This window comes from Pocillopora verrucosa, chromosome 6, assembly GCF_036669915.1.
Source record: "Pocillopora verrucosa isolate sample1 chromosome 6, ASM3666991v2, whole genome shotgun sequence".
NCBI classification, from domain to species: Eukaryota; Metazoa; Cnidaria; class Anthozoa; order Scleractinia; family Pocilloporidae; genus Pocillopora; species Pocillopora verrucosa.
In genome coordinates this window covers 4,357,891-4,642,153 of record NC_089317.1, presented here as the reverse complement: position 1 = coordinate 4,642,153, position 284,263 = coordinate 4,357,891, and the positions used below count along the sequence as shown (strand labels likewise).

Here is a 284,263-nt window from a genome sequence, read left to right as displayed (position 1 = left end):
TGACCGAGGTTCCTTTGGTGTCGTGTACGGGGGCGTGTGGGCCAGAACCGAGGTCGCAGTGAAGCATGTTAAAATACAAAACGCCAAGTGTCTTCAGACTTCTAGAGCCTTCTTTTCAGGCCTTCTTTTCACTACTGCTTAAGTAGTGTTCATAACTGCGAAGATCGCTTTCATATTCACAATAAGCTGGATGTTGGGAAGCAAGTTTCGTTAGCTGTTGCCTACTTTCACAATTTGAAACCTCCTTTACTTCACAGAGACATAAAACTTGCCAATGTGCTGGTAGCCGAGAAAACTCACATTACAAAGCTGTGCGACATGGGCAAACTGAAGTCCGCGCAATCCCATACTCACACGACTAGCTCAGCAATCTGAGGAACTCCCTCTTACATGGCCCCCGAATGTCTGCTTGAGAGGAGGAAAGCAGCAATCCATTCAGATTTCTGGTCATTGGCATGTACGCTCGTTGAACTTTTCACCGAGAGGGAATGTTGGGAGCAACTGTTGGAAGGTAAGGAAGCAGCGGCTGGAAGGAAAAGTGATGATTTCGACAGCGACGTTGAGTCGCTTATTGCCATAATGAGGAAGAAAGAATGCCCGCGCTCACTAGAATTCTTGCCAGACACGGTTGGTGCTTCCCTTCGGGGTATTCTCGTGGACTGTTTCGAGTATGAAACAGAAATGAGGCCAAGAGCTATTGACCCTGTAAATGCATTTTCGTAAAGGTTCTTAGAACTCACCAGTCAATGTGAAAAGTGCTTGTAGCAGTTTAACCGTTTAAATGTTTTGTTAATTTTTCATTAATGAGATGTTTCTGTTCAAGGACACAACTAAGGCTGTTAGAGTTTAGTTGAGTAAGGAGGAGTATTAGGAAAGTCTAGGTGTTATTTCAACGACACACATGAGTTAATTGAAATGGCGTAGTAAGTAAGATGTTGACTGATCTGTTATAAAAATGCCACGTTCATTCCTCGACAGTTCCCCACTGTTCCTCTTCTCCTCTTCTTGCCTGCCTTTAAGAAGGCATAATTGAACCACATGTTTTGACGAGTGTGAAATCTATGTAATAATAAGCTTCAATTATGACTACTCAAGCACAGTTAGATAATTAAGAGGTTCTAGGAAAACAAAGTAGGCGGCGTCATTCCATAATTTTCATAGATTCTGGGACCTCCCTGGCAATCGACCTTTTTGACGCTATCATTGATATTTTTAGTTAATACTCGAAGATTTTGTATATTATCGATCCATAGACTAGCTAACCATTCAACATTTGCATCAGAGTTAGAACAATTTACAACGTTATGTTCTCTTATAGTATTATTACAGTTATGTTCTAGTTATGACAAGTTATTCTCTTTCGGACATCCTAACGAAAAAGTACTTGAAATAGCTTTATTACGGGACATGAAAATGCCACATACGGACAACATAATATAAGTAATAGAACCGTTGCTTTATCTTTACTTGTTATGTGCTTTTCCCACACTAGTTAACACTCGAGACGAGAGGCGAAAACCGATAAAATGCGGCGAGAGAAAACCACAACGGTCAGATTAAGTCATCCATTTTAAGAAATTGGACGATCTCAGAGTACAATTTAAGAGCCTCGCGTTCATTTGAGGGTGGAGAATAATCTGGTTTGATCAATCTCACTAGTTCTTCTAAATCCTCGTTATTCTCGACACAGCTCTCAGCATACATTTCTTTGCACAGAGTTACATCTTCGATGTCCACATTCATCAAGTAGTTGTGTGTTCCATAGATTTCGGGTTTAAAAAACATGACGTCTGGTTTTCCACCCTCTATTCCCAGTCGTTGTTGTCGCTGAATGTTATGTGTATTCCACAACTCTACCACAAGATCGTCATGGTACAAACCACAATCACGGAGGTCTCTAAAAAAGTTTATCCACCACCCCCCTCCACCCTCTCGAAATTTAGACCACCAGGCTTCAATGCGTTGATTTCCTGCGAATTGGTCATCGTCATACCAACGAAAGAATTGTGGAGGAGTGCCAATGATTGCGTTTTCAGTTCCCCTGTCACAGCGCATCCTTCTTGGAACACCTCCAAGTTGTTGAACTGCATTTAGGTAGTTTGAGGCAATAACTCTGGGATTCTTGTTTGTGGAATTGACTTCTAACCAAAGAATTCGCTTCGAGAAGCCGTCTACTGCGCCGTGAACGAAAAAGACAAAGGGTGCGAGCTTATCCCATCCGTCAACGTGCCATAAGAAGTTTGGCCCGGGGGTGACATATCTTCGTCGCTTTAGCCTACGTCTTTGACGACCCTCCACTCCTTCAGGGTCTATAACGCGAAGGGATTTCATAACAGTATCTCTTCTTACTTGCAAATTGTACTTTCGCCTCAAGCACCTCGTTAGTTGACGATTGCCCATAAAGGGACCACGCAAGTTCTCCAATTCTTCGAGAATATCAGCCACTATTCGCTCAAGGGGTGCTTCATTGTCACATCTCGCCCTTTTAGGTCCCAAACGTTGCAAAATTCGTTATAAAGTACGCACTGAGAGTACTATCCCATGTTGTAAAGCTAAAAAACCAGCAATTTCAGCGTTAGTAAATTCTTGAGAGAAGTAGCTTCTTATTGTATTACCCCTCTCGACGCCAGAATCTTTGTTTAGATCAGGTGTGTAAACATGTAAAACATACTGTGATAGACATAGCGTGTTTAGAAGGACGCTAAGATGTAGCAACCTGTTTCAGAACATAATAAACATTAATTAAAGCACCACTCACTCAAATCTTAAATAGAATGACTAAAACCATTAAGGATCAGGGACTTTCCACTAACTGAAACATAAAGACGCACATTGACGGATTTAAAGATTTTTTTTCACCTTTTGAATACTGAACATTGAATTAAGACCGACGACAGAATTCTGTAGTGAGAGCTATGATTCCGTGAAGTGTAAAACCTCGAGTCTTAACTCTTTTAAGTCATATTTTATAAGTCTGAAGTCTGAAGTCCCTTCTTGGCTTTCGTAAAAAATAGATAATTCTTTGCGTTCCAGTGCGTACTAAAGTATGTTTTTAATTCAAAACATGCGTATCGCCAATGCATACGAACGAGCAGCTGGAAAATGCCCCGTCAGATGTTTCTTTTGACCAAAGGAAAACGCGCAAGCATTTAGTTTGATAGGTAATTTAGTGTTATCAACTGGGTTGACAACGTAAAATAGCCACCGTCAAAACTCTGACGAAGGGCTAATGCTCGAAACGTCAGCTTTTTTACTCTTTACGGTGGCTAATTTACGTTTTCAACCCAGTTGTTAACACTAAATTACCTGCTATACTCTCCCACCGACGCAGCACCACAGTTTCTTTAGAAACTTACCCCTTTATTCATTTAGTTTAATGTTTGGTGTAAGGTTGTTTTTGAGCCTTTTCCGCGATAGCCGAACACCGCTAGATACAATAAGAGACAAACTTGTGACACTAATTTATTTTGATATTGTTCATTGCCCGAGTGTTGGGGCGACATGGTATAGTGCGAGTTGTACGAGGAATGGTTGCACATGAGCTGCGAGGGATTTAAGACTGCCCCGGAGGGCAAATGGCTCTGCATTGTCTGCAGATCGCCAGACCTTAGACGTCTTCGTAATTGTTAAGGTGTCATTTCAAATCCCTCAACAGTTAATAATCGTTAAAATTAGAAAATAAGATTGAGTTCGATGAAATAGTCTCCTCTTTTGTTAAGACGTAGACATTAATGTTGATTTGCATTTGAAAATAAGCTGAGAGTTCCAATAGTTCAGAGTAGAAACATTTTTACTTATAATGGCTTTACGAACGACTCGTAGTAGGAGTAGTTACTTCGTTCTTGTTCGGAAACTGTTTCATGTTATTTAATAAGAAAATCAGACTGAGTTATTTTTGTGACTGGACACAACAATCTCCACTGTTGTTATGGCGTTTGTATCAATGTTGATTCTCATCACAAGAAGCAAAGATTTATTGTGAAAATTTTAATGGTTTGAATGCAGTAGTTTGTTCGCATCTAATTCTTGCGTATACCGTACGACTCGCTATAATAAATGCGCCAGAATTGGAACAAAATGGCTGTTTTTCTCTACCTTTGTTGAGGAATGTTGTGTTGTGATTGAAAAGAACATCGACAACAAGCTTGCAAATAGAATTAGTTACCAAATATGATACAAATGATGCTTAAAAGCAAAGTTTGGTAGGGGGGGTCCAAATCTGCGAAGGGGGACCATATCCGCTGTAACACCGGTATGTTCACTTGCTAATAAAAGCTTATAATCATCACAAGCATCTTTTCAACACCAAGAGGGGAAAGGTGACTAAAAAGCTGGTGTTTGAAAGAATTTCAGAATATTTCAACACAACTGAACACCTGTAACAGTTAATTTCCTCTCTTTAACCCTTTCACTTCCAGGAGTGAATGATAAGTAATTTCTCCTTATAATATAAATACATTATCAAACAGAAAGATGACGAGAGAGAAAGAAAAACATCAACTTGGGGATATTGTCCATTATGTAATTCTCAGAGCCAAATTATAAGAGAAGTATGGCATAGGGTAGGGAGAATTGACATTGAGATCTTGTGAGGGAAGGGGCAAAGTTTCTCAGCTTCTAATGAGCAGTAACAATGTTCATAAGGTGCACCCTCCTTTGTGCTGCTTCATGACCTCGTGGTTCTTGTTTCTCACTTCCACCATCAGCATGACCTGGTAGGAAATACCCATTATCAATATCCAGGTTCAACAAGGGTAGCTGTACAGTTTCTAAATTGTATAAACCATTTTTTGTTTGAATATTTCATTTCACCAAAGGCTACTTGTCCATTTGTATTTTAAACTAGACGCATATTTGCGTTCACCCGGGCTTTCTGTTGGAAATAAACTTTGTTTTTTGTGCTTACATTTGCCTAAGTTTGTGTGTAATTATTGTTTGATCCTGTAACTGTTTTTTCTCTTGGTATGCAATCCCTAAAGAATCGGATGACAATATTACATCAATGTCAGACCAACAGTAAACACAAGTGAGAATGGCACTGTCAGATTTAAAACTGATAATAATTGATACTTTGCTACTGCACATCCATCAAAAACTAAAATAAATATTGTCAACATCGAACAACTGCCTATTTCAGGACTTAGCATTATTACAGTAGGTGATTTGTATTAAATTCCACCAATTTGAAGAAAATTTGTCTTTGAAGAAAATAAAAATGTTTACAATTTGTGCCATTCCTGGATACTTTTCAAGATGATAGAGTTGATTAAAAATATGAGACAAAAGGATGACCAACCATTCACAGAGTTATTAAATAGATTCAGAACTGCTTCACAAACAGAGGGTGATATTCAATGCATTCAGTCAAGGCTAGTGCATCCTGAAGATACTGATTACCCAGTATCCATTGTTTTGTATTTTTGGGACAGTTTTTCTGTATCTCCTGTTTATTTTTCATATCCCTGAATTGTTTTTTCTCCAATGATATTTTTTTTCTCTGCTGGCTCCATTGCTTTATATTATTGTTTTTTTTTCTATGTTTAATCATCAATTTTTCTTTCCTTTCTGTCAAATACTTTACATGAAGAGTATTATATTTCTCTAGTATTTTTCTAATGGCATCAACTAGTGAAGCCATTCCATTTATGTTTTTAGTGTACTGAATAGGGATGTCTCTTTTATTATAAAGTAAGGGGGAATACGCATATTTTGATCTTTTTGTGGGTTTAAAGGTACAACTGATGCAGTACGAAGAAAATGATATGAAAAACCCTGTACATTCACTATTATGTATTATTTCATTCTCAAGAATTGACTTGCTTTGAAGTGAATCAGTTAATAGTCCTTCACTCTTAAACAAATTATCCAAATTTACTTCAGTTTCACAAACATCTACAGTTCTTGGAAGATTAACTGGTGATTGCTGGTTGTGTTCTAAACTTCATTTACAACACATCTTTTTGCCTTTGTCAACAATGGCAGGTAAGGATGAGTTGTAACTCCAGTAATTACATGATTCATTATAGAGTAGCAAAGAGAGTGTAGAGCTACTGCACAACTTAGATTAAAGTTTATGGTTTCATTCAGAGTGTTTGGAGAAACCATCCTATTTTGAATGTTCTCAATTTGTACTCCTCTCACTTCAAATATATCATTGTTATGTATACTCTGAAAATAATGCACTTAACTATCAGGAGACAGTACTTCGAGAAGAATACATGTACCTTGAGGCTGCCCTCTATCATAAAAATCTCTGACGTGAAAACCAAATATTTTAAACCCCGTGTTACTATTACCGTAATACACCCTACTGTTAATACAAAATTGGTGTAGCTTTAAAATATGAGCAGCTCAAAGGCTCTTTGTAAAGATGTACATTACTGATATCCTTCTATAGCAATTTCTTGGTGAACAGTACCAGAGTAGCTTTCACCGTATTCTAGTTGATAATGCTGTTGGCAATTGTGACCGCATTAAATACACCTGTCTGGCTAATCGTGAAAAACTTGAATAAAGCTGATTTTCAATATTCATTATTTGTATATGAGCATTTGCTGAGCTGATACCTTGTGTGTTATTGTAAATCATAGAACACAAACTCATTGCAACACATTGTAGTCCTGCATTCTGTCTAAAAACTAACTCTTTACCTTGACTGTAGGGAGCTACTATTGTTTTGTTAGGGTCAACATATGTTGGAGGGCCAGGATTTTTTCTGTCTCTACTTAATTTGTAGTTGCAATAATTTGCTACACGAGTCTCATTCCTGCAAGAACACATCAGAACACATCTGATCTTTTTGAGGCCGCTAAATTTAACGTATCATCGTCAATAAATTGTTTTAGAACCACGGGTCCCGTTAGGTCGAAATCGATCGAGAGTCTATTGTTTTAGCCTAAAGTAAAAGAAATAAGTATCTAAAAGGGCACTTGGCAAGAAACACATAGACGAAGTGCGAAATTTAGCGTAGCCGGCAACTAAGAATAAAGTGAATACTTACATGGATGATTAACTTGTTCTATTGTGACTCACATTCTCGTGCGGACGAAGAGAAATAAAAGTTGTCTTGTTGGCAGAATTAAAATAAGTATGTCCAGATAGAACTAAATTGAATACTGGAATAAGTCCTTCCAAGGTTTTCTTCTGACTACGAAAATAATCACACATTTGTAAACATTTCCGGAGGCGAATTCGATTGGCCGATCGAAACCATAGCCTCTTGAGCGATTTCGACCTGACGGGACCCGTGGTTCTAAAACAATTCATTGATAACTGACGGTGTGGTCCTCGGCGAGGCTCAGTTTGGAAAGGAGGTAGGGTTACCATGCTGGTTTTCAAGGTCAGCATTAGATTCCATCCACCAAAACCACCTCGGTCGAGAGGGACTGAGATGGAATATTTAATGACTTGTAAAACATAACCGAAGATTCTCGGAAATCCGTAAGTGATGTAGCCGAACATCCGAAGCTGTAAATCCCATGATTCTTGAGGAACAAACAGATACAACATAGCGAGAATTTTAAGTCGCGAACCATTGCTTGATGGTAGACATGCAGATAATTAAGGATACGTCAATTCTGTTGACGAGGCGCATAAACTTATTGCGGAATTGAAACAGGATTGACGACGAAGTTTTCTTTCTTTAAAGCTGTCAAAGGTTTCGGGAACACCGGCGTTTATATATATATATAGCTCTTTGGCATTACAAAGCTTTGCTATCGCTATTGTGCATTCTCACTAGTTTGGATGATACCACAATTGTGGAATCATTCGGGTTAACTTAATGCTTACGCCTCCTTCCTCGGACAGAAGTCACAAAATACTCGGGGAAGATGCATGAGATATTTAAGGAACAAAAATTCGATTTTACTGGTGTGCCTTTCCTAATTTTGGGAAGGAAAGTGTTCAATTGCCAGCATGGCATAGATAAAACAGCTGGAGAGAAAAGGAAACGAAAAGATGCAGAAGAATTACTGTATATAATAATTTCTTTTTATCCTCAACCTTTGTGTTACAGTCAACTATGGCTTGCTAATTCGAAAGGTCAAATACATGAATGGGTCATATGACATTGATCTCAGAATACTTTTTATGACAAACGTGATAACAGTTCAATCTTGGCTAAATTGAAGATAGTTTAGAAGTTAACAATTATAAGAACTTTTCACTAACATATGCTGCTGACAAAGGAGAAAATATATGCAATTCTGCATTTTTTGCTTTCTATCAAGCAGTCATATGTTGGCTCCTTATCACGCTATGACACTTCCGTTTTGTCACATTCCAAAAAACTTGAGAAATACACTGTCACTCATCTCACTCTGTTATATTTACCTATTACAGAAGGCTGGAAACAAAGATTTCGTTTTCAAGAAAATAAGATTTCTTGTCTAAGACACAAGGAAGTTTGACTGCAAAACACAGATAAAAATGCAAGAAATTTAATTTTTTTCAGAGAACAAGGTAGTTCTACTCATGTATAAACAGAACAAATCCGGTTTAATAAATCAGATATGCAGCATGACTCCTTTTCTTCCATCCCCACTCAAAACAAGCAAACACACCTATAGAGGTTCCAGTCTGGTCTGCAAATGAAAAGGAGGAAGGTGATCAATGCAAAATTAAGCATTAGGGTTCTTATTTATAACATATTGATTATTGTAAACTGATATCAAGAAATTAAGGTGGCAAGTAGCTGCCAGCTGAGTTATAGTTTGAGTTTTATCAAGTCCATTACTTTGTTAAATTTAGAGTAACCTTGTCTTGAGAGAGGGAAATTGAGGAGCTGTAATATACTTATCATCAATTAGAGACCACAAAGAAAAATTTATTTATAGAGACTTTTGAAGGTGAGGGGTAAGACTTGTGAAAAGCTGGCAGACATATAGATAAACTTTACTGCTAAATGGGTTACAATATATAGTGCTCAGTATTTGGATCTGCTATGGCTCAACTTAAACTTTGCTTTAGCTTCAAGTTTAATCCTTTGTGGTTAAAATCCTTTCTCTGTGTTTATTTTTCAAGTTATGTTACACAAAAGAACACAAAAATGACAAGGAATGCTTTTGAATATTAAGAGGCTGGAATAAGCAAGAAACCAAAACTGAATTTTAAACAGTACAAAGTTAATTTGATCTTCCAATGTTATTTAATTTTAACCATTAATAGAATTTGCTATTTAAATTTATCCCCTCCATTTTTCTGGATATTGCGAGCAAAAACAAACAATTGTCACAAAATGCATGGTATACAATGGTTTGATTCACCAATGTGGCTAAGGCCTTTCACTGTCTATCCATAAAAAGGGAAATAATTTGTAAAATGTAAGACATTCTGCATCTTGAGTGTGTACTTATTCATCCATGTGAAATTAAAGTTTACTTAAAATAAATGTGAAAGATTTATAGGATTTTCAGACCCCTGATAACAATTACTGATGTGCTGATTTGTTATACTTAAAGGTTATGATTTTAGCAGAAATAGTGGAAGAAATTTCTGGACCTGGAATTTTGTTGCAAATGTCTGTTTAAGTTAGTTTAAGTCAATTAAAAACTCTCCTGTTTTAAGATTACATGATTGCCACACCAGAACCTTTTGTATTCTATATTGTGCACCATGTTATGATTATGGTTTCAACAATAAAAGGTGCTGACTCAAGAACTTTGCAAAATATCTCTACATACAAAGAAATAGATTGTGGTTATGTACTCCAAATAGCAGGTCACATCAGTCTTCTGTAAGGAAGTAGCAGAAATTGCTATGGTGGTTTTGGTGGATGGAAAGAAACATCCACCAAAACCACTTTATTCTATGTGTTAAGAGTTATGATAATCATTATGAACGTTTGGTCGGTCAGCAATTGTGCACCATAAAAAATAATTAGCCAGAGCACTAACTGCTAATTAGTGGTATAAATCTTTTGTCTCCCTGAACATCTAACAGTGGCTATAGATAAAATTAAAAAAATATATTGTTGATGGTTTTGGTCAAAGTTTTGGTGGATGTTCCCTAATGACATCCACCAAAACTACGTAACATCTGGGCACCTTTTAAATACGTGAAATATCTGCATAAAATTGCGTAAAATGTTTTATAATACTACAATCGAACAATAAATTAATACTTACCATTTCTTGAGTAAAACGTTTTGACGCAATTTCCCATCATCGGGATAACGGTAATTGTGAAGAAGAGCTCCCCAAAAAACCTGTCGGCCGACTGTCGGTCAACTGTCGGCCGACAGTCGGCCGACTGTCGGCCGTTTGTTGGCCGACAGTTGGCCGACAGACGGCCGACAGGTTTTGCCCGAAATATAGGCTACCTGTCGGCCGACAGTGGACCGACAGTCGGCCGACAGTCGGCCGACTGTTGGTAATGTGTCGGTAACCGTCGGTAGCTTGTCGGTAGCTTGTCGGTAGCTTGTCCGTGAAACGTTAACACAAACCTTGATGTTTTCTCTCGGTTTTCGCTTGATACAACATCCAACATGTGTAATACGTTGACAATTGACTTTCAAAATTTGATGGCTCCTAAAGGAGCCGTTTTGTGAGTGGTGAAATATACAAGATACTTCACTCGTAGAATCGTGATTACCGTCGGCATGTTGTCGTAGCTTCGTAATTTTAATTTAGTATAACAAGTCATGAGTTGTCCATCATTCCATCTCAGTCCCTCTCGACCAAGGTGGTTTTGGTGGATGGAATCTAATGCTGACCGGTTTTCAACGGTCGTGTGTCAAGGTTGATGTCGTCGCGGGCTGTTAGAAACCTCTAAACTGGAAATTTTTGAAGCAAACTGCGACTTAGCGTCGGTTGCACGGGGAAGATTGAGTTTGTAGTGAATTGAAATGAAACTACAGTATGTGTGCTTGGATTCTGCGCTGGATTTGTGGCCGCCCGGTCATTTTGAGCTTGGAGTTTTCGCTTCTCAGATCAGGCGTTCGGAAATGGAGTGTTCAGCCTTAGGCTTTCCTTATGTACGTTGAAAACCTCGAAATGAGCAACTCGCTCAAATGGGCTCTTTTCATCAAAGTAAGCGGTCAGACAACAAGCTATAAGCTGTGGAAGTAACGTGAGGCATTTTTTTTTTTTTTTTGAGAATTTGACGTATTTTCTTATTACTTGGAGCGGTCGTAAATATTCCCATACAAACTCTTATAATTCCGTCATGACCGTTATTGCGTAAGATGATCATCTCAGAGCTGGAGCTTGGGCCGCCTGTGTTGTTCCTTAACCTTTTCAAACTTCGTATTGGTATTCTGCTTGGTTCACGATCAGGTCTACATACACGATGAGATTTGCATCTATGCTTCTCTCGATTAACATTAGATAGCTCAGTTGATATAGCATGTTTCTCGATGAAAGGTTCCCTCATGAATGTTCGCTCATAAAGAGATATCTCATAAGGTTCATGGACCGACCCGTTCCGAAAACGCTCGACATATTTTAGTGTGGTTCTACCGCGAACGATGTGTTCATATTTTGTATGCGTTTTGCGCGTCTCATACACAGTGTCTGTGCTGATTTTGCGCCGCGAAAGCTTCTCTTCGTCCGCCATTGCACAATCCCGCGTGCTCATTAGTCAAGACGTCGCGCATGCAAAAGGTCAGGGTCGGCCAGGGTTTTTGTGTATTCGATATTCAGGGGCGTTTTAAATCGGGTATACGGTATATTGCAGCTTAAATATGGGTATTCAGTATATCACTTTCTTTGAATTTCAGGTGTAAAGTATTCAAAGCTTCGATTATTTTTGGTTATATTTGGAGGAATTTGGGGTATTTTGGGGTATTTTGTCGATTTTTTTTCGGGTATATTGGTATTCCACTACCCCCCCTGGCCGACCCTGAAAGGTTGCTCATGCGTGATGAGGACTTGACTGCGATTTGCGACCGAACGAAAACAAAAATCAAGCCGGAATTTCAACTCGGGCGTTTCCCTTGGAAAGTCCGAGTAATAAATCTCCTAAATTTGGAAAAACCGTTCTCCTAAAGAAAATCAGACCACTTCTGTTTATTTCAAACAAATTACGTTGTCAACTTAGTTGGTAACAGTACATTAACCTAAAATCTAATTAGTTACATACCCAAAAAATAACTGACCAATCTGTAATTTTTCAGTCCTTCTGCCGGACGTAAAAAGACGTGAATCATTTTATCTTATTTTAAGCCGATTCACGTCTGATTTTATTTTGTAGGGTAAGCATCTGTGTACTTACGTCTCGAAAAACTGTTCGCATTGCACGCCTTTGGATGTGACATGTATCATCTGATAAATACTGCCTTTTGACAAACAATTTTAACCGGCATTTCTTAACAACCTCCAGAATATACCGATGGTGAAAAGAACCTCAGACAGAACCACCAGACTCTCGGAGAACTCTCCCTTACATCATATCGAAAAGTGAAATTATTAAGAGAAATATAGTCACCTTTTTTTTTTAACTGAATGTAAAGCTTTTTTCTAGGTAGATCTATACGCTTCATGGCCATGAAAAGTAAACTAAGGAGATACCTAAAGCCTGCATAACTAACAGTGTTGTGGAAGTTTCGGATGACAGAACCGCGCGAATGAACGGTGAAGTCACGAGGGGAATGTGAAAATGGGAATGAGAAACTACAGGTCGGCCGGATAAATCTTCATTGGCCAACCAAAACTTCCCAGTTACGCAAGCTATAGACTAGATTTTCAGAAGTTTTAGGCTGTAAATTGAGTCCTCGCTAGCTTACAAACATGGTTAATAGTGTTTTGCATTCTACTCCTATATTCCAGGGCGTCCTACTTCATCAGATTTCAAATCTTGCTCTTTTCCAAACTCAGTGATGAATCGGGATAGTTTGTTTTTGAACCAACTTGCTCTTTTCCTAAGGACAGAAAGCGAGCTCACTTAGAACTTCTGATGCTGCACACTCCCCACGCTAATGTTTACAAACGATACTCCCATTTCTTAAGATGACGAGGTTGTCTGTGAAGGGGAATAGAGGGTAGTCTCCAATCCCTACTATCCCCTTCCCCTTGACAAAAAAAATATTTCCTACGATGAAAGGGTGGTATATGAGCAAGAGGTAATTCCACTTCTCCCCCCCTCCCCCTTCCTATTATTTTCCCAAAATCTTTTCTTAGGAATGCCGGTCTAAGAAGCCGTAGGTAATCCCTTATCCATGCCATCTTGTTCCCTTGAGCGAGAGAAAATGCCAACCCAATGTGAAGAGGGAGGTTATGATACATTTGGGTTCAGAAGAAAATCATTTTCCCCCACCCCACTCCCATTTCACTATTGATTTTTTCCCCCCTTCCCTCCCTAAACTTCAGTCTCTGCTACAGCTGTTGTCATTAATTTATTGCCAATACGTAGGAAAGAATTACCTTAACATTTTCGCATTGTTTTCGATTTTTTTAAGGCTTGCTATTTTTTCATGAAGTTCGGCTTTCTTTCTTTCCAAATTTTCCACTTGTTTCTGGACCAGAGACTCAAACTTCGCGGAGGTTGACGTCAGTTCTCTGAAATAAAATAAAATTAAATGTTTCTTTATCTGAAGTACACAATAACAAGTTTTCAAAATAATTGCGGATTTGCATTGTTATGTATCTTATTGCCGAGCCGCATATCATGAACTAGAGGAATTAATACGCAATAATCCTCATAATAAGATCAAAACAGCAAACAAGTATGAGGAATTATTCAACTCGTGATGTTCAGTTAAACCAGAGGCAATTGAGGTGTAAAAGTTCATCTGCAGAATCAATCAGTTGTCGGGCTGAACAGAGCATTGAATTAACACTTTTAATATCAAATAACATCGTCTTCTTGGCACAGAAATAATAGTAAGGCAGAAATGAAGACACTTAAGTGCCGCTCTCGCTAAAAGCGATCCTCTCGACTTGCCGTCCAAAGCAAGTTTTCTTTTATTTTTTGCCCACGAAAAGGGTTTCGGATACATGTTTCAAAAATAGTTTAGTTGTTCTCCAATTCTCTTCTTTTGCGTCGCCACAAGCCAAAAACGATTTTTGGCCAGACCACCCGTTTGGACAGCGATCAAAAGTGCAAATTCACAGATTTTGTCCAGCGCGCAGCGACTGCAATAATTTATATAGCTCACAGAATTCTATCTTGTCCTAAACCCTTTTCATGGGCAAAAAATAAAAGAAAACTTGCTTTCCTACAAGAAGTTGAGAGAACCGCTCTTAGCGAGAGCGGCACTTAAGGCTTTGCATGCTTAGAATAGCGTACCGAATGGGTGCAAAATCAAACAGCCATGGACGGTTCTGGAATCGTTAAGTTACTACCCTGGTTACATCCAATCAACACTTCCAGCCTTTCACCAAAGGGCACCGTTTCAACATTCAGTTTCAAGTCAAGCGAATTTACCCTCTGCTGTGTGCTAGAGAGCTTGACCAACAATCACATCAAAGACGCTTCAAAAATCCCATGACAGCCAAACTTACTGTTGCACTTGTCCACTGCACTTAGCGGCAATGACGCTGACTTGTGACAGAAGCTCTTTAGAGGCGTAGTCCACAAGCTGTCGTTTGAGAGCTTTATCTCTTCCACCAAAGGTCCAATATACCCACTCAATTACATACACTACAACGTATAACCCACCACACAAAGCCGTTAACCACCATCCTACAGTCTTCCAAATCTGCAATTAGAGAAACACGAATTGAAATGGACGCTTCGTATAGGCATACATACATCTAATGTTGCGTGGAAACTTAAATCACATTTTTGAGAGATGCAACCATGTCTGTACAGCGGTCAAACGTATACGCACGTGTGAAAGTTGTAATGACTAGGTGGTGCGCTTTGAAATGTCAAATAGGAGTTGTCTGACACGAGTTACCAACAACCACACAAGCCAGTAAGTTATGGTGTTTCAAAAGCAATTTCTTTTGGTAAAGCTCAAAACAGTTCGGTAAATCAACAGGATACCAATACTTGAAAAAGCTTAGTGTAAGAAAAGTCTCTCGCTTTCCTTTTCCCTGCTTCTGTTTCCTTTAGCAGATTTCTATAATCGTATCGATTCTCTTTCGCTCACTTTGCAAGACAGCGGTTGTTTCTTATGTTTTCATTTGAAATTTTACGCGGGAAATTGAAGCGCGGCCGGAAAGAATTGATCCCCTCGTGCATGCCCGACGTTTGACCGCTATGTTTTATGCCTCAGGTTCTCTATATCAATGAGAAATTTTAACCCTTACCAGTCCTCCAACTATGCTGAACAGTAAAGCAGTGAGTGTCATGCTGGCTTGTTCAGCATGTCGATGCCCCAAGACCTTCCTCAAAATCGCTTGCCAGCCAAGAGAGAAGCGAAACTCCACATCTCCACAAAAATCATTGCACAGACGGGTCACAGTCAGTTTGAAATTCGCTTGGAAATCAAGACTACAATAAACAAACATGATAAAGAAATTAGTAACAAGATCAAAGGGCTCTTGGAGCCAGCTCGTTCATGTTAAGGCTTAAGTTTTTATTGATTTCTTGGACTTGTTGAATATAGATACAGTTGAATTCGGTTTATGTAGACTTTCAAGACTTATGGAATAAATTTTCTTCTATTTTTGGCCAGTTGTGTGATAAGAAAACTTGTTCATTCGTCGTGATGGGAATTGGGTAAAAGGTTGTGTGGGCAGGAGGTGGAATGGGCAGAGGTAATTAGGCAGACAGTGTCCTTTCTGTTGGTGTGTGTGTTTGTGAGGCGGAGGGTGGGCTATGTGGGCATAGGCATCAAATGTTGCTCTAGCAGCAGAATATTGGTAACACTCATCTTTCACGATCATTTACACTAATGGGAAATATTCCTTGCCAGTTTCTTGATATCTTTTGCTTTGAACAAAGCGGCCATTGCATTTGGATTTTGACAAAGCGGCCACAATCGCTCTTAATAGAATTTCAAGCCTTTATAAAGTCTGATTTTCACATATTAATATTTGTATAGTCACCAAACAGATGTGAGATAAAACCATAGAAAAGTAAACAAATCGCCAGTCACGAAAGTAACGCTTCGCCTTTCCCTGTAAAATCGCCTCTCTCTCATGTAAGCCAATAACAATATAAGGTACATATGTAAAAATCAGTGTGTGTACACCCCTGAACGTTGAAAATATATCAAATCGAAGGAACAGTTTTGGTCTCGGTCCACATTTTTGTCAACAAAATGAACATATATGAAACGTACGGACCACGTGAGAGGCTGTCTATTGTTTCTCGAATATTGCGCGGGCTAAATATTCCATAGTGACATCTCGTTTACATCTACTTTTTAGTCGGACGACCCACTATAGGTTTACCCTCGGGTTTCTCCACAAAGCTCAGTCACGTGCAATGGGGTATACCGCAGACACGTAATAGATGCGCAACCTTCTTCCCACCATGTCGAACATGGCGGATTTGTCGAATATCTTAGCGAATGGTGTCATCTTTTCTACGCTCAAGCACACAGACCCACACACCGTTTGCGGTAGACCCACTCCAAAAGATGGCTTGTGTAATGAGCGTATATTTCGAAACGGGTCGTTCCGGGAACTCAAAATAGCAAAAGAATCAAATGATTTAGCGAAGGTCTCACTAGAATCTATAAAAGCGGGAATCTTCAAAAGCGGGAGTCTTTAAAACGGGGAATCTTTAAAAGCGGGAATCTTTAAAACGGAAAATCTTTAAAAGCGGGAATCTTTAAAACGGAAAATCTTTAAATGCGGGAATCTTTAAAACGGGGAATCTCTAAAAGCGGGAATCTTTAAGAACTTAACAATTTTTTTGTCAGAAGGCAGTGTCACTCGATTATCATTTCTTTTATCAGCCTGAAAAAATCCAGAAATCCAGCCACAAGAGGCACGCGCTGCGACTGTCCTCGGTCGGACCCGAGCCGCGGGAGCCGGGCTCTAACAGTCCGGAGCCGAGACTCCAGACCTACCTCCGACGCCCAGTTCCGACCCACGCTAACGCGCGCCCAAGAGAAGTGCGACGGCGGCGAGACGCGTGCCCGGGACCATGGTCCGTTCGGATCCGCAAACCCCAAGCCGCCGGCTGAATCTCGAAGGGAACATTGCTGAGTCCATTCGTTTCCCTCTGACGGTTTCACGTACTTTTTAACTCTCTTTTCAAAGTTCTTTTCATCTTTCCCTCACGGTACTTGTTCGCTATCGGTCTCACGCCGGTATTTAGCTTTAGATGGAGTTTACCACCCATTTTGGGCTGCATTCCCAACAACCCGACTCTTCGAAAGCACATCGTGGGCGGCCGGCCCTGCCACAGACGGGGTTGTCACCCTCTGCGACGTGTCGTTCCAAGCAACTTAGGCAGGGCCCCTTCGCCTAGAAAGTGCTTCTCGCAACTACAACTCGCCGATGCAGGCATCGGAGATTTCAAATTTGAGCTCTTCCCGCTTCACTCGCCGTTACTGAGGGAATCCTTGTTAGTTTCTTTTCCTCCGCTTATTAACATGCTTAAATTCAGCGGGTAGCCTTGCCAGATCTGAGGTCTGGAAGGCGATTCCTTTTTTTCTTTGAGATGCCGCCACCGCTACCTGGCGGCAGCGGAAAAAAAAAATCGAATGGAGAAAGATTTGTTCCGTCAAAGCGATAGAACCGTGGCCGGTTAGGGATTCTTGTTCTATGATCCCCGCGCGATTACGGATGTCGCCTGGCGGATCTTTCTCCCTGAATTTGAATGGACGCGGTAAACCGACCGGCCGGGCCGAGCATCAAGGCTAGCGCACGACCGGTCATCTCGACCGCGACCCTCAACGCCACACGAACCCGTTTCTAGCGGGCGCGTCCCGGCCCCACCCGCTACAGGCGGGGACCAGGCGGACGCGCACGCGGATTCGCACGATGGGTGTTTGAATAGACACTCAGACAGAGATGCTCCTGGGAGAACCTCGGTTAAAGGATTTAAGTTGTACTCTCATTCCAATTACAAGACTTGCAAAAGCCCCATATTGTTATTTTTTTTGGTCACTACCTCCCTGAGTCAGGATTGGGTAATTTGCGCGCCTGCTGCCTTCCTTGGATGTGGTAGCCGTTTCTCAGGCTCCCTCTCCGGAATCGAACCCTAATTCTCCGTCACCCGTTGCAACCATGGTAAGCCACTACCCTACCATGGACAGTTGATAGGGCAGATATTTGAATGAAAGATCGCCAGCGCACAGGCCGTGCGATTCGATCAGTTACCATGATTCACCACAACACCGGCAGAACCCGCATGGTTTTTACTCTAATAAATACATCCCTTCCGCAGATAGTCGGGACTTTTCGCATGTATTAGATCTAGAATTACAACGGTTATCCAAGTAAGGGTACAATCAAAATAAAAGATAACTGATTTAATGAGCCATTCGCAGTTTCACAGTACTAGTGCTTATACTTAGACATGCATGGCTTAATCTTTGAGACAAGCATATGACTACTGGCAGGATCAACCTAAACGATCTGATTGGTGCGAGCAACATACCACTCTCTGTGCGCTAACATAGATGTTTTTTTTTTTAAGTAAAAAAAAAAAACTCAAAAACAAAAATAAGAATAACTCTATGTTGCTTGCGTCAATCAGATCGTTTAGGGTATGTATCTTATACTAATCAGATTGCCGCATTAGGGTATGTATCTCGCACCAATTAGAGCATCATTTTTGTTCTTTGGTTTGAGAGGTGTTCAAATTTCAAAGAATTAACGCATGATTCGTAAAATGGAGTCATCATCACGAATGGAAATATTTTCGATGCCTGGAGAAAGTGATCTTGTGGAGTCGTTTGTGTTCGGCCAAGGACGAATTCAGATACCATCGTTAGCATGTTTATTTGATTCTATTAACTGGAATGAATGATTTACGGAGGTAAGGTAAGATGATGTGATCTACTAACGTTAAAAATATATCAAGTCGAAGGAACCGTTTTGGTCTCGGTCCGCATTTTAGTCAACAAAATAGACACATACCGCTTCAAAAGATGATAATACAGACGACATGCAAAGCTGTCAATTGTTTCTAGAATATCACGCGTGTTAAATATTCAATAGTGACATCTTATTTACATCTACACCTACCTTTATTAAATTGGTAAAATCTGTACAGACATAACACCGACCAACTCGCACGCAAAGTGAGAAGACTATATGAAGGCCTGAGATTATATTAAGAACGATTTTGATCGAGAAACGGGCCAGGAATATTCCACAATAGTGCAAATAATCGTGAAAGCTGATCGCAGAAAAGCGATTGCGTGACGCTTGGTAAGTTGTAAGAAGACATGTTATCACATAGCATACGAAAAAAACACTTTAAATTCTCAGTCTGCATTTTGTACCCACTCGGCAGTCTGCAGTTATCCTAAAGCCAGTAGTCCTGATGTCTTATTATACCGAGTCAGTAGATATTAACCCTTGACCTGCATCTAATTTCTCCTTACAATATCACCTCGAAGTCACACAATCAAGTCACGAGGAAAAAGAAGATGAACGTCAAGTGACTCTTGACTTGACTCTGAAGATGACTTCCGCTCAGGTTGTCGAAACGTCAGTCACTACTACCGACAATAGTCCTTCTCAGGACTACACTCACCAGGACGATCCAACTACACTATTGCATGTTAACCCCTGGTTCAAACCATGTACTATAGTACAGAGAATATACATACTGATGTTAGAGTTTGATAAGCGAAGGAACACAATACTCACGCTGGAGTGACGAGCTCAAGAGATAACTCTGGTGTTTTAGGCGAAAGAATCCTACCAAAGCGATCTGGAAAAAAAGAAAAATATATTCATATACACTTAAGGGACCAGTCATTAGTTATCATCTGAGGGGGAGTGGGAGGGGGTCGGAGGATGTCGGTCACGATAAAAATTTACTAGTTCCCCTCATAAGACCCTGAAATATTCTTATGACTCTCCCCCCCCCTCGTTGGTACTAAATTGGTGTTGGTGTCAATTTTCTACAGTCCCACTTTATACTCTGTCGGTGACGACTTACTCCCCCCCCCCTTCTTTCCCTCCCTGAAAACAATGTGATCCTCCCCTAAATCCTTCACACACACCCCTCTCCACGGCCAAAATATATTAAATGGTCCCCAGAGACTCATGCCTCTTTACTGTTGGCTTCTTTCCCTTCCCCCCTTTTTTTCCTAACATATGAGTGACTTCATGATTTATCATTAGTTATTACTCTACCTCAGTTGTTTTGCGACCCTAGTGCATATCGTCTGTACCAAGCATTTCAGTACGAAAGGAGAACTTTTTATCATCCTGACCGCACGAAATGTGGCGGGACGAGAGTAAGAGGGTCGCAGGACGGGGGTGGGGTGGGGAGAGGATGGAAGTCTAGTATGCAAATCCTAACTTTTGAAAAATCTGTTTGACCACGAATGGCACTTCTGATTGATGCGGCGTGATGACATTGATAGACAGGTTTGACAAGTAGCTATCAAAATCCTCATGCAAAACAATGTAAACGTGACTTACGATCAGAAAGATCAAAGTGGCGGAAGGTGTGGAAGGTTTTAAGTCAGACTGGTTCTGTAAGCTGACTTAAGCTGTTTTTCAGAGTTACTTCTCCAGATAATTCCAGCAATCCACTGTATACTCATTTGATAATTTTTAGGCTTATGTACACATGCATATTCACATATCATTCATGTAGTATGGAGTAGGTCCTAAATACTGACCTGCCATTTGTTTATGTGCCTGACAAATCACAAGAAAATTTGAAAAAGAAGCCATCATATGCCTTCCTAAGCCACTCTCAAGGTGATTGCACAGATTCTATTGACATAATCAGAGATAATTGTTAAATTTCAAATTCTCCCTCCATTGCAGCTGTTGCTCGGCAGCAAAACTGCCTACACAAGTAATTTTCACCTCTTTATATGACCCAAGGAACGAAGGATGAGCTGGGGATGGATCATCAAACTCGTTCACCATCGAGCCCAGTCGAGCAATCTTTTCTTTTAAAGCCTCAGTTATCTAAAGAAAGGAAAACATTTTGTTTAGATTTTGTTTGTTGAAATCAGTTAACTAGAAAGGCAAAATTTGTCTTTTGTTGCAATACTTGGGGTTTCTAAAATTTTCAAAACAACTTAGAATAAATCCTGGAAATTGAAGGTGGAATCCTTTGGCAACTATTCTGGCCGGTCTTATGAACAGATCAGGTGCCGACAGAATCTCATGGCTTTGAAATTTGACAAAATTTGTATTTTAATTTTTTTGGGACAATTCTAGTTTTGCCCGCTTGTGCAGAAAGGTCCTTAAAGTAAAAATGGATACAAACAAGGGATTGGGAAAACATGAAGAAATGCTGTCAGGGTGGGGGATGGGTAGCATGGGATGGACTGGCTTCCCATCTCGGGGGAGTAGCAATACTCTGGGTGTGGAAATTGGGAAAAGCTCTGGCAGTTTAGTTCTGTAAGATTATGTCCCAATTTGTGTTCATCCTTATCACTATGCGTCATCATACTTATTACAAATTAGGTACATATCTGTGTGTACTCAGGCACTATAGCAGTAAATTTAAGGAAAACTCTTGATAAAATTTTACCACTCACTTCAAAGTAAATTTGATATGCATATCAAAGGCACCTAACAAGTATTTAAGAAGCATCTCAAATAAAGTCATCCATTTGATTACGTACTTTCCAATCTGTTCTGGAACCTTACATTGTGAAAAACTAAAAATTAACATGATTCAAGACTGAATAAACCACAAGTTTTAAACTTAAGCCTCCTAAAGAGCATTTGAGTAGTTATTTTATTACCTGAGCCTCAACTTTAGAAGTGATTTCATTGATCAGGCATTTCACCTCACATTTACATAATTCAAGCTGTTCCTTCACATCCTTCAGTCTATTCTCTACCTCCTTCTTAGCTTTCTCCAGTGGAGATCTGAGCAGAAAAGACCATATGAACTTAGCAAAACCAACAATTAGGTAACTAAAATCACCATCAAGCAAAAGGAAAAATTATCTGTCTCTTTCTCACCTTTTCTGAAATTCAGAACCCTCTACTTGTTCCATACGATCCTTTAACATGTTTGCCATTTCCAATCCACTGTCCACAAGAGGTTTAAACTTGGTTTCTATGTGTGACTGAGAAATACACTCCTATAAAACCAAGCATGAAAAATTTATGTTGTGAACCGAGAGTAATTAATTGACACAAACTCTAGACAAGCAAATGTGTTTAACTTTAAATTAAAAAAGTACAGTCAAAAGGCCCCTTTCCATGCTAAATGGATGGCAGTCAAAGGTCTTAAAGGCAGCAGTAAACCACCCGGAGTGTAACTAGCTTTAATGGAAAACCCCCTGCATAGCTATGTGTGAAGTTACCATTAGCAAATTTGCACTCCCTGAATAACAATGCCATTAAATTCCACACTGCAATCATTGGAATATTTTTGCCCCTTTTTGGTTCATGGGTAATCTGCCAACAGACAACTGGCTATCTGAAAAATACCTCAAATTTGCGCTCAAAGTTCTTAAACTGCATCTGTCGAGCAAGAAATCCTTCATTATGAATGGCACCACCTGAAAAACATCATGGTAATGCTAGTTACTTGATTTAATACAAAAATCTTACTTAACCATGTGTTTGTGCTTTTTCAAGAGAATGCGAATTTTGATCAGCCACATACCTCCTTGAGGCATTCCTTGGTGTTCCTGCACTCTGCTCATTAAGGTCTTGGTAAAACAGAAACAGGAAAAGAAAGTGGGAAAATAAATAAAGCAATTGAGAGGTTTGTCCTGTATCAAATGTCTCTTTGCATAGCAATAACAAAACTTGAAGACTTGTTCCGAGTTATTTGCAATTGATCCTTATAAACCCTGATACAAAATATCCAGCAGCTTACCTCTTTAGCTGAGACAAAAAACACTCTGTCTTCAGCCAGTTCTTTGTCTACACACTGGAGCTCATCAACAAGGAAATTAGTGCTCTGACTGAGATGTTGATTTTTCACCTTAAAGAAACAGGTAAAAAAAAATTTAAAAATCACACTTTATTACCATCATCTAAATAGTGGGGGAGGGGGGGAGTGGTTGTTGTTGTCTGGAGGGGGGGGAAGGAAATGGGATAAATGTTTGTTATCCCACCCATCATCATACATTAATTCTTCTCCTCTATCTAAGCACCCCCACCCCCTCCCTCCCCCCACTATGAATCTATCATTACTTTTTTTTCCAGCAACAATTTCCTATGAAGAGAGCATCAGAGATGAAAGACAACTCAAAGTTGTATTTTGTTTTCACTTTTGATATCTTTCGATTTCAAATTTAAATGGGTATCAAGGTCAAATAAGTGCTCACTTACCAGCTCCATCTTATCAGGTTCTGATGCACATACGTCCCATTTGTTATATAGAATGATGATGTTTGGTCTTGGAAGATGCTGATTCCTTTTGCGAAAAAAGTTTTTCTCCTACAAATGACAAGGGTACGAAATGAGAAACTACCCCACAAGTATGGGAAGGTTTAATATATGAATGCTACCACACTGATTGGATAAATTTCTCCTGCAATAAGTCACATTTTAAAGCAACTGAAATTTTAAAAAAATTCAATCAAATTTAAAGTTTGTATGTGATGTATCTTAAATTTACACATAGCACATGAATGGTCATGAACATACCGCAAACGCAAGTGTTGACTGAGCATTAGCAACCAGGACAAACACATCAGCATCCAAGCAGTACTCATCTATCCACATATCAAGATCAGGGCTCACATCTATACCAAGACTAAAATAACAGTGTCTGTGACTATTTATATAGCATTTTTAGGCTTCTTCTTGGTGTAGAAGACACAGAACATGTCACAATAGAGCAATACCTCATGAACCTATTGTTTTCATTGTTTTCTTGTTCTTTTGTCTCTTTGTTCTTCTTTAACCTTCACACCCTAATATTAGTATGCATATTCTCTGTACTGATCCTATACATTCCCTTAGGAGTAGACAAAGACAATTTGCCTGACAGTCAAGAGCGTCCATAGCTGGTGATCATTTCTTTTATTCTTGAGATCTTAATGTGTTATTCAGAGGTGAAATTGTAAGGAGAATTTTAATTCTTGGGGCTCAAAAGTTTAATTATACAGTGCATTTCATCACATTTATTTTGCTTACCTATCCACCAAAACAACATCCTCTGATAAAATATTACAACTGAGGTTAAAAAAAATACATTTTTACAAAAATGAAACCATCACAAGTGATAATAATGTACAGGTAAAACTCTCTTGTAATGATACAAACCCCCTGATCTAATGTGAAAGCATTATCTAGAACACGTGAACTGTGTTTGGAAAGTTTTTGTATCTTTTAAAGACACAAGAGGCAGCCTATCCAAGAGCTTTTCAACACTACAAGTACATTTCCTTTGTTTACAAGACACTCAAAACCAAAGGGTGAGACAGACTACAAAGACACCATGCTTAATAGTTCATGATATCATGTAAAAACTGAATTTGGTAATTGTTTTAATTACACATCTGTTAAAAACAATCTGGAAAAGAAAACACCTCTCTCTGGGTTTGCAAAAGTTTGAGAACACTTCATGGAGTAAGGGCTTGGAAACTAGGCAGACTTTGAACTCCAAATGACAAATGCAATGTCTGCTGCAGATATTGGGTTATTACGTCAACTTCCTCTGCTTTTGTATATTGATTGAATGCGCTTGACCAATCAGATATTTTATAATAAGTCTAACATATAATAACAGAATTAATTTGAAGCCAAAAAATGTTGACAAACTTAATCTCTTTGGAAAAAAACCTGGACAAGAACAATTCATGTACAACAAAGGGCACTAAATTCTACTTTTACTAACATAGCGCCCATTGAAAAGTGTTGCCTGGGAAAAATTGGGTACCCATGATGCTTTGCAGGCTCAATGACCTGGGAATGAGGTTGCAAAAGAACCTCATAAATCTGCTGCATTTCAGTCTTAACACAAATTGAAACCCAACATTTAAAAGGTAATTTAATTTTACATCTGACCGATTTTTAAACAATATAGACCAATCAAGATAATGCTAATAATTATAAGCCTTCTTCGATGAATAGCACTATGTTCGTTTGTCTGAGCAAGAAACAATACTTGTGAACATGGCATACATGGGGGATTACAAGATTGGCAGTCAGATTGACAGGCCTGCATGAAGTTACCCATGCTCTCTTTCTCTTTTCTAGCTTATTTGCATTTTCCCGTACGATGTTTTTCAATGAGCGCAATTCCATAATGGAGTACATGTGAATGATATAATAATTACAAAACAAAATCAAACCTAGACTTTGGGTAATACACTGCAACAAGACTGCCAGGACCAAGCTTTCCTTTGCTTAAGGTACAGGTAAGTTCATCTAATGGCTGTTTCCATAACAAGCAGAAAAATAGGTAATTATCATGATGATTATTAACAACTTATTAACCCTTTGAAACCCAAGATCTGATTATTAATTCTCTCTCTGGTTGCTACAAATTTCATTGTAAATTGGTTACGAGAATTTGGTGTTCAATCAAGATAATATCTTAAACCTGATAAAGTTGAGTAATCTCATCACCTGTTTGCTGGATAATGTATGGATACCATAGGGAGAAGTTACATGTTAATCACTTCTAATAATTATGTATGGATACCATAGGGAGAAGTTACATGTTAATCACTTCTAGGGTTAAAGGGTTAACTTACATGGCACATATATTAATTGGAGTATTATTTAATTTATTTCATAAGTATTTTTCTGCTTTAAGATAATTTAGGTACCAATGATATTTTCTAAATTAAATTTCAAACCAAAAGTAATTGCTAAAACCATATAAACACCAGAGAAATACTGCTAGTTTAGAATTAAACAGTAGGAGTGATTGATTGAGGTTTGGACCTTTATCTGCTGTCAGGCTATAAAAATCAAATACAATTTATTAACCATAAATCATATTTTATACGTGAAATGTTTCTAAGAAAAATGTATATCCATTTCAAGTGATTTCTTTCCCACAGTTGATCTCAAGATATAGATTTTTTTTTAGAACAGATTTTTACAATCTCGAAGAAACATCAAAAACAAGAAGTGTGGAAATTTATCCATTGCATGCTAAATGATATCATGTCAACAAAAACAATAGAGGAACTTTGTGTGAGTTGACAATTTTCTTTTGTTTTTGGGTGTAGGTTAGCTATTGCAAAAATTGACCAATGCGGGTAATCTGCTGCTGGGGTAAATGGATGGAAATTATCATACATATAATTATTACAAAGGAGAAACTTATAATACTTGTTAAAAAGACATACCATATTCTTTTTGCCATCACTGTCTGGAACCAAAATATATGGAACTGGTGAATCTGAACCATGTACACTGAGAAAACAGTTTGTAGTACAGCCCATTCCCATTGGTAAGAAGTCACTTTGTAATATGGCGTTTAATGTGGTACTCTTTCCATTGCTGGTTTGTCCAATGAATGCCACCTTAATCTGATCCCTTGATAGTACCTTTAAAATGCTTGAGATCTGTCTCTTAAAGCCTAACACCTGTGTGAGAGAAATGCGATAATCAGTTCTGACTTAATAAGAATTAATTACATTGAAAAATTGACAGTGAAAGCGCAGGTACATAGAGTGTGCACAGAGCGAGATGGACCATGAATAAATGCATGGGTTTTACATAGAACTTAAGTCACAGTTCCCATTACAGAGATTGCAAAATTGGTGTCTTGACAATATGTCTTGTGTAAACTGGGAGAAATGATCAGGGAAACAAAAAACACTGGCATGAATCTACAGAACGTGCCTCTAACATACCAAATTACTGATAAACAGGTAAAGAACACAACTACATGATGTAATATTACTGTAAAATATATCTGAATGCACAATCCATGAAAATTATGAATTATCCAGAGTTAATTAAAGAAAGTATTTGATCAAGGTATAAATCAAGTAGCTTTGAAGTAATATCAAAATACATAAAAAACATTAAAAAAACGACTACAATCAAGGTTGTATGATCTGCACCAGTTTAACAATATTTAATTTACCAATTCTCATCAACATCATGGAGCTTGAAAGCGACATAAAATCTTACCTCGCTTAAGAATTCCTGGAATTCTTGTTCATTTTCGTCCAAAGCTACTCTTGGTTCCGCTACCAAGTCTTCAAGGACTGAAGAGATATTATTTATGAAGGCGCTAAATATAGGGATCATCTTCTCCTTCACGTCACTGCGCAGAGGGAATCCTTCATGCACTCTGTTAATTCCGCCATTTTGTAAAGATTTGAGCTCAAACTGAGACGGTGAACTTGTCATATTCACCAGAATGTGGACTGTGCTGACCACCTTGAGAGTTTGAACGTAACAGAGAAGTTTAGGATGGTAGTTTCCACGTCACGAGCTATGAGCGTAGAAATGTTAAAATAGAGGGTGTGTTTTCAACTAGACCGGCGGCGAGTGAAGAAAGAAGAGACCTAGATACGAGTAGCCAGCGGTGAAACAAATTAAAGTATTAAAATACTTCATATAGAGACAAGTCATTTGTAGTTGCAGAAAACAATCGTGTTGTAACGCCGAAATGCAAACAGTTTACTTCGATAAATAAAATGTAACGCAATTTTTCAAAGGTTTTGATCGTACATATATCTTTTACTGATTGAATAAACAATGAATGTATCGGTGGCATCCGAAAGGCACCATAAAGAATTAAATTTACGTTTTGTAGTCGCAGAAAACAATCGTGTTGTAAAGCCGAAATGTTATCAAGTAATACTTCGCTGATAAAAAAGTTAAGCAATTTTCCTGAAGCTTTGACTGGAACAATAATTTTTAATGCTGTATTAACCAACGGATGCATCGGAAAAGGCATCGCTGACACCGGGAAAGGCACCAAGAAGAATGATATTTACGTTATGTAACTTGTTGTATGACAGAAAAAAAGTATATCTTGACTTGTTCAAGGCGTTAATCACAGTTGGCTTGCTTTTCACTTGAATTTTGCAATCTCGACTGTCGTTTCTAGAAAAACGAAAAGCTAAGCAACTCTGCAAAAATTTCGTTCCCGATTTTTATATTTTTAGAGTCATTAACAAATGTATATCCACAGCCTAAGAAGAGAAATATAAAATTTCCATCAGCTGCCTGCGTCTGCCGCTCAAGAGAGGAGCCTTGAAGGAAGGATAGATATAAGTGAAGTGTCCGCCAGAGAAATGGGGAAGAGAAAGAGGGGAAAATGGAGAGAGAGAGCGCGGAAAGAAACGCCGTGGAAACAAACCTCTTTTAGTAATAATTAAGGATGTATATATTCAATTACCAAGGGAATTGTCTATTGTATGCAAAGACAAAGAGTAGAATGCATAATTATTAAGGTGTGCATGCATAATGAGGTATGGGGCTGTGCGGAAATTTTACCACGCTGATCTTCGAATCGTCGGCCATATTTGTTTAAGTTCTTGCAGGGAAATGAATTAGTTCTCAGGTCCTTTTCGGAATAAAAATATGCCAGGCATTGACTGCAAATTTAGTCTGACATCATGTCATCGCTCTGCCTCGAAAAATCCCAAAGATTTACTTGCAGGTCTTCTTTTCTTTTTATTTTCATCAAATAGAAGATCTGCGGTGCTCAAATTATACAAGTCATGGTACGAAACACTCTTCTTTGCAGATCGAGCCGTGATCGCCGCTATATTGAATTCTCTTGATATTCTATTGTTCCGGAGTGTAATACGATATACCGCTGATAATTGTTAGCGGGCTCGAAATGTCCTTGATTTCTGGCGATGAGATGATGATGTTATTTGCATCGAGCACTTACAAATGTAATAGTTAAACCATAAATTATAGTAAAAGCAGCATGTGTCGGAAGTCTTCTACGGAGGTGAAAACTCAGAGCAGATTCTTCACTTGAATTAGGATTCTTGACAAAACAAACGGGTAACTGTTCTTCATAGCTCAAACTACCCAGGCTGCTTCTGAGAAGAGGTATGGCTTTGATAATGCCAAGATCTGATTGTGACTACATGAAACAGTCATATGCCTGATTTCCCCCCATCACACATGACATGAAGGCTAGAATCCAGCTTGGAGTCAGTGGTTGGTGGTTATTCAGTTGAAGTGAGGATTTGTTTGTTAGGTATGTCTTAGATAACAACAAAGAAATAACTGTACAAGCGTTGCTGCTTAACGACCTCCTATTGTTGACTGAGACAGGAAGACTGGCAGTTTCCAGAATGTGACTGATTGTGTAGTTGAAAATGGAACATGTATCGAAGTGGATTGTGGTGGTACATCTGAGTTAGGAAACTGTTGTCGGGCTACTGATGGTGTTTGTTGTCGAGATTGATTGCATGATTGTAAAAGGTAAGGGCAGGTAAGGTGAGAACCTTGAGAGTTTTGGTGGCTAGGTTACCCACTATTGAAAAGTGGTTTTGGCATGAATTTGCAACAGAAGCAGGCCTTTCTGCGGTATGTCCTCTTTCTTGAGTTGTCTTGTGTGGAACACTGGGTTGTGGTGCAATAAGCTGTTCCAAATTTCTAGTTATCATATTTCCCCCATGATGGGACTTATGAAAGTCTGAATACCTAGAAGCATGTATTGCTGGCTGGCTTTTGGGCTGTTCGTGACTATTGTGGCTGTCTGCAATGTTGCTACTGGTATAATACTATATAATATCTTAATTGAAGGAATCACCTAACTCATTTACTGATGTTGGAAAAGGATCATTGCTCCATCAACTGGATGGGCAACTGCTATGGTTGGGAGACTTGATGCCATATGGATTGTCACACTAGCTTTACCAGTTGGTTCTGTAGGCACATTCTTAACATGAAAATCATCAGTGAGATGGATAACAAGTTTTTTGGTCTGAAAAAAAAATTAATATCAATTTTATTGATTGCTTATGTTTTTAAAAAAAGTGTTTGTTTATTGGTCATTGTATTTGTTATGCTTTATCCTGTAGGCTGTCAGCACAGTTTTGTCCATAATTTATTGATGGTTATTTTGCATGTTGTTGTTTAAACATGTCATTCATACATATTCCACTGCTAAAGCCTAAGACTCTGCTTGCAGTCTGTGCAGACCTGGTTAACCCATGAATATCAAGGAACATTTCAGCTTATTTTTGGAGATGTGATGTTTTCTGGGATCTGAGGGAAATTGCATATCATTCATGTTATCATACTCAAGAACAAAGGTTGTTTTGTACCAGTGACTGCTGACACTCAGAATAAAGTTGACATGAAAATTTTGTAAATTATATGGAATATAATAATTTTTTTATTCTTCGAATGGCAAAACTTTAGGCAGGTACGTTGTAATTTGAAGTAAATACTTAAAGTAAGGCAAAATGTGAAGTAGTCATGAATGTGAAAACAATCTTTGCAATAATGATCACTACTTGAGCAGTAGTAAAAATAAGGCTGGAAAAAAATTCAGGCCTGTACAGGATTTGAACCTATGACCTCTGCAATACCAGTGCAGCACTCTACCAACTAAGCTAACAAGCCAACTGGGAGCTGGTCATTATGTTGGTTCCAAGTAAACCCGTGAATGAACGACTGTGAATATATGAAAGTCATATATTTGAACTGTGGATAAAGACGTGGATATGACAGCAATCTTTGCAGTAATGAACGCTACTTGAGCTGCAGTGAAAATACGCCTACTGCTCAAGTAGTGTTCATGACTGCAAAGAGGCTTGTTATCAACCAGGGACGCTGTGGTGCACAAGTTGTTTGAGAAACACTGACAAAACATTTGCCTTGAGGACTACTTATAAAAGCTAGTAAGGAAAAAAAAACTTCCGATAGTTATATTCAAAGCCTCTATGTCCTACTGGATATTCATGGTTTACATACTTCACCATTTACATGGTAAACAATAAAGCAAATGATGACATAATTATCACCTTTTTCCATGATCAATAACTTAATTAAGATCAATAACTTAAAAATATTCATGCAAAATGGGGCTGGAGTGCCATGCAAAATTCAGTTAGCATGCCAAGCAGATTCGACAGATGGTCAATGTGATTAACAAGCTATGACAGTTAAATGTCTGCTGCAAAACTTACTACTACTCAGTTTAATAGCTCAACAGGGAGAGTCAGGAAATTGGTGCACAGACTGGTCCACCCAATTTCTTAACACTAACCATGGTAAGTACCTTACCTATGCCTGGACATAATCTAAGAAAGGTAACCAATCCACTATATTGTTAATAATCATAGATATGCTATGATTGCACTTGCAGGGTTAAACATCTCCAGGACAACATCAATCAAGTAATAATATAAATACTGATAAAGGTTCTGCACTATGCTCATATTTAACAAGTAAACACATGTTCATTGTTGAAAATATTTCTATATAACTTACAGAGTAGTCAAATACATTATTATTGCATTTTCTATATAATCTTGAAGCGCTGGTGGAAAAATTTCACTCAGCCTTGTACAGGCACTATGAGAGTGGGGTCTATCTCTATACAGATCTGATGATGTACAGGCATTTTGTGAGACTTGTGCACCACATCTCCTTTACATTCTCATCAGTACAATAGTGAGTGCAGATGGACATGCCACCAGAAAGGTATTCACATGTACAGCAGCAAAGAATAGTTGCACTACTCCACATAAACAACTGTGAATATATGAAAGTCATTTATTTCAACTGCTGATAAAGATATGAATATGAAAACGATCTTTGCAGTAATGAAAATAAGGCCTAAAAAAAATCTAAGTAGTGTTACTGCTTAAGAAGTGTTCATTATTGCAAAGATCACTTTCATATTGATGTCTTTATCACAGTTCAAATATATGACTTTCATATATTCACAGTCATTTACTGAGGTCATAGGTTCAAATCCCCAAATTTTTTTGATCATCAGTAAATTAAATCTCAAATTTAAAGTTTTTGGCCTATTTCCGTGTTTTGTTTGCACTTTGATCATCAAAATATCCTCATCCAAAGGGCCAGGAAACTGCACGAGTATCCACAGAGTTAGAAATGGTGGTAAACTTGTCATACTCTTTCATTCCTCTCCAAAAAATGTGACAGAAAGGAGTCGATCGCCCATCATCGTCGTCATTATCATAACTTTATTTGATAAGTAGGTTAAAAAAATGGCAACTTTACTTCTGATGTGGACCTACTATAATTTAAGATAAAAGATAAATAAATGTAAAATAAGATAAATAAACCCAGGGTTAAGTCTTAAATAAGAAACAGAATGAACATAAATATAAATGCGTCATAATATATCAGAAATAGTAGAAATTTGAATTCTTATTATAAACAACAGAGCCACCCCCCTTTCCAAAATTTTTATTTACAACATTATTTTTTGCCTTTTTAAGCCTGTTTTTAAAGGTAATTGGATTGGAAAAGTGTCTTAAATTATCCGGTAATGAATTCCATGCAATTGCTGCCCTGTGTGTATGTTAGATTTTTCCTACATTTGGTTTCCCTGTTCTACGTAGAAGTTAGTGTCACGAGACCTGTTTTCCATATTTGGTATTGTACACGAGGTTTTCTGTTCAGATTAAAAATAGTTCTTCCGCCATCTTGATCTAGTTACTGTGTTCCTGGCCTTTTTATTCGGAATACACAACAACTGGCGACGAGGATGGGATCCCTTTGATCAAGCACAAGCGGTTAACAGGAGTGGGTCGTACAAATCACGTTCAAAAAGGGACAGAGACGACGAAAATAAAATTATGCCGGACGAAGCACCGAGCGCTAACACGAGTCAAGCCATCGGCAAAGTGACAAAGTTTGTGGTGGGAGCGGATTGGGAGTCCTACACCGAACAACTGGATTTTTACTTTCTTGCAAATGGGATCAAGGAACCTAAAACAATGAAGGCCGTACTTTTGACGAACCTTCCGGTGGAGACTTACCAATTGGCGAAGGATTTAGTGGCCCCCACACAACTGAAAGATGACGCCATTACCTATGAGATCATCGTGGAGCGAATGCGGGAACAACTGAAACCTGAAAGATCAGCGCTGGTTGCGAGGTATGAGTTCGACAACCGAGCCAGGAATTCCGGTGAGTCAGTTAGTCATTATGTAGCCACACTGAAGCACTTGGCCACAGAATGTAAGTTTGGAGAGGCCATGCGAACCGAGCGCCTTCGTGACCGATTAGTTTCAGGTATCCGCGACTCGAAGATGATTACGGAATTGTTGAAAGTAAAACTCGCCGACCTTTCATTTGATCTCGCGGTTCAAAAGTGTTTGGCCATTGAGCAGGCTAATAAAGATGTTCAGGTGCTTCAGGGAGAACAAGGGCCAGGCACCCCAATCAATAAACTTGACACTGTCAAAACTGGGGAAGAACAAGCCATATCCAAGCCACCACCTAGGGCCGAGGGTCCCCGAGGTAAGGACAGTAAGAAGTCTAAACCTTGTTACCGCTGTTCAGGGTCACATAACTCACAAAAGTGTCCCTTCATGAAAGAACGCTGTTTTCATTGTGGCATCATTGGACATACACAGAGAGCATGTAGGAAGAGACAGGCCACCTCACAGATGACTGAGGCTGGAATAAATGTCATGGAGGGTGATGATTCCGAAGAAAGTGATGGAGAATTTGGGAACCTGTACCATGTCTCAGACATTAAAAACACAAAGCCCATTTCACTTAAGATCTACCTTGAAGGCCGCCCAGTGACTATGGAGCTGGATACAGGTTCAGTGGTGTCAGTCATGAGTGAGAGGGTGTATTTGGATTACCTCCGCCACATTCCTTTAAAGGACACCTTGAAGTTGCGCACATACACAGGAGAGTCAGTGAAGCCTATGGGGTTTTGCCATGTGACTGTGCAGTATCAGGGACAGTCAAAGAAACTTCCCATATATGTAGTGAAGAATGAGGGACCCACCCTTTTTGGCAGAGAATGGCTGGAATCTATCCATCTGGACTGGCCCTTACTTCGTCTGGAAACATCCGACACCATTCCAGCCCTGGAAGATGTCCTGAGTAAGCATGGAGATGTTTTCTCTGAAGGTTTGGGCAAAATGAAGAATATCCAAGCACGGATCCAAGTTAAAGAGGATGCCCGGCCTCGATTCTGGAAAGCCCGCCCAGTAGCGCTGGCTCGTAAACCAGCAGTGGACGAAGCATTGAGAGAGCTGGAAGCTGAAGGAGTTATAAAGAAGGTAGCTACTAGTGAGTGGGCTGCTCCAATTGTGACACCTGTGAAGAAGGATGGCAGTGTAAGAGTGTGTGGTGACTTCAAAGTGACCATCAATTCACAGCTGGAGGTAGACGAGTACCCACTTCCCCGCATTGATGATATTTACGCCAGCCTAGGTGGGGGAACGTTGTTCAGCGTCATTGACCTTCGTCAGGCTTACTTACAAATGGAGGTTGAGGAGCACTCCAGGCCTTTCCTCACCATTAACACAACCCGTGGTTTGTTCCAGTACCAGCGCCTTCCTTATGGTGTAGCTTCGGCGCCAGCCATCTGGCAGCGAGCTATGGATCAGATCCTGCAAGGACTACCAGGGGTCTTCTGTTACCTGGATGATATCATTATAACCGGCCATACCATAGAGGAACACCTGGAGCGGTTAGTCGCAGTATTGAAGAGGTTGGAAGAATATGGTTTGAAAGCCAACCGAGAAAAGTGTAAATTCCTTAGAAGTTTTGTGGAGTACCTAGGACACGTCATCTCTGCAGAAGGACTGCACCAATCCCCAAAGAAAGTAAAGGCTATCACTGAGATGCCGAAACCTCAGGATGTTACTCAACTGCGTGCTTTTCTTGGCATGGTCCAGTATTACGCCAAATTCTTGCCCGATCTGGCCACTCATCTTGCTCCACTTCATCGGCTGTTACAGAAAGATGTGACGTGGTTGTGGGGAGCTGCGGAACAAACTAGTTTTCTTGTGGTGAAAGAAATGTTGCTACAGGATAGGGTTCTGATGCGCTATGACCCTGACTCACCACTAGTTCTTGCCACAGACAGCTCCTCGTATGGTCTCGGAGCGGTCTTGTCACACCGTACTGCTGAGGGAGTAGAGCGTCCTATCGCTTATGCGTCCCGGTCCCTGTCCGAAACAGAGAAGAAGTTCTCACAAATCGAGAAAGAAGCATTATCTTTGGTCTGGGGTGTGAAGAAGTTCCAAATGTACCTGGAGGGTCGCCACTTCACCTTGGTCACCGACCATCAGCCTTTGAAGTACATAATGGACCCCGGGAAGGCTGTGCCAGTCAGAGCAGCAGCGAGGATTCAACGTTGGTGTCTCTTCCTAGGAGCTTTTTCATACAATATCGAGTTCCGAGGTACCAAGCAACATGCCAATTGTGATGGTTTATCTCGCCTACCTCAACCATCAGCGCCCGCTGACAAGCCCGATGAAGTTGAAATATTCCATACCACCGTTGTCGAGGCCCTCCCCGTTACAGAGCACGACTTGAGAATGCAGACCCGTAGGGATCCAGTACTTTCCCGTGTTCTGGAGCTTGTGCAGTCAGGATGGCAAGGGACCGAACTTCACCCAGAGCTCATCCACTATGCCCATCGCGGTAACGAAATCACGATTCATCATGGAGTTCTAATGTGGGGTAGTAGAGTAGTCGTCCCAGCCAAACTGAGAGAGAGAGTTTTAGAAACGCTTCACGAGGGTCACATTGGTATGGTCAAGATGAAGGGTTTGTCCCGGGGTTTTGTTTGGTGGCCAAACATTGACAAGGACATAGAAGGGGCCGTCCGAAACTGTGAGGGATGTCAAGAGTTGGCAAATAATCCAGCCCGTGCACCCCTGCATCGATGGGAGTACCCTTCCCTTCCCTGGCAAAGACTGCATATTGACTTTGCCGGACCAGTCGAGGGAAAGATGCTCATGGTAGTGATCGATGCCCACAGCAAGTGGCCGGAGATCTTCGTGATGGAGATCACCACTGCTGAAGAAACCGTTAGCACGCTGCGCTCTCTGTTTGCCCGCATGGGACTCCCTGACCAGATGGTGTCAGATAATGGTCCACAGTTCACGTCCGAAACCTTTAGGAAATTTACAACTGCGAACGGTATAAAGCATGTCACTGGTGCACCTTACCATCCATCAACCAATGGTCAGGCGGAAAGATTAGTACAGAGTTTCAAGAAAGGAGTTAAGGCTGACAAGTCCAGTAGAACCCTGCAACACAAGCTTGATAGGTTCCTGTTAGCTTATCGATCAGCGCCACACGCCACTACTGAGCTTAGCCCTGCACAGCTTCTCCTGGGTCGGAATGTTAAGACAAGGTTGGATCTGATTAAGCCGGATGTTTCAAGAAAAGTTAACAAGAAGTTGCTCCAGCCCAATGACCGCACTTTAAAGTCTTTTGACCAAAACCAGAACGTATGGGTCCGCAACTACCGCAGAGGTCCAAAATGGGTGCGTGGCACCGTCATTGAACAAACGGGTCCAGTCCTGTACAAAGTCAAGGTAAACGACCAAACCTGGAAACGTCATGTCGAGCAGCTACGGGATAGCAACCTTTGCCCACCTGACGCGGAAACGATGGATGATTGTGCTGTTCCGGAGGAGGTAGAACATGACACACCGCCTGTAGCTACGGAGACTGAGTGGAAGGATGCACCACCTTTGGCTGTGACGCCTATTGGGGAGTTTTCCCCTCCAGAACCACAAGGTCATCAACTAGATCCGAAACCTGAATCGATTACCACCCGTGCCGGTCGTTTGGTTAAACCACCTCCTAAGTTGAAGGACTATGTTTGCGGCTAGAGGGAACTGTGGTGTTTCTTTCTGTGGTCACAGTACCAACATGTTATCTAAGATACTTTGAAATTTGTTTCTTGGATTTTGTTTTATTCTTTCTTTTCATTAGTGTACTATTGAGTCTTAAAAGGGAGGAAATTGTTAGATTTTTCCTACATTTGGTTTCCCTGTTCTACGTAGAAGTTAGTGTCACGAGACCTGTTTTCCATATTTGGTATTGTACACGAGGTTTTCTGTTCAGATTAAAAATAGTTCTTCCGCCATCTTGATCTAGTTACTGTGTTCCTGGCCTTTTTATTCGGAATACACAACAGTGTAAAAGAACCATGGCCAAGTTCAGTATTAGATCTATCAATTAAAACATTTTGCGATTTTCTAAGATCATAACTAGTAGAGCTCTTAACAACCAAGGAATTTACTTCATTTAAGCCCAAGCCATAAAATGCCGTGTGAGTAATAGTTACAATACGAAACTTATAGAAATACTCAAGAGGCATCTACCCAACTCTTGCTAATACATCATCATCCTTCATACATTTTGGTAAGCAGTTCTAATACGTATCACTTCTAGTTCTCTAAGCTTGGTGCCAGACCCCCATATCACAATTCCATACAAGACACTTGGGATTACTGTCTTAAAGCAAATAGTTTCTAAAATAGATTTGGGCAGAAAACTTATACGTCTCAGCATTTTAACTTTCATGTGGAAGGAAGAACAAGTTAGTTTGATATGCTGAGACCAGGATAATTTGTTGTCGATTGTAGCTCCGAGGCACACAGAGGAGGAAACATACCGAATGATGTCGTCGCCCCACTTCAGAGGTTTCGTAGGACCTATGAAGGGCATTAACATGAGTAGCAAACGGTGGGCATTAACATAAGTAGCAAACAGTCTAGGGCCAAGCAAAGATCCTTGAGGAACTCCAACTCTAACAGGTCTTAGACCTGATCTAACGGTATGAACTTGAGTCCTTTGCATACGGTTGGTGAGATCATCGCACACTTCCTCTGAAGAAGAAAAGATTCTCTATCTTCGAAAATTTGCTAATCACATCAGGAACAACAACAAAGGTCCTCAGCTGCTTGAAGATACCGCTGACTAGCATGCGGATTATCCACATATCTATTCCCAGTCTATCTATTGAAATCACGGTCAAACTAAAATGAAGTATAGAGGTATAGTACTTCATTTGAGGACATATTGCGAGTGATAATTATCCTCCTTTTGAGAGAGAGATCGTGTTGATTGGTGGGAGCGTACGCAAAAAAAACGAGAGGGGTCTGGCTACGAAAACGACCGTGAAAGGCTTGGAACTGGTGAGAGAGGTGGAAGATCTTGGAAGGGCATAAACCTCAAAAATGAGACTACCTTCTCATATGTTCCTTTTTTCCCGGAATTGTTTCACTGGAACGAACTAAAAAGTCGTGTTCCGTTTACAAACGAAACGGAATCTTCGGAATTTTTTTGTAAATTGTAAACAACTTCTGAAACTTGTCTGTCCTGGTCAAACTCTTAAGGCAGTCTGTAATCTAATACTAGTGAATATGAAGAAAAAAAAAAAAACCTGTCGGCCGACTGTCGGTCAACTGTCGGCCGACAGTCGGCCGACAGTTGGTCGTCTGTCGGCCAACAGGTTTTGCCCGAAATATAGGCTACCTGTCGGCCGACAGTGGACCGACAGTCGGCCGACAGTGGGCCGACTGTTGGTAATGTGTCGGTAACCTGTCGGTAGCTTGTCGGTAGCTTGTCCGTGAAACGTTAACACAAACCTTAATGTTTTCTCTCGGTTTTCGCTTGATACAACATCCAACATGTGTAATACGTTGACAATTGACTTTCAAGATTTGGTGGTGGACTGTCGGTAACCTGTCGGCCGACAGTTGACCGACAGTCGGCCGACAGGTTTTTTGGGGAGCTCTTCTTCACAATTACCAATTACTCTGTTCACAATTTCGTAAAAGCGAAGAAGAAGATATGCCCGACATTTGCGGACCTCAAAAAGTTACTTATAGCCTGTAACGACTTGGTAGCGACATCAAGGATAACTGAGGATAAAAATGAAGACATCAAGAATATCTCAAGCAAGGTAAGATTGGATGTCGCGTTCAAGCTCCATGATATTGATGAGAATTGGTAAATTAAATAAAGTTAAACTGGTGTAGATCATACAACCTTGATTGTGGTTGTTTTTTAAGGTGTTTTTGTTATTTATTTTGCTATTACTTGAAAGCTACCTTGATTGATTCATTGATACAGTAATTGGATCATGTGTACTATAGGTGGACTCGGTCGACATATCGGGCGACAGTCGACCGATATATCGGTCGACTATCGGTCGGCAATCGACCGACTATCGGTCGATAGTCGGTCGATAGTCGACCGATAGTCGACCGATTGTCGACCGATAGTCGACCGATGGTCAACCGATATATCGACCGACTGTCGGCCGATGCATCGGCCGATATGTAGCGACCAACTGCCGGTGAAGTATCGGTCAAGTATCGGTCAAGTATCGGTCAAGTATCGGTCAAGTATCGGTCAAGTATCGGTCAAGTATCGGTCAAGTATCGGTCAAGTATCGGTCAAGTATCGGTCAAGTATCGGTCAAGTATCGGTGAAGCATCGGTCAAGCATCGGTCAAGTATCGGTCAAGTATCGGTCAAGTATCGGTCAAGTATCGGTCAAGTAGCGGTCAAGTATCGGTCAAGTATCGGTCAAGTAGCGGTCAAGTAGCGGTCAAGTAGCGGTCAAGTAGCGGTGAAGTATCGGTCAAGTGTCGATCAAGTATCGGCCAAGTATCGGTCAAGTATCGGCCAAGTATAGGTTCACTTACCGACCATATCGCTCAGAAGAAAATAGGCTAAGAAAGGGTGCGAGGTTTTTTCGATATATGTTCCGATTTGGTAATGGAAAAATACATTGTAAAGTTGGTCGCTCTTGTGTAATTAATGTTGTACCTTAACGTATTTCCATTATTCCTAAAACTACCCGGCTTATGCTTTATCCCTGATGTCATGCTGCCCTTAATCCAACATACCTAAAATGATTATTATTCCTTAGCTCTTATAGCTCTAACAGGTCCTTAACGTTATATTGCTTGTACAACGTTACCGATATTAACTGTCCAGTTTATGTCGGTAATGGGATCCACCTAAATTGTATCAGCTAAAATTGCAGTATGTAACTGCCCAGCTAAACGAAAAGCAAATGATCTTTTGAAACTGAACTAGGCGGTTAAACTCATAAGCAAAGCGATTTTATAAAGACTTCTTTTTGCAGTGCGAGGTCAGCCGTTGTTTGTTTGTTTTTTCATTATTGTTATTTTACCTAGAATAGGGCGTCTTTTTGGGGGTTTGGGCCTTAACAACGGTATAAATTTTTTTTATCCTTAAATAGGGAACTCCGCGGCACCCACCTATCGGAAATACAGTACTAATCCGCTTATAAGAACCTAGAATTCACGAACTTGTTAGCCTAAAAATATCAATTTAGACCCCCTTTACATAAGAATCTATTTAGCCTAAATTTGAAACAGGTTCCTGTTTTAGAAAATAAACCTTAAAGATCATCAGGCAAAGATAAAAGACATGACTCTCAAAAGTAGTGAACTTAAACATGTATGAACTATGAAAATCTCTTATTTTGGCATAAATAATGTATGAAAAACAGTAGTATGTACATGTTGGTTTTGAATTAGAATTCACATGAGTACACCCTACGAGTACATTTAGAACTGAGAACTCAGATTCTTATAAGCGGGTAAGTACTGTAGTTTGACTTACTAAAACAAAATCAAGTCTGCAATGAATATCTAGTTGTCTTTGCCTCCAGATAATCCTCTTGCCATTTGGATTAAAAATTCTCCAAACATCGCATAGCTCCAAATTTTCCATCGCATTTTGCACTACCTTTAAAGCGTTCTGATGTGTTCTAGCGATGCCATTTTTTCAGAGAAAATTGAGAGAGTAAAAAACATCCTAAGCAGCTGGTCTGCTAGGAGACTTACTCTTCTAGGTAAAATCACGATAATAAAAGCTTTGGCAGTATCCCAAATTGTACATGTTTCAACCTCTCTTCCAACGCATCAGGGTGCACTTAAGGAAATCGATACCCTGCTATATGACTTTCTCTGGGAAAGCAAAGGGGACAAACTTAAAAGGACACAAATGATCAATGATTACGATAAAGGAGGCCTCAAGATGATAGATATTCAAAGCTTTAATAAATTTCTAAACAAAAAGTGGTAAATGGAAACTTCTCGTAGACTTCCACCTCCAGAAGTGTAGGGGGAAAGTAATGTTTTTAAAGTGCTACTACGATCAAACTATCCATATCCATTTTTATAATTTCGTGTAAAATATGACTGTCTAAAATACCTTGCTAAATATCAATCCATTACGACCATCAGAAATCTTTTTTTTATTTGTATTTTTATTTCCGAGAAGTTGCAGTCGCCATTTCTTTATCTCGTTCCAATTATAGCCTGGTTGAGAATTAGGGAAAATGACGTCAAACGCTCAAAATACCTCGCGTAAATTAACTCGAGTGTGCTAGACTATTGCAATGTTTGAATTTATTACAGGTACAGTAAAAAACCCTTTTTTAAGAACCTAGATTTTACGAAAAAAATAGATTAACTGAAAATGTTAGACAAAAATTGTACATTAAAACTCCTTTTACACGAGAATCTGTTTTAGCCTACAACTTTGAAACAGGTTCTTTTTTTTTGAGAAATTCCGTCAAAGCAACAACACAGTTCCATGTATTAATGTTGCGTTTTGTTCTGTTTATCTTGGATAGCTTTGTAAACTTGGTAAATATATGCTTGGATTTTTAACATATTATGCATACAATACCAAAAATAGGCCACGCCCTTCAATGACAAACAACTCATTTATTTTGAAAACTAGACTGCGAGCAGAGGGCGCGATCGACGAGCGGTGAGCGGCCAAGCTGCGATCTCTTTTCGCTGTGACTGGCGCCCCTGCTGCTCGCAGATCACGGCCTCGCCCCTCATCGCTCGTCGATCACGTCCGCTTTTTCCCCGTTCGTTCCAGTGGAATTTCACAGCAAAAGAGACTGCTCGCAGTCTATTTGAAAACAAGAACCTGTTAAAGAACCTGAGTAGCCAAATTTTCCAGTTAAGCACCATCTTTTATAATAACCTTCTTAGCCTTACTTGGAAAAAATTAGGTTCCTATTAGCGGGTTTTTACCGTATATGCTACTGAGTCTAAAATTGAAAAAAATACCAAATTGCACCAATGCTGCACTAAGGTCACAGGAACTGTCCCGTTTCGGAGGAGGGGGGTACTCCCGTAAATTTTGAATAAGTGTGTGCCTCGAAGAGTCTTGAACCCTGTCCCACTTCAAGGATGAAACAAACAAGAATTGTCCAAACACGAAATATGACACCCTATTCAAGGAAAAACAATAACCAAACAACGGCTAACCACGCGCGGCAAAACACAAATCTCGATAAAATCGCTTTGTTGACAATTTTAGCGGAATTTTCTTTTTGTTTAGCTGGCCATTTACACACTGCAATTTTAGCCGATACAATTTACATATCCTATCTAAAGATCACAACGGAAACACAATGCTAACAGAGGCAAAACGATAACCGCCAAAACCATACCCTATCCCGCGGCACAAACATGTATATGGGAGTACCCCCACCTCTGGGTATTTAAAGTGGATATTGTTCTGCAATGTCCTCCATCAGGTGAAGCTCACCATGCCATCTTCTCCACATGAATTCCTTAAGGTATTCTTGTAGGAAGTTAGGATTTGTGTGATGAAATACAATGTATACGAGGCATCGAGGTGAATCTGTTTATGGGCACATTTCTTGATGACACATTAATTGTTAACATTTTCAAGGTAAAATGCGCACAGTTTTTGGCATTTTGGCTCTAATCTGGCTACAGGTTTTGCCGAAGATTTTGGGAATAATTCGGATGGCGCTATTTTTCTGTTGAAGTCACTACGGTGAGATCGACTTGCTGGGATGGAAGAGAAGAGAATAAAACGTGCTATAGCCATTCGCGAGAAGAAGATAAGGTGCAAATAAGCTTACATTTGTTCAATTGATCTTCAAAGGATAGTGACTAAAACACCACACGAGCACTACGAGTAACATACAAGTACATACGAGTAATTACGAGTCATACGGGCGCACACAGATACATATGAGTAACATAAAAGTAACATACGAATACATGGAGTAACACACAGATAACACGGTCAAATGTGGGTAATACGCATGAAATCTGCAAAGTAAAATACAAGAAATTGGACCTTTAACGGAAATCGTCGATTTGCTTTTCACTGCTCGGTATGGAGAGAAATTAGCATTTGAGGGTGTGTGTGTCTGCGTGTGTGATGGGGGTGGGGGGGCTGGGAAGAGACCTTCCTTACTGCTTCCTGTGAGCCTATTACTGCATAAAATAGCAATAACAAAACTAATAATAAATTCAAATACTATTCAATCCTGTAGGCTGAACAACAACGCTGATTTCCTACGGTTACCACCCTCCCGAGGTAATACCCGGGAGAAGATCGGCCCTTGTGACCCTAGGGTGGAAAATAATTGAAGTTTTCAGTTTTTCCCGTGGGTAGGGGGTTGGGCAACTTCAAATAACTACCCACACAAAGACTCCTGGGGCGAAACGAGATATGTATTATTTTATTATTTTTTTATAATTATTTCATTATTTCTCATTTCTTTTATTTTCATTGTATTTCTTATTATTAATTTATGTTATTTCCATTTTATGCAGCAATAGGCTCACACGAAGCACACGCAAACACACCCTCAAATGCTAATTTCTCCCCACACTACCCCGTTTTGTACAAATGATATCATTTGCACATTTATCGCGATTGACTACCTAATTTACCCCGACCTGCTCTCGTGCTGGTCTCGTAGCTCAGTCGGTAGATCTAATTCGGAGGTCGTGGCTTCAATCCCCACTTGGTCAAATTTTCTTTGCCCCGTGAGGACTCCCAAATTTCCCTTAAAAGGGTAGTAACCCAGGGGGATTTATTGTATCGGCAGTATTGCCTTCTTCCAGCACCCAAATATTTATTTAAAAAAAATTATAATTTATATTACGGGTGGTTCGCGGTTCACATTCTATATCTATATCATTTGAACCAATGAATACACCGAGCAGTAAAAACAAATCGAAGGTTCCGAGAAAGGTCCAATTTCTCGCATTTTACTTTGTTTTTACAAATTAAAGGAAAGAAAGGCAATTAAGCTTTCGCTAAAATGCATGCGATCAAAAACCATTTCCCATTTGAGTTTTGGAATGTAATTTTTTTTTTGGATGACAAACTGTAGTTACTAGTATACATCTTGTATTAAATAACCAATGTTTTTTAAAACACTTGCACACAGCCATTGTTTTGCTCCATTTTGTCGGACAAATATCTCGAAACAGTTGTATCCCTATAAAGTGGATTTACAAAGCTACGGAATTTAATACGATCTACATTTTCAACCGTCGCCACCATTTAGTACAGCAGCGTTGAAGACTACATCATCGGAAAATATAATTTCCTTACTCGCGGTCCAATGGGAACAAACAGTGTTAGAATTGTTTTGACGTTTACTAAAAACACGCGCTTGATATAGAATGAAATAGAAATCAAAACTTTATGAGTGCGGCTGGAAGTATTGCGAGTTCACTCTACCGACGTCCCGTTTGCCGTCATGTCTCAAACTGGAGGTTTTTAACCCTTTAAATAGTCGAATTGTGTGCTCTTTATCGACAGACGGTGACACTTTTTTTTAAAGAATAATGACAGCGGCGGCGGAAAAAAGGTTAAAATGCCATTCATTGTCCAATGAAATAAGCTTCCAAAGCACAGATAATAAAACCAAATATAACCTAACCTTTGAAAAGGGTGTAGTAAGTCTCCAACGCAATAAACATCGTGCGTTGTATATCTCATAATTTTGATCTACTGTAAGTGAACACAGATCCTTAATTCTCACACCACATCTATCTCCGGAAAAGTAACAGGCAAAGTCAATAGGTTGAATATACTTGAAAAACTAGAGAGGGTAAAGGACCGTGCACTTAGGTATGACATGTATTTATAGCAAAGACCCTTCATTAAGAAAGAATGCTCAATTTCATTGGTTTACAAAACACATTTAAGGGTCGTCTCACCCAAGATATGTTAATTACGATAGACAGATGTTTTCAAAAGAAGACACCCACCACTACAGATAATTCATTTCAAGTAAAGAACACGCATCGTTATTAAAGGGGCACAAATATGCTTTGATACCTAAAGTAAGATGTACAAAACATGGTCTAAGGTCTCTTCGTTACTTCGCCGCTGTAAGGACTTGGAATTCGCTGCCGGAGACGATACGCGCTATGGCCGGCACAAGAGAAATTTAAAACTGGATTCCAGACACGCAATTTACATATAAATTATGAGGTAATCATATTACTTATTAGAGTTTTATATCTTTTATCGTGGAATAAACCCTTCCCCCGGGGGGGCAATGAATTATCGGCCAAGTATCAGTGAAGTATCGGTGAAGTGTCGGTCAAGTATCGGTGAAGTGTCGGTCAAGTATCGGTGAAGTGTCGGTCAAGTATCGGTGAAGTACCGGTGAAGTATCGGTCATGTATCGGTCAAGTATCGGTCATGTATCGGTCAAGTATCGGTCAAGTATCGGTCATGTATCGGTCAAGTATCGGTCATGTATCGGTCAAGTATCGGTCATGTATCGGTCAAGTATCGGTCATGTATCGGTCAAGTATCGGTCATGTATCGGTCAAGTATCGGTCATGTATCGGTCGAGTATCGATGGTTTAAGACTATATCGGTCGACACATTTATCGGTCGACTGTCGGCCGATACATCGGTCGACTATCGACCGATAGTCGGTCGACAGTCGACCGATAGTCGGTCGATTGTCGACCGATAGTCGACCGATAGTCGACCGATATATCGGTCGACTGTCGCCCGATATGTCGACCGAGTCCACCTATAGTACACATGATCCCAGTAATTCAGTATGTTAGAGGGACGTTGTGTAGATGCATGCCAGCTTTTTTTGTTTCCCTGATTATTTCTCCCAGTTTACACAAGACAAATTGTTAAGACACCAATTTTACAATCTTGGCAATGGGCACTGCGACTTAAGTTCGATGTACAACCATGCATTTATTCATGGTGCATCTCACTTTATGAACACCCTAGATACCTGCACTATCACTGTCAGTTGTTTCATGTAATTAATTCTTATTAAGTCAGAACTGATTATTGCATTTCTCTCACACAGGTGTCAGGCCATCTGGCTGTGGTCTCAAACATTTTAGAGGTACTATCAAGGGATCAGATGAAGGTGGCATTCATTGGACAAACCAGCGATGGAAAGAGCACCACACTAAATGCCATGTTAGAAGGTGAAATCTCGCCAATGGGAATGGGCTCTACTACAAACTGTGTCTTCATTGTACATGGTTCAGATTCACCAGTTCCATATATTTTGGTTCCAGTCAGTGATGGCAAAAAGAATATGGAGGTATGTCTTCTTAAAAAGTATTGTAAGTTTCTCCTTTGTAATAATTATATGTACCATAATTTCCATCCATTTACCCCAGCGGCAAATTACCCACATCAGTCAATTTTTGTAATAAATGGATTAAACCGACTAGAAAATAACCCTCACTCGAAAACAAAATAAAATTGTCAACTCACACAAAGTTCCTCCATTGTTTTTGTTGACTGTCATCCAGTCTTGACAAGGATGTATATTTTTCTTATAAACATTTTATGTGTAAAATATGATTTATGGTTAATAAATTGTATTTGATTTTTATAGCCTGACAGCCGATAAAGACTTAAACCTCAATCAATCACTCCTACTGTTTAATTCTAAACTAGCAGTATTTCTCTGATGTTTATATGGTTTTAGCAATTAATTTTGATTTAAAATTTGATTTAGAAATATCGCAGGAACCTAAATTATCTTAAAGCAGAAAAATACTTATGAAATAAATTAAATAAGACTCCCATTGATGTATGCACTATGTAAGTTAACCCTTCGACTCCCAGAAGTGATTAACATGTAACTTCTCTCTATAGTATCCATACGTTATCCAGCAAACAGGTGATGCAATTACTTGAACTTATCAGGTACAAGATATTATCTTGATGGAACACCAAATTCTTGCAACCAATTTTCAATGAAATTTGTAGCAACTAAATGAGAGAATTAGTAATCAGATCTTAAGTGTCAAAGGGTTAATGAATTGTTAATAATCATGATAATTACCTATTTTTTCTTTTTGTTATAGAGACAGCCATTAATTCAACTGTCTCAAATCTTGTCCAAAGAAAATCTTGATCCTGGCAGTTTTGTTCAAGTGTTCTTGCCAAAGTCCAGGTTTGATTTTGTTTTGTAATTTTTATATCATTCACATGTACTCATAGGTAACTGTTGTCCCTGTCAATCAAAGTGCATTTACAGTTCAGCCTTGCAAACTTTATTCATTGATTGTAAAAGTAGAATGTAGTTCCCTCTGTTGTACATGAATTGTTCATGTCCAGGTTTATTCCAAAGAGGTTAAGTTTGTCAAAACTTTTTGGCTTCAAATTAATTCTGTTATTATACGTTAGACTTATGAAAGATCTGATTGGTCCAAAGCATTCAATCAGTATACTAAAGCAGAGGAAGTTGACATGATAACCCAATATCTGCAACAGACATTGTGTTTATCATGTGGAGTTCAAAGTCTGCCTAGTTTCCAAGCCCTTACTCTATGAAGTGTTCTCAAACTTGCCTGTGCATTGTTATCACTTGTGATGGTTTCATTTTTCTGAATAATGTAATTTTTTTTTAACCTCAGATGTAAAATGTTGTCAGAAGGTGTTGTTTTTGTGGATAGATAAGCAAATTAAAAGTGATGAAATATACTGTATAATTGACCTTTTGAGCCCTAAGAATTGAGTTTCTCCTTAAAACTTCACCCTGAATTAAACAGTAAGATCAAAAGAATAAAAGAAATGATCACCAACTATAGAAGCTCTGAACTGTTTGGCAAATTGTCTTTTTCTGCACCTAAGGGAATGTATAGGGATCAGTACAGAGAATATGCATACTAATGTTAGAGTGTGAAGGTTTAAGAAGAAAAAAAATGATGAAAGAATAAGAAAACAATGAAAACAATAGGTGAATGAGGCATTTCTCTATTGTGACATGTCCTGTGTCTTCTACACCAAGAAGAAGCCTAAAAATGCTACACAACTGTATGTAAATAGTCTCAGACAACTGTTATTTTAGTCCTGGTATAGGTTTCAAGCCTGATCTTGATCTGTGCATTGAAGAGCACTGTTTGGATGCTGATGTGTTTGTCCTGGTTGCTAATGCTGAGTCAGCGCTTACTTATACGGTATGTTCATGACCATTCATGTGCTATGTGTAAATTTAAGATACAACACATACAAACTTTAAATTTGATTGACTTTTTTGTATATTTCAGTTGCTTTAAAATGTGACTTATTACAGGAAAAATTTATCCAATATGGTAGCATTCATAGATTAAACCTTCCCATGCTTGTGGGGTAATTTCTCATTTGGTACCCATGTCATTTGCAGGAGAAAAACTTCTTTCTCAAAGTGAATCAGCATCTTTCAAGACCAAACATCTTCATTCTGTATAACAGATGTGATGCATGTGCATCAGAGCTGGAGAGAATGAGGCAGGTAAGTAAGCACCTATTTGTCCTTGATGCCCATTCAAATTTGAAATAAAAAGATGTTTAAAATGGAAAAAAAACCACAACATTGTAGTTGCCTTTCATTTCAGATGCTCCCTTTGTAAGAAATTGTTGCTGAAAAAAAAGTACTGATAGATTCATAGTGGGGGTAGGGGAGGGGAGGGGCACTTAGATAGAGGGGAAGGATTAAGGTATAATGATGGATGGGACAATAAACCATTTATCCCACCTCCTCCCCTCCCCTGGATAACAATAAGTTGATTGTAATAAAGTGTGATTTTTCAAATTTTTTTACCTGTTTTCCAAAGGTGAAAAAAGAACACCTCAATAGAAGCATCAACTTCCTTGTTGATGAGCTCAAGTATGTAGACAAAGGACAGGCAGAAGACCGAGTGTTTTTTGTCTCAGCTCAAGAGGTAGGCTGCTGGATATTTTATATTGGGGTTTACAAGGACCAGTTGCAAACAACTTTGAACAAGTCTTCGAATTTGTGTTACTGCTATGTAAAGAGAAATATAATACAGGACACATGGATCAATATCAGTATCTGGACAACTGCCCACCTACCCCTCCCCTGACCCAACAACAGTCAATTAATAACAAGTTAGGTGGGTAATTTAGTGTAAACATCTGAGTTGCCCAGATACTGATATTGATCCAGGCACACCTTTTAATTGACTTATTTATTTTCCCACTTTCTTTTCATGTTTCTGTTTTACCAAGACCTTAAAGACCAGAATGCATCATGTGGCTGATCAAATTTTTCATTCTCTTGAAACAGCATGAATTGTTAACAAGTAAGATTTTTATATTAAATCAAGTAAAAAAGTAACTAGCATTGCCATGTTGTTTTTCAGTTGGTACTTTTACTGATGCAGAATTTGCTACTTGACAGAAGGAGTTTGAGAACTTTGAAAGCAAATTTCAGGTATTTTTCCGATAGCTACTTGTCTCTTGGCAGATCACCTATGAACCAAAAGGTGGCATGAGTTGGTTGGTATTCTGTACAGAATTTACCAACTTAGTAAAAGTAGATGAAGATGTAAATGAGATGTTGCTATCAAATATTTTTTTTTATAGGAGTGTATTACCAAGTCAGCCTTACAAATCAAGTTTGAATCTCATGCAGTCAGTGGATTGACAATTTCAAAAAGTTTGCAGGATCTTATGGAAGTAACAAAAAATTTTTCATGTCAGCAACGGTGAGAGACAGATAATTTTTTTCATTTTACTTTTTAATAGTGATTTTAGCTCATTGTTGGTTTTGCTGAGTTTATATGGTCTATTTTGCTCAGATCTAAAGCAGAGAAAGCCAAGAAGGAGCAAGAGAAGATACTGGAAGATGTGGAGAAAGGAGTTGAAACCTGTAGAAATGACATCGAACGCCAGATTAAGGAAATCACTTCTAAAGTTGAGGATCAGGTAATATAACAACTACTCAGTTTATTCAGCCTTGAGAAACGGTAATTTCAAGTTTTTCACAATGTAAGGTTTCATATCAACTTTGTTGATATGTTTCTCAAATGCTTGTCAGATGTCTTTGATATGCATATCAAATTTACTTTGAAGTGAGGGGTAAAATCTTATTAAGAGTTTGCCTGCATTTTACTGCTATAGTGCCTGAGTACACATAGATATGCACCTAATTTGTAATAAGTATGATGACTTATAGCGGAGTTCGCAGCGCGCGAAGCGTAGCCCCATAGTTATACGAAATAGTAGTAACTCATCAAGCCGAAAAAATTTGGTTGTGCGACTGTACGACCGTACGACCGACCATATAAGGTGCTACTTTTAGCATGCGCAGCCAACTGTAACATGGGCACTATCTAAGTCATTACGTAATGGAAGGGCAGGGAGAAAGTAATGCGCAGGCGCGATTGCGTGAGTAACTTGGATACCCCATTAGTGTGCGCCAGGAGACACCGTCAGATGGCGATAACCTGCGCATACTCGGGCGTAGAGTTGCAGTGTAGCGTACTGCAGGCACACGATTAGGTATTGCACGAGGGCTTCAACTTTCTACGCTAAACAGAGGAGGTTGAAACGTTGGGTAACATGGTACATGGTAACATGGTAACTTCAAGAGAAGATATAAGAGAAGCCCATACGATTCTTGCGTATTGTTTTACTGACTCACTGTGCTCACTGCACGTATACACCTCAATCCATCAGTAATGTCTTTAGGCAAAGTGGTTTACTGTCGTTTCTTTCAATTTTGGCTCATTTTCTCAAACCGAAATTATAAGTCACGCTCAATGGAATATAATTTCAACTGATGCAGACATCATGCCCTTCATCTGAAGAGCTCCGCTTTTAGGCTTGGCCAAATCTATATATTAGTATTAAGGATGAACACAAATCGGGACACAATCTAACATAACTAAACTGTCAGAGTTTTTCTCAATTTCCATACCTAGAGTATTGCTACCACCCCCTGAAATGGGAAGCCAGCCCATCCCATGTTACCTGTTCCCCACCCTGACAGCATTTCTTCATGTTTTCCCGATCCCTTGTTTGTATCCATTTTTACTTTTAGGGCCTTTCTGCACAAGCGAACAAAATTAGAATTGTCCCGAAAAAATCAAAGGACAAATTTTGTTAAATTTCAAAGCCGTTAAATTCCGTAGCACCTGATCTGTTCATAAGACTGGCCAGCATAGTTGCCAAAGGATTCCACCTCCAGTTTCCAGGATTTATTCTAAGTTGTGTTAAAATTTTACAATCCCTGAGTTTTGCAACAAAAGACATTTTTTGCCTTTCTAGTTAATTGATTTCAATTCAATTACACGCTGGTTGTAGCTTTTACGACAAATGATCGACACGTTTATCACGGTTTTGTTTATTCGGTTGATTTTGTCCAGTTTTTACCTGGGACAAATTTTTTCGATGGTGCGTTTGAAGATTTGTCTCCTTCGGCCAGTGAGAAAGTCTGATGTTGCTTACTCGACAAAATGTTTTTCTTTCTTTAGGCGACTGAGGCTATGAGAAAAGAGATTGGTCGACTGGACTTGCTAGTGAATGGGTTTGATTGTCCATTCCATCCTCATCCTAAGTTCCTCGAAACATACAAAAAGGTGAAAATTACATGTGTAGACAGTTTCACTGCCAAGCAACAGCTGCAATGGAAGAATAATCTGAAATTGAACACTATCACTCATTATGTCAATAGGAGCTGTGCGATGTTCTCAAGTGGGGCTTGGGAAGGGAAATGATAACATGTTCAAATACTCAAACTCAAGTGATTTGTAAGGCACAAAACGAAATGGCAGGTCAGTGTTCAGGAACTACTCTATGTTACATGAATGATGTGTGAATATGCATGTGTACGTAACCCCTAAAAATTCTCGAATGAGGATATAGTGAATTGCCGGAATTATCTGGGGATAACTAGTTGATTCAATACTAAATTCTCTGAACTAACATTGTAAGAGTTGTATGGTTGATAGTAAAGAGAATTACAAATTTGATCTGGGGGTGAAAGGGTTAAAACACCTTCTGCCACTTTGATGTTTCTAATCGCAAGTCACGCTTGCATTGTTTTGCACAAGGATTTTGATAGCTTCTTTTCAAACCTGTCAATTATGTTATCCCGCCGCATCAACCAGAAGTGCCATTCGTGGGCAGAGAGATTTTTCAAGAGCTAGGATTCGTATACTAGCCTTCCTTCCCTCCTCTCCCCACCCCACCCCCATCCTGCGACCCTTTTACTCTCATCCCGCCACATGTCGCGCGGTTAGGATATTAAAAAGTTCTTCTTTCGTACTGGAACGTTTATTCTGGAGAATATGCCCAAGGGTAGCAAAATAACTGAGGTAGAGTAATAACTTATGGTACATCATGAGGTCACTCATATGGTAGGGGGAAAAAGGAGGGGGGGGGGGGAAGAAGCTAATATTAAAGAGGAATGAGTCCTTTGGGACCAGTTATTAATTTTGGCCGCAGGGGGGGGGGAGGATTTAGGGGAGGATCACATTGTTTTCAGGGAGGACAGGGGGGGGGGGGTCAGTCGTCAGCGACAGAGTATAAAGTGGGACTGTAGAAAATTGACTGCCAACGTCAATTTACTACCAACGAGGGGGGAAGGGAAATCATAAAGATATGACAGTACCTTATCAGGGGATCTAGTAAATTTTATTGTAACACGAACGACATCCTCCGACCTCACCCCCACCCCCTCAGATGAGAAGTAATGACCGTTCCCTTAAGTATATATAAATATATTTTTTACTTTTTTTCCCAGATCGCCTTAGTAGGGTTCTTCCGCAAATAAAAACAGAGGCATCTCTTCACCTCGTCACTTCAGCGTGAGTATTGTGTTCCTTAGCTCATATATTGTTCTCCTCACATTTCCTAAGGTGCTGATAAGGAGAATTTGTCAAACAATCAAGAGATTCTTTAGTTGGCGTTCATCTCCTTAATCCTCGTGACCTGAATGTGTGATTCTAGGGTGAATATCTACTGACTCGGTATAATAAGAACTCAGGACTACTGGCCTTAGGAAACCAGGAAACAGACAACCAAGAGGAGGAATGAATAAACATTCCTTTTTTAGCTCATTCATGCTGGAAGCAATGAATAAGGTCTTGTGGTGAAGCAGATGTCGACCGTGGACGGAAGTTGTATTCCGTAGACGGAAGTCGCATTGCAGACTGTGAACGGAAGTAGTCTCGCATGCTAACCCTCCCCACTTAATGAAATTAAAAATTAATTTCGATGAAGCTCAGAAACGAACGTGAAAAAGAAATAAAATTTTTGTATGGTTTAATAAAAATAATAACCTCAAATCAAATTTCCGAACCTATAAAAATGCAACTTGAATCGAGAAGACTAGGCACAAAATGCATACTACAGCCTGCAGACTGGTTATGCACTAGTCAATGTAAACCCCCGCACCCTTTCCTCCCCCCCCCCCCCCCCCCCCCCCCCCCCCCTCGGCCGGGACATAGCGGGACATTTGACAAGCGCTCACTTCTAAAGTTGTAAAATGCCCCGCACTCCAAGGTCAGGTTTTTCCTCTAATTGAAGCTAACGACCCCGCTTACATCCCCCGCTTTTACATTGACTGGTGCATTACAAAATACAGACTGAGAATTTCAGTATACTGTTTTTTCGTCTGTTACGTGTAACGGGTTGTCATCTTACAACTAACCGAGCGTCACGCAATCGTTTTTCCGCGATCATCATTCACAATCGTTCTTAACATAATTTCAAGCCTTCGTATAGTCCTCTCACTTTGCGCGCGAGTTGGTTGGTATCATCTTTTTAACCCATGTGTCTTCATTTTGTGAGCAAAAATGCGAACCGAGACCAAAACTGTACCTTTTAATTGATATATTTCCAACGTTCAGGAGTGTACACACACTGATTTTCACATATGTGCCTTGTAATGTTAATGGTTTACATGAGGAAGAGGCAAATTTTTATAGGGAAAAACGAAGCGTTGCTTTCGTGACTGGCCATTTTTTTTTTATTTTTCTATGATTTTATCTCACATCTGTTTGGTGACTACGCAAATATTAATATGTGAAAACCAGACTTTAAGGCTTGAAATTCTGTTAAGAACAATTGTGGCCGCTTTGTTAAAAACCAAATGCAATGGCCGCTTTGTTAAAAACAATATATATCAAGAAACAGGCAAGGAATATTTCATAATAGTGAAAATGATCATTGATGAGGGTTACTAATATTTTGCTGCTAAAGCAACATTTGATGCCTGATTATGCCCACCCAGCCCACCCTCCGCCCCACAAACACATACACCAACAAAAAGGACACTGTCTGCCTAATGACCCTGGCCCATCCCACCTCCAGCCCACAGAACCTTTTTTCCAATTCCCATCACGACAAATGCACAAGTTTTCTTATCACACAACTGCCCAAAATAGAAGAAAATTTATTCCATAAATCTTGGATGTTCACATAAACCGAATTCAACTGTACCTATATTCAACAAGTCCAAGAAATCAACACAAACTTAAGCTATAACATGAATGAGCGGGCTCCAAGAGCCCTTTGATCTTGTAACTAATTTCTTTATCGTGTTTGTTTACTGTAGTCTTGATTTCCAAGCGAACCTCGAACCGATTGTGACCAGCCTGTGCACTGATTTTCAGGAAGATGTGAAGTGTCACCTCTCTCTTGTCTGGCGAGAGATTTTGAGGAATCTCTTGGGGTCTGAACGATTCAACGACTGGGGAGCGAAGGTAAGAACACTTTAGTAATGGAATAACAAGCGATGAAAAAAATTAGCCTAGTCAGGGAAGAGTTAAGGTTGAAGGAGCACATGAAGAGCATTAATATTTTTGTTATAACTTTCGAAAGGAAACTGTTTAATGTAATTCTATTTCAAACGAGGGAAATGGCTGAAAGCCATTTCTGTGTTGTTTTTTTTTTTGGGTGCTCGACCGCCGAAAAACACAATATGGATGAACTGTACTCTAGAATGATTAAAACGCTTACTCCATTTCATTTTATGTTAGGAAAAGAAAAGAAAAAGGCGATTGTTTTGTAGCTGATCACTTTAAAATAAGTTATAACGTTCCCAGCGAAACTAGGAAAACATATGCTTCTGAAGAAGGTTAGAGAAAAAAAGAGGAAAAGGAAGAGAAGGAAAACTTGCTTTCACTTGGGATCGATCCTCAAATTTTCGCTTAAGAGGTGAAGTGCAATCCATAGCGCTACAGGTTGGATGCATATGTCGCCCCTCGATAATTTATGTTCGAACTGTAGTGGCTCATGGTAACTTCGGTTTTGTTTAAGATTCAGCGAAATATGGAGAGCTCGGGATCTACCCTACCAGTTGTGTTGCAAGGGGCAGCTTTACTAATGGCACCTATTGCTGCACTGTTAATCATAGTTGGAGGACTGGTAAGGATTAAAATATTGTATTGATTCAGAGAACCTGAGGCATGAAACACGGCGGTCAAACGTCGGGCATGCGCGAGGGGATCAATTCGGGCCGGCCGAGCTTCAATTTCACGCGTAAAGTTTCAAATGAAGACATAAGAAACGACTGCTGTCTTGCAAAGTAAGCGAAAGAGAATCGAAACCATTTTAGAAATCTGCTAAAGGAAACAGAAGCAGGGAAAAGGAAAGAGCGAGACTTTACTAACACTAAGCTTTTTCAAGTACTGGTATCCTGTCGATTTACGATTTTGAGCTTTACCAAAAGAAAATGCTTTTGAAGTACTATAACTCACTGGCTTGTGTGGTTGTCGGTAACTCACTCGTGTGAGACAACTCGTATTAGACAGCCTCAAAGCACACCAACCTGTCATGACAACTTTCGTACATGCGTATACGTTTGACCGCTGTACAGACATGGTTGCATCTATTAAAAATGTGATTTGAGTTTCACGCAACATTACAGATGTATGTATGCCTACACGAAGCGTCCATTTCAATTCGTGTTTCTCCAACTGCAGATTCGGAGGACTATAGGATGGTGGTTTATGGCTTTTTGTGTTGGGTTATACTGTGTAGTGTACGTAATTGCAAGGGCATTTTGGACCGCTGGTGCTAAAGGGAAAGCTTTCAAACGACAATTTGTGAATTACGCTACTGAAAAGCTTCAGTCACAAGTCAACGTCATTAGCGCTGAGTGCAGTGGACAAGTGCATCAGTAAGTTTGGCTGCCATGTGATTTCTGAAGCGTCTTTGATGTGATTGTTGGTTACACTTTCTTTTACCCACAAAGCCTTGTGTTTTGTTTTTATTTCAATTTTTGTCTCGTGGTCTGGCTAAGCAGACAAGGTGTCATTCTTTTGACCCATTAGGTCGCACATCGTTCAATAGTCGCGAATTTTCACGCGGTTTACACTTGCTGTCTTGCCACTCAGACTAGGTGTCATACTTTTGACCAATCAGGTTGCAAAAAGTAAAACAGACGCTAATATTCCCGCGCTTTACGCTCGGTGCCAAACATTGATTTGCTCATCAGTTGGTTTCTGCCGCGTAACAGCCCCATTTTGAGACCCTAAGAGACGGGCTAAAAATAACATATCAGTGCATAGTTAAACACCAAGGAGGTCACCGATTGCCTCAAACCCGCGGGTTTTGATCTTCTCCACATTTTGCGTAGTTCGTGACCCGATATTTCAACGAAAATTATTGAGAAGGCCCCTTCCGATTACCTTTGTTTACTTTGTAAGTCAGGCAAGCGCGCAAGCGTTACGACCGATCACGTTTACACAACGTTTTAGGACGACTCGGCATCTATTCTCCATTCAGTTTTTATGAAAACCAAAAATCGTCAACGTAGAAGGTAAACAAACGAAGTTTGAACGGTCAAAAGGAGATCTTGGTCAATTTTCAGAATTATGCAAATAATCTTTGACATGAGCTCAGTTGAGAAAATACATGGATTTCCGTTGTTTTTAAGATGTTAGTGGATGAATGTTAGAGGTTTACCCGCGGGTTTGAGGCAATTGGTGATCTCAATGGTGTATAACTATGCAACGAAATGATTTTGTAGCCCAATTAACGCCTGCATTTTGAGAATTCTTTCGTAAAAGTTGGTGAACTTTTGATATGCTAATTAAGGCCAAAGAGAAGGGTCTCCTCTGATCATGCTGGTATGAAATATATTCCAGGTGAATTTTCCATATTTTGTCTGTGAACTAACTGAATACATATTTTAACTTGTGGAAAGACAGAATTCCGTGAGCTATATTATTGTAGTCGTTGGGCGCGGGACAAAATTTGTGAAATTTGCACTTTCGATCTCTGTCCACAGGGTTAGTCCAGCTAAAAATCGTTTTTGGCTTGTGGCGACGCAAAAGAAAAGAATTGGAGAACAGCTAAACTATTTTTTATACATGTGTCCGAAACCCTTTTCGTGGGCAAAAAATAAAAGGAAACTTGATTTGGACGGAGGATTACTGCATATTAATTCCTCTAGTTTATGATATGCGGCTTAGCGGTGAGATGCATAATGCCAAATCCCCGATTATTTTGAAAACTGGTTATTACTGCAGATAAAGAAACATTTCACTTTATTTTATTTCAGAGAACTGACGTCAACCCTCGAGAAGCTTGAGTCTCCGGTTCAGAGAGAAGTGGAAAATTTGAAAAAAAAAATCAACAAACTGAGTCAAGAAATTACAGGACTAGAGAAAATCGAAAACAAATTGATAACATTAAGGTAATTCTGTGCTACGTATCAGCAATCAATTAATGACAACAGCTGTAGGGAAGGGGAAAAAACTAACAGTGACATGGGGGTGTTGTGGAGAAAAATTCTTTCTTCTGAATCCAAATGTATCATTACCTCCCTCTTCACATTGGGTTGGCATTCTCTCTCGCTGAAGGGAACAAGGTGGCATGGATAAGGGATTATCCACGGCTTCTGAGACTAGTATTCCCAAGAAAGGATGTTATGAAAATGAAAAGGGGGGGGGGGGGGGGAGGGAAGGGAAGGAGTGAGAATTACCCCTTGCCCCTTCATAGACCACCATTTCATCTTAGGAAATATTTTTTTTAACAAGGGGAAGGGGATTGTGGGGATTGGGGGATTAGCCTCTACCCCCCTTCACAGACAACCTCGTCATCCTAAGAAATGGGAGTATCGTTTGTAAACAGAAGCATGGGGAGAGTGCAGCACCAGAAGTTCTAAGTGAGCTCGCTTTCTGTCCTTAGGTACGATGCAAGTCGGTTGGAAAGCGAACTGTCCCAATTCATCACCGAGTTTGGTTTGGAAAAGAGCAAGATTTGAAATGATGACTTCTTGAAGTCCTAAGTTTATTTCTTCACATTCCCGCGGTTCTGTCACCGAAAACTGCCACAAAACTGTTAGTTATGCAGGCTTTATCACCCCTATCTTCTTAGTTTATTTTTCATGGCCATGAAGCGTGTAGATCTACTTAGAAAAAGCTTTACATTCAGTTAACATTAAATTTAAAAAAACAGGGTACATGGCTTAGGCGTTACGAACGTTTTTCGAAGTGGTTTCTCTTTTCTACATGATGTAAGAGAGGGCTTCTCTAAGAGTTCCTCGAGAGTTTGGTGGCTCTGTCTGAGGTTCTTTTCACTGTCAGTATGTTCTGGAGGTTGTTAAGAAATGCCGGTTAAAATTATTAGTCAAAAGGTAGTATCTATCAGATGATACAGGTCACATCCAGAGGCATGCAATGCGAACAGTTTTTCCTGACTAAATTACACAGATGCTTCCCTACAAAATATAATTAGATATGAATCTGTTTATCTTATTTTAAGAGATTTATTTAAAATACAAATGGACAGTTAACGACTGTTAGGACGCCTAAATGTTTTTGTCTTTTTACGTCCGGCAGACGGACTGGAAAATTACAGATTGGTCAGGATTTATTGTGTACGTAACTAATGAGATTAAAGGTTAATTATAGTGTTATCAACTAAGTTGACAACCTAAAATTAATCGTTTGAAATAAACAGGAGTGGTCTGTTTGTGTTAAGGAGAACGGTTTATCTTATTTTAAGAGATATATAAGAGATTTATTTAAAATACAACTGGATAATTAACGACTGGGACGCTTATATGTTTCCGTCTTTTTACATCCGAAAAAAGTGGTTTAATCGTCCTAAGGAGAACGATTTACCTTATTTTAAAAGATTTATTTATAATAAAAATGGACAAGTAGCCTTTGGGGAAATGAAATATTCAAATAAAAATGGTTTATGCAATTAAGAAACTATGTAGCCACCCTTGTTGAACCAGGAGCCCATTCAATAAAAACACGAGTGGCCAAGTGTTTGCTGAAATGGTTCAGTGTCGAAAGTCTGCAATGGATCAGCGTGCTGTGACATTCATTGTCATGCCAAACGGTCCAGCTAACTGTACTCTGGTTCAATGACTTGATACAAACAGTTCAATAGCTTAATGATCAGTTTGTGAAAATAAAAGTAAGCTTAAGCTTATATTTCACAATAATATATTTTCCTATCGTTTCAAACCATATGTTTTTTTCGTGGGCCATTTAATAAAACCTGCAGTTAAGCGTTAACCTCGCGTTTGCATTAGCACTTGAGTTTTAAGAGGATATTTTTTGGTCGCTCTTTTCTTCGATTTTTATCTTGTGCATAAGGTATTCAACACGGTTGTTTCCCACTGCAAGGCTGGGCCAATTCACGTGGGTTCAAGGCAGCAATTTGTAGCTGCACCGAGAGAGGTCCTACCTGTTTTAGAGGCCAGTGGCGAGGAAAAAAAAGGGTCTGTAAAAACAGTCGCCAAAAAATAGGCGCGAAATAAAAGTCGCCGAAAAAAAGTCGCGACAAAAACAGTCGCGAAAAAAAGGGACCGTAAAAAATGTCGCGAGAAAAAGAGACTGTAAATAGTTACAAGAAAGCGCGTGCACCTACAAGCTTTACGGTGTGCCCCAGTTTTCTTCTTCCCTGGGCGCGCTTTAACTATTCATCAAGCGCGTTCACCAACAGGCTTTACAAACAGGTTTTACAGTGTGCCTTCGCGCATTCGTGAAATTTGCTTTGGAGTTCGAGGTTCGAGTACTATCTGAATATGAACTATAGCGAACGTGCTTTCCAGAGGACGGTCGTGTTGTTGGAGAAAAGAAGGAATGCTGTTCCTGTAAATGCAGAGATGAGTAGATTAGTTAACGCAAGGCGGGCGATGAACACCGCCTTTACCAAAAATCACACTGCCTCTCCGATTGGCGACGTACTTTGCAGCACTTTCCTTCCTTGACTGGAAAAGACCTGAGTGGATGAGTCGTAGCCGTGTTAGTCATGTGACACGGCCAAGTCACTATGTGAAGGTTCTATTGAATTGATGATGCCTACCGCTAATTGTCCTAAAATGTTCATACAAGTGCCGTGACACTTGGGGGAGACTAACGAGACTGTTCTTCTCCTGACCAGGGACGAGGCTCCTTTAGAGCCGGAACACTTGGGGGGAGACTGACAAGAATATTCTCCTCCTAGTAAATGAATAGGTTCTGGTTTTTTCAGACTGTTTGTATACGATTGGATTATTGGATGCCCTGAAAATAATATAGAAAATTATCTGAAAAAGGCTTTGGAGCAAAGGAATAAAGAAACCCATTTTAAAATTTAACCCTGGGTTAGTGCTTAGATGAGGCTTCGAACAACTGGATCCAGGAAGAGAAATTCCTAGTAGTACTCTTTGATTTATTGTGCCCAAAAATCATAAGTGCTGCAGGAGTGGTGTTTAATTTGAGCATGCAGAAAGATTTGAGGCAAGTCGCAGAGGTTTGCTAGGGATCTGGCATTAGTAATGCTCATTATCAGTGCTAGACCCCTTGCAGACCTGATGGCCGAAAGCATTCCTCAAGGCCTCATATCTTTCTGCAGGTGAAGAAATGTCTATGCCGAAGCAACAAAAATGAGGGTCTGCTCACAGGCTAACAGTTAATTTCTGCTTTAAAAACTCATTCCCTGCAAAACGTTGACCTTAAGGTTACAGTATGGTTTAGCTCAGATTGTTAATTACAAATAATCAAACAGTAACAAAACTTGTTACTGCATTACCTTTTTGTTAATAGCAATCAAGGCCATTTGAAATGGTTTAGTAGCTGTTCTTGCTTTTTGCTGGGCTTCTTTGATCACTAACTCACAAGATTCTTGTGGAGAATGGCCCTGGTTGAAAGAAAGTGCTAATTGTGATTCACTTAGCTGGGGAAAGGGAAAGATTATCCCCTTAATATGTAAGATTTTACGCCAGTAACTAACGGCATAATTTCTTCCAGTCGGATATATATATATATATATATATATATATATATATTTTCTCCAACAACACGACCGTCCTCTGGAAAGCACGTTCGCTATAGTTCATATTCAGATAGTACTCGAACCTCGAACTCCAAAGCAAATTTCACGAATGCGCGAAGGCACACTGTAAAACCTGTTTGTAAAGCCTGTTGGTGAACGCGCTTGATGAATAGTTAAAGCGCGCCCAGGGAAGAAGAAAACTGGGGCACACCGTAAAGCCTGTAGGTGCACGCGCTTTCTTGTAACTATTTACAGTCTCTTTTTCTCGCGACAAGATTTTACGCCAGTAATTAACGGCGTAATTTCTTCCAGTCGGTGATCTATATAATGTAAATTTTACGCCAGTAGTATAATTTAATAATATATTAATTTATTATAATTAATCTACCGACTGAGTTAGTGGTGTAAAATCTTACAGTATATAGACTGTGTTAGTCACATATTACGCCGTTATATATATATTCCCTTTCTTAACAGATTAGCTCACCATAAATGCGTGTCTTTTAAGGGTTCTGAGCGTTTGAAGGCGGTAATAAATGCTCTTATGCTCTTGATAAATTTTACCGGTTACCGCCTGATAAGGAGAACCCTGCCTATATTCAACAATTCCAAGAAATCCATACAAACTTAAGCCATAACATGAATGAGCTGGCTCCATAAGCCTTTTGATTCTCTTAATCTTTCGTAGTTACTAAAACACGGAATGACCTAAAATGACCTTGAGGGATTTCTAAAATGACCTAAAATGACCTTGAGTGATTTCTTAAGTATCCTGAAACGACCTAAATAACCTTGAGTTTGCGGTGTCGACGAAATCTGGATTGGACCGGATCAGATCACGGGTCGGATCACGGATCATGGATCGTATCATGTTAAATAAAATTAGAAATTTTGCGTGACAAGCCAAAATATAAGGTCCGCGTGACATAATGGAGCGCAGGCCCCATCTGGAGTTTTTTTTATGCCCAAAAACCCTATGTAGTCAAAATTTAGGTCAATTTAAGTCATTCCTTGTTTTAATAACCACGGCTCCCAGTCTGCTCATAACACTTGTATAAATTAAGTGGAGCAGTATCGCTTCAGATGAAGCGAAGACACAGATTAGAGACTGCCAACTAGTAGTTATTAGTATCTGTCTTAATTTGATTGGCAGCTACTGGTGATGGCGACAAAATGATGCGATTCTGTCCTGCTTTTCACGTTGTTCAACTAATGAGGCAGGCAAGTAGATTTGTATTGTCTAATTTAGAGATTAAAGGAAGAAGTTGTCCAAAACCAATATGACCTGGAACTGTTTTACTTGACAACAAACATCCTGATTGCTTAGCTTGTTATCCATCACAGGGAGAGTTTCTAGTGCTAAGGCTAGTGGCACCAAGCAAATCAACAATTACCACTTCAGAGCTATATGGAATAAAGAGAGACCAAAGGCTATACAGGAAATTGTTATTTACAAATGCATCATTGGAGTACTAGACCTCGGGACCTCTGGGTTGTGAGCCAGGTACTCCTAACTCTTGGCTTTACTCAGCTGCCTCTTCCAGTACACAAAGGGTGTGAATTGGACTTCCCCCCCCCAAAAAAACCAGAATCTTGCCAATGTCAAATGCCCTCTACTAATTTTGTCACCACTCACAATGAGTCTTGAACTCTCCTGTTAATGACTGCATTTAATTAATTTTAGTCTTGAAGTCTCATTTTTTTTTTTCAAAATTCTGTTACAAATTTTATCCAATTATGCACATCAACTTTGCATGATGAGGTTGACTCTCAATAGTGTCACCATTGAAAACAATAAAGAGCAGTCTGTGATCCAACTCAATAAATGTGAATACAAGCAATCTAAGACTTGTAACTATAGCTAGGTTTAACTTCACCAAATTAGGAATTCTTTTCATATCATAATTAATTTCCCATTCTTTAACCCTTAAACTCCCAGTGGTGATTGACATGTAACTTCTCTATATAATATCCATGCATTATCCAGCAAGCAGGTAATGAGAATACCTAACCGCATCAGTTAGAAGTTTCTATCTCGATCCAAAACCAAATTCTTGTCACTAATTTACAAGAAAATGTGTGACAAATATAGGGGAGAATTAAGAATCAATTTTGTTGGTGTGTGTCTGTGTGTTTGTGGGGCTGAGGGTGGGCTGGGTGGGCATAATCAGGCATCAGATGTTGCTCCAGCAGCAAAATATTAGTAAACCTCATCTTTCACGATCATTTGCACCATTGTGAAATATTCCTTTCCCGTTTCTTGATATCTTCTGTTTTTAACAAAGCGGCTATTGTATTTGGTTTTTAACAAAGCGGCCACAATCGTTCTTAATACAATTAAAAGCCTTCATATGGTCTGATTTCCACATATTAATATTTGCGTAGTTACCAAACAGACGAGAGATAAAACCACCAGAAAAGAGTCACGAAAGCAACTCTTCGCTTTTCCCTGGAAAAATTCGCTGGTTCCTCACGTACAAAGTCAATAACAATATAAAGCACATGGAAAAATTAGTATGTATACACCCCTAAACGTTGAAAATATATTAAGTCAAAGGTACAGTTTTGGTCTCGGTCCACATTTTTGTCGACCTGAAAACAATGAAACGTATTTTCTTAAACCGTGGCCCCCAAAGTATTTTACTCACCTTGCCCACAAAAGTTTCAAATTTTTCACAACTTCGCCTGTTCCTGTTTGTAAGTCTGGCCAAGCCTTTATGGTCACTGGCCCCCATATAGCCTCTGCCTATGGCTGATAAATAAAGGTATTTAGTTTCAACTTGTAAAACTCCTTGAAGAAGTGTGCGACAGTTAGACGAAACGCGTCGGAAGATAAAGAAGTTTTGCAACTACTGTTCGCAGAGTGCTGCTCATTAGTTCAGTTTTTAAAAAAATGTGAAAAAAAATTATTAAAGAAATTGGTCCAGACTGCTAACAATTTCTGAGCCGCCAAAGGGAGCGAAGTCGAAAAACAAATATTCAAGCATCATTGCACATGGTTCCATGCACACAGCTTTAAACTTAACATTATCCTCACTTTTAATCCCATGGAGTATTTTTGCTTCTTTGAGAAAAAGACGCTTTTCCTTCTCGTCCTCACCTAATAGCTTCTTGATTACGACCTTCTCAGAATTGCTTCTCGCCACAAAAACCAAACCATAAGATCCTCGACCGATAGCCTCTTCTTTGTCTAGCAACTGCTCCCGTGCGAATTATGGTAAACCATGACAATCCAGAGATCCGTCTGAATTATACTTCTCTTTCAGGAAGGGCAATTTAAACGCCATAAAGTTGACGATTTGTTTTTGACATCTGGTCGGGAATAAATTCTTCAAACTCTTCTTGACAGCTACCGTCCGCTAACTTTCTTTTGTCTTTTCACGCCCTGAGAAATTCCCACGCGCAGGACCCCTGCAAACCTCTTTTCACCTACTTATGCGTCGACTATGAAACGCTCGTGTTGAAGGGCTAGTAACGAGGGCCTGCTCGCACGCTGGTCTAAGTTTGGAGCTTAGGCTGAACGTCGTCATATTTTGAGAAGCCTGTAAACGTTCCTGTAATGTTCTCACATTTACAAGCACATAATATATTATTGTTTCATTTCATTAAATTAATGCATAGGTGACCAGGAAACGTATCAAAGTTACAATTTTTTTATTGTAATGTGGTATGTCAAGTTGGTTTTCACATGCTGTGCGACTTTTTATGCCGCGACTAAAACTCATGGCAAATTTAGCATAACAAAAGGTAATTAAACAGGTTAACAACGCGAAAACGCAGCCATCTTTCATGCATAATGGTTCATTATTACTCATACCACTCAGTAAAAGAAAAAAAATTAATAACACTTAATTTTAGTCACGTGCGTTATCGCCGCTTGAGTGTTTTGTACAAACAGTTCGCGCAACATGACATCTGTTCCGTGTTTTAGGATTCGGGATCATTTTCCGCCGTTCCGTGTTTTAGGATTTGGGGTCATTTTCCGCCATTCCATATTTTAGGATTTGGGGTCATTTTCCGTCGTTCCATGTTTTACGATTTGGGGTCATTTTCCGCCATTCCATGTTTTAGGATTTGGGGTCGTTTTCCGCATTCCATGTTTTAGGATTTGGGGTCATTTTCCGCCGTTCCGTGTTTTAGGATTTGGGTCATTTTCCGCCATCCGCCATTGCACCAGTCCGCCATTGCACCATTGCACCATTCCACCGTTCTGTCGTTCCAGCTTTTAGGGTCGCCCCAGGTGTTAAATATTCAATAGTTACTGGGGTACCTGTGGTAGCCCAGTCATAAAATGCCTTTGTTTTTTTGTTGACTTTTTTTTTGTTTTTTTTTTTACTGGGATACCTGTGGTAGCCCAGTCATAAAATGCCTTTGTTTTTTTGTCGTCTTTTTTTTTTTTCTTTTTTTCCTCCGCCACAAAATGGAAAAATTGCGCAATAGTACCCAGTGGTCATTGGGCCCTCAACACCATGACAACTAACTGTGATCCAATGAGGTGTTCACATGCTGATCACGCGTGTTATCTTGATGATGATTGACGTTGTCATGCACAGACAGAGCCGGGTCACATGACGAATCACGAGATTTTGCTTATAAAACTCTTTGGTTAGTTGTTTTGTATTTCAATGTATTTGGATTGCGATCTCTTGAAGCATTATGGCGCAAACGCGCAAAATACTTACAGACGCATATACAAGTCGTATTAATCGCGGCTAATCCACACTGAAAGATGTTATTGAGTGGTAATTTTGGAACGGATTGAGTCGCGAACGCTTGAAAGCCATGAAAGCCTTGAATGCCTTGTATGCTAAGTATGCCAATGTCTTAGTTGAAAAACGTTCACTTGTTGTAAAAAACAAAATCTGAAATCTGAAACCAAACTGCATATACTCTATGCAATCTATTGAACAACACTACTACCGTGAGACTGAAGAACATAACTATAATGGATGCAAACTGCTTGTGAAGAAAGACGACATGTTGGATTCACTTGATGGCAAGGAACGTAACTACTATAACAGTACGAATGGTATTAATTTCACGATCAGAAAGGTGAATCTTATGTTTGTTTTTATTGTAGTCGTATGGATATTCTTTTTTAATAAATACGTGATCCAAAACCCTGTGTTTTTTTGTGTATAATGTTATTATGTTAAATATTGTTTACGCAATTGTCTTGTCACAGGCGGCCCAAGCTCACGTCTCGAGAAAAAGCCAACGATCAATTCATGAACGCGTCACGCGTTGTGTGACTCGGTCTTAAGTTACGAAAGGAACTGCACGTTATAAGGAACTAGACCCTGTCAGCAGGGTAACTGGGATACCTGGATGGTACTGGATCCTTGGAATCAAGTGTAGTGATACTACGGGTGTCGGACTAGTATACTGAAATAGTGCGCTCAAGTCTGGCCAAGGGCATACACCTATTTCAAAACATAGGCATGCTATGCGTGCAAGAGTTACTTTTTTGTAGGGTGGGTGGATTACTTGAAACACTGTGAGTGATGTCTACATTCTTACAAAAGGAGAGAAGAATATGTAGGAAAAAACGAAAATGTCGAATTACCTCACTCACAGGTATTTTGTGGTAGATTATGTGTGTTTTGCGAATAAATGTAACCAAAAATAAACTGTATTGGTGCCACGGTTAGTACAAAATGCAGACAGCAGACTGCAGACCGGATACAAAATATAGACTGCAGACTGCAGAGTGGGTACAAAATGCAGACTAAGAATCTGAAGAGTTTTTACGTCTGGTATATAATAACATGTCATCTTACAGCTTACCATGTCATCTTACAGCTCTGCGATCCGCCTTCACGATTATTTGCACTATTGTGGAATATTCCTGGCCCATTTCTTGATGAAAGTCGATCGCAATATTATTTCAAGCCTTCAATATAGTCTTCTTACTTTGCGCGCGAGTTGGTTGGTGTGATGTCTGTATAGATTTTACCGACGTAATAAAAGTAGATGACGTGAATAACGGTGATGGTAAAGCAAGCTTAAAACGACAGAAATCGCCAGAAAATACAACGGATACACAGGGTATGAGTAAGTTTTATTGATTTTACGAGAAAAATGTTCATATTTCGAAATATGTATCGTTGTAAATCGACCATACTTTGTTCCCTGTACTATTCCTTATAACGTGTAGTTCCCCTCGCAACTTAACACCGAGTCACACAACGCGTGACGCGTTCAGCTTTTTCTCGAGACGTGAGCTTGGGAAGCCTGTGACAAAACAATTGCGTAAACAATATTTAACATAATAACATTGTACACAAAAAAACACAGGGTTTTGGATCTGTCTGTGCATGACAACATCAATCATCATCAAGATAACACGCGTGATCAGCATGTGAACACCTCATTGGATCACAGTTAGTTGTCATGGTGTTGAGGGATAACACGCGTGATCAGCATGTGAACGCCTCATTGGATCACAGTTAGTTGTCATGGTGTTGAGGGCCCAATGAACTCTGGGTACTATTGCACAATTTTTCCATTTTGTGGCAGAGGAAAAAAAAAAAAAAAAAGAAAAAAGGGGACAAAAAAACAAAGGCATTTTATGACTGGGCTACCACAGGTATCCCAGTAATAGTATAGGGAACGAAGTATGGTCGATTTACAACGATTTAATTTTTGAAATACAGTTAACTTCTCCACTAATCACACAACACCTATGCAAAGCATGTCAATTATAAATAACAAATATGGAGAGTTGCAAATTACTTTCAATACTTTATAGTGCAAACAATGTATTCCTTACCATCATTTTTCAGTGTTTTCTTTCCATTTACAGACTCAAGTGGCTGTAATGAAAAAACAAATTCAAACAATTTTACCTCACTTCTTAAAGCAAGAAATCACAAGAAGAACAAGTGTAGAAACTTAGACATACTTAGGCTAAAACTCTGATTCAAAAATAAAAAAACACCCCCCTGCAAAAAAAATTGTACCACTGTCTTTGATACCATCCTGTTACTCTACTATTTTTTTCACTTTTCTTTGCTCCTAATTTGTTAACACATATAATGCTTCTTCTCAATGGGAAGTGTCTTCAAGAAAACCCAAATAACAAAACAGTATTGGCAAGAAAGATAGCCAAATGAACGGTGGTATCGAATTAGGGCTTGGAGCAATTAACCGACATGAATGACTGCTACACCCCATTCTTTTTTCCCAGGTCTACGTGAACTAGATTTTGAGCACAGAATACAATACCTCACCAAACATCTGTTAGAATGACTCACTTAAAAGTGTGCATGATTATCACCTCTTGTTGAGATAGCACACTTCACTTTGCTGTTTTTATTACTACACATATGGGGGCTTTGGTAAGATTGTGGAAAGGAGGGACAACATTTGAGCAGCTGGGAGGGACCAAAATGACAGTGTGGCAGCCATTTATTCCCACTTGGATGGCAAAGTCTGGGGAACCTTCCCCTGGAAATTTAAAAGTTCAGATGTCCAAAAGGGTCCATTTTAGGCCACTATATCCCAAGTTGGCTAAAAATTATAGCTGCTACCAGGGAGAGTATTGACACTGAATTAATGAATAGAGTACCTTTTACGTAACCAACTTTATAAACATTATACATAGCAATGTTGTCTCTGTGATGATGTCTGTGTGGTCTTGTTTGATTTTTACCTTTGCCTTGCTCAAAAAATGAAATTGTGCTAAGGACGACATTAGATTTTAGGGTACAGTGCTGTGATTTCTAACACAGTATCTTTAATGCAACCACTGATGGCAGAGGAGTTAATTAGTACTTCAATGATAAATGTAGAGCATGGTAATCAAAGAAACGATCAATGCCTACTCATGAACTAGCTCTTTGTCAGTGACAAGTTGACAAAATTAATATTGGCAAAGGTTACTTCATACAACAATTACTGTAAACCACCATACCAAAAAACATGGCAACTGATACATTCAACCAGAACTCTTTGTGCAAGAAAATACTGGAACCACTCATAAAAACAAGCAGTAAAGGTCCGAAAAATTTAAACCTTGCATACATAATGTTGTTTTTTTGTGAAAAATTGCTTTCTACAAGTGGCTTAGCCTAGGAGTAATGGTAAAATACACAGGTGCCATCTTTGTCTGTGAGTGGATTGAATCTATTGGGTGAACACCAGAAAAAATAGTAATATTCATACAAATAGGCCGAGGGTTTAGTATAGGTATGCTGTGGTTTAGTTTTATCCTTAGTTTAATTCAGCCCTCGACACTGAAGGATTCAATGAATCCAGGTTAGTAGTTACTCGCACGCTTCACCATGCAGTCACATGAAATCTACAGTATTTAGCCCAAAACTAAACGCGATCTTTGAAGAATGGCTGTAATATTTAAATGTAACAAAATACTAGCATAAAATGCAACCGAAACCTTACCTTACTTTACTAATTCCGACAAAAAAGCACAACTTCGATCAGCGCACTCCAAACCAATAAGGGGAGCTACGAGGCAATGTCAAATAATATTCTCGTCTTCGTAAGCTTTCCAAAGAAGAAAATTTCACTAATACTTCGCGCTTAAACACGCAACAAGAATATTAATCTTTCACCAATCCGATGTGTCCCAAAAGGCATCAAGGATAGCCCATGAAGCAAGAATAGCCCATGAAATTCTCAAACTTCGAGCGCGGAAAACTTAACGATCGTTACACAATATTGCATTGCATCCCTCCCCTACTTGGGAAGTGACACGCAGAAGACACGTTCACAACGCACTTTGATTGGAAGAAGTAAAACCGCATTCTATTGGTTATTAGATGTGAGGGCATAATTACAAAGGAAGACACAACTGCAATGCTACGCACGAGAACGATCGTTACGAGTATACCTGCACTGTGTATAGATAGTCGGATTGGATGAAGAGTTGACATGCTGTTTGGGTAGCGGCTCATTTTGGAGCGGAATAGCCCTTTGAAGCAAGTCTTAAACATGCAAAATGGTTTTTGTGACTTAGTTTGGGTTTGAGGACAGGATGTCGTCACACGGTTATACTGGAACTTTTCGCTTTTATTCTTTCTGTGTCTGTGTCATGGCCACTGTAAGCCATTTACTCTCCCAGTGTTGTTTGACTTTCAAGTTGTGGAAGATGCCAAAGAGAAGCAGATATGCAGCTCAATGTGGCGTGCTGTAGCACCTGGTCATAGATCTTCACATAGAACTTCATTTCTTGACAAAAATACATCCTCGCTTTCTGTTGGTCGCCATTTTCAAACATTCCGACAATACACAAGAAAGGTGTAACAAGTCAAAGAAAGTAACTCGTTGAAAAATGTTGCTATTAAGTTTAAAAAAGAACGAAATTAGGGACGAAAAATGATGGCGGTCGACGCCTGTCACCAGTGTCCGCATCCAGGACGCCTGGAGGATTTTTGTAGGATTTTTGTAGGAGTAGGGCATGGACCGAATTCAAATTCACGCGCTGGCTTGTTGTTATTTTCAGCCGCACCACGCACGCATCAGTGAACACCAGAAGAAGAACATACATCTCCTGGTGAACATGAGCAATTTATCGTCTCAGTCCAAACGAACTGAGCCTTTACAAGATGACGGAGTGGACAAAGAGCACCTTCTGCACAATTTCGTAGAAGCGAAGCAGAAGATAAACGCTAAATTCAGAGACCTTGAGAAGTATCTTGAAGACTGTGAAAAATTCTTAGCTGAGTTCAGAAAAGCTGATGAAAATGAACGAGACATCAAGAAATTCTCAAGCAAGGTAAGATTGTATGTCGCGTTCAAGCTCCATGATGTTGATGAGAATTTTTAAGTAATGTTAAAACGGCGTTGTTTTTTAATGTTTTTTTTCAATTTATTTTGCTATTATGAAATTTAAAAGAACAGAAATTGTTGTCCGCATTGGGAGTTAACTTGGAACTCCCAATGCGGACAACAATTCCTGTCCTTTGCCCGGACAATACAACATTCTTTTTAACAAACATTCTTAGTAATTATCAGCATTTTTAATTTTTACTTTGTACTTCACACCTAGTATTTTTTACCTTTTTATCATTTTACCCATTGAAGGCTGTAGCGCAAACAGCCGAAAGCTCGTATTTTTAAAAGTTTAGCCAGAGATCGTTTTTTTTTAATTTCATAAGATGTTTTATCCTGGCTGTGGCCCCTCTATCTTTTCACGTATTTTGCTATTACTGCAAAGCTACCCTGCACTATCACGGTCAATTTCTTGATGTAGTAATTCTTATTAAGTCAGAATTGATTACTGCATTTCTCTTATACAGGTGTCAGGCCATCTGGCTCAGGTTTCACGCATCTCAGAGGTGCTATCAAGGGACCAGATAAAGATGGCATTCTTTGGAAGAACCAGTAATGGAAAGAGCACTACAATAAATGCCATGCTACAAGATAAGATCTTACCAACAGGGTTGGGCCATACTACAAATTGTTTTCTCAGTGTACATGGTTCAGATTTACCAGATCCATATATCTTGGTTCCAGGGAGTGATGACAAGAGGAGTGTAAAGGTATGTCCTCCTAAAAAGTATTGTAAGTTTTTCCTTTGTTATAATTACAAGTACCACATTTTCTCAATTGTTGCAATTCTCTCTCCTAATAAATATATGTACCACATTTTCTTGATTGAGCAACCGGTGCATTTATTTCAAACTTGGCCTGGTAAACCTGGTGTTTATAAGTATCAGGACAGGGTATTAGTCTGGGATTGGTATATCAACTTTTCTTAATATCCATATTTTAAGACTGATGGGTAGTCAGTGAGAAAACATGATTTTTCTCTGTCAAACTGTCACCTAGTCTTAACAAGGATATATATTTTTCTTACAAACATTTTATGTTTAAAACCCATTGACACCTGAACCGCCCGTAACCGCCCGTGCCGCGTGGGGGACTTGCGCGAGAGACGCTTTCCCCCCTATCTCCCCTACTAAGCAGAATTTTGTCTCCAAACTTCCTCTGTTGTCAGAGGATCTATAAACCAATCAGAATCCGTTTTTTGCGCAGTTATTTTGAGAACTTTAGGGGGTAGTACAGAGGCGTCATTTTATGCGTTCTCAAGAAATGATCAACTACAAAGAAATGGCGTACGCGCGGCCGACTTTCAATATTTTCAAGTCGGATTTTCTGTTCCTTTCCCACCATTTTAGACCTTCTGGAACACAAAATGAAAAGGAAAAATGCTATAGAATAATCTGCTCGAAAGATAATGGACATCATGGTCTTAAAGGCGACAAAATAAGCTTTCGAGTCGACAACACTACAATTCTCTAAAGCGATGCGAATTAGGGTCGTAAAGCGAAAACCACACTATCGGACTTCAAGCGAGGCCTAGAGACATTATGAAGATTCAAAGGCACGGTAAATATCACGTTTGAGTAATGAGATGTCCAAAAAGTATTGTTTAATAGAAGATTTTGTGTTAAAACGTAGAACTTTCAGTATTTTCAACACAACGCTGCGCAATATTCTAGCCGTGAAGTCAAGTAAACATCGATCTAAGCATGATGAATTCTACTTCGTGGGTTTCGCACACGTAAGAAATTCGTACGTTTTTCGGTTCTAACAGAAAATTAAGAACTGTTTTGAATAAAGCTTTCTTCCCGAAACGTTCCTTGGTCAGTTTTGTCTTTCTCCTCATTGATAATTTCCATGTAACATGAGATCTCTCCACACACTGATAAATTTGCATATTCACTTTGAAATCCGATCCGCATACTTTTTTTGCACACGTGCGCAAAAATTTACTGATTTTTATCTTTTATCTTGATTTTAGAGTAAAAACTTAATATGCATCTATTGCTTTCCTCGTTGATAGTTAGTTATTTAAATGGTCTTCTTTCACGTGAGCTTGTTTTTTGGGAAAAAAAGATTTGTCAAACTTTACTGCGCATTGTGTTTACTTTTCCGGTTTCTCCAAAATTTTAACTTTTGGGTAGGCACGTGTTACACGTAGGAGTCAGTGGGTTAAAATATGATTTACAGTTAATAAATTGTTTTTAATTTTTATAGCCTAACAGCAGATAAAGGCCTTAACCTCGATCAATTACCCCTACTGTTTAATTCTAAACTAGCAGTATTTCTCTGGTGTTTACATGATTTTAACAATTAATTTCGGTTTTACATTTCATTCAGAAAATATCACTGGTACTTAAATTATCTAAAAGCAGAAAAATCTTCATGAATAGATTAAATAGTACTCCAATTGACAAATGCACTGTCTTAGTTAATGAATAGTTAGTAACTATGATAATTACATATTTTTCTTTTTGTTATCAAAACAGTCATTAGATGAACTTGCCGATGCCTTGTCCAAAGAAAAGCTTGATCCTAGCAGTCTTGTTCAAGTGGTTTGGCCAAAGTCCAGGTTTGATTTTGTTTTGTAACTATTGTATCATTCACATGTACTCACAGGTAACTGTTGTCCTGTCAATCAAAGTGCATTTACCATTCAACCTTGCAAACTTTATTCATTGGTTTTAAAGGTAGAATGTTGTGCCCTTTGTCCAGGTTTATTCCAAAGAGGTTAAGTTTATGGAAACTTTTTGGCTTCAAATTAATTCTGTTATTATGCATTAGACTTATGAGAGATCTGATTGGTCAAGAACATTCTATCACTATACAAGAGCAGAGGAAGTTGACATAATAACCCAGTATCTGCATCAGACATTGCATCTATTATTTGGAGTTAAAAGTCTGCCTAGTGTCTAAGCCCTTACTCCATGAAGTGTTCTCAAACTTTTGCAGACCTAGAGAGATGTGTCTTCTTTTCCAGATTTTTTTTTAAATTTGTAATGAAACAATTACTGAATTAATTCATTTGATATCATAAATTATTAAGCATCATGTCTTTGTAATCTGCCTCAGCCTTCAGTTTTGGTAGATGACTCAGACCTCGGTTTTGATAATTCAAGTTATCATGCTCAACTTCCTCCAGAAATTGTTTAATAAACATATAAAGTAAAGTATAAAGCTGTGTCATTGATTTTTCAATGAGTGTCTTATAAAAAAAGGAAATGTACTTGTAGTGTTGAAAAGCTCTTGGATAGGCTGCCTCTTGTTTCTTAAAAAGATATAAAAAACTTCTTAAACACAGTTCACATGTTCTAGATAATGCATTTCACATTAGATCAGAGGGTTTGTATAAATAAAGTTTTACCTGTACATTGTTATCACTTTTGATGGTTTCATTTTTGTTAAAACTGTATTTTTTTTTAACCTCAGATGTAAAATCTTGTCAGGGGATGTTGTTTTGGTGGATAGGTAAGCAAATTAGAATTTATAAAATGTACTGTATAATTAACCTTTTCACCCCTCAATTACGCATTTAGATCCCATGAATAAAAGAAATAATCACCAACTATAGAGACTCTTGACTGTTCAGCAAATTGTCTTTGTCTGCACCTAAGGGAATGTAAAGAGGACAGTATAGAGAATGTGCATACTAATGTTAGGGTGTGAAGGTTTGAGAAAAACAAAGAGACAAAAAAACAAGAAAGCAATGAAAACAACAGGTTAATGAGGCATTGCTCTATTGTGACATATCCTGTGTCTTCTACACCTAGAAGAAGCCTAAAAATGCCATGTAATTAGTCACAGAAAATTGTTATTTTAGTCCTGGTACAGATGTAAGCCCTGATTATGATGGTTGGATTGATAAGCACTGTTTGGATGCTGATGTGTTTGTCCTGGTTGCTAACGCTGAATCGGCACTCATGGTTACGGTATGTTCATGGCCATTCATGTGCTATGTGTAAATTTAAGATACAATACATACAAAATTTAAATTTGATGGAACTGTTTTCAAAATTTCAGTTGCTTTAAAATGTGACTTGTTACAGGTCCATTGTGGTAGCATTCATAGATTTAACCTTCCTATGCTTGTGGGACAGTTTCTCAATTGGTACCCTTGTCATTTGCAGGAGAAAAAATTTTTTCACAAAGTGAATCAGCATCTTTCAAAACCAAACATCTTCATTGTACATAACAGATGGGATGCATCTGCATCAGAACCAGACAAGATGGAGCTGGTTAGTAAGCACTTATTTGTCCTTGATACCCAATCAAATTTGAAATCAAAAGATGTCAAAAACTGAATCAAAACACAACATGGAGTTGCCTTTCATTTTAGATGCTCTCTTCAAAGGAAATTGTTGCTGGAAAAAAATTGCTGAAATCGAAAAGATGTCAAAAACTGAATCAAAACACAACATGGAGTTGCCTTTCATTTTAGATGCTCTCTTCAAAGGAAATTGTTGCTGGAAAAAAATTGCTGATGATTCATAGTGGGGGGGGGGGAGAGAGGAAGGAGGGGGGGCTTAGTTAGAGGGGAATGATTAAGGTATGATGATGGGTGGGATAACAAGCCATTTATCCCACCTCCCCACCTCCCCACCTCCCCACCTCCCCACCTCCCCACCTCCCCACCTCCCCACCTCCCCACCTCCCCACCTCCCCACCTCCCCACCTCCCCACCTCCCCCTGGAAAACAACCTGTCTCCCCCCTCCCCCCTCCCCCCTAACTATCAGATGATGGTGGTAAAGTGTGATTTTTTAAATTTTTTTTTTTTTCCTGTTTCCTTTAGGTGAAAAATCAGCATCTCAGTAGAAGCATCAGTTTTCTTGTTGATGAGCTCAAGTGTGTAGACAAAGGAAAGGCAGAAGACAGAGTGTTTTTTGTCTCAGCTAAAGAGGTAAGCTGCGGGTTATTTTATATCGCAGTTTACAAGGACCAATTGCAAATAACTTTGAAAAAGTCTTCAAATTTTTGTTACTGCTATGCAAAGAGAAATATAAAACAGGACACACCTCTTAATTGATTTATTTATTTGAACCCCACTTTCTTTTCATGTTTCTGTTTTACCTAGACCTTAATGACCAGAGTGCAGAAACACCAAGGAATGCCTCAAGGAGGTTTGTGGCTGATCAAAATGTGCATCCTCTTGAAACAGCATGAATTGTTAACAAGTAAAATTTTTATATTGAATCAAGTAACTAGCATTGCCTTGTTGTTTTTCAGGTGGTGCCATTCATGATGAAGGATTTTTTGCTCGGCAGTTGGAGTTTGAGAACTTCGAACACAAATTGGAGGTATTTTAGCAGCTGCTCTGGCTTACAATCCAGCATAGTTTTCAGATAGCCAGTTGTCTGTTAGCAGATCACTTACAAACCAAAAGGTGGCAGAAATATTTTGATGATTGCAAAGTGGAATTTAGTGGCATTGTTATTCAAGGAGTACAAAATTGCTAATGGTAACTTCACACATTAAAGCTAGTTACAAGTAATTTACCACCTGTTAGACCTTTAACTGCCATCTATTTAGCATGTAGAGGGGCCTTCTGACCCTGCCACCTTAAACACCATTGGCAGCTGCCCATTGAAAAGGTTACTGAAACCCCAGGGATTGTTGGGTGTAAGGTCATTGGTAAGAACTAATCAAAGATTGCTACCACAGAGTCATGATGTATTTGTACATGTACTTTTTCCATTTAAAGTTAAACACATTTGCTTGTCTAGAATTTGTGTCAATTAATTATTCTCACTTCACAACATAAATTTTACATGCTTGGTGTTACAGGAGTGTATTTCTAAGTCAGTTATACAAACCAAGTTTGAAGCTCATGCATTCAGTGGATTGAAAATTGTGAATACATTAAAGGATTTCATGGAACAAAGAGTGGATTCTGCATCTCAGCAAAGGTGAGAAAGAGACAGATAATTTTTTCAATTTGCTTAACAATAGTGATTTTAGGTAATTGTTGGTTTTGCTGAGTTCATATGGTCTATTTTGCTTAGATCTAAACTGGAGAAAGCCAAGAAGGAGCAAGAGAATAGACTGGAATATGTGAAGGAACAGCTTAGAATTTATACAAGTGACACCGAACTCCAGATCAAGGAAATCACCTCTAAAGTTCAGGGTCAGGTAATAAAATAACTACTCAAATGTTCTTTAGGAGGCACAAGTTTTAAACTTGTGGTTTATTCTGTCTCGAATTATGGTAATTTTAAGTTTTTCACAAGGCAAGGTTCCAGAACAGATCAAAAAGTATGTACTAATCAATTGAATAACTTTTTCAACATGCTTTTTAAATGCTTGTCAGGTGCCTCTGATATGCATATCAAATTTACTTTAAAGTGAGTGGTAAAATCTTATCAAGAGTTTGCCTTAATTATATTGTTATAGTGCCTGAGTTCACACAGATATGCATGTAATTTGTAATAGGTATGATGCCTATAGTAGTGTTGCAGTGTAATCTAACCAGCAGAAAAAAAAAGACAACAATCCCACAGACTCAACTACTTTATTAAATAATGAGCAATGTTCTTAACAATGAGTGACCCCTAAAAGCAGTACAATACTTATTGTTAATAAACTTCATTAAGCCCACCACAGTCTATATCCCAGCTCAGCTCACCACTGACAAAATCTCACTGCTGTCTCCAAAGTTTCTTGAAATGAGCAATCTTCTGCATTAACACCCTCTCAGTATAGCTTTTAAAACAGTTGTAGCTCTGACAACAACAACTACTCCCACTACTGCATCAGTGAGTCTTTATATATCTTCACAAAGTGTTCTGGAACATTTCAGAAGCTTACATAGGAATTATTTTAGTAGTAGTACATAAGTGCGTGACTTGAGATGGAAAGTTCTTTGGTATGCAATTCAGCATGACTAAGCAGTCTGGAGATTTCTAGCAGCTTATATTTTAAAAATTACTCATAACAGTATTAAGGATGAACACAAATGAAGACACAAGCTTACAGAACTAAACTGTCAGAGATTTTCCCAATTTTCACACCCAGAGTATTGGTACTCTCCCCTCCTCCCCTCCCCCCCCCCCCACCCCCCACATGGGAAGCCAGTCCATCTCATGCTACCCGTCCACCTCCCTGGCAGCATTTCTTCGTGTTTTGCCAATCCCTTGTTTGTATCCATTTTTTACTCTTAAAGCTTATCTGCACCAGCGGACAAAACTAGAATTGTCCCGACAAAAGGACAAATTTTGTCAAATTTTAAAGCCATCAGACTCCGTCAGCGTCTGATCTGTTCATATGACTGGCCAGCATAGTTGCCAAAGGATTCCACCTTCAATTTCCAGGATTTATTCTGAGTCGTCTTAAAATTTTAGAATCCCTGAGTGTTGCAAGAAAACATAGTTTTTGCCTTTCTAGCTAACTGATTTCAGTTCAATAAGCTTTTACTAAAAATGATCGACTTGTTTATTTGGTCGATTTTGTCCAGTTTTTTCCTGGGACAAATTTTTCGGCTGTGCGTTTCTGGCCAGTGAGAAAGTCTGATGGTGCTTACTCAAAAAAAATGTTTTCCTTTCTTTAGGTGACTGAGGCTATGAGAGAAGTGATTGGTCAACTGGGCTTGCTGGTAAATGAGTTCGATCATCCATTCCATCCTCATCCTGAGTCCCTCAAATCATACAAAAAGGTGAAAATTACATGTGTAGACAGTTTCACTGCTAAGCAACAGCTGCAAAAGAAGAATAATCTGAAATTTAATAATTTATCACTGATTTTGTTAACAGGAGCTGTACTATCACCTCAAGAGGGGCTTGGAAAGGAATATGACGGCTTGTTGTTCTAATTCTCAAATTCAAGTGATTTTTGAGGAACTAGAAAAAATTGAAGGTCAGTGTTCAGGAACTACTCTATGTTACATGGATGATGTGTGAATATGCATGTGTACGTAAGCGAAAAAAATTCTTGAATGAGTATACAAGTGTATTGCCGGAATTATCTGGTGAAGTACCTTTGAAAAACAGCTTGCATCAGTTTACACTTCCACGCCTTCCGCCACTTTGATCTTTCTGATCGTAAGTCGCGCTTGTTTTGCACGAGGATTTTGATAGCTACTTGTCAAACCTGTCAATCAATGTCACCATGCTGCACCAATCAGAAGTGCCATATGTGGGCAAATAGATTTTTCAAAAGCTAGGATTCGCTTGCGAGCCTTCCTTCCTCTCTCCAACCCACCTCCATCCTGCGACCTTTCTACTCTCATCCCGCCACTTGTAGCGCAGTTAGGATATGAAAAAGTTCTTCTTTCGTACTGAAACGCTTGTAACGGAGGATTTGCACTAGGGTTGCAAAATAACTGAGGTAGAGTAATAACTAATGGTACGTCACTAAGTCACTCATATTGTAGGGAAAAATAAAAGGGGGGGGGGGGGAGAGGAAGCTAACATCAAAGAGACAAGAGTCCTTAGGGACCAGTTAATAATTTTGGCCGTGGGGGGGGGGGGGATTTAGGGGAGGGTCAAATTGTTTTCAGGAGGGAGGGAGTCAGTCGTCAATGGCAGAGTGTAAAGTGGGAATGTAGAAAATTGACTGCCAACACCAATTTACCACAGTTTATCGCAATACGACGGACTTCCTCCAACCCCCACCCCACCCCCTCCCCCTTGTATGATAAGTAATGACCAGTCCCTTAAGTGTATATATATATATTTTTTTTCTTTTCTCCCAGATGGCCTTTGTAGTCTTCTACCTGAAACACCAGAGGTATCTCTCGAGCCTGGCACTCTAGCGTGAGTATTGTGTTCCTTAACTCATTAAACCTTAACATCAGTATGCAAATTCTCTATACTGTGCTCCACATATTTCTTAAGATACTGACAAGGAGAATTTGTTCATCTCATGAATCCTCGTGACCTGAATGTGTGATTCCGGGGTGATATTGTAAGGAGAAATTAGATGCTGGTCAAGGGTTAAGATCTAATGACTCGGTATAATAAGACATCAGGACTACTGGCTTTAGGAAACCAGGAAGCAGACACCCAAGAGGGGAAAAGGAATAAACATCCGTTTTTCTTGTTACTAATTTTTTTACCTTGTTTATTTATTGTAGTCTTGATTTCCAAGCGAACTTCGAACTGGATGTGCCCCGTCTGTGCACTGATTTTCGTGAAGATATCGAGTTTCACTTCTCTCTTGGCTGGCAAGCGATTTTGAGGAACTTCTTGGCGCCTCGTTATCCTGGACTAGCCATCGCTTTGGGAGCGAATGTAAGAACACTTCTTTAGTAATGTAGTAACAAACGACGAAAAAAATTACCCCATTTAGAGAGGAGTTGAGGTCGAAGGAGCACATGAAGAGCATTAAAGATTTTGTAATAACTTTCGAAAGGAAACCGTTAAGTGTAATTCTATTTCAAACGAGGGAAATGGCTGAAAGCCATTTCTGAGTTGTTGTTTTGATCCAGAAATAACTCCTCTGCTCCATCACTCCGGTCTTCCATATTTGATAGATGTTGAGGGTTCGACGCCGAAAAACATTGTATGGATGAACTGTACTCCGGAATGAGTAAAACGCTCACTTCATTTCATTTTAAGTTAGGAAAGAGAAAGAAAAAGGCGGTAGTTCTGTAGCTGATTACCATGAAATAAGTGAGTCCCAATGAAACTACGAATAAACATGCTTCTGACGAAGATTAAAAAAAAAAAAAAGAGAAAAAGAAAGAGAAGAAAACTTGCTTTCACTTGGAATCGATCCCCAAACTTTTCGCGTGAGAAGTGAATTGCAATCCATTGCGCCACGCTGGATGGATCTGTCGCCCCTCGATAATTCATTTTCGAACTGTAGTGGCTTATGGCAACTTCGATTTTGTCTAAGATTCAGCGAAATGAGCAGAGCTTGGTACTTACCGCACCAGCTGTCGTGCAAAGGCTAGCTTCACCAACAATTCCCGCTGGTACAATGGTACTCATAGTTGGAGGACTGGTAAGGGTTAAAATATCTTATTGATTTAGAGAAACTCAGTCATAAAACACAGCGGTCAAACGTCGGGCATTGCTAGGGGATCAATTTTTGCCGGCTGTGCTTCAATTTCCCGCGTAAAATTTCAAATAAAAACAAATGAAACAACCGCTGTCTTGCAAAGTAAGCGAAAGAGAATCGAGACGATTATAGCAATCTGCTAAAGGAAACAAAAGCAGGGAAAAGGAAAGCGAGAGACATTTTAAACACTAAGCTTTTTCAAGTACTGGTATCCTGTTGATTTACCGAACTGTTTTGAGCTTTACCGAAAGAAAATGCTTCAGAAACACCATAACTTACTGGCTTGTGTGGTTGTTAGTAACTCGAGTGAGACAACTTGTATTTGACAGCCTCAAAGCGCACCACCCAGCTATTACGCACGTGCGTATACGTTTGACCGCTGCACAGAAATAGTCGCATCTCTCAAAAATGTGATTTGAGTTTCAACGCAACACCAGGGATGTATGTATGCTTACACGAAGCGTCCATTTCAATTCGTGTTTCTTTAATTGCAGCTTTGGAAGATTGTAGGATGGTGGTTCACGGCTTTGTGTGGTGGAGTGTATGTAATGGAGAGGGTATGTTGGACCAATTGTGCTAAAGAGGAAGCTTTCAAACGACAGTTTGTGGATTACGCTTCTGAAAAGCTTCAGTCAGAAGTCAGCGTCATGAGCGTCAAGTGCAGTGGACAAGTGCGACAGTAAGTTTGGCTGCCGTGTGATTTTTAAAGCGTCTTTGATGTATTTGCTGGTTAGATTTTCTTTTACCCACAAAGCCTTGTGATTGGTTTTTGTTTCAATTTCTGCCTCGCAGTCAGGCCAATCAGAAATGGTGTCATTTTTTTTACCAATTAGGTCGCAAATTGTTCAAGAGTCGCGAATTTTCTCGCGGTTTACATTCGGTATCTTGCTAATCAAACCAGGTGTCGTGCTTTTGACCACTCAGGTTACAAATAAAACAGACCCTAATTTTCCCTCGCTTTATGCTCGGTGCCAAACATTGATTTGCTCCTCAACTGATTTCTGTCGCGTAGCAGCCCCAAGGGTCTCCTCTGATCACCCTGGTATGAAAAATATTTCAGGTGAAGTTTCCATATTTTGTCTGTGAACTAACTGAATACATCTTTTAACTTGTGGCAAGATAGAATTCCGTGAGCTATATTATTTGCACTTTCGATCGCTGTGCACACGGGTGGTCTGGCCAAAAATCGTTTTTGGCTTGTGGCGACTGAAAAGAAGAGAATTGGAGAACAACCAAACTATTTTTGAAACATGTGTCCTAAACCCTTTGCGTGGGCAAAAAATAAAAGAAAACTTGTTTTGACGGAAGGTCAAGAGGACCGCTTTTAGCGAGAGCGGCACTTATGTGTCGTAACCTCTGCCATACTATATCTCTATGTTAAGAGGACGATGCTATTTGATGTTGAAAGTGTTAATTCAATGCTCTGTTCAGCCCGACAACTGATTGATTCTGCAGAGGAACTTTTACACCTCAATTGCCTTTGGTTTAACTGAACATCACGAGTTGAATAATTCCTCATATTTGTTTGCTATTTTGATCTTGTTATGAGGATTACTGCATATTAATTCCTCTAATTCATTGCGGCTTAGCGGTAAGATACATAATGCCAAATCCACGATTATTTTGAAAACTGGTTATTGTGTACTGCAGATAATGAAACATTTCACTTTATTTTATTTCAGAGAACTGACGTCAACCTTCACGAAGCTTGAGTCTCTGGTTCAGAGAGAAATGGAAAATTTGGAAGAAAACATCATCAAACTGGATAAAGAAATAACAAGACTTGAGAAAATCGAAAACAAATCGATAATATTAAGGTAATTCTGTGCTACGTAGCGGCAATTAATTAATGACAACAGCTGGAGGGAAGGGAAAAAACTAATAGTGAAATGGGGGTGGTGTGGGAATAATGATTTTCTTCTGAACCCAAATGTATCATTACCTCCCTCTTCACATTGGGTTGGTATTCTCTCTCGCTGAAGGGAACAAGGTGGCAGGGATAAGGGATTATCCACGGCTTCTTAGACTAGTACTCCCAAGAAAGGATGTTGTGAAAATGAAAGGAGGGGGTTGGGAAGGGAAGGAGTGAGAATTACCCCTTGCCCCTTCATAGACCACCATTTCATCTTAGGAAATATTTTTTTTATCAAGGGGAAGGGGATTGTGGGGATTGGGGGATTAGCCTCTACCCCCCCCCCCCCCCTTCACAGACAACCTCGTCATCCTAAGAAATGGGAGTATCGTTTGTAAACAGAAGCATGGGGAGAGTGCAGCACCAGAAGTTCTAAGTGAGCTCGCTTTCTGTCCTTAGGAACGAAGCAAGTCGGTTGGAAAGCGAACTGTCCCAATTCATCACCGAGTTTGGTTTGGAAAAGAGCAAGATTTGAAATGATGACTTCTTGAAATCCAAAGACTTCTGAAAATTAAGTCTATAGCTCGCGTAACTGGAAAGTTTTAGTTGGTCAAAGAAGATTTATGCGGCCGACCAGTAGTTTATTTTTTCACGTTCCCCTTGTGACTTCACCACTCATTCGCGCAGTTCTGTCACCCAAAACTGCCACAAAACTGTTAGTTATGCAGGCTTTATCATCCCTATCTACTTAGTTTATTTTTCATGGCCATGAAGCGTGTAGATCTACTTAGAAAAAGCTTTCCATTCAGTTAAAAAAAAAATAATAAACACGCTACATGGCTTAGGCGTTACGAATGTTTTTCGAAGTGGTTTCTCTTTTCTACATGATGTAAGAGAGGACTTCTCTAAGAGTTCTTCGAGAATTTGGTGGCTCTGTCTGAGGTTCTTTTCACTGTCAGTATGTTTAGGGTTGTTAAGAAATTCCGGTTAAAATTATTAGTCAAAAGGTAGTATCTATCAGATGATACAGGTCACATCCAGAGGCATGCAATGCGAATAATTTTTCCTGACTAAAGTACACAGATGCTTACCCTACAAAACATAATCAGATGTGAATCGGTTTATCTTATTTTAAGAAATTTATTAAAAATACGAATGGACAGTTAACGACTGTTAGGACGCTCAAGTGTTCTTGTCTTTTTACGTCCGGCAGACGGACTGAAAAATTACAGATTGGTCAGTCTTTATAATGTTCGTAACTAATGAGATTAAAGGGTAATTTTGTGTTATCAACTAAGTTGACAACTTAAAATTAATTGTTTGAAATAAACAGAAGTGGTCTGATTGTCTTAATGAGAACGGTTTATATTATTTTAAGAGATTTACAACAGATTTGAAATACAAATGGACAATTAATGACTGGGACACTTATATGTTTCCGTCTTTTTACGTCCGAAAAAAGTGGTTTAAGAAGTGGTTTAATTGTCTTTAGGAGAACGATTTATCTTACTTTAAAAGATTTATTTATAATACAAATGGACAAGTAGCCTTTGGGGAAATGAAATGTTCAAACTAAAAGTGGTTTATACAATTCAGAAACTGTCTAGCCACTCTTGTTAAACCAGGAGCCCATTCGATAAAAACGCGAGTGGCCAAATGTTTACTGAAATGGTTCAGTGTCGAAAATGACAGTCAAGTCTTCCATGGAGCAGCGTGCTGTGACATTCATTGGAGCGGTTTAGCAAGAGGAAGGGAACGTCATTTCACAACGGCGCGCGCAGCAAAAATATCAATAAGAAACTGGGTCGAGAACGCCGTCGCGTTATGGTGAATTGTCATGCCAAACGGTCCAACTAGTTTCACTCTGGTTCAATGACTTGACACAAACGGTTCAGAGTAATGCGAAATGGCACTGGAATGGTTAAGTATCGCATCTGTATGGTTTAAAAAAGCGAAAGGGTTTAATTTGTATTACAGTAATTGGCTGATCGTCGTAACCGCCATAATTGAAATGGAACAGTTCGTGTGGGGTCTTACGTCTGAAGCCTTACGTCATTCAGATCGAATTTAGCGCGAAATTCGCAAGAACGAGGTGTACACCGCGCCGTCCACTCGACGTACAACAAAGGGAAAAATTATTTCTGTAGCCTTGTCTACAAGACTCGGCGAACCTTATTCTGGTAAGAATCTTTTTTGGTGTGTTTGCCTATTTCAGCTTGTTAGCGGATAAATTTATACCTCAATCATCTTGTCACAATGTCAGTAAGTTAATTGTTTCTGATGAACCGTTCTTAATGAGCTGCTGAACGTTCATAGCTTAATGATCAGTTTGTGAAAATGAAAGTAAGTTTAAGCTTATATTTCACAATAATACATTTTCCTATCGTTTCAAACCATATATTTTTTTCGTGAGCCATTTAATAAAATCTGCAGTTAAGCGTCGACCTCGCGTTTGCATTAGTACTTGAGCTTTTAGAGGATATTTTTTGGTCGATCTTCTCTTCGATTTTTATCTTGTGCACAAGCTTTTTAACACGGTTGTTTCCCACTGCAAGGCTGAGCCAATTCACGCCGAAGAAAAGTCGCGACAAAAAAAGTCGCAAAAAAAAGGGACTAAAAACAGTCGGGAAAAAAAAATTGTAAAAACAGTCACCAAAAAAAAGGGAATGTGAAAACAGTCGCGAAAAAAAGGGACCGTAAAAAAAGTCGCGAAAAAAGAGACTGTACATAGTTACAAGAAAGCGCGTGCACCTACAGGCTTTGCGATGTGCCCCAGTTTTCTTCTTCCCTTTAACTTTTCATCAAGCGCGTGCACCAACCGGCTTTACAAACAGGTTTTACAGTGTGCCTTCGCGCATTCGTGAAATTTGCTTTGGAGTTCGAGGTTCGAGTATTATTTGAATATGAACCATGGCGAACGTGCTTTCCAGAGGACGGTCGTGTTGTTAGAGAAAAGAAGGAATGCTGTTCCTGTAAATGCAGAGATGAGCAGATTCGTTAACGCCAGGCGGGTGATGAACACCGCCTTTACCAAAAATCACACTGCCTCTCCGATTGGCGACGTACTTTGAAGCACTTTTCCTTCTTTGGCTGGAAAATACCTGAGTGGATGCGTCGTGGCCTTGTCACTCTTGTGACAAGGCTAAGTCGCCATGTGAAGTTTCTATTTAATTGATGATGCCTACCGATAATTGTCCTAAAATGTTCATACAAGTGCCACGACACTTGTGGGAGACTGACGAGACTATTCTTCTCCTGACCAGGGACCAGGCTCTTTTAGAGCCGCAACGCTTGGGGGAGATTGACAAGAATATTCTCCTCCTGGCAAATGAATAGGCTCTGGGAGAGTTTTTCAAGACTGTTCACCGCTATAACAGGGAAAAGGCTTACAGCAAAATTCGCAATTATATGTCGCATTTCTTAAATCGCCACACTCCCTGGATGCTTATGTTTCCAACTAGTGATATGGACCTTGACTAGAAGCAAAGAGGAGGTCGGACTCTGATTTCAGGTTCACTCATTTCTTCAGTCCATACTACAAATGGGAATCCTGTGTACAAGGTATTATGTCTTTCATCTTTAAATGATGCCACAGTGCCAGCCGCTCCAAAATCACCCTTGAGATACAAAAAAAAAAAGTAAAAAAAAAAAGAAATGTACATGTCCAAGAATAATTCACGGCAAGGTTTTTCAAAGCTGGGTTAAGATAACCCAGGGTTACTGTGGAATCTGAATTCAGATTTAAAAGCTTTAAAAGAAAATTCAGTAGCGCTACTTATGTATACAATTTGATGATTGGATGCCCTGAAAAGAATAAAGAAAATTATCCGAAAAAGGCTTTGGAGCAAAGGAATAAGAAACCTAGATTAAAATTTAAACCTAGGTTTGTGCTTAGATGAGGCTTCGAACAACTGGATCCAGGTAGACAAATTCCTAGTACTCTTTGATTTATTGTGCCCAAAAATCATAAGTGCTGCAGGAGTAGTGTTTAATTTGAGCATGCAGAAAGATTTGAGGCAAATCACAGAGGTTTGCCTGGGATCTGGCTCTAATAATACTCAGTATCAGTGCTAGACCCCTTGCAGGCCTGTTGGCCACAAGCCTTCCTTGAGGCCTCGTATCTTTCTGCAGGTGAAGAAATGCCTATGCTAAAGCACTAAAAATGAGGGTCTGCTCACAAGCTAACAGTTCACTTCTGCTATAAAACCTCATTCCCTGCCAAACGTTGACCTTAAGGTTAGAGTATGGTTTAGCTCAGATTTTTTTGTTTTGTTAATTACAAATAATCAAACAGTAACAAAACTTTTCACTGCATTACCTTTTTGTTGATAGCAATCAAGGCCATTTCGAATGGTTTAGTAGCTGTTTTTGCTTTTTGCTGGGCTTCTTTGATCACTAACTCACAAGATTCTTGTGGAGAATAACCCTGGTTGAAATAAAGTGCTAATTGTGATTCACTTAGCTGGGGAAAGGCAAAGATTATCCCCTTAACTCCCAAGATCTGATTCTTAATTCTCCCTATATTTGTCACACATTTCCTTGTAAATTAGTACCAAGAATTTGGTGTTAGATCAAGATAAAAACTTTTAACTGATGAGGTTAGGTATTCTCATTACCTGCTTGCTGAATAATGCATTGATATTACATCGAGAAGTTACATGTTAATCACTTCTGAGTGTTTAAGGGTCAAAGAATGGGAAATTAATTATGATATGGAAAGAATGCCTTATTCAGTGAAGTTAGTAATCTAGTTATAGTTACAAGTCTTAGATTTCTTGTACTCACATTCGTTGTGTTGGATCACAGACTGCTCTTTACTTTTTTCAATGGTGACACTATTGGGAATCAACCTCATCATGCAAACTTGATGTGCATAATTGAATAAAGCTCATGACAGAATTTTGAAAAAATATGAGACTTCAAGGCTAAAATTAATTAACTGCAGTCATGAACAGGAGGAGATTTCAAGACTCATTGTGAGTGGTGCAAGATTAGGAAAAAGCATTTGACATTGGCAAGATTCTGGTTTTTTGGGGGGTAGTTCAATTCACACCCTTTGTGTACTGGAAGAGGCATCTGAGCAGAGCCAAGAGTTGGGAGTACCTGGCTCACAACCCAGAGGTCCCAAGGTCAAGTATTCCAATGATGCATTTGTAAATAACAATTCACTATATAGCCATGGGTCTCTCTTTATTCCATATAGCTCTGAAGTTGTAATTGTTGATTTGCACAGTGCCACTAGCCTTAGTACTAAAAACTCTCCCTGTTGTGGATAACAAGCTAACCAATCAGGATGTTTTCTGTCAAGTAAAACAGTTCCAGGCCATATTGGTTTTGGATTACTACTTTCTTCAATTCTATATTAGAAAATACAAATCAACTTGCCTGCCTCATGAGTTGAACAACATGAAAAGCAGGACAGAATCTCATCATTTTGTCACCATCCCCAGTAGCTGCAAATCAAATTAAGACAGTTACAGGTAGCAGTCTCTAATCTGCATCTTAAATTCATTTCAAGCAATACTGCTCCATTTAATTTTGCAGGACTTATAAGCAGACTGGAAACACCTTCAAAAACCAGATCAAAAATCAGAAAGACACCATATTTAAAATCAAGCAAAAGGTGTGTCCTGACCATCTCAAAACAAACCTGCTGCTGCTCCAATCTGAAAAATAGAAAAAGAAAAGTTTGGAATATTTATCTCAACTAGCAGAAGATATGCATATTCAGATATAAGAAGCCAGCATGCACAACAAGTTGAAAATATATTCCAGTTTCATGCTACCACTTTTTTTAACTGCTACAATTTCTTACACTGTAAAATGCTCACAATTTACTCACCTCGTTATCAGCATATAATCCTGACCCTGGGAGAGGTGAATCTCCAACCCTCCCTGGGTGTTTGAAGGCAATCCCACTTGAAGAAACACCTGTGGAAATAAAATGCACTTGAACATTTTAAAAATATCATAATAAACACTTAAAAACTGTATTTCAGATCAGCAACACTTTTTCCAGTAATTCCACCTAATCAACTTTTCCAAAATACAGTGTACAAATAAGTTTGATATTGACTTTAAAATAATTCACATCCTACTATTTCACTGTATGTTACAAAGTTACCTGCAACAAGATGGCTCCTTGAGTCCATGACCAAAATGCCTTTCAAAGAAAAAAAACATTACTATTAACAGGCATTGATCAGCACATAGCTCAAGTTTCCACAAATTTCTTACAAATCTAACAAATATCTTCCTCACAAAAACAAACAAAATGACACAGCAACTGAATGAAAATCAACTTTTTATGTCCACTGTTACAAGGCTGAACTGTAATTTGGAGTGTTACATGATTGTAGTTTTGTAAAAAGAGGGGGGGGAACCAGAGAATGTGGAGAAAAAACCACTGGAGCAAGGACTAGAAACTGAATTCAAGCACTGTGAGATTTAACAAAAAGGGGGTAGGGCAAAACCTAAACAAATCGACAAAAGAAATAAAACGTGCCATTTAATCAAAAGAAGAATTTACTAAAAACCTTAATCAAAAGCTGCAACTCCTCACCTATGGTATCATGGCCTCCTTCTTCTTCACCTGACTTCTCAAGAAATTTCTACTAAGGATAGACAAATGTTGATGGTTATCATAAGTTTACAAGGATCATTATTTTCAGCACATTGGTAAGGCTTAGAATGACTAAGGAAAAACTGCTTAACACACTGTAACTCCCATGTATGATAAAGACTGAATTTCTCCTTACAATATCAATACAATATCAAGCAGGCAAGTCAATTAGGGTTTGTATCGTATAAGTTAATCAAATAACAAATTCTCCCTACTAACAAAAAAAACAATTACATGGCAGAATGTAAGGAGAATTACTAATGAGATCTTGGGAGTGACAAAGTTCAACCAGGATTTTTAGTTGCCTGTGTCAGCATAGCTTACTCATTCTACTGAGTGACAGTTGACTGTAGTGTCAGTGATTCAAGGAAAAATCATTGTTTAAGTATCATAACCCAGCCCTCATGTGATTGTAAACTGCAGTTTACTAATACAGAAGGGTTCAGCCAGCTACATCTATTTGTAATAACTTATCAACACTTGAGGAGCAGGAAAAGAAACAATACAGATCAACTGTTTAACCCTTTAACTCCCAAGATCTGAATGTGAATTCTGCCCTCAAGTTACATATATTTCTTCACAATTCATTTACAAGAACTTGGTGTTAAACCAAGTTAAACCAAGATAAAAACCTCTACCTTACAAGTATGGGTATTAGTATTACCTGTAGGTTGGATTATGTATTGACATTGTAGGTATATACAGTCAGATAGAGGTTACATGTATCACTTCTGGGAGTTGAAGGATTAAATAATTTTCTGTTACTAGAAAAATGTCTACTGCAATACAAAATCTCCTTCCTTAACACTTTACACCCTGACATCAGTATGTATATTCTCCACAATATTCTCTTTACATTTCTTAAGTTGCAGACAAGGAGAATTTGTTTACCAATCAATAGCTTCTTTAATTGATGATCAATCCCTCAGTTCTCATGACCTTAATGTTTGATTCAGGGATGACATTGTAATGAGAAAAAAGATGCTGGTCAGTCTTTGTGGTTTAAGGGTTGAAAATTTCAAAAGTTTGGCACACCTGAAATGCTTCTCTTGACTGCTGTGTCTGTAAAGCTGAATTTGATTCCACAGGGAACCCATTATTCTGAGCAAATTCCTGTGCACCGCTTCCCACAAGCATACTATGAGGTGACTTTTCCATCACACATCTTGCAACGGAGAAAGCAGTTGCAACTCTAAAGAAAATTAATCAAAAGGTTAAGTGGAAATTAATTGTCAGTTAAACTGTCCTCAAAAATGTTTTCTTTTCCATTTCCTGACCAACCAACTTTCTTTGAAAAAAGCATAGAAATAAAAGAGAAAAAATTTCCAGATAGAATGTTTAACAAAAGGAAGGCATCAGGAAACAAAACATTTAATAAAGATGGCTTTGCTGATTACAATCAATTGATATCACCTGCCAACAATCAGCGTTCCTCAACCCTTTAAAGGGACCAACACAGAATTTGACCTCACTCAATATAATAACAAGCAGAAAAGTGATGAAAGTAAAGTAATATACAATGCCAAATTCTCCAAACTAACATCACAAGAATTGTATGGCAGACATCAAAGAGAATTACTTATGAGGTCTTGGGAGTGAATGAGTTAAAGATTGCCCGGAGGTAATTATTAAACTTTCATGTACTTATCAATGGGGAATAAGAAGCGGGGAAAAGGATGAGAAAATCGACTCTCCAAAGCCTGAAAATATCAATCACCCCTCCCCCCAAAACTGGGGAAAACTAGTGCTAATACCCTTGCAAAGCAGCAACTGCTCCAAAACGACACGTATCTCCATCCATGACTGCCGCATCACACTCCAAAATACCCTTAGAGTTAGGTAATCCTCCTCTCCCAACAAAATAGAGACCTGTGTCAGGATCTTCTTCAATTACTAAAAAAAAAAATCCTTGTGAGCGCAACTAGATTACTACGTTAAAATAATTGATTTTTTCTGCAGCATGACAAAAAAACTTGCACAAAAGTTTGCAACCAAATTACAATTGATTCCACTTTCCAGTGCATCAATACATCCGTTCCCTTCTCGTAGCTTTCTAGAGATCAATTTCACCGCTTCTAAGCTAAATGGCCAAGTGCCCACAACAACCGCCATCTTGACCGTGCATCATCTCGTAAACTGGAAACGAAACCCACCCGCTGGCCAGGAGCAGACACGCAAGGAAAAGCTGCTTAGGAGTAAATCCGTCATGTATGGGGAATTATTATCCCCACAACATATATGTCCTATACTTAACTTAAAAAAAATAATTCCCAATCCAAGACCCCCGAAACTGAGACCGAAGACCTTAGACACGAAAAAGAAAAGAAAGCGAACTCCGATTTAACGTTTGATGTAATTATCGGCAATTTCGCTTTTGTTTAACTAATAAATGATCACGTTGCGAACGGAGAGGTTGTCAACCTTTTTTAAAACTGGCTTTTTTCTGTGAAGCCATAAAGCGTGACGCAAGCTTCCTGAAGGACTCTTCGTTTGATTTGCGAGTCTTCGTTTAATTTTCGGGTCTTCGTTTTCGGGTCTCAGGTCTTAGCTTTCGGGGGTCTCCGTTTTCGCTTCGACCATAATATAATATCGTAGAGAGGTTAAAGAGTTCGGAAAACCAAAACTCACCGGAACAATGGGGATTGAATTCCACCAATCGCTTACTCGCCGGGATACAAATGGTAACACGTGAACTGCCGACCCCATCGCCTGATGAAGACTAGCAGTAAGCAGTCGAAACGTCGCGATCTACATCTCAAGTGACTACATCGAGTTGTTTGGGTTATTTTGCTTCTCTGGTAGCGATTTCAGGCCATTTCGTTGCGTTTTAGCTGAGATCTCATCCCACTACTACCTGTACTAAGACAGGCAGGCAGCAGTGAGGAGACAGCTCAGCTGAAACTCGACGATGACAACAATGTTAACAATACATGTGGAAATATTTTGTCGCGCAGCGTAAGCGCTTTCAATTCTTGTTTTTAGATTATTTTCGTGCATCTATTTGACTACCATTTGGTCATGTTTTACAGATTTAAGGCATCTCACGTACGTAACAATTGGGTTTTTATAAGCTTGAGATTTCCGTGCGTGATAGTTGATTTGCTTATGCTTTCGCCATCATCAACTATTAAGTGGGTGTTTATTCAAATGATGATTCTGACGGAGGATTTCTATAAGATGCTTTGACAGTGGACAGTCAATTTTTTTCCGATTTTGACGGTTGACGGTCAAATCTTATGATATCGATGTGCTCATAATTTAATCACTTCGTAGTTGTAAGTTAAATTCCCAGACCTTAAATATATTCAATAAACGAACATCTTTAGACGCATGATACCTTGGAGGTCTAAAATAATTGTAGTGAGATCCTCTCTTATCCCCTCGATTCTTATCACCTTTCCAGGTCTTAATTCCGGCTCTTTCGCGTGTTTATAAGAAATGCAACATTCTAAAACCACACTCCAATACGTGGCATGATTATTTTACCTTCACAAATTTATTATTCAAAATGCCTCTCGACGCAAATTAGGTGCCATGAATCTCTAAGGTTGTTAAATGATCTTTTTTGTTTCTTAAAAAGTTTCCCCTTTTTCTGATCTAAATTAGGAATTCTTAAAAAAAAGAATATACCTCCATCATTTTCTTGGAAATGTATGTGGAAGGTGAGAATGAAATTCAGTTTTCAGCATAAGTCCAAATTAACGTTTTCCTTTTTACTGACAGTACTTCTCATCCTTTCATGTCAAATTTATGAATGTGGCAGTGAAATTTCATTTTTAATTCAGATCCGTAAATAACAGAGGGGGAGACAAACAAAAACATAGATAAATAAAACAACAAAAGAAAAAAAAAATGATTTCACAAGTGATTTGTGTAACCATGACGGCACGATGTTTCATTTACCAATCTTCTGCACGATTCCACTGTCGGTACTTACTATTCGGCCATATAAGTCAGACATGATACTTTTAAACAAGATCCAAGCAGTATGGTGTTTATTCATTTTTTCTATCCTTGTGATGGCTACTTTAATCTTTAACACGTGGAAATTTGACTTTGCTAAAAGCCCAAACAAAGAGAAAGCTACGCAAGAATTCCAACTTTCAGATAGTGTTGTTTGGGTTATTATTGTTCTCTGGTAGCGATTTCAGGCCATTTCGTTGCATTTTAGCTGAGATCTATCCCACTACTACCTGTACTAAGGCAGGCAGCCAGTAGTGGGATGAGAGCTCGGCTGAAACTCGACGATAAATGATATATGATATATGTGGAATTATCTTGTCACGCTGTGTAAGCGATTTCAGATTGATTTTTGTGCAACTGTTTGGCTACCATTGGGCCATTTTTTACAGATTTCAGGCATCTCACGTAACAATTGGATTTTTATGAGCTTGAGATTTCTGTGCGTGATAGTTGCTTCTGCTTTCACCATCATTAACTGTAAAGAAGGTGTTAATTCAAATGATGATTTTAACGGAGGGTAGCTAAAACATGCTTTGATGGTTGACGGTCAAATTTTAGGCCCTTTGACGGCTGACGATCAAGTGTTAGGTCCTTTGACAGTTGACAGTCAAATCTCATGACGTGCTCATAATTGAACTGTTTATTAGTTGTAAGTTAAAGTCCCAGACCTTAAATCTATTTGAGAAATGAAAATCTTTAGACGCATGATGCCTTGGAGGTCTAATAAAATTGTAGTAAGATCCTCTCTCATCACCACGGTCAACAATATGTCAACAATAGAAGTGGAAATATTTTGGCACGATTTTAATTGTTGTCTTTAGATCATCTAAATCAAATGTTTGGCTGCCATTGAGTGAGTTACACAAATAATTCTTGCGACGCTTTTTCTTCGTTTGGGCTTTTAGCAGCAAACTAAAGTAATGGAGGGGGGGGAGGGGGAGAATAGGTTAAGTAAACAAGGGTAAAGAGATTAAACTGAAGTAATTGGGGGGGAGAATAGGTTAAGTTAACAAGGGCAAAAGAGATCAAATTGAAGTAATAGGGGGTTGAAAGGGCCAATGTGTGAACAGTTTTGTCGCTGGTTGTTGGTACCTTACGCCAAGCGTACCAGGCTCGGCAAAGTTCCTTCAAGGTTCACTGATTGAGCCAATTTTCTCACAGTTTGAGTTGCTTTTCTATTTTGGAAAGGAATAATTAATATTGTTTTCCTCTACTCACGAGTTTAAAAACGTCTGTTCAGGCGTCAAGCTATTTCATGACAAAATGACACGCGCTGAGTCCTCAGAGAGTAACTACTTCAAAGCTTGAAACGTGTCAATCTATGTTAAATGTTTTCTTTTTATCTTCCTCTCTTACAAAGTGTGCAAACGGCACAATTTCCTCGTGACGGGTTACATTCATGCAGTAAGTTTGTGATTTTCTCGTGTATAATCGTGGATCCTTCTTAAATTCCCTAAGTAAACTGTGATTTGCAAATCGCTCAGGGACATCTCTTTTTACATCTTGAATGAATTCTCTCCAGGCTTTCTTTGTTCCCGTATGAGACCTCGGGTATGGGCGATGCAGAGGATTGTAGACTGTTACAGGAAAGAACAACAACGCTTGCCCACGAAACTTTATCTCTACGACAGAACAAAGATATTTATCCGTGAACCACCAACTAACTTGTTCAAATCGTGTATCCAGCGGAAATATGTGGACGACCGCTTTTGCATGAAAGGCATTAATAACAGGATCGAAATATATGATCGGACTTGTAACCGAAGTGTGGTTTACAAGGTTCTTATTGCAAATCTTCCAGTTTAGTTGGATTAAAGATTTCGCTGGATTGTTCGAATAGTCCATTACACCAACGGCAGGCTCGTAATCCAGAAGCCAGTTTTGGAAAGCTTGGATTGGACTGAGTTGTCTCATTGCTGGAGTTGCTCTTTTGTTGAATTTCAGGGAGATGTCATCGTCAAGAAATATGTAATACAAGTAATTGGTGTTTCTCTCTAAAGCGTGGAAGAAAAGCCTGTTACGACCGGATCCCCAAGTGGTTGTGTTGTCAAACAAATAGGTGAAGTGAGCTGGGCGATATTCTCGGCACTCTACTTTATAACTTAAAACAACAACGTCACAGCGACATTTTGAACGGTTGCCTAAATCCAGATTTAAAGTGACATTCTTTCGAAGACATCTTTCGGTTTGAGTAAGATAGAGAAATAATTCTTGCGTCGCTTTCACTTGGTTTGGGGTTTTAGCAGAGTCGAATTTCCACGTGGTAAAGATTAAAGTAGCCATCACGAGGGTAGGGAAAATGAATAAACACTTCCATGCTGGTTGAATCTTGTTTAAAGGTATCATGTCTGACTTATCTGGCTGAATAGTAAGGGCCGACAGAAGAATCATGTAAGAGATTGGTAAATAGAACAAGGAGCCGTCATGGTTACACAAATCGCTTGTAAAATCTTTCTTTTTTTGTTTTGTTGTAATTATTTATTTATTTATTTATTTTGTGTTTGTCTTTTCCCCTCCCCCCTGTTATTTACGGATCTGAATGAAAATAAAATTTCCCTGACACATTCATAAATTTGATATGAAAGGTTAGGAAGTATTGCCAGTAAAAAGGAAAACCTTAATTTGCACTCATGTTTTAAACTGAATATCATTCTCACCTTCCCTCACATACATTTTCAAGAAAATGATAGAGGTATATATATTTTTTTCAAGAATTCCCAACTTGGATCAATAAAGGGGGAAACTTTTTATGAAACAAAGAAGATCATTTAACAATCTTAGAGATTCATGGCACCTAATTTGCATCGAGAGGTATTTTGAATAATGAATTTGTGAAGGTAACACAATCATGCCACGTATTGGAGTGTGGTTTGTGGATTGTTGCATTTCTTATAAACACGTTAAAGAGCCGGAATTAAGACCTGGAAAGATGATAAGACTCTTGGTGATGAGAGAGGATCTTACTAAAATTTTTTTAGACCTCTAAGGTATCATGCGTCTAAAAATTATACTTTATAGAATATATTTAAGGTCTGGGACTTAAACTTACAACTAACAAACAGTTCAATTATGAGCACATCATGAGATTTGACCGTCAACCGTCAAAGCATGTTTTAGCTACCCTCTCGCCTAATAGTTGATGATGGTGAACAAGAAGCAACCATCACGCACGGAAATCTCAAGCTCATAGGAAATCTCAAGCTCATACAAATCCAATTGTTACGTGAGATGCCTGAAATCTGTAAAATACGTCCCAATGTTTACTTAACCTATTCTCTCCCTCCCCCCCCAATACTTCAATTTGATCTCATTTGCCCCTGTTAACTTAACCTATTCTCCCTCTCCCCCTCCCCCATTACCTCAGTTTAATCTCTTTTCCCCTTGTTGACTTGACCTATTCTACCCTCCCCTCCATGACTTCAGTTTGATCTCTTTTGCCCTTGTTAACTTAACCTACTCTCCCCCTCCCCCCATGAATTCAGTTTGATCTCTTTTGCCCTTGTTAACTTAACCTACTCTCCCCCTTCCCCCATGACTTCAGTTTGATCTCCTTTGCCCTTGTTAACTTAACCTACTCTCCCCCTCCCCCCATTACTTCAGTTTGATATCTTTTGCCCTTGTTAACTTAACCTACTCTCCCCCTCCCCCCCATTACTTCAGTTTGATATCTTTTACCCTTGTTCACTTAACCTATTCTCCCCTCCCCCCTCCCTATTACTTTAGTTTGATGCTAAAAGCCCAAACGAAGAAAAAGCGTCGCAAGAATTATTTATGTATCTCACTCAAAACGAAAGATGTCTTTGAACGAGTCTCACACTAAGTAGGCAGTGGAAACTTCGCGATCTACATCTCAAGTGACTACCTCGTGAGACAAACGATTAAATGGGTGTTTAGGCTCCGCACTAAAACTCCATAAATAAAAAAGCAAATAAATCTTTAACTTTCAGATTGTGTTGTTTGGGTTGTTATCGGTTTCTGGTGGCGATTTCAGGCCATGTCGTTGCGTTTTCGCTAAGATCTCATCCCATTACTACCTGTACTAAGACTGGTACCCGGTAGTGGGATCAGAGCTCAGCTGAAACTGAAACTGGCAGCAATGTCAGCAATAGATGTTGGAATGTTTTGTCACGCAGCGTAAGGGCTTTCAATTCTTGTATTTAGATTGATTTTTGTGCATGTTTGGCTACCATTGGGCCATGTTTTACAGATTTCAGGCATCTCACGTAACAACTGGATTTCTGTGAGCTTAAGATTTCCGTGCGTGATAGCTGCTTCTGCTTTCACCATCATTAACTATTAGGCGGGTGTCAATTCAAATGATAATTTTGACGGAGGGTAGCTAAAAGGGTCAAATTTTAGGCCCCTTGACGGTTGACAGTCAAATTTTAGGCCCTTTGACGGCTGACGGTCAAATCTCGTGATGTGCTCATAATTGAACTCTTTATTAATTGTAAGTCCAAGACCTTAAATATATTCGATATAGGAAAATTTTTAGACAAAATACCTTGGAGGTCTAAATAAACTGTAGTAAGATCCTTTCTCATCATTACAATTCTTATCATCATATATTTCCAGGTCTTAATTCCGGCTCTTTCACGTGTTTATAAGAACTGCAACACTCTAAAACCACAAATTTATTATTCAAAATGCCCCTCGATGCAAATTAGGTGCCACGAATCTCTAAGGTAGTTAAATGATCTTCTTTGTTTCTTAAAAAGTTTCCTCTTTCATTGATTCAAACTAGGAATTCTTGAAAAAAAAAAGAATATACCTCCATTATTTTATTGAAAATGTATGTGAGGAAAAGTGAGAATGAAATTCAGTTCTAAGCATGAGTGCAAATTAACGTGTTCCTTTTCACTGACAATACTTCTCATCCTTTCATATAAAATTTATGAGTGTGGCAGTGAAATTTAATTTTTAGTCAGATCCGTAAATAACAGGGGAGTGGGGGAAAGACAAACAAAAAAAAAACAATAATTAAACAACAAAAGAAAAAAAAGAAAGATTTTACAAGCGATTTGTGTAACCATGACGGCTCCATGTTTCATTTACCAACTTTCTGCACGATTCTTCTGTCGGCACTTACTATTCGGCCAGATAAGTCAGACATGGTACTTTTAAACAAGATCCAAGCAGTGTGGAAGTGTTTATTCATTTTTTTCTATCCTCCTGGTGGCTACTTTAATCTTTAACACGTGGAAATTTGACTCTTTCAAAAGCCCAACGAAGACAAAACGACGCAAGAATTATTTTTATAGCTAACTCAAACCGAAGGATGTCTTTAATTGAACGAGTCTCACACTAAGTACGCTGTGGAAACGTCGCGATCTACAACTCAAGTAACTACATCGTGAGACAAACGATTAAACAGATGATTATTATATAACCATGATTTAAAATTATAAAGCTTTGTATGGGAGTTTAGGCTCCCCACTGGAACTATATAAATTATAAAGTAAATGAATTCTAACCTTCATATAGTCTTGTTTGGGTTTTTTTTTTCCTCTGGTTGCGTTTTAGCTGAGATCTCTTCCCACTACTACCTGTACTAAGATAGGCAGGCAGTAGTGGGGAGAGAACTCTCGACGATGGCAACAATGTCAACTATAGATGTAGAAATATTTTGTCGCGCAGCGTTAGCGCTTTCAATTCTTGTTTTTCAATGTCTTGATTTTCGTGCATCTGTTTGGCTACCATTGGGCCATGTTTTACGGATTTCAGGCATTCCACGCACGTAACAATTGGGTTTTTATAAGCTTGAGATTTGCGTGCATGATAGTTCCTTCTGTTTTCACCATCATTAACTATTAAGCGGGTGTTAATTTAAATGATGATTTTAACGGAGGGTAGCTAAAAGATGTTTTGACGGTTGACGGTCAAATTTTTTCGATTTTGACGGTTGACGGTCAAATGTTAGGTCCTTTAACGGCTGACGGTCAAATCTCATAGTGCGCTTATAATTTAATTGTTTAGTAGTTGTATATAGTTGTATAAGTCCCAGACCTTACATGCATTCGATAAATGAAAATCTTTAGACGCATGATAGGTTAAGGTTAACAAGGGCAAAAGAGATCAAACTGAAGTCATTGAGGGGAGGGTAGAATAGGTCAAGTCAACAAGGGCAAAAGAGATTAAACTGAGGTCATGGGGGGAGGGGGGGAGAATAGGTTAAGTTGACAAGGGCAAAAGAGATCAAACTGAAGTAATGGGGGGAGGGGGAGAGTAGGTTAAGTAAATTAAATAACAGATTTCAGGCATCTCACGTAACAATTGGATTTGTATGAGCTTGAGATTTCCGTGCGTGATGGTTGCTTCTTGTTCACCATCATCAACTATTAGGCGGGAGGGTAGCTAAAACATGCTATGACGGTTGACGGTCAAATCTCATGATGTGCTCATAATTGAACTGTTTGTTAGTTGTAAGTTAAAGTCCCCGACCTTAAATATATTCTATAAAGTATAATTTTTAGACGCATGATACCTTGGAGGTCTAAAAAAGTTGTGATAAGATCCTCTCTCATCCCCACGATTCTTATCATCTTTCCAGGTCTTAATTCCGGCTCTTTCGCGTGTTTATAAGAAATGCAACAATCTAAAACCACACTCCAGTACTTGGCAAGATTATGTTACCTTTACTCTTATTGAAACAAATCATCTATTATTGAAAATGCCTCTCAATGTAAATTAGGTGCTATGAATCTCTAAGGTTGTTAAATGATCTTCTTTGTTTCTTAAAATGTTTCCCCTTTTATTCATCCAAATTGGGAATACTTGAAAAAAATATATATATACCTCTATCATTTTCTTGAAAATGCATGTGAAGAAAGGTAAGAACTATTTTCAGTTTTAAGCGAGAGAGCAAATTTAGGTTTTCCTTTTCATTGACAATACTTCTCAACTTTTCATATCAAATTTATGAATGTGGCAATGAAATTTCATTTTTATTCAGATCTGTGAATAACAGGAGGGAAAAGATAACCAAAACAAAAACAAAAACAACAAGAAAGATTTTGCAGGCGATTTGTGTAACCATGACGGCTTGATGTTCCATTTACCCATCTTCTGCACGATTCTTCTGTCGACACTAACTATTTACCCAGATTAGTCAGACATGGCACTTTTCACACAAAGAAAGATTTTATCATGAGCGATTTGTGTAACCATGAAGGCTCCATGCTCCATTTACCAACCTTCTGCACGATTCTACTGTCGCACTTACTATTCGGCCAGATTAGTCAGGCATGGCACTTTTAAACAAGATCCAAGCAGTATGGAAGTGTTTATTCATTTTTTCTACCCTCCTGATGGCTACTTTAATCTTTACCACGTGGAAATTTGACTCAGCTAAAAGCCCAAACGAAGACAAAACGACGCAAGAATTATTTGTGTATCTAACTCAAACCGAAAGATGTCTTTGAACGAGTCTCACACTAAGTAAGCAGTGGAAACGTCGCGATCTACAACTCAAGTGACTACATCGTGAGACAAACGATTAAACAGTTTGATTATAACCATGATTTAAAATTAGAAAGCTTCGTGGGAGTTTAGGCTCTGCACTGGAACTATATAAATTATAAAGCAAATAAACTATAACCTTTACATAGTCTTACTTTTTTTTTTTTTTTTATTTCTGTGGAAATATTTTGTCACGCTGCGTGAGCGAATTTAGATTGATTTTCGTGCATCTGTTTGGTTGCCATTTGGCCATGTTTTACATGTTTCATGCATTTTAGGTACGCAACGATTGGATTTTTATGAGCTCGAGATTTCCGTGCGTGATAGTTGCTTCTGCTTCACCATCATCAAATATTAAGCGGGTGTTAATTCAAATGATGATTTTAACGGAGGGTAGCTAAAAGATGATTTGACGGTTGACAGTCAAATTTTAGGCCCTTTGACGGCTGAAAGTCAAATCTCATGTCATGATGTGCTCATAATTTAAGTGTTTATTAGTCGTAAGTAAAGTCCCAGACCTTAACTATATTCGATAAAGGAAAATCTTTAGGCGCATGATACCTTGGAGGTCTGAAAAAGTTGTAGTAAGATCTTCTCTCATCACCACGATTCTTATCATCTAACCACGGGTCTGAATTCCGTCTCTTTCGCGTGTTTATAGGAATGCAACAATCTAAAACCACACTCCAATACGTGGCATGACCATGTTACCTTCACAAATTTATTATTCAAAATGCCTCTCGATTGAAAATTAGGTGCCATGAATCTCTAAGGTTGTTAAATGATCCTCTTGAAAAAAATATATATACCTCCATCATTTTCTTGAAAATGTATGTAAGATTCAGTTTTAAGTATGAGTGCAAATTTAGGTTTTCCTTTTTACTGACAATACTTCTCAACCTTTCATATTAAATTTATGAATGTGGCAGGGAAATTTAATTTTTATTCAGATCCGTGAATAACAGGGGGAGAAAACCAACAAAAAAAATTAATAAATAAATAAAACAGAGAGAGAAAATGAAAAAGAGAGATTTTCTAAGCGATTTGTGTAACCATGACGGCTCGATGTTCCATTTATCAATCTTCTACACGATTCTTCTGTCGGCACTTACAATTAGGCCAGATAAGTCAGACATGATACTTTTAAACAAGATCCAAGCAGCATTGAAGTGTTTATTCATTTTCTCTACCCTCGTGATGGCTACTTTAATCTTTACCACGTGGAAATTTGACTCTGCTAAAAGCCCAAACCAAGTGAAAGCAACGCAAGAGTTATTTGTGTATCTTACTCAAACCGAAAGATGTCTTCGAACGAAACTCACACAAAATCTGGATTTAAGCAACCGTTCAAAATGTCGCTGTGACGTTGTTGTTTTAAGTTATAAAGCAGAGTGCCGAGAATATCGCCCAGCTCACTTCACCTACTTGTTTGACAACACAACCACTTGGGGATCCGGCCGTAACAGGCTTTTCTTCCACACTTTAGAGAGAAACACCAATTACTTGTATTACATATTTCTTGACGATGAAATCTCCCTGAAATTTAACGAAAAAGCAACTCCAGCAATGAGACAACTCAGTCCAATCCAAGCTTTCCAAAACTGGCTTCTGGATTACGAGCCTGCGGTTGGTGTAATGGACTATTCGAACAATCCAGCGAAATCTTTAATCCAACTAAACTGGAAGATTTGCAATAAGAACCTTGTAAACCACACTTGGGTTGCAAGTCCGATCATTTTTTTCGATCCTGTTATTAATGCCTTTCATGCAAAAGCGGTCGTCCACATATTTCCGCTGGATACACGGTTTGAACAAGTTAACTGGTGGTTCACAGATAAATATCTTTGTTCTGTCGTAGAGATAAAGTTTCGTGGGCAAGCGTTGTTGTTCTTTCCTGTAACAGTCTACAATCCTCTGCATCGCTCATACCCGAGGTCTCTTGCGGGAACAAAGAAAGCCTGGAGAGAATTCATTAAGGATGTAAAAAGAGATGTCCCCGAGCGATTCGCAAATCACAGCTTACTTAGGAAATTCAAGAAGGATCCACAATTATACACGAGAAAATCACAGACTTACTGCATGAATGTAACCCATCACCAGGAAATTGTACCGTTTGCACACTTTGCAAGAGAGGAAGATAAAAAAAAATATTTAACATAGATTGACACGTGTTAAGCTTTGAATTAGTTACTCTCTGAGGACTTAGTGCGAGTCATTTTGTTATGAAGTAGCTTGACGCCTGAACAGACGTTTTTAAACTCGTGAGTAGAGGAAAACAATATTAACTATCCCTTTCCAAAATAGAAAAGCAACTCAAACTGTGAGAAAATTGGCTCAATCAGTGAACCTTGTAGGAACTTTGCCGATCCTGGTACGCTTGGCGTAAGGTACCAACAAACAGCGACAAAACTGTCTACACATTGGCCCTTTCAAACCCCTATTACTTCAATTTGATCTCTTTTGCCCATGTTAACTTAACCTATTGTCCCCCTCCCCCCCATTACTCCAGTTTGGGTTCTTTTGCCCTTGTTACATCACCTATTCCCTCCCTCCCCCCCCCCCATTACTTCAGTTTGATCTCTTCTGTTTTGCCCTTGTTAACTTAACCTATTCTCCCCCTCCCTCCCATTACTTCGGTTTGATCTTTTTTGCCCTTGTTAGCCTGCCCTATTCTCCTCTCCCCCCCCCCCCATTAGACGCCTGAACAGACTCCAGTTTGATCTCTTTTGCCCTTGTTACATCACCTATTCCCCCCCTACCCCCCCCCATTACTTCAGTCTGATCTCTTTTGTTTTGCCCTTGTTAACTTAACCTATCCTCCCCCTCCCCCTCCCCCTCCCCCCATTACTTCAGTTTGATCTCTTTTGCCCTTGTTAACTTAGCCTACTCTCCCCCTTCCCCCATTACTTCAATTTGATTTCTTTTGCCCTTGTTAACTTAACCTATTCTCCCCCTATCCCCCCTCCCCCAAAAATGTCTCATTAATTAATCACCGGGAAACGCCCTGTCGGTGCCTCTGTAAACAAAAAGGCCACAATTTATTGTTTTAACATTAAAGTACCAAAATGGACCCATATCCAAAGATCTTTGTCATACCCTTGATTCGGTCTCCAAATAAGACCAAGTAGCGTAGTTTTCAACTGAATTTCGGGAAACCAAAACCAGAATTGAGGTGAACATCATTATAAGCCAACAAGAACTCAAAGTTAGTAGAAACAGGCAAACGTCTTGTAAGCGTGCGCTTCACTTTTATACGAAGTTTGTTCACGAGTAAATCAATAAATGCACATGTCTCCTTGTTCTGTATTAACAAAGAAAGTACTAGATACAGGCATGCACTTCTCCTTAGGTAGCCGGCAAATTAAATTTCGTAGACAAAATTGGTTTGGAAATTTTGCTTTGAATTTAAAATTTTTGTGGTAATGAGTGAGGCGGGTCTCAAAGCGGACGGGAGATTACAAGGAAGAATTTATTCATGGAAATCAGTCATCTCGCCATCTCGTGACCGGAATCAGTATCCACCACACTTTATCGACTCAAAAGCCAAAAAATCGATTCAATTCTCCTAGGTATCTATCAGACCCTTATTGAGATTTTACCTTTGATAGCCTTTAAAACCCCCTAATAACTTGAAACATTACACTCACTCAGGCCTTTTTATTTCTTTCTTATTTGACCCGTGATAACCTTAACTATATTTGCTGATTCGCGGCGAGTCAAAACAAAATACAATGTAAGTCCAAAGAAATAATTATAAATTCTGTTAAGATACAGTGAAGTTCACTCCAATTTTAACTCAGATCCCATACCAGGAGCTGAATTGACCCGTCTTGAAATGTGAAGTTCTTCCAGGTCAGTCAGGTCCTCTGTCTGTGGAAGGTGGAATAAGCAAGACAAGTGTAATCAGAGGCTGTGGTTGTCAGAGAAACGGCTAACTCCGCCATTCTCTGTGCGTCCGATTTTCTTGCTTGTTCCCAGTAGCAGGACATGGGGGCTGCTTAACTCACTGTTAACCGCGACAGGAATCAATGGCAGGCGTTCTCTAACCGAGGTCTTATGTGCATAGACGTACAAAGAGGACCAATTTACAGGCTCTTGGTACTTTCCGATAAAAGTAGCATGCTCGAAAAAGTTCCGCACGGTTTGAAGAGCTACGTTAGTCGCGGTTTGGGGAGATTTTAAAACTTGACCTAAAAATTTTAGTTTCAATTGCGATAGTCGCATTTCCCTTTTCATTTTTTCTATCGTGCCCATCCTGGATAAGGATAAAGAATGGTGTTTTCTTCTACCTACGACGTTGTAGAAGAGTTGCTTTGAACTTTTATTTTACCGTCGAGTCTTATTTAAAACTTAATACATATCAACATCTATTTCATGTTTCCTTCAATCTTCTCCTTTAGCAAAGTGCGCAAACGGCTCAATCTCGAGCCATCACGAGGTTAGAAAAAATGAATAAACACTGCCATGCATCTATCTCACGACAAAATGACTTGTACCAAGTCCTCAGAGAGTAAATAATTCAAAGGTTAACACGTGTCAATCTATGTTAAATGCTTTTTTTATCTTCCTCTCTTGCAAAGTGTGCAAACGGTACAATTTCCTGGTGACGGGTTACATTCATGCAGTAAGTCTGTGATTTTCTCGTGTATAATTGTGGATCCTTCTTGAATTTCCTAAGTAAGCTGTGATTTGCGAATCGCTCGGGGACATCTCTTTTTACATCTTTAATAAATTCTCTCCAGGCTTTGTTTATTCCCGCAAGAGACCTCGGGTATGGGCGATGCAGAGGATTGTAGACTGTTACAGGAAAGAACAACAACGCTTGCCCACGAAACTTTATCTCCACGACAGAACAAAGATATTTATCTGTGAACCACCAATTAACTTGTTCAAACCGTGTATCCAGCGGAAATATGTGGACGACCGCTTTTGCATGAAAGGCATTAATAACAGGATCGAAAAAAATGATCGGACTTGCAACCCAAGTGTGATTTACAAAGTTCTTATTGCAAATCTTCCAGTTTAGTTGGATTAAAGATTTCGCTGGATTGTTCGAATAGTCCATTACACCAACTGCAGGCTCGTAATCCAGAAGCCAGTTTTGGAAAGCTTGGATTGGACTGAGTTGTCTCATTGCTGGAGTTGCTTTTTCGTTAAATTTCAGGGAGATGTCATCGTCAAGAAATATGTAATACAAGTAATAGGTGTTTCTCTCTAAAGCGTGGAAGAAAAGCCTGTTACGACCGGATCCCCAAGTGGTTGTGTTGTCAAACAAGTAGGTGAAGTGAGCTGGGCGATATTCTCGGCACTCTGCTTTATAACTTAAAACAACAACGTCACAGCCACATTTTGAACGGTTGTCTAAGTCCAGATTTCGTGTGACATTCGTTCGAAGACATCTTTCGGTTTGTGTAAGATACAGAAATAATTCTTTCGTCGCTTTCACCTGGTTTGGGCTTTTAGCAGAGTCAAATTTCCACGTGGTAAAGATTAACGTAACCAGCATTAACGTAGCAAAAAAGAAAAGAAACTTCCACGTCGCTTGAATCTCGTTAAGAGGCATGTCTGACCTGTCTGAGTGGCTAAAGAGTGCCTTGTTTAAATTTGACACTGTGTAATCTAACGAAAAATTGTTAGTTGGAAAATCGCGCCGCTATGGCTACATATCGTGATTGAAAAACCTTTCACTCTTTTCTTTGTCTTAAGTTTTGTTTTTTCTTCATTTTTTCTTTTATGTTTTCCAAATTTAAATCATGGATCTCCACAAAATATTAATAAATCTCAGGTGGAAGCTTCATAAACATTGTTAATGAAAACAGAAAATTTCAATTTGAACTATCTATCTTGGATAAAGATAAAGAATGGATTTTTCTCTGCTAAAGAGGTTAGAGTATGGATTTAAGCTTTTATTTTATGCCAAAATGTCTTTCACCTCAACAAATTTGGGATCAATATCAGTATCTGGGCAACTGCCCACCTACCCCTCCCCTAACCCAACATTAACCCTAAGTTGTTATCAATAGACTGTTGTTCGTTTAGGGGAGGGGTAGGTGGGCAGTTGCCCAGATACTGATATTGATCCCAAATTTGAAACTTCATAGCCATATAAAATTTTTTTTCTGATCTTCTTTCGCAAAATATGCAAATAATACATTTTCACGGTACGGGTTACATTCATTCAATAAATCTGTGATTTTCTCGTGAATGATTGTGGATCCTTCTTGAATTTCCTTAGTTTGCTATTATTAGCGAAAAGATCAAGTTCGTCTAATTTCATAACTTAAGTGGATGCTCTCCAGCTGAGCTTCCCTTTTTCCTGCACATGGCATTGGATATGGGTGATGCAGCGAATTAAGGACTGTCGTAGGAAACAATAGCAATGCTTACCTGTGGCTGTGGTTGTCAGGGAAACGCCTGAATCCCGCCATTCTTTGCACACGGTCTTTTGCGCATTTTTACGTACTTCAAATACTTCAATGGAATCGGTAGTTTAAAAATTAATTTGTAACGTAATATTGTCAATCAGAACTGTTAGACCAGCTAGCGGTGAAAAACAATGTAACTTTTGGCTATAAATATTAAATGTCTTAATCCACAAATATTTCCTCGTCATCATCAATGTTAACAAGATGGTAACTGAACATGACTGGCTTTTGAATTAGGTCACGTGGTGAGTCCAAGAAACAAAATGGACGTTTTCAATACAAACACAACAGCTCATTATTTGATCACGTTGTCCATGATTCGTTTGCAGTAGTTCGTGGGAAATTTACACACTTCTGAAGGTGTCTTACGAAGTGGCCAGGCATAGTGGATTCAGGTAAATAACGTTTGATAAAGCTGGAAAGTCACGGTGTTTTAAGAGGATGTAATTCTTTTAATAAAGTGAAAAATAAAATGGCAGATCAACAGGAATCCCGTAATTAAATTAAGTAATTAAAGTCTCAAGTTTCCCTTTTCCTCAACTTTGTTTCCTTTATATATGTCAAATTTCTATGAAAAGTTCAACTCATTCTTATGTGTTACCAATTCAAAATTTTGCGCGGGAAATTGGCGCGCGGGTGGCCAACATAAAGCCATTTGCGCATGCCTTTAGCCTGACTACTGTGTTCACTGTGCTAAGTAATCGCAGCAGCTATCATGATTAAAATTTGCTGATTTTTCACTCTGGCGCACTTTATGTATTACGCAGCTTAAGCGAGCCTGATGAAAAACATTTACATCCAGCATTGGCAGCGACCATGGCCGTGTCCCACCAATAGTGTCAGATAAATTATGCTCGAAAACTTGAGCACTATGCTTGGATTCATGCCGAAAATTATTCTTATTTTTTTCATCACCGAGATCATGCAATAATTCAAATTAATATCTTTTAAAACCCTCTCAACCTACCCTTCCCCTCGCTGCTAGCAGGTAAAACTTGCCAGGAATAAATAGGCATACTAAAGTTCAAAATACAACATTTTATTGGATCAAATTCTTAAAGTGCTAGTAAGAAAGATCACTGTTGACGTTTCTCAGGCTCTTGTTGTACTGCAACATTAAGGGAATTTTTAAGAAGTCTAGTCATTACGCCGGCATCATGCTCGATGCTCTGAAAAATAGCATTAAGCCCAAATTAAGCCGGCATAACTCATCTGACCTTGGTGAACATCCTTCAGTCAATTAGGTTTTAGTAGTTGCTATTTTATTGTCTTTTTCACAGGCTCTTATGATTGTTTCCTTTTATCGTTCAGATGGGTTTTTCCGTTTGGTATAATCCCTAAAGGAAATATATCCTTAATAAAGCAATGGCTTTGTGGACTTAATTTCTTTCAAATCACTAATGACGCAAGCAGGTTTGTATATAACGTCATGAAATATACTGACCCTGTAATTAATATTAAATTTAGATAATGTGGTCATTTTTTATTTTTTCCGCCTAATAGAACCTTTTCCTACGAATGCGACTACCCTTAGCAGGCTGTTGTTTTTCCAAGTGTGCATATGGAATGATTTCTTGGTGGCGAGTTATATTCATGCAGTAGGTCCACGATCTCCTCACATAAAGTGTAGGATTTTTTCTAAAATTCTTAAATAAACGATGGTTTTTGTAGTGATCAGGTGCTTGTTTTTGAATGCGTTTGATAAATTTTTTCCAAGTTATGATTGTTCCAAAAAAAGATCTCGGATAAGGCCGATGGAGGCCATTTTCCACTGTGAGTGGAAAGTACAGCAGTGCTTGTCCGCGAAATTTCATCTCCACAGCTGAAGCTAAATACTTGTCAGTTAGCCACCAGTTTTTCTTTTCATATCGTGTATCCAGCGGATATATGTGGCCGACTGCTTTAGCATGGATAGCATTAAAGAGAGGATCGAAAAAGATTGTTGGATTGGCCACCGTTCTGTTTTTGGCCTGAAGCCTTCCACAAACATTTCTTTTCCTTAAGTGCACGAGTTTCCCTTCGTTGCGGCCCTCATAATCGACTAATCCGACAGCAGGCGCGTAATCAAGAAGCCAGTTTTGGAAAACTTGGATTGGACTGAGTTTTTTCATGGCAGGTGTAGCTTGGCGATTGAACCTCAATGAAATGTCGTCGTCAAGAAAAATGTAATAGATGTAATTTATAATTCTCTTTGTCGCGTGGAAAAAAAGCTTGTTTCGGCCGGTACCCCAAGTGGTTCTGTTGTCAAACAAGTAGGTGAAGTGACGCGGTCTTGGTTCTTTACATTCTTCTCTATAACTTAGCACAAGAACATCACAGCGACATTTCGAACGGTTGTACAATTCCAGGCTGTGAGAAAGATTTGATCGAAGACATTTCTCAGTCTGTGTGAGATATACGAATTGAGGAGAAAGTAGTCTTTCTGTTGCTTCTGTGGTTTCTGAATTGTTGTCAATTCTGTTGGTCTCTTTCTCTACTATTCCTGTTGAAAGGTTTATTTGTTGTCCAATATTAACGAGTGAATCTTCTTTTGTACTTTTGCTTTCAGATTCTTTTGCTTCTGCTGTTTTTAAAACACTTTCAGTCATGTAATTTCTGTGGTTGATATCCTCTATTTCTGCCATCGTCAGCTCTATCTGCTTTCCAGGGGAGCTCTCAAAGTACAGATCGAAATCGCCAGGCTTGTTTTCGTTGCTTGTCGTCAGCAACGCGGAAGCCGTGAATAGAGCAAGGAAGCAAAAAGCTCCCATTTTCTTTAGGGTTCTTCTCTTGGACGCTATCATCTTTCACCTGTAAACACTGGCTTCCTGTCTTCTTGACCCTCAGAAATTGCCACTGTTTTCGTAGATCAAGCTCGTTAAATAACATGAAATAAGGTTGTTTTCTCCAATCAGATATCGGCAAAATATTGTGAATTATATGTTAAATCAAATTAGACCGAGATGTATACTTCTTTGTTGATATAAAAAGATACCTTTACAAAGCAGAAGTTCTATATCTCATGACACAACTGACTGCTTTTGCACACAAATAAACAATAGCCTCCAGCTTTGGTTGAAACCACAAAGTGGCGCCTTTTACGTAAAGGAAATTACAAAGTACTTCCCTTTTGGCAATTTTCCAACACTTTTGAAGACTGAAGTGAACTGTAATGTGTAGATTTTGACTGAAAAACAAGCAAGGATAATGTTACATCTTTGTGGTAGTCACAAACAACTGCAACCGTTCCTTTCAGGACGGCGTGTTGATTTCCCACAACTCTTGCAAACACAAATTTCTCAGGGGAGGTGAAAGATAATGAGTGTTTGACGTCAGATGACCCAAAGGACTGTTCTGTTTACAAAAAATGCATTTAATAATTATTTCCTGTTTAGACATTTGGCCGTCAATTTATCTGACTTTAATAAACGTTGTCTTGAAACATCATTTCGGTTTACTTTCAGAGCTCTGGCAAACGCTTTTAAGATTTGAAAAATAATCAATTGAAGCTATTGAAGCTAGGTATTTCACTCGAAATTGGAAGGATATAACAAAGGTTTAAAGACAACATGAGATAACCCCAAGGAACTATGGACAAAAAAGATTGTTTTTGAGGTTTTGCCTAATCCTTTCACTAGAGTGACCAGGATCTAATTTCTCCTCACTGCGTCACTTCCAAACCAGGCTTTGAGGTCACAAGAATAAGGAAATGATCACCAATTCGAAAGATGCTTTTGATTGTTCAACAGATTCTCTTTGCCGACATCGTATATTGGAAATGTATTACGAACAGCATGAAGAGTATGCAGACTGATGTTAGGGCCTAAAGGAAGAAATAAAAAGATCTATGTATCGACAAAATCATCATACAAACAAAGATTATTTTATTCTTAGTTAGATTGTTATCATCTTCATATTTTCATTTTCAGATACTAAACTGTTGTGGTAAACCCCTCAACTCCAAGAAATAGTAATAATATAATTTCAACCTATTATTACAGATATTAACAATTGTTACACGAATGTCCACCGGAAGGAAAGTGAATGTATTTATCTTATTAAACGTGCTGGTGAGTAATATCGCTGAGTATTTTTAAGAGTTATGACGTATTTTCACCACTTTGCGGGCTCGTAAAAATACAAACAACGAAATAAAAACCCTAAAAACGTCTCTTAAGTTGTTATGATGAAACTGCTTTATTTCATATGCACTTCTTATCAAACAGGTTTTTCTCAGCACAAAATAACCATTTTTCTAAATAAACATACTATGTATATGAAACAATAACCTACGCGAAAACATACTCGGTTATTTTAACATGGGATATTTGTACTTGATTCACGCGTTATGTACACATAATACAATTAGATAATGTCGAATGATTCTTAGGAGGAAGTTGAAGTATGGTTCGATGTTATTCACTTAGTTCATACTTGTTTTGGAATCTTTTCTTCGGTGACTGTTTGTTTTATTTCCTTCTTCAAAAATAGCAAAAGATCACACGGAATCCATTTCTAAAATAATAGTTTATCAATATTGTGATTACCTGTAGAGTCAGATAAATTATGAAGGCATAATTTTGGATATAATGTTATAGACAGAGCATCGAGCAGGATGTATTGTCGGCGTAATTTCCATGATATTACAGTAGAACGAGAGACAAATTCTGTAGCTTGAGTAATATCTTCAGAGAGTCTGCTTTACTTGCTTGCACTTTTGGAATTCGATCGATTAAAATGTTGTGTTTTGAACTTTGGTCTTCAACCTTTTATTCGATTCCCAGCAAGTTTTATCTGTAGATGGTAGAATTGGGAGAGAAAGTTTGAGGGTTCTTAAAAGCTATTATTTAAAATTATCAAATTAAGCATAATGAAAAGGTTGTGAGCATAATTTTCGGCATAAAGCCAAGTTTTCAGGGATGACGCTCAGGAGAACAATGCTCAAATTTACCAGCATAATTTATCTGATCGTTGTCTCCTGGCGTTGCGAAATAATAGAAATTGTGATGTAATTCTTGACCAGTATATTAACAGTCAACTGAGCAATTACACTGAATTACTTTGGTCCTTATAAAATGCTATATTTAAAATCTCGCCGCAGTGAAATTTTGAACTTGGTTGAAGTAAATTAGATTTCAATTTTACTATATAGCATCAATACCGCAGCTTATTAAAGGCTGAGCCCAGCGCGTGTTGTGCGTAAAACAAATTAACAACGACAGGCAGACCACAGACAAAACAAATGAAAGAAAACAAAAACGAACAACCAAACCACAAATATTACAAAAAAGGAACAACAAAAACAAAAATGAGGCAAAAAGTAAAAACAAACAAACTGCTGTCATGCGTGCACTGCGTAGTTACGTAATATTATTTCATGGCAAGGTACTCTTGAGGGAAATCCGAGCGTTCTGATCAATTCTTCTTTGGTTGGAACGTTTCCGAGGAAATGGCCATAAAGCCGTTTATGTTGTTCGCGAAAGCCGGCAAATTAAAAATAAACAAGGTAATTTAGTATTATCAACTGAGTTGATTACGTAAATTGACCACCGTAAAGAGTTTCAAAGCTGACGTTTTGAGCGTTAGCCCGTCGTCAGAGTGAATGTTTTACGTAATCAATTGATTAGATAATACTAAATCACCCTGTTATACTCTCCCACCGACGCAGCACCACAGTTTCTTTAGAAACTTACCCCCTCATATAATTATCTTGTTAGGACATAGCTTATTCGAGCCCTGCTGAGGGATATTGGCCGTAGAAACTACCACAAAATCAGGCCAATATTCTTTAGTACGGCTCTCACACTCGGTTGATAAATTAAGATTGATAGACTGAAATAGTTTCGATGACTTCTAGATATGCTAAGCTCTTCTGAGATTTCGGCATCATCTATAGATCAATCGGCCGTCTAGATGGTTTTCTAGACTTTAACCTTTGCGTGCATTTTGATTCGTTCATACTTGAACTTTTAACTTTCAGATGAAATCTGTAATTCTCCTTACTGTCCATCATGCAATTCTTATAATGTTAGTTTTAGAGAATTTAATATTGGATCAAAGAATTATCCCCAAATTGATAATTTTCTTTATTCTCATCACTTATCTGCTTGAAATAGTACTAATATTGTAAGGAGAAATTCTTTCTTGGTCACTCTTGGGAGCTAAAGTGTTAAAAACACTATTTGCGGCATAATTTGCTGTAGCAGTGTCATGTAGTACTTGTCACTTCTCCCTGGTCAGTGCTAATCAGCGAACTGCAGGAACTCTGGTAAAAAAGACGCACGCACCCAGCTTCCCTGAACAAACGCTGCATGATCGGTGTATAGCTGCGCTCATATCTATTGGCCTGCGCCACGGCTTCCCCTGCCCGCAGTTTAGGGAGATGTTAGAAAGAGACATTATTAGCAACTAGCAGGCTTGGGCGATCGATGCAGTATAATCCCACAAAAAATTAAAATCGTGCCGAATTCGGTCTATGATACAAACCAGATTCCGTCCTCAACGCTAGTTTTGACCCTGTCGTACATTTTCTCTTTTGAGCAAACACCCTTGCCCTTTGTTAGAAAATTTCTTAAGAAACTGTGGCGCTGAATCGGAGGGGTATTATACAAGATGATTTAGTTATATCAATTGAGTTATCAATGTCAATTGGCCACCGAAACTTGCGCGAACAGGCGCTAGTCCTTTGTCGAAGCGCTTTTTGTTTGATTTTTTTTCGTAACCCTAGGGATGGAATAATAATGTAAGGTGATTATATTTAAAAAAAAGTCCGCACATAAAGTATATATATTTTCTTTTCTGCTTTAATTTTTGTTTTTTGGAAAAAACGCAAGGTACCTTTACAGCTTGTATACGCGTTCACAAGATCAAAGCCACGAGGCGTGAAAACGAACTTATTTACATTTCTCTCGTTTCGTTTCCTCTCTTCTGTATTTTTCTCTGGCTATGTACAAGAGCTCTGATATATCTTAGAAATCTACTCTCTCTTTGAAAAGGACCATAAAAAACCTACACTCTTACTTTTTTTAGAAATATATTTATAAAGAATATATATAAATTTAGTAGTTAGATTTATTATAGGGTGATTTTATAGTGGCAGTAGCCAAGTACAGTCTGGTTTTAATTTAACTGTTGCTAACATGAACAAGACCTCAAAAGATGTTGAAAACAAAGCGAAACACTTTTTCAGTTCCTATTAAAACTCGATGTAACGACTTTGAAAACAAGCATCTAGCAAAAACTTGGCCAAGATTTTGAGTTGAGCTTCTTCAATCGCAAACCTTTTTAATCCTCTCCCTTATTGATCAATTTTTTCCTTTCTTGGTTCATTATTAGAGACCTTTAGTTGTTTGGACGAGTTCGAATACATGCTGCAGATTTTTTATAGAGTTCGAGTGAAGATTGGGCGAATGAGAACCAGCGTTGGATATTTTGAAGGGAAAATGTAATGGCCGTCCACATGACAGCACGATTTTTGCAAAACAGACACATTAATCGTTTCACAGAATTCTAAAGAGAACTTATTGAATTGTTTTCGAATAGGAATAAGAATGCAATGTTTGTTTCTTATCAAGAGAACAGTTATACCTTAGGTATTTTGCTTAAAAGATGAATTAAAATCTGCAATGCACGTATTCGAAAGCGCCAAAAAAAATCAGTTTTCTTTTTAAAGCGAGATTATAGAATATCTTCCCACATTCTGAGTATCAGCTTGGACAAGTGGTTCTGTGTTCCCAAGAGACTCCGTCGGCGATCCATTCTCTAACGGGGGCAACATGCCACATATTTGCGCGCGTTTATACGAGGATGTTCGAAAGACCTGTTTGTGAGGATTTTGTTTATACGAGGGTGTGCGCCGTAATGGGTTGTGTCTCGCATCGATATGCAGCTGTTGAAGTTGATGATGCAAAGGCTGAAAATACGGGGCCTGTTTTTCCTGTTTAAAACTAGTTTTTTGTTCGGCGACAGGCTCCATTCTTCCATCAGTTCTGTCTTGTTCGTTGTTTGCCATAAGTTCCTCATAATGTTTTTGTAATTCCTCACGCATTTGATCATAATTTTGTTTGTACTCGGCGTGAACTGCCTGCTGATCTGTAAGCTCGGAGGGCGATAGCGATTTTTGGTATTGTTCTTGAAGTCTTTGATGCTCTAATTGCAGTTTTTTAATTCGGTTTTGTGTTGACGTTATCCTTAAGTTTTGTTGAAAAGCAATTGCCACAGCATTCCCATCCGACGCACGCCTCCCGAGCGGCACGTGGAAATTCGACCTGGGATCGTGCAAATGCAGTCCTGAGCCTCGATGTGAAACAAACGGTGAGGCGGACGACGTAGAAGTATTACCAGGCCCGCAATGCGAGACGACAATAGCTGGTTTCATTTGAAACGTTGGGATAATACCTTCCTCAAGCACTTCTTCCGAAGCACCGCGGGCAAGGAGAGGGTGATACGGCGGAACTATCAGTGGTTGTTTCGGCATCGTATGAACCGTATGTCGCCTGGGTTTAAGGCTTTTGTCATCGACGTCTTCACTTTCCATTTTTTCTATAACCGCAGATTCAATGTCTGAGTCCATTTCTCTGTTAACACTATTGTCTAGCGATAATGAAGGTCCTATCATTTGCCGCGGTGAAATCGAGCGCGCTTTGAGTCCAGGTTCGCGAAGCGGTGAGAGTTCCTTGACACACTCCGTAGCGATTTCCCGCCTTATTTCAGGTGGCGTTGGAATGCGCTCGTGAAGTTCATTAATAGCGTATTGCAGAGGAATATAAGGTCTCGCAGGTTGTGCCGGGACGGTCCGTTGAGCGGCGCGAGTTGGCACTACCACAACATTGTTCTTACTCCCCCTTACAACAGCAGCCTCCGCAATCCCACTTGGCCGACGGAGTCTGGTCTCTAACTGGGTTTGCAGAGGGTAACTGGCTCTGTGTTGACGTAATCGATCCACCAATAAGTAATAAATAGCTGTATGGTGGTCATATGCGTTTTCAGCCAGAGCCTGGTAACAAAGAAAACAGACGCATTAAGCCTACATGTACATAGCACTTGACAAACAACATGAATACTGCTACCCTTGGTCTCCTCGTTCCTCCTCATAGGTTTACTATGAATTCTAAGCTGAGAAAAGTACTGGCAACTGCAAGATATTGACTCAAGTAATTCCTAAAGTCTTAACCCTTTACACCCTAACATCAGAATTGATAATCTCCATACTGTTCTTTATACGTTTTTTGAAGTGCTAACAAGGAGAATTTGCTTAACAGTCATTGGTGATCATTTCCTTTATTCTCATAACCTCAATATGGTAATCAGGGATGATACCGAAAGGAGAAATTAGATGCTAGTCACTCTAAGTGATCAAAGGGTCGAGTATTCAAGATAAACTACTTTAAAACAACAAGAAAGAAGGTTAGGGGAGGGGTAAATGTGCAGTTACCCAGATACTAAAATCTTTTAAAAATTTAATGTGAAAATATCGTTCAGAGAAATACCGAAATTATTTTCCCCTGATGAATTGTGGCACGCGGGCAGTAGGAAAGTCAATGTTAAAAGAGAACTTATAACGCCAGATGTTTTTAATTTTCTGCTTACCTTTTTCGTTCTTTCTATGTCGATGCCGAGCCCCTGCATAAGCTCAAGCGCTTGTTCATTGTACTCGTCCAGTATCTTCTCTCCTTCAAAATTAACCTCGTCATTGTCAGCTAAAATGGTTTTCACAGCAGGGTCGGCTTGCATCCATTTGTGTTTTTTAATCTGTTCGACTGTATATCTTTGGTTGGGATCTTTGACGAGCATGTGACGGATCAAGTGCTCACATTCTGTGGAAGAAATACAGGTACAATTTAAGTTCAGAGATGCGAAAACAAATGACTTCCGACGAAAATGCACGAAAATCTTCGTGACAATCGAAGTATACCCGTCAGTGAACGAGTTTACTGCTGACAAAAAGACCAGGGGCTCAAACTAAACTCCACTAGTTTTCAAAATGGCGACGGGCTCATAGTTACCGGTTTTTTGTTTTTTTTTTCCGTATTCAATCCTCTTTACGAAACAAATGAGGTATGTGAAATTCCTTAACCTTTCCTTTTCTTTTCTTTTGTCATTTCTTAGTTAGCGCAATCCGCAGTTGTATTGTATTACGTGAATAACCTTATCTCTCTCTTATCTTTCCGCGTTTGGGAATTTATCGAAAATGAAAACGAAACTTTATTCAATTACAGTCTCATACCAGTGGACATGAAGAATGGAATGCGAAACCTTCCTTCCAGTACTCTGTCTCTCAGAGCTGGCAAAGTTCCACCATCAAATGGTAAAGCACGGCAAATAAGTACATACAAAACAACTCCCAAACTCTGAAAAGTAACAAATGAAGAAAGGAGGTAAGTTTCTAAAGAAAGTATGTTGCTACGTCGGGAGAAGAGTATAACAAGATAGTGTGGTTTTATCGACTGATTTAATAATGTTAATTGGCCTCCGTAAAGAGAGCTAAGGATCGAAACGTCAGATTTCCTTCCTGGGCCGATCTACATTACCAATACAGTTAATAAAACTAAAGTATATGAAAATTAGTGGTTGAACTCACAAAAGACACTGGATAAAAAGCAAAAAAGAGAAGTTTACTTCAGGTCTGCAGAAAATGTGTCATGTAAAACCTACCCAAATGTCCAACTGAGGCCCATGGTAGAGTTTCCCTTCAAAAACTTCTGGAGCAGCATAAGGAGGGCTGCCACACCATGTGTTCAGTGGACTTCCAGGTGTGTAGTAGTTACCAAAACCAAAGTCTGTCAAAAGAAACCACAATTAGCTACAATTTCTTAACACATTAGCACGATTTTATGACCTCATTAACTGCAATTTCATAAAAAACCTTACAAAATGGCTTATTCGATGAATTTAAGACTACCTTATCCATAGCATCAAATCAAATTACTACATATGGAGAATCAGGTCATTCTCCTTTTTGGACTAAAATTTGAATGTATGTATGCATTTAGGTCAAGATTTTTCTGTTACTATAGATTGTGCAGTGCGAATTTGGAACAGAAATTTTAACTGGAAAATCATTGACCTACTTTAATAGACTAGGGCAGTTGCTATTTTTGCGCAAGTGAATGGAAATTGATAAAAATAATATCCCAACATTGCGTGAACTCCAGGAAGTGACGTGCATAGAGATGTCAAGACCAGAGTTTATGCGGTACCGGTATATTTCTGCTAAGTCTGTTTGCAAAGTATGACAAATGTCAGGAAATAGGGATTGTTAACAGTTAAGATAAAAAACAGTGTGTATATTAAAAACGATATCCCAACATTGCGTGAACTCCAGGAAGTGACGTGTATAGAGATGTTATGACCAGAGTTCAAGCAGTACCGGTATATTTCCGCCAAGTCTATTTGCAAAGCATGACAAATGTCAGGAAATAAGGATTGTTAGCAATTTAAAAATCTTTGGTCACAGGCCAAGAAGCAACGCATTCAATTATATTTCACTCAGCCATGATTGAAGGCTCCTTGAGCAACAACCATAAAAATACAAAACACAAAACTTGACTTAAATACAAGCTTTTCCCATAACAGCAACAAACTCCCCTCTCTTACCTGCTATTTTTATGTTGAAGCTTTGGTCGAGAAGGAGATTCTCAGCCTGTAGTAAAAATAAAAAGTAAACATTTAATATTTTTCTTATAGTGTACCTATAAGTACTAAAACACGCATAAACTGCAAAATTCAAACTATGGACAACACCCAAAACATAAAGTTCTTGTATATTATGGTTCGTAAACATTTACATGTAAAAAAATACATCATAAAACACGTTTTTAAACAAACAAGAAATTCAAAATTGTGGTACTACAGTAAAATAAAGTGGTTTCACCCTTTTTTGTATAAGAAACAGCATTCTGAGGCACAGTTTTGTTCCGCATTACATCGAAGAATTGAGAGCAACTTAAATGTATTTGGGTAAATTCTAATTGCATATAAATGATATGGTTCTTAAAACCTGGCCTCTCCAATCAAGGGTTTCTTAGAGTTCAAAAGTAATATTTCATGAGTGGATAAGTTTTGCCTTAGAGTTCAAAGTGTCTGTTTGTGGAAAAGAAATCTAAGATTGTATAAAGATGACAGATGTGTTTCTGATGAGGGGTACAGAATAAATATTCAAATAAGCAACTCAGATAAAACCAGATTGCATTTCAAATTCAAAAGGCAGTTTTTTCCTTAACACAATAGAACAAAAGCTGCGCTGTTGAACAGAACAGACTGACATAACTTGGATGCAACACAAAATCAGTTTTCTCCAGAGATTTCTTGATGGTCAGCCATGAACAAAGTAGTTGGCAAAGGTTAAAATTTATTCCATATCAAAACAGACTATTTGTCGGGCTTAAGAAAGGAGTAACCGCTGATAATGCCAGCTGCTAGCAGTTCTGAAAAACACTGCCTATGACATCACTGTTTTTGCAAATAACTAGTAAATATAAAAATCAGAAAGTTAAAAAATGTTCATTATCATTATTGTAATGCTTTAATTTCTAAAATAAAAAAAAACTCACCTTTAAGTCTCGATGAACAACATGTCTCTTGTGACAGTACTCAACAGCACTCAAAATCTGTGCAAACTTCCTACGTGCTTCTTTTTCAGGAAGAGCACCATTGGACAGGTAATCTATAAAAGAAAATATCCAGGTTCATTACTTGCCCTACCCAAGGTGTTAATTAAGACTGTCTGAAACCATTTTTCAAAACAAACAAAATTGGAAAGCAGCATCCGGCTTCTATAACAATGCAGGGTATTGTTTTCGAAAGTGATGCAACTTTTAGTTTTCAAGATTAAGAGCCAGCGAAATTGTTACCCAGGGCAGTTAAATAATACAGTTAGTGTGAGGCACAAACATCTAGCATGATAATAGCCATTCATTTTTTTGCTCTGACATATACATGTAAATTCTATTCACATGTAATGTAATTAGTCAACATTTTCCATGGAGCTCCTCATCAACTGTGACAAGGAAAGGTAGTTCAAACAGAGTGAGAGAGGAAAGAACAAAGAATGCCATAATACTGTCTCTGTGTTTCAAAGCTAACTACCAAATTCAACATCTTCTGAAACAACATTTCTCTTTTTTTTATATATAAGTGGTTAATTTGCCCCGTTTCTGCAAATTATTGCACTGTAGATGCAATGTACATCCCAATTTATACATAACATTTGATTCTGCCGGTTGAAAATGTCATTAAAACAATTTTCTGTTTCCAGTTGATTACATGTTTGTTTCTCTAAGTGAAAGACCTCTCGTTGAGATAAATCCAAAAATTTCGATTAACAGTTTTATAATATGAAAGGAACAGCACACCTGGATCGGTTTATTTGGCAGACATACACGAACAATTACTGATATCCAGCTGGGATATCACTGGTAGTTTTTTTATGAGCTTAAAAACAACATTTTAATCTTTTAATCACGTAAATGTCAGTAAAACCTTGCTAAGTCATACAGGTATTTCTTTCAAATGATCTTAAGACTGAGCACAAAACCTTTCCCATGTTCGAGTCGTTTTTATAATATTCTTGCGAAAACGAAACCGATTATCTATTAGTTCCAATCTAATCTCATGAACTTTATCGATGAAAAAGTTCAATACATCAGAGGGTCATGCTATTGAAATACATCTCGATTCGAAATAACAACTTGGAGACATTAAACTCACTTGAGTAGCCCATCTTCGCGACGTACAACATACATCATTGTATCAATTTATGTTACGAAGACCCTACTTCTCGCATTTGAATAACACGTCCGAAATGCCCAGAACGTCGGAGATTATAAGGATTTTCTCAATGAAAAGACCTTTTGCCCGAGTAATCAATGGTTGTTTTGTTATAAACGGACTCACTTGTATCTTCTCGCATCACTGCACTAAACAAGCGCCATCGTAGATAAAAAAAACCCGACAAGGGAAATATCGTTCAGGCTAACTAAGGCAAGGCAGCGTGAATTTATCGAATGTCAAATTGGATAAAGTTTCATGGTACACTATAATTTAAAACGTCACGCATACCAGAGTTGCTGAATATACTTGTATATTGATCAAATCCGCAGAAGGCAAACCGCGACTTTCGCAGGAATTTAAACATCTCAATGTTCGGAGAACGTTCACATTGCTCGAATTTACTTCTGAACTGATGAAAACTTAGCATAAATGATAAATAACCAAAAGAAGAGGAAGAAAAAAACGGCTGTAATCAACGCTCATGTCAGAATTGCAAATCACAAGCCATTCTAAATTAACATAAAGAGGTCTTTAAAGACACGGCTAGTACAACTATTACTTACTAAACATTTCTCCATTGCTGGCGTATTCTGTCACTAAATACAACATGCTCTTCGTTTCCATGACCTTAAGAGAAGGTAAAAGCAACAAACAGTAGATTTTATTTTGCACACTGACTTCTGATAATAACATTACATGAACGTGGTGAATTTATCATAAATGAGACCTAAACAATGCAAAAACGAAAGCTCTGAATGTATTCAAGCCCTGCTAAATAGGTCGCTACAACGATTCACCTTCAATTGGCTTACCTGATATAGTTTAACGATGTGTGGATGATTGAGAAGTTTCATTATTTCTATCTCTCTGTACACCTTCTTTAAGTTGGTTTCATCCAGTTGAGTCTTGTCGATGATCTTAATGGCGACCTAGCCGAGAGAAAGTGGAATTTTTTTCTGCTAATTTGAGAAAGCAAAATGACATGAATTCGCCATTCGCACGCACGCTAGATCGAACACGAGCAATAAATATATATTGTCGATCAGCTTTTACAACGCGAATTAAAACAGCTTTGATTCCCTTACCTGGCTTTTTGTTACGCGATGCCTCGCTAACTTCACCACCGCGAAGTTGCCTTTGCCGATGGTATTCTCTATGTCGTAAAATCCAACTTTAATGGCTCTTTTAGTCCGATCCGTCGCCATTTTAGGCCCTGCATCCGAAGAGATGCGCCTGCAGAGGCGAAATGAAAAGCCTTTGAGCGACAAAATTCACAAGGAAATGCGTTATTCATTTGACAAAGACATTTTGGCCAGTCCAGTCGGTGCATGCTTTTCACATGCAAGACGTAGCAATAACGTCATCAGACGTAATTGATGCGATGAACGCGTAAGGTTGCCATGGCAATAAGACGGGTCATCGAGCGCAAAGAAAGAATGACGTCAAAGTTCTTATGCATCAACAAAAGCGCCATTCGAAGTTTGATCTTGTCCGTTTTTCAGTGAGACTGACCGCACAATTCGGTTTAATTACAATCCTAATGGACAGCCCTTCTACTTTTCCTTAGAAAACCATCGAAACAAAGGCGGTTTGGTGTACGGAAATGTCACAATCGATCTCACATCAACGTGTCTGAGAGACAACATGCTATTCAAATAGTGGATAGTCGAGGTTCTATGAAAACAATCTGCGACATTTCCTTTCAAAACCGAGGAGTATTTGTGTTTACTTCCACGATCTAGGAAATTTTAAGGGTGAATCTGACATTTCCTCTCTTTCTAAAAATTACAACAGGATATAGTAAAGTGGAAAATTCGAGATCAAAGACAGGTCGTTTGACATGAAATGAGCTCAGAAAGCAGCCAGCTAGAGAGTAGGAAAGCTGACAGCTAAGTACGTTCGATATTCAAGACGGAAAATATGCAGGAGGCAGACATTTTTCCCAAACAGGAAAACTTAACAGCTAACGAAATTAACCTGAAGAGTTTTAAAACCACAGCTTGCCGATAAGTCTGAAGCTCGAAGCTTGTTTTGCTTTCCAATGGCAACTTGCCAGACGATTGAGTCTGTTTTGTAACGATAACCGGTTTACCGTCGTAAGGAACAATCCACGGGTCACTATAGTTGAGACGAGCGGGAAAGAAAAGCCACTTTTCGATAATGTGCAAATTTAAGAGAACCTAGTGAATCTCACGCAGTATCTTTTCTGCAAAGAAGGCAAAATTCGAACATCGATTGACTTGTGCTGTTTACGGCTTCTAACGTTTGCGACGCAACCCGGAGTGATTCGACAAAATCTATCGTAACTTTAAGGCTCACCTGAAATTTTCTCTCAGCCCAATCTTGGAAGTTTTGCGTTAAGCTCAATGTAATAAAAAGAAAAGCGTATTGGCCTGACACACTGGCAGATCTTCCACTGCAAGGTCAAAGCCGCTCCAATGTTTTGCATTTATAAAAGCTAAACCCGGGCAGTCACATCCGCAAGTAGTGTGACGTCACCACGAATATTCTGGCGTATTGTAGAAGCTCCCCTACGCGCGTGCGTTGTTGCTTACCTCGTACGAAAGGGGACGTGATGCAATTTCCAAAAGAAAAAAAGAAAAAAAAAATCTAAAATTGAAATTAAATTCTCTGTCTCGACAACAATCGTACAATCCGTACGTTCTGAAATGCAAAATTGGTTTTGGACGTGGAAGAATTTATTATTAATTTTTTGGTTGAAAAAAAAATTGTTGGTGAGTAATCATCGAAATTGTTGGAAACTTGGATAGTAAAGGGCAAATACTACACATCACTCTCAGCTGTGAGGATAGAGTGGAAAAACTAAAAATGAAAAAGTGATTTTATTTATGAAATTCTCTAGTTCGAAATGTTTTGTCACACAAGTCGACGATGGGCTTTTTAATCTCTAAGATTAATTATTTCGATCACCAAACGTTTAAAAAGTTGCATTTGATTTACTAATAAAGCGATTCACCTGCGCTGACGTTTCACGCTATGCGTAACATTTCAGCACAAACTAATGCCAACAGGAAAATTAATTTCACATGCACAGTTAGCTATACACAGTTTTTTGATAAACTACGTCCGCATCACTTTTCTTAATGCTCGCATCACTCATTTCTAACGAAACAACGATTTTCGTGGGCTTTATTCATGTTATCATAAATTAACCTTTGCTTTGATTCGCGCCACTTATTTCTTGCGACACAGCGATTTTGGTGTGCGTTATTTATAAACTAACGTTAGCTATTTTTAGTGACCCAGCTTGAAAGGAAGGTCAATCCATTTCAACACGGGTGACAGCGCACTCATTCAAATCACGCGTTGCATTTATGATCGTGCGCTGCGAACCTTGAATAACAGCCAGTGGCTACTTCTACATAACTTTCGCAAAATCTCGTTAGTAACTCTTGTTTCGTTGTCTCCTGAATTAGTTAGAATACGTGTTTGGTTTCGTTCCTTCAAGGCTGTTATGCATGATATCACCGGGATCAATTCGCATAACTCTAAGTTTGTGTCATGCTATATTTTTTATCTAAATGCATTTTAAAAGCGGAATTAATCCCAATTCACAACGTGAGGTACTTAACTGACAACCACGCAATTTTAGTCAGGTGCAATCGACTCCACCCAGGCATGATTTGCTGTAAATATTCATAACACGTTTTTGAACATGAATCCAATTGACCTTAAAGTTTGTCAAAAAACGATATGTCACCGCTTTTGTTGCGATATCTTTCAAATACAACCGTTTTCGACGATTTCATCTTCTTTTCTAGGCCCACTCGTTTCCCGGACTAAGTTTGCGCATATCCCTCTTTCGCCTCTTTTATGCCCAAACGAACTTGTACAGTTTCTACACGATTTCAAAATACTACTGATGTTTAAAATACTCAGCTAAAATACACTCACTCTAATAGTAAACATTTCTCATCCAAAAGAGAAAAATAATAATAATTGCAATGATTTCTGAGAATTTTGTTTCATTAAAGCTGAAAAGAATTTATGTTTGCGGGCATAGATAATTTTGGGCCCGATTCGCTGCTAAGCGAGGGTTGAATTCACGCTAAGAAGAGGATAGAAGATATAATTTATACCCATGAACATTAACTGTATTATTATCGATTTGGATGGTATTCAGCAGATAAAAACGGGAAAAGATGACAGCAAAACGGTCTGAACAAGCACGGAAAAATATGTCGCAAAACATGCCTGCAAATTATGCGGCAATGCCCGACAAAGTGTTAATAAGAAACGTTATGATCAGGCGAAGCTCCGTCATGCCTTCTTGATGTCGGACTTCATTCGACTTCTAAAAATAACATCCCTTTAGCACTGATGTTGAGTTATCGACCTTCGATGGCACAGAGCTAGAGAAGTTCTTCAAGCTGATTACTAAACATGCCCTAAAAAAAAATCAGTTTTAATTCTTAAATAAGGTCTGACTATACATGAACACTGACCAACCTTTAGAAGCCTGTGAACTCTGACCAACAATGTCGCGCCGTGAATTGGATAGAATTAGCAATTCATACCGGCCATAATAATACAGCTGGTACAGTACAGCCCTAGTCTAAAATGCGTCGTTGTTAATCTTTTTCCCTGATAGATCCACAAAGGAGCATTGTCTCATTTTAAAAATCTTCGATCACACGAGAAGTCGACACATGGGATTTTGTGATTTGGGAACAGGCATCGGAAATGGACGGGCGAGCGTTCAAACATTCAACTTCCGCAAGAGATCAGATCTCAATTTTTTGTGGTTTTGGAACTGGGGTTTTCACTTTTTTTCGATCAAAAGCAAATTTTATTGTACTAGAGGCGCTTAATTTATGCTGTCTTAAATTTGGCATAGTGATCAATATTCCTGAGAGATTATTTTTCAAAAATGGAGTTTCCCATTTAATATTGTCGTTTGATAAACAGGATGGGTGTAGTAGCCATTAAGAGTCCGTTATTTCTTCATGAACACATGATATATTATGAAAACAAGCACCTCCGTGATCCATTAAATAATTTCAGTCCAGCTGTTTTACGCCTTAGACTGGTAAATTGCACTGCTTTTTGTCTTAGTATACGTCTAAAAGAGTTATGATTGCGTAATTCTCTTGTAAGACACGATCCGTTGATTTTAAATTGCTATTTCGACACTTGCGTTCGTGGAGAACGATTCGAAATTACTGGCGCCCGCAGCGGATGTTTTTCTTTTTCTTCGCATCAGTAACCACGGACCGAGTCACACACGTTCACAATCTCACACGCGTCATCGTACTCTGGGAGAGTGGAACGAAAGCAATACGATGACTCGGCGAAACTTCCCGAATAATAAACGAACACAAACGATCACGAGTCGGCTTAATTTTACGACAATTGAAGCATTCGTGACGTATTTTAGTCACGCAGGCTACGGTAACCTCTATTCGAATAAATTTATCATTTTATTCGCAACTATAACTTAAATAGTGCAATCGGACACATAGCGGAAGCTTATTTCAACGACAGAAAGTACCTACTATCTTTTAAATTATTGAATAGGAGATAGGAAAGAAAAGGAAGTTGTTCTGATTATGCTGAATTGACTAATGCCTTCCGCTTGGTCACAACTTCCCAAAAATCTTAAACGAGACATGATTTTTCCAGGAAACAATTTAAGTTTCCGAAATAAGGCAATGTCTATTATAGAAGAATTGTCATATCATTCCTCGAACTTGTGCTGACAAGGGCAAAAACTTTGGTGTAAAAACTTCATACATAAACATCGATAGACTCATTTCACCTAAGGCAAAGTTATTATAATCCTTCTGGCCGGTTTTTATTTTTTATTTTTTATCAGGTTCATCGTTAATTCATAAATATACGATGAAGAGTATTTACAGTTTTGAATTTCGAAAACTTGCAAATCTAGTTTTTCGCGGTTACTATCGAGCGATTTTCAAAGAAAGAAACGCTACGATAATTTCTGCCTTTCCCTGAAAGAGGCAAATTCCCCGATAGCATCAAGATCCCTCGCTGAGTCGGTAAAATACTGATAAACACAACCTAGTATCGATTCTTTTTGAAATAATGGTAAATTTTCTTGTTCCGTGATAAACCTCATGTACTGAAATGTAACTCAATGCTTTGCGTTAGAAAGTATGACGTTTCCCCGGCTTTTTCTTTTCGTCTATTGGAGCTGATTACGGTATCTGAACTGCGTAACACCGTGAAAAAGTAAGCCATCTGACGTAAGGCTCTCCTACCCGATTTGAGTTCTTATTGGCTCTCAAAGAGCGTTCGCAGTTCTGTACAAGTTTCGTACGTGGGCCATTGACACACAGAGGATTTTATTCCTTGCAACGTTGCTGTAGAGACTGAAACAAACGCATTTCCATTGATCGAAAACAGGTGATAACAAAGATGTTGCAACAGCACCGTAGAATCGAAAAGCGCGCGAGGGTTTTGAAATTTTAATGTATTTTGAATAAATTTCTTTGCTTCCATGTTTACTTTCCTAATATACAGTTAAATATTGTGCGCTTTCATTTAAGATTTTTCCAGACTGTAAAAATGAAATTCAAACGTTATGCATTTAAGCAGTTCGCTGCGAATTCACTTACTGATTTCCAGAGAAATGATTTACGATTACTCGGGAAAGGATTACTGTCGCTATAACAATCACGGAAATAGTTTTCCCAATACGTCTAATGCAAATCCCTGATTTATTACATGGCCAAAGTGAAAAAAAAAATTGTCGTTTCATCATTTTAGTGCGGAAATTTTCTTGAAAAAGTTTGCAAATTTACAGAATGATGCATATCTTTCCTCAGAATTCACAACAATATAGAATAGAATGGTTTTCCCAGCCCGATAGTTCTTATATAAACATTTGCATACAGTTAAATTTTCTTTCATAATTTAGCAGAAGCGAGAGCACACGATTTACGTTCCTCGTTTTCTTTCGATAGTTTAGATGCTTTTGATCAAACTATAGAAAGGGTAGGGAATGTAACCTCGAAACCTACTGTACAAACCATCGATTTAGCGAAGTAGGAGATCATGATTCATCGACAAGATAAATTCAAACAAAATTCTAGACCTAATATCTCGCTTCTAACAGAGCTTACATGCCGTGGAATACCGAAGTTTTCGGAAACTGTTTTTTTACCTTGGTTTTGAAACTACATGTAGTATGTTTCAAATTCGTCGATTCGTTTTGTAAGGTAACTAAAATTTCCGCAATATGCAATAGCGAAGAGGAAACTGTATTTTCCTAAAGCTAACAAAAAACAACAAAAAAAAACATCGTTTACTTACAGGCATGCAGATGGACATATATCCATGAATTGAAATGTGTCGGCTACAACCATTCTTGCTTCAAACGCGAAACCGAATTTCGTTTTTGCTTTCAAAGCCGTCTATAACATTATGCAAGGTTGATGAATGTTCATCAAGAAAGGAATACTGTCATTACGGTTTACGTCATTCGGTACAAAGAGTGACGTCATGGATTGGTGAGTACGTCAAGTTAAAGAGAGAGTCAAATCATACTTTCCGCTGTAAAATTCGCCGACGTTGTAAAAAAACTTGCGCAAGATGTTGATTTGTGCCAAAGTAATTTTCAAAATGATATTATGCTATAAGTTTACAAATTTAATAGTAAAGATACATAGAGAAAACTCTCAGTTGTTACTTAGAGTTTGTAGAATAATGTGTAAATGAAAGTAGCCAGCAAGCGCCAAAATAAACTGTTTGATGGTTAAATCGATGTAAACTGAAGTCATTTTCTCTTCGTCTTAATATATTTCTGATTGTATATGTTTTTTTTTTTCCTTTTTCATCGCGGACAACTTCCCATAAATCTCCCGTGGTAATTTTAGGAGAAGTCTAAATTAAATGACAAAGAAAATGAAATTTTTAGCGTTCACGTTAGAAATCATCCGGCTTTATCTTTCTATTTCCGATGGCTTTTTTCCCCTTTTTCTTTGAATTTGGCTTATGAAAAAGCTTGTGTTTCGTCTAATCTCCCCGATATACTGAGCCCAACCAAAGCGAATGAACGAGTTATTGTCATCAGTGTTTACCAGAGAAAGTAATCTTGTTATGACTGGTAAGTGAGTTCGTTGCACTGAAATTCAAATCTGCAGCGCAGGAACCCACTAATAACATTTGAATGGTTTTAAATAGAATGGTTTTAAATTACACAACTCCAAAGAAAAATTTCCCTCGATATAGTGAGGGTTCCAGTTCTTATCTTTCTTGTAGTTTTGACTTAATTTTAGTATCAATCATCTTTTGTTAAGATGGCTGTTGACAATTTATAATCGGACTTTCTGTGCGCAGATTCTTGCAAATCGAACAAGGCCGGAAAAACACTTCAGTTTTGAAGGAGCCGGTTTTCATTACCGGAAAAGGAGACAATTATTTGAAACATTTTACGTAAAGGAACTTTGGATTCTCGGGAAAAACACTTATTTGTTAGGGAAGTGTAAACCTAATCCAGCTGTCTATCATTCACTGATCGGGAAAAGTTTATACTTTTCAAGCACGAAAACGTAAAAGTCACCGTCAAAAAATAGAAATTTTTTTGCTTCAAAAATCGAACTTTTGCTATCATGAAGCACAACATTTTAATCTTGCAGTGTGGTCTAATTTACAAGCTTAACTGAAGCAACATGCAGGGCTGACGTGAATAAGCACTGGATTTAAAATTAGGATAGCCTCCAGGAGCTTAAATATCCTACAGGATTTTGATAAAAGCAAATCGCGTCATAAACTCGTCATAAATGCCACGCAAAAGGTTTGCTATTATTTTTTATAAACAGGTCTTGCACATTCACACGGCTCAGCTTAAAAAGCCCGTGGCGTCTTTTAAAATCTATCCTTGCTTTTTTTCCTATCTGATTATTTGTTTAACTTTTCAACTGAACTAAGTAACGAAACAGGAATGTATTTGTACAAGCTGATTTGAAACTTGTGATAGTTCTGGAATCGAAACCTTCGTGAGTTCGTAAGAATTGACGTGTGTTTATACAAATCTCCACGTAGGATACTCAGGTATCCAATGGCTATGAATCTTTTTCGCTAAAAGGGAAATTTGTAGGCAAACTTGTACACGCTATTATCTTTACCGCGTCAAAACTAACCGTGGATTGCGAGGGCCGAATGATTTCTCAGCTAGACACTGTAACGAAAAAACTTAGTTCGAGTCATGAACGATGTCATTTCGATGCGTGTTTGAGCAACAGAAGCGCTCTCATCTCACTTGACCACTCGTTTTCTCCCTCTCTCTATACCCTTGGGAATACATTTTGACAGATACCAGTGATTGGCAGTGGTCTTCATCATCGCGCGTACGAGGGGAGATCAATTTTGGCCGCCCGCCTTCTAATTAATCCACGAAAAATTCAAAAACGAAAACATAAGTAATAACCGCTGTCTCACAAGGAAAAAAAACAAAGAAAGACTTAAAAAAAAAGGAAGATTGAAACGTTCTCAGAAATCTGTAGGAGGAAACAAAAGGAGAAGAGTCTTGGTTGAGTTCTTGGTTGTTTTCAACTCGTGTGAGACAACGTGGTTCTGACAGTTGTCGTCGAATTCAAGTTATTCGTCTAATGTTAAAATTACTAGCAATAAAAGTCGAAGTCCCAAAGGCATAGCAATGTTTTCTCCTCAAATTCGTTTATAAATTAAGGACTGTATAACATCGTCTAAAACAGAGACTAAAAAAATTTAGACCAAACTCAATTTCGTCGAATGCCAAACAGTGAATTACTAACAATAGAAGTCGAAGTCACTAAGTCACGGAAAAAGCCTAAGTCACATTTGTGCCTAAATTGATGGCTGTATATCATCGTCTAAGAAAGAGTTTAAAACTTGAAATTATCATCGAAGTTTAAAACAATCCTCTCAAAATTACCAGCGAAAAAAGTTACAAGTACAAAAGAACATCTCAAGCCATAATTGTGCCTAAATTAACGAGTGTATTATTTGCAAAGAAAGTCAAATTCACAGAAATATCGAAAGTCAAATTTAAACCAAAATTGACGAGGGTATATCATCGCCTCGGAGAGATTAAAGAGGTGACACCGAAGTCAAAATCATCAGCAATAAAAGTCACAAAATAACAGAGACATATCAAATCAAATTTGTGCCTGAATTATCAAGTGTCAAAGTTGCAGTCTTACAGTATATGACAGCGCGAGATTGAATCGCATGGTTCTGTATTACTTAGCGTTTTGGCTGGCTCGCTGTAATGTTGGCAGTACCAAATTTAAAGTTCTTCAAAGCCAAGATTAATTGAAATTCAAAATAAAGTTTGCGATATTTAGTTCCTTTTTAACTTCCATAATTACCAGACGTAGTATATTTTGTTCTCACGGCCTTTTGATTGGATCGTAATTTTGTTTGACCACGCAAGTCCGCGACAGGCAAAAATTATAGTAAAACGAAAATAATATTTTCAAAAAATCAGTATTTTTTGCGTTTTACTGCTTTTACAGTTCACAAGTTTGATTTCACAAGACGTTCGAAATCTAAAAAATGATATTGCTCGATCATCATTGTAGTATTAACACTAGAATTGATGTTTATGAAATAACTTTCTTATTGACTTACTCTAAGAGATATAACTTGGTGTGTTTGTGGATTCCTTAACGCACGACTCCCACTCTGCATTCTTAACTAGTGGAGGCGAAAGACCTATTTCCGGGGGTCAACAAAATGCTCTTGGTTCACGAGTGCTTTCCCCTCCGTAGCGATAGCAAGTGGAATATAACGGATAAGGGACTGAGAGGCAAAGAAACGTTAACCAACTATTCCTGTTACTTTTCTTTTCTCAAGCTAATCTGGCTCTGTGTCAGAATATCTAAATTTCCTTTTCACTCACGTTTGATGGATCTGAATGGAAGACAAAACCACCGACTCGATGGTCTCTGTGTTCTGCGTTTCTATTGGGGCCACTTGGTTTCGGAAATGCCGTACAATAGTAGACCACTTTTCCTCATAATTAACAGATTGCTATCGTTTGTCTAAGTCAGTATCGCGCGTGCCTCACATTTCCCAAAACTATTTGTTTTGAAATTGCCATAGTGAGGACTGAAACAAGACCACAAAGTCGTGCGTGATTGCATACGCGGGCCTTTTAGTTTGTCTGGTTTCAAAATGCGAATATTAGCTGTGCAATTTGTTATATAGTTGCAGTTCTTCCGACCTGTTGTTTGTATTGAAACCGAGGTATATTGGGCCGTCCTTGATCTGAACCGTTCTCGATGAAACTTGGCGTTTCCTGTTCCAACTCCAAATTGTTCTTTTTTCTTTGAAAGAAAAAAAAAAGCGACCAAAAATGACAGTTGTCTGGCCCAATGCGAAGAAAAAAGTCCATTTTTGTCTCTAAAGGGGTGAACTCATGGCGAATGCTTTAAAATTCTACAACGCAAAGTTTTTCCTTTTCATAATTGGTTCAAATTCTACAAATTCCTCTTACACCACCGACAGAGTATTATATAATCTATGTTTGTGGTCGGAGTAGCCAGGGACCAGTGAGAATCGTTAAGAGATCGTTGAGAGCCTTGACCCTTGAGATTCAAGTGCTTATACAGTGTTTACAGAGTTGCCACGGCAATAACAAATCATTATTCTGGATATAAAGAGTTCTACACTAAATGAATCACTGGAATGATTGGCTCTAAAAAAATATTGAAAAGTGACAACTGAATTTGTGGAACTAATTCAAGATTTCTTGAGGAAAAGTTCCTACAAGTTTAGGTGGTATTCCACTCAGAAATTCGCATTTTTTGCTAGGAATTGCATAAAATTTATAATTTCGGAGAATTTCCTATCCCTAGGTATTGTTCTTTCATTCCCAACTCTGTTTTTATAGAAATTAATGATACGAAAGAGAAATTCAAGCAAAATTCTTGAGAAGGTTTGTGACTTATTTACGAGATTGTTCTCCTCCAATAGAATTGGAGTAAAATTTTACTGGAATAATTAGTAAAATATTGATTCAAATGATCAACGTAACTTAAAGTAAACTTTCTGCTCAGCAACATGCATGGATTTGAATGTTTTTATTGTCTAGGCTTCATACTAAAAAATAAAGGCTAAAAATGCTGTTGAGAAGAGCATAAAAAGGCTTTTTTTAGTATGAAAGTGCTGCTCAGAGCTGTCATGGTTATAGAGTTTTATCAGCAAAGATCAACTGGAAAACGAAAGCACTACCGCAAATGCAGAGTTACCAAGCGCGAGTACAATATCATCCTGCAAGATTTATCAGCTAGCTCTGTGTCTTTCATTTGAATGGTAACACACAAAGGGTTATTAAACTTTTAACCCATTAGGGGTGATTAGCATCTACTTTCTCCTTATTGCATCACCCCTGAATCACGCATTTAAGTCACGAGAATAAAGACAATGATCACCAACTAGGGAAGCCCTTGATTGTTAGACAAATTCTCCTTGTTAGCATCTTAGGAAATGTGTAAAGAACAGTTTGGAGAATATGGACACTGGTGTTAGATTGGAGAGGGTTGACAGGCCCTAAGTTCCATAGCTTTCATTCAGCTGCTAAAACAATAGAGTTCGATGCGGAAGAGCAATCGGTAATCCTAAAACAATAATGAGGTTCTTTTCTTTTCTTTTTTTTTGCAGCTTTCGCTCGATAGCTTTCATCAAATTGGGTAATTAAGAGTTATCAACTGAGTTGATAACGTAATTTGGCCCCCGTAAAGAGTTTAAAAGCAGACGTTCAGTTTTGCCAGAGCGAATGTGTGTAAATTGGTCTGAGGTTCATGCAGGTTTTTTTGAAATGACTCAAGTTTTGCAGAACGTCACAAAAGTACTGTTCATCTCCTATGATCCAACTTCTCACGCTACTGAATTCAAGCCGGAATTAGAGCTTGTAAGTAAGCTAAACAAAATGCTGTCACTACAGAAAGCATCTCAAGGCAAAATGCAATACACGTCTATACTTAAGCATGCGTTCGCATACAACAATGAGATGTTTGATCTATTTTGATCGCAATATGGTCAACAGCTTTATCTGAGACTAGTTGAACTTTGCATACAAGACTTGGCAGATGAATTTTTGCATTGTTAGAGTCTTTACTTTAACACGGCTGGATTTAATTTTTCGTTATTGCTTCAGCTCATTTGTAGCATACTGATAGATCTAGAGCCACTTGGCTCAGTATTAACATCATGCATAATCATGCATTGTTTTTCACCCTGTGTCCAGCGGGAAGGAGTGTGCCGTCTTTGGCCTAAACAGTGCTAACAGGAGATGGATTTCGAGGTCTTAACTCTTAGGACAATTTACACTTTTTTGAAGGACATTTTTGCAGATGTCGCCAATTTCAGACTCAAGATCACAAAACCAGGAGCTACCTTCCCTACCCTTTCCGAGAAGTGCGTGGGTTCTTTAACTGCTAGACAATACGGAGGAGTCGAGGCCTTCTGTTTATCGTCCCTATTCGAGACGACTAAAACGGTTAAAATTTGCAGATGCGTAGCAAAAGCAGCACATTCGATTCCACTAAGTGGACTAAGACCTTGAGTGTTGGTACGGTACGGTGCTTCAACCCACGACCTCCTGCACAGCAGTCTGGCGCTCTACGACATGAGCTAACCAGGCATACATTTGTTTACTAAAATGTTTACTTCCCAGGAACCGAGTAAGAGTTTTTCTCAATAATTGTTTTTTACTATTGCTGTTAAAATAGAGAGAAAAAAATTAATTCTTTCACTCATCAATTTTCAACTTCGACCATGCAGATGCAGTCTAGGGCCTGAAATAACATCATGATCGGCGTTTTAACAATACTCCTATAAGCGTGAAGTTTTCCTAATCAAAACTATTTTGGTGACCATCGCCAACATAAATGGAAACTTTCACTACGATATCATTTTTTTAATTTAGAAGAAAGCGAAAAATATGTGTAAATGTGTTTAAATGTATTTTTTTCATTTCAAACAGTTCTAACGAACCCATAACTCGTGACGCCGAGACAAACGGTCAGCTAGCCTGTATAATTCTTTCAAAAAAAAGATAAAAATCAAATTATATTGTACTTGAAAGCCATCATCGATATTTGCTGCCCAGTCGAATGGTAAACAACTCATTTAACGCATGATCCTCACATATCGGATGCGAATATCCGCTTTATTACATTTTTACAAAATAATTTTGATGTTTTGTACTTCTCGATCGATAAAATGTTATTTACCTCTCAGTATAAAATTTTCAAATAAACTTGAACTTAAAATTTGAACCGCTTATCATAAAGGGACGTTAAAATTGCTTGTTTTTAAAACATCTGAGCGAGATAAAATACTGTAATTTTCTCCGGCACTCATCGAGTTTTCAATTACACCCGAATTTCAGGACTTCATGTCTTATTTGCCGTCGGAAACCAACTTTATAGTGAAACGTGGTGGCTAGCTAAGAGCTAGGAACAAACATCAAGTTCTGTAAACCAGACTGAAAGCCATTTAATTAAAAAACGTAAAAAAAAAGCCCGGAAATTTTGCATGAATATTCAACGAAACGATTCATTTATCAGAAATGAAATGTGCAATCAATTTTACCTCTAGATTACAATTATCTCTGGAACTCCCCGGCAGATCTTTCTACAACATGAATGTGCGTCATTTTGGCTTACTTTTATTAGATAAAGCCCGTTAATGTCACTAGCTCAAATCTTCATTCTAAAATTGAGTCGATCTAGAAACATTCATTTTATTCATTTAATTTTCATGTGACACTTTTGTCACCATTCCAGTTTTGTTGCGACTAAAACATCTTGCATACATAGCTTCTAATAATTCAAACAATAAATGGTGGTATATTTTTCGAGTCACTTTAATCAAGCGTTACCAGTAAGTCGGAAAAAGAAGAAACCCATTGTGAAATCCTGCAGATTTACAGACAGGAAAAAAAGCTCGCTCACTTACCGTTGAGTACGATAGAGATCTCCAAAATCGCTTAACCCTTGCATAATGCGGTCGCTCCTTAGTCTGCTACACTGCTACATAAGAAAACAAGAAAACCTTCTTTTTCTTGCCTTTTACGAATTAGCTTGTTTGAACCGGCACAACCAAAGTTACTCGTAATTCAGCAAACGCGAATGTTATCCAGTTGTACAGAATAATTATACGATGTGTTTTGGCTGAAAATTATTGCATAAATGTTTGCCACCCACGTAAGGCAGAGAAACGATTGTATATGACGTTAGCCGTCCGGCAATTATGGTACAGAAATAAAAGGTTGCACATAACCCATTGTTTTGACATCCTCTTGAAGCACGGAATGGATACCAGAGTTCAATTCAGATTATTATTTCTGCAGCCAGGCATTTGTTCCTCATATGAAAGCAGAAGAATTAAAATTCCCACATCACAAACTTCAGGTTAACCGGAGCTAACTAAAGTTTTAAACAAACTTATGGGCCGCCAATCCTAATTTTCAACGTCAACGGTATGCATGGACCATTAGCTTTCTTTTTAAAAGCGGTTGAAGATGGAAAAAAAAAAAGAGGAAAAAGAAGGGTATTCAAGAGACCAGAATCGCAATACACTGTTTATAAGTGGTCATTCTCTTCGGAATATGTTTAAATTTGTGTTCTGCACATTTTGCGCTATTTGCAAGTCGTTGCAAGCCGAAATAAACGGTCGAATTGCATTACCGGGCTTCAAATACTGCGAAAATGTTAAACGCCTTTGATCGTTTAGACAAGCAGAACGTCATTTTTCATGTTTACAGAAACATAATTAAGAGTGAACCGCTTTCACCTGCTTGAAAGCTTTTAAGAAGAAACCTCCTTTTGATCACATGGAAAACACAATTTGAACCCATTTCTAAGCAAACACATGGCTTCTTGGACTTTTTTCCTCCTTGTCGGCTTTTTTGTACTATTGTTTGTGCTATAGAATCTCACTCCAATTTAAAATTGTATTTGACAAGTATACGTACAAGCCAGGCGGAAAATTGTCAACAGTGACAATGCCCTTTCCCTTTTCTCAAATAAAACGGAATTATAACTGACCGCATGTAAAATATATTGCCGATTGAATTAATTTTATGTCGCTGCGCTCGTTAAATAAACAGATGTCGTCTCAAACTTTCATAATTGAGTCTCTTAGGAGCCGCTCAGGATTCAGAAGACCTTGAAATTCCTGTTAAACTTCAGTAGAAGTCGGCTGACCTCAGATGCCTTCAATGCACGATTTTTTTATCTTTCGATGACAATCTTATTGCATATAGGAATAAGGAAGTTTTACCTGCCTCAATTTCATGCACTAGACCCAGTTCCCCTCGCTCCTCTCTCATATCGATTTAAGCCGCCGAAAAATGGTCGGAAACCGCCTGCGCAATATGCAGGGAATACGAATCAACCCTTGCGTAACGCCAGTAGCGTTTGACATGAGTGCTAGCAAAATAGAGATAACTTTTCCATGCAGCCTAATATATGTTTGTAACGTATACATGAACAATGAACATACATGACGTCTAACAGCGACGATAGTGACGTCATTTATCAATATTGACCTATGTATGTTATATAACCTAACTGCCTAATGTTTAAACTTTGTTAGAATCGCGACGAACCAATCAAAAGTTGTGGCAGAGAGCATGTGACCTCGCACTAGGAATTACATCTCACCTCTCCATACTAGACAAACGCAATTTCCTTGAAAAAATGAGTATATTTGGAAAGTGGAAAATGAATAGATAGGTAAGGAAATGAAAAACATGACTGATGCGACAAAAAATGTAGAAGACGCCAAAATACTGACATCGTGGTAATTTTTTTTCAGTCCAAGAGAAGCAAAAGCTTTTTAGAATTCTGTTAAATGTTTCTCACAATCATAAAGTGTTATAACTCATCTAGTATTAGTAATTTAAGTCGAAATATATTCGCTGACATTCCGGCAAATTAACGTTTCACTACCTAAACAGAACTTCGCAAGAAGTAGTTCGCAGATTGTTCACCAATCTCAAATCTCAAAAATTTGTTCCTGAAAAAGAAAAAAAAATACCAAAGCGCTCAGTTGAACCCCCGCAAAACTGTCGACTGTTACAAGGAGAGCTCAAATAGCAACGTTCGGTAAAATGAAGGTATTGTTTTGCGAATATTTTCAAAGAGCGAAGGCACAGTGCAGATCGAACGGCAAATGTTAATTAACTCTGTTCCTCTTTTGTTATTTTCATTACAAAAAGAAAAACAGCACAATTAACTGTCGCGGAATCTTTCTTCGCAAGAGCGACATTTAGCGACAAGTTATCCATAGATAAATGAATCATTATTGAAGTGAGTTCAGGCGCTAAATTCAACATAAACTGTTCCTCTAAAAAAAAAAAAGAAGACAGAGATTCCCGTTATATTTTGCACTTACCGTAATGGGATTTTTTCATTTATTGCACTGTAATCGAAATCCTCTTCGGTTATCGTCTTCAAACGCATACCATCGGTGAATTGAGGCAATTAAAATATCAACCTTGAACGCTATTGAAACGAAAAAAAAGCTTTCCTTTGGTTACGCCAAATTTGAAATCGACATGGACTGCAAAATAAAGAAATGGACCATAAGCCTGCGTCATATTCTTAAAACTTTGGTTACCATAGAGACACATTCAATGAGAAAATATTTACTGTAGATGAATACATAAGAGAGTTAAATAGCATGTAAAGACCACCTAACAACAATAAATAGTAATAACAGTAATGGTAATAATGATAATAATAATGATGAGTTCTAAAAACGCATTTTGTAAGTCTCGCTGCGTCTACCAGTTTAAAATTTTCAGAAAAGTAAAGAAATTAAACTCTTACAATGCCCAGCCTCCACTCCGTAGGATTACCTATTTAAAATTAATAAAATACAAAAATAAGTCGCTGTCTTACTAGTTGAAATGAATCGATTTAAAAATATGTCTTTTAAAAGCGATATAAACGAATGGTATTGACGGTGTTTTCCGAATAGTTGCTCAAAGTGTATTCCCAAGTAACGACGCAACTGTGGAAAAGGTATGCAGCAGCTATGGAAATGGTATGCTGCAGCTATGGAAAAGGTATGCTGCAGCTATGGAAAAGGTATGCAGCGGTTATGGAGAAGTATGCAGCAGCTATGGAAAAGGTATGCAGCAGCTATGGAAATGGATGCTGCCGCTATGGAAAAGGGGTGTTGAGGTGACAAATCTAGGAATTGTGAGCAAACCCTACAAAGACGAGCGGAAACTGCGAGGTGACACACCTTCAACAAAGTAAGATAGAGCGCAACTGCACGTAAGCTTATAAGAAAGTGTCACCCTGGAGGGTGTGGTTCTCGAGCCATCATCGTCTGAAAATCAGTTTCGTTTTCACAATCACCATTGTAAATCTGGTATGGTTTTCCGGGGAAACTCCAGAGCACGTGATCGTATTGACGACTTTTCAACCTTGAATGAAGAAGACAGAATCAAGTGGTTGAATACTCATCCAATCAGACTCTCGCTTATATAGGAGTAACAAAGAAGAAAGTCTCTTCTATTTGTTTGCAACGAACAACTTCCATCACGCTAGAAAATAAAGCCAGAAACCGTCATTCAAGCTGAATATTCCATCGGCGGCCGAAATTGATCACCCAGCTCGTGCCCTGAGTTTGACCGTTGTGTTTGTCTTGACGATGTCTCGTTCCAATCCTTTATAGTCCTAATTTGTTCTCACGGGAAAATCTTCCGTTTCGTGTTAAGAGTTAGACAGATTGTTAACTGTGCTAAAATTGCTCAGAAGTTGAACGAAAAGGCGGGTTTTCCTTTTTTATTCAGAATCTATCTATATTTTCGGAACAGTTTCCAACCCTCGAAAAAATACTTCATGAGTAACGTGACTGCCAAATTTCCAAAACTTTATCTGTGTTTATTATTATAAGGTCTGGGATTTAAGAGTAAACCTTCCCAAGTTTCTTACAAAAAGTTTATACAAAATATCCATCACTTCCACTGCATTTGGCTTGAATCTTCTTCACCTCTTAAATGCTTCGCTAATCTTATATTCTTGATCGTGGACGGTAAAAATGTGAGAAAAAGTACAAGTCTGTTGGCATTCACAGTGGGCTGCGAGCAGTCCTTTCTTTCCGGCGAAGTCCGTCGCTTCGCGCAGGGAATTAGGGGAGGCTCCCAGAGTTCCGCGCGGCACCCTAGCATCAATTTCCTTTTTCGCAAATTTTTTTTTTTACTTTTTGACTCACGCGACGAACTTCACAAAAAGGAGGGACAACTCGTAATATTTATTCACGGAATTTCTCTGTACTTAATTAGGTGAATGTTCTCCTTGATATTTTTCAAAAGATCTTCAGCTGTTAACTCCGGTGATGTAGTTTTCGGCGCCTTCATCGAAACGTATGGTTTTAACTGGTGAGGAAGAAAAAAGAGGAATACGCAAGTGTGTTAAAACTATACTGTTTTTTTTTTTTCCGGCCGCCTTAGCGCTGTAGTTTTTGAGGCAGGAGCTCGCGAGATCAGAAGAAACACGCGCGCAAGAGAGAGAGTGGCATTTCTACAAGAGCTCTCGCGCGCCTAGCGCGCCAATATGAAACAATCGCTGGTTTATGGAGGTGTCGCCCCATAGCACGTTCGCCCTCGACCACTTCGCCTCCATCGAGACAGGTTCCGCCCAACAGATAAAACAAGTTTGCCTCCTGATCTTCAAATGACTTTAAATCCTTACGGTAAAACGTGTTCTTTTATGACGATCTTGATTAAGGTCCAAATAAGTCTGATTCGTAAGAAAAGTGACACGTTTTCCCTCCAGGAAACAAGTTGAAAGATTTGGGTGCATAATATTATCTGGACACCATAACTTCAGTCGTGGACACTGGCTGAAATTTAGCAGCAAACTTTGGAAGGTTGTTTGCAAAAATGCACTCTAGGCAGGTTTTGTTATAATTATGTTGCTATGTATGCTGGGATGTTCTCAGTAGTAGTTGACTGCATAAATATCCTTAAAAGCGGTTTAAGTGTAGAAAGAATATGAACTCTTAATTTTTCACAAAACATTTGTGCAATTTTTCATTACTGTACACTTTTTCTACAGATTCACTTAGGAGTTTGTGACAGTGCAAAACTTAGTGAGCCCTGCTGGCCAACTGTTTGTTCAAAAAAGGATAAAATTGGTAAGCAAAATATTCAACAATATCCTGGTCCAAGATCAAAAAATTTATTGAACCTTTTTACTTCCATGATTACACTTGTAATTCTCCTTACTGGTTGCCATATAATTCTTACTATGTTAGTTGTAAATATTTGGTATTGGATCGAAAAATACTCCCCCTAATTGAAATTTTTTCTTTATTCTCATCGCTTGTCTGCTTGATATTGTATTGATATTGTAAGGAGAAATTCTGTCTTGGTTACTCATGGGAGTGTGAGGGTTAGGTTAACTTTGTTACCTCAAAGCCTGTCAGGTCTGGAATAATAAACTGTGGCACTTTTCTTTGAGCTATAATGTAACCAGCTGCACCAAAAAAAAAAAAACAATTTAATAGACATTAATTATCATTATTGAATCATTATGAAACAGATTATACAATAAGCTAAATTACCTATCCATTTCAATTGGTTCTTAATTATGATCTGTCAAAATTTTCTATCAGCAAATGCATAAAAGGGGTGAGTTTCTTAAGAAACTGTGTTCCTCTGTCAGTGGGAGAGTATAACAGGGTAATTTAGTATTATCAACTGAGTTGATAACGTGAATTGGCCACCATAAAGAGTATCAAAGCTGATGTTCTGAGTGCTAGCCCTTCATCATTTGCTCCAACAAAGGGCTAACACTCCATGCAAAACATCAGCTTTGAAACTCTTTATGGTGGCCAATTTATGTTATCAATTGAGTTGATTAAACTAAATTACCCTAATCTAACAGCCCTTTGTATTTTTATCATTCAAAAAGAAATTCTGTACTCATCATGGCCAATGGTGCCAGAACTTATCCTAGTTTCCACAGCCTGCAGAGCCGGCGAAATTTTGGCAAGCGAGTGCATAGTATTTTCTTTGCAAAGAATTATGGCTTCCATCTTTAATTTTAATGGCAGCAGAAGGTGAGGGAAAAAAATTTGTACCAAGGGGGTAGGCAACAGTAAAAAATAAGGAATGGGGAGGGGTTGGGGAGTGAATATTCTATTTTTGCTTTTCACAGCCCTCTTCCTCCATTGTCAACTCTAACTCCAACTCAAACATGGCTGGTTGAATAAACCATCACATGCTTCTCGTTGTTAACTTGCCCTAATAAGACGCCTGCACTGCAGGCTACGCTTTCCGTAGCATGAGTTGACAAGGATTATTACTTCCCTCCCTCCCTGGATGGGATACCAGTCCATTGCATGATCCCCCCCTTCCCCCTCCACAGCATTTCATCTGGCTTCCAGACCATCTGCATGTATATTTTTGTGGGCCTTTGATTGGCTCATTAGTTTCATATGTTCAAATAAATTTTTTCCTGCTCTCTTTTTTTTTTTTTTAATTATCAGGTACCCTTTTAAATTCTTGGGTAGAGATGGGCACTGTGAAAGTAAAGTGCTTTGTCCAAGAATACAACGCAATGACTCAGCCCTCTCAATCTGAGTCTGGTGCACTAAGGCCACCACATCTCCCTCATAGGCCCAGAAAACGATACACACACTAAATGCAAGCAGTGGGGTTAAGTTACCTCTTCTTGTGTGAAATCCAGGGTTTCTGACTCCTCGCCCTGCAAAAATTGATAGAGTCTTCAACTTCAATTGTTTTAACATTGTAGAAAAGAAGAATTCAAGTATTGCCATGATGCTAACCATTACAAACTACAGTGAAGCATTGTATATACATGCTTCTGATCTATACAAATCAAAAAAGCTGCAGGTATCACCATTGCATGGTTCTAGATTTTACAGCAGCTGCCCCTAAGCTTTTCACACACTTTTATTTTTATTTTCTTACATATTTACAAGATATTCCTTTGACCCACAGAGAGCAAATACTAACGAGGCTGGTCAAATTTTTTTCTTGACAAACTTAATTTAATTACACTGGAAATACAACAGAAATGAAGAAGTATAACATAAAAAGACAAAAAGGTAGACAACAAAAGAAAAAAAGGAAAATTACAGAAGTTCATTGTAAAGGAGAAAAAGTTCTAGAGTTTTAAAGTGTACGATACATATTGTAGAACTGGTTCAATTTGGTTCAATTTTGCTGTGTTTGAATTTTAGCATTGTTTCATCAGGCTCTATATAGGAATCCTCAGTTTGGTGACGTTGATGATTGAGTAGTATATATTTATGGACGTTTGAAGTTCTTGTAAAAAGTTTCATGATATTTGAAGGTGCTCTGTCATTATGAACATCGAACATTAATTCACATGCAGCTTCATCAAGTGAGAAGGTAGAATTTTTGCAGTTAGAAATAAGGGGATTGCATGTTCCTTCTATCAACAAAGTTGATAGACTAAAATTACCTTAAAACCTCTTTTGCGTTAACTACAATTTACGTAGTAAAATACTTTAGTTTGCATGACCAACAGCAACTTATACATCTCATAAATTATGAGATATTGCAGTTGGTCTTGCAAATTATAATGTTATAATGATTGATTATCAAAACAGCGATAACAGGCTCTCGGTTCAGTAGTGAGGTAAAGTACCTTTGTAAAAATTCTTGTTTCCCATCTTTCCTGTCATAACACGACGCGTTGCGCCTCTGAAGAGTCCTCGAAGTATATTTAATGGCATTGATCTTCTTCGTTCGCACTCAAATTGCAAATAATTATATCAAGAACTTTTAGCCTTAGATTTCAAAATGGCGACTGCTAAGTATCCACGCCTGTTGAAAACTTTTTGTCCCAGACTCCTCTCACTTAGCACAAGATGACGGAGAAGAGAACGTGACAGTCTGACATGTATAATAATGATATGTCGTAGTAAGTTTGAGAGAATATGTCAACACAGAAGAAATCTTCCTCTACTGCAAGGAGCAAAAAGATTTCAGCGACAAGCCCTGCTCGCAAATCAAGCGAAGGAGTCGTTGGGGATCATTTTTCTCACGCTAGAATCAAGGAGGTGAGCTTGTCGTAAACACTTTGGCTTTGAACAGTGATCTTTCAAGCAGCAAGCTCAGTAAAGTTAGGTTTTACACATTTAAAAAACATATCGGTCGCGAAATTTCTTAAGTGCTAAATTACTTACGAAGAAGGTTAATGTAAGCAGTTTGTAAAAAGAACTCGGTAAAACTCGCGATGAATTTTTACCGACTTCTTTACAATACACAACAATTTATTTCATCATTTTCGTGTTTCTCTTTACAACAGTAAGTTGAAATAAGAGGCTTAAATGGCCCATGGTCCATCATATAACAAATCACTTATTTTATTAAACCCTTAGTTACCTAATATGAAAAGGACATGAACTCCTAAAGGGCAAAGTAATCCAACAATTCTGTCACTTAAATGTCACACATTCCCATGTAGAAAAATCAAAAGAAAGTAGTGTAACATCAAGATAGCACTCAACAACAAACAACAAAGAGAATTCCCTTGATGATCATCTTTTTTTGGAGTTCAAAGTTTATCTCTAGTACAGCATTGGCATCAAGTACCAGGTTTGTTCATGCTTGCCTTGAATAGTCCATTTTACAGTTGTGTGCTTGGTTGCCAAGCCTTTGTACAGGAATGAGGCTAAGGGTGACCTTGTTATGATACAAACCTTGCTGCTTTTCAAATGCAAATTACTTTGTTATCATGCAAACTAGATACTGGTCTCTATCACAACAAGGTCACCTTCAGCCTCACTCCAAATCAAAGGCTTGGCAACTAAGTACACAACTGTAAAATGGCCTATTCAGCAAGAGAAGAATCCTCAGTCTTTTTAACCCTTTAACTCCCAGATCAAATTTGTCGTTCTCCTTACTGTCAACCATACAATCCTTATAATGTTAGTTTAGAGAATTTAGTATTGAATCAACTAATTATACCCAAATTGATATTTTTCTTTTTTCTCATCACTTATCTGGTTAAAATTGCATTGATATTGTATGGAGAAATTCTGTCTTGGTCACTCATGGGAGTTAAAGGGTTAAAGATCTGGAGGTGGCTGTAAAGTTTAAAGAATTAACAAGATGTTACTGCAACCATACTATCCATTTGAAATTATCACAACTGGAGCTCATTACCAAAGGGAAAGTACATTTTGCCCTCAACAAGGAGCTTTAATTTTATGCAGTTTCTCTTTGCCCTTAATTTAACCCCCATGAATGATCAAGACAGAATTTCTCCTCGGGTAATCAATGCAATATTAAACAGATTAGTGATGAGAACTCTATAAGAATTTTATTGCAAACAGTAAGGAGAATTACTGAGGAGATCTTGAGAGTGAAAGGGTCAAAGTGGTGGTCTCTCTCATTTAATCCATGTGACAGCCAAACAAGCATGTCCTGGACTATGAAATCTCATTCATATGAAATAATAACATGATTTATCAATTTTTTTAAAGTTAGTGTATTGCATGATAATTTAAATATTTCAATATCAGTAATATAAATCATATGGCCTCTGATTGAAAAACATGCTTATAAAACTGCATCTTTACTTGAACCCCAAATGTGAGAGATCTCTTTCCTAGCTAAAGATTCTGGGAGGTCAATCCAGTGGCAGATTGTTTTACTCAGTATGAGTTCCATGTTCTTAGCACAGTATTTTTCATTTTTGAGAAAGAAGAGGATTAACATACAATTCAGATAACAACATAACAGAGTCACAGGGATTTTTAAAATAACATTTTTCCATAAGCAGCTGTAATATGTGACTGTGCCTAGAATAGAGTTGCCAGGCCACCTTCTCTCTGAAGGGGGGTCTGGTGGCATGCTCCCCTTAAAAAAAGTTTGAAATTTAGACTCTTAGGAATGTAACTTCTAGCATATTACTTGACTAAACAATATGAAAAAATATCTGTATTTATTACCCACTTGTTCCTATGACTAAATACATATTTTTATTTAGTGCTCAACCAGCTTTGTATGTATTTACACCATTTCAGCTTGAGCAGCAAGTTTCAGATCTTAAGAAGCGCCTAGATGAACTACGCAAAGCAAAAAACACTACCATCATTAAGAAGGACAAAGAATATGTAACTACGGGAACACCAAAAGCCTCTTCCATAAATGCTTCTACAGGATCACCAGGTCTCGCTGATTACCATAAGGAGAGGGCAACTTCATCTGACACATGTGCAGTACCTCAAAATAAGCTCCAAGAGGAGGATGTCAGAATATTACAAAAAAATATCGCCTCTTTGAAAGAACTTCACAAAGCTGAGCTCGAGGAACTGAATAAAGAAGTAGAGAAGCAGGTATGGGTGTTTACATTTAGAATCATTCTGAACAATATTTGCGATTCTAGCAGATTTTCCTGATTTCCTCATATCGAGATAAGCAGCCAGTTTCCACTAGAATTTATCAAGCTTTTTTAATTTGATCAGCAAGAACTTTATATCTTTCTTTTGAAAAGTGTTACGCCTAACGTAGTAGCATCCTTTGTACTCTTCGGAGTTACCTACATTATATGCTATTGCACTCATCTCCTCCTTAGTAAAATTAACAATACGCAAGGTAGCCATTTTGAAATATCCTTGCTTTAATCCTCTCGCGTGAGTGGATTATAGCGAGAAATGACTCAACCCTCAACCAATCAGAGTCCGAGAATCTCTATAATCAACTGAGCAATTGAACCAAGAACAAGGTTATTCGTCGTTGGAAATACGCGTACATTTTATTAACAGGCCAGACAGTCAGACTCAAACATGGCAGCTGAACTCGAAAAACTCAAACAGGAAAATGAGGAACTTAAGGAAGAAAATAGATTGTTGCGTACCAGGGAAACAGGACTTCAACTGCAGGTTGATAATTTGTTGGAAGAACTAAGCAAGAAAGAAGCAGAATGGTGTTCGAAAGAGGAAAAGCTCATGTTAGAGGTACCTATCATTTTGGCACAGAGCAGTTTTCAATTGAATGTTGAAACTAAGTAAACCGAGATTGCATTGGCTTTCCTTACTTCGCTCTGTGATTGGTCCAGAAAACTCGCGCCACTTTCTCAATCAATCAGGTGAAAAACGAAAACCAATCACGACTTGGTCGCCCGCGTTTTCCCGCGCTTTAGGCAGTTTGCTTAGTTTTACTTTGAGTTTTCATTGCCTAATAATAATGTTAACAATAATGTTTCCTTTTTTCTTTTATTAAATTGGTTTAAAAACTTGCGCTGGTCTCTCAGCCAATTACATGCAAACTGAAGCAAATCGTGTCTTGGTACCCGCGTTTCGGGCATCAAAATTTATTCATCTGACCAACACTGAGGAATATTGCATTTGTTTTGCGTGTAGATAAAGACTTCTTGGGGTGAAAAGTACCAACAATGGATGGCTCAGACAGAACAGAAGATTGAAGAACTGCAGGCAGCCAACGATTTTCTGTAAGATTTGCTTGGTTGTATTTGTGTGATCCTCCAGAGAAACTTTAATTTGTTTTAAATGTAGGGCTGTTTTTTGAGTGGAAAGGATATCCATACGGGATTTGAACCCATGACCACTGCGATACCGGTGCAGCGCTCTACCACCTGAGCTAACAAGCCAACTGGGAGCTGGTCATTATTTCAACTACTAGATCAGTAGTGTTCATAACTGCGAGGATCGCTTATATTCGTTTCTTATACCGCAGTGCACATATATGATTTTCATATATTTCCAGTCATCATTCACCAAATTGGCATAAAGTAATTGAAATATTCCATAGTTTAATTTTTGTTTTTACAAACAAATTAGGGAAAGAGGAAGCTTTTATTTCTTTATTTTATGAGTGGGACAAAGTTAGCTTGCACGAAGCCCTCATAATTCAAGCTTCGACACAAGTGTTTCCTCGCCTACAGCGAAAGTACGAGGCTTTCAGCAACGTGAGCGGAGGGGAGGTCTGCCTCGGGCCTTGCATTGATAATGATTAGTTTCAGCCCTCCGGCTAACTTCCCCCGACTCGCCTCACATCTTCTTACGGGCAGAGAAACACGCGTCTTGCTGCGTTTATTATGAGAGCCTGCTTGCAAGCTACAACAAAGTCAACGAGGAATGGAATCCAGAACGTCGTATTTCGGTGCGCCCCGATGTTCCACCACTTTAAGTTACAGAGAACTCGCTAGTGAGTCATTCTAGCGACAATTCAATTGCGAAGCGTCGTTTTTTCCTTTAAAAATTATTATCTTGCGTATCACCAGGAAAAGATTGCTACAAGAGAAGAACCAGCCCAGTATGAACTGATGATGCTTTGAGAATAGAAGAGCTTCAAATGATGGGATAGCTGCACTTAGTTATCTACTTTCGCGGCGAAAACTGTAGCCTCTACTTTTCTCGAAAAGATTTAACGGTCTACGGTCTCCCAGATAGAGCCATTACCGGCGTGGTGAGTAAGAAGGGCAGCAGTGAGCAGAATAGATCACACATTCCTCGGCGCTCATGGCGAGAAGTTATTGAAACCTCTGAAGGAGGGAGGAAGCAAGCATGATAACAACAACAACCACAACAACGACTGAAACCATGCAATCACCACATGACCACTCATGTTTTCCTCCGCTGCGGGCAGTTTTGCATCCTGTCCTTGTCTTGGTTATGTTTGTTCCGGTTTGCACTTGTGATTACTTCGATTCTAGTTTTGCGACTCTCAATCGAAAAGCGGAAGAAAAACCAAGATAACCACCTTTAGACAACATTATTACGAGCTAAGATTTGATTTTAAAGTGTAACTAAGTGCAAAGTGTGAAAGCAATCGTGAATATTCGGTTATCGCGATTTCAAAACACAAATGGCTTCCGTGCCTTAGACCCGCGGAGAACAATGTGTGCACCGTATATCTGTGAAAACCCTCAATGAAACCTTTTTACATATTTAAGTTATGATGATTTTACATTTCAAAAGACAGATCCGTTGTGTTGGTGGATGTGGGAAGATAAATATTATGCCTTTACAAACTTTCAAAATATCGAGGACAATTGAATGAGGAAGTCGAAAGCTATCGACTGCGTAATTTCAGGTTGATTTTTTTGTGTACTCTTTTAAATTAGATTGAGACTTTAGTTTTTAATGAAAAATAAAATTTGTTTTACTTCCTTTACTATGACTAAGATTTTTTTTCTTCATGATGAAGAAAACAAAATCAAATCTTGCATAAGTTGTGAATGAATCGAACCGAATTTTTCTGCGGAAGTGAAAGAGCGATTGGAAAGGTTTTCTTCTTTCATCCGGAATTTTCTTTGAAATGCTTACCGGTTGAAAACAATATAAAACCACTTGAATCTCCTGCGCGGCTTCTTGGCTTTGCTGTTTGTAATGTCTTCTCTACCGAGACTATTTGTTATCAAGTCCCGCTGCTTCTCAGCATAAAATACAACTTGTGCGCCTCTTAGAATTCGATATAGTGTGCTAACTCGTAAGCGGTGTTTCTTGCAGCCATGCGGGCTTATTTCTTAATCCCGATGAAAACGTTTACACCGTTGAGTGCCTCTTTCCAAATCTCTTCATGCGCTTAAGTCGTCGATCAATTTCAGTTGGATGAAATCGTGTAAATTTTATGGCTTTTGTTCAGATACTGATTGATCATTCTTAATTGATCGGTGCCGGATCAAAAATGTATTTATTAAAATTAAGTTCTTTTAAAATTTCACGCGCAATATCAGTTCTGATATGTCAAGAGACTTGAGTACCAAGCGGTACATATACCAATCTCTACTTGTCTCAGACGTACTTGCTTCAAGTTCGCTTACAAGATCCTTCGGAGGTATAACGGAATAGTTTCAGAAACCCGCTAGTCGCTGGTGAGGAAAGCTGGCATAAATAAAAAATGGCAACAAAGTTGTGGAAGTTACAGTTTGAAGACGCAGCCCTTACAAAAACTTTATTATCTTGTCAGTGTGGCTAAATAAATCGATGAGAATTTTTAACCGTCTTTTGATTTATTTTGTACTCGTGGTCAGGGCCAAAAAAACTTGAGCATGAAATGTAAACAGAGAAAACCTCTGGTTTTCTTAGCCAGGTCCTCAACCAACATTCAGAATATTCAATCTTCATAGTTACAAATTTTCGCATCGATTTTGTTGAGTCACCGTTTACATGGTTCGCGCCTAGGTTGTAAGAGTTATACTGCCCACGAGTAATATAATATATCAATTTTGATCACGTGCATGCCTGGGGCAAACTTCCGGTACGATAGGGGAAGTTGGACCCTCAATTAATTAGTTTTAGCGTGAATCGTATCACATCTTTCATCTGGTTCACCCAACACAAAATGAAGTTAAAGCCATAGCGTGGCAATGGCAAATCCAGTAGTCCCGTCCACATTCCTCAATGTAACTTTCACAGATCTCTTCCCTATGGACACATTCGATAAAATTTGGACAAGAGAGGACATGTTTTCCTAGTGTGGGCAAAGCCTTCCGGCAGAACTTTTCGTGAAGGCCGAATTAAATAACGTCAACAAGTAGCTCAAGACTTGACATGTACAATTTCGTTTTCGGGGTGGGTGAGATAGTATGACGAGTTTTTCCTTGTAAATTCTTGCCCTTGGAAAAATAGCATTTTAGATTTTGTATTGAACATAGGGTCAAGGAAACAATAATTCATGAAATTTGCTATTTTCTAGTACTGATAAGTTGATAACCTGCACGCGGACATGCATCAGAAACGCCGACACATCAATTCACGATCCTACCAAGTACTTCCCACTTAAACAGATAACCACAACACTATAATCCTTACCACGAACTGTCAGGGAGTGGAACTTTTTCCGGAAGATCTGGCTGAGAAGCCAAGTCTTGAGTCCTTCAAGAAAGATCTAATTAACATGGCTTAGTATTTAGAACCCTTCTTTATTTCATTTCACTTACTGCCGATGTTTTTTCTTTTATGTTTTAAAGATCCTCCTCAGGTATTTTCTATACAGAAAGAGGCGGGGTCATAACGGAAAGAGAAGAAGAGGAAGACTGGAAACTGGAAAATTCTACCACATCCTCACATTTTTTTCACATCAACGTAACGTTACAGTTTTATTTGACGTTTCCCAACGGGAAGAGTGATAGACGACAACAAAAATAGCAACAAAAACATCAGCAAAAATAATGATGGTGCATTTCTGTACGTAACCAAATGCGTACGGCAGCCTCTCAGTCAGACCAAATTTCTGTTTAATGTAAAATTGCCTAGAAATTAGACCTGAAATGGGAGTCGGTACTTCTTTTTCCTTCCAAGTGGCGTATGAACTGAATAACATCATGGAACTTTCTAACAGTTTACTTACCAAGCTTAATTCATCATATCATTTCTTTCATTCTGAAGAAGGGCAAACGCTCGAAACCTCAGCTCCAGAAACTCTTTACGATGGCCAATTTACATCATTAACTCAGTCACATGTGAGGGGATGAAACCAAATTATCTAGTCACACCGACGCTGCACCACACTTTCTTTAGAAATTTACCCCCATTTTTAATTATTTCAGCCATTCTCTGTCTCCAAAGATTTCAATCAGTTCCCTTTTTTTCCCGAAGAAAAAGACAAAAAGGGATTACATAAGAAAAAACTACACCGAAAAGAAATTTAACTGAGGGAATTCTTACTATATATATATATGTCTGCTTGTGGTTGTAAAGCACGATATAAGGCTTTTTTAAATTAAGATTATTTTTAACATCAAATCTTTTTTTTATGGCATTTCATTGGGGGAAAAGAGATGGCCCCCCTTCGGTGAGAGCCGAATGTTCCGGGAAAGGATGATGACGTGCTCGTCAACAAACGCCCGTAAATTTGAGCAAAATCCAACCGCTAGTTCATTTGAAATGCGAGCTGTGTTGTATTTAAAATGTTCATTGCACACTGTTTGCAGAATTTGAATCCTTTTTTATTTTTAATTTTTATTTTTTAACTTTGTTCATCTGTGGCTCCCCTTCCAGTTTTGACAATGGAGCACTTTCGCACCCGGGCCCCCTCCCCTCCCCCTCCCTCTCCTAGGGAGTTCAAAGGTTGCTTAATTAAAGGCCACATTCAGAATAAACACATAGTCTAGAGGCGACGTCGTTAATTTAATTGAGAGACAACACAGCCTGCCAAAAATTAGGAAACTCATTACAAGACATTTTTTTTTGCAAATTTTTTTTAAAGCTTCAAAGCTACATCATTACTTTAAAGTGCTGCTCAGAAAAAGAACGATGAGACTTCGCGCCCATCCGGGCTACGAAGCTTAGTGTGTTTGTAAAACTATACTTTGTTTTCGTCACGGAAGTTTCCAGAAAACCATATCCGCTCTGGCTTGGAAACGATCACATAGAGATGCTTTCAAAGTCACGTTCAGTTTCTCTTGCAAATTTAAAGAATACCGCTAAGAATTTTAGCCTCGTCAGGTTTCTTTTTGTGGTTTGTTTGCTCTGAACGTGAGCGAATTAACGTACTTTTTAACGCTCACGCTCACGCAAACTCACGATCCACTATCTTGTCGTCCAGTGTTCAAAGCTTTGTTTTCGATATTCGTCACGTTGCAAAAGATATCAAATCATTTGCATCAGAAAAAAAAAACATGGCATTAGCACACATCCTTGCCACTAAAGATAAGCGCAGCAGGCGAGCATAACAAAAACTATCAAGAGAGAGTTTTGTAAAGTTTCTTAAAGGAAGGCTAGATAATGAAACGCCGATGACAGTTTAGCATTTCAATTTCGTCTTTGAGTGACATCGACGTTTTAATTTCTCTCTCGGTTTTTTTGACAGTTTAAGTTGCTGCTATGTTCGGTTTCTTTTAAGCGATCCATGACGTAAATGCTACTTCATTTCCACCTCCGGCAAGCTGTACAATTCAGCTGCTCTCGCTTTCATTAAAATGCGGCAGTTCTTTAAAAAATAAAAGAAAATGAAGCAAAATAATATACAAGCGCAACGTACACCCTACGAAATAAATTTAAGACAACACCGGCGAATTGTTTTACCCAAGCTAAATAACGGATGACATAAGGAAACTAGGAAATGACTGTTTTCTAGCAGTTTCGAGGCAGCTGCAAATCGCTACTTTATTGGAAAAAGTCACAGACGTCATTCACAATGGAAAATCAACGCGTATTTTTCAATTTCCGGTCAAGTTTTCCACGCGCGTATTTCGCGCGTGATTTTTTAGCATGCGCAGTTGGCTTGTTGAGAACATGTAATCATGCGAAAATGGCGGATAAATCGCGAGGGCATAATCGCCATGGAAGTGTTGTACGAATTGGTTACTACAATATCGAAAAGACCATCGGAAAGGGAAATTTTGCAGTGGTCAAGCTTGCTACTCACTGCATCACAAAGGGAAAGGTACGGCGTTTAGCGAAATCCTCGACTTCATTCGTGACTTCTCTCAAAGAAGCGCACCGATAGAAACGCAACGACTCTTTACTGTCACTTCCAAGTTTTAAACAGCCATAAACCGAACTTCGTATCCAAACGGTTGACCGAAACAGTTATGTAGTTTGTTATATTGTGTATTATTTCATTGCGAAGTTGTTGAATTATTTTTCGTTGGCATCTTCTTCGACTAGGTTGCTATTAAAATCATCGACAAAAGTCAATTGGATCAAGAAAATTTAAAGAAAATTTTTCGCGAAGTTCATGTAATGAAGATGCTGGATCATCCTCACATTATTAAACTTTACGAGGTGAGTAATGAGTGTTATTTGTAAAAGTATTTTCTTCTATACACTTGTGGTTTATTATGCCCTTTGGTCGGTTTTACTTGTCATGTCTGTTCGCAGATGGATACCACCTTTTTCGAATCTTTTCATCTCCGGCGCTTGTCTCCGCAACAGCAATTTTAATGTGCTTCTGTGGAAAAATTTATTTCGGAGTCGGTTTGATTTGAAAATCGTTCACAAGGCTTTTTCAAGAAAAGAATGGCTGCAATTCTTGTTTCTTCTATTCGTGACAGACAGCGTGTTGCAGCTCACAATACCTGTACATTTACAACAGATTGCTTGTCGGCAAGACGAGAAAAGCAGAGTATAGGCCTCACTCCTTAAGTGCTCGTGTCACGTTCTGCTTTGGCTGATATCGGAACGGGTTCAGCTCTGTCTTAATCAGCGTGGAGGTGAAACTCAGCCGGAAAAATTGTTCTTCTTTGCTTTCCTCAGATTCACGTGCATTACTTAAACGAATTTCACTTGAAATTTTGCACTGTAATCGTTGCTGGTTTCATAAAATGGCCTCCTCCAAATTCAAGCAATCTTCGGTTAATTTTCGCTTTATATACTGTGGAAAATGATCACATATTGGGCCCAATCTTAATTTGCAAATTTTAAAGCGAAATTTGCGCACTTTCACTGCAAAATATTCTCTTTCGCCTGGAGTGTAAATATACAAATTCTCACCGTCGATGTTTTTGTTTACAAATTGAGAACCGCGGTTGTTTGAAATGGTGTCGTTGCGTGGATTAAACCCAGCTGTAAATTGGAGAATTGTTGTGAAGTTTTCCAGAGCTAATGCTTTCATTTTATGAAAGGTGTGAACCTTTTCATGATGAAACGAGTTTGTTTGAGTCATAACGGTTGAATTTTACTGTCTTCGGATTATTAAACTGCAAGTAATTTAGCCTTATAAATATTCCATTTCTTTCCTGTCTTGTGGACCACTAGCATTGCAATTGCTTTTTGTCTGTGCTTGCAACTACTTTATACGGAGGAACCATCTGTTTCGATCGAAACAATTTGTCAGACGTGAGTTCGACACACATGGATGAATCCACAAAACGTGTTAACATCGCTTGTTCCAGTGCACCAGGACGGTATCTAATCCCCTAAGATTCACCAAATGGTTTTGATTTGCATGAAAAACCTAGTTGTGCTTTCATTGTACACGTTTCCTGAGTCACCTAAGCGCTTGGAAAGAATGGGCTATAGTTTTATTTCGCGGAAAGGTTATCAACATTTAGCTCCCAGCTGAGGCACCTTGCAATCGTTAATCGAACCATCGACACCATACAATGTATAATTGTACGCTTTCTTACACTATGAATTTCTTGAGTATTACTTGACCAACGTGAATTTCTTCTCATATTTCACCAATACCCTGTACGAAATTTCAATTTATCTCTACGAAGAGATAAAACGTCGACTTCAAAGGTGTTTTATCTTCCATCAAAGTCTCTAGGCAGGCCGTTTGAAGTGCTTTTGAGAAGTTTATGTAGCCAGGGATAATATTCGCTGGAGATCGAACAATAGAGCGATCACCATAGCTGTTGACAGCATAAAATGACACAGTAAATATTTTGAATGAATTGGATACAAATTCTTTTGGCATTAATGCTTTAAATAGAGATCCTATTTTCAAAGTTATATAATTTTTTTTATATAATTTTTAACTTAGAGGTTCCTAATTCCAATGTTCAAGACTGAATTATGAGGATTTTTATTGAAGACTTTGAGTCATACTTGGCAAACTTGCCAAAAATATGACTCAACTTTTTTTTCTGTTTAAAAAAATGCATTATTATACAACTGAAAAATTAAAAAAATTAAAGTTTTTTTTTTACACTGGAAATGAAAAAGATATTGACTGTCAGACTTGCATGCTCTTCATACTGGTCTTTTTTCCCTTACTGAATCACTCTGGTACAAGCTAGTTGTAATTAAGTAGTGTGCATAATTAAGTTAGTTCTCCTTAATTAAGATTTCTCTGTTGAGCAGTCAGTATCGTTTAATCTTGGTTATTTCCCTGGTTTTGTCTAATACAATCATGGTCTTACTAGGATCATTTATCTGTTCTCATTTGCAAGAGGTGAAAGATACAATTTTTGACTACGAGCCAGTTGTCTAGAACTGTATCATTTGTATAGGCAAATTTAGTAGGATTTTTTTTTGCGGTCTAAATAAATTTTGCTGTTGAACACTATTTGAAGTTTTTATAAGGGGCAAATTTTTGTGGCCTTGAAAGAAATTTATTATTTTCAGATTTCCAAGCATGTGAGCAACACAAAGAGAAAGCCCATAGTAAATACATACTGCGTGATTCCGAATACAAAGAGAGCAAAGTTTTTCAATCGACAGAGGGAAGCAGATTCTTGTTTAGTCTTATGTTGTGTTACATTTTTCAGTGGGAGATTATTCTTGTTGATTGGGAGCAATTTGTGTTATATTGTGATATTGACACCCCAAAGTTGTCCAGCCATAGAGTAGTTTGAAATTGATATTTTCGTGTGTTACTGTTGCATGTTAGATCCTGAATGATGTCCAGTTTTACTCGCAGAATATTCCCTGATATGTCTTTTCCCTTTTTTTGACTGTGTGAAACCACTAAACAAAAACTATACATTCATGAGACACAGCAGAGAAATGGCTAAAAGTGAAGGAGATAAACCAGATTGTAACTGATGGAGCTTGAGATGTTTGGTGTGAATTTTTAAAGATCCTTGTGCAAACTGTGATTAAAGTGTTTAGTAGTGATATATGTTTAAGAGTGTGCGGTTGATATCAGTATGGCTTTATGCCTTGAACAGATTAAGTACATTAAATAACTTTTATTGCAAAATGGTTTAAATGGTTCGGTTCTTTGTCGAGGATCTAGGTTGACAAAAACATTGTACACGCACATGTTCTTTGGTTATCGTTTTATTTCTTCCTGTGGTCATAATTGGCTGTATGTTGGTTATTTGTTGTCAGTGGGTTAAGAACTGTTGCAAAATTTATGCTTTGAAAACAATCTCAAATTACATGTATTTCAAGTAATGCGCATGTGCTCCTGTGTTGCTTGGGTTGCGGTGCAATAAATCTTATAAAGCCCAGTCACTACTGTCGTTGCAAATCAGCACAATAGGCCATTTCGAGAGACATTGTGGTTGCATCTCAGTGAACTTTACAGTAATGTGCATTATATCAATATTCAAAGCATTTTGTTTAACCACAGGGTTACAACTGGAATCATCTTTTTTTTTTTTTGGGCATGTAGATTTATACAATTGTAAAAATGTTATTGTCACCTAAAAGGTATTCTTCCATGAAGAATTAGATTCAACAGCTTAAAACACGCAAGCTATGTTACTCTTTTAAATTCAATTGCATAATCAGGGCTTGTCGATGAGTTCGACAGCAGTATGCTTCCATGTTGTCATGGATCCCATATTTTTCATCTGATTACCTACAAGACAGGAAATTTTTTCTGTTAAAATGTTACATTCATATAAACTTTTGAGCAAATTCTGAACATGGAATTGATCCAAACAACTAAACCTGCTGTTAGTAAATGATCCATTCAATTCTTCTCAGAAACTGGGAAATAATGCGAATGCAATTTTCTTTCCATGGTATTTCAGTGAAGGGACAATTTTTTCATCGTTGCCAATGATAAAATGTGGCAAAAGTGACTGCATGGCTTAAGAAATGAGACTGCACAGGGGTTTAAGTGAGATACCAGCTTTCTTTAACAGCTCTGATGACGTTCTGCTCTCATGGAACCACAATTGAATCCATATGGTAAATGATGAAAAGTAACCAAGTTTTCCTGGGAGAAGAGGATTATTGTCGTAAAAATAAGATTTATCACAAATAAAGACTAATAAGGTTATATCACTGATTATGTAAATGAAGTTTGTCTGCCATGGTGGTATCCCTTCTTTCCGGTTCATGTACCCAGGGGACAACTTTTTTTTTTTAAAATTCAATGTGTAAATTGTCTCACAAGGTTATACATTGTTTACTTATTTTTATCCTTCCTGCTTTCTGTGGATTGGCATTTCCTGTGGTACACAAATGCATTGTGAATTGCGGTTTGGTTCATCAGAGTGCAACAAAGAGGTTTCTGCATATTTCGTCTACAGACAGAAGCACATTGTCTTTTGGTTTTTAATGGTTGGGCAAATTTGTTTGCCAATTATTTGGAGACCATGGAAAACAGAGTCTGTTGGGCATTCCATTTACTATGTAGTTTTATTTTACTTATGATTAATTAAGTTGTGTTTGGTTAAAAACTCATAATTCACTGAGTTTATTTTTTCAAAACTGAGCATGTTTCAAAACAAAAGTTTGAAATTGCAAACTTATTTTTGCAAGATAAAGAGATGCACTTTGTGTGAATAAAAACACTATTGGTTATGAACAAACAGCTGTAAAAACAAGCTGAAATAAGAATTTGTGTTTTAGGAAAGTTATAGAAAAGATCTTTAGTTCTACCATGTAAGCAACAGGGAACTTTCTTGAAAAGTTAGATGTTGTGCCAGCTTCATATGGGACAAAGTGAATTTTTTTTTTGGAATTCAAGTTGTTGACAATGGAAATCAAGAACCTTGAAGCCCTTTTTGAAACCACATTTGGATGTTGATTTTTGATTGCTACAGTACCTACAAAAGGGTGGTCCTCCTAGTCTTTAAAAAATTATTAATCTACCAATATGAATTTCTTCAGTTGGAGTTTTAGTCTTCATTTTTATTGCAAAGGAAGCATAGCCACAACCATTGGAACATTGCTATGTAAACTTTTGTATTATGTCTGATACACTGTTGAGTAGAGTCAAAACAACAATGGCTAAGAAAACAAAAACGCAGTGGAAATCAGAAGACTATCAGCATGCATCTGATTCTTGTTTCTATTGCTTGGAGATTTTAAATCAATTTGGTTTATCAACTGAGGTGATAATGTAAATTGGCCACCATAAAGAGCATTAGCACTTCATCAGAGCAAATGACGCAGGGCTAACTCTTGAAAGGTCAGCTTTAGCAATTCATAATGGTGGCCAATTTACATTAACTTAGTTGGTAAAACCAAATTACTTGTATCTTGTAATATCCCTCAGCTGACACAGCACCACTATGACAGTTTCTTTAGAAACACATCCCTTTGATAGATTTTAAAGTAGTTGTGCCCTTCAAGACTAGTATTGACTTGTAACATTGTGTCAAAAATTTCTCTCTTCAAAGGTTTTATGGTACTGTACAGCTGTATGTGTAAAACAATCATATAACATGCCACAGAGTTTCTAACATACTTTATAAACTATATTTTTGTTTTTAATTAACTAATGCCAACTTTGCATGTAGTTTTCTGGCATGAGCTCTCTGCAGTTCAAATACGACTAAAACTTCAGCAAAAAAGCAAAGGGGGTTTCTTATCAGTTTGAAAAAATGAAATTCATTCGAAGGGTTTGAGACTGTTTGGAATAGGTTTGTTTGGTAGTTGTTTTTTTTCTCTCTGGAAATTTTTTGGTATAATTAGGGCTCAAAGTAACTGTGGGTCAACATGCAATATCTGGTTAAGATGACAATTTGTGTAAACAAATTTCTGGTTTGACAGTCATTTTGACCAATCATGTAAACAGCTTTCAAACATTACATTAGAAACAGTGAAGTCACAAAATCTTGCAGCTGCTTGTAGTCGTAAATTTGGAGAATGCAGATGAGAAGGTTGTGTTCTGCAGCTTTGTGAATGCTAAGGCAGGTTCGCAGTTTGAGAAAACAAAAGAAAAACAGTGATGTCTGTAAACATACTAAAGAGACAACAATGAATATTACATTAAGCAACAGTTGTTATGAAAAGACACTTACAGCTGTAGAGTTTCAATTCCTGAGTGGTTGCATTAAAAAACACAATGGAAAGTGGTTTATGTACAAAAAAAATTAACAGAGAATCTTTTGAATATGCAAATAACAAATGCAGCTGGCACTTTTAGCAATCAAAACTTTTGAACTCTACGGCGACAAGTGTTCGAGCATACAAGGCTTAAGGGTATATATTTGTCTAACTGGTTATTACTTGACCCTTAAACCTCTAAAAGTGACTAGCATTTTATTTCTCGTTACAATATCACCCCTGAGTCAAACATTAAGGAAACAAGAAATAAGTGAATGATTGTCAACTGGAGCAGGAACTGGATTCAACAATTTCTCCTTGTGTGCCGCTTAAAAAAGGTATAAAGAGCAGTGTGGAGAATTTGCTTACTAACGTTGGGGCGTAAAGGAGTGAAGTACATATTTTTGATATTTTGACTTGTCGGCGAGGAGAAACAATTGAGGATAAATTTGTTTGGCGTCTGAACATGCCTGGAAGCCATGAAAAAAATTATTTATGATGTAGCCATAGCTATTGTAAGACTAATTGTTTTGCGACACCTGTCATGTGCAACATGTGCAAAAATTGCCTTACATCATGCGTCTATCTTTCTTCCAGTTTGCTCTTGGTTACATTGTTCCATTTAGTTACATGGTAAATGTCTTAGATTTCTAGTTTTTGTTTTGTTGTGTTTTGAAATTAATTGTTTAGTTATCATGTAGAATCCTTGTTGCTGCTTGTCTGTTCAGAAATAGATGACATCAAAATTGTAGCCCAGGGTTATACGGATGATTTTACCATATTGGTTGATGTCTCCTGTGATCTGTTACTTAACAGATGTAGGGCAAAATGGAATCTTATTTGTTTTTGTGCAATAGAAAGGTGAAATGCTCTTCATGGTGATGTCATCTGTGTCCGTCCTCTATAAGATCTTAAGTAGGATGGATCAAAATGCATGTGTAATTTAGCATAAATTTATACAGTATGAATAAAAATCAGTCACACATGTAAATTTGTGAATGTAATGCTCTTCTTTCATATGCAAAAAAACATTAATCTTGAAAGGTGAAACAAAAGGAGTGCTTGAAAAAAGGTTTCTGTTGCATTTCTCACTGGAAGCCGCAAAACCTCTGATCAATAGTTATTATAATAATCAGCACTTTCACTGCCTATGTGATCCGTAAATGCTTCTCAATCAGTTACACATTTTCTGTTGCTAGGATTTAAGTACATGTGCCAGTGAAGTACTGGTATCATTATCCTCCTCTTTTCAATGTAAGAGCTCTTTCTGGGGCAATTAACACAGTCTTTTGTAAAGGAGCAACCATTTTTGGTGTATGGTGGTACATGTAGTTGCAAATTAACATGCAGCTTTGTTTGAAAACTTAAAAATGATACTTTGTAAAGGTGGACAAATGAAGAGGATGTAGAATTTAATAAAAAGGGAACATGAATTGTGAGGGATGGAGGAGATTAAAAACAGATTGCGCATGGAAAACTTAAAATTATGTTTTGAGCAAGCTCAATTAGCCATGAAGACTTTATCTTCACATGTTAACTTCAAGTTGAAAACATCCTGTCGAAAAGTAACTAAGGTACAGACATAATGTTATTTTTTGGTTGTCTCGCAAACAGGTGATGGAATCAGACAGGATGATGTATTTAGTCACAGAACATGCAAGCAAAGGAGAAATATTTGGTGAGCATTCATCTTCATCGGCTGAGTCCTCACAAGCTTGTCTCAACCCCCAGAAGCGATTAACATGTAACTTCTCCCTTTAACATCCAAACATTATCCAGCAATCAGGTGGAAGCTGTTATCTTGATCTACCAACAAATTCTCATTGCTAATTTACAAGGAAATGTGTAGCAGCTAGAGGGGAGAATTAACAGTTAGATCATGAGAGTTAAAGGGTTCATGCAAACAAAAATTGCTGTTTGAAATTTGGTTGTATTGGTTGTTGGTTGATTCTGAATAAATCATTTTGTCAAGGGAAACCATAAAAGGTTCAAGACGAGTTTATTTTCAAACCTCTTTGGTATTTTGAAAAAAATAAACTCTACTTTTGGTATTTGTGTGGTGGTATATACTAAAACTGACATTCAACTTAGTGTTGTGGAAAGTGGTGGATATTTACCTCACTGCTTTGTGGCTTAGTAAATATCCATCACTAGTTATCTCCACTTTGGTGAATATTTGCTAATTATTGAGGTTTTGAGTAACTTGACACAAATGTATGCGCTTTCTTGGTACATATGTGTTTTGCTAATAATTTTTATTTCTCCATTTGTTTTGCTTTAGATTATCTAGTTGCACATGGTAGAATGTCTGAAAAGGAGGCAAGGAAAAAATTTCTGCAAATTGCATCAGCTGTTGACAGTTGCCATAAGCAGTGTGTTGTACACCGAGACTTAAAAGTAAGGACTTTGGAATTTTTTGTTTGAGACACCTCAGCTTAGGCAATGCCTTGATACATGGGACATACATGTGAAACATTGGTCTTAAATGAAATGTAGCTCCTGTAATCATTTTATATGTAAAGCCATGTTAAAACGATCATGATAGTTGATGATAGTTTCAACTATTAGGCGTGTTTTAACACGAACTATCATGCCTTATCAGCAGCTATCATCAGCTATCATTGACTATCACTTATTTTTTGGACATATTCAAATACGAAATAATAGTTGATGACTACCATGTCGAATTTGACGTGGGGGAAGTAGACAAACGGGGCAGATAAGAGTTACTTTGTAAGTTGGAAGCCTCGCTCTTTAAGCACCAGCCTCTTTACATATGTAAACCGCCTTGTAGGTGGATCCTAAACCTTCACCAAACCTACACACTAACATCAGTATGCATATTCTCCATAATGTTCTTTATACATTTCTTAATGTGCTGATAAGGAGAATTTGTTTACTAATCAAAACCGTCTTAAGTTAGTGATCATTTCCTTTATTCTCATGACCTTGATATGTGACTCAGGGTTGGTAATACCAGGAGAAATTGAATGCTGGTCACTTTTAGGCCCTTTCACGCCTGTAAGTGACAAACACCCAAATTTTCCTTACAATATCACGACTGAATCAAACGTGAATGTCGTGAGAAGGAAATGATTTCCAACCAAAGATGCTCTTGATTATTAAACAAATTCTCTCTGTCAGGATCGCAGGAAATGTATAAAGAACAGTAACGAGGTTGTGTTTAATGAATAAAAGTGTAGAGGGTGAAGTGCATTTGAAGAACTAATTTTTTTTTTTTACCTTTTCAGGCAGAGAATCTTCTATTGGATGAGAATTTTAATATTAAAATTGCAGGTAGGCATATTTTCCAGGAGAATGAATTTTTTTTGGTGTACAGGTGTATGTGGTACATGTAATAGGATATTTGTTTTGTTTTTTTTTCTCTCGGAACTTAAAACAACACTTCTCTTCCTGTTCGTAGATTTTGGATTCAGTAACTTATTTCAAGAAGGAAAGCATCTGAAAACGTGGTGCGGAAGTCCTCCGTATGCTGCTCCGGAGCTCTTTGAAGGGAAAGCTTACTGTGGACCGGAAGTAGACATTTGGGTGAGTAAGACATGACATATCAAGCTGTGCGGCCACGGATACATATTCCGGGCTGGTTGAGAAAGAATTGCGTTTAGGACTGTTTTGGACACAGGGAACAAAAAGGAACGTTTAGAAATACCTGTCACCACGAACTATTCTAATAAGATGACTTGACCACAGCAACTTTCCACGGAATATTTAGAGAGGTTAACTGAAGGGAAACTTTTGCTCTCATAGATGTTGTCGAAAAGTTTTGCGTCGGTAATGTATTAGGAGAGCAAGCCCTCCTTAACACGTGAATTTGCTTGGGAAGATATGTAAGTGTGATTTCGGGTTTCATTTGGATATAAAGTAGTTTTCAGTAGGCTGTCGAATGAAACCATGAATTGCACTAGTTTTACTTTGCTTTGCCCTGTGATTGGTCCAGAAAACTCGTGCTATTCTCTCGTCCAATCAGATCCAAAACTGAAATCAAACGCGCAATGGTCATCCGCCGGGCTTTCGGGGCAAACGTAGTTTCTTTGAAATCTCATTGGCTCATCTCTCCTGAATAAATGGGTGGTAAGTTAAAAAAGAAAAAACTGTGGTGCTGCCGGCGTCGGTGGGAGAGTAGAACAAAGTGATTTGGGATTATCAACTGAGTTGATAATGTAAATTGGCCACCATGAAGAGTTCACTCGCAGTCAAAGCTGAGGTGTGGAGCGTTAGCCCTTCGTCAGAGAGAATGGAATGGCGAAGGTCCAACGCTCGAAACGTCAGCTTTGAAACTCTTAACGGAGTCCAGTTTTCGTTATCAACTCAATGGATAATACAAATTTAGTTATTCCTTCCCTCTGATTGGCTGCGGTGATTACGCTGGGCATTCTGTTAATTGATTGTTTGAACTTTTCAGAGTTTGGGTGTAGTCCTCTACGTGCTAGTGTGTGGGGCTTTGCCATTCGATGGCAGTACACTGCAAAGTTTGAGGTCCCGTGTGTTGGATGGCAGATTCAGAATTCCCTTCTTCATGTCTAGAGGTCAGTAATTCACCTAAAACATTGACTTTGATTCGAATGAATGATATTATTATTAGCATGATATTATAGATGAGGTGAATTTGCTGAATACTGAGTTAAAATAAGACTTAGACATGGTCTGCAGATGGGATTTGAATGGTCACGAGGGTTTGATTCTCAAAATAAACAGTACCATATGAAAGTACTGATCAGTAAATTTTATCTGAATGGTACTCAGCAACACTTCACTTACAGAGATTGAAAGTTAAAGTAATCTTTTAAAGTATACACAAGAGAACTACATGAAAGTACATACATATACATCTCTTACTAACGGAGTTCAAGGTCCGAACTTTAACTTACGGACAGAGTTTTTTCCCTCGAGGTACCGTTACTTAAAATGAGGAGCAAGAAAACAATTTTAGTTAGATATTTTGTTATATCTCTGGGTGCAATCGAGTCGAAAGATTTCAATTCAAATAAACTTTTTAATGTAGCGGACCTTGCACTGAAATAACTACTTTGGTCGGCATAACAAACAGTGCGACATGAAGTTACTTCTAATTAGCCTACCTGAATGGTCACGCTTCAAGTTTTATCTATAGAATATTTATTTATATATAAATAGAACCACGTTGTCGAAAATAACAACTAAAGATAGAAAAACGCAGAAGGGGGATTAATTAACTGAGATGAAACATTGACGGAGAAGATTCACGTTTACTGGGAAGGAAGATCTTGTGAAATGTAGGCTGTAGGTTTGCTGATGCAAAAACCTTCACGTAGGTTTTTATCTTCGACATGCTTGCCTTCTCTTGGCGAATTATCAAATTTAGCCATCAGACAAACAACAAGTTGTTTCGTCTGTATTCACACTTCATTGCCTCGCTTAAATCACGCGAACAGATGAGATCGATATGCCCTTTCCTATTGCGGGTCAATTCCTAAGTGATAGATTGACGGATTGAAAGGATTTTGCAACATTAAAATGAAATCAGTTCAGACGGACACAGTCTGGTAGAGCGCTGGAGGCAGGCAATTTCCTCTCGCGGAACGAGGACCTCACGCAGCCTGTTGCGTGGCCCTCTTTCTATGCCAGCCTAGGGGGAAGGGGACCGGGTGGACATGGGTGCGTTTTACAGCTTTTAAGTCCCTTCCCCTCTCCTCCTATAACATGGCTCCCACATGTCAGGGAAAAGTCAGGAAAAAAGTCGAGGAATTTCACTTTGAGTCGAACCCGGCTTTCGCGTCTTCCATAGGCTGAAAAACTTGGCAAAATCCCTCAGGGGTAATCTGCGTTGGACTCGCATCCTGCCCTGGTGGACTAGACTCCTAGTCGCTTCTTACCATAGAAACCGGCAGTTACGTAACCAACCAAACGACTTACTGTACCAATTTTGTCTTTATTTAGAATGTGAGCACCTCATTCGTCACATGTTGGTTCGTGATGTGGCCAAGAGGTACACAATGGTGCAGATTATTAACCACAAATGGCTGAACGAGATGACTGAGGAAGACAAAGCTAGCGCTCTAGCAACAGACACGATACCTGACTCGGAGCTGACTGAAGAAGTCTTGACAATAATGCAAAGCAGAGGAATTGATCGGGAAAAGACTATCCAGGTGCTAATTTTATTTCTTTACTTTCTTAAGTTTTACTACCTTCTCAGAGCTTTATTTGTAGTTATTGTTAAACTTTTCAAGTTTCATAATGACGAAATTTCCTCGGTCGTGTTGATGGATGATGATGAAGCAAGGAGGGCTTTTTGATTGATTTGTTGATGTCAAAGCGCGCCAGGAGAAGGCAGATTCCTCTTCCGGTCTGCGCTTAATTCCCAACAATATAGGAATGAAAATTTCTTGGGGTAGAATTTGCCTTAGTTCGAAATGTGTCTTACAAGTTTTATCTTCAAGTCAGGTATACTAGCTAGTGTTAATGTTGATAAGTCGAAGCTTATATTCTTGTTCAGAAACTCACACGCCAGTTTTGAACAAAGCGACTTGTTAGGGGGAAACGAGAACGAAATTGGTTGGTTTCGATTATATGACAAGGGAATTTCTCAATCACATTTCCAAGGGCTGAAGTTAAATTTTCCGTCAGAAAGTTTTTCTAGATACTTGAGCTGGTTATCAACTGACAAACTCGACTTGACTCTAGTCGACAACTGTTGTATCTTAAATCATTTTCTATGTTTCCGTTGCAGTCACTTTTCAAGAAGGATTACGACCAGTTCTCCGGTATTTATTTCACACTTCTGGAAAAGCTCAAAAGATCTGCCAGCTCGTCACACGATCCTTGCGCCAACATAACTGCCATACCTGGCAACTCAAGTGATTCAGAAATGATGGAGACTGAAGACGAGTTAGCTGGAGCTGAGAAGCCGTCAATGAATGTTCCTACCGTTCAAGTGACTCCTGACTCGCCCACGAGGCGAGTGAAACCCCTCCAGGACCAGTGGGACCTCACGCAGGAGGGTGACGAAGAAGACGATAAGATGCCGGATGAGATCCCTCCAAGCTTGAAGACCTATCTGGAGAAGCGGCGGCACACTCTGACCGCTGTGGATCCATTGATGGAGCCGGAGCTACGAGAGATGCTCACTCAGAAATTCGTGCAACAGCCCTTGAGTCCTCTAAGTCAGGCCACTGAGGATGCATTCCAGGGTGCTTTAGGATTGAACCCAGGTTTGCCACCGTATTCGCCCACGCTGGACCTGTCTTTGGCATACAAGGAGCAAATTCTGCAGGTGCCCAGTGTGTTCCAGCTTAGACCGCCCTTGGGAAGAAGGGCCTCCGATGGACCAACGAGCCTAGCCGCCGGAATAGCGCAATTTAATGCTCTTCGTGCCATGGCTGGAATAGGAGACGATAATCAGGGTCACACGGGCTCACTAAGCGGTTCGCCGTTAAACAGCCATAATCCACTTGTGTGTCAGTCACCATTCTCGGTTTCGCCCGGGCCATCGAGCCCTCAAATAAGCGAAGGGGCAAACGACAGCGGCTCAGATCAGGAACCAGATCAAGATGCCATTGCACGGTACATGGCATGTCGAGGGGCACGGCAACGTCACACCTCACCAAATGAAATGCCAGATGACATGCTTCAACTGCGATTATTACAAGTGCCGTTAAAAACCAGACGGACCGTGTTTCCTCCCGCAAGGGACCGTCCAGGACGGGAGGGACCCTTCATAACTACACCCTCCGGGATTCGATACAACGGATCAAGACGAGCTTCAGATGGATCTGCTTCGGTGCTAGCCTACAAGCAGCATATGGAGCGCATCAGCGGCAGCGGGTCCAAACGAAACAGCCTTCGTGAGCTGCAAGAGGAGTGCCTACAACTCCAGCAGCAGTATGGCCGAGTTGCTGAAGTAGAACAGCAGCGTAGACAACAGGAACAACACGAGCTTCATCTGCAGCAGCAGTTTTACAGTAGGAGGGCGTCGGACAGTGCTGACTCTTTAGCCGCCACACTCGCTCAGTTCCAGCAGCAGTACGCACCTGCTCATACGAGTCAGGAGTTGGACTTCGATGGGCAAAGAGTAGAAGTATTACTCCAGAGTTCGGTCGAAGATTTGGAGGAAATTCCAGCTCAGTCGTCGATGGAGCACCAAGATCTTCTTCACAAGGAGATGCAACGATTGAACATTGAACACTGCACCCAGTCACCTTTCGACTCCGCAGGAATTATCCACTCCACTTCAGGAGGAATAGGTTCGGATCCTTCCGCGCTTTCCACTCTTGCACAAAATCTTGCCTCGAACTCGCCAAGAAACAGTCTTCTTATCGAGGACTCGTCGCCTGCATCCTCTACTGAGACATCGAACTTTCTCTCGCAGAATGTTATGTCAACACAAGCAAACACGACCTCGTTTCTATCCGATGGCGTCGCATTATCGTCTCCAGTTCCTTCGCCGCCGCCGTCTCCTCTTATATCAGCAGTGCCCCTCAATCAGCGGTATCCCATACCTAGCATTGCCACTTCTACCACAAGGACTGCGTCAAACGGAAGCTTGGTGGAGACAGTATCGGATACGGGAACTATTCCACCAATTCCCACCAGTATTCCAGCTGCTATGTTGGGAAATCCGGTTATAAATGAGAATGATCTTGAAGAGTTAGCAAGGGCTAGTAGATGGGGACTCGGCGGTGGCACAATGCCCCTAAGCCCTGCAACACTTCTCGGGACTATCGGGACAAATCCTGCGGCAGCGTTGCTCGCGGGAAACGTCGGGCAGCGGTCGCCAATGCATCACCGTCGACATCATACGGTGCCTTCTGCGCAAGACGCCTGGAATTCTATGGACTTGCTCAGAAGAGCGACCGCTAATAATGTTTTATCGCAAAACCAAGCAAGGGACATGTTAAACAACAATATTAATTTGGAAGAGGGACTAGGAATTAGAGACGGTCTTCTATATAGAACTTTTTCTCCCAACGGAACAATTCATCAAGACTCTTTACTTAATTCGCTTAGCAAAGGAGACGGTTCGCCCGACTTGACGCAAACGAACACTTTGCGTATGGCATTTTCTGTTAATATGACTTCTAGCAAGTGTATACCTGATATTCTTAGTGAAATAAGAAGATCGCTGGATCAGCGGTCTGCCAAGATTGCTTACGAACAGTCGGAGCAGACATTCACCCTTCAGCAGGGGGGTGTGTGCGCTGAAATTGAAGTCTGCCCCCTCCGGGAGAATCTTAACGGATTGCGCTTGCGACGAGTCAGTGGCAACCAGTGGCATTACAAGAAACTTTGCAACGAGGTTCTTGCGGGAATGAACCTGTGACGTGACTGAAAGCGTATTGCGTGAATTGAATTGATAATTAGTTTTCTTTAAAACAAAGATTGCGTGAAAGTTGATGTAGATGGAGTGTAGCGCAAAACACTCATCTTTCACTCGCGTGACTTTGAGGTAAAGTGCTTTTATTGTGAATTTATTTCTTTCCTGAAAAAGAAGTTATACCCTAAATTAGGAGTAGATAATTGACTTACATAGCTCAAAAGTAAAAATTGTTCTCTTGTTTTCGTTGTAGGAAAGTTTTTTTTTTCTCCCCTTCTATTCGTGAAAGTCTAAACATGATATACGAGCAGTGTTTTTTGTGCTTGCAAATTCAGCGATTCATCTGCCTCTGTTATTGTTGAGCCGAAATTTTCATTCGGAAAAAAATTCCCTTAAATTATCGTTAAATACCGATTCTTAACTTTTAATCCCAGAAATGGTTAACAGGCTCCTTGTATTTTCACTCCGTTTTCCAGTAAACAGGTCAAGAGAATCTAAGGGGAATTTTCTTAAATTTACAGCTAATGCTCTAAATTATTGAACTAAGAAACATAAATTTGGTAGAAAGGAAAATTAGTTGACTAGATTTTCAGCGGCAGAGAACTATGGCGCAAAAACAAAGGACCTTGACCCTGAAAAATTCTCCTATTTCCCGCCCTTATCTTTTCCTAAATCGTCCTCTTCTGTCTGTCACGGCCTAACAGTATTGCAGAATTTGGTTAAAGCACAGGCCAGCGCGAACCAAATATCCAAGGACTGGGGAGAGTTGAGAAGAAGTGAGACAGGTTTATTTGGTTGAGATCGGCGTGATGTGGTCGAAATGTCTGGATTTTCTTTGAATGTTACCTTTGAAGTGACTAATAACCTTTAAAGAAATTGAATACCCTTGCTCTTTACCTTATCTTGTTCCTCATATCATCCGAATGTCTCTGTAAACTCTGTCCTCTACCGTTCGCGAGAACTGCAAACTGCATGAAATTTCATATAGAGAAGAGGCTCACAATGTTTTTTTTTGTGTGTATGTAGAAAAGGTTTTTTTTTAATCTGGTTCATTGCGCCTTTGCACTGGATCCCTTGTTCCAACTTGTGCTGATTTGACTACACGTAAATACTTTCACTTGATACAGTATTGATTATAAAAACGAGTTGTCTTTGTTCTGAATTTCTTACCTTAGCGGTTTCACCTGCATTAGTTGGCGTTCAGTCTGTGTATATAATTCCTAGGAATGAAATAAATTTTGCCTAAAATCGTTTGCACTTTGATTTTAATCGCACCACAAGCCCCAGCCAAATTCAGCAATAGTAGCCCCTGTCTAAAGACAGAAGTAAGGGTCGAGAACATTCCGGAAATGGTTCGGAAATATTCGGCACTTTTCGTAGCGTCTCGGGAAGTATTACATTTAGGTTAGGCTCTTTTCATCCGCAGAAATGGCTTGTTTTTAGCGATTAAAGTTGAAGCGTGGTAAATCTCGGCAGTGTATAAATAATTGTATAGTAATGAATTCCTTGCCTAGCCAAGTAAAATAATGTAATATATTTTCCTCCCGAGAAATATCACGAAGGTAAAAGATTGGTATTGCTCAACCACAGAATCTTTGTACAATAAAAGAATATCAAAGTGCCTCTGATAAGGTTTGTCGAGGACTGCCATTTTGGCTGTTTAGGTGCATGGACCGAACGTGATCTCTTGACCCATCAGTATGTATTTTCTCCGCACTGTTCTCCGTACAATTCCTGGAGCGCTGACAAGGAGAATTTATTCAACGATCAGGAGCTTTTTCAGCTATAGATCATTTCCTTGATTCTCGTGACCTTGATGTTTAATTCAGGGTGATATTGTGAGGAGAAATTAGAAGCTGGTCACTCTTAGGGGTTAACATTCGTATGCGCATTTTCCAGGCTGTGCTCTACACGTATCTTAGTGTGTTGGCAAGGAGAATTTCTTTAACAATCAAGAGGTTTTTAGTTTGTGGTCATTTCTGTTATTCTCGTGACCTTTTTGTCGGATTTAAGGGTGATGTTGTGGGGAGATGGTAGTCACTCTTGGGGATCATTCGGCCCGTTCTTGCATTCCCCAGCGACTCGCTTCTTCCCACTACAAAAGTTTCTGTAGAAATTTATAATCTCTTACGCGAGCCTTTCTTCCAAATCATGAACACGAAGGCCTCAAGAAAAATCACCTTTTGAAGTCCTGTTTAATACTTTCATATCCACCTTAAATTTAATCACAAATAAAAACGATTAAATATATACTGAATTACACAGCGTCTGGGTGAGAATCACGATGAGGTCATCCTTTCCACCAGTGTTCTGATCTGTTCTCACTCGGTTTGAAAAGTCCATACGTCTCCCTTATGAGTAGTCGCGGCAGTAATCACAGCATCAACCCGCCAATAGTATGTAGATCCTTTTAAAAGACTTTCAGTAAGGTAATGCACGTTACCATTATCGATGATTCTCTCCTTGTGCTCAGCTGAAGCCGGTGTTGCACTGGTGACGTTGGCCCTGTCTGTACCAAAGTACACATGATGGATGGAGGCTTTGTATGCGTTAAGCCACATCACTGCATCTCTGTCGAACTGAGAGGGAAGAAAAGAAGGAATTACGCTTAACAATTTGTGGTTTGAGTCCTGGAGTAGTAGACGATTGTTTGATGTGGCTGCGTGAATAGGACTAGTCCTGAAAATTACTTTTATCGGTGATATAATGAGTGAAGATCTAACAACCAGAGTAGAATCGAAGTTATCACTGAACAGATTCATCAGTCGAATGTGACAAGCCTGTTTCGATTACTTGAGATTGATTGTGCAATTTTGGCCATAAATTTTATTGGTTTTTGAGTAATTTTATCCCTGGCCTTGTTTTGTGATTGTTCACAATGAACTGCTAAAATTAGGAGTGTTCTGGCTCAGCGTTTGGGAATTGTTCAGGCTTGTAAGATTACCTTGAAGTCCATGTGCGTGTCTTGAGAGCCTTGTTTTGTCATGTGACGAAAGACCACACGTACAGTTTTGCTTTTGAGTGATTTGTCCTTGACCGTTATAATTAGATGTAACTCTCGGACGGTCATCGCCCTCTCTATTTATAAATGACCTTGTTTAGAGTCCCCAACAGGACGACTCGTTCGGGTTTTAGTTTTAAAAATACGTTTAATCTGCCAAGGCCAGTTGTCCGTAAGCCCACGCACGCCAACCCGTAGGATGTTTAAGAGCGTGTACTTACAGGTAAAAGAGGTCTCTTTAAAAGTATTAAGAAAAGAGTGGCAGCCGCCCGAAATAAAATTTCTTAATCAGACTCTTGGTGCCTACCGTTTGCGCATGATGTTTGAGCTAGTTTAGGCCAACAGTCCATCAATATGTCTATCGGTCGACTCGTTTCATATTTTTTTTCGATGAAAGGAATAAGTTTCTAGGAAAAGTGTGGTGCTGAGGTATTAAAAGAATTATTTAGTTTTAACAATAATGTAAATTGGCCACTGTAAAGAATTCTTAAGCTGAGGTTTCGATTCTTGGCCGTTCGCTATTCGCTCTGATTAATTAAGGGCTAACGCTTTTCAGCAACTTTTTCACCGACTTACTAGGTCAGAGACTTTTAAAACTTAACACTAAGCTGATTCCATCATCTGCCGCATAGAAAAGGATGACGCTTTTTTTTTATTCGTTCTCTTTTACATCCTTTTATTCTTGTGTCTTACTCGATTTTTGACAGTTTCTTATATTTAGGTGTTCTTTCGATTGTCGTAAAACCAAGCGTGCAATGTTCACAACTAAAAAATCAATGAAAAGGAAAATTTTTAAAACTCAGAGAACACCAGATATCTAGGCCATTATCAGCTTAAATTTTGCATCTGATTGGTGGAAAGTGTATCGAAAGAATTGAACACCAATTAAAGATACAGTTTGGAAAAAGCTTTGCAATCATTCTCCAAGTGCAAAACTTGCCCTAATACAAATATTTCGGGAGAAGTTTTGATCCTACCTTGACAGTGGTACTTCCATTCGGGGGCACAGGGGTATCAGCCTTGTAGAGCTGTCGCCCCGGAATCCAATAAAATCTGTTTCTGGGATCATACCTGTAGGGTCCGACGCTATCCGCGTTGTATTTGGAGGTTACACGGGGCCGGAAGTCTAAATTATCTGCGTCCATGACTTCCGGTCGTACAGGTCCTATCACGTTCTTTGTCACAATACCCGGTAGAGGCCATGAACTCCTGCCACCGTTTGCAACATCTGCCGCATTCTGCCGGATCACAGTTTTCTGGTTCATCTCAACCAAAGGCCTTGAAGGGAAGTACTTTCGAACACACAAGGTGCAGCCTGGAGCAGGGCTCGCCCCAGTTCCTTTGTGGAAGAGAAGGTTGTTCAGTACATGATGATAGTTACCCTTAACGATGATACCACCGCATTTCCAAATGACATTCTCTTTCATGGTACCATTTGTGCCAACTCGAGGTGGTTTCGCTGCATCAAAACGCAGTCCAGGTTTTGGACTCGTGTGCACCCAATTCTTCTGACAAGTAGCGTTGGTTTGCGAAGGGATCTGGAACTGGATACCCGCTCCATCGTGCTGCAGGTTTCCCCAGCACTGGTGGTGAATGTGGTTGAGCTCCACCAAGGGGTTGGGTCCGTTCGGACGATATCCATGCGCAGCGCCATTATAACGCAAAGTGTTACGAGTAAAGTTATCGTTGGGTCCCCGTGATATCACCGTTCCGAATCCACCATTCTGGGTTTGTTTGAGGGTAACAGACCAATCATTGTACTCGAATAAATTATTCTTTAGCAGCACTCCATCACCATAGTACTCAAGAGCGAGTCCATCAGTCCCATAGAAAGTGCTGTTTATCAACTCGAAGCTGCGCCTTCGAGATGCTCGGATGAATGTCCAGAGTGGAGGATCAGTAACACCGAGCATGCGCTTGGAATATGAAGGGAAGTTGAAATTGATCGAGTCAAACGTTAGGTTCCCAATAACTCTCCGTCTGCTCGTTGGGAGCGTTTTGAAAGTGGTGCCAAAAAACGTCAGTTGTTTGAATTGCAGATATTCGCAGTTTGAAATAGTGAAAGCATAGGTCTGCACCTGGAACGAAGAAAACAGAATGACGACTTTTACGTACTCGCGTATGATACATATTTATCCTGTTGGAAATGCAAAAATAATACCAGAGATATTCAGTTCGTCGAAGTATATAACCCTTTCGTCAGTCAAAATAGGAGAATTTCTTCGTATCTTAGTTGATTTTCAAACAATTGTCTAGAAACACCAACTGGCTCATTTAGACTCTAGTTTCCTCATTTAGCTTTTACCCGTACAGCTAAATACGTTTGACACTGAAATGAATTTTGATAATTATTATTATAATTGGAAAAGGTTATGTGTTTTAAGACTAGAAAATCAGACTTTCGACCAAAAATTCGTGGATCTGCACCGGCTTCTTCAACTCTAAAACAATTCCTAATCTTTAAGAAACTCACAAGAAATACAAAACACGGCGACTTGTCACAGACAGCTGACTAGATTTCGAGATCGAGAGGACAATTTTGCGAGACTCACAATAATTCAAGGTGCAATTCGCCACTTCTGTTAAAAAAAAAAGTAATGCTTTTTTTTCCAGTGTAATAAGAAGTCATACAGCCAAGGCTGGACAGAAACTTCCCAGTTCCTTTTTTAAGTTATATAGGCAAGTCATGCTTGATTAAGTATTAGATCAATAATTTACCTTTCCACGAATTCTCCCCGCGGGGGTCGCTCCATCCGGGGTCTTCACATAGACAGTTTTCGTGCTTTGATTAAAAAACCACTCGCCATCATTGTCAAGGAACTCGAGCTTGTCCTCTAAAAAGTACTGGTTACTGGCCGGCTTGAACTTTATACTTCCAAAAGTGTCTTTATATGTAAAGGAACTTCTTCCAGGCACGTGACTTTCGACCTTAGCAGTAAAAGTATTGAAACTTCCGATATTCAGAACTGCCATTGCTCCTGTTACGTTTAATCTACTTCCAGCCAAGTCTTTAACACCATTATCAACCATTGTTCCGCGGGTTGAGCTCGAAGCAGACTTCGCCCAATGGCTATTTTTAAATACAGTCTTGTCCGACCACAAGGCGTTTGGCCAGCGTGCGTTCGTCATCATTTCTTCGCCAACGAAAAGCTGCCAGATTTCCTGATTGATTTGGGCGCTATAGATTCCATCGCTTGCTCGCACCCACGACGAACTTCCACGTGGCTTCAATGGAATTGTTCCGTCGATGACAGGATTCTCAGTTCCATACCCCCGTATGATTATAGGTTGGGACAAGCTGCCCTTTTTATTAGCTATAGGGAATTGTGGCTCGTGATAGCGCCCCGCACGGATATGACACTCGTCTCCTGCGGAGCTCAGTGCATTGATGCACGTGCGAATGGTTTTGAATGGTTTGTCGGTGGTTTGTCCGGTATTCGAGTCACTGCCTTTAGTTCCAGCGTCCACGTAATAAATGGTGCTGCTTACACACATGGGTAATACAGCGTAGATTGCAATGAGCATAAAGACTTCCATTTTATTTAAATGAAAGGTGGTGCCTACGAAGAAATTCATGATTATACTGAGTTACTTTCATCAATACAGCGTTATGTAGCTTTCTTGAATTTTTAGCAATATTTTTTTCCTGTCCAAAACCAATAATCTGAGTGAGATACTAATAATAACATTGTTAACAATATATATAAAAAAAAGTACACGCGACTGAATGGCTGAAATCGAGTACATTTTTTTTGTAACACGAGTGTAAGTTACAAATAGCGCGGGTGCGCCATCAAAATTTTATGTCTCGACTCTCTGCGACGCTTTTTTCATGTAAATCTTTGATAAGTAACAAAATGATTTCTCGTGTAATTTGGTGTAAATAAGCACTTGTAAATATTTCAAAGACTAAAATTTGCACTCGCCCAACGGGTTCGTGCAATTTCATTGTCTTTAAAAAATTTGCTCGTGCTTACTAAACACCAAATTGCACTCCAAATCATGTTATTACCAATACTTACACAGCGCAAAATACATCCAATATGATATAGTGTATTTATGTAAAGATTAAAATCGAAGAGCTTTTAAAAGATCTTTGTTTAAATAACACTAGAGAAAATCTTAAGACGAGCCGCTGACAAAAAAGACAGTTTTGGTACTTTCTTATACATTTGAAATCGAAGAACTTTTTAAAAAGATATTTTGAGTTAATATGAGCAACAGGAAGAGAAAAAAATATATTTATATCAAAATCAGTGCAAAGGAAATCGTTGTTGGCGAGCCTAGCTAAAAAGATGACTTTTAGGTGCTTTCTTGAAATTGCACAAATTGCTCTCAGCTGTTAAATGACTGGCTTAGCCGTTCTGAAGCGCTGGCGCCGCACGGCAAATGGTTCATTTTTGTCGTCTCTTTGGTAAGTTCAAAGATATGACACGTCGCAATGGCCTGAAAATCGTTCTATTTGATCAAAATTACTCGATACTTTTAAAGGTAACCAGTCAGTATTGGTACATAGCAGGCGTGATGTGAGTAACGCGGTCAAACTCAAAGCACCAGGCGTTTCTTAGTTTTAGGGGAAATTGATTCTTGACTTAACTGACTGTGTCAAATATTTTAAATTTTATCGTTTTACACCATTCATGAGTAACCATTCGCATACCACAACTTTGTGAAAAAAAATAATAAACTGGTGTAGATCCATGCATTCAAACATTTTTTGTCGTACATCTAAATATCTGTGGTTTTTTAAGTTAGAACTACCTTACCTTCTGGTTAAAAAGCCGAATTATGGCCTAAATTTACAAAGATGACTTAGGAATAAGTCTCGTGTAAGACTGATAGAAGAAATATTTATTTAGTTTTGTGAGATTTGCTTCACAAAGCCTTCGCCTTCTTTATTTTTAAGCTGGCACCTTTCAACTCATAAGCAGTTGTCAACCAACTGTATTAACATGTTGGGTGTTCTCAATGTGAGCCTTACTTTGATTTTCATTATTCAACTTTATTATTTGAAAATATATTTTAAAAAATACAAAAGGAAGAAAAAATCAGGTGTATCTTGCTAAAATGCTGAACGAACTCCATATGTATACAGCTGTGTTTCTGTTAGGTCGGTGGTTAAATTGACTTCGCTGGCGCGATGAAAGCTATAGATGAATATTACCCTGTTACCAAGCAGATAACTCTTCAAAGACTTGAGTTTTCTTTAAAAATGCTCGACTAGGATAAGGCTTTTAAAATGAACCTTGATAATTTTTGTGTAGAATGTTTTTCATGTATTCCTCATTCTTTCCATATACATTTTCTATTTTCCTGGAAACGACTATGAATGAGTATGGTTCTGAACGGCTGTGAATATATGAAAGTCGTATTTGAACTGCGGATAAGTATGGTTCTGTTACAAAGCAGACACCTCCTCAAAGACTTTCATTTTTTTAAAAAATTACAGAACAAGGACCAGGCTTTTAAAAATGAACGTTCATTAATTTTGAAGAATTGTCTTCACGTATTCTTAACTATTTTCAGTCATTTTCTTAAAATGAAAATCAGTATGGTTTCGCATGGTACCCATTCACATAAATGAGACTTAGGCCTTCCCCGTAAAAAAAGCAGCTACAGCATACAAATTACGCTTTTACCGAAATGTTTTCAAATTTTCTGAAGTTTTTTTTTCTGTTTAATACCCATCTACGCCAAAGATATATTTAGTTAAACCAGGGTTAACTGAATGACAATCAGAAACAGAGAACTGAAAACTAAAAACTAAAACTTTCCATATAATTCACTTAAACACTAACTTGTACTAAATTTGAAGTCGACAAACATCACGAGGCCAAGCAGCTTAAATAATAAAAGAAATTTCAAACCGTGTTTAACACAACAGCTTTAAAATGTGTTTCGGTTTTGGTGTCTTTGGGATATAAAATAAAGTTTAGGTCATGAAGATTGCTTAGGGTTTTTGCTCAAGTACAATATCGAGTTCGTAAGCTAACGATATGACAGCATAAAACAGTACTGCGTGCGATCTCGATTTAAGCTTACGCTTGTCGTCTAAATTTTTGACTTAAATTTGCTTTAAGACCATGAAAGTTATTGCAGCAAAACACGGATGCTTTAGAATTGTAAAAATGCTTAAAACTGAGACTCGTTCGAGCCAAAGAAAGTTGATTGAAGCCATGTTTATCGAGAGCTATTTACAAGGCAAAAATATATTTAAAAAGTATAAAACCAAACGTTTTCGACACCAAGTCATCATCAAGATAAATAATCGACTGACTCATAATTACCTAGTGTCTGGTATATTTTTTCGCTGTAAATAGCTCATTTTTACACCTTAACGAACTGTAATTATGGACAATGTTTATAGTCACAGTAAGAAAATCGCAGGCACACAATAAACAAAATCGCTTAACTAGTTAAGGTCACAGAGAATAAAACCCAGAAATCATCATTTTAATTGCGACCTTGAATAATTCCGACTTTTACCAAAATGCTCAAACTGTGAGTTTGTTCCTTTTGAAGAGCTTTAGGGCGGGAAAATAGCCGACATATTCCACTGTTAAATTAAAAATGAGTCAACTCAAATTTGGGCTGTAACCTGTTACCTGTTGTTCGAAGAGCTAACACCTCAGGTCTCGCAAGGGAATGAAGTTGACCACTCCAAAAATATTTTCGTTTAAGCGATAGGATCTTTGAAAACTTTTTTCTTCTCCCTGTAAGCAAAGAAATGTGAATATCAGTATTAAATATGTTGTCTAACATTTGTGCAGGCCCGACGCATTCAGTTTTAATTCATTTTAGACTTTTTGGTAAAATATTTCATCCATGTAAGCCACTTTTGTGTTATTACTAAATCTAAACTGTCATGGTAATTTGAAAGGGATAAATGAGATTAAATTTACGAAAAATTTTCCAGCCCAAAATTTCGCCTTGTTCAAGATAGCTTTGGTACTACAGCTCTCGATGGCAAATAGAACGTATCCCACCGGGGCTTAACTCGGCCTCACAAAAACCCGATTCTTATATTCTGCTCGAAAACTCTCAGGGCTAATCTTAGTATCAATTCCCTGAGGGTAATTTCCCCAATTTAACCAAGTAATCATTACATTTATCATTCGTTGTTTGATGCAGTCTACTTCGTGCTCTTTCACCTTTGCTTGTGTCTCTCTTTTTGAAAAATTAGTAAAATTGGTTTCTTGAAATTTTCGTTATTGTCATTATTGTTTATTAATAAACAGCTATGTTCGCTCTTGGTTTTGTTAACTTTGTCATGTCCTAGTCTTTTAAGCTGGGGGGCACTTAAATGGGCGTTGAGACAAAAGCTGCAATCCAACTATGAGACCTTGGAAAGTGAAACAATGGAGAGTTTTGACCACAGAAAAATAAACACAATCATGTTTTGTTCGAATACTTACCGTCCCTGAACTTTCCTTAGAAGAAATTCGACTGTCTGTAGACCTGCTCTATATTGCATATAAAGTCTTACACCGTAAAAATTAATATTTCATTATGTCCAAGGTCTTGTGTTCCCTGCCATAGAAGGAAATAAATTTAAACTACAATAGCGTAACCACTTAACATGAGTATGAGTTCTGGAGAAGAGGACTTGTAGTGTTTTTACAGTCCTACCTAAGTTAAATTCACTAAGACCTGTCTTGTTCGTTGAATTTTTTTTTTTTGCCAGAAAAAAACAGGGGGTTTTTAAACAGTGCACGGTAGATTTTGGAACACCAGCGGGACGATAATTATCTTTTCTTCGAGTCTTAAAAGTTATTGACAAAGTTATTTTTGGATAGGAAAATCCCACATAGACTGATATGTCATAGCGCTTTTGGTAAAATGATTGATATGACCCGTTGTCTCTTTCATTCAGACCCAGCGGGGTTTTTTGTTTTTGCTTTGACAGGACATGGGTACCCCTGGAAGGGGGGGTCTTGTTACCGTCTGATTGAACAAAATGGTAAATTCTGCCTGCCAGTACAGCTCGTAAATATCGCAAATTCTGCCAAAGACTCTGCTCAAACATCAAAATTCCGCTTGATATCGAAATTGATATTTCCTCTCTTATGATTGACCGTTTATTATTACTTTGATTTTTGTTTTAGGACTTTCTATCGAAAAGCGCTCTGTTGAAAAACATTTTGGTCGCCTAAGTGAGTGACCTTCGAGAAGGAGTCGACTGTATTCTGCTTCACATATCCATTTTAGTCAAATTCAAAAGACCTTTATCACCGATAGTCAGTATACAAACAAAACGAAGCCTCTGGTGGATCTTAACGCTTTTCTCACAATAGCTGCTTTATCTTGAAAGAATCAAACCAGTTTTAGTTTTAATAGAGTCTCGCTCATTCATTCAAAGTCTTTTAGACTTCCTTTTATGTATTGTTGGTTTTGTAAACAGTATCGAGGCTCAGCTTTCAAATTTTACCATTTTGACACCAAGGTAACAGACAAACTTGTCTTGCTTAAATACTTCGTTATTCTCAGATGCCATTATTTAAATTTTCAAATGAATGTGTTTAAATTATGTGCTAACAAGAATTCAATGATATTTTTTCAGCTTTAGGGGAAAAAAACCGCCTCTGGCTTATCGTGAAATTGAAAAAAACTGACTTGAGTAAATACTCTTTCAGACCTAATTAACACCCATTTTATTTTATTTATTTGAAGTGATTGTGATTCCGCAAGGGCTTGTTCTCACACAAAGGTTTGCTTCGCTGCGTATGTAGACCTTCTTTGCTGCAGAGTTCAGTTTAATTTGAATCTGTACAGCAAACGACATTAGTTAAACTGTGACCGTATTTCTTTTTAGCACAGCCGACTTCTTTTTGTTCAAATGAAAGAAATTATTTTACTGTCGGTTTTTTTCATTGCTTTTCCACTTATCGCGAGTGGTACGGTCTACTTTGTCGATAGGGAAAAAGGAAATGATTTCAACAAGGGCGAACGTATCAAACAAGCGTTTGCAACCATTACCAAGTGCATCAAAACGCTAAATAGACCTGGTGATGAATGCCATATTCGCCAGGGACGTTACCACGAACCCCAGTTCCAGATATCGGGCAAAAAAGGAACTCTATCCCAGCCTATTATTATACGCGGTTATGGAGAAGAAATTCCAGTCATCGATGGCACCATTCCAGTTATACCTCGAGGAAAATCTAGCTGGAAACGTGGCAAAGATGGAATTTACAGTGCCAAAATTGAGCGAGATATCTGGCAGCTTTTCGTCGACGGCGAAATGATGACCAACGCTCGTTGGCCAAATGCTCTGTGGTCGGACAAAACTGTTTTCTTAAACAAGTACTGGGCAAAATCCTCCTCCAGATCTACGAGGGGCAAAATGGTAGATAGTGGTGAAAAGAATTTGGCCGGAAGCGGTATTGACGTGACTGGGGCAGTGGCTATCCTCAATGTCGGAAGCTTTAACACTTTTGCTGCCATAGTCCAAAGCCATAGATCGGGACAGAATTTTTTTACTTATAAAGATAATTTTGGCGCCATAAAGTTCAAACCTGGTCATAATCAGTACTTTCTGGAGGATAAGCTGGAGTTTCTTGACAATGCTGGCGAATGGTTTTACGACAAAACAACGAAAACTGTTTATGTGAAGACCATGGATGGAAAAAGTCCTGAAGGAAGGATTCGTGGAAAGGTATGGTACAGAATAAATGATAGAATTTCTTCATTTACCAGGAGGTTTTGCTCTTTTTTGAGCAATCATTTAAACGACAAATATTCGCTATCAATCATGTGTTTTGCGCACATAATATCCGTGCATATTTACTAGATTAATCGCCCTACGTTTGATAAACTTGTTGGCGTCGCAGACTTGGCTTCTATTCGAGACAGGATCATAGTTCTCTGGCTTGTAATGTTTATAACAAGGGTATATAAGGAATATTACTTATCTGAATTGATATTTCTTTTTATGATCCTGACAAAACGCCCTAATCTTCAGATTTTTTGCGGTGTTTTTTCAAGGGCGGCGTTCAATCGAATAGGCACTGTAAGCTGCACTGATTCTTGAATAAAGAGCGTAAGTTTCTAAAGAAACTGCGTTGTCGTGTCGGTGGGAAAGTAAAACAGAGTAATTTAATATTATCAACTGAGTTGATAACGTAAATTGGCCACCGTAAAGAGTTTCAAAGCTGACGTTCCGAGAGTTAGTCCTTCGCCATTCGCTCGAAACGCCAGCTTTAAAACTCTTTACGGTGGCAAATCTGCGTCATTAACTCAGTTGATAATACCAAATCACCCTGTTACACAGATTCTTAGCTTGTGTATGTAAAAAAGTGTCAATACAGAAAGACCAGCCTTCCTTGATTCCCTGAGCCTGGTGTGAGAAAATGTTATCATAGAATTGAGTATTAAACCTTCCTTTTCGAAGAAATTATATCCAGATAAACGAAGTAAGATAAGAAATCAGTGTTGGAAGAAACATATAAGGAGTCATGCCAGAACGTGCAAGGAAATACAGATACTTTATTCTCGTATCTGGATCCCACCACGCGATCGAACAAACAAATACTTATTTGAACACTTTTTACCCCCGAAATGCTTTGGGTTCCTATAGAAAAAAAGAGGCGGGGGAGGGGGGGAGGGGGGGGGAAAGAAGCACAATGAAATCATTCAAATAGACACACTTAGAAAAAGTCTGAAAAACAATGAAAAATAAAAAAAGACGCCAATAAAATTCCGTATCTGGTTCCCCACCTATAATGAACCAACACTCTCAAAAACATATTTTTCTAATGTATGGAATGTTCAGGGAATAAATATGTTATTCGCCAGGTGGGAGGTCCGTATTGGGAAAAACTGTGCCCGAGGTGTTGAGTGCCGTCAAGTAGTCAAGACACGAATCCTCACCTTCTGTCAACAAGGTGATTTGAGAGAGAGAAAAGAGAGGATTAATAAATTATTTATCAGTTTGAGGTAGTGACCGACGTCTTTGCTTAAAAATACTGCCCAGCCGGAAAAACGTGATATAGTTATGAAAAATGGCAACGAAGGTAGGGATGTACTCGGCGACTCACGAAAGCATTACCGTTACCCGTGGCCAGAGATAGGAAAATGTGGACCGCGCTAAGAACCAATCAGATTGCAGGATTCGTTACCGTGTCCTTTGAGAAAAAAAATAAAGAAGCAGATCAGAATCTTTTTTATTAACATTCATGACAGGGTTCTCGGCGCACCAGCATTTTAACGTCGTGCAACATAATACTAGAATATTAAGATTTGCTCTTCACTAAAAGAATGAATAAACTTTGGGGTGTGCAAGCTCAGAAGTTCTGTTTTTCCATATCAGTTAAAGAATAAGAATCATTAAGCTCAGATAAAATATTTTCTACTTACTTATATTTTCAATATAGGTACAAACGTACGCTTTCACCATTTCAAACTGCCAGTATCTCCACTTCAAACAGCTCTCATTCTTTGGCACCACAATCGAAGCTCGTCCAACACACAAACGAGACATCATACGAGGTCTTTCGTTTCACTCAATCAACTTCAAATTCCCATCGTACTCTATGCGCATGCTTGGTTCCACCTCTCCACCCAGCTGGACTATAATTGAACCAAGCCGTGGGAACAACTTCCAGTTGATTAACAGTACCTTTTATGGAACCGATGGTCTTGCCCTCCAGTACAGTGGTGATGGATCGCTGCTACAGAATAATCTATTCGAGTACAATGATTGGTCAGTTGCCCTCGTGCGAACTAAGATGGGAGGACTGGGAACTGTTGTATCCAACGGCATAAATGATCAGTTCGTTAGGAACACGTTGCGTTTTAATGGTGCCAGCGCTGGCTTCCGTCCATCAGGACGAAATCCAGTGATCAAGCTCAACCATATTCACCATCAATGCTGGGGAATTCTACAACACGACGGATCCGGGATTCAGTTCCAAATTGGTGCACAGACGAACGCCCTGTGCAGAAACAACTGGGTTCACTCGAGTCCTAAGTATGGTCTCCGTTTCGATGGGCAGCCGCCGCGCGTGGGACGCGGCGGTACAATGAAGGAAAACGTTGTTTGGAGGAGCGGCGGGATCATGATCAAAGGCGAATCCCACACAGTGCTAAACAACCTCGCCTTCGACAAACGAAATGATAAAAGCGGTGACCAACAAGGCGCAGGTTGCTCTTTATGTGTTTTGAAGTTCGTTCGTTCGAATCCAGTTGAGATCAATAAACAAACGGAGGTTTTGCGCAACGCAGCAGATGTGGCAAATGGTGGCAAACGTAAGAAGCCCCGTGGCATATATCCTCTTGCAGGAAGCCGTGTTGCTTTCAACATTGTAAGTAACGTGAGGGAACAGGTTGAAGACGCGGATAACATGGACTTTCGGCCTCGTAAAGACTCCAAATACATTAAAGATGACGTTGGACCCTACCGTTATGATCCAAATGGTAGATTCTATTGGATTCCTGGACGGCAGCTCTATAAGACCAGCACTCCTGTGCCTCCTGATGGCAGCAAATCGGTGAAGGTATGAAATTAAAAAGACAGTTATGCGAAAATGAGACACCGAGTCAATAATTACAGCGACAAATATTTCTTTCGTTTCCTTGAGAAAAATATTCTTTGTTTTTTTTTAAACAAACCACAGAAACTAGGAATTTTGTTGGGAGTTGGGAATCGGAGATTGTATTCATTTCCAACTTCATAGAGCACGTCGTAAAATAGAATGAATGAAAAAATCGTTTGCCATTTACTTCAAAACCAAAATGGGTAAGACTTAAAAGAAGGAGAGATAATTGTTTAATCCGGTCAACACTGCGAAATGCAGACTAAATTTGAAGATGGAAAAATCACATCTTTTTAATTTCCTAAAGCCGAGGAAACCTTTACAAAACTCATTGAGGTACTGATTCTATTATTGTTAGATAACTACATTTAATACACGTCTCCCTGCCTCTGTTATTCTATTTCGTGGAGACTCTATGAAGTCATGCATACTTCTTTAACCTATCAATTTTTTTTTAAAGTCTGTCAGAGATGCTGTAATGTGGTTAAACGCATTTGGTGCCTCAACTCACCATGTATACTTTGGAACGGACAAGTCGAACGTTGCCGATGCATCACGGAACTCCGCCGAGTACAAGGAGAAGATCACTGCTGATGGCAACGTGTATTACTTGAAGGAAAATCTTTCTTCCAGGTCTACCTATTACTGGCGAGTAGATGCTGAATTGGACGAGAAAACTATTTACAAGGGAGACGTTTGGTCTTTTCAAACCAAGTAGACCAAGATGATGATGAAAAATGCGAAGAGAAAAAATAGTAGCTAGATGATTCACTGTTCTCAAAGCATGCAGAAATAAACTCCAACCTGTTGATTATAGATTGAACAAAATATCGCCAATAAAGCGTCATGATCAAGTCTTCTTTGTGTTCCGTGGTTTATGCAAGGCAATTCACCCATTAAGGAAAAAATTTTCTTTCCCGTATTTAATTAAGGAACAAGTTGTTCTAAGCTTATGTTTTTTCATCTCTAAATTATGGAACCACCATGCATTGCTAACATTGCAAGAGCGAGCCAGAGTCTCCTTGCAAATTTATCAGGTTTGTGATCAGATCATGATCTTAACTGTCTCTTGTTCAGAATTCCGAAGTTTTTTTACTTCAAGCCAACACAAAAGTGAGGTAATGAAGAATATGAAAGCTTGATATGCATAAAGCTTGTGATCTTGTTTTCTTATGGAGTCTACTAAATTTTACAAGGTTTTGAACGTATATGGCTCTGCACTTGCTTCAGTCTGGAATCCACAAATGCGCTACGCATGCTCATAAAATTCTTCTCAACACCCAACTCATGTCACGCAGTGTCACGCAAGTGAGGTGAAGTATATTTGCTAGAATTCGAAGGACCTAAATTTTTCGACTGAAAGGTCGGGTTCAAAATAACAGCCGGCTGCTGGCGGCAGCCGGTGTCACGGCGGATTTGGATCCCCGTTCGCAGATTTGGACCCCTACCAAACTTTCCTTTTAAGCATCATTTGTATCAAATTTGGTAACAAATTCTAATTGCAAGCTTTTTGTCGATGTTCTTTTCAATCACAACACAACATTCCTCAATAAAGGTAAAGAAAAACAGTCATTTCGTTCCAATTCTGCCGCTTTTATTATTGCGAGTCGTACAGTAAACGCAAGAATTAGATGCAATAAAATTACTGCATTCGAACTATTGAAATTGTTACAATAAATCTTTTCTTCTTCTGCTGCGAATCACCATTATCAACATTGATACGAAACGTCATAACAATAGTGGAGACTATTGCGTCTAGTCACAAAAATAACTCAGCCTGATTTTCTAATTAAATAACATTAAACAGTTTCTGAACAAGAACGAAGTAACTACTCCTAATACAAGTCGTTCGTAAAGCCTATGAAAAGTAAAAATGTTTCCATTCTGAACTATTGGAACTATCAGCTTATTTTCAGATGTAAATCAACATTAATGTCTACGTCTTCACAAAAGTGGAGAATATTACATCGAACTCAATTTTGTTTTCTAATTGTAACGATTATTAACTGTTGAGGATCCGAAGTAACACTTTAACAATTACGAAGACGTCTAGAGTCTGGCGGTCTGCAGACAATGCAGAGCTACTCGCTCCCTCTGGGGCAGTCTTAAATCCCTCGCAGCTTATGTGTAACCATTCCTCGCACAACTCGCACTGTACCATGTCGTCCAAACACTCAGACATTGAACCATAAAGAAAAAAATTGGTGTTACAAGTTTGTTTCTTATTGAATCTAGCGGTGTTCGGCTATCGCGGAAAAGATTCCAAAACGACCTTTCTCCAAACATTAAACTAAGTACTTGCGCATTTTCCTTTGGTCAAAAGAAACATCCGACGGGTCATTTCCAGCTGCCGGTTCGTATGCATTGGCGATACGCATGTTTCGGATTAAAAACATACTTTAGTACGCACTGGGACGTAAAGTGTTATCTATTTCTACTAGAACGTTAAGGATAATGTTTTCACTCAGTCATGAGTTGAAATTTGGATCCCCCGGTCGATATCTGTTAGCGGATTTGGACCGGGGGGTACAAATCCGCTAGGACACTGGAACTTTTTTAAAAGTGTTAAAACACACTTGCCAGCGATTTGTCACCGAAGAACCAGAATTTTATAGAAAATATCATGCCTGTTGATCGTCCAACTGAAGTAAAAGTCGCTGTCATGTAATAGTGAACATTTCATATCGGGCAATAAAGCAGCCAAGAAATGTTTTAAAAGCGTTTTGGAAACGTAAACAAATGTAGAGTTTCGAAATTTGGAGCGTGATACAGGGAGTGTTTTCAGTTTTCCATGTATTTGTTCAAGCGTGAACGACGTTCTCCATCCTAAACTTGTAATTGCCTCCACAACTGCCAACAAAGTGTTTGGATACACCATATTGCTAAAGAGTTCAGGAAGTGATGAAAGTATGCGATTTGCGGTCTTTACGGTAATGATGGCAATCAGCTTGCCACCATGCATTGCACCATTCAACTGAAAAACTGAAAGTTTCTTTCTTTTTTTGTTGTTACTAACGAAAATATCTAGCGCATCTCGCTATTTTGTGATGAACAGGGGAAAGAAATAGGCCTTTAGCCGTTTCATTTGGAAGTTTCGCCGACTTTAACAGTCTTCTTTCATTTGATAGTTGTTTACGTAAATGAAATTATTTTGATTGAGTCAGGTAGGGGTAGCTTCAATTATTCATGGAAGACTTCTCAAAGCCGGAAACATTGGCAGAATATTGAAACAGAAATGGGTTCTTGACTTGAATGCATCATAGTTAAGAATAGACTGAGGCCGGAACAATATTTAAAGTGAAATAACCCTGCAGAGACTAAAAAGAGAAGCTTCCGCTCAGGATCATAGAAAATGAAATTATGGGATGTGGGGTAAAAAAGTGAAACTTCGAGGAAGATTTAAAACAGACCATTTCAAGAGCATATTCTATTTCGTGTGCCGTCACGTTTGGCAGGTGAACTTGTGGACAAGATGTCCTCTGTCTTCTTTTCATTTTTACTGACAGGTGATACGTTTATTTTGAACTGTAACTTTGCCATCAATTAATTTTCCACACTTATATCAGCTGCTCTATTTTATAGGTTGCCTGATACAAAATTTTGTGACTGGAAACGTGGGTAAGCTACTTTAACTCATTGAGATAAATATATCTTGATCTTCTGCTTTGTTATGGGAGTAATTATCTTAGGACTTGTCAAGATACATTTATTGATAGTATGTACTGTTATTACTATCAGCAAAAGAGCCTAAGATCTTTTTTCACTAACTTATTGGTTTGACGGTCGTTTCTCTCAGTGCGATGATACATGCATGTACTTTCCCTGTTCAAGTTAGATGTGGTACAATGCCACGTTATATGAACTAACAGGCTAGGTTTTAAAGTTGATTTGGTTTTATCAACTGAATTGATGATGTAAACTGGCCAACGTAATTTCTAAATCTCACATTTTGAGCGTTAGCCCTTCGTTAGAGCGAGGGGTTTCAAGGTGATCCATTTTCAAAACATACCTCCAAGGAAAGCGTAGAGGCCAAACAATTTTTAGGGCTACTCCGAAACCAACACTATTTAAAAAACCGCAGACCTCGCATTTGGTTACTACAGTTTAGCTGCAATTATGTGAAAAAGTATTATTTTTTTCCTCTAAAAATAATTATATTTCAAGCAAAATTAGTATAACAGTCGTCAAACCTCTCTAGGTATACATAATTTCTCAGGCAGCATTTCCCTTCGACTAAGCAAGGAAAAACTCCCCAATTCATTCGTGTTTTCAAAGCATACTCTTCCTTATTGAAGCCACAATTTCTTTCAATTTCATTTAATTGTCTATCGGTATCCTCTGAGGTACCTCTCCCTTGTAGAAACTAAAATTACGAACAGACTTATTACCATGGAATTACTTTTTTTCATGTGACAGTTCGATTAGTTGATGGGGACAACCCATTTGAAGGGCGGGTTGAAGTGTTGCATAATGGTTCCTGGGGAACAGTTTGTGATGACGATTGGACACTTAAGGAAGCCAACGTGGTTTGTCGCCAACTAGGGCTGGATGGAGCCTCTTCAGCGGTCGAGGGTGGACGTTTTGGGAAAGGAAGTGGAAAGATATGGATGGCTCGGGTTAAATGTTTTGGAAATGAAAGAAGATTATCAGATTGTTATTTTCCTGGGTGGGAAATACACCGTTGTAGGCATTTTCAAGATGCAGGAGTAATTTGTATGCAAGGTAATAAAAAATATGCTTTATACTAAAAGTTTGTTTTCGTGTTGCCATTTTGGTGACTTTTTCTGTCTTTAATTGTTTTGTTTTGTTTCGTTTTTTTTACAATTATATTACGTATCCATGATTTCCTGGATTGAAGAGAAGCCTTACAGCCCCATTTAGTAATCTTTCATTGGCATTCTTTTGACGCTAAATTCAGTGCTATTTTAACCATGTTTGCATTATTCTTCACGTCGTGAACTGATTTTTTCTACAATCACAAAATAGCTCGTCCTAGTTCATGGGAAAACATTTGGAAATTACATTTACCAGGCCTGCTGTAGCATTCTCCAAACTTTAGGAAACTTTGTATTAAGACAGCAAACTAAGGTCTAATTTGAAGTTGTCACTGAACCAATTATGATTGATGCTTTTACTCTTTGGTCGTGTGGATCAGCTTTTGCTGGCAAATCGACGAGGTTTTGTTCGGTTGTTTTTCTCAAAATTAGCGGGGAGAGAGTTATTAATTTAATTCATGCATCGACTCATGCAATAATTAGTTAACAGTTTATACATTTGAGGGATTAACAGTTGGTGTGAGGATCATCGACATCGACATCGACCAACCTATCCAAGATTATTTATCGCCTTGTCACGGCAAGTTCTTCCATGGCCAGTCACAATATCTCGCCGTTTGCTTCTCTCGTCGCTCAATAACGCAAAACAATATTCCTTCCGCCTCATTACCTCCACATAGAAACTAAAATCACAAATTAACTCTGTTAGCATCTTATCCTTTCCATTTGACAGTTCGACTAACTGGTGGAAGTAACCCATTTGAAGGGAGGGTTGAAGTGTTTCACAATGGCTCCTGGGGAACAGTGTGTGATGACCAATGGACAATTGAGGATGCTAACGTGGTTTGTCGCCAACTTGATTTCGAGGGTGCTTTGAAAGCAGTCGCGTCTGCTCATTTTGGTGAAGGAACTGGAAATATATGGATGGATGACGTGTATTGTGTTGGAAATGAAAGAATATTGACAGAATGTATACATGAGGGATGGGGGAAACACAATTGTGGCCATAGTAAGGACGCAGGTGCAATATGCATCATACCAGGTAAACAGGAAATGCCCATGCTGAAAAATTTTCTCACTATTGCCACTTGCCATCCCTGGTTCTTCCTTTTTATCAGAAAGAACATTTCGCAATTAAAAGACCGCATCGTTTTATCTTCTTTTGGTAATAACGATTAGACTAAGATAATGATTAGAATTAGACTAAGGCAAGCCTAAAAACTGAGTCCCACTTAGTCAAACTGTGGAGCTTTTTTCAATTTTTGGATGGTTATCCGCTGATCAAATCAACTAACCCATCGATGAAAAATTCTTCTCGACGTCAAAGCAAATTTTTCCTCGGTCAGTCACAATAGGGATGCAGCATATCCCCCTTCCCTTCGTCTGAGCGAGGAGAATATCGCGAAAAACCCCTTCGCACCACCATTCTTCTATAGAAACTAAACTAGCGAACGTACTAACTATAGTCTAATTGCTTTTATCATGTGACAGTTCGATTAGCTGGTGGAAGTAACCCATCTGAAAGGAGGGTCGAAGTATTTCACCGTAGTTCCTGGGGAACTGTATGTGATGACTATTGGACAATTAAGGAAGCCAACGTGGTTTGCCGACAGTTGGGTTTCGCGGGTGGAGCTTTGTCCGCGATCACTTCTGCAGGTTTTGGTCAAGGACGTGGAAAAATATGGATGGATAACGTTGATTGTGATGGAAATGAAAGAAGATTAAAACTGTGCTATCATGCTGGTTGGGGACAACATAACTGTGACCATGTTGATGATGCAGGCGTTTTATGTATCCCAGGTAACTGCAAAAAACCTTAATTTCGTTGCGATTGATTAGTATCGCATCTAGGTATGAGTGGTAATACTCCTAGTTGCTTCTTGTTAATGAAGCCGGGATAAACTCTGGCTGGCATGGGTGATCCACTTGTCTCGAGTATAGACTTAACCCTTTTTCTCTACCCATCACCTCCCGATAGAAATTGTTGTCACAAACTAATTAAGGATAGTCAGTTACCTTTCTTTTGTGACTGTTCGATCTAATATTTCCTTGTCCTAATTTGTTCGTGTTTTCAAAGCATATTCCTTCTCAATCAAACCACAATTTCTCTCAGTTTCCATTGCTTGTCTATCGGTATCCTCTGAGTTACCACTCCCTTTTAGAAACGAAAATTACGAGCAGACTAATCATAATCGATTTTTTTTTTCATGTGACAGTTCGATTAGCTGGTGGGGGCAACCCATTTGAAGGGCGGGTTGAAGTGTTTCATAACGGTTCCTGGGGAACTGTTTGTGATAACCGTTGGACACTTAGGGAAGCCAACGTGGTTTGTCGCCAACTAGGGCTGGGTGGAGCCTCTTCAGCGGTCGAGGGTGGAGTTTTTGGGGAAGGAAGTGGTAAGATATGGATGGATCAGGTTGAATGTTGTGGAAATGAAAGAAGATTATCAGATTGCTCTTATCCTGGGTGGGAAATACACGACTGTAGCCATTTCGAAGACGCAGGAGTAATTTGTATGCAAGGTAATAAAAATATGCTGCATACTAAAAGTTTGTTTTTAAGTTGCCATTTTGCTGACTTTTTCTGTCTTTAATTGTTTTGTTTTTACACTTATATTGCGTATTGACGATTGCCCAGATTGAAGGGAAGCCTTACAGCTCAGTTAGTAATCTTTTATTGGCCTTCTTCTGACTCTAAATTCGGGGCTATTTTGACCAGGTTTACATTACTCTTTACATCGTGGACTGATTTTGTCTACAATCACGAAGATTATGTGAACTGAGAAAGAAAAGCTTATCCTATTCCATTACAAAGGACCCGGAAATTACATTAACTTGGCCTGCTGTAGCATTCTCCAAACCTTAGGAAACTTTGTATTAAGACAGCAAACTAAGGTCTAATTTGAAGTCTTCATCGAATCAAATACGTTTAATTTGATGCTTTTACTCTTTGGCTGTGTGGATCAGCTTTTCTTGGCAAATCGACGACGAGGTTTCAGTTGTTCGGTTATTTTTATAAAAATTAGCGGGAAGAAAGCTATAAGTCTAAGGGCGGTCAGCGGTCAGCGGTCAGCGATGGCGGTCGGTCAACTAATTTTTAGCTCCGTTCTTATGTTCACTTTCCACGTGTTTTTACTGTTCAGCTGCTTGAACAATCTAAGCCACTACTCTAATTGGCGGTTTTCCTCAATTGGGCATGGATTTGACACACCGGGAAGCGCCCCAGAACCTTCCTCGATGCTTTATCTCGATCCTAGTAGTTTTTGCCGAATCCGCCATTTTGGATTGAAATCATTGTACAAATGAATGAAGCGAAGGCGGTTTCTCCGAAGACGGCTTCTGTACTCAGCTAACGGAACAGCGTCTTTTAACCCATCTCTCCTGGAAAACAATCTTAGCGGCGACATTCATCCACATCCTGGACCAAACTCTACTTCTAATTGTTCATCTACATCGACGAACACAAATATTAGCTTTCCCTGCAACACGAAGTCAAACATCAGGATTGCTCATTTAAATATCCGCTCCTTGAAGTCCAGGGAACACTTCACTCTGCTAAAAGATTCCGTTGTCTCAAATAATTTCGACATCTTTACGATATCAGAGACTTGGCTGGATTCTTCAGTCAACAACGAGAGCATTCATATTCCAGGCTACACTTTGTATAGACAAGACCGTGGCCCGCACAAACCTGGCGGCGGACTATGTGTTTACATTAAGAAAAACTACAAAGTTTCATCACTGGAGAATGTATCCTCAGTTTCTGATAATAACTTTCAGCAATTGTGGCTAAAAGTGCAAAGTCGCTGTTATAAGTCATTCGTCATCTGCACAGTATATCGACCACCGAGTACTCCATTAAATTTTATAGATGATCTTGCCAACAGTCTTATCGAATCCCTCCTGTCAGGTCTTGATGTCATTATATTGGGTGACCTCAATTGCAACCTCCTTCAAGATAACGCAGAATCCCGTGCTTTAAACGATTTTTGCTCTACTTTTAACCTCACCCAATTAATCAATAAACCAACCAGAGCCACGGTGAATGGGGAATCGTTAATCGATGTTGTGATGACCACGAATGAGAAACTAATTGCTTCAAACGACGTCCTTATGTCAACTATTAGCGATCACAATCTTGTCTACATCTCGCTGAAGTTAAAAAAGCCAAGGATCAAGCCCTGTTACGTCACTATTAGAAGCTATACTAATTACAGCGCCGACAATTTCCTACGTGATTTGTCATTTGCGCCTTTTCACATAATAAGCCTATTTGACGATTTCAACGATCAAGTTGATGTATTCAACGAACTGTTCTTGGAAGTACTAAGTCAACATGCTCCAGTCAAGAGGGTTAAAATTAGATCTAAACCTAACCCGTTTATCACACCAGAAATTCGTCAACTAATGAGAACGCGCGACCAATGGCGCAAACTTGCGGGAAAAACAAATGACCCCTTCCACTGGAACGGATACAGATTTTTTCGTCAAGAAGTGAAAAGGGAAATTCGTGTGGCCGAAAAAGTTCACGTCAGGACTCAGATCCTGGATAGCAATGGAAACCCTAATTCAATTTGGAAAATCATTAACCGGTGTCTACCACGTAAACAACAAGATAGTTTTATGGCTTCTGAGGATCCCACTAGGTTAGCTAACGAATTAAATGATTTCTTCACCTCCGTCGGCAGTATTACTGCTCAAAAAGCCAGGGACTTATCTTTACATCATGGACTTAGTGTAAATTTGGACGTGCCGACTCCTTTACACATATCCACCGACGTTAGCCCCGAATTATTCGTTCTCCATCAAGTCACGGAAAATCAGGTAGAAAGGGTGATTAGAAGCCTACCATCTAACAAAGCTCCTGGAATGGACAAGATATCCTCCAGAATTCTTAAAGACAGTTTACCCAGTACGCTAACAACAATTACCCACATTGTGAATAACTCCTTTGTTACCAACACATTTGCACGTGCATGGAAAACAGCAGAGGTTACACCTATTCTCAAATGCGGTAATCCAGATGTCCCTAACAACTATCGCCCCATCTCATTATTACCAATAGTCTCAAAAGTCACTGAAAGGTTGGTACATGGACAACTTATGGAGCATCTAATTAGAAATAATAAACTGGCAGCACATCAGAGCGGAAATAGAAAGCTTCACTCGACAGAAACAGCTCTGTTGTACGTTACAGATCAGTTGCTCCAGGCTATGGATAACAAGAAAGTTTCCATCATGGTCTTATTAGACATGTCTAAAGCATTTGATAGTATTCGACACGACATCTTGTTATCCAAGCTACAAAATCTCGATTTTTCCCACGGTGCGTTGAATTGGTTTCAGAGTTACCTTTCTAACCGACAACAGTGCGTTCGAATAGGTGACGCAGTTTCTAAAGTACTCCCACTTGAGTTCGGAGTTCCGCAAGGCTCTATTTTAGGTCCGGTTTTGTTTACAATCTATGTTAACGACCTCCTTTCTGTTCCTAAACGTTGTCTATCTGCCTCCTATGTTGATGACTGTAAATTGTACTTGTCCTTTTCACCTGCCGAATTACCCACGTCCATCCTCGCCTTAAACGAAGATCTTACGAGAATATCTCAATGGTGCTGTAAAAACTCTCTTTTGATTAATCCGGACAAAACTAAGGTTCTAGCTGTTGGATTACCACAACTTTTAAAGAAACTGTCATCATTTAGTATAACACTTTTTGACAAGGAAATAACACCTGTGCCTGTCGTTAAGGACTTGGGTGTTCTTCTCGACACACACCTCAGTTATAACCAACATATCACTGAGATTGCCTCTAAATGCCTTTTTAAATTGTACCAAATTAACAGAATCAAACACCTCCTGGATAGGAAAACACTTCTGTTAGTAATAAATTCTTTTGTCTTTAGTAAACTCCAATATTGTTCAACTGTCTGGAGTAATACCAGCAGCAGCAATATTGACAAGTTACAAAAAGTCCAAAACTTTGCCGGGCGAATTATTCTGGGACTAAGAAAGTATGACCATATTTCGGATGGGTTGCGATCGTTGAAATGGCTTCCTATTAGAGAGAAACTCATTCTAAATGACGCTACTATGATGCACAAATGTATTAACAAGCTTGTTCCAGACTATCTTGCTGATATGTTTAAATCACGTTCTCAAGTCCATAATAGACAAACTCGATCATCTGGTGCTTTGGATATACCTTTATGTCGCCTGTCAACAGGGCAGCGGTCCTTTGCTTTCAGAGGAGCCAAACTTTGGAACTCCGTGAACGATAACATTAAGTCTTTAAAATGCCCCAGGAATTTTAGACGTCATCTTGCAAACGTTTTATTAAGTTGATATATTATATTATTGATATATATTTTGTAATTATAATATTATTGTATTTACATTCTCAATTAATTTATATATTTGTATTTTTTTTTTCTATTGAGCTGAAAAGCCCACTTAGGGAGCATCAATAAAGTATATGTATGTATGTATATGTATGTAAGTCTAATTCATGCATCGACTCATGCGATAATTAGTTGACAGTTTATACATTTGAGGGATTAACAGCTGGTTCAATTGATGTGATGGTCATCCACATCAACCAACCTATCCAAGATTATTTAACGCCTTGTGGCAAGTTCTTCCTCAGCCAGCCCCAATATCTCACCGTTTACCTCTCTCGTCGCTCAGTAACGCAAAACAATATTCCTTCCGCCTCATCACCTCCTTATAGAAACTAAAATCACAAATTAACTCATGATGGTATGAGTATAAGATATATATGAGTTGGCTAACAAGCCAACTGGGATGTATCCCAGGTAACTGGAAAATACCCTTTACAATGTAATTCATTGTTTATAAAATGTTATAACATTGCGCGCGTGCTGGCCCTTTATAAGCCCTATTGAGCCGCTACGAACAAAATCTTTATTTACGCACGCCCGTGCGTAAATAAGATGACGTGAGCATTTTTTTCACCCGGCTTTAGAGTTTCCGTCCTGTTAAGCTGCCGTGCAGTTTTCCTTCTCTTTGAAGAGAATATGGAAGAAACCAGCGAAGAACTGCCCAATTATTCTATCGGCATTGACCTTTTAGGTCTTGATCCAACAAGCACCAAAAATAAAGCCGAAAAAACTCGCAAGTTGCATGTTTCGCAAATTTGTCGGAAGACCAGCTGCAGCAAATTTTGGCCGAAAGACATTCACTAGGAATATAAAAATTCACCAACTGGTCATTAACAACATTTAAAGGTAAAATTTCCGTATTTTATTGTTGTTTTTAAATTTGTTCAACCTGGGGAATAAAGTACACAGTTGTTAATTGGAAATTTACCAAAACCAAAACAATCAAAGCCGCAAAAAATCTAAATCTAAAACCCTTTTCCCCTTAAACTTTGAACTTTGATAAAATGTTCTCGCTCAAACCAAAGTATAAAATGTGGCGTGTTTTTGACCAGCCAATAGGGACGATTGTTTACTTTTTTGAGCGTTGTGAGAATTTTGCACTCTATCACAATAAAAGGCTTCTTGGCGAAGATCCTTCTTGTCGCTCTGATATAAAAGAATTTGCTCATGCTTTTAGCTGTGTGTATATCGAGTTAAGGATGCACTTGGGAAGTTTGGAAAGCACTAAAAAAGCTAGAGTTGCTATCAGCTGCGCCTCGAGCTACTCTTAGGAATTTATCGTGCTCTCCAAACCTCCTGTGTGCATCCATAACTCGATATACGCACGCTAAGCATGAACAAATTCTTAATTAACATTGCAATATTGTTAACTTTCTTTTCCTTTTCTGATAACTGAAAGAGCATTGAGTTGTTTCAGTCGTTCGTCCTAAATCTAGCGCATAAAACCCTTATATACAAGGGTCTATGTGTTTAATTCTTGGGCAAAACACTTTACTCTCCCCATGCCTCTCTCCTCCCAAGAGTTTAAATGGGTACTGGTAAATTGTCAGGGAAGCCTGATGAAATATTGGGGCGTAATATTGTTGCGATGGATTGATATCCCATCTGAGAAGGAGTGATTATACTCCTAGTTGCTTCTTGTTAAGGAAGCCGGGATAAACTCTGACTGGTTGGTCCACTTGTCTCGAGTATAGACTTGACCTTTCTTCTCTAACCATCATTTCCCCATAGAAACTGAAGTCACAAACTGATCAATGATAGTCAATTACCTTCTTTCGTGACAGTTCGATTAACTGGTGGAGCAAACCTATTTGAGGGGCGGGTTGAAGTGTTTCATCGAGATTCCTGGGGAACAGTGTGTGATGCCCATTGGACACTTAAAGAAGCCAACGTGGTTTGTCGCCAACTAGGATTCGAGGCTGGAGCTTCCGCGGCGGTCAGGTCTGCAGGTTTTGGTGAAGGAATTGGAAATATATGGATGGATGAGGTAAACTGTGTTGGACATGAACGGCGACTAATGGATTGTAATCATCTCGGATTGGGAAAACACAACTGTGACCATAGCAAAGATGCAGGTGTTATATGTATTCCAGGTAATTACAAAATGCCTTGTACTATAGAATTCTGTGGGCTTCTCCTAGTACTTCCTTTAACTTCGATAAGACTTCCTAATAAGGATACATAGATTCAAGCTAGCTTTAAAACTGAAGCCCAGTTAATAAATTCTTAATTACTGACGGGAAAGTTAAGGTTAGGTTCAAGGCTCGATGGTTTTTTCATGTTTGTATGCAGTTGCCCTCTGTAAGAAATTCTGCAGAGGTTTGTTAAGCAAGGCTTCTTTCTAACATTTGACTGCATTCATTCGTCATTTCACAGTTTGATTGGTTATTGGTAGACAAATCACAAAGTTGCAAGAGCGGATGGAGGTGTTTCACAATGTAATCTGGCGAACATCTCCAAAATCTCATTCGAAAATCTCGAATCAGCTCACATTCACACAATGTGTCTGTTTAAGTTGCCAGCTCCAGTGTTTAAAAAACTTTTTGTACTAGAAGAAAAGGTAAAATACCAAGTATTCCAGTGCTCGTAGATTAGACAAAATAAGCTAAGTCTGCGTCGATTTGAAACTGGATATCCCAGGATTATGGGCGAGCGTGGTAATTCGTGATGGACGTGACAAAACTACCTTCACTGTTAAGTAGCTTCCATTTACGTATATATTTCAACTTTTCCATTTTTTGGTAATTATTTCTTCCTTGCGGGTTTTCATAATGCCTGGCTTACTTTCATTTTGAAAAATAGAATGACAACGGTGTAATATGAACTTAACTTCACATAGGTTTTAACATTTGTGCGTTTTTTTAATTCCAAAGATCCTCACTATTCGCCTCCTACTTCTCCTAAACCTAAAGGTATGTACTTTATTTTTATTGCGAAAAAGTACCTGCGAACAAATTGTGGCGAAAATGCTTTCTCTGAAGGACAAGTTTGCGCTCCAGGTAATAACGGCAGTCTCAAAATCTCGTTTCAGCCCACATTCACACTATGTGTGTTTAAGTTGCCTGCTTCAGTGTTTAAAACACTTTTTGTACATGATCAGAAGGTAAAATGCTAAGTATTTCAGAGCTCGTAGATTAGGGAAAATATTGGCGCTTCAAAAAAGTATCATCTTTATCCGAATTCGGAAGCCGCTATTTTTGTACCTTGCTAAATTACCAGGCCGCTTGATTATTGGGCCACAGCTTCACTCCTATTTTTTTCAATTTCTTGGCGATCTACTCGAATCGTTAGAAGTGACACAAAAGGAATTTTTTGTCTCAAATGGTTACCTAGAGAAGCATGTCTTTGTGAACTTTCAATTGAACAACGACCATTCAAATGGGATGGATGAAAATGGCTGTATAATCTTAGGCACAAAGAAAATGACAACCACAAGTGTATATATATAAGTGTATATGTAATATATAAATTTAGCTGAGCCTAAAAGCGGAGCTCGCAATTTTTTTTCCCGCACGTCTTAAGGGCACAACGCCTTGCTCCGGCCAGGACTAGAACCCGGGTCGTCCGACTCGGAGCTCAGTGCACTGACCACTAGACTACTGGACAAAGCCGTGGTGTTGGTGTGCCCGCGGTACAATTGACCACGCATGTTAAAAGTAGCATCTTGTACGGTCGATCGTACGGTCGTGCGGTCGTAAGTCCAAATTTTTTCGGCTTGATGGGTTACTACTATTTTGTATAATTATGGGGCTACGCTCTGCGAGCTCCGCTATAAATCAAAATCATCAAGTGGAAGGCAAGGCCGTGGTGGTCCCCACTGATGCAGCCCGCGGGTTGGAAAGGGTGGGTAAAAACAAAGGCGAGTTATCAGGTCCAAGGCGAGCTAACAGTGATGCAGTCGATAACAAAACCAGCGTCCATGATAGAGGCACAGTTAATGTATAACTAACGGTTGCTACTTATTATATTGCCATTGGACAGTATCCAATGCCTCACATATAACTCCTTAGTTTCAAGTGAAAGAAATTCACAGCCTTTTGTCATTGCCACTATCATTTTGTCCCTTTTTGTTCTCGTGTTAATCGTGGTAATTGGCTTCCTGAGGCAAAAAGTACGCGCTGAGAGGAGAAATGCTGAAGCACGTCTGCAAAGACCTCGACATGCTGGTACTGCAATTCGTTCTCCAGAGTACGCACAACCGACTGAACAACAAGAAAACACATACGAGAAAGTAAGAAATGTGAGTGCCTTTTCGTTTAACTTTACAATGAATTTTGCCAGTTTTGCTGATAACAGATATGAAAATACGAGGCGTTGATGGCGTCTCACTTTCGCGTTCTGTTAACCAGTTTCAATTAAATTTCTGCGTCCGTTAACTCTTGTTCGCCTTCTTCCTTTTGCAGGTGTTTCCGGGAAAGAACACCAATCTTACATCCCAAAATGCTTAGTTGAAATCACTGAAGACATCTGATAGTTGCGCGTATATGACACTAGCTGCTTGCTAACCGAGGGTGACGGCCGGGAATATTGGCTCAAGGTCGTTTTGATACGGACCGATCGCAGCGAGGTCCGCACATAAACGACCCAGGGCCAATATTCCCCAGTACGGCCTGAGGAAGTGAGGTGTTTTTAATAATTAATTACATGGCACTCGGGCTAAACTTGTTTATTTCTAATTTGCCGACTAAAACTACACCACCGTTTCCGTGGAATCGGTCCGTATAGCAAATCCTTAACCAAGTATCAGAACCTTTACCTTAGCAACCCTTGAGAAATAACAAACACCCTTATATTTCTTATAAGTAAAGAGAAATTTTTTGGTTATTTTTGTGTATCAGAGTAGACCAATAAGGAAGGTATAAATACATTATTAGATAATAAAAAAAGAAAGTCTTTGCTGAAACAGAGAACCAAGGGAAACTTAAATTACCTCCAGCGCTGGAAAACACGTGCAAAGAATTTGCGATCGGTTTTGGATTTGCATCTGATTGATTGATCAGGTAGTAAGAGATTTTTTAGGCCAATGGTCGAGGATTTTGAAGGAAAATCGGAGTGGCCTTTGCAAAAGCCTCCAAGGAATATCTTAGATTTAAAAATAAAACGGCCATTTTTTCATGTTCATTGTATGCACGATCAACATATTTATACTTAAGTGGAAATTAAATACGTGTAAAAAAACATAAAGAAATTGCCGACAAGAAGCCTGATCCCAGGCTTCGACGAGATTCAAACCTGCGCCTCCCAGAAGTTACTTCCACGCAATTTGACAACAAAGCTACCAAGGTACATGTTAGGAGCGAGACAGATTTTACGAACTACGTTCTTTGTGACAGGAAATGAGTCTGGTTTAATGAGATATAAACAATCCGATCTTGTAAGTGTTGATCCGCTTTAGCGACAGGAAATCCGATAATCTTAACTTTATCTTAACTCAGAGTAAGTCACTGGGCCCTCCGAAATGGGAGCATAAAAACTTATATTAGAACAGAATAAAAACAAGTGAGAGCATGAAGTTCAGAGATTCAGAAAGCCATATCTTGGGGATATCATAAAGTTCATAAAGGTAACGTAATGGTTAAGGAAATCGACAGAGGTCTTTGTTAAGGATTTTATTTTTCCGTTTTTCGGACGCACAATGCGCTAATACATTTTAATCTTGTTGGGCTGACTAGCAGATGAAAACATTCTATCAATAAATTCAGTCCAATATGTGCATACTTAAAACTGTTCGACTGATTGCTTTAGGCCCTTTTTGGGCGGTGGATGGTCATCCACTGATCGAATCGACCGATTCATTCAAGGATACCATGTGCGCGCATAAAGAGTTGGGAGGATTTATCAATATGTTGAGGCGCTCTCGAAAAAACAGTTCTTACACTCGCGTTTATTGAGAAAAACTATCCATCGTCATATCCAAAGCGCACTCAAAGAGTAGTTCTTGAATAAAGTAAGTTTTAGGTAAAACTTGTCAATGACTGAGAATTCCTACTGTTGAGTGGCAATGCCCTCCATGATCGACTTAGTAATAGACCTAAGCACCTACCACTAGCAGTCTGCCCAAAAGATCTCAGCGTGAGTCCAGATTAAATAATGTAAAGAAGTTTTGTGGTCCGTTCCTTGTCCGCATCACAGAGGTTCCATATTATTAGAGACCTTCATATATGGATGAAATAAGTCAGAAATTTTTCCGGGGCATAGGGAACTCCTCGAAAAAGATTGGTGTCCGTAAAGAGAGATCTCCCTTGCGAAGTTTCCTCTGGAAGTCACGCAACGTTCTCTAAAGAGCGTTGCGTGATTTCGTATTGTCAGTGACTTCCTCGCCCCAATTTCCCCAGCACCCCTCGGACGATTGAGCAGGTCACCATCTTGCACACTGTGGTGAAATTTTCTTACCTTGGCTAAATGGAAGGCTCTCTGTACCTAGCGTTTTCTGCACTTTTGGTGTCGGTCATTGTCTGGCTTCTTAATCCTTTTCATAAACTTCACAAGTTCTTGAATTATTCCTTAAGAAGAGACGGTGGCATGCGAACTGATCTTCCGGATGGGGTTCGCTCGTTCAACAATATGCCTGGCCCAAAGGGATGGCCTATCTTAGGCGATATGCTGAACTTTCTACGAAAATCTGAGTTCAAAGAAATTATAGTGGAGCTGAAGGACTCGTTTGATAAGTACGGTCCTGTTTTTAAGAGGAATTTTTTGGGAACATCAGTGGTTTATGTCAAAGACCCAAAGGATATCGAAGTCGTCATCAAAGCAGATGGAAAACATCCCATGCGACCTCCCTCAGCTGTAAGCACGGCGATTAATAAGTACAGGAAAAGCAGAAAACTCCCTAAAGTCCTTTTTGGATTGTAAGTATTGAGAAATTTGTGAATCAACCAATGAAAAATATAGGTGGCAGAATTGGGGGGGTTGTGGGGGCAGCCTCCTTCCCCGCCCCCCAGGAAAAATTTGGGGACTCTGTACACCAACGTATAAGTGTCGATGATATTACTAACGCAGCATAAAATAAGCTTCCTTATATATTCAGTCTCGTAGTCTTTTCAAATTGTTTCATCAGGATCATATAAGGCAAAATTAAATGTGGGATGAGTTATTTCATCTGAACGACTCCAGCTTGCTGGATTTTTCCACTAGACTTAAGTGAGGTGGATTAAATTTTGTATTGATGTGATAACATGTTAGGAATGGAAACAGACAGTCTTTATGAGAACTCAACCGTTTTTTTTTTTTTTTTCATCAAATAGAGTAAGCTCTTTTTTTTATTTTCTACAAATTTCATAGCGGTGAGATGTATTTTGGCTCAAAAAAAAAAACAAAAAAAAAAGGTGAAAAGGAAGAGAATCAAAAGCAATCCAAGGAAACAAGAATTTTGCTTATTTGGATGTTTCTGTAATAAGTTACATATGATTTGAATTCCAGCTGTGCTAGGAAAGTGCAACAGAGAAATAAGGTAACAAAAATATGGTGGCTAAAACATTACATTACGCTGCAAGGAAAGGATATTTACTTTAACAACTCAGGGGACAGCATTTCAGAAAAATTTGAGTCAGGGTATGCACTTGGCATAGTTTATTAGATGAGCTAGAAATGTCCCCCTCTCTCCTCACTTCAAAGTCCTTTGTTGCCATTGAAACATTAAGGAGAGAATGAGATAATTCACTGCCTCAGCCAAACAAAACTTGACAGAAGATCAAGTTTGGCAGTGTGGTTGGAGTTTAGCCCTTTCCTCACAAAGTTTCTTTCTAACAGAACCAAAATGAAAATCTCGAGCACAGAATACTGAAAAGGCAACAATTTGTTGGTAGGATTTGACGATAACACTGCAAAGAAGTTTGAGGAACTGTTAACTTTTTAAACTTTAACATAAATAGCCATATTTTCTGCACTGTTCTCTCTGCATTTTCTATATCAGTAATGACAATAAGGAGCTTCAGTTGGTGATCATTTTCCTTATTCTCATGATGTTTACAGTTTAATGAAGAGTGAGATTGTAAGGAGAAATTAGCGGCTAGTCATTCTTATAAGTTAGAGTCTTAAGCTTTTACACCACAATGTCAGTATGTATATTCCCCATACTATTCTATACACATTTGCTAAGTTGTTGACAAGGAGAATTTGCTCTATAATCAAGAGCCTCTTTAGTTGGTGATCATTTCTTTTATTCTTGTGACCTAATTGTGTGATTTAGGGATGACTTTGTGAGTAGAAATTAGCAAGGGTTTTAAAATGCTTTGAAGAAGGAGTCAAACTTGGCAAAAGTGGTTGACTGTGAAAAGTTTATTTAAAGCCAAAAGGTAATTATTTTGACTAGAGTAACCAGCAACATGATGTCAAGATGAACATGAACCCCAGCAGTCACCAGCTTGTTTTGAAATCCATGAATTAGATGCTAGTCACTCTTAGGGTCACAGGGTTAAGAAAGAGAGCTTTTAAAAGTCTTTGAGAGTGTAAGGTATTGTGTAATGGTAATTAGTAGGTTATAGATACTATAGAGTGTAACAATCTAAGAGACAAAGAGATCTTGATCATGTGGTAATTAAGAATGAGTTTTACACAAGATATCATGACAATTTCATGTATGATATACTTGAGCTCTTGGGAAAATAATAGTGGATTAAGGAACAATTTACCTCAAGTGTTGACCTAAGTGGTAGCATAAATGAAATTTGTAACTTATGCTTGAGGTGAATCAAAATGAAAAAGGACTACATTTTGATCAATTAGTAATGCAACCACATTTTTAATCACATTGGTTAATAATTGTTCACCAAAGTAGAGATAAATATCCACCACTTTCACTAGCACTGAGGTGAATAATTTTTTAATTATATACCACACAGATACCTCAAAATTAGTTTATTTCTCTCAATATACCAAAAACTGGTTGGAAATTGAAATCTTGATTATTCACCCCTGGCTGCTCCAGGGGTTAATAATACTTGCTATTCACTTCCAAACTAGCCAATTGGCACTCAGGAAACACTATAGTCTACTTGTGTGGTATATACTAATGATCAGTATCCACAGGAACAAACTAATATACATTTTTTTGTTTTTATCATGAAATGTGTTAATATTGTAATGTTTAACCCACCAGTATTTAACCCTTTCACTCCCAAGATCTAATTAGTAATTCTCCTTACTATCTGTCATACAATTCTTATGATGTTAGTTCAGAGAATTTGGTATTGGATCAACTAATAATCCCATAATTGATATTCTTCTCTACTCTCATTACCTACCTGCTTGATATTGTATTGATATTGTAAGGAGAAATTCTGTCTTGGTCACCTTTGGGAGTGAAAGGGTAAACCAATAAAGTGAATATGTGTATAATAACATAGCATGTGAATATTGTAGTCTATATGCTGTGAGACATTATACCACTATCTGTTTAAAGTACATACAGACTAGGTTAGTGGCTTAAAATCCCACAGTTGACAGACTATGATAATCACATATTAAGCTGTTATCTTATTACCAACCAATAAGTAGTTTCTCCATACAAGACCTGTTCATTATCAAACAGAGATAATGAGAAGAAATGGAAAGAACAATCTAGGGAATATCACTTGGTTTTATACTAAATTCTCACAGCTAAAATCACAAGAGAGGCATGAGATTCAGTGAGGAAAACATAGATATTGAGAGTAATAGAGAAAACTCATTCGCAGAAAGCTCACATGTGGTCTTTACTGATGTTTGGTTCATTTTGTTGTAAAAAGTAACCATATTTTAAGGACTGTAAGAGAGAATTAAAAATCAGATCTTGGGAGTGAAAGGGTTAAAGGAAACAACCCTTCAAAGTCTTTAACTGATTAACTCATTTTCAAACTATTCTTGAACGACCTTCCCGATTTTCTGATGCCCAAGCTTCTTATCGAAAATTTCTTGATTGGCGGACAGTTTTGGATGCCCTGGCTAGATCCAAATAATAATAGGATCAATATCAGTATCTGGGCAACTGCCCACCTACCCCTCCCCTAACTCAACAACTGTCAATTGACAACAAGTTAAGGTTAATGTTGGGTTAGGGGAGGGGTAGGTGGGCAGTTGCCCAGATACTGATATTAATCTAAATAATCCAATTTTATACTCTTCTTTATCAAATTTGACAATAATATTTGGTCTCGTGTTTCCCTACAGGGACGGTGAGGAATGGAACCGAGTACGAAAGGCTTTAGCGTCGAAAATGCTTCGACCGAAAGATATCCGAGACAACCTGGAAAACTTTAATGGAGTGACAAGAGATGCTATAGAACATATGCTTTCAGTGCGGGGTGCAGATGAAGTAATTCCAAATCTCGAGGAGGAACTTGGAAAGTGGGCGACGGAATGTACGTAAGCTGTTTCACGAAAGTGTGAATAGATCCATTAAGGCTGTGATCCCAGTAAATGAGGTGTATCACTGATGCAAGTTGCTCTGTAGGTAGAGCCTCTCCCAGTAGGTATCTCCAAGGGACCCTAGGGAAATGGTAGAAATACCAATGGAAGAAACCAAAACCCTTGGCGAGGGAGCAAATTACAGCACGTCTAAAACGTGTTTCTTCCTCCGCTGATCGGGCGACAGGAAAACAAAAGGCTGAGCATGTTACATGCGCAATCTGTAGGTCCCGCCAGGGGTTTGGATTCTACGCTGACCGTGAGCAGAATTTGTTTAGAGTTAGTCCTGGGTACTACTCCACAGTTGTAAGTAATTAATAAAGGGAATGAGTTTTCAACGAAACTGTTGTGCTGCGTCAGTGGGAGAATATAACAGGGTAATGAAATATTCTCAACTGAGTTGCTAGCATAAATTGGCCACCGTCAAGAGTATCAAAGGTGACGTTTCGAGTTCTAGCCCTTTGTCATTTGCTCTGACGAAGGGGTAGTGCTCGAAACGTCAGCTTTGAAATTCTTAACGGTGGCCAATTTATGCTGTTGGTAGCCATCGTGTTTGCTCCCTTTTACCACTAGATGGAGAATTAAATCATACAACGTTTGATTTTGGGTTTTTTTTGTAGTTTAGTTGATTGCAGTGCCTGTGATGGCTGGGCCTTTGGTCCAGGAACTTCTTGGTCCTTTAAATTTTTTTCCTTAAAAGGTTGGCCCTCAGAAGTTTGGCGCCTTGGCCAAATACCCACATCATGCTTTATAAATGATAAATCAGCGCAAATATCTGTTTTTGCTATTTTACATATAGCTGTGGGTACACTGGCATTCGATGTAAGAGTTGGAATGTACGATGACCCACCGAACAAAGAAACCGTGAAAATGATTAAGTCGAGCTCAGACGCCTTTTCACTTATGGGAAAACTGAACAAAGGATGGGAAAGTTTTATCCTCAACTTCATGACGACACCCACGTACTTGAAGTTTTGTGAAGCACAAGACACCTCCATAGGCATTGGTCAGCATATAGTGGACCAGAAAATTATGGAACTGAAGAAAGCAGCCGAAGATGGTGAAGCTCTCAGCCAGGATCAGGGTTGGTAAAACTTGTTAGTAAATGCTAATCTGTAGTGACCTGACCGGTGGAGAGTAAGCCTTTGGCGATTTTCCCCGAATGCCATCGACGTGGTTAACCAAAACCACTCTGCATTAGCATAGCGGCCAATTCAGGTGAATTCATTTGCAAGTATTAGTTACCGATATCGTCTTTGTGTTATAGCGGTGCCTCTGCTGACCTACCTCATAATGAAAGGCGAACTTACACCACAGGAGATCAACACACAATCTATTGGGATGTTTAGAGCAGGAGTAGAGACGGTGAGATGATAACATATTAACTAAGGTGGGGCAAAGACCAAATATCACGACCACAATCTTGAGAACGAGCGACAATATAATCAAAGCCTCAGGAGAGGAGTTGCTTTTCTAAAATCATGCTTTGTATTATCACAGAAACTGTATTTTCTTTTAAATTATTCTTCAAAAAAAGCGAAGTAGCCATCTATAAAATCAGTCTATCAGTGTTAAAATCATCTTGCGCACGGTGAATATGGCAAAAAAACAGTGACATAATTTTCGAGCAATCAAAGCGCGTGCATCTGCAATTTCACCACATGTAATTTTCGAGGATGAATGAGGGTGGTCTAAAAAGAACAACAAACCAAAAAAATGCAGATTTTTATAATCAGTATACTTTTGGTTAGCTCCCTCACCTTTCAATAACTCAGTTGTCGTTATAGATAGATAGATAGATAGATAGATAGATAGATAGATAGATAGATAGATAGATAGATAGATAGATAGGTAGGTAGATAGATAGATAGATAGATAGTTTTACAGTTTTATAGTTTTATAGTTTTATAGTTTTATAGATAGATAGTTTTATTGACTAAAAACATAGCAGCCATAGGCTGAATTACGTCAAGCTTACAATTACAAATATATATATAAATATAGGGTATATGAATACAACAAGAAAACTATAAAGACCCTATAATATAATATATAATTAAAAATATGAATACAATTAATTAAATATGTAGTTATTAAAAACGTGACTTAGAATAAAACTGTTCTTGCAACGTTCAGTCCTACATCATGGTAGTTTATATAGTCTTTGGTTCCTAAGGCTGTAACTAGATATGTTCACTTCTGGCAAAAGTGAATGTAATTTGTGTTCCTTATTTGTAGAGATCTCGACGAAGAGTCTCGAGGAGATTTTTTCTTCTTCCTATATACTTTCATTACCTCGAATTTGATTCAGGAAATATAATTAGATTCCTTCGGTTGATTTTTAAGATAATTCTGCAGTAGAGAAATCCAATTTTCATGAAAAATCCTGAATAATTTTCCCTTGACTTTTCTCCACAGACGTCCACTGGGCTACAATGGCTCCTTTACGATCTGGCCCGTAATCCAAAGGTGCAGGAGAAGGTGTATGAAGAAGTGACCTCGCTAATTGGGCCCCATGGAGATTTTACGCCCGAGAGTTTTGCCAAGTTGACTTACATTAAGGCTTGTGTCAAGGAGTGTCTGAGGTAGAAAGATGTTTGTGTTCACAAATTTTTTGTAGGAGCACCAGCTTATTGAGAAGTCTGTACACAAATTGTTTTGCATGTTCAGTTTGCATGATCAATGTTGATAGAGGGAAGGGGGGAAGGGGGTACAAGCTTTGATTCGGTAAGCGCAGATTTTTTAATATATATGTATTTTTTTCACTCTGGATTAAAAAAAAAAACTAGCAAATATTCCAAGGCAAGTGCAGTGAAAAACTTAAAGTTGAGTAGTAGTATGTGATCCTATCATTACAAGAAGTTTGGTGTCGGAGAATCACTGAAAAAAAAATCCTACAAGTCTGAAGGGGAGGAGGTGCCAAGCCCCTCCCTTCCTCCCCCCCACCTCGTCCCAGAACCCCCCTGCTGGATCCGCCACTGAGTTTACCACCGATACAACGTGCATTTCTCATCAAGTGTTTTTTTTAAATATATATTTCAATAGAATGCACCCTCCTGCTACCGACTGGGCACGCCGTCTAAGCCAAGATGTGGTTCTTTCTGGTTACCATGTCCCAACAGGTGTAAGTCAAATCGTTCAATGTTTTTTAACAAGGTTGCACTCTAGTTTTTATTAACAAGTTTTCTGCATCAATTACTTGCCAGTTGAGATGAAAAGGGCATGAAGATATTTTCTTGACAGATCCATTAGTCCAAAGACTGTCAGGCAAGTTTTTGAACAAGCAGATTTATCAAGAGAGAAATCTGGAAACGTAGATGACTTAAATCATATAAAAGTTTTCGTTCCCGCTGTCTACTTTACAACTACAATTGCAAAGAATGTACCTCGACTTTTTAAACGGTGTTCAACAGTATTTGGGAATCTCGCCCCAAGCCCGCGGACTTCCTTTCGGCGAAGCTTCCGGCCGAAACTAAGTTTTTAGCTTGCACGTTTTTTGTCTCAGGGCCATTCTTTATCCGAATGAGACTGACACTAGGCACATGGCTCTTGACAAGTCTGTTGGGAAAAGGGTTTTTTTTCAGAAAACAGTCCAATTCACGGCTATGTTTTAAGAAACTAACTATTTGAACCCATGACCTCTAAAAAACCGGTGCACTGTTCTATCAGCTGAGCTAACAAGCCGACTGGGAGTCGGTCATTAATAAACCCATGTAGTGATGAGTCAATGACTTAGAATATATGAAAATCATATAGGTGAACTGTGGTTTTCCCGTGCAGGCCTCAATGTTTCAGGCCTTATTTCCACTACTGCTTTAGTAGCGTGCATTACCGCGAAGATCGCTTTCATATTTATTTTTGAAGCCGCAATTCACATGTATGATTTTCATATATTCAAAGTCATTAACTTTGCTGTGTTTCCTTTGCTAAATGAGATTTTCCTTGTTTAGGATCTACATTCCTCAGGGAAGCAGATCCTTAGCCTTTGTTACGCTGCTAACGCAGTTTAATGGAAACTTTGTCTTCTTTCTTTCAGGCAATCGTGGTTTATTCCAACTATCTTTCTGGGCTCTCTGAGGAGTTGTTCAAGTTTCCTTTGGAGTTCAGACCTGAACGTTGGTTAAACGAAGATCTGGGAAAAGTTCACCCTTTTGCCATATTGCCATTCGGAGTTGGACCACGCATGTGTATCGGTGAGAAGTGTAGTAGTTGTGAATGACAAGGAGAGTGTCTTGTTTTAAACGAGTCTCCAAAAAATTGAGCATGCATTGAGTTTGCTTTTGCTTTTGTTTTTGCTTCACTTCGGTGAGTGATTGGTCTTACAAATTAACGCCATCATCATCTTCGCTAGCGAAAACGATCATGACTTCATTTGTAACTGGGCTCCCTTGAAACAGTCTGTCACAATGTGGACTTAGGATTGCCGGAAGTGGGCCAGGCTGAGAGGTGGCTTGATAAACCGTACATTAGCAACTCTCATGTAACTCTTAGTGAAGTCTCTACCTTAGAAAACACACAGATCAGCCTCTGGCTTGCTCTAAGCCAAGCACTTCGCCCACACCGGCTCATACTGGATGCCAATGAGAGCATATTTTCCCGCTAATTCCGGCGTCAAATGCAGGGAAATACAATTCACTTTACCCCTTGATGGAAATCGAAGACGAAACATGGTAGAATTTCACGAGGCCTTACGACTGACTTAATGGCTTTACTTAATGATAAATACTGAACTGCGAAAAATAAAGTGAATTGCAGGGTTGCAACGTAACTTTTTTAAATTGACGATGGTAATGATAATGATACGAAAAGATGAGGGTGCTGATTGGGAATCACCATAGCCATGAAAATAAAACACCAATTGCTACCTTGGTTGATGATGGTTTGAACTGTCGTAATGCAAAAGTGATCTCACCTCACCTCTTACATCATCAGTTTTCAATGCTAAGACTGCCGTAAGGAATTTAATTTAACAAGGCCACTGAAAAAGATAAGCTCAAACCATTTGTATTTTGACTGATATATTTGAATAATCTTTCCTCTAGGGCGTCGTATCGCTGAGGCTGAAATATATCTTTTGGCAACAAAGGTAAGCCTATTAAAAAAATAAGAAGGATAAAGAAAGATGTTTTTTCATCTCTCTTACTCTATTTACAAAAACCACGTTGCTGATCCAAGCAGTATACCGGACGCAAGCCATATATGAACCTCGTAATGGGCCTTGCTTACCATAGAGTCTCTGCAGCTCAGTAGTAGAGCGTCGGAGCGCGGAATCCGAAGGTCTGAGGTTCGATTCCTCACAGGGAGTCAGAATTTTGTTCTTTGTCCCACGCTCGTGACAGGACGAAAAAACATCTTTCCCTACAAGGAAAACTTGTTTGATCACTTCAGTTTGCATGCATGATTAGCACGTTGTAGCAATATCAACTAAACCTGCCTGCCTCATTTTTTGGCCTTCCCATGCCTTGCCCATTTTCTGGTTTTACAATCACGTCCAAGCGTTCCTATATTTTTTACTTGAAAACCTTGCAAGTCAAAGATTGAAAGAGGCGCTTGACTTAAATTTCGTTTACGACTAGCGGTATAGCCAGGATTTGAATAAGGCAACCCTATTCATTCACCGACTGAATTGCTGCGAAATTCAAAACCTGACACGTTTCCGACTGTTTTTCTTGAATTGATCATGACAACTTTTATAAACAGCTTTGGGTAACGACATTTTGAGTCTAACTCGGTTATCCTCGAAAATTTGGTTTTATCAACCGAGCTGCTAATCTAAATTGCCCATGGTAAAAGAGCTTCTCTAGCTTACATCCCGAGCGTTACCACTTCGCCCTCGTTAGCCCTTTGCTCTGACGAAGGGCTAACGCTCGAAACGTCATCTTTAAAAACTCTATACGGTGGCCAATTAATATTTGCTACGAGTGTCGATGTAGAGCAGGGTTGTTCTTAGACAAAACTCAGGTTCGTCGGTAACAGCATCAAACTGATTTATTTCCACGTAGTTGACTTATCAACTTTACAGCAGTAAGCTTCTTCACAATCCTCTTTCCCTATTTTTTGATGAAACTGTCGCTCTTATATATATAAAGTACAATGATTTAGAAACTTCTCTAAAGAACTAAATTTAGTAGATTAACACGGTTTTCAAATTTCAATAATTACGTAAGAGATAGAACGTTCCAGAATGTTCTTATACCAGAAGGTCACGTCTGGATGACTTCGGGTTCTAGACTGTTCTATAGAATGTTCTAGGACTTAACTTAGACAATTTTTCGTAACAATATTATCAACCCAGTTGATAGAACCAAATTATCTTGTAACACCCCCCACCGACGCATTACCATGGTTTCTAACCCCCTCCCCCCATTTCCCTCTGTTATCATCGCCCCGACTTCCTATTAATTATTTTGAAGGATCTTATTCAAGCTTATGTGTGATCATTTTCAGCTGGTACAGCGGTTTGTCCTGGAATATCACGATGCGCCAGTCGGTATGAAGTCGAGACTGTTGTGTGTTCCTGACAAACCACTGAAGATCAAATTTATTGACCGTGCGTAACTTGCTTATATGGATGTTCGTTCTTGACGGTGGGAATAAATAAAATAGACATTTTTTATCAAAAGGTATCGGCAGGATACACTCCATAAGATGTGTTTTACTCAGCGAGAGTCAGTGCAATTTTTTTTTTAAATCAAGCCCTTCGCATTGACGACTTCCAAATTTGAATTACGCAGAAATGAGTACTTGATTGACTAAAAAGAATCAATGGAAATAATATATTTCAAAGCAAAGTGACTATGTGGAAAATAAGAGGTCGTATTAAATTTTTAACTCCGAATATTGCATTTCTAGTGTTTTGATTGGTTCCGAATGTTAGCTCATATTTCGGGCCAAGTCATCTTATAAGAAAATGCATTGCGAAGCGAAAAAAAGGCTCCAAATATCCAAACGTTCAGGATTTACTGAGATTTCATAAAAACAATTATTCTTTTCGCGGATGTTGGATGCGTGATTGGCTCTTTATCATCTCTATTGACGATGATTAGGTAGAAGCTGCAGATTGTGGCTCGCAGAAGGCTTTTTACAGCGCAACTGAGAGAGGAAATTCGTGTATGTCTCAAGCTTACGCGAGAACATTGGGTATGACAATATAGAATGGTGGTAGTACTGAGTGGAGTCCAATTCGATCTGTACCGGTATCGCAGAGGTCATGGGTTCATATCCCGTACGGGCCTGAATTTTTTTCAGGTCCTATTTACAACTACTAGTTTCAGTAGTGTTCTTAGCTGCGAGGATCTCTTAATATCATCGATCTGTAATGTTTCGACCGATTTTTTTAATCACTAGTATTATTACAGACAGAATTGGACGACACAAGTCCTGTTACCAATTAATCACAACCTTTAAAATTTCCGAAAAAAAACCAAATATATCTATTACAAATATCTCCAGTGGAGACAATGTCCCAGGTTAACAATTTCTCCATTTTGGAAATTCCCCAGTTTTTCGCAGGATAAGTGGTTGTTGCCATGGTTTTTGTGATGAATTCGGTGATTGGTGGATTTAGCTGAGTGGACTGGGTTGCTTCAATTGTCCGACAACAGCCAACTGTCAGATTACAACTTTATAAAGTTATTTGTGAAAAATAAAGCACTTACTGCACCAATCACATTTGAGAAAATTGTAATGATTATGATTAGACGGATTATTGAAACCACATGCAATTTTGTTTACAAGTTACAGTCGAACTTGTGTTAAGTGGTCACGGGAAATGTCAAGGTGACCGCTAAATACAAGTGAACCGCTAAATACAGGTTCCACAGTAAGGGGGTTTTATGAAAGACAAAAAATCGCAATTTTATGCCTTAATCGACCGCTTAATGTAAAAAAAAAACGCACTTCAAAATGCTTCTAGCCTTTATTTTGGGAGATGAGCGTGGGTTTAATATACTTAAAACTTTGTTCTCAGTTTTATTTGAGTGGTTTGACTTTAAGTGACCGTTCATTATAAGTGGAAAACAATACAAACAGGCCGTTGGGACTCAATAAAAGGTGACCATAACCGCTTAATAGAGGTGAAAATTATATTGATTAAGGGGAAAGAATTTCGTGATTTTGACCGTGTAATACAGGGTGGCCGCTGAAAAGAGGTTCCACAGTAGTTCTCTTACAAGTTTACTATAGTCATAGAATTCATAGCTCGTGTATTTTCTTCAGAAAGGTTGTGACGCTTTTATCCTTGTTCACCATAACCAGCTTGGGAAGATTGACTCTTACACGACTGCTTGTAAGATGATACGACGTCAACCACGCGCCACACTCATGTGTTTATCTTAAGTTCATTTAACTGTTATCACTCGTGTCTGGACTATGAGGCATATCTCATTTCACTTTTGAGGTCAGTAGTGTATGTCAATATCAGCCCTTGAACACTTAAGCGATAAACTTCCTACACTTTGCGAGTTTTGGTTTTTGAGGTTCAGCAACTCGTCACGTCACGCAATTTTTGACAACACGACCTAAAATAAACCGACTAGTCCTTTCGTGTCACTTGCTTATTAGTACCTAGAGTCTGCAATCTCGCGATATTTTTTTATTACCATGGACGACACCCTTTACTTTATGACTACAGCTTTGCTGATTTTAGTTGTGATTTTGATTGTGAATCCCTTCGGCAAGCTCCACAATTTACTGAGGCAGCTATTGAAAGACCCAAAGGAAAATCTTCCCGACGGAGTCCGATCCTTTAAGGATCTCCCAGGTCCGAAAGGATTGCCTTATTTTGGTGATATTCTGAACTACATTAAAACGAGCTCCGACTTCAATCGTCTTTTGAAGAATCACCTGGAAAACTTTGACAAGTACGGCCCAATTTACAAGAGGACTGTCATGGGACGAACCGAGTTCTTCATAAAAAACCCAACCGATGTCGAAGCTGTGTTCAGAGGCGACGGGAAAAATCCGATGCGACCTGAGATGATTTTCAGGGCTCAAAGGGAATACATGAGCAGCAAGAACCTTCCAGAAGGTTTGGCTTCCCTGTAAGTGAACAGAATGACTGCATTACACTTAGAATAGAATTGTTTATTTTTGTCTGGGACTTCTCTACACTTTTTCAGGGACTGCCATATTTATTTATTTATTTGTGTACAAATAATGTACACAGAGCAATGAGTCTGTCACGTGGTCTCTGGTTCCGCAAGGAAGAGAGAGGACCCTGGGTATGAGGTTGGGTGTTTTTTCGCGGCGGCCATTACTCTTCTCGGCTAATGTTTATTTGGCGAATTTCGACTTGTTTTCGCAGTGTGATTAATCCACAAGTTGAGGAGAAGTCGATTGAATTTTGCGACGTTTTCCATTTTTCTATTAAGTGGATTGTGCCAGCTTTATTGCAAGGAGTCATTGTACTCTGATATAAAAGCCTTCTTGACTTGATTTGTGCGGGTTGCACGACGGAGTCTCAAATTGCTCAGACTGTCTCACAAGTGTCACACAAGTGTCTCAAACTGAAAGAAACTGTTACTTGCACTGTATCAGCTGATCGGTCAATGATCGGCTCTCGTGACAATTGCGTGAAAACCAAAGACGTCATTTCGCGTTTTAAAGATCGTTTTTGGAATGTAATGCTCGTGATGTTTTATTTAAATTTGTTTTGTTTGCCGACATTGAAGCAAGTTGGTAGACACTACAAGATGTCGAATCAAGTGATGTTTTGGTTTACACAAATGATGCACTTCAATGTTTAAATTCCATTGCTTATAAGACAGGCAAATAATGTGGAGAAAAGTCCAGGCCCTACGACATTTGATATCATTGACCCAGTAAGTACAGTGTCTGCTGACTACAGTCAAGGAAATGAAGCACTCTTTGGTGAACATGCTGGTAAGCAATATGTAGCAGTGTCACTTACTGCCAGTATTTACCATCAAATAGAACATATCAGTGAATGTACTTCAAAACTCACTGATAAAAGTATTTCAAGTTCTAGACTAAACTTTACTTGTTGTTTTTTAACTGTTGGCATCAATGCAGTTGCAGTGTTCAAACATTCTGAACAAAGCTTTAAAAATTTTACTCTTTTGCAAAGGATTTTTATGGTATGTCACGTTCATTCGGGAATGACTCTGCTTGAAATCCTTGTATCATATTTGCAAATGTCTTGCTTAGAAACAGGGGTTGTTCCTTTGGAAATTAAAGGTGTCTTTATAACTGACTGTCAACCTGAACTGGAAAATGTTCACAGTAACCAAGAGAATGAACAGCTCTTTTTGAGTGTTAAAATAACCCAGAACAACTCGTTAACAGAAAAGTGTTCAGATGAAACAGCAGAAATGAAGAAAAAGTTGATTGGGCAACTTGAATATGAGAAAAAAAAAAGAAGGGCAAATGAAAGTGAGGAATCTAGGCAAAAGAGGCTGGCACAAAAGCGTGAGAACAGGAGAAAGAAACAAGAATCGAGACAAAAAAGGCTCGCAAGTCAATCTAAGTATCAAAAAGAAAAAAAAATGCTAATTAATCTGTTAAATGCAGGCAAAAGAGATTGACAAAGCAGTCTCAGTATCAGAAAGAAAAAACTGCAAATGAATCTGTTGGATGTAGAGAAAAGAGACTGGCAAACCAACGTCAGTATCAGAAAGAAAAAACTACAAATGAATCTGTTGAATGTAGGGAAAAGAGACTGCTATCAAAACAAGAGTATCGCAAAAGTATTTTCACCAATTTAACCAGTACTTATGAAATCTGAAAATTCCATGCTGCTGTTTCTAGGGGTCCACTGCACATTTGTTCTTGTTGTGACCAGTTGTGGTATAGACACAGTATTCTTGCTGCTGAAAAGCTAAGACTTTTCAACCTTGATGCAGAAAAATGTTTATTGATATTGAATGGATCTGTCAGTCTTGTGACAAACATCTGAAGAAAAGCAATACCACCCTGGGCAGCTAGGAATGGTATGTCTTTTCTAGTGAAACCAGACTATTTTGATATAAATGAGTTGGAATGCAGACTTCTAGCACCTAGATTAGCTTTTCAAAAGCTTATGTAAGCCCCAAGAGGAAATCAGTTGAAAATAAAAGAATTGTTGTCAATGTACTAGCAGATGTTAACAATACTGTTAACATTTAACCATGGTTACCTCAAGAGATTGGAACAATAAAAGTTCAACTAAAAAGGCAATTGCAATATAAAAGTTCAGAACTGTCTTAAAATGTAAGATCATATCAAAATTTACAAGCAGCAAACTGGCTGGCTGATAACAGTAACCTTTATAAAGAACAAGGAATATCCTTCAGTGAAGACAGGGTGGCAAGCTGTGATATAAACTTGCGAAATGTAACTGAGAGTGAAGATAATTCTCAAGCTACCTGTAATGAACATATAAGTTATACATGTAATGCTGAAAAGACTGCAGACGATGAAACAAGTTAAGTTTATGATGACTGGACTGAAGAGGATGCAGAAATACCTGCAGGAGTAACTGATACTTTGTTAACTGCAACTGACTTTCTTGATGACAATGAACGGCAACAAATTCACAACATTGCATGTGGGGAAGGTAGTGTACCTCTGAGTATATTTAGAGACAAATGTTCTGAAGATATAGCCTATCCAGGAGTGTTTGTAGGTCAAAGGCGGCCCAAAAATAAAGAGAGAGTAGTTGATGTTCATTACAGTGATGTTTGCAAATCAGAATTAAGAAGATCAGATCGACGAGCTGCGATGTCTGTGGAGAATATCCTTTTTTAAACTAAAAAATTACAAATAAAGATTCTGCTAGGAAAATCTCAAATAGCATTACGAAAATGTAAAGGGAACAATAGATGTCTTACAGCTGGTCAGGTAAAGCAAAAATGTACACTAGAAAGATTAGTTCATTTTAATTAAGGCTAGAAACTTTAAAGAGCACTTCGTGGCTCACCTCCTTATTTTGAGAAGGCCAAAAAAAGACATCTTTGCGATGATCAGAAATCTAGGACCTACTACTTTATTTTGTAGTTTTCTTAGAATACTTGGCAAGCTTGTTGACGATAAATAATATTCAGATAACGAATTAGGAAAAATGAACTGAGAAGAAAAGTGCAGGTTAATTCAGAGTGATCCAGTAACTTTGCACGGTATTTTGTCTATCAATTCAATCAGTTTTTAAAGCATTTTTTAATGAGCAATGCAGCTCCCTTAGGGAAAATAACGGACTGGTTTTACAGAGTCGAACATTAACAGAGGGGCTCTCCTCATATTCACGTGTGAACTTGGCTTGAAGATGCGCCAGTGTTTGGATGTGATGACGACCATGATGTGACATCATTTATCGATAAAATAATAACTTGTAAAAAATCAAAAAATGATCTAGGATTAGAGCTTCTTGTCAGTAGACAGATTCATAGGCACTGCCAAACTTGTCGTAAGAAGTCAAAGGCAGGATGCAGGTTTAATTTTCCACAACCACCTATGACGTCAACAACCATTTTGTATCTTCTTGGTGATGATGTATGTGAAACCGAGGTCAGAAAACATAAAGATACTTGGAAAAATAGTATGGCATGAAAGAAGGTGAAGACGTCACATTTGACAATTGCTGATTAATCTAAACATCACTAAACGGAACTACCATCTTGGTATTCAATCAAGTCTCACTTCTCCTACGATATTTTAAAAAAGAAAACCAAATGAACTAAGAGTAAACAAATATAATAGTCCCTGTCTGAGTGCCTGGAGGGCAAATATGGATATCCAGTTTGGGTTTGATGTTTATGTTTGTGCTGTGTACATTGTGTCATATATTTCAAAAGCACAAAAAGGAATGAGTCAGCTTTTACAAAGATCAAATGAGGAAGCCGGAGCAGGAAATTCCAGCATAAAGCAATATATAAGAGACATCGGTAACCAAATTTTGCATGCTGTGGAAATAAGTGCCTAGGAAACAGTTTACATGGTCTTTCACCTACCAACGAGAAAAAGTTCCAGAGAAGTGATTTTGATGATGACTCAGAAGTTCACTCATTATTCCAATAATGTATCAACACCTTATGGAGGTACAACTGTGTATAGAAGAATCCCGTACTTACCTGGGTATCCCTACTGTCACAACATACGTAGTATTGAAGTTACTGTAATAAAGATTACCATTTATGAGGATTGGACAATACTAGGGATATATCGCTCACCAAAGGAGCCTGTAAGAAAGCTTTGTCCAGTAATTTCTGAAATATGAAACGGCACTTTAAAAGATAATATTATTGTGAAGACTTTCAGTATCAACGGGCTCACTGAAACAGAGACAAGACCTTTACGTAATCTAATAGTAAGGGGCAAGCATTACAAACAGTTGATACCAAGTTATACAACTGACCATAAAACAGTACTTGATCAGATATATAGAAACATATCTCACTTACATGTAGATATACAGACAAATGTTTTACAAACATATTTCACGGATCATAGAGCCGTTTGGGCCTCATTTCATGCTATTCAGTAACAAAAGATCATATTACATCAACAGTACAATGTGAACTTATAGAGAACAAAAGAAACAAACCATCAAAATAATATAATACAGAGAGTTGTCCCTCTTTTCAAGACAACGCTTTTATTAATTAATAATAATAAACAGATGCCGACACAGTTTGATTAAGTTTCTAAGATACATCTATTTAGTTGGCCTCTTTCTAAACAGTAACTGCATTCAAACATAAACAACATTGCATTTTTAAGGCAGCGAATTTTGTAAGTTAGTGGAAATCCACAAACTACTCCCTTCTACAAGCATCATCCACAAGTAAATCTTCAACCCCCACTCACTACACCCTCCCCCTAAAAAATTCTCGCTTGAACACCCACCCTTATCATGTAACCACAACTAACTGAAACTTAGCATTTGCAATATGAAAATTATAAAATTAACCCTTTAATCATCAGTATGGTGACACTTAACATAATTACATTGCTTGTCAATTTATCACAAGAAACTATGACTGTGAATAATTGTATTATATTTGTCATGTTTCAAACAGATCCAATCAGAGCAGTATGGAATTCTACATTTACAATAGTAGCACTTCACTAGACATGAAAAGACACATGATGTACAAGTAGCATGATAGCTGTTACATACAGTAAAAAATGCAAAAATGGAATTAAGTAATGGCCTTCCAGGAATTCTGTGGGAGTTAAGTCTGAAACAAGAACTCAGAAACCAAAGCAGTGAAGCTCAATGAGGAATGGAAAGAGGAACACTCCACTTATATATTTAACTCTGTAATCTTTATTTGACTTCATATGCAAGAACTTAGATACATGCACACTGTAGATGTACTTTTCTTGCAGCACAATTATTATGAACATCACTTTCTTCTGATCATCATTCCCCTAACAACCATCTTATCAGATGAGGCGTTGTAACAATATGCTTTTCTTCGTACTGGATTTACAATGCAATTTTACCACATCTGCTAAAATATTAATGTTGACAAGCCAAGAAAGAAACTTCATTGTACATCTAGCAATCTCTATACAATGATCACACGAACTTGTTAGGACTACACTGGATTTTAATACTGCTGGCAAATTCTGAATTCAACACTTGTGAGTAAATGTCGCTGCCAAAGACTCGGTTACTTCATTTTTCAACAAGCTGAAGTAATTAAAACCTAACCGTGTTGGGAGGTGCAATGGTCTTATGTTTAAAGCGCTGGACTCCGGATAGAACGGTCCACATTTGAACCGTTGTCAAGGTCATTGTGATATGTTCCTGGAACATACTACTAGTAGCTTGATGCTAAGGACACCAGAAATAAGGACCAGCCTGATGGGCCACTTTGCTCAAACGCAGACTTTCTCTTCCTTACCTATATTAAGACTTCATGAACAAGTTATTGTCACATCAGTAATTAATATTTTGCCTATAATGTCAATTTTATGTACAACTAAAAGTATTTGACTTACGTATCTTAACAACCATGTGAAAACCTATGTTTTTTTTATTCACAAATTTTACCTCAATTTTTGTATTAATTAGCTTCCATTCCCTACTTTCACGCAGCACCTCAACACAGGGATGGGTATTATAACCATTGCAACAACAGTATACTGATAATTCATTTGAGAATTAGCAACTACATGCAGACCTGTTTTAAAATCCGTTCGGAAATTGTAGACTACCTCCAGAGGTAGTCCTCTTTATCCGTTCCGAACGGAACAGTGGAAATTTCCTTACCGTTTGCTACATTTTCTAGTTTTCAGTCTCTCATCAGCCGAAGACAATTGCAATTGCAAATGGTAAGCGCCATCTCGTTCGGCCGGTCATCCCAACCGGGAAGTCAAGTCGTTAATTTGAAATTATGCTCAGATAAGACCAAAAATGTTTACATGTTCTCACTCAATGTTGACCTAGAAGGAAATCGAATATGCTCCAGTGATCTTGTATGTTAACTGCGGATAAAGACGTGAATATGGAAGCGATCTTCGTAGTAACGAACACTACTTAAGCAGTAGTGAAAAGAAAGGCCTGAAAAAAAATTCAGGCCTGTACGGGGATTTCCATGACCTCTGCGATATCAAGCACTGCGTCGTATCACAGAGGTCATGGATTCTAATCCCCGTACAGGCATGAATTTTTCCAGGCCTTATTGCTTATTGCTTATTGCTTATTTCTTATTGCTTATTGCTTATTGCTTATTGCTTATTGCTTATTGCTTTTTGCTCTTTGCTTTTTGCTTTTTGCTTATTGCTTATCGCATATTGCATATTGAATATTGCCTATTGCTTATTGCTTATTGTTTATTGCTTAAGTATTGTTCGTTATTGGGAAGATCGATTCCATATTCATGCTCGAGTAATTTTCTTTATGCTGTTACGGGAAAATTTACTGACTTTTCCCGTGTGTGTTATTCGGAACATATTTATTCGTAAACTTTCACATTTAACCATTTCAAGTCCTTTCATTTCAATAAATCAAAAAATGCATAAAAACCACAGTAGCTTTTGAATAGATTTTTGTTGTTACTCGCTTTCATCATATGCACCTGCTTGTCGGCACTTTTGTTATTTATTACATGGTTTTTTTTAGGTAAATATAAGTGCTAATGGTCTTTCTGGAAACATTGGTTTTCATGGTAGATAGCAGCTGAGTTTAAACGCGTAAATCTAATTTCTTTTCATGCGATGGTTTCCAAACCAATCTTGTATAAATAAGCAGAAACTTTTAATTGCTTTTTGGTTTTTTTATTTCCTGAGCTGCACTACTGCAATTAAGATAGGTATTGTCTTCTATACCAGAGCTGTAAATTCGCACCTAGGTTTCCTACTTTAATGGCCTAAAGTTTATTGCATCCGTCTTTTTAATTTTGAGATATTTTGAGATTTTCCCCCAGTTGTTATTGTGCCGTCCGCGAAGAGTCAGTTTCCCAGTTTTGGGGAGAAAACGCATCGTCACAATGCTCAGATGTTTATTTGCTCCAGTAACATTTCTGTTTGCTGTGTTTGTTTCCTTCCGTTTTGTATTTTGTTCTAAATTTTATCCGTTAACGTCGATTTGAGAAAGAAATAATTTATGCGGAGTGCGGCGAAAGAATTTAACGCAAGTAACATGTCTTCAAAAATTTTTAAATCAGTTTGGAAATTCGCCTGAAGATCGGCAAACAATACAATCAAAATGTCCGTTTTCTTTGTGTTAATGATAATTTTCATGGTTACATGTACTTTATTTTCCTTGGGAAGTCTAATTTCCTTATGTCAACGAGAAACACTTCTTTAAATATTCTTGGCCATTATACAAAATCGATGTTTTTGAAAAGCACACCTAAGGTAAAAGTCGTATAATTTTCGAAAACGAACATAATTTTCAGCAAATTTGGGGAAAAAAATTCAAGAGAGGAGGCGAGGGGTTCCAAGCTTTGAATTCGACTCTATGGCGTGAATAAACCTTACGCCTAGTTAAGACATTGCAAGAGATGTGAAGATTGAATATATCATGCGATCTTTGCTCACATGAATATTGGTTTCAAACAAGCTAGAGGTAAAACTCACAGGTCCGATGGAAAGGAAGATCAGTACCCCCCTTCCCCTCTCCCGATTCTTCTTCCTTGATTCATCATTGCATCTTAATTATTATCACCCTCAACATCATCCTCATGCATGGTTATGATCACTGTCGTCGCCATCTCAGCCATAATTATCATCCACATCAGTAGGGTGTTTCCTAAATGGCCCTAAAACATGCGAGCACCATATTCCATAAAGGAAATGCCTAAAGTCTTTCACAATGTTTGCATTTTGAAGAATAAGAGGCCTGATGATTTACCTCCAGTTATCTTTTTCTAATTCTCAGAGAAGGCGAGAAGTGGAGTCGACTGCGCAAAGCCTTAGCACCCAAGATGCTGCGTCCTAAAGGAATCCGTGAAAATCTACACAATTTCAATGGAGTCGCTAGGGATGCCATAACGCACATGGCTGCATTGCGAGGAATTGGCGATGAGATTCCAGATCTTGAAGGGGAACTTTCAAAGTATGCTTGTGAATGTAAGTCTTAAATGTGATTTATTTCAAATTGATTTGCATTAATGAAGCTACTTTTTTTGCTTGCATTAATCACTCAACCTAGTAAATATAGAAAACTTTAATGAATATCCTGAAGGGAGAGAATACTTTGATCCAATATGACTGGCGTGGTGGTGAGAGCGCTCGCTTTCCACTTAAAGGGCCTGGGTTCGATTCTTCGACCTGGCGTCACATGTAGCTTGGGTTTGTAATTGGATTTCCAAAAACCGACATTCTAAATTCCAATTCGACCTAGAATCAGTGGACGTTGAAGACGAGCTAACTCGTGGATTTTCCACTGCTTAATCGTTTTTATCACGTGATTATTAATCGTTATCATTATTAATCGGGTATTCACGCGCACACATGGAGCACTCACCCCGTTTCTGACTTGATAGATGCGCCAATCCTTAAAATAAATAAATAGCCAGAAGTACGTAATCCACTGCAAGAAAATTTTGCTTGACGCCTTTCTTTGCAAGGTCATCTTTATGATCTCATCATCGTTTGTAACGCAAAACATTTATTTCGTTGTTACGTGAACGATTCCATTTTCAGCCATCTTAGCGTACTCGACGTGTGTGCGCTTGAGTGAACACATGTGTGTTCTTGTTTAAGCTATAGGAACGATGGCGTTTGACGTTAGAGTTGGACTCTTTGACGACCCACCAAGCAAAGAAACTAAAAAAATGCTGAAAATGATCAAAGCGGTCTCTGATGGATTTGCACTCTTGGCAAAACTGAACAGCGGATGGGAAGAACTTCTTCATAGATTTATGGAGCCACCATCCTACAGAAAATTCGTCGAAACTCAAGACATCACGTTCTCCGCCAGCCAAGAGATTATTGACAGAAAGGTTATGGAACTGACCAAAATGGCAGAAGAAGGCAAACAGTTTCCTGAAAATCAAGGTGAGCTATACGAATATAAAAACGACACCTTTCAGTCATAAAGCTTCTTCAAGTGCGGGCCTGTGAATTGACCATTCTATTTTGAGCTTTTTTCAAAATGTTGTATGTTTCTTAAACACCATAGTTCAGTGGCTTGTGCTGTTGTTTGTTACTCGTGTGAGACAAACAGGTTCTGACTGCCTAACAGCACATCACCCAGTCATTTCCACGCTTGACCGCTGTGTTGGCGGAGGCAAGGAAAACGACTCTACCGTGAGAACTGACACTAGTCAAGAGATTATAGGCAATAGTCATTAATGAAGAGATTTGATTCCCTTCTGAAGGGTAAAGTTATTAGTACTCTTTACTTTGTTATAGCTGTTTCTATGCTGGCGTATCTCATCGTGAAGGGTGACCTCACGCCCAAGGAGATCAGCGTCAATTCTATTTTCATGTTTAGGGCGGGCGTCGAATCGGTAAGTTATAAAGCAATTGCCTCTTTATAGAAAACAAGAACATCAATTCGACCGGTCAAATAAAGTAGGAAAATTATTTCCAAGTTAAAAGATCCGTCCTAATGACATATGTCCACTTTTTCTTCAAAGACCACAAATGGATTGCTGTGGCTCCTTTACGATCTGGCCCGAAATCCGAGGGTGCAGGAAATGGTGTTCGAAGAAGTGACCTCCCTGATTGGGCCCCATGGAGATTTTACTCCCGAAAGCTTTGCAAAGTTGGAGTACATTAAGGCTTGTGTCAAAGAGAGTATGAGGTAGAAGTAATGCTGTTGTTGTTGTTTTTTATCTTAGAGGTACTTTTAATTTTAAAATAAGCGAACAGAAAGATAATGAATGGCTCCTCGTACAATTCCCAGTTCAAACTGAACCCCTACGATGCGAACTAAGTCTCTAAATTGTTCTCTCAGACTGCATCCAGTTACACCAGCCTGGACGCGTGTTCTGACACAGGATCTTGTTTTATCCAGTTACATGGTTCCATCAGGGGTAAGTGCTTAACGATAAGTTATGAGTGACGAGGACTATGGCAAGAGCTATAGGTCCTTCTTCCAATCGCCCACGGCATAGTTTCTTTTCCCCTTTGCCAAAACCCCGCATGTATATTAAAAGACTCCCAAGAGCCAGGATATTTAGGCTACTGGTTCAACTCTTGAGTCTTAGTAGCAGAGGGGGGCGGGGGCAATCGCAAAGAGGGGAGTATCCTCAGGACACCCCTTTCCGGCTCGGGTAAGCTCCTTAGTGAGTTATGTGTTCGAAAGTGATTCAACACTCCAATGGTGTTAAAAGAAGTCTATCAAGTTGGTGACTCTTCAACTAATCGAGGAAAAAATGAAGCGTGTTACGTACTTATGGCTTACTTGATCATTTGTTCGCTTGCGTTCGTCCGACAATTGAAATAATAATGATGACTATACCGGAAGTAACTAAGCTTAATCGACTGATCGTGTTTGACCATGCATTCTATTCAGACCATCGTAAGCTATTCAAATTACCTTTCTGGGCGCTCTGAGGAATTGTTTAAGTTTCCTTTGGAGTTCAGGCCAGAACGTTGGTTAAACGAGGATCTGGGAAAGATTCACCCATTTGCCAGTCTGCCATTTGGAGTTGGGAGTCGTATGTGCATAGGTGAGGTTTTTTCTGTATACAAAAGGTCTACATGCAGAAGATTATTTCTTGAGCAACCCGTCACTTTGACCCCTCACTTATAGCTACACATAAAGCTTAGTTTGTAAAATTAACCTCAGCTTTGAGCAAACAATGGTGACATCCGTGTGAGCGCGACCTAACAGAAGACTTAACGAGTAGAACAATGATGGGTCTGCTCGTGTATTTTAAAACTTTAATTTGTAATTTTATTTTATTTTATTTTATTTATTTATTTATTTTTAATAGTATCTCTTTATTGCGCCGTACTCTCCAAAGGGAGATGTTAGTCTACTTACAATAAAGTTCAATAATACAATATGAATAACATAAAACGATAACTTTACCATATCCGAATACAATACGTTGATTGAAAAGCTATTACTGCTAAATTACATTTGTGCATTGAGACTTTGATACATTAAATGAGGAACTATAACAAAAGTGAAAAAAGAAAAAGAACGTAAGGAGTATTGTTTGAAGTGTTTTGGTGAGAGTTTCACTGTTGGCAGGTGTACCACTAAGTTTTTTATTTATTTACTTTTTTATTATTTAAATTTTGTTTTTATTTTATTTTGTATTTTTTAAAGAGAGTTGAGATATTTTAACCGCATTTGTCAGGAGCTAGTTATTGACGGTATTTTCAATTAGGTCCCTTTGGTGAACTGCATTCACAAAGTCGTGGAGGACAATGGGCTTGTTGTTAAGTTTACAACTATAGATATAATAACGCATGAATAGTGTGACGTAGTCAAATTTCTTGGTGGTACTATTCTCGTTTAAGTTGGAGGTAATTCCGAATAAAAGTTCCTCCGTAGTTGGAGAGAACTGTGAATTTTTAATTTTATAATATGTTCTCTAGCAAAAGAAAAACGTGAAAGCGTTGATTTTGGTTATGTATTTCCTTTGAGAGTTTAACCCTACTTTGACCTGTACCTCCGCGGTTGTTTATTTCCATACAATTACCTCTCTGTTTCTTTCCAGGGCGTCGTATTGCAGAAGCCGAAATATATCTTCTAACAGCAAAGGTAAGCGTGGGAAAGAAAAGTAGTTTGTAGGAGAAGAAAAAATAAAATAAATAATCGCATGTAAAAACACAATTGTATTACGGTGACCCCACTTTGGAAGGGCGAGCGCTTTGGGAACGAGGTCGAGTTATCGATATCTTGTCTTAATACACTAACTAAATACTTAAATGAATTGTTATTAATTTAACGAATGTGCTTCTCAATGACTACTTTAGCTGGTCCAGCGATTCATTATGGAATACCACGATGAGCCAATGGGGACAAAGCTATCTTTTGTGGCTGTTCCCGACAGGCCTCTGAGGATAAAGTTTATCGATCGGGAATAGTTGTTATGGACGTGTAGTCATCAAGTGTGGCGGATGGTCACAGCACCAAACACTATGGCACATCATAGAATAGGATGATGTACCACGTGGTACAAATGAACTAATCAGATGGCTGGATTGCTTTACATCAAATCGCCATCTGGATGCAAATTCGTACCCCATGGTACTCAATCCACCTCTCTGATTAATTAGTTGTACACCATAGTGCTTCCTTAAACTACTCAGACTGTATGGAAATCAATATCTAAATACCATATTATATAAAAGGTTTTCTAGAATAGAAGCCGCCTTTTAATGAAGGCTGCCATAGAAATACTTTAAACATCATAAACGCCGTAGCGTAAAGGAAAAAAATACGGTACCTGTTGCCTTCATCAGAAATGATTTGATAATCTTATTATTTGAACTTTTTAAAACACCTTAATCTATTTTTAAAAACCTTTCCTTTTGGTGACAAGTCGAACTTTTGTTAAGTGGTCACCCACCACTGGAAATGTCGAGGTGACTGCTAAAAACAGATTAACCACTTAATACAAGTTCCACAGTAAAGGGGTTTTATAAAAGACAAGGAAAGCGCCATTTTATGCCATAATTTACTACTTAGTGTACCAAAACGCGCTTAAAAATGCTTCTAGCCTTTGATTTGGGAGATGAACGTGGATTTAATACTCTTGAAAGTTTCCTCTCGGTTTTATTGGAATGCCTCCGCTTTAAGTAACCGTTCATCACAGTTGGAAAACAATACAAACAGGGCGTTGGGACTCAGTAAAGAGTGACTATAACCGCTTAATAAAGGTGAAAATTATATTGATTAAGGGGAAAGAATTTCGTGATTTTGACAACTGACCGCTTAGTACAGAGTCACCGCTAAAATACGGTGCCGCTTAAAAGAGGTTCCACTGTGGTTCTCTTACAAGTTTACTATAGTCATAGAACTCATAGTTCGTGTATTTATGCCTTGTGGTAACGCGTTAGATAGCGTTGCCGTGATGAAAAATTTCTTCAGAAAGGTTGTGACACCTTGTTCACCGTAACCAGCTTGGGGAAATTCACTCCTTTACGACTGTTCGTGCGATGATACGATGTCAACCACGCGCCTTGCTCACGTTCCAGTCTAAAGTTGATTTCACTGTTACCACTCTTGAATGAACTAAGAGGCATATCCTATGTCACTTTTGAGGTCAATAGTGACATGGGAGTCTAACAGCGTCAATATCAGCCTTAAAACACTAAGTGATAAATTCTTACACTTTCACTTCGTTTTAGGTCAGAAATTATGTTTTAATCGTGGTTGAACCAAGGTGAAAGGGATCTTGTGACTGTGCGGCATCGGTAAGACTCGGTGACTCGCAGCATGACAGATTGACTGACTCACGGACTCAGTGAGAAACTGACCCAGTTATGTGACTTGCGATGTAAATTCCCTCTGCATGTTTTGGTTGTTGACGTTCAGCAACTCGCCCCGTCACGCAATTTTTGAAAACACGACCTAAAATAAACCGATGTGCCCTTTCGTGTCACTTGCTTATCGGTACCTGGAGTCAGCATCTCAAGATCTGCAATTTCGCGATATTTTCATTACCATGGACGACACTCTTTACTTTATGACCACAGCCTTGCTGATTTCAGTCGTGATTTGGATCGTGAATCCCTTCGGCAAGCTCCACAACTTACTGAGGCAGCTATTGAAAGACCCAAAGGAAAATCTTCCCGACGGAGTCCGATCCTTTAAGGATCTCCCAGGTCCCAAAGGATTGCCTTATTTTGGTGATATTCTGAACTACATTAAAACGAGCTCCGACTTCAATCGTCTTTTGAAGAATCGCCAGGAAAACTTTGAGAAGTACGGCCCGATTTACAAGAGGACTGTCATGGGACGAACCGTGATCTTCATCAAAAACCCAACCGATGTCGAAGCTGTGTTCAGGGGGGATGGCATACATCCGATGCGACCTGAGATGATTTTCAGGGCTCAAAAGGAATACATGATCAGCAAGAACCTTCCAGAAGGTTTGACTACCCTGTAAGTGAATAGAATAGCCGCATAACTCTTAGTATAGAATTGATCATTTTTTGTTTATGAAGTGCAGTGATGCGGTAATTTCACGTTTGCACAATCGTGTAATCGTTTCATAACTAACTCGTGCACGAATTTACATATTTTGTGTTGAAACGTAAAGTCGTTGATTTGAAATTTTGCTCAGATTAGACCGAAAATACTTACATGTTCTCACTCAATGTAGACTGCCTAAGAATCTGCTCGAGTGATCATTTATGTGAACTGCGGCGGATAAAAACATACATACATACATACTTTATTAACGTGACTGACACTTAGCTATGTAAAGCTAGTTTAGAAGCTATATAAAAGTGTTTAAAATGATGTAGTATTATGGAACTGCATAAAATTATAGAACTATTAAACTTATAAAAACTAGGTTAAATTACGTATAAGTTCTAGAAACTCACTACTTTATAAAAGTGCTTAAAATGATATAGTATATGGAGCTACATAAAATTATAGAACTATAGTACTTACATACTAAAAACATAAGGGACTATAAACTTGCCAGGTCGAGTCCTTGAGTCTACGTTTAAAACTGCGATAGCCATCGATATTTCTTAAATTATTAGGAATAGTGTCCCATAGTCGGGCAGCCTGCTACCTCCATGACTTGATCTCGTACTTTATAGAATTTACTTTAGGTAATTTTAAAATAGCATCACCACGTAAATTATTGTTAGAATTACGTGCCGTCAATAACTCGGAAATACTTGTAGGTGCGTTTCCATTCCCAATTACTCCAAACACTGTATTCAACATTTTTGCAAGTCTTTGATTTGCTAATGTGCTATATCCATTTTTAACAACTAGTGTCTCGTATGTAGAGATTTTGTGCTGATAAACGAAGCGGAGTGCCCGCTCGTTCAGTTTTTCGAGTTTTTCTGTTGAGCGATTGCTCCAAAAATGCTTAGACTCGACACAGTAATTAAAATGTCGAGCAATAAATGCTCTGTAAAGCTTTTCTCGCAGCACTAACGGAAGCAACTTCTTCATCCTTTTAAAAACGGCGATTTGCTGGCTCACTTTCAAGATCGCTTCCATATTCACGCTCGAGTGATTTCCTACATACTCCGTCAGATCTTTATTTGCTCATGTAACATTTCTGTTCTACATTTTCTATATTTTCTTCGTCAACGTCGATTTTGAAAACAGTATAATTTATGCGGAGTTCGGCGCAAGAATTTAACAGAACTTGCATGTCTTCAGAAATTTTTAAATAGGTTTGGAAACTCGCCTGAAGATCGGCAAACAATACAATCAAAATGTCCGTTTTCTTTGTCCTGATGATAATTTTCATAGCTACATGTTCCTTATTTTGCTTGTGAACCCTAATTTTCCTATGTCGATGAGGAACAATTCTTTAAATATTCTTGGCCATTATCCAAGATCGGTGTTTTTCAAGAGCATACTTCAAGTAAAAGTTGCGTTAATTTTCGAAAACAAGCATAATTTTGGGAAAATTTGGGGAAATAAATCCAAGGAGGGGGGAAGAGGTCCCAAGCTTTGACTTTTACTCTATGGCATGAATAAGGTTTACGCTTAAATAAGATATTGCTAAAGAAGTAAAGATTAAATATATCATGCGATCTTTTTTTTCCATAAATTTTGGTTTCAGACAAGCTAGAGCAGTGAAATAAACCCACAGGTACGATAGAAATGGGAGATCATTCCTTCCCCCCCCTTCCCCCTCATTCTTCTTCTTTGATTCATCATTGTATCTTAATTTTTATCACCTTCAACATCATCCTCACCTTTGTTATAATCACTGTCGTCACCATCACAGTCATAATTATCATTCACATTAGTAGGGCGTATCCTAAATGGCCCCAAAACATGCGAGCACCACACTCCATAGAGGAAATATCTAAACTCTTTCACAATGTTTGCATTTTGAAGAAGAAGGGGCCTGATGATTCACCTCCAGTTATCTTTTCTTATTCTCAGAGAAGGCGAGAAGTGGAGTCGACTGCGCAAAGCCTTAGCACCCAAGATGCTGCGTCCTAAAGGAATACGTGAAAATCTGGACAATTTCAATGGAGTCGCTAGGGATGCCATAACACACATGGCTGCACTGCGAGGAATTGGCGATGAGATTCCAGATCTTGAAGGGGAACTTTCAAAGTACGCTACTGAATGTAAGTCTTGAATTTGATTTGTCCAAATTGATTTGCATTAGCACAGCTATGTTTTCTGCTTACATTGATCACTCAACCTAGTAAATGTAGAAAACTTTAAAGAGTACCCTGGAGGGAGAGAATACTTTGATCCAATATGACTGGCGTAGTGGTGAGAGCGCTCGCTTCCCATCACTGGAGCCTGGGTTCGATTCACAGGTGGGTTGAGTTTGTTATTGGTTCTCCTCCTTGCTCCGAGGGTTTTTTACGCAAAACATTTATTTCAGTGTTACAAAAACGGTTCCATTTTCAGCCATCTTGGCGTACTTGGCGTGTGTGCGCTAACAATTCTGTTCTTGTTTAAGCTATAGGAACGATGGCGTTTGACGTTAGAGTTGGACTCTTTGACGACCCACCAAGCAAAGAAACTAAGAAAATGCTGAAAATGATCAAAGCTGTCTTCGATGGATTTGCACTCTTGGGAAAACTGAACAGCGGATGGGAAGGACTTCTTTATAGGTTTATTAAGACACCATCCTACAAAAAATTCGTCGAAACTCAAGACATCACGTTTTCCACCAGCCAAGAGATTATTGACAGAAAGGTTATGGAGCTGAACAAAATGGCAGAAGAAGGCGAACAGTTTCCTGAAAATCAAGGTTACTTATACGAACATAAATACGAAACTTTTCAGATACAGAGCTTCTTTAAGTGCGGGTGTCCTGTTAATTTATCATTCTATTTTGAGCTTTATAAAAAATGTTGCACGCTTCTTAAACACCGTAGCTCAGTAGCTTGTGCTGGTGTTTGTTACTCGGAGGCAAGAAAAACGACTCTCCTGTGTGAACTGACATTATCCAAGAGATTATAAGCAGTTTATAACCTCTTGCAATAGTAATAAATGAAGAGATTTGATTCCCTTCTGAAGGGTAAAGTTATTACTAATCTTTACTTTTTTTATAGCTGTTCCTATGCTGGCCTACCTCATCATGAAGGGTGACCTCACGCCCAAGGAGATCAGCGTCAATTCTATTTTCATGTTTAGGGCGGGCGTAGAAACGGTAAGTCATAAAGCAAATGCCTCTTTATAGAAAACTATAACGTTAGTTCGACCGGTCAAAAATAGTAGGAAAGAGAACATCCTTCCTGATGACATATATCCACTTTATCTTCAAAGACCACAAATGGACTGCTGTGGGTCCTTTACGATCTGGCCCGAAATCCGAGGGTGCAGGAAAAGGTGTACGAAGAAGTAACCTCCCTGATTGGGACCCATGGAGATTTTACTCCTGAGAGCTTTACAAAGTTGGAGTACATTAAGGCTTGTGTCAAGGAGAGTATGAGGTAGAAGTAATGTTGTTGTTATTTTTTTATCTTGAGAGGTACTTTTAAAATAAGCAAACAGAAAGATAGTGAATGGCTCCTCGTACAATTCCCAGTTTATACTGAACCCATACCCAGGAGAGTATGAGGTAGGAGTAATGTTGTTGTTATTTTTTTATCTTGAGAGGTACTTTTAAAATACGCAAACAGAAAGATAGTGAATGGCTCCTCGTACAATTCCCAGTTTATACTGAACCCATTGCGAACTAAGTCTCTAAATTGTTCTCTTAGATTGCATCCCGTTGCACTAGGCTGGGCGCGTGTTCTGACACAGGATCTCGTTTTATCCAGTTACATGGTTCCAGCAGGAGTAAGTGCTTAACGATAAGTTATGAGTGACGAGGACTATGGGAAAAGCTGCACGTCCTTCTTCCAGTTCCCCTCAGCATAGTTTCTTTTCCTCTTTGCCAAAGACTCCCAGTAGAGGAGAGAGCATAAAGTGTCCAAGAGAAGATCATTCTTTCAACATTCAGGATGAAACAGGATATTTAGGCTAGTGGTTCAACTCTTGACTCTTAGTAGGAGAGAGGGGTGGGGGCAATTATAAAATGGGAAAAAACCCCCAAGGACACCCATTCAGGTTCGGCTACGTTCTTAAGTGAGTTGTCTTTAAAAGTCATTCAACACTCATATGGTGCTAAAAGAAATCTATTAAGTTACTGACTCTTCAACCAATCGAAACAAAAAAAAATGAAGCGTTTTACGTGCATCAGACTTACTTGATCATTTTTTCACTTGGGTTCATCCGACAATTGGAATCATAATTATGCCTTCACCAGAAGTACTTAAGCTTAGTCAAATGATCGTGTTTGACCTTGTGTTTCATTCAGACCATTGTAAGCTATTCCAATTACCTTTCTGGCCGCTCTGAAGAATTGTTTAAGCTTCCTTTGGAGTTCAGGCCAGAACGTTGGTTAAACGAGGATCTGGGAAAGATTCACCCATTTGCCAGTTTGCCATTTGGAGTTGGGAGTCGTATGTGCATAGGTGAGGTTTTTTCTGTATACAAAAGGTTTACATGCAGCAGATTTTTTCTTGGGCAACACATCGCTTTGACCCCTCACCTATAGCTACGCATAAACCTTAGTTTGTAAAATTAACCTCAGCTTTGAGCAAACAATGGTGACATCCGTATGAGCGCGACCTAACAGAAGACATAACGAGTAGAACAATGATGGGTGTGCTCGTGTATTTCAAAATCTTAATTTGTAATTTTATAACATGTTCTCTAGCAAAAGAAAAACGTGAAAACGTTGATTTTGGCTATGTATTTGAGAGAACCCACTCTGAAATCTTTCATGTTTTCTTTGAGAGTTTAAACCCACTTAGACCTGTACCTCCGCGGTTGTTTTTCTCCATACAATTACCTCTCTGTTTCTTTCCAGGGCGTCGCATTGCAGAAGCCGAAATATATCTCCTAACGGCAAAGGTAAGCGTGGTAAAGAAAAGTAGTTTGAAGGAGAGGAAAAATTAAATAATAATTGCATGTAAAAACATAAATGTATTACGGTCACCTCACCTTGGAAGAGTAAGCGCTTTAGGAACAAGGTCGAGTTATCGATATCTTGTCTTAATACATTAATTAAATACTTAAGTGAATTGCTATTAATTCGACAAATGTTTTTCTAAATGACAACTTCAGTTGGTCCAGCGATTCACTATGGAATACCACGATGAGCCAATGGGGACAAAGCTATCTTTTTTGGCTGTTCCCGACAGGCCCCTGAAGATCAAGTTTATCGATCGGGAATAGTTGTTATGGACGTGTAGTCATCAAGTGTCGCGGATGGTCATAGCATCGAACACTATGGTGCATAGCCAATCATAGAATAGGATGATGTACCACGTCGTTCAAATGAACCAATCGGATAGCTGGATTGCATCAGATTGCTATCTTGGATGCCAATCTAGCCATATGATTGGTTCATTTGTACCCCGTGGTACTAAATCCATCACTCTAATTGGTTGTATACCATAGTACCTCCTTAAACTACTCACACTGTATTGAAATCAATATCTTAATACCATATTATATAAAAAGGTGTTCAAGAATAGAAGCCGCCTTTTAATGGAGGCTGCCATAGAAATCTTTTGAATCTGATGAACGCCGTAGCGTAATAGAGAAAATATGGTACGGGTAGCCTTTATCAGAAATGATTTTATAATCTTATTATTTGAAATTTTGAAGACACCTTAATCTATTTCTAAAAACCTTTCTTTTGATGACATTTTAAAACACCGAGTCTGCAAAATTAATGTGGGACTTCGATGTAAGGGAATTTCTTAAAAGTATTTTGTTTAATTTCAGCCTATTTCCTGGAATAGTTTCTTACAATAATTATATTCTTTATGCAAACTTCTGTGAAAAATTGATCACGTTGACATATTGGGATTTAGAGTAGTTCAGAAGAGAAAAAAACCGTTAAACCGAATTAAACTTAATAAAGCATTTAACGATTAGGCGTCGTGAGAACTCCGAGCGCGGTTACCAAGTAACAAAAGGTTTAAGTCTTTGAATTGATTGGTAAAAAATTGCCACGAAATTTAAGTTTTGAAGTTTCTAAAGCAAGTAAAGTATAAGATTAATGCAAAGTTATTGAGTAAAGTGAAGCAAAATCAATGATATCTGGGATTACCTCCAACACCTCGTTGAAAATTCTCTAATCAGAAGCTATTAAATCGAGTTGTGTGTCTCAATGAACCGTTTCACTTCTGCTATTAAGAACTGTGCCCTCCAAATCAAGGGCATTTTGAAAATTATTCTGCATATCGCTTTACTAACTTGTAATTCTACGTACGGCTTTCATTTTAAAATGAGTCTTGTCGTTCTTGTATACTACACACAGGGTGTTTTTCTCTTAAATTGTGCTGAGTGATGGGTAAACTTCTTAAGTAGGCGCGCTGGTTTGAAGCTGTGTTTCTCCAAAATCTTTCAGTGTGATTCTACTCGACTGTAGCGAACCTCTGCTATCTGCCATGCGCTGGAGGTGAAACACTCGATCATCGACACTCATGCCATTTGTTATATTATTCGTTTTCTCAAGAGTCATTACTCGTAGCCTTTTGCTCAAATCTAGGGAACTGAAAAAAAGGTAAAATACTCGACATTATTATTCCACATATCTTCCTCCTTTTTCATTGACCAAAATCCTTCCACGTGACCAACAAATACTAAACTTATACGGACTGTGTTCCAAATCCTACAGAAAAACAGTAAATCCCTGTCCAGATTTCAGCAATGAAGCAACTGTGAGGGGAAATGATCACACTCTTTATTTTGCTGAATTCCCCACATTCCATAACGACTACCCTCTCCCCCCGAACCTTTTTTTTTTTTTTTTTCAGAAACTAGAAGAAGCAAACTTTGAGTGATGGTCAATTGAATCATTCAAAATGGCACCCATTGTGGCGCGTGAAGTGAAACCATACAGTCAGTGACAAATGCTTAAGCAACAACTATCTTATATTACCAATCTGTTTTCGTGTTAAGTTTACTCACTGTTCTTTTGCCCCGTGCTTGCTGGCTTGTGTTCCTTTGACAAAGAAGATAACGAAAAGGACAGCTGTCAAAATGGAGATGACTGCAACTGTCACCACCACGATGATGATAATCCGGGTTTCCAAATCCGCTAAAAAAAAAAAGGATTTATCAGAGTTAGAGACTGTGTGACTTTATGATCGACTGCTGACAGAATGAACAATATTAAACGTAAAAGGGTGAGAGTGAGTGAGAGAGGTACCGAACGAACGAGCTGACTAACGAGCGAACAAACGAACGAATGAGAGAGGGACCGGAAGCACGAACAAACAAGCTGACCAACGAGCAAACGAACGAACGAGTCAGAGAGGGACCGAAAGCACGAACAAACGATGTGACCAACGAGCAAACGAACGAACGAGTCAGAGAGGGACCGAAAGCACGAATGAACGAGCAAACGAACGAGCTTACGAACAAATGAACGACCGACCGAAAGCACGGACGTCTGCCAAAAATTATATAACCAATGTTCGGGAATCCTGACAAGAAACAAGGAAACAAACAAAGAGAACTCAAGGAAAGGGCTTTGGGTCTGACACTATTAATACTTTAATTATGTTCTAACCGTGACAAGGTATTGCGTTACAGCTCTCTATTTCTTGCGTAGTGTTACAGGAGTCACAAGTTCTGTTTCTTACACGTATTCCTCCCTCGCATGTCCGAGAGCAGGCGCTCCAGTGATCTATGAAAAAATGTGTAAGAAAATAAAAAAAATAAGAATGGTAAAAAGAAAACCTAAGCGAAGGTACTTAAAGCTTCCTTAAGAGAAAAAAGAGCCTCTTCGTTGATTCTCAACAGGAAAATGCTATAATTACTCGATTAGACGCAATGGCGTTGTGGCTCTCCAAAGCGGCTTCCTCTCTGACAACAATGACGGTAAATCATTACATCATGAGACAAACGATAAAACGTTCAGTTATCTACTGTATAAAAACCTCGCTGTTTAGAGATAGAATCCAATTTGTCTACCTTACAATATCTACAGGGATGGTTGAGTTAATCGCGTTGTATCATACTCCTTTTCTTACAAACTTCGAGTGGGCACCGCGTTTCTCTCATGGAGTACGGCATTGAAAGGGCGGTTTTCATCGAAGACTATGCTTCTGTTTGCGACGTTTTATTTACTAGCGGCGCTTTATTTGATAGCGGCGTTTGTTGACAATTCTGCATCCCTCTGCGATACGGTCTTTATTTGAAAGCGGCGTTTTGACCGAGTAAACCCAGGATATTACAAATACAGTTATGCCAGCTTAAAAACATTACAGATAATTGTTTTCATCGGAGGGAAATTTAATTCCTAACCTTAAGAATTTTATAAAATTGCCTCAATCTCACTTGATTTCACAGAGAATATTGACAACAAGGATAGTTAATCAAGAAATCAATAAATTGCGAATTGAATGAGTCGAAGGAAAGTGCCGGCTTGTTGACGTCACGGAACAGTGACCGAAAAGTCACAGGATCTCTTGTCAAGTTTATAAGCTGTCGTCTCAGTTATTTTAGAAAGTTCTTGTAAAGAAAAATCCATTTTTGTGATGTGTACTGATTATTTTGTACAGTATTCTTGGTACCATGCCCTGTTGTGTCTTGATGAGAGGGTTCCAACAAATGTCGATTTATCATGCACATGATATTCACATCACGATTATATCGTCGAGATGTTATTGAAATCTCCTCCACTCAACTCTAAGTACTACGATGGCATCAAGATCAGATAAGAGTAATGGTTTAACTACACGAAAGCAAATATTTATTCCAAGGCAAATATAAACCTAGTCTACATTTTGACTCTTGCGTTTTTCTTCAGTCTTCATTCATTTCCGGTTTATTTGTTCATGAGATAACTGAAATTTTCCACGACTTCCTTCGAGAAAATTTTGCCATTTTATTCGATCAATACAGGAATCCAAAAGAAAAACAGAAAATCCGCACGATTAGAGGCGAACAGGAACTCATTTTAAGCTATTTTGATCACACTAACACTACTAGGCGCATACTTTGGGAAGATCGTGATGTGTTGCTCGGAAGGTAAAAGCTTCCTAAAGAATTATTCTATCAAAACACGGTTAAATCAAACGACACTTTACTCACCTAAATGGGATGAAAATGCGAGAGAAAACCAGGGTGCGAGGAAAACGAGCAGTTCTTTGTAATCAAGCATCTTAACGATGAAGATTAAACATCATGTAAACATTCGGAATCTTCTGGCACTGTCAAATCAATTCGCCCTCATCAAGCGTACGTGACTCTCTTCAGCTCAAGTCAATTCTGCTTTGCTTCTCTCCAGACCAGTATTTCGGAAGAAAATCCTTTCTTTCCTTTATGTTTTCCTTTCGATAGATGGATAAAAAATGACTAAAGCGCTTAGGATCTCGACCAACGATCATTACATGAAGCGCTATGCTAATTTAGTGTTTATGCTGGTGAATTATAAAAGGCGAAGTTAATTATGCAAATAAGTAAATGCGCAAAAAATAATTATCCATCCTTTACCGCATACATTAAGCATTACGTCACACGACAGATGATTCCCTCAAAATCATTCCATACAACTTCCTTGGAATTTCTTTTCGCGATAAAAGCCGAATCTTTTCTTTTATTTGTGAGCGAAAATGATGTGTGTCAATGATGCGACTGTTAAAAATGTTGCTTGTCTCGTAATCTCATTTCCCGTTTTGATGAGCAAGACGGGTCTCAAGGCCAGAAGGAACCTGTCTCAGCCAATCAGAATTAGGTATACCAGAAAATATTGGCCTAACAAAACCCTCCATTTAAGACTGTTAACTGTGGCACGGTACAAAACAGGAAATTTATGAAGGAAACATGTTCACAGTCAGATTGGCGGCCTGCATGCCCTGAGGGGCACTCCAGCCCTTATTTGGTTGAGTTTGTGTCAGCAAATGTGGTATGGTTTTCGAGTTCTTGAATCTTAAACAGGATGTGCAACTTCACTATTTCTTATTTTCAAAATAACATCTTTCTTGACTACAAGCTCCTAAGATATACGGCACAAGCATCAGCGATCACAGTCTTCATTTCAGGGGATGAAAATTCTTCTCGAAAATATATTCTCTCTGAATATGTGCATGTAGCCAAATGAGGTTGAAAGACAAGAATCTCCGATAATTTCACGGTATTAAAATGAGAGGACTTTTTTCGAAACAGGGCAAAGTCTTATGTATTCTGCCACACAATGCCATCCAAACTTCAATCCAACCCCCATCCCACCCCCGGCTCTACGACGCTTGAATGGCTACATGGCTTTCCCGGGTTTCTGTATTGCCTGAATGAAGCAGATCTGATTTCCAATTTTCCGTTGAATATGCAAAGGGCAATTTTTACTCTAAAAATAACCAACCTTTATTTGACTTACTTTTTGCTATTTCTTTTCGAATTGAAATGTACTGAATTCTTTGTCATCACAACGATTTAGAAAATAAGACTCCTAAATTCACACGAACGCTAGGTTTAAGTATCTGTCACGAAGTCACGCAAGCTATTTATAAATCCTTCTGTACTTTAAGGCCAAAGACCATGCCTGTCACGTAACCCGTAAGGTATTATATGCTTCTCACACAATCCATTAGGTATTACACTGACAATACTGCTTTGGTGTTGAAACTAAACTTTTGCATGACAGAAAAAAAAATAACGATAGTTATGAAAAATCATTTCCTCTTGCTACAGCTTGACATCATTTGGAGGTTTAACTACTACAGCATAAACGGGTTGAGGTTCCTGAGAGACAAGATCCTGGTCTCTGTCTATGATTTGTGTCTCTGTTACGGACACAACCTTAAGAGACATTCTTTTTTCACTCTTTGGCTGCTCTTTAGGCTGAAACTCCTCGTCTGCGCCAAAAGAGCAGCTAACTTCTCTGATGCTCTCATTCAGGCTTTCAGTGTCGAAAACGAAGTCGTCAAGTCCAGTCTCCTCGGGTTCCGGGAGAGGTTCGGGGAAGCTTTCGACTGATGGCATGTGACGAATGGTAGAACTATGGGTACTAATCGAGTTGTCGTACATTCTTTCGATAGCTTTAGATATGTTGCTGAAGAAATGGGACGAAAGGATAATTCAAAGTCAACGTTTAAAATCTGCAACTAATTAAGGCAACTTTTGCTACATTTAGCTACACGGGATCTGGGCACGAGACAAAGTTTTGTTCATAGCTTACCTGTAGCCGTACCTCCTCCCCCCCCCCCCCCCCAGGTAAAAACGGAGGCGAGGTTCCCTCGCTTCCATTTCACCTTGGGGGGGAGGGTACAGCTACACGTAGGCTATCTTGTTCAAAAAAAGTCCCATACCCAGACCTTACACGGTTGAGTGGTTTTTACAGTCAAACGGTCGGATGCGGATACAAGAGAAGCCCAAAGGTAAGTGTCTTTTTGTTGTTAGATGGTCGTAAATAAAGAGAGTTTCGGTGCAACTTACTTATCTGTTTGGGGGTTATGTCTTGTTATCAGGCCTTGATTCAGTTTTTTTTTTTCTGGAAGCCTGAACCACTGGTTTCAACTATTGAGAGACGTTTTGCAATCCAACAATGCCTCTCTCAAGTAAACTCTTTCAACAAGCCATCTCCGAATTACCTTTAGCCTCTTTCACTGTTCTCTTTTGATGAAATGAGATTTCAATCACTAGCTATCAAACTCACTTCCACATGATGCTTGTGTACCAAGCCTCCTACTAATCAAGAGGCTTGTTACCAGGAGGTTGCTAGACCATCAATTTATAGAATGGACTGCTTCGGCTCCAGTCTCCCAGCTAGACTAAACCTGTTCACCATTCTATTATTGATCTCGAAAAGGGAGAAATGCTTCGCGTGCACAAAAATCTACTTTATCTAAAATGGCGACCGCATGGGTAATAGTTGTGAGGCAAATGAGTGACCCTTTCGACTCACCTTTCTTCATCTTTCATTCTGGACTTTTCCATTTTGATTTTAAAGAGAATCACAAAAATTACAATGATTACCGCAACAATGGCGGCGCAAATCAACGCCAACGATAAAATCATTTCCAAACCTAGATAAAGAGAAATAACTGTAAGGTGCTGCTTTACTAAAGGACTTCTTAGGATAGTCGTTTTTCATTTATTATTAGGGACCTTAAGCAGTCACGACTGTAAGGCCGAGGAAGACGTCGTTAAAAAAAATGGAATTCATTCTTTTTTATTTAGAATTTCGTGCATGCCTGGATGTTTTATATCGTCTCTTACGGAGCCACACCTGAGCAGCATTGAGTTTTTAGTGGAAACTCAAACAATTTGCCGTCGGGTCTTTGTTATCAGACCACGCAAATTTTGGTAATTTCAAGTTGTTGTTTTGCAGAGGGCGGTTAAGAATTGTACTGCCCATCACGTCTTCGTTTACTTATTTATTTATTTATTTTGCCACGTCCTCAGTCATAAAATTATAAAAGCTGCACATTTAAGATTTAGACTAAGTACAATTATGTAACAAGAGTCAGTAAAGGAAATTTTAAAACAATCACTTACTAAAACAAGATGAAGAGCTGCATTCTCTTCTATCTTCCAATCTTTGTTCACAATCAGATGAGGATGTACATGTACGAGTCCTCGTTTGTTCACCATCACAGGACTTAGAGCATTTGCCCCAGGAACCCCAGTTACTCACAGACTGCCCAACTGTAAGATAACAAAAAGTCATTCTGTTAACAGAAAATTGTGCACTTCCTTGATCGAGCATTGAGCGTTGCATAAATGAATGATCTGGTCAAATCTGACCGACAAGAATTGAAATCAGCAGGTTTGAGATTTTTAACCTTATCTTCGATTATGTCAGTCAAATACGCTTAATTAAGAATTGAAGATGAACCAGTAATAAATGACGCATGCGCCATAAGGGTAAAAACAAGAGCACATAAATTTGATCCGAATTTTATTTTAATTGGCTAGCTATACCCAAAAGTTGTGAGAGTGAACAAATTTTGCTTCCCAGTCACTTTAAATTGATTAAGCAGCCTCTTTAAAGAACCATTCGCTGGTAGACGTGAAATTTAATTCACCACATTTTCTTCTTCCTTTTAAATTATCGACTTGAAAAACTGAGTTTAGTTCAGCAGCTTCTCAATATCATGCAATTTTTTTAATTTATTCATCATTTGAAATAACTTTCAAGACCTACTTGAGGGTCTATTAAAACATATGCAGATTTGCTGATAGGCATAGTTTTCAAAGACCATGTAGCAGACAGAAGGGACTGTGAGAAGCATATGAATGCATCGTAAGGTAATTTTCAAAATACACTTAATTCCAGAACTAAGAAGCCTTTGGTGGGTTACCGGTTGGCTAGGAACAGTAGTGTTTGAACAACTACAGAGGTTTCAGAATGACTTCATCGTCTCGTTCCCAACAGGTGTTCTGAGAGTCATATTAATTTACTCCACTTTGAGTATTCAAAAGATTGAAAGCTTTCGATAAATCATTGTAAAACGCCAACATAAAACGCCATAGGATAGCTTTAGTGGAATCCTCTAGTAAAAAGAAGAAATGAATCTGTACTGGGATTCTCAATTCAGTTTGCTTTCGCAAAGCTCTCTAAAATTCACTTGCTAAATTACTGTCTTAATTTCGGGAGATATTGATTAGAATTCAAGAATTTCGAAATTTGGAGGGAAAAAAACCCTTGAATACAACACAATTCATGTTACGCTTCAATTCTTCCAGTTGGCGTGTTGGTAATCATGAATATTCCACCAAAACAATTCAACAATTCCACCAAATGCAATTGCCGTGAACAAAATCGAAATGGATGACACTTGAAAATAAATTATTTATCAAAATGGGTATATTTGTTTACTTGTTCTTCGTATAAACTGAAATTTTTATTTTTCAATGCGAGGAAGTATAAACGGTCTGTTACGGGAAACGAAACCTTACTGCTGTATTAATAATAACCTTTGAAAGATTATTTAACGTCTGCTAACGCTAATTTGCCAAATGATAGGCGCGAATAACATTTTGACGAACTGATTGTCAGTGAGTAACAGTTTCCAAGGTAGCCAAAATACATTACATATATCCCAAATAGCTTCAGAAACGGCGTGTGATGCATTTAAGGACAGAAACCACCGACTAGAGCACACGCTTGATTAAACATATAGCAGCAATATTCCATTTAGGAGTATTTTGTATTGCTAACCATGCTCTAAACCGAAAATGTTAACTTCCTTCGATGCATATACAAGGGAGATCTTACTTGAAAGCTCTCTAATTGAACAGATAAATAAATTTACTACAGCAACGGCAGTTTGACGCACTCACCTACGTCGTGGAAGGGAAATATTATTTGGAAAACAGCTACAAAGTATACTCTGGTTGAAACAAATGCCATCTTTGCTGTAAACCAAATCCTTTTGAAACTTTTCCCTTTTTCAACCGCAGAATCCTTCAAAATGTCACCATTCGGAGCCAAAAGTTGTAAAAGCCTCTTAATTTGCAGGTATAAGTCATAAACAAACGCCAGAAAACAAAGGCTGGTTTGTGGCCGGATTGAAAGAGAATACTTTTCTACAGCAAACTAAAGACCTCTGAGTATCATAATTACGTGGTTCCTACGGAGTTTCGATGCTCGAAATTAAATTTACGAATGTCGCGTGGTTGAGTAGACTCTAAATGACTATTATTTTCCAAACGATTGCTTTCGTCATAGCCGTCAGAAATAGCCTCTGTTGGAGAGAAAAAAAAAACAAAGAGAACAAATTTTTGCCAGAGGCATGCAGCAGTTATCCAATGAAAAGTGAAACAGCAGCAATTTTATTAAGGCATGACTTCACTCTCTTGTTTCCCTATTCGACCGCGGAAATGCTTGTATTTTTAAAATATATTTCGAGTGTTTTCTACGTGAGATTTCGATTTAACCATCTATTTTGGCAATAAAAAACAAAATTTGGTTTCAAAGAGTACTTCAGATTGGAATTTATTGGTACTTGGTTAAAATCGGTTAAAGACTCTTAAACAGTCTCTTTTCGGTTTTTGGTCTCAGACTGCGCACAGCATTTTTGGATCGATAAAGCGCCTGAATTAATTTTTTTTCGAGGTCAATTATTTACTGATGTTTGGGACCGCTCATCATATACCTCATTTGGGTGAGGTCGGATGATTTTTGCTGTGTCACAACGAAATTTGCACGATTCCTCCCTTCAATTAAGGCTCATTATAAATCTAATAACTTCCTCTCACTGGCAGTGAATGAAACAAAATAACACACTTCATTCTCCCCTCCCCACCCTTATACTCTGTCAGTGATCCCCCTTCTTTACAAAGCCACGACTTGACCCTCCACAAAATCTTTCGACCCACCCCCCACCCCCTACGGCGATAAATAACTGATCCTTAAATAAACTTTTTCATTTAATTATTTTTTTTTAACGGCGATAAATAACTGATCCTTTAAATAAACTTTTTCATTGAATTATTTTTTAACTTATATAAAATACATATAGCTATGATAAAAGGCGAATTCCTCTCTAACAAGCCTGGGCCTTTCCTTAAAATCGTACAAAGAATACTCAGACCGCATCATGCGCCAAATTGAATTGCAATTTACTTACCACAATGGCTGTGAATGTTAAAAAATCATATGTGTGAACCGTGGTTTATGAAATGAATACGAAAGCGATCTTTTACGGTAATGAATTCTACTTAAGCAGTAGTGAAAGTAAGATCGCTTTCATATTCATTTCTTAAACCACAGTTCACAAGTATGATTTTCATATATTCGCAGTCATCAATTCATCACTTCACAGTTTTATTACGAACCAACATAACAACCAGTTCCCAATTGGCTTAATAGCTCAGTTGGTAGAGCACTGCAGCCGTATCTTAGAGGTCGTGAGTTCAAATCCCGTACTGGCCTGAATTTTTTCGGGGCTCATTTTCACCACTGCTCAAGTAGTGTTCATTATTGCGAAAATCGCTTTTATATTTATTACGTACGACCATCGTATGAAATATTTTTTTGCTCGTACTCCGGGCCCGGAGAAGTAGAAAATGGGGACTTTGAAGAAAACGTGCGTCACAGAAGATATTCCTAGGCGGAAATAGGCTAGAAAGTGTGCCGCTCTCTAAGCCAAAAATCCATGTTTCTACCCTGAAGCGAAGGGAGGATGAAAGGGAAGTAGCTCGACGAGACGAAAAAAACAGATTTCCACTGAATGAATATTCAAATCACAATGTAAAACTAAAGGTTACGTCGGAAACAGATCGATTAGATTATTGTAAAATAAGAAACTCTAAACGCACGTGCATGACATCCACGCGCTATCACGCGATGCGTGTTTTTCCCACAATGCCTGACGAACTACCGGTACCCAGACTTCCCTCCAGCATAGCAGGCATGAGCTTTGATATTTTCTAATCAGTGTATTCAAGATTGTTTAGTAATTTGCCCATTTTCTGAACTTTGGGGCCTCGATAGGCCCAGAGAGGAATGAATGCTGCCAATAACGAAGCATGCTGACTTATCTACGGGGTCTAACGCACACGAAAGAGAAACAAACGTGGCGGAAAACGGCGGACCAAGGAAGAAGAGGCGACTGAGCAACACTGTCAAGAACGGAACGTGTAAGGCAAGCCCCGATCCTCTGCAGAGTGAATTGAATTTTCACCCTCACAAGAAACAAAAGACAATTCTTGTTCCGGGAGGCGTCGAAAACGCTGGTTCCTCGATGGCTGAGCCGCAGAGAAAGGCGAATTTTTCTGCTTACGGAAATCACTTTCACGAGCGCTCTCCTCTTGCAAACAATTCTGCTAAGCCAGGCCAGGCCAAGAAGCTCGTGATTAAGAACTTCAAAGGTTAGTCTTATTTCTCTCTCCTTTTTTCTGATGCTCAAAGGGCTGAAACCTTAAGTTTTTAACTGTTTTATCCCAGAAAGACATACGTGAGCATACTTAATGAAAATGTACGCTTTATTCAGTCTAAACGTTAAAATAACAAGCCTAATTGCATGGCTTACACGAACCGCTTCGTTTTGTGAACAGAAAACAGTAATTCTTCAGCTAAAGCATTGGCGTATGAATTACTTTCATTTCAGTTATGTGATCAAAAGCCTCTGTTTACTTCTGTCGTGCTCTATGTACATAATGACACTTCCAAATGGAAAGCAAAATGTTAAATTTAAAAGTTCAATCGATTTAGCGCTGTATAACGTCACTGTTTATAACTTACTACTATACGTACATCAATTGTTACTTATATTTAACCTGTTTTTACGTTTGACTGCTTAATCACCGACGTGACGGTAGTTTTGGTTTTTAACGAAACTTCCTAAATCCTCCAAGTACTTGTTAAACTTTTTGCACAATTTTCACAGATGTACATAGTGCCTAAAAGACATTTTGTGTACAACAAATAATGTCAAGGCTAAACACAAACAAATTTTGTCTCAATTGTTGTTGTTTTTTCTGTGGTATATGATAAAAGAATGGAAATTTTGTGGTCTGTGACAATTCACTTTGCTGTAGAGATGCCAGATTTTTTAAATGGCACCAACAGTAGTTCCAATATTGTAATTTTCAGGAACATCTAGATGCACTTTCATTCTCTGAGCAAATATTTAAATATTATTAGCAGTTACATGACTTTAAGCATGAAATCCCAAAAGACCTAGTTCTACTACATAGTTTTAAGGCTAAACCCAGAGCAAGAGGTCAAAAGTTTGTATTTTATTTGAAATTTAAAACTCAACAATTACCTAGTGTACTTCATTCAATCTGGCAATTCTACAGGACTTAAGTTATATTTGAGAGACTACAGGAATAGACAATGACTTGTTTTGCATTAGTTACAAGATTATCAGTCAACCCTTTAATTCCCAGAAGTGATTGACATGTAACAGGTTACAAGAATACTTAACCCTTTAACTCCCATGAGTGACCAAGACAGAGTTTCTCCTTACAATATCATTACAGTATTAACCGGGCAAGTGATGAGAATGAAGAAAAATATCAATTTGGGGATAATTAGTTGATCCAATACTAAATTCTCTGAACTAACATTATAAGAATTGTATGGTTGACAGTAAGGAGAATTACAAATTTGATACGGGAGTCAAAGGGTTAACTAGTCATATAGAAGTTGTTATCATGATGTAGCACTAAATTCATGTTACGTATTTATAAGGAAACATTTAACCACTAGAAGGGAGAATTAAAAATCAGATCTTGGGAGTTAAAGGGCTATCTAATACTTGGCTAGCTATCAATGTGAGTTTTTCTCCTCACTACAAATTTGTTTTTACTGAAAATTTAATTTTTGGTAAATATCATTAATTCATAGATTGGTTATTTGAAATTTATTGAAATCAGCATTCAGATTGAATTATTAAATGAGAAAGGCTGAATTATTTTCAAACAAGTAAGTTCTTCCATCACTTAAGGATGAAAAAGCACAAACATTTATGTTTAAAATCTGTATTTCAATCAGCAGGAAAACTCAACCTGATATTGTAAGAGGAATTTTGTAACTTGTGAGATTTTAAGGGTTATTTTTAATCTTTGGAGTCATTGAAAAATTGATTTGATTCAATTCAATCACTTCTGAAAATGGATACAAGCTTAGTAAAGTGAGGTGCCATGCCCAAGAACTTAATAAATTAAGCGGGCCAGTCACAAACCAAGACATTTCAGTCCAGTGGAGCAGTTTCCTAACTGCTAGTCCACAGAATCTCTTAGAACCCAACTTGATCAATGACCTATCTATTTGTGTTTGTCCTTCTAGCCAAGCCAAATTTGCCCGAGAACTTCAAGGAAGCAACATGGCAGAAATTAAAGGAGGCTGTTCAAGCAATTCACAAGAAAACATTTGTCATTTACAGCTCAGAGGAACTTTATAAAGCTGTTGAAAACATGTGCTCCCACAAAATGGCTGCCACATTGTATGACTTGTTAAAGGCAGAGTGTGAGTCACATGTGAGGTCAAATCTTCAACAGTTTGTTTGATATCCTTTTTGAGTTGCCCTTTATTTACATGTAATTTAGGGCTTTTGTGTGAAAGGGTAGCATATCGTTTTTGGGACTGACTTTTGTTTTTTCTGCGGGATCAAGCTATTTAACTTTTGGCAGACTGGTTGATTTGTGCTTACTTCAAAGGAAATTGCACTGTTTTGCAGATAGGAGGTTTTTTTTAAAAGCTTTATGATATTGTGTGACCAGGAACAAAAGCTCATGTAATGGTGGAATTTTAAGCTCAGTTCATTTATGGACAACATAGCACAAATCCTCCTTTAAATTTTTCACATCAAAACAAATTTGTCTGCTGGAAGTTTTTTTGATCCTTTGTAAGTGAAAAGCATCACAAAAATGATACTCATCCATTCGGCAGTGAAAAGGGCTTCAAGCTCAGGGATACATTATGTGTGAGTGTATATACTTTTCATTTTTGTACACATGCAAAATGCATTTCAGTGTTCCCGTTCACTTCTGGTGACTAGGTGCTTGAAAGAAGACTTAAAGCACGTTCAAAATTTTTATTGGTCCCTTGTTCTAGTAAAGTTAATGTCCATGCTATAGTATTAGATAGTTTTTTCTCTTCTTTGGCCTAAAAAATACAGTGCAGCTGTCCCATGTTAATCCCAACTGTGTCTAGTTAACCTGTTAGGGAGAGAGTGACTAGCATCTAATTTCTCCAAACATCACAACTTAATCAAACACTAAGGTAATAAGAATGTAGGAAATGATCATCCACTCAAGATGCCCTTGATTGTGAAACAAATTCTCTTGGTCAGTACCATAGGAAATGTATAGAGAACTGTGTGACAAATATGCATGCTGTTGTGAAAGTGTGGAGGGTTGATTGAGAAGGAAACACTTAGCTTGTACAAACCAAGCACAAATCAACCCTTACAAGCTAAATCATGCATGTCAGAAGCATGGCAAATACTTACTTGTAACAGGATATAAAAACCATCAGAAGGAAATACTTCTTCAAACTCCTTAACTGTCAGTTACTGATTCAATGGATAGTGAGTTGTACCTGTCAAAACTAAACCACTGTTGGGAAAACCATTGCAGAGACATGGTATGTTCACACACAAGACAGGGGTTTCAATAAGTTTTGAAGTAGACGGCATAAAACTGCAAAGTACTCAGCTAAGAGAAGTTGAATCTTTACTCAAATTTTTCTACTTTCAGAGAAAACATGTGGAAATTTTGCTTGACATACATGTACATGTAGACTAGTGGAAATCTTAGTAGCATAATAGTCAGTGCACTGAATTCTGAGTTCAGAGGTCTGGGTTTATAACCAGGGGGGGGTCAAAGTGTTGTGTTCTCGGGCCCCTCTCCTCTTACGAGTATAAATGAGCACTAAAAATTTGTCAGGAGGCTTGATAGAATTTTAGGGGGGTAACCTTGTAATGGAATTGTATCCCATCCAGCAGGGAGTAGTAGTACTCTTAGTTGCTCTGTGTATGGAAACTAGGATAAGCTCTGGCTTGGGGGGGGTGGGGTCACTTGGCTCAAGTACAGGTTTCACCTTTCATGAATTTGCAGGTCTCTGGCTCTCTTTGAAACCCATGGAAGAGGGATGTAAACTTAAGTGTGGCAGTATAGCTGTTAATATACTAGAATATGCACAGAAAAACAAAGAAGTGAAGAAATCTTTTTCCCTCTTTCGTCTTTCTTGCAGATTATGATTAGAAGCATTTTTCTGTATCTGGACAGGACGTATGTTCTTCAAAACTCAACAATATTATCCCTGTGGTAAGAAAAATCTGACTGTTTAAAACGAACTTGTTTGTTCTTGCTACTCTTGCATTATTACAGCTGTAGGGTAGTATTTTTCCAGAATTGACGCCAAAATTATCTCTTTTTTCCCATAACCCCTTGGAGATCATGGAGAGAAAAGTATTATCTATACATTGTCCAGCTGACAGTTGACGAGAGTACACAAACTTATCAATCACTGAGAGTTCTTTTGTTACGACAACAGTCTCTTCACCCTTTGACCCCTAAGACTGACAAAGATCTAATTTCTCCTTACAATACTACCCCTGAATCAAACATTAAGGTTACAAGATAAAGGAAATGATCAGCAACTTAAGAAGCCCTTGATTGATAAAGAAATTCTCCCTGTCAGCTCCTTTGTAAATGTGTAGAGAAAGTATGGAGAATATGTAGCTGCAGCAAGGCAATCAGGTTAATAGATGTATAATATATAATTTATTGTATTGTTTTGAAGGGATATGAGTCTGAATTTGTTTCGTACACACATCATGAGTAACAAAACAGTACAAGAGAGGACGGTGGATGGTTTACTGCAATTAATAGAAAATGAAAGGTGAGAATTATATAAACAAGATGATTGTATGATTCTTAGTATATATCATGCACTCAAGTAAACAACAGTTTTTATGCATGCTGATTGGCTACTTCCAGAGACAGCATGGCAAGATTTTTATCAGTTTGATTTAAGCTATGTGTTTGTATATTGTCAAAAGTAAAGAAATTTTTGGTCATTTGGTGATTTAGGCTTTGACATGTACATATTAGATACAAGCAAAACAGATATTTGCCTTCGGTGTAAGTAAAAGTGGTGAATGTTTACCTTATTACCTCCTGGCTCAAGAAGTGTCCATCATTATTTACCTGCTCCTTGTTGAAGTATGGTTACTTACATACATGAGTGAAAGAAACTGTGTTGCTGCATTGCTAGTGATGAACAAGATAATTTGGCTTTATCAACTGACTTGATAATGTGAATTGGCCACTCAGTGTAAGAAGATTCTAGGGCTGATGTTTCGAGAATCAGCCCCTGGCACTCAGACAAAGGACTTATACTCAAATCATCGGTGTTAGAATATCTTAACAGTGGCAAATTTAAATTATCAATTTAGTTAATAAAACCACATTATGGTCAGTTATTATTGGTTTTTGTGTGCGTTTGTTTCTTTATTACACCCATTTTGAAATCACTGGTGGTCCCTGTAATCTGATTGGCTCTAATTGATGCGATTTATTCACGAATCACACCATTTGTTGCTTTAAGTCGCATCTTTTTTCCAGCCAATGAGGTGGCTACACTTAAAACAAAACAACCAAGCAGATTTCAAGTTTGTTTAAATAACCGATCAAATTGCAGGAAAATTGAAGACAAAGAGTATCATGTGGCAAATTTTGCAACTTTTGTCTCCAAAACTCTTACTTTCCCCCCCCCCCCCCCCCCCCCAAAATGGATGAATTAAATTTCCGGTCCGGCTCAGTACTGCATCAATAAAATATTTGAAGTTACCAAGTCCTGTATTTGGGTGATTTCAAAATGGATGTGATAAAGCGGTAATTGAACCTCGTGTCGTACAATTTTGGTCTGAAATCATACTTGTGATTTCAAATCGAACTCGTTTTCAAATCGCGCACGTTTGATTGTGAAATCACATGTATGATTTCAGCCCAAATTGCACTCCTCTCAGTTCAATTACCATTATTAATTCCACTCTTGTCCTTGGTTTAAATGACTAATTTGAAAAAAAAACCTTCTAGTTCATTTTAAGTGATGGTTACATTGTATGTTCTTTTTATATTTCTAGACATGGTGAAGCAGTTGACAGAACATTACTTAAAAGCTTGTTGAGAATGTTAGCCGACTTGCAGGTAAATTCATGAATGCACAGAGTAGTTTGTGGTGGTGAAGTGGTAGCTGAATGGTTAACCTGGTAGACTCTGGGTGGAAAGGTCTGGGTTTGAGATGTAGCTGAGTCATTGTTTTGTGTTCTTGGGCAAGACACAGTGCCTCTCTTCACCCAGGGTCAAGGTGAACTGTCAGGAAAGCTGACAAAGTTTTGCAGGGGGGGGGAGGGTGGAGATGGATCAATGTAAATGCAATAAGCTCAATTTAATTCTAACCCTTAAAATACAGCATTTTATGTTATTCATTACCAGGGTTGTAGATAAGAGCCGGCAGCCAGCAAAGTATACTAGCTTCTCTGCAAGGTTTCGCCGGCTACTTTCATTGTTTTGAGAGCCTGTACAGAGATGATGTTTATCAGGTCTAAACTTGGGCTCAATAAAAGTATAAATTTGCACTGCCTATCTTTTCTGACTCAAGTTTAGTTTAAAAATGTTCTGATGGGGACTGTCTTTTTGACAAATCTTGCTGCGCTGGCAGGAAAGTGCCATACAACGTTTTGTCCACCATATTGGATTTCGAGACCCACAACCGTTTACCTTTAAAAAAGCTCCAGCTACTTAAAACCTTAAAGAAAACCCTGCATTGCATGCCACATCACTACTTGTGCAGTTGATTATTAAGTTATTGACAGAATGATTGTGTGCTCTTGGATTAGATGTATGAGGATGCATTTGAAACAAAGTTCCTGAAGGCAACAGAAGCTCTTTATCATGAGGAGGGAAACAGATATATGCAAGAAACAGATGTAAGTTACCATCCCTTCTACAATATTCAATAATGGGAATTGCATTTGCTTTACTTTGCTGTACTTTCTTCTTTTTTTCATGCAAGAAAATTTTTACCCCAGATAAATCAGATGCCAAATAGTTATAACAAGTTTCAACATCGACACTTGCATTGCCTTGCTCTGGTACTCTAAAAACATGTTGCAGTTCAAAACCAACTTTTGTTGCATGTAAATTGCTGCTTGTAAACTGGTTACAGAAAAAGGTTCATGTAAATAGCAGGATGTATTTTAGCCTGCGTCAGGAGCAGCTTCATGGAATTGTAAACGTGAAAAGCACTGTACTGTTAGTTTGATGTGTCCTCCTTCCTCTCTCTGAAATCACCAGGTACCAAAGTATCTTGCTCATGTGGACAGAAGACTCAAAGAAGAAAATGACAGACTGCTTCACTACTTAGATCAGTCTACAAGGTAATAACTCCCCTTACTTTGAGACAGAGTTAGGAAATGGGGTTGTGCAATTCGAAGAGTTAACAATGGGAAGGGGAGGTGGTTGAGAAGAACCTCTAGGAAAAAGATTTTTGAAGGGAATGGAAGCTTGAGCTGTTGAAAGCTTGGTGTTGAAGTTCTGTGATGCACCTTCAACTTCAAAGTTTGCATGGTAGTGAGAGGCTTGATAAACATGTTTTCAAACTTCTTGAAAGTGTCTCAGTACACTGTTACTACAACTGTTTCTTTTTATTTATTTTTCTAGAAAACCTCTGATTCCTTGTATTGAAAAACAGTTGTTGGGCCAGCATTTGACCAGCATTCTCCAAAAAGGTAAGTTTATCAAATGCACTTATATCAGGGTTTGGACAGGTCCTGGAAAACTTAGAAAGTCCTGGAATTTTATTTTGCAATTTTCCAGGATTTTTCCAGTCCTGGAAATCAGCTTAAAACTTGAGAAATAAAGTTTTCAGAATTTTTACGGTATGAGAAATGTAAGTGGACGGTAAGTAAGATTGATTTTGAATTCTTGGGAAAGAAAGTATTTAAAGTGAAATTTGGAGCCCTGGAAAAATCAATCTGAATCCTGGAAAAGTTCTAGAAAAGTCCTTGAATCTGTCTCAGAAAAGGAGTATGAACCCTTTTATATCTATGTATTTTAGTGGTAAGTTGGAAAATCTACACAATGCTTCTGACATATGCTTCTGCATTACGAACAAAACTTGTGTGATGTCATGCAACACAACGTTAGTTTTTACATGTACAAGTCTTGCTTATTTAACTGATATGACATTTATTTGTGTGGCTGCCTGATCTTTCTCGGGTTTCGAAAGTTCTCTATTGTGAGACTTAGAGCACCTTAGAAATCTGCTGATCATGGGTCTTTTTTGCGTGTGTTTCTCTTTTAGGTTTTGACAGCTTGATGGCAAGTTACAGGCTCGGTGATCTAGCCCTACTATATCAGTTGTTTAGCAGAGTGAAAAGAGGACAAGACGAATTATGCAATGCTTTCAATGAATACATCAAGGTAAAGAGGAGATGCAGGAATTTCATATTACCTTTAACCTCGTGTGTTGTCGCATTATAAAGACACTATTTACTTTGGTTGATATGGGTTACTCTCGTGAACAGAGGTCTTGTTTACGTTCGTTTCATGCCGCAAGTGTGAACTACCTGAGCATCACCTCTAACAGCCTCCCACTTATCACAATAACTCAAAGAAAGCGACGTGCAATTGAAAGTTAAATGTAATTCAGGGTTGCTTTTGTTTTTCGGTATTTCTGTCTGTGATTGTTTCAAAAAAACTCCGTCCACTTTCTCAACCAATCAGATTTAAAATTGAAACCAACAATGACGACCTGGTCACCCGCGTTTTCCCGCGCTTTTGGCAGGCTACCTGCTTTTACTTTGAATTTTCATTGGTTAGTGATGATGTCAACCTTTGCTCTCAATTAAAAACTGCTTTATTCTTTTCCGGTTTTTTTTTTTTTTTTTCTTTTTTTTTCAGAAACAAGGAACTAGCATTGTTCTTGATCCTGAAAAAGATAAAAGTATGGTACAAGATTTGCTGGATTTCAAAGAGCAGCTTGACAGCATCATAGAAGACGCTTTTATGAAGAGTGAGAAATTTGTTAATGCAATGAAGGTAGACCTGTGTTTTGTTTTAAAGAAATTGGTGATGTAATAGGATTCCCTTTTTCTCCAACACTCGATATCTTCACCTTGTGTAGTGAACGTGGAATTTTGCATGTTGCACGTGTGACTATAGCAGTGTTGTTATGGTAACCGAAAATATAAACGTACGGGTTTTTTCACCTTTGAGGGGCTTTTTGAAGTTGGAAGCAGTTGAGTTCACATGATGGTCATCAATTTATCCGGTGCTCTCATGGATAAAATACGAATTCAGATGCGGCAATGTATTCATTTCTCTGAAAGCGTGGTTATAATCCAAATAATTATGAGTCAATGTAATTCTCGTGCATTGCAGTAATCAGAAAGCAAACCGTATTCTTTGTTTTCTTTTTTATAACTATTGGCGCCTTTTTTCCGACAAAGGACTGCACAAAGTATTCCGCATATCCACATATTCTGCCTTTCCTTACTGATCAGTCATCGTTTGGAAGGCTGTGCACAGCTTTTTGTTGTGTTTCTTTGAAAGTACAGTTTGATTTAAATACTTGTAGTCTCTTTTGTGGACTAAATAAGGCTTAAATGACAATTACTCAAGATCGTATTTCAGCTCGGGATAATTGCCGATCCTGTATACTCTTGTGTAAAATTTGCGTAATATTTAAGATTGACTATGTTATTTTTGTCTATCATTGTAGGATGCCTTTGAAGCATTTATTAACAAGAGACCGAACAAACCTGCAGAACTAATAGGTAAATGAAACACGAAGCAATACAATTAGCCATTTCTGTCTTGGAACTGATCATTTTATAGCCAGCTCTTTGGAGCATGCAATGCAAACTGTGAGATTGTGTAAAGTGGGAGGGCACGGTAAGTACCCCCACCCCTTCTCTCCTTGTGTCCCTGTCCCCCTCCTCCCGGGTAGAAATTTGTAAAACTTCAACATGGTGGCGGATGTTTTCGCCAAGAAATACGAAGCGCAGGGTTACCAAAGATACGTTGCATGTAGCATGGAGTGGAGGGTTTATTGCAGTGTACATTGCGGTATTGTGCTGTAACTTCTTATTTCTTTCTTTTCCTTCTATAGCAAAATTTGTTGATTCCAAGCTAAGAGCAGGAAACAAGGTAAATCAAAACAAAGAGTAGAACGCACATGTGCTTTTATTTATTAACTATTTGACCCTTAAGAGTAACTAGCATCTAATTTCTCCTTACAATATCAGCCCTGAATCAAATATTAAGGTCGCGAGAATTTAGGAAATGATCACCAACTAGGGGAGCTCTTGATTGTTAAACGAATTCTCCTTGTCAGAACCTTAGGAAGTATATAGAGGACAGAATGGGGAATAAACACACTGCCGTTAGGGTGTTACAGTTGATGGTGTGCATAAATGGAGGCTGAAAAATTAATTTTTGTCTGAAACTGTTTGTACAGGAAGCAACTGAAGAGGAACTTGAAAAACTTTTAGACAGAATAATGGTGCTCTTCAGATTTATCCACGGTACGTATTTACGAAAGTATTTTGTGGGTTGATTGATAAGTAAGTGATGACACCCACCGATCATCGTGTCCCTGACTGTGCACGCGTTGCGGACCAATTGTTTTGAAGCCTTGTTGTTGTTGTTGTTATTATCCTCAGGTAAAGATGTGTTTGAAGCATTTTACAAGAAAGACCTGGCAAAGAGACTATTGGTTGGCAAGAGTGCGTCGGTGGATGCAGAAAAATCAATGCTGTCTAAACTGAAACAAGAATGTGGTGCAGCATTTACAAGCAAGCTTGAAGGCATGTTCAAAGACATGGAGCTTTCCAAGGATGTGCTGGTTCATTTTAAACAGGTGAATTAAAGTAGAGTAGCAAAAGCGACATTGAGTGATTTTCCAAACAAAATCGTCCGACCGTTCTCTGTCATGTCGGCCGAAATGTGACATTTATAGTTTGGAAGAGTTCTTCACCCTACTGCACTTCACGCCTTTGTGAAATGAACCCTTCTGGTTTGACTGAGAGTATATGCAGGTTACTGTGTTGTTAGGTTTAAAGCAGGCTCAGACCTCCTGTTATTCGGTATTATTTATTTCGGAATCTCTCTGTGAGTTCCTTTATGTGGGGAACGATTACTTGGTAGGCTTTTGTTGGTTTGTTCGTCGATGGAGTCGCCGCCTTTACCAATCTGTCGTAGTGCTTCTTCTCTCTTTGGGTTTGAGCCCCATTCCCTCGCTGTGTAGCGTTCAATGGGAGATCTGGGCCAAGTTTCTCACTAAATAATGGCTAAGTGAACAATTTACAGGCATGGAGGATACGTTGGTTTTCCGTATCTGTTCTTCTTCTGTGCTCAAATCTGTAAAATTGGAAAATGCAACTGAAGATACCTCAACGGTTACGGAGCATCTGTAATGAATCGGTGATTCTGTATGTCACTGTGTACACTTCGACGCTTTTTAATTAGTGAGATGCGTATTGACTACATTGCTTATTGTTCACAGTATCTGCAGCATCAGGATCTCCCAGGTAGTGTAGACATGGTAGTCAGCATTCTTACCATGGGTTACTGGCCAACCTACACTCCAATGGAGGTGCATCTGCCATCAGAGGTAACAACACCTTTCATAGTATACGATTTCACCTTCAATGTATGTTGGTCATCACGGTTGTTCAATTGTTATCCGCAAGTATGAGTCCAGAGAATATTTAATGACGTAAAGTCCTGTGAACATTCAATCAAAACTATGAAAGAATATAAGAGACAAATGATCCATCAGTTCCACATATTCACCTGAAAAATGGGGAACCAGGTTGTTTATTTATTTAGTACAGCGTCCTTGCGATTTTCAGATCCGGTTCCCCATAACCAATGACTTCCTACTGTTCCTATTCAAGGTCTCCGTGCTAGTGAGAAACCCTGTTTAGAAAGTCGTATTGTGAAATGTCATACCCTGTCCAAACTCAAGGGACCTCGAAAACCATTCTCTGTTTAGCAGAAAAGACTTCCATAGGTCTGTTGATACCCTCTCTTCACAGAGGGTATCAATAGGGTTAACCGTTAACAGTAAAACGGCCAAAAAATTTAGCGTAAAAATTGACAAATCTTAAACCGCTAGTCGCAAAAATAGTTCACCACCCCCCAAAAAAATCTGGTAAAATTAATGGATTAATGGATTAAATTAATTAATTTTTGGCCGTAAATTGGCCAAAATTTTAAACGTTAGCCGTAAAAGGTGTCACCTCACCTCACCGTCACGTCACCCTCTTTCCTTACTCATGCTGTGGTACTGACAAGGAGAATTTGTTTGAAAGTCAGGAGCTTCCTAAATTGATGATCAATTTTTTCATTCTCATGACCTTTACCTTGTTGATTCAGAGAGGATAATGTAAGGAGAAATTAGAAGCCAGTCACTTTTAAGGATTGATGAAAAGTTATCTTTGGGAGTCAATGTAGGAAATTAGACACACTTGTATTTATGTACCATACCAACAATAAATTTACATTACGATAAAAACATTCAAATGATGTGCATATTCAAAAGCGCGTTACATTGCATTAAGGAGAATAATCTTGTAATGAACGCTTTCTTATGATGTGGATAGGATGCATAATAATTTTACATCGAACTTGATGATACTGAAATTATTGGTCGTTAAGAGTCTCTTGATTAACTTTTTGATGATGACTTCCAGATGGTTGAATACCAAGAGGCGTTTAAGAAGTTCTACATTGGAAAACATGGCGGAAGAAAACTTCAGTGGCAGAACACGTTAGGACATTGTGTTGTTAAGGCCGACTTTGGTCCTACGGCAGATGTGAGTTATTTCATTCCAATGGTTTCCCCCTAACTCGCCCTTCCAAGGGCTTCTGAAAGAGGAGCTCTTTCAGTTTTTTTTCCCTATATTTTGGCTTAGACTATGTTGCCTTGAAGAGGAATGGATCACGGAATTTTAGGACGAGCTCCCTTTTCGATTCGTGCGTGCATGCGTGATATGCGCGTGTTTGAGTTTGGAGGGCGAAGGGACATTTTGTTTGCATCGCTTTACATAGGTGAATACATTATTCTAACCGTTATGAGGACAGTTCTATCAGCCTTAAGATGAATGTTGTTTCCTTTCCAACAGGAGAAGAAAGAACTTCAGGTGTCGTTGTTTCAAACTTTGGTGTTGTTGATGTTCAACACAGGAGAGACTTTTGGCTTTGACGAGATAAAGCAAGCCACAGGAATAGGTGAGACCCTAATGCAGAAAAATTGTAGAAACAATCAGAAACTGTAACGAAATTTCCATACGTTACCTCCCTAGAATTATTTATGATGACAGTTTATCATTACAATCCCGATTTTCTATCTTGATACATGTTTGAAATTTCTCATTTTTAAAGGAACTGCAGATCATAGATTTGTTCTTCGCGGGAAAAGTTTTTAATCGGTTATTTTCTTTATCTGCTCTGCCCCTTCAACTCGCTTACCATCTTTCCTCCATGTTCGTTTCTTATTTTGTCTGTTTTTGATTTTAGCCCAAACGAGAGCCTGGTAACGCGCTTGTAAAATCATCCTCCGTAGGCGACAAGCCTAACTCCTCACACCCATTCCCCCACGTCTCTCTCTGCGTTTTGAAGAGGAAGTTTAGGATATGGTTGATTTATCAGAGTGAAGGATTTTCTGGGTGTTGTACAAGCATATAAGGCAAAAGCTCACAAAAATTTACACTAACTTTGTTCTAAGAGAATTGGCTTTCTTGTTTGTCTTTTGAGAGGTCCTGTAAAGTTTCGTCTGTAAGGGGAAAGCCAGGATACTTTCAGGGTTCTCTTGTACTAACCCCTCTCCTCTTCCCTTCTTTTGCCTTTTTTTTAACAGAGGAAGGTGAACTAAGACGGACGCTACAATCCCTTGCTTGTGGCAAAGCGCGTGTTCTAGTCAAGAAACCCAAGGTACACTTGCACTTAGAGCATAATTTTAGAGCAAGTTTTGTTGAAGGGTCCAAAGGAGGCTGGGATTGCAATGCGTAATAACTCGGGATAAGCGGAGAAAACTTGCAAGTTGTGTAAATCACGCGCGTTGAGTTAGTGGTTTGCAAGGTTTTTTCTCGAGTTTTCCTAATATCACGAAAGGTTGTGAGTTTACCTCTTTACTCTTTTCACTCTAACATCAATATGCATATTCTCTATACTGCTCTCTATACGTTTCCTATGGTGCTGACAAGGAGAATTTGTTTAACAATCAAGAGCTTGTCTAGGTGGTGATCGTTTCCTTTATTCTCGTGACTGTGATCTTAGATTCAGGGGTGATATTGTAAGGAGAAATTAGATGCTAGTCACCCTTAGGGGTCAAAGAGTGAAGAGACTTGGTTGTTATGACAAAAGAACACTCTGCAACTTTTTAAAGGAGATATTAGATGCTAGTCACTCTTAAGGGTGGAAGGGTTTATCCTGCACACTGGTCGTTAAGAAAACTCCGAACTTTCCTGGTGACATCTTGAATTCGTTCTCCTTTATTTTCCTAGTGGTTCTTACTTCGTTTCTCTTTATTTTTAAGGGCCGTGATGTCGATGATGGCGATACGTTCTTCTTCAACAGCGAGTTCAAGCACAAACTTTGCCGAATCAAAATTAATCAAATACAACTCAAAGAGACGGTAAGACAGGCCGAGGGTTGCGCCTCTTCTTCCGCTCGGTCATTCGCGCGAGAGAAAAGAAACCGATGTCACGCTCCACGAAAGCTTCTTGAATTCGCGCGACGCCCTCTCCTGTTATATTTAGTTACTCGTTTGACTATTTTTTGGTGGTATCTGTTTACTTTTACGACAGACTTTGGTTGGGAAGAGAGAATCACCTACCGAAAAGAGTAGCTTCTGTTGCGCAACAAACAAATTGAGCAGGACCAAAATTGTCACTCGAATTGGTGCTAACTCTTGTTTTTAGATGTGTCTGTCCACACTAATGTTCCTTTTCTTAAGTTCATGCCCTTGTGTTCGCGTTTGTTGTATCATTTGCGTTTCTCGTTTCGTTCGTGTCCTCAGTTCGTGCCCTCATTTTGCTCGTGCCTGTTCTCTGATCTCATTACCAGAGAGAAGAAAAGAGAACTGAAAAGATTTCTGGGCAGACCAGCCTCCATGAGACCGCTGTTTAAAAAGGTTCCAAAATTTCAATTGCGGCTCTTTTCGTCCTTTTGATTCCGATGCGTCACACTGTCATAAATGAATTACAGAACTCGGTTCATTAGGGTAGGTACCGTGTTTTCTAACAGGAATTTTTTTCTTTTTGGTTCTTTAGCAAGAGGAGAATATTAACACAACAGAGCGAGTGTTCCAGGATCGACAATACCAGGTGACCTGTAGATACTTTTTCTTAATTAATCTTGTTTTATAATGATAATATTAATAATAATAATGATGGGTGAAGGGCTTGAACCTGGTTTCAATTGAAGTTCTTGTGGGTCCTGCATTGTATAGTCCACTTCTGGTTTAGCTACTGTATATAGAGGTATATACCACTCTGGCTGAGCCCATTCATGCTTCAGAATTGCACTATGAAAGGATTTAGTGGTTGAGTAAACGATTGTTCTTTGCCGTTGTAGATTGACGCAGCCATTGTCCGTATCATGAAAACTCGCAAGACCCTCAGTCACACGCTCCTGGTGACAGAATTATTTAACCAGCTTAAATTCCCTGTGAAGGTAAGGCTTTTCAGCTACTCACGTTACTCTAACAATCGAGCGGAGCCCTTCTCTAGGGATGCCCCTTATTAAAAGGGCGGGGCTACAACACCCTAAATTGCAAGGTGAGATAAATTATCCTCGAAAATTTGATCAATATGCTTTTTAGTGTCAACCCTGAAACGTGGCGTTATGCCGAATATATTATGACCAAAGTGTTTCATTTTGCTCAATTAAATAGTTCTTGGTTTTAAAGCTTGGTCAATGTGTAGAAAGGCACGGTTGCTGATTTTGCTGGTGACGAAAAAAAATAGGGTGGGGTATTTGAACACAATTTTGGCCCGAGGGGGGAGGGGAGGCAGGGCGGAAGTTTGAACAAACTTGGAAAGACGTTGAAGCTTTGAATTGATCGACGCATAATCCGCAGAGGTTTAATAGGATTTCTCTGTGGTAATCAAGAGTTTATACAAGCGTGAATATGACGAATTTTTGAAGCCGTCTCTCGTTACCGTTACATGGTCTTCACTGAGAGAACGAGATTACAAAGTTATTATGGTCTATACGACTCGTGTGGAGCTTAAGTCGTTGGCACGCCTTCCCTTAGGTGGTAGACAGCTCTCCACTCCACATAGTAACACAAATTTTGTCATTTACCTTCTTTCATAAGTTACTTAGAATTCTACCCTTTCCTCGAATGATGTTGCTTGAAATTAGTGAGCATTTTGTAAACACTGGGCAAAATTGAAATGTGGGAGAAAAGGAGATATATGAAGGTTTTTACAGAAAACTTTATAAAAGTAATAGTACGTTCCGAGACTTTGGCCACTCATTGCAAAACAACAAATTTTTGGGTGATTCTAATCAAGCAAATGATTCAGAAATAAAAGATTAGAGCGGCAGATACAATTGCGGTCTCTTCTCTTTTCTGCCACTTTCCTTCCAAGCCCTCCAAAGGGTACGACAGCAGCTCTAGAAACGCCGCTAAAATCCTTAACTGTACCACTACATAAATGTACCTTCTTCCCAGTCTGCTTTTGTTGTTGTTATTGTTGTTGTTGTCAAACTCAGTTTCATTCCGGTTGTTTGTGATTCCTAGTTCCAACGACACAGTACTTGTTTTCCCAGTAATAAACAGGCATAGCCCAGTTTTTCATTCAACCCCTAAGTGTTCTGAGCACTCAGAACACTTGGGACCTTTGGACTGGTTTTTACAACTTAACTGTCTTCTTTTATAGCCTACAGACCTTAAGAAACGCATTGAAAGTCTGATAGAACGTGACTATATGGAAAGGGATAAAGAGTTTCCTAACCAGTACCACTACGTTGCGTGACACAGCGAAACTACCTGTCGTGACACAAGAATTCTGCAGATACCTGTCGCACCTCTGGTTGTTCCTGGATTAGAAATCTGTTGTAATTAACTACAGAGCAGTCACGCTTTGCTTCGTGGAAACTTAATCCTGTGCCTGTAGCAGTTTCAAGCCTTTTCTTGTTTAATTGGCGTGGCATTCTTTCAGTACAAAGTTCTGATGAGGTGTTATATCAATGCGATTACTTTGTTCCTATGCAGTGAACTCTGAAAGCAATTTCCGCCTTCTTCACCCGGTACAAGCGGTATGATTAAGGCGTATAAAGCTTTCTCGTCCACGCGCGTTTCCCGCGAGAGTTATGCGCCTGTCATGTGCGTCTTCCGCGCAACTGTCAGTTTTCTTCCCAGCAAATCGATTACTCCTGCAATATACAGTTTTCTCCAGTGAATGCAAGATAGCCACGGTAGGATAAAAACCCGGGGCAAATGGCAACGTATCGGTTGTGTATAGTTTCTTGACGCGTGACCATGCAAACTGGCCTGCTTCGTGGATGGCTCAGGTGTTGGAAGTGAAAGTTACGCAACTTAGTCACGCAATGTAGTCCGTACTAGAACTCTCTCAGCCATCGAGTCTGTGTTCAAATGTTTTGTTGTACAGCGGAAGCATTGGAGTCACGCGAACGCACTGGTAAACGAATGGTTCTGTCTACCCTGTATCAGTTAAGATTTCGCTTTTGTACAAAGGTATATAGAGTCTTAATGTTCTGAGGAAAAGAGATAATTTGTCATAGGGGCCTGTGTATTTTAGTCGCAATAGTGTATCTTTTGTGACCTTTTCGTCTTTTTTTTTTGCTTGGTCAACCTGATCTGAGTTTCAAATAAACTGTTAATAAAATACGTTTTAGCAATATACAGCTTTGTTGAGTCTGTTAGAAACTCCTTCGTCCTACATTGATGTTTCAGTGACAGTATCTGAGAAACTACGCATCTACCCCTCCCCTAACCCAATAACAGTCAAATGATAGAAAAGTCGAGTCGTTAATGAGGTGGGGAAAGGTGGGTGCTACAGACTGCCTTTTTATGCAAATCAGGTTATCGTGACCAGCGCCCCTACAGTATGATGCAGTGAAGTAAAAAAATAAATAAATAAATTTTTTTAAAAAATTAAAGTTTTGTGAAAGGGGTATTAAATAATTAGATCCAAGCAGAGTGAAAAGTTAAATACTTCGTTAAGCGACCTAAATCATATAAATGAAGAGGGAGTTGGCCGGTGTTTGTTTACAGTTGAGCATATAAGAACATAACAGCTAAGCCCATTAAACGTGTACTTTAGGTTGTTTACTAAGCAGATAAAGAAGTCTCTTGCTGTAGGTATCAGGGGAGCAGCGCTGAAAACCTTTTCTTGCTCGTAAGTTGAGCTGCTAAGGGTGTGTGTATTTTGTCGCAAATATGTGTCCCCCAGAGAATGATCGTAGGACAAGAAAACTTGAATTTACAGTCGTGATTGGCAGATGGAAAATTCATCATGTCAGTCATGTGCTCATTTTTATCTTTCTCGATTTTTTAATTAGTACGTTTTCAAGCCGAACTGACACTAACGACTATTTCTTGAAAAGATTTCCTAGGCAGTCATAATAGAAAAATTTTGATTCGTTTTCCTGTGACAGCCCTACTTGCAAGCGTTTGATAGATGAGACAAGTCTACTCACACACACACAGACAAATTTGGTGATGTTTACGTAGTTTCATGCTTTTTATGCTAAACGATGGAGATGGCTCTGTTCACGTGAAAAGACGACATTGATGTTGTTTGGGTCTGGTCTTTCATATCAGTGGAGTAAGAAACCGAACCCTGGCTGTGAAACAGTTTCAGGGGCAAATCTCGCTTGGAGTGAGGTAGTGTTCACAGTATGAGACATAACAGTCTGAACTCTCGCGTGCGAAACCGCTCTACAACGCTGGTTTTCACAGAGGTGGGTAATCTACTTAAAGGCAAGCCTCGCATGTAAGACATGTAAACGCCCAGACATCTCAAGACTTTTCAATTTAAAGAAAACAATCGACTTGAAGGATGAAATGAGTAATTATTTCCGGTTTGACAAGGATCGCGTGAATGAGTGAAAGCTCGTTTTTGACGGCCAAACGTGTAAATTACTAAGCGTCTAATTTGTTGGCGGCCTCACCGAGAAAAAAAAAAAGAAAAATGTTGTAGTTTTTCAAGGACTCTACGAAAATACGTAAATTCTCCAAATTACTAGGTAACAATCCGAGAGTAAGTGTACATTTGCATATAAGTGCTAGACAAATATTTCTCTTTGCCAGTTCTTACGCTAATACCCTCAACAAGAGTCATAGGGGCTGCGTACTTCACCTGGTGAGGAGAAAGTGTCCGCTTATGTGGTATTGCAGTTCGATTTCATTTCTAAAACTTCTTTAAAATAATTATTTCGGTAAAACTGTAATCAAAATTTACTAAATTTCGGAGTAAATGAATGGTTCTGCCGAGTCAAACACAACCTTTGGAATTCTGGGCTAGTTTTTTCTCTGCATTATTTTCCCACTTTCCCCACTCCTTAAATCTTCGTACCTGTCCCTCCCAGGGGCGCGAAGTCGAAAAAGAGTTCGCAAAAGCGTAATAAATCTGAAAAAAAAGGCTATGAGATGAAATTTATTTGATTTCTATTCCTTCTTGTAACATGTTTGTCAATCTTTTTTATTTTTCGGGAGATTTGACGAGCTTTGTGGGAGCCAAGCAGATTTGTTTCTTCATCCGGCAGACTCCCTGTTAATCCGAGATGGCAGACCAGAGTGACCGGCCCCACCCAGAAAGTCACTCCTCTTCCGAACTGACGATCACATCGAAGTCTTCAAATCATAATAAAAGTGTGGCATTGTCGTTGATGTAAAACCTTGGGTTCCTGTAAAAGAAAAATTATTTTAGTTATTGGAAGAGTGTCTCATTACAACTGTGATGGAATCCTATCGGCATGTCGCGAATTCACTAAGCTATATCTGTAAAACATTATCTGAGATCATTTCAAGTCTGCCGATTAGCTTAATGGTTTTGTCTCAGAGATTGCAGTCGCTTCTATGGTCAATTCTAATTCTGTAGGGTCATACATTTGTGTCCTGAAAAAATAATATTATCGCCCTTCAAGGTTATTTTGGCAATCATCACGGATAGTGAGGTCAAATCTGAAGGTTTCTTGTTACACTCAACACGTAGGCGTCATAGAGTCAGACGCTTGAGGGGAAAAAATTAATCAGCTTACATCGTAACTTAGAGCGGCGTTGAGTCATTCAATCGCGGTGGCACCTTGTCTGATCTCTTGCCTGTTTTCCTTACGATGTTTTCAGTTCTGTGTTTGGTTGCTTTCACGCAACTCTCGCTTGTTGAAGCCAACAGCGAAGTGGAAGACTTTCTGAAGCATTTTAACCAGCGCGCACCCATAGAAGCAAGTAAAAGGGAGATAGCAGATTGGAAGTATTCAACAGATGTCTCGTCTAAAGAAGCAGCATCCGGAAAGAAAGTAGCGACTTTGGCTTTTCAAACTTTCCTCGAAGAAGCGCGGAAGAATGCGTCGCGATTCAGCAATCTTGAGGGTTTACCAGAGACACTTCAACGACAACTGAAGTTGCTTCGCACATCTGCGACTCTGAAAGATAAGCAGCAGCGGGAAGAACTCGCAAATATTGAGATTGAAATGCAGAATATTTATAGTTCATCTCAGGTTTTCGACGCAGAGACAGGGAAAAACTTGTCTTTGTCACCGAATCTAACAGAAATAATGGCTTCGTCACAGAGACACGATCGCTTGAAGTTCGCGTGGCAGGAATGGCGTGACGTTGTTGGCCCAAAAATTCGTCCCCTTTATGAACGATACGTGAACTTGTCAAACCAAGGCGCCCGCGACAACGGTTTTCGCGACTACGGCGAATATTGGCGATCCTTCTACGAGGTTGATAATTTGCCCGAGATCGTAGAAAACCTCTGGAAAGATCTTGAGCCGTTTTACAAAGAATTACATGCGTATGTGAGGGTTCAGCTTATGAAGCAATACCCTCTCGTAAAAGAGAAAGATGCCATCCCAGCTCATTTGTTGGGCAATATGTGGGCACAATCCTGGACGAATATTTATCCGCTAGTCGAACCGATCAAGGACAAATCAAGCCTTGATGTTACTAAGCAGATGAATGATGATAATTTTACAGTAGATCGTATGTTTGAGATCACCGAATCATTTTTCTTGTCGCTCGGAATGGAGAAACTCCCAAATAATTTTGTGCAAAGATCGATGACCAAGAAACCCGAAGGACGCGATGTTGTTTGTCATGCATCTGCCTGGGATTTTTATGTGGAAACCAAAGATGGAGAAAAGGATGTAAGGTAAGGCAAAACTATATTGTGAAACGTTAGGAAGTTAGATTTGTAAAGGTTATGGTTGCGTGACAGTCACGCAATAGCGAGTTTTTCCTTTAAGAAAAATATAACCCAAGACCAGCTTTAATTTGACGTCGATTACGACCCATTCATAAAAGTTTGTAATATAATTTATTCCACTTCCACCGTCAAACCAAGAAATTTTAATGATCAACTAATCTCTTCTTTTTTTGTACTTTCTCAACTGATAGACCTTCTCTTACGAAAGTAATTAACTTTCTCGAAACTTGCAGTAAAGCCGGAAAAATTTCACAGCTTTTAAAAAGTGCAATTTCCTGTAATACCGAAATTCGAGATAAGTAGGGTTTCCAAACTTCAAACAGCGCGCATTTTTTGCGAATTTCCACGATGGTTGACAAAATATTTGTTCGCGCCTTTTTAGTCAGAGAAGGTCAAAGCCCTTAAAACTCATGCAGCCTTCAACCTCTTTCCCGTACAATCCCACCGTAGCGGATGTATTAATCTCGAGATTAGGAAATAACTTCCCGTCATTTAGATAGCTTTTCTTCATTCCGATTAAAATTAAAGCAAGTGTGTTCCAAGGGCTGTTCACTTAGATAAGATGATCACGAATCTGTTGTATCTTGACACAAATCGAGCGACCAGCGGAGTGTTGGTAATCTCTGACTGAAAACGGAAATTTCACGCAAGGATGTAATCAAACATCCTCTTTAAGTGAAAATAATAACCACTAGGTAGTTCTGCGATTCCAGATTAATGAAGCAAGATCATTTGTTGCATCAATTCGTTCCAGTATTTCATCAATTTTCTCAAATGGTAAAGCTTATCTGATACTTACAGAAATAACTCGAGCTATTTTAAGATCATTCGCGATTTATGATTCAAAAACATTTCCCGTAGTTTGTTTTCGCCTTTTGAAGTAAGCGGTATTCATTGTTGACGCGTTATCTATCTGGGAAAGGCGGCATTCCAAACATATCTGTGGTGTTTGTCACTATCATTTTGTTTTCTTTTTCGAGAGTATTTTTGACGTGCGGGCAGGCTTTTATTATTAGCGAAGCATGACACGCGTTTTCGAAATTCCGCCCGCGGGAAGATTTGAAAACGAGTCGGGGAGAGTTTGCCGGAGATATAGCAGATTAGCTAGGCCTCTTACAGACCTCTCGCCGACTTGCGTTGCCTAATAACCCCTCATAGTTTTCCACGGGCGAAGAAACAGTCGTGTCGAAGCACTAACTAATTTTAAATGTCTACTCGTCTTACCTTCCAACTGGTATCTTAGGGCTTACCCCCCCTGTCGATCAGCTCACATGACCCATCGTCCGCACGTAGCACGTGGGCAATTCGATCCTAACCACTTGAAAAGTTCGAAGTTCTCTAAATGGATGTAAACAATAGTAATCATGTTATGTACTTTTTTGGTTTGAAATTGATATGAGAAACGTGAAATTAGTAATAGGGGCCTTCCCAGAATGGTCTTAGACAGGAAACTGGGGGCACGCTAGGAATTAGTCTTACAAATAAATGACTTTTCCTTGGCAGAGAAAAGTGGGTAAGTCCTTAAGCTCTGTAACTCTGCTAGGAAGCAGGGAAATCTGGCAACCTGTCAGAAAATTCTTCTCTCCGCAGACCTTTCATGATCCCTGACCTGAGAGTGAGTAATAGTCATCCCCGTGATTTAGCTTTCTTTTGTTATGTCTGGTTTAAAGATCTTTTCGTTTTGTGTGCAAACCCGCCAGTCTCGTTTATTTGGAACTCGATTAGAATGCCACCGACCGGCGTCAACTTTTTTTCTCTCTTTCTTTTCCTTCTTTTCTTTTTTTCTTTTTCTTTCGCCTCATGTTTCTTAGTTCGTTTGTTTGCCCACCTATTACTCAATTTGCTTACGTTTTCTTTTTCAGAATAAAACAGTGCACTGAGGTAACGCAAGGCTGGCTTGTCACGACACATCATGAGATGGGTCACATTTACTATTTCTTGTCCTACTGGGATCAACCCTACATCTTCCGTGACAGCGCAAACCCAGGATTTCACGAAGCTGTTGGTGATACCATGTCTCTCTCAGTTTCTACTCCACAGCATCTTGTTAAGATTGGATTGTTAAAGGAATATACTCATGACGAAGGTGAGTAGAAAGAAATACTAGGACCACAGGTGTACCAAGCTCGACGCGCGAGTTAACCTTTTGCCTTTTGCACCTTAACATCAGTATGCATATTCTCCATACCTCTCTTTAAGCATTACCTAAGGTGGTAATAAGGAGAATTTGTTAAACAATCAGGAGCTTCTTTACCTGGTGACTTATGACTTTAATGTGTGATTCAGGAACGTTGTTGTAAGGAGGAATTAGTCGCTGGTCACTGTTAGGAGTTAAAGGGTTGAAATGACTCACATTTCTATTACGCAGCAGTAGACATGAAATGATTTGCATGAGAGAAACTTGTTGCATTTGGAAACCGAAAATTTTCGGTATTGACCGGGAAAAGAAAAGACAGACGTGTTAAAACTTATTGGACTTCAGTCGTGCGTTTCCTTGTCTCGAATGTTTTGTTTGAGTCCATTTGAAACTGTGCAGATGTTGCTTTGTCTTTTACTTTTCGTTTTTGTTTTTGTTTTATTTTTAAGTATCCAAGCCCAGCAGCCCGGAGTGATGGGCTCCTGCCACGCCTTGTTTTTTATCCCTCAACTCCCTGAACTAATTAACATGTAACTTCCATTTGTAATCTTGGTATAACACCAAATTCTCTTATCTTATTTACAAGGAAATGTGAAGCAGCTGGAGGGGAGAATTAACAATCTAATCTTTGGAATTTAGCTGCAAAATCCACCGAAAACGCTTTGATTTGACCGAGAACCACACCTAAGTCAAGGAAACGACGACTTAAGCAATTTTTTTCCTTTCATTTAAATCTGGAATATATCTCTTTTATTTGCAACAGTTTTCTCATTCAAATCCAAATGCATGGCAACGTCTTGGGCTACCTGTGCAGTTACCACTATCTGTCACGCAGCATTGCCTTCTTTCCAACTTAGGCCGAAAGAGCACCCGTGCGTGACAGAGAAAGCAACAAGGAAAACTTATGGTCGTCATGGTGTTAATGTAGTGTTCATCACCATTGCGGGCTCAGCCGGCATGTAAAGGGAACAGAGACGAAATATTTACCTTGAGCGCGATTTCATTTATTTATTTTTTTATTTTAACATGTTTTTGCAGAAGCTGACATAAACAATCTAATGAAGGCGGCACTCAGCAGTATTGTTTTCTTGCCGTTTGGATATTTAATCGACCAATGGCGATGGAAAGTTTTCGCGGGAAAAATCCAACCGAGCGAATATAACACTGAATGGTGGAAACTGAGAACTAGGTACCAGGGCATCAAACCGCCTATTGAGAGAACAGAAAAGGATTTTGATCCTGGGGCTAAGTATCACGTACCAAACGACGTGCCATACATACGGTGCGTAACCGTTTTACATTATCTGACTCATAATGTAACGTTCAACGCCCTTGGATTGTCTTGCGGGCTCAATCCTCTCGCTATGGCATTCAGTAGGTCTGCATGTAATGTTAATATATAGCGTTTTCAGATATTTGTCTCTGAGTAGCACTGCTACTACATAACTCAAACATTCAGGAAAAGCAAAAATTATTCGGAATACTTGGGATTCGAGTGAGCTTATACTTAATGGCGAAGAAAAATGCTTTATTTTTGAGCGCGAGTTGCTTGGGTTCTTCTCACTTTCAGTACTTACTTTAGCTTGAGAAGTAGGCCTTTCCCTTCCTTTGTATCTAAGGGGCCAGTCATTATTTATTAAGGGAGGGGGGGACGGAGGAGTTTTGTTGTTTCACATTAAAATTTACTTGATCCCCCTTTAGATTTTGCAGTATCAAATGATTCCCCCTCACTGGCAGTCTATTTTCTAGACTCTTTCCCCCCCCCCCTTTGATTGTCCGTCCATCTTCTCCCCCCTCCCTCCCCTGGCGATAAAAAATGACCGATACCTAAGCGAGAGGCGCGCTAGAGGTTCGATTTCGCTTGTTGTCCTCGCGTGTGTCCCACCTAACGCACGCTTATCCTGAAAAAGAACCCGGAAATGGCTGGTAACCCAGCCGGACTTTTCATTAAAATATAAGGTGGGGCTGTTGTCGCAAAGTTCCACTGAAGTCGAAGGCTTTTTGGCCTATTTTTCCATCAGGTACTTCATCAGCAGCGTGTTGCAGTTTCAATTCCACAAAGCGGCTTGTAAGTTAGCAGGCGTCGAGGGGCCTCTTCACCAGTGCTCCATTTACCAGTCTAAGGAAGCGGGCAAAAAGATCAGGTAAGGACTGGAGCTGAAAGGAACAAAGAAACTTTTATGTTATCTCTAAAAGTTTTCGTTGTTCTTCTCATAGCGAGATGCTACAACTAGGAAAGAGCAGGCCCTGGCCCGAGGCCTTAGAAAGGCTCACTGATAAGAGGACTATGGATGTGAGACCCATGAAAGAGTACTTCTGGCCCTTGTATTTGTGGCTTAGAAAACAAAGATGCTCCAGAAAGTATGCCATTGGTTGGCCTGAAAATCCGGGACCTGAGGATGACCCATGCGTGGTTCCAACGACTTTGCCAGACACGGACACTCGACCGGTAACCACAGTAAGACCGCATGCGCATGCGTGGTCTTTGAACTCCGCTGGCACGTTGATAATGACTATCGCTTCACTTTTCGTCAGTTTGAACGTAATTAATATATAACATATATTTTTTCCTATACCCGACGAGACAATTTATAAGATGTGCATATAGTTACACCTGAATGGTCAGATATGATATTTTTCCTCGATAAATTTTGGCAAGAATAACAACTCGTTTCAATCATGCCTTTTTGGTGGGTGTGTTTTGGTTAATCGATTTTAAACATGACTGCAAAGCCCTAAGCCGTTGGATATTCTTTCCTACCGACTACTGTGCAATATCAATTCTATCACCACGGCAAAACCGACCAATCGGTTTTTCAAAACAACCTCCCATTCTGACTTCCGGTTAGCTTTTCAAGATATATTTACAAATCTCTGACATCAGTCCTGCGAAAAGGTTCGATCGTACAGCGGTCCTCAGAGGATTTTGTAAGTCCTCTGCAATTATTTAATGTTCTCTGCTCTCAATTTAACTGAAGTGATATTTTCGAAAGCACCATCGTCACTTTTGTCTTGCCACACCTCTGATCATCATCATCGTAAGAAAAGAATAGCGGAGACGACTTTCAGGGGGGACAAGCTATATTGATGCGACAACTTCCTGCACACACATCCGATGAGAGGCAAATCTTAAATTAGAAATCCCTCCAGGAAGGCGTCAAGAAAATACTCCCCACAGAAGAGTAAAAAAACTAGTAAAGTACGACGGTAATTCCAAAAAACTGGGAGCCAAGACGGTCGGGCACCCTTACAGACTGTTGACACTCGGAGCCTCTTGTATAAATCGAAGGAAAATGTAAGTTCACTCACTTTAAAATTGTTTTTGTTGGTGTTGCGGTCATGACAGCATGAACTACATTACACTTGGCCATTAGGGAAGTGACACACATGGCTCTAAATTCAGGGATCACTTCTATGATAAGTTTAACTGGTGGGTATGATCCACTGATCACAGGGAAAACTTTTACGGAGCAAATAGGAGACATGGGAGTCGTGAACCGCTTCTAGTGCAGTGTTACGTAAAATTATTTCAGACCTATAAACAACTTACCACCGAAACATCGGAAGTTGTTTGAAAACAGGTGGCGTGCCTGGCAGGTGCTCGGAGAGCGAGCGAATAGACACGCGACAGCTCGCACGCGAAAGCTTGTACGCGAGAGCTCGCTCGCGAGACTTTTCGCCTTTGGGAAAGTTTCGTTTAATCTATGGAGCCGAAGCTACACTTTAAATCTAAATCCCTAACGTAGATGTGCGGCGTTGACTAAAAAAAAGGTTTCAGTTCTTGATATTTTTAATTTTTTGAATTTCCAAACTCTCAATATCTCAAGTTGCTAGCTGTCAAGGATTTCGGGAAACGCGTTAGAGGTATTTCTAACACTCCTTGTTCCCTTAATACTCTCCGTCTACATTTCCTTTCATAAGTTCTTAATACAACATGCTAGCTAAGGGTCTAACGCAACTCTCCAGGAAAGCGTCGGTTTCCAGCCCATGAAGGTGACAGTTAGCAAGCTGTCAACACCCGACCAACGTCACGATCTCCCACTTAGCCACTGAATCATGCCGAGCTACGCGAAACAATTCCCGCACACCAAGCATGTACCCCCGGCTTGTTGATTTATTCCAAAACGACTCTCTACTCAAAACTCCACACCCCTGCGGCCAAGATCGGCCAAAACAAAATGAAGACCGACAACACAAAAATTACAAAGAAACCGTTGCGTAAATCAGAACCATACTCAAAAAGATAACTTAAGCGAAAACAGCCCCCAAAGTCTGCTACATAACAACAGAATAAACAGACAATTCAAGGCACGGCCCCCAAAAGAACTACCCGCCGCTCATATAGGTCAATCGACCACAAACCCAGCGCGGAAGACGAAAAGTACAAGCCGCTTACACCCCACAGAAAGAGGCGTTGAACGTGCCAAACTAAAAATCAAGATTTATCTTTTTGATCGTGAGCTAGACATGAAATTGATATAAAAACGAACCTGGAAAGAATCCGAAGTATATGAAGAAGGAATTTCCAGGAATTCCTTTACGAGATTAACTTTTACCAGATCAAATTACTTGCAGATTATCATAATAGAAATATATCTTACCGCAAGATAATTGAAATACTTCGCAGCAAGTTTTAATCACCGTAGAAACTGAACATCTGCTTTCATGTGGAACTCGCGATAGGATAATATGCCATAATTACTGTGGAGTTAAATGGGCTGTATTTTCTCTTAGAAAGAAACGATAACAATCACTCTAATTACAAAATACGACCGCCATCGAAATAGGAAATTATCAACTGCTTACAATATTTTTTAACTGAATGGCTTATGCAAATATGTTATTTGCACTCATATTCCAAACGCCAAGGTAAGAGAGCCCTTATAAATTTTCTAGATAAGGATATGTTTAAATTTTATCGTAAACAAACAGCCCCGAAGTAAACAGAGTGTCCAGCTAACCAGATAGCAAGAGAAGATCATTTCGATTCAATCCATTTAAAAACGACAGTTATACGAAATTTCGCGCTATGTCAAGGACATTTTCTGCTCCTTGCGTGATCAACCGTCTCGTCTCAGTGAGGAACGTAGACTGGTCCAGAGGGAGAAGCGAAATCGGACTTAAGGAAAATAATTAAACGTTTCGTGAGCGGACTTATCAATGAAATATGGGCTAAAACTCGATGGTCGGTCTGTCGGCTTTCCGAGTTACGGATGACTCGTAAGTTTCAATTTCTTAGAAACTGAAATCCCCTGCTTCATTTAGTCAATGCAAGATTCGTTAATTTATTTGTTTTGTCATAGCAAATTTGTTAACTGCTCCAGGTACCTTTTTCACTCCAGCTGAGTATTTTGTAAACTGTACACGGTTCGATTTCTCCACTATAAGGAAAAGAAGTCTGAGGTGGCGTTGTATCGGTCTATATTGAAAGATTTTTCCCTCGAATCTTGGTTCAAGCGAGAGACAGATCAACGACCCTTCAGAGATCTATTGCAGAAGCACTGAACTCTCTTTCTAAAGGTATTGCAATTTATAATTTCTGTATTTCGAGAGAGGATTAGAAATTGAGGTCAACTTGCGTTCAAGTCTGAAAGTTCTTTAGTTTGCCTTTATATTCAGTAGATCGAAACCGTGATTCGTATAATTCAGTTTATAGAGTCGCAGTCGCTTTGAGATAGCACTCGCTTACCTCACCTAAAAGAGCCGCCGTGAACCGCTAAACAGAGTACATTTCATTGTCGGGGTCTTGATTAGCATGTATATAAGAGGCCGTGTTTCCAGAGGAGAGGGAGCCTCGAACCTTCGACCAGCGACTTTCATTATACAGCATGTTTTTTGTTTTCTTTTTTTTCTTATTATTGCCCTGTTTCATCGTCTTACTAGATGAATTATATGAGAATCTGCTAAAAAAATGATACTGGTTAAGCTTAGGAAAAGGAAAGAAATCAAATTTTGGCGAAGATTTTGCTTGAATGTTCCTTGAGTTTTTTTATTCACAACCATTGTTCAGGAAATGAGTGTGCGCTCCTCCTCTGAACCAAGAAATTTGAGGGAGGATCGCAGACCAGGTTTGATAGCACGGCAGAAATCGAGCCTATGAAGTGTCAAGCGCCAGAGCCGTTTCATTAGGGCGGGTGGCTAAGCCACAAGAGGCTTTGGGCGATAAAAAAAATGATATAAACACACTGTTTCGAGGGTTTGGTTTTGTTGTTTTGTTTTGGTAGTTTAGCGACGAAGAGCGTGCGGCAAACGCGCGAGGACAAGTGCAAAGCGGAAGAATAAAAGCTCTTTCTCCGACCATACCCCAGCCCCCCTCCGGTCTCCTCGCAACCCACCACCCCCCGTCCCCTTTTTTAGGGTTTGAGAAGTGTAAACAAGCTACCGGCTCCGATGACGTTTGTTTTGCTTGTGTATGTTACTAATATAATCATTGTTCTTTTCTCAAAAGTGACAGCGGTAAACGTAATTTGACGCGCTCGTACGGCGCGCGACATCTCTAACCAAGGACAGTACACAACGGAAAAACGCCCACTTCTTTGTTGGAACCGAAGCTTGCGGCGAAGCTTGCATTCCGTCCTCACAATGAAACTCCATATATTTTATTTCTTTGCTGTTTTTGTCGCGCTAGCGCCGTTTCCAACCTTCAGTGAAGTTGATCAGGCGGCGGAACTGGCAGCGAAGGACTTCCTCAAAAATTACAACGATATTGTACCCAAAGAGGATTACAAAACGTCTGTCGCATCATGGAACTACGCTACAAACCTGACTGACCACAACAAAGCGATGAAAACGAACATAAGTTTGGTATTCTCCGCTTTCTACAAACAAATGCGTGAGAATGCGACCAATTTCGATACCTCAAAGCTCTCAGCAGACACCGCGCGTCAGATCAAGTTCATTACTTCAACCGCAACTCCGAAGGATGCCGAAACGCTGAGGAAGCTAACAGAGTTAGAGTCGGAAATGGAAGAGATATACAGCACGGGAAAAGTGGATGACAAAGGAAAAAAACTTTCTCTGAACCCCGACCTTTACAAGATTTTGTCTACGGAGCGTAATTACGATCGGCTACTGTTCGCTTGGAAAGGTTGGCGGGATGCAGTTGGCCCGAAGCTCCGAAATAAATACACTGAATTTGTGAGACTGAAGAATGAAGGTGCTACAGAAAACGGTTGGAAAGACATTGGTCAATATTGGCGGTCTTGGTACGAAGTTGAAGACCTGGAAGGAATGGTGGAGGAATTTTGGAACAAACTGAGGCCCCTCTACCAAGAATTGCACGCCTATGTGCGTTACAAGTTGAGCAAAAAATATCCGCAAATGTCTACAGATGGGCCCATTCCGGCACATCTGCTTGGCAACATGTGGGCGCAGTCATGGGTGAATATCTACGATCTGGTTGAACCCTACAAAGGGAAGCCGAGTTTAGATGTGACAGCGAATATGAAGAAGCAAAATTATAATGCTGATAAGATGTTCAGACTGGCGGAGTCCTTCTTCACGTCGATTGGACTTGAACCGCTCCCCAGCTCTTTCTACAACAACTCCATGATAACCAAACCCGAAGGCCGTGAAGTTATCTGTCACGCGTCAGCGTGGGATTTCGGCATCAATAAAGATGTCAGGTAAGACATTATTTTTCAACGTGGTGAAAAAGTACTCATCTTAGACAGCATGATCTCACCTCGAAGCCTTATAAAAACGAAAAAAAAGAAACGGTTTATTTTGGCCGGTATTTATTCTGTTTACATAATTTACTATCTCCGGACGACGCCGCTGTGAAGTGAACTGTTTTTGTTCATTTAGTCTGACTGCAGTTTGAAGGATGTATTTGATTTTAAAATTTTCGTGGCAACATCAAACTGTGAATGCCTTCTTGAGGCAGAGGAATAAAAAATGTGGAACAAAATTTCCTAAAAAGAAGGCCCTCTCTTCTAAATTTTTAGTCACGATCGACAGGCAAAACTGCGACACAGGACTCTTTTCGATTATGAAATGCAATTAGGAAACTTTTTTTTTCAACTTGCCAAAAGATAAACACCATGTCTTGTAATAGACAATTGTGCTATTGGTTTAATTCTACTCGTCCGACAATTACATTAGTGCTACCTCATATTTATACAACCTTTGATCTCTTGTCAATTAACTTAACTGATATTTCCAGTCGTAAGTAAACTGCTTTTTTTGCTTAATTACTGAGTGGTAGGGCCGGACGGGAAATATTTGGCTCAAGCTCAAGGTGTGCGGACAGAGCGCAGCATTTTATCACATGACTACTAAGTGTTTAAAATTTCGACTGTATTCTTTCGCTTGACAATTCAGTTCGTCACAGCTACCCCAGGCAGACTGCTAGAGGGGTTTGAATTTGTCACCTTTTTTCAAAATGCGAATCTTTTAAGGAAGGTCTTCACCGATGTTACGTAACATGTTTGTGTTGACGCTCGTCATGCAATAAGAGGAAAACCACATCCGCAAGAATTAATACTTGGAGAACGTATCTTTTACGAATAGAATACAATCCGTGAAGTTTAATGAAGTGTAATGCCCGAGAGATCTCCTTTGCATCCTTAGTAGACTTCTTTTGAATGTCACGCAACGGGGCGCTACTAAAAATTAACGTGACATCTCATTAAAGACATCTTTTCAGTCTTAAAATAAACTTTTTTCGCCTGAAAACATGTACAGTCGGTAGGAATTCAGGAAAGTGGGGGCTGTCACAACTTATACGGACTACCTTCCGATAGAATTTTTCCAAAACTTAATTTCGTGGATTTCGCGAAATTACTAAATTAGACCCAAACACTGAGACTTTAAGCGTCGTGAACACAACATGTGTTGCGTTTTCTTTCATTCATAGAGTCAAGCAATGCACTACTGTTACACACAATTACTTGGTAACCACGCACCACGAGCTAGGGCACATCCAGTATTACTTGCAGTACTGGGACCAACCTAACGTCTATCGCACTGGAGCCAACCCTGGTTTCCATGAGGCAGTTGGAGACACCATGTCCTTGTCGGTTGATACGCCACAGCACTTGCAGAAAATTGGTTTGCTGAAGGAGGTCAGCAATGATACTGGTAAGATGGTAATCCTTGTTTGAAAGAAACAGTCGACTCCAATTTCTCGCCGTTAACGAACCACGCATGAATAAAAAACGACTCATCATGAATTTTCGTGATACAATTACAGCAGTTTTAGCATCTGTAGTTCAAGCAGGTACTTTTACGATCTTAGCACCAGCTCGAATCGAAATCGTTTTACTCAGCATTTTCTCCCGAAAATGTCAGTTATTTTAACCTCGGTTACTAGAACATCACGTGAAATCGATTTCAATTCGAGTCTTTCATACTATTACTGTAATTTAAACTTCGGTTACTGGAACCTTCGATAACTATAACTTCGAGTTCTATTAGCTTCAAGTATTTCTGTTTCCGCCAGGTCACTACTTATGCAAATTTTACTTTTGATAACTCGAGCCTTCCTCACTAGTACGTGATAAGTAAGAATTTTATCACAATTGGCAGTGATGTCGCAATCTGATTGGCCAATTTGCCGATGTCAATAAGTGTACAAACAATGCTGCTTGCGTCAACGTGTCACGCAATTGGCCACGCCCACTTGCAGTGCTCTAGGCCTCATACTTACCTGCGGGTGAAAGAACGCTGTCTATATAGCTTGCCGGCTAAATATACAGTTGTGAACAAAAATTAATTCAAGCACAAGCTTTATTTCTTTTAACCTCATTTTGCAGAATCCGACATAAACGCCTTGATGAAGATGGCCCTGCGTAAGGTGGCTTTCCTTCCTTTCGGATTCTTGATCGACCAATGGAGATGGAAAGTTTTCAGCGGTAAGATCACTGAGGAGAATTACAATACCGCGTGGTGGGAACTGAGGACTAAGTACCAGGGAATAGAACCTGCTGTGGAAAGGACAGAAAATGACTTTGATCCCGGATGCAAATATCACATTCCAGCTAATACACCATACATCAGGTGGGTATTGTAGCCAGTGGGAGAGAAGTTTATTCTGATCCCTTTCACAGTCGACTGGCGGGGGAAGGGAGGGGAGACCGGAAGGGGGTTGGGGTTAGGAAGCCAATCTCCACCAGACGAGTTGTAATAACAAATGCAAACATCTTTGCATGCATATTTTCCGAAGCCAGTTGTTTGAAAAACGTTAAATAACATCTAAGTATAAACCACACCTGTAAATTGTGCTTTTCGCGCGCGCGCTTATTGGTTAGTTTGGAAGTGAATAATAATTACTATTCACCTGCGAGTTGCTGAGAAAAAAAAACCGCGCTTCAAGAGTTAAATTTCTGAGAATTTTTCGATATATTGAAAAAAATAAACTAATTTTTTTGTATATGTGTGGTGTATGCTAAAACAATTATTCACCTGATTGTCGTTGGAAGGTGAATACGGCGGCGCCGTAAATATCCACCACTTTTCACCTTCACTTCGGTGAATAATAGTTGATTATTTCGCCATGCACGATCCTTTGCCTTAAATTGCCCCATCGAAACGTGAGGGGAGGAACGAAGGGCTAAAGCCTCTCTTCTCAGGGCGGCTTTTGTTATTCGAACCCCCTGGCGTCATTTATTTGTTGTAATTTTCACCGCGGAACTCAAACCTTTAATAACTCGAACTCTCGATAATCCGAAGGAATTCTCGTTTCCCCTCAGGTTGATAAGTTTTTCAAAAGGGTTGCTCTTCATAGCTCGAAACATGTCATCAGCGGTGACTTGTTTGTCGTACATTGTTTGTTGCGCGATGGAAATTTTGAATTCATAATCTGCATGGTTTTTCATTGGACAAATAACAGTTTGTGAGAATAGAAAAACGACAACGAGGAATGGATGAACTAAAGGGAAACAGGGATGACTGAGAATAAATTGTTTCCTTTTCCAGGCGTTCAATTGGTGAAATGTAGCGTGATAGTAAATGGTGCTGAAGAAGCAGCGGACTGTGAAAAGGAGAGAGGCATGGGTCGGGTCTCATATTGATCTCCCGCGTTAAGTTATCGCGCTTCGTTTTTCAAGCTAAACGTCGGGAAGACGGCTAGTCCAAGAAATCTTGTGTTGGGTAGAATATTTCCCCGATGAATGTGTCACTGACCAAATTTAATTTGTTTTATTTTTATTGCTCAGGTACTTTATGAGCTACGTGCTACAATTCCAGTTCCACAAGGCCGCTTGTGAGGCAGCCGGACATACGGGGCCTTTGCATACCTGCTCCATCTACGAGTCTAAAGAAGCGGGAAAGAAGATCGGGTAAATATTGACAAAAGATGTGTTACTTTTTGCTGATATGCTTGTTCCTTCAGCTATTGCTGAACCACTGTTGTACTGATAAGTATGAAAATATTTTAATCATTTGTGAATGTGATACTTATTTTTCTACTTATGACCAAACTTTGCCTTGTCCGGCGAACGTGAACGACGACGGCTTATTTTTTTAATTTCTATTTCTAATTAAACGCTGTGTTCCATATTCAGTTCCGAGGTAGCTTGGACAGCGAGAAAAAAACTAAATGACTCTAGAGTATCACGAGATTCGTAGGTAAAATCTAGGTTCATTTTTTTAACCGACGTTTTCTACGGCGTCACCGTCGTCGTTTCATTCATTTATCAACAAACTATTCACTGGATTATTTTTTACACCTATTAAAGCTCTAAATCGTTTTTAATAATTCAAATTAGCATAGAAGAGGCCAGAAAAAGCAAAACTCGACAATGATTGGATATCGGGAGACTCTGATTCCCATTTTGTTCAAAAGTGTAGTCAGGATCAGTTCAAGGAAATAAACCGCCTTGCTATGTTATTTGTCCCCCAAAAATTATTGCTTTGATATGTCATTGTTTTTGTTGTTATTATTATTATTGTTATCATTACTATTGTTAATAATTATAAATCTCAATTTCATAGCCCGCACATGGAGAAATCAATTAACGTTTTGTATTGAATGGCGTTTCCCTCCTTCAATCTATAGGGATATGCTGAAGATGGGAAAAAGCAAGCCTTGGCCGGAAGCTCTCAAAAAACTGACCGGAAGTGAAACACTGGATGTTGGCGCTCTATCGGAATACTTTGAGCCTCTCCGCAAGTGGATGGTGGAACAGAGGAAAGAGCTGGGGTACACTGGACCCGGATGGGACGTAGACGCAAAGGCTGGAGTATCAGCTGTTCTTCCCACACTGTTCAACACTGTCATGGGTTCTTTGATTGTGACAGTTGTGCTCTTTTGCTAGAGATCTTCAAAAGGCCTGGACCTAGGGCCATGATCATTGCTTTTCATTATCAGCCTTTTTTTCTTTTTTTTTCATTGCAATTGCCTTCGTGGTAAATCAGCAATTGAAATTGTGATTAATTGTTTTTCTTTTTAGGTTATTGATTATCGTCTCACGTTTCTTTGACAGTGCAAAATAAAGATGTACGTTTTCTATTATGTGACTTGTTTATCTTTACTTATTTATATAAATTTCTTTTTATTCAACTAAACTTGCCTAAAGTCATAATTCACAAAGTAAATCAAAGAAATACAGGCGTGGGTCTCTGCTAAAAAAACAACAACAACACTAAAAAACCGGTTCACTCTATTTCGTTATCTGATAAAGGGGGTCAGTTTCTAAAGAAACTGTGGTGCTGCGTCGGTGAGAGAATATAACAGGATAATGAAGTGTTATAAACTAAGTTGACAACGTAAACTGACCACTGTATAGAGTTTCAAAGCTAAACTCTCTACGTTGCGGCTAATTAACGTTATGAATTCAGTTGATAATACTAAGTTACTTCTTTCTCTGATATTTTTGTTGTTTGAATTTCAAAGCTAATAATCTCCGAGTAAAATCGCAAGATCAGTGTGTTGTAATTTTTGACAAACTTGACCTCGAGTGTCAAGAAATTGTCATAAATCTATAATTTAAACTCAGGTGCTAGTTGAGGGAATAACGGAAAGGCGGTCAGTGTCCCGGCAGCACGACTCGAATGTGTCGGCCGATGCTTCCCATAATACACACGGCGGCTTAAATAATGCAAAGCTTATGGGAGTGAATAAGTTAACTTCCATGAATCAGCCACAACATACCTCCGTAATGTAAGTCAAAAATCGAGTTCCTTTCCGCTAGGATTCCTGGATCAAGTGCGCAGGCCATAAATCCGAGAGGAAAAAACGAGGCTCCATAACTTACAATACGGACCGAGAAAACAAGTCAACTTTATTTCCTTACGGGTATTCGTCCTTCAGAAGTTAAAAGATTATGAATATAAATTTATAGTTCAAAATGACTAAAATGAAACACGCATGATTCCCCGTAACTCTGAGTTTCGTGCTTACGCACTCGTCAAACAGATTTAATGAAAAACATTATTGTAGGCTAATTTATATATATATATATATATATATATATATATATATATATATATATAAAAGATAGCTGCTGATTACAATGGGTTGTTGTTATATAATAGGTGAGAAAAAGCGAAAATTACAATGGATGTGGATGTATTAGTGAAGGACATTGAGGCAGTGGGTGTGAATATATTGACAAAAGTCTATTGCAGCGTGGAAGCGTCAGATGTTCTTTAGATAAAACTTGTTTTCGTGACGGCATTTGGATATAAGTTCGGATCTTTTATTTAAATATATAAAAATACAAACTAACACTAGGTTACCTTATGCAACGTTTTACTTCTACCTACATTAAAAAAATAAAATAATAAATAACCTGATTTACTAGAATTCCGTGCTACAGATAATGTAGATAAATACATCACGTTTAACGCCATGACCTGAATGCATATTTAATCTGTTTTCCATATAGACGAATATTTGGATGTAAAGATGTGTAGATGTGTAAATGTGATTCGACTGAAAATAAATAAATAATACAAATATCTCGTACAGAAATAATAACAATAAACGACACAGCTACATAAAATAGAAACGAACTTACATTGTGTGGCGTAACCAGGTCCGGTAGCTAGAACTCTTATAAAAAGTAACACGACGCTAGAAAAAACTAACGCAAACACTGACTTAGTTGAAATCAACTAGCAACAAGAATTATCTAGCGAAAACAAAGCTTGTATTGGCGAGAGATAAAACACCACTGGTGTTACGTAATTCTTACACAACCACAAGCAAAAACGCGACCTTTACTGAATCGAAACAGAACATCACAACAGTGGTTCAATTGAAAGAAAAACTATAAAATCATTTTGCAGTTACTTGACAATAACTAAAAATGCAAATTCTAGTTGCTACACATATGATAGATATAAAAAGAGGTTAGGAAGATATTTATTATATCTTTGAGTACAAATTGATGGGGAAGATTTCGATTTAAACAAACTATCATATTAAGCGGGCTGTACAGTGAATAACGGCCCACTAAATTAACCAATCATAACACCCGTACTAACTGAGGGATATTAGTAATACCCTTTATCATTGGTTGAAACTCACGCCGGTATCAAGGAGGTCAAAGGAAGTACATCGGTTTGTTAAAAAACCGACTAATAGCGACTTCAAAACCCTCAAAAATAAAGTGGTACAAATCGAAGTTAGCTTTCTAAATCTAGACTACGAGTAGTTCATCGTGCGTGTCAAAAAGAGAAAAAAAAATTGGCGAAGCAAATAAATGATGTGAGCGCGCGAAGTTCCGTGCAGCGCGCTTACATCAATTCTTATTTTCCTT

The 284,263-nt window shown here is 38.8% G+C and overlaps 22 protein-coding genes, 1 long non-coding RNA gene and 1 other non-coding gene across 28 annotated transcripts; 12 read left to right on the top strand and 12 right to left on the bottom strand.

Annotated features, from left to right (window-relative positions):
- Positions 1-12,007: 12,007 nt before the first annotated feature.
- LOC131780718 (mitofusin-2-like) lies at positions 12,008-27,399 on the bottom strand. Its single transcript, XM_059097325.2, has 18 exons — positions 27,057-27,399; positions 26,264-26,503; positions 25,256-25,338; positions 24,096-24,134; positions 23,604-23,712; positions 23,286-23,393; positions 22,828-22,935; positions 22,612-22,657; positions 22,434-22,504; positions 21,960-22,081; positions 21,737-21,863; positions 20,844-20,948; positions 20,651-20,747; positions 19,665-19,728; positions 15,195-15,378; positions 14,442-14,638; positions 13,362-13,496; positions 12,008-12,859 (listed from the first exon to the last, which is right to left on the bottom strand). The coding sequence occupies exons 1-18, from the start codon at positions 27,276-27,278 to the stop codon at positions 12,757-12,759; spliced, it is 2,160 nt and encodes a 719-aa protein (XP_058953308.2). The 5' UTR covers positions 27,279-27,399; the 3' UTR covers positions 12,008-12,756.
- A 2,998-nt stretch (positions 27,400-30,397) lies between these two features.
- Trnat-ggu (transfer RNA threonine (anticodon GGU)) lies at positions 30,398-30,470 on the bottom strand. Its single transcript has one exon. It is a non-coding gene; the product is annotated as a tRNA-Thr (tRNA).
- Positions 30,471-37,857: 7,387 nt separating this feature from the next.
- On the top strand, positions 37,858-58,163 carry LOC131772920 (mitofusin-2-like). The gene is given in 19 exon segments (XM_066168309.1): positions 37,858-37,870; positions 38,576-38,781; positions 46,008-46,250; positions 47,032-47,114; positions 47,578-47,631; positions 48,012-48,120; positions 48,327-48,434; positions 48,757-48,864; positions 49,344-49,376; positions 49,529-49,650; positions 49,744-49,870; positions 51,421-51,525; positions 51,621-51,720; positions 52,692-52,755; positions 54,507-54,654; positions 55,211-55,318; positions 55,876-56,072; positions 57,459-57,593; positions 58,088-58,163. Coding segments are annotated over 19 exon segments (2,139 nt in total).
- Positions 58,164-67,128: 8,965 nt separating this feature from the next.
- Positions 67,129-69,853, bottom strand: LOC136281759 (uncharacterized). The gene is made up of 3 exons (XR_010717956.1): positions 69,575-69,853; positions 67,947-67,989; positions 67,129-67,408 (listed from the first exon to the last, which is right to left on the bottom strand). It is a non-coding gene; the product is annotated as an uncharacterized lncRNA (long non-coding RNA).
- A 128-nt stretch (positions 69,854-69,981) lies between these two features.
- On the top strand, positions 69,982-84,155 carry LOC131780727 (mitofusin-2). Of its 2 annotated transcripts, XM_066168200.1 has the most exons (20): positions 69,982-70,182; positions 70,638-70,910; positions 71,434-71,676; positions 73,450-73,532; positions 74,390-74,428; positions 74,781-74,889; positions 75,088-75,195; positions 75,751-75,858; positions 76,033-76,078; positions 76,185-76,255; positions 76,743-76,864; positions 76,961-77,087; positions 78,502-78,606; positions 78,704-78,806; positions 79,645-79,705; positions 80,026-80,182; positions 80,790-80,897; positions 81,449-81,633; positions 82,637-82,771; positions 83,266-84,155. In XM_066168200.1, exons 2-20 carry the CDS (start codon positions 70,695-70,697, stop codon positions 83,339-83,341), a joined length of 2,202 nt encoding a protein of 733 aa, XP_066024297.1. In that variant the 5' UTR covers positions 69,982-70,182; positions 70,638-70,694; the 3' UTR covers positions 83,342-84,155. The 2 variants fall into 2 exon arrangements, with proteins under 2 accessions (XP_066024297.1, XP_066024296.1); XM_066168199.1 differs by having other exon boundaries at positions 69,982-70,910.
- A 691-nt stretch (positions 84,156-84,846) lies between these two features.
- Positions 84,847-91,552, bottom strand: LOC131780722 (N(4)-(Beta-N-acetylglucosaminyl)-L-asparaginase). The gene is made up of 10 exons (XM_059097330.2): positions 91,429-91,552; positions 91,183-91,321; positions 90,464-90,620; positions 89,369-89,417; positions 88,931-88,969; positions 88,649-88,737; positions 88,457-88,472; positions 88,192-88,259; positions 87,125-87,232; positions 84,847-86,423 (listed from the first exon to the last, which is right to left on the bottom strand). The coding sequence occupies exons 1-10, from the start codon at positions 91,538-91,540 to the stop codon at positions 86,283-86,285; spliced, it is 918 nt and encodes a 305-aa protein (XP_058953313.2). The 5' UTR covers positions 91,541-91,552; the 3' UTR covers positions 84,847-86,282.
- Positions 91,553-94,705: 3,153 nt separating this feature from the next.
- LOC131780715 (uncharacterized) lies at positions 94,706-95,674 on the bottom strand. The gene has a single exon (XM_059097321.2). It carries the CDS (start codon positions 95,672-95,674, stop codon positions 94,706-94,708), a length of 969 nt encoding a protein of 322 aa, XP_058953304.2.
- A 6,372-nt stretch (positions 95,675-102,046) lies between these two features.
- On the top strand, positions 102,047-103,009 carry LOC131780714 (uncharacterized). The gene has a single exon (XM_059097320.2). It carries the CDS (start codon positions 102,047-102,049, stop codon positions 103,007-103,009), a length of 963 nt encoding a protein of 320 aa, XP_058953303.2.
- Positions 103,010-105,395: 2,386 nt separating this feature from the next.
- Positions 105,396-106,412, bottom strand: LOC131780713 (uncharacterized). The gene has a single exon (XM_059097319.2). It carries the CDS (start codon positions 106,410-106,412, stop codon positions 105,396-105,398), a length of 1,017 nt encoding a protein of 338 aa, XP_058953302.2.
- A 1,937-nt stretch (positions 106,413-108,349) lies between these two features.
- On the bottom strand, positions 108,350-110,175 carry LOC131780729 (uncharacterized). Its single transcript, XM_059097336.2, has one exon. The coding sequence runs from the start codon at positions 110,055-110,057 to the stop codon at positions 108,771-108,773; it is 1,287 nt and encodes a 428-aa protein (XP_058953319.2). The 5' UTR covers positions 110,058-110,175; the 3' UTR covers positions 108,350-108,770.
- Positions 110,176-114,038: 3,863 nt separating this feature from the next.
- Positions 114,039-128,454, bottom strand: LOC131780719 (serine/threonine-protein kinase SIK1). Of its 3 annotated transcripts, none has more exons than XM_059097326.2 (10): positions 128,320-128,454; positions 122,109-122,256; positions 121,836-121,952; positions 121,587-121,650; positions 119,805-119,917; positions 118,849-118,894; positions 117,907-118,031; positions 117,479-117,602; positions 116,842-117,068; positions 114,039-116,248 (listed from the first exon to the last, which is right to left on the bottom strand). In XM_059097326.2, the coding sequence occupies exons 1-10, from the start codon at positions 128,370-128,372 to the stop codon at positions 114,920-114,922; spliced, it is 2,346 nt and encodes a 781-aa protein (XP_058953309.2). In that variant the 5' UTR covers positions 128,373-128,454; the 3' UTR covers positions 114,039-114,919. The 3 variants fall into 3 exon arrangements, with proteins under 3 accessions (XP_058953309.2, XP_058953311.2, XP_058953310.2); XM_059097328.2 differs by lacking the exon at positions 128,320-128,454 and adding an exon at positions 125,494-125,635; XM_059097327.2 differs by lacking the exon at positions 128,320-128,454 and adding an exon at positions 123,343-123,484.
- Positions 128,455-139,877: 11,423 nt separating this feature from the next.
- Positions 139,878-143,833, bottom strand: LOC131780725 (large ribosomal subunit protein mL41B-like). The gene is made up of 4 exons (XM_059097332.2): positions 143,658-143,833; positions 142,689-142,727; positions 141,430-141,494; positions 139,878-140,392 (listed from the first exon to the last, which is right to left on the bottom strand). Exons 1-4 carry the CDS (start codon positions 143,743-143,745, stop codon positions 140,273-140,275), a joined length of 312 nt encoding a protein of 103 aa, XP_058953315.1. The 5' UTR covers positions 143,746-143,833; the 3' UTR covers positions 139,878-140,272.
- A 69-nt stretch (positions 143,834-143,902) lies between these two features.
- On the top strand, positions 143,903-149,154 carry LOC131780724 (putative uncharacterized protein MYH16). The gene is made up of 5 exons (XM_059097331.2): positions 143,903-144,072; positions 146,044-146,355; positions 146,785-146,976; positions 147,382-147,470; positions 148,263-149,154. Exons 1-5 carry the CDS (start codon positions 143,950-143,952, stop codon positions 148,303-148,305), a joined length of 759 nt encoding a protein of 252 aa, XP_058953314.2. The 5' UTR covers positions 143,903-143,949; the 3' UTR covers positions 148,306-149,154.
- Positions 149,155-153,218: 4,064 nt separating this feature from the next.
- LOC131780721 (serine/threonine-protein kinase SIK3) lies at positions 153,219-170,167 on the top strand. The gene is made up of 9 exons (XM_059097329.2): positions 153,219-153,370; positions 153,595-153,711; positions 161,218-161,281; positions 161,885-162,000; positions 162,855-162,900; positions 163,028-163,152; positions 164,027-164,150; positions 165,541-165,752; positions 166,334-170,167. Exons 1-9 carry the CDS (start codon positions 153,236-153,238, stop codon positions 168,920-168,922), a joined length of 3,528 nt encoding a protein of 1,175 aa, XP_058953312.2. The 5' UTR covers positions 153,219-153,235; the 3' UTR covers positions 168,923-170,167.
- A 934-nt stretch (positions 170,168-171,101) lies between these two features.
- On the bottom strand, positions 171,102-179,343 carry LOC131780712 (uncharacterized). The gene is made up of 5 exons (XM_059097318.2): positions 179,333-179,343; positions 178,523-178,630; positions 174,636-175,477; positions 172,895-173,995; positions 171,102-171,495 (listed from the first exon to the last, which is right to left on the bottom strand). The coding sequence occupies exons 3-5, from the start codon at positions 175,452-175,454 to the stop codon at positions 171,238-171,240; spliced, it is 2,178 nt and encodes a 725-aa protein (XP_058953301.2). The 5' UTR covers positions 175,455-175,477; positions 178,523-178,630; positions 179,333-179,343; the 3' UTR covers positions 171,102-171,237.
- Positions 179,344-180,753: 1,410 nt separating this feature from the next.
- LOC131780710 (uncharacterized) lies at positions 180,754-185,168 on the top strand. The gene is made up of 3 exons (XM_059097316.2): positions 180,754-181,572; positions 183,290-184,411; positions 184,911-185,168. The coding sequence occupies exons 1-3, from the start codon at positions 180,754-180,756 to the stop codon at positions 185,166-185,168; spliced, it is 2,199 nt and encodes a 732-aa protein (XP_058953299.2).
- Positions 185,169-187,896: 2,728 nt separating this feature from the next.
- Positions 187,897-200,070, top strand: LOC131780711 (deleted in malignant brain tumors 1 protein-like). The gene is made up of 10 exons (XM_066168308.1): positions 187,897-187,956; positions 188,033-188,068; positions 188,867-189,172; positions 189,959-190,267; positions 190,717-191,025; positions 191,442-191,747; positions 197,407-197,715; positions 198,496-198,621; positions 199,633-199,853; positions 200,026-200,070. Exons 1-10 carry the CDS (start codon positions 187,923-187,925, stop codon positions 200,068-200,070), a joined length of 2,001 nt encoding a protein of 666 aa, XP_066024405.1. The 5' UTR covers positions 187,897-187,922.
- Positions 200,071-201,972: 1,902 nt separating this feature from the next.
- LOC131790980 (1,25-dihydroxyvitamin D(3) 24-hydroxylase, mitochondrial-like) lies at positions 201,973-214,056 on the top strand. The gene is made up of 9 exons (XM_059108281.2): positions 201,973-202,473; positions 205,772-205,962; positions 206,808-207,092; positions 207,276-207,373; positions 208,427-208,593; positions 209,054-209,132; positions 210,045-210,201; positions 211,051-211,094; positions 212,456-214,056. The coding sequence occupies exons 1-9, from the start codon at positions 202,025-202,027 to the stop codon at positions 212,564-212,566; spliced, it is 1,581 nt and encodes a 526-aa protein (XP_058964264.2). The 5' UTR covers positions 201,973-202,024; the 3' UTR covers positions 212,567-214,056.
- A 531-nt stretch (positions 214,057-214,587) lies between these two features.
- Positions 214,588-228,258, top strand: LOC131790981 (1,25-dihydroxyvitamin D(3) 24-hydroxylase, mitochondrial). Of its 2 annotated transcripts, none has more exons than XM_059108282.2 (9): positions 214,588-215,049; positions 223,335-223,525; positions 224,162-224,455; positions 224,813-224,910; positions 225,040-225,206; positions 225,360-225,438; positions 225,921-226,077; positions 227,080-227,123; positions 227,339-228,258. In XM_059108282.2, exons 1-9 carry the CDS (start codon positions 214,610-214,612, stop codon positions 227,447-227,449), a joined length of 1,581 nt encoding a protein of 526 aa, XP_058964265.2. In that variant the 5' UTR covers positions 214,588-214,609; the 3' UTR covers positions 227,450-228,258. The 2 variants fall into 2 exon arrangements, with proteins under 2 accessions (XP_058964265.2, XP_066024697.1); XM_066168600.1 differs by lacking the exon at positions 214,588-215,049 and adding an exon at positions 215,644-215,890.
- A 690-nt stretch (positions 228,259-228,948) lies between these two features.
- On the top strand, positions 228,949-235,653 carry LOC131790984 (1,25-dihydroxyvitamin D(3) 24-hydroxylase, mitochondrial-like). The gene is made up of 9 exons (XM_059108284.2): positions 228,949-229,472; positions 231,459-231,649; positions 231,994-232,287; positions 232,592-232,689; positions 232,806-232,972; positions 233,243-233,321; positions 233,842-233,998; positions 234,397-234,440; positions 234,654-235,653. Exons 1-9 carry the CDS (start codon positions 228,952-228,954, stop codon positions 234,762-234,764), a joined length of 1,662 nt encoding a protein of 553 aa, XP_058964267.2. The 5' UTR covers positions 228,949-228,951; the 3' UTR covers positions 234,765-235,653.
- On the bottom strand, positions 234,230-238,980 carry LOC131790985 (uncharacterized). Its single transcript, XM_059108285.2, has 4 exons — positions 238,641-238,980; positions 237,115-237,231; positions 236,511-236,640; positions 234,230-236,092 (listed from the first exon to the last, which is right to left on the bottom strand). The coding sequence occupies exons 1-4, from the start codon at positions 238,708-238,710 to the stop codon at positions 235,900-235,902; spliced, it is 510 nt and encodes a 169-aa protein (XP_058964268.2). The 5' UTR covers positions 238,711-238,980; the 3' UTR covers positions 234,230-235,899.
- Positions 238,981-239,898: 918 nt separating this feature from the next.
- On the bottom strand, positions 239,899-244,225 carry LOC131790982 (uncharacterized). The gene is made up of 4 exons (XM_059108283.2): positions 243,831-244,225; positions 242,043-242,192; positions 241,450-241,570; positions 239,899-240,597 (listed from the first exon to the last, which is right to left on the bottom strand). The coding sequence occupies exons 1-4, from the start codon at positions 243,898-243,900 to the stop codon at positions 240,231-240,233; spliced, it is 708 nt and encodes a 235-aa protein (XP_058964266.2). The 5' UTR covers positions 243,901-244,225; the 3' UTR covers positions 239,899-240,230.
- A 1,671-nt stretch (positions 244,226-245,896) lies between these two features.
- On the top strand, positions 245,897-263,876 carry LOC131790979 (cullin-4A). The gene is made up of 23 exons (XM_059108280.2): positions 245,897-246,362; positions 248,287-248,506; positions 249,516-249,585; positions 250,195-250,268; positions 250,747-250,845; positions 252,092-252,155; positions 252,848-252,937; positions 253,305-253,387; positions 253,671-253,738; positions 254,314-254,432; positions 254,913-255,050; positions 255,733-255,787; positions 256,123-256,160; positions 256,471-256,537; positions 256,676-256,872; positions 257,518-257,625; positions 258,710-258,832; positions 259,142-259,247; positions 259,876-259,949; positions 260,554-260,652; positions 261,290-261,343; positions 261,594-261,692; positions 262,907-263,876. Exons 1-23 carry the CDS (start codon positions 246,002-246,004, stop codon positions 263,000-263,002), a joined length of 2,502 nt encoding a protein of 833 aa, XP_058964263.1. The 5' UTR covers positions 245,897-246,001; the 3' UTR covers positions 263,003-263,876.
- A 1,899-nt stretch (positions 263,877-265,775) lies between these two features.
- On the top strand, positions 265,776-282,000 carry LOC131790987 (angiotensin-converting enzyme). The gene is made up of 11 exons (XM_059108288.2): positions 265,776-267,367; positions 269,284-269,507; positions 270,597-270,840; positions 271,580-271,702; positions 271,776-272,106; positions 275,569-275,626; positions 276,028-277,183; positions 278,416-278,639; positions 279,314-279,557; positions 280,715-280,837; positions 281,557-282,000. The coding sequence occupies exons 1-11, from the start codon at positions 266,328-266,330 to the stop codon at positions 281,813-281,815; spliced, it is 4,026 nt and encodes a 1,341-aa protein (XP_058964271.2). The 5' UTR covers positions 265,776-266,327; the 3' UTR covers positions 281,816-282,000.
- The last annotated feature ends 2,263 nt before the right edge of the window (positions 282,001-284,263 follow it).

Excerpts from the sequence above, each read along its gene's own strand:
- LOC131780718 (XM_059097325.2), bottom strand. The coding sequence starts at position 27,278 with ATGACAAGTTCACCGTCTCAGTTTGAGCTCAAATCTTTACAAAATGGC. Across the intron at positions 23,713-24,095 it reads GATGTTGTTTTGGTGGATAG|TCTTGGTATAGATGTGAGCC; the intron begins GTAAGCAAAATA and ends CTGTTATTTTAG. Across the intron at positions 13,497-14,441 it reads TGCAGTGGACAAGTGCAACA|AGAACTGACGTCAACCTCCG; the intron begins GTAAGTTTGGCT and ends ATTTTATTTCAG.
- LOC131780727 (XM_066168199.1), top strand. The coding sequence starts at position 70,593 with ATGGACCGAATTCAAATTCACGCGCTGGCTTGTTGTTATTTTCAGCCG. Across the intron at positions 74,890-75,087 it reads AATCGGCACTCATGGTTACG|GAGAAAAAATTTTTTCACAA; the intron begins GTATGTTCATGG and ends TGTCATTTGCAG. Across the intron at positions 76,079-76,184 it reads CCAAGGAATGCCTCAAGGAG|GTGGTGCCATTCATGATGAA; the intron begins GTTTGTGGCTGA and ends GTTGTTTTTCAG.
- LOC131780722 (XM_059097330.2), bottom strand. The coding sequence starts at position 91,540 with ATGGCGGTTGTTGTGGGCACTTGGCCATTTAGCTTAGAAGCGGTGAAA. Across the intron at positions 90,621-91,182 it reads GCAGTTGCTGCTTTGCAAGG|AGTTGCAACTGCTTTCTCCG; the intron begins GTATTAGCACTA and ends AATTTTCTTTAG. Across the intron at positions 88,738-88,930 it reads AAGGAGCCATCTTGTTGCAG|GTGTTTCTTCAAGTGGGATT; the intron begins GTAACTTTGTAA and ends TTATTTCCACAG.
- LOC131780715 (XM_059097321.2), bottom strand. The coding sequence starts at position 95,674 with ATGGCTACTTTAATCTTTACCACGTGGAAATTCGACTCTGCTAAAACC.
- LOC131780714 (XM_059097320.2), top strand. The coding sequence starts at position 102,047 with ATGGCTACTTTAATCTTTACCACGTGGAAATTTGACTCTGCTAAAAGC.
- LOC131780713 (XM_059097319.2), bottom strand. The coding sequence starts at position 106,412 with ATGCCTCTTAACGAGATTCAAGCGACGTGGAAGTTTCTTTTCTTTTTT.
- LOC131780729 (XM_059097336.2), bottom strand. The coding sequence starts at position 110,057 with ATGATAGCGTCCAAGAGAAGAACCCTAAAGAAAATGGGAGCTTTTTGC.
- LOC131780719 (XM_059097326.2), bottom strand. The coding sequence starts at position 128,372 with ATGGTTGTAGCCGACACATTTCAATTCATGGATATATGTCCATCTGCA. Across the intron at positions 122,257-128,319 it reads ATATGTCCATCTGCATGCCT|GCGCATCTCTTCGGATGCAG; the intron begins GTAAGTAAACGA and ends TCGCCTCTGCAG. Across the intron at positions 118,895-119,804 it reads TTGTTCATCGAGACTTAAAG|GCTGAGAATCTCCTTCTCGA; the intron begins GTGAGTTTTTTT and ends TTTTTACTACAG.
- LOC131780725 (XM_059097332.2), bottom strand. The coding sequence starts at position 143,745 with ATGCCATTAAATATACTTCGAGGACTCTTCAGAGGCGCAACGCGTCGT. Across the intron at positions 141,495-142,688 it reads TGGATTTCACACAAGAAGAG|CTGGTTACATTATAGCTCAA; the intron begins GTAACTTAACCC and ends TTTTTGGTGCAG. Across the intron at positions 140,393-141,429 it reads CAGACCTGACAGGCTTTGAG|TTAAAACCATACGTTTCGAT; the intron begins GTAACAAAGTTA and ends CTTCCTCACCAG.
- LOC131780724 (XM_059097331.2), top strand. The coding sequence starts at position 143,950 with ATGTCAACACAGAAGAAATCTTCCTCTACTGCAAGGAGCAAAAAGATT. Across the intron at positions 144,073-146,043 it reads CTCACGCTAGAATCAAGGAG|CTTGAGCAGCAAGTTTCAGA; the intron begins GTGAGCTTGTCG and ends ACACCATTTCAG. Across the intron at positions 146,977-147,381 it reads AGGAAAAGCTCATGTTAGAG|ATAAAGACTTCTTGGGGTGA; the intron begins GTACCTATCATT and ends TTTTGCGTGTAG.
- LOC131780721 (XM_059097329.2), top strand. The coding sequence starts at position 153,236 with ATGGCGGATAAATCGCGAGGGCATAATCGCCATGGAAGTGTTGTACGA. Across the intron at positions 162,901-163,027 it reads TTTTAATATTAAAATTGCAG|ATTTTGGATTCAGTAACTTA; the intron begins GTAGGCATATTT and ends TCCTGTTCGTAG. Across the intron at positions 164,151-165,540 it reads TCCCTTCTTCATGTCTAGAG|AATGTGAGCACCTCATTCGT; the intron begins GTCAGTAATTCA and ends GTCTTTATTTAG.
- LOC131780712 (XM_059097318.2), bottom strand. The coding sequence starts at position 175,454 with ATGGAAGTCTTTATGCTCATTGCAATCTACGCTGTATTACCCATGTGT. Across the intron at positions 173,996-174,635 it reads CGGGGAGAATTCGTGGAAAG|GTGCAGACCTATGCTTTCAC; the intron begins GTAAATTATTGA and ends TCTTCGTTCCAG. Across the intron at positions 171,496-172,894 it reads ATGGAAGTACCACTGTCAAG|TTCGACAGAGATGCAGTGAT; the intron begins GTAGGATCAAAA and ends CTTCCCTCTCAG.
- LOC131780710 (XM_059097316.2), top strand. The coding sequence starts at position 180,754 with ATGAAAGAAATTATTTTACTGTCGGTTTTTTTCATTGCTTTTCCACTT. Across the intron at positions 181,573-183,289 it reads AAGGAAGGATTCGTGGAAAG|GTACAAACGTACGCTTTCAC; the intron begins GTATGGTACAGA and ends TTTTCAATATAG. Across the intron at positions 184,412-184,910 it reads ATGGCAGCAAATCGGTGAAG|TCTGTCAGAGATGCTGTAAT; the intron begins GTATGAAATTAA and ends TTTTTTTTAAAG.
- LOC131780711 (XM_066168308.1), top strand. The coding sequence starts at position 187,923 with ATGTCCTCTGTCTTCTTTTCATTTTTACTGACAG. Across the intron at positions 189,173-189,958 it reads AGGAGTAATTTGTATGCAAG|TTCGACTAACTGGTGGAAGT; the intron begins GTAATAAAAAAT and ends TCCATTTGACAG. Across the intron at positions 198,622-199,632 it reads AGGACAAGTTTGCGCTCCAG|TTTCAAGTGAAAGAAATTCA; the intron begins GTAATAACGGCA and ends ATAACTCCTTAG.
- LOC131790980 (XM_059108281.2), top strand. The coding sequence starts at position 202,025 with ATGGAAGGCTCTCTGTACCTAGCGTTTTCTGCACTTTTGGTGTCGGTC. Across the intron at positions 205,963-206,807 it reads TGGAAAGTGGGCGACGGAAT|CTGTGGGTACACTGGCATTC; the intron begins GTACGTAAGCTG and ends TTTTACATATAG. Across the intron at positions 211,095-212,455 it reads TATATCTTTTGGCAACAAAG|CTGGTACAGCGGTTTGTCCT; the intron begins GTAAGCCTATTA and ends GATCATTTTCAG.
- LOC131790981 (XM_059108282.2), top strand. The coding sequence starts at position 214,610 with ATGGACGACACCCTTTACTTTATGACTACAGCTTTGCTGATTTTAGTT. Across the intron at positions 225,207-225,359 it reads TGTGTCAAAGAGAGTATGAG|ACTGCATCCAGTTACACCAG; the intron begins GTAGAAGTAATG and ends TTGTTCTCTCAG. Across the intron at positions 225,439-225,920 it reads GTTACATGGTTCCATCAGGG|ACCATCGTAAGCTATTCAAA; the intron begins GTAAGTGCTTAA and ends CATTCTATTCAG.
- LOC131790984 (XM_059108284.2), top strand. The coding sequence starts at position 228,952 with ATGTGCCCTTTCGTGTCACTTGCTTATCGGTACCTGGAGTCAGCATCT. Across the intron at positions 231,650-231,993 it reads TTCAAAGTACGCTACTGAAT|CTATAGGAACGATGGCGTTT; the intron begins GTAAGTCTTGAA and ends TTCTTGTTTAAG. Across the intron at positions 233,999-234,396 it reads TGGGAGTCGTATGTGCATAG|GGCGTCGCATTGCAGAAGCC; the intron begins GTGAGGTTTTTT and ends GTTTCTTTCCAG.
- LOC131790985 (XM_059108285.2), bottom strand. The coding sequence starts at position 238,710 with ATGCTTGATTACAAAGAACTGCTCGTTTTCCTCGCACCCTGGTTTTCT. Across the intron at positions 236,641-237,114 it reads TAACGCAATACCTTGTCACG|CGGATTTGGAAACCCGGATT; the intron begins GTTAGAACATAA and ends TTTTTTTTTTAG. Across the intron at positions 236,093-236,510 it reads AAGCACGGGGCAAAAGAACA|TTCCCTAGATTTGAGCAAAA; the intron begins GTGAGTAAACTT and ends CCTTTTTTTCAG.
- LOC131790982 (XM_059108283.2), bottom strand. The coding sequence starts at position 243,900 with ATGGCATTTGTTTCAACCAGAGTATACTTTGTAGCTGTTTTCCAAATA. Across the intron at positions 242,193-243,830 it reads ATTTCCCTTCCACGACGTAG|TTGGGCAGTCTGTGAGTAAC; the intron begins GTGAGTGCGTCA and ends GTTATCTTACAG. Across the intron at positions 241,571-242,042 it reads CAGCTCTTCATCTTGTTTTA|GTTTGGAAATGATTTTATCG; the intron begins GTAAGTGATTGT and ends CTCTTTATCTAG.
- LOC131790979 (XM_059108280.2), top strand. The coding sequence starts at position 246,002 with ATGCTGCCAATAACGAAGCATGCTGACTTATCTACGGGGTCTAACGCA. Across the intron at positions 253,388-253,670 it reads TACTTAGATCAGTCTACAAG|AAAACCTCTGATTCCTTGTA; the intron begins GTAATAACTCCC and ends TTATTTTTCTAG. Across the intron at positions 256,873-257,517 it reads TGCTGGTTCATTTTAAACAG|TATCTGCAGCATCAGGATCT; the intron begins GTGAATTAAAGT and ends TATTGTTCACAG.
- LOC131790987 (XM_059108288.2), top strand. The coding sequence starts at position 266,328 with ATGTTTTCAGTTCTGTGTTTGGTTGCTTTCACGCAACTCTCGCTTGTT. Across the intron at positions 272,107-275,568 it reads TCGTCAGTTTGAACGTAATT|GAAATGAGTGTGCGCTCCTC; the intron begins AATATATAACAT and ends ACCATTGTTCAG. Across the intron at positions 275,627-276,027 it reads GAGGGAGGATCGCAGACCAG|GACGCGCTCGTACGGCGCGC; the intron begins GTTTGATAGCAC and ends TAAACGTAATTT.